Source organism: Lutjanus erythropterus, chromosome 9 (genome assembly GCF_056507025.1).
Source record: "Lutjanus erythropterus isolate fLutEry1 chromosome 9, fLutEry1.hap2, whole genome shotgun sequence".
Taxonomy (NCBI): domain Eukaryota; kingdom Metazoa; phylum Chordata; class Actinopteri; order Lutjaniformes; family Lutjanidae; genus Lutjanus; species Lutjanus erythropterus.
Window position 1 is genome coordinate 26372335 of NC_139325.1, and position 257121 is coordinate 26629455.

Here is a 257121-nt window from a genome sequence, read left to right on the forward strand (position 1 = left end):
TGTGTACGACACCCTCTGTCCTTACACCCTCGATTCAGGTTACATCTCTAACCCCCATGGAAGAAACCCGCCGACTGTAGCCAATCAGGTGGTGTCTGTGAATCCGTCTGTGTGCTTTCATTAATATTGAGACTGATCTGATGCCATACTAACTTAGTGAATGCGCACATTTATGTGAAAGGGATCACTTTGTGTAAGAATGTTTCTCCTGGAACATGTGGTTCTCCACGGGTGTGTTTGTCAGTTCTTTGAGTGTGTGTGTGTGTGACTCTGTGTGTGCGTGTGTGTGTGTGTGTGTTACTGAGGACACTAATCCCTCTGGCTTTGTCCAGGTCACGTATCCTGTCAGGTAGCCTTGGAGATTCAAAGAAAGAGCCAATGGAACGTCTTTGTGTCAGCAGAGGAGTATAATTAGTGTCTGACTTCCTGAGCTAGAGATTGACATTTAAGTGTCATTCTCACTCTTCTGTCCTGGTGTGTGTGTGTGTGTGTGTGTGTGTGTCTGTGTGTGTGTGTGTGTGTGTGTGTGTGTGTGTGTGTGTGTGTGTGTGTGTGTGTGTGTGTGTCACTGCACAAATCTATGCGTTTAACATTTGTGCCAGTATTCTGTATTGTATGCATGCATGTACAAACTCACTGTACACAAGCCTCAGGATGTGATCCCCCCCATCTATCTCATTTCTGCTGACCATAATGTTACTTGACACATTTTGACAGAAACTATGACATGATATCATATCATGATGGCCGGCAGACCCTTACACAGACAGCCTGCCTGCACTCAATGCTAAACGGATGAGAGATAAGCATTATGCAGTGCATGTTGTTGTAATGTATGGTGATGCTTGCTATTGAGCAGATGTGTATTGCATTGTATGGCAGTGTTTTCTATTGTGTGTGTTAATGCGCTGTGCCTTCTGGAGAGACCGTTTTGTATTGTGTTGTATCTCATTGTGTCTTTCCTGAGGCTAATTTACACGAGTGCGGCTGATGTGTCCCGCGGACCTGTGGACTGTCTGTAAATGTTAACGTTAGAGACACTCAATATTCCTTTATGTACATGTGCATGCTTTCCTTTATAATGTGTGTGTTATAGTTTGTGTGTTCGTGTGTGCCTCCCTCAGCATTAATGCCATGGAGGCAATGTGTGAAAGCTGTCAGAGAACATCAGGTTCCTAAAATAGACACTCCCCATGGGAAAGAAAAGGGAAGAGGGAGAGAGAGAGAGTGTGTGTGTGTGGAGTGGGTATTCACATTTACGAGACAAAAAGCTCAGATTCTAGGACAATGACAGTGATTAATTATAGATTAGAGATTAGGGTAAATAGACAAGCATATACGTGCACACAAACACACATTTACTCCCCCAGCATGCACATGCACACGGATATACTCACACATGAACAAACACAAAGCCTTGCTGAGTTTCTGAAAAGTCTTTTGTTGTCACGGTACACTAGAGTGGTGATTTTCAAATTGTCAAATAAATAATTGGGTAAGAGTTCATGAATATCTGTGAATCGATCATCCACTTTCTTTATGAATAGTTCCTAATTAACCCTGAACCTGCTGATGAACAATAAAAACCTAGTAATTACCTTTTGATTACTTACTGTATTGTGTTCCTTAAAGCAAAATTATACATAATACTGAGTAGTTATTAAGGCCCTGTCCTCAACTACATGGAGATTTTTAAAGACAGCCTATTCTGTCTGTTGGGGGCTTTAGTCCACATACAAACAACATTTTAGGTCACTAGAAATGGAGCTTTTTGAAATCTCCTGGTACAGAGTATGTATTACGATACTGTGGAGTATTTGAGTACAAGTACAATAATGGAAAAAAAAGTGTGAAAAAAAAAACAGCATTGTCAGAGGATACTATGAACAGACGTCTTCCTCTGCCTCATAATTACAATCTGCTTCTTGTGTAATACAGGTTTTTACACAAAATCATCTCAAAATGAAGGCTGTGGACTGATGTGCATCTACTGTGGGGGTCCTTAACATGAAAAGGTTTAGGGAGCCCTGCACTAAAGGATGGCCAAATGCCAGACATACTGTACAGCAGCTTCTTCTAATACTAATAGTCCTCTATAAGAGGTCACAGTCTTACTGTTTGCACAAGTTTAAATTAAACAACTCACATTGAAATAAAAACAGTAATGTGCAGAGAAAAAACCCAAGAGGACATAAGTGATAAAATAATGTACAACAGTATTCATGAAACAAATTATATATCAGAGATTACAGCGTTTACTAGACATCAGGACACTGAGGAGTCTGTAGAACAAGGATTTCATTCAACCAAATCACAGTAAGATGGCAAAAATACCAAGTCAATATGTATCTTATTGAAAACTGACCTCTACAAGTGAAACTGTAAATTAGTTTGAAAATTAGCCATGAAAGGATTTCCCCGATTTGTTACCTCTATTTGGTCAACATTATGATAAATGTAAGAAGTTTCCGTTTCTGAAATACAGGATCTGATGCAGTGCAAGGATTTTAAAAGTTTGCAATCCAAACAAAATATTATACACTGCATGATGTTCTGTTTGCAGTTTTGTTTTTGCATTTCTCAATACCAAGTTCACCTTTTCAAAACTGTTCAGTCAGCAGAAGTCAATGTGGACTAAGGTGTGAATCACTTCCCACTGCTTTGACACAAAATGTATTCAGTGACTGCATATTTTAAAATGGATGGGCTCCTTTTTCACTTAAGACTCTGTCTGTTTCCATACTATTGTAAAAAAAAAAAAATAAAAAAAAAAAAATAGACTGTTTTTTAATAGCAGAAAATTACAGTAAATTAGTCTGCAATTTGCTGCATTCTGCCAACACAAAAGATAGAGAGGACAAACCACAACTAATTCCCATTTTAGCAGAGCACCTATCTGCGTGATTATGCTTTTCAATGTCAGGCTATAGGCCTATATAAAAGGGCAAATCTTTGGAATGAGTTTTTCTCAGTGAACAGCCCAGCCAGACACAGAGAGACTCCATAGAGGATCCTAAACTCTGCAGAGGAAGTATTTTTATCGTGGATGTGAAAGGTTTATGACCATAATTCACATGATCAGATGTCCTTCCTGGATGCAATGAATGCTGGCTGTCTGAATATATCTGCAGACGATTGCCAGAGATGTATCAGGCATGCAAAAGATTCTTACTCAGGTGTGTTGCAGGAGTAGCCTGGAATTGTTTCAGTTCATTTTTGATTTCCAACGGGTGCAGACCACAATGCATCTGGGCACAATTGGACAGACCTACAACCAATCAGAGCAATGAAATGTGTGACCCAGCACTGAACAACACATGTAAGTTGGGGCAGTGCTTGGTCCAGTTTCAAACAAACGTTCTCAAATTACAGCTAAACAGCACACAGAAATGTGTTTCTGATAAGATTTCAGGTGAGAAATATGCAACTTAAAATGTAAAAATGTTTCCTTTAGATATATAATCCTTCACAGTGAACATAACTTACAGTCCCATCTCAATGCAAAATGCTTGCACACTGGGATCTGATTATTACACAAACAAAACAAAAAAAAATCTGAAATAACGTGAAACTTACAGACCTTGGGATTAATTGTGATTGTGTTCCACTGTCACTGTGAGATAATGCCTTGCAGTTTTGTTTTTATCTCAAACTTCATCTGGACACTAAATTTAGGAAAATGTGACTGATAAAAAATTCATGTTGACTTGATGTTCACTGTGATGGATTGGACACCTCAAGCAAGCTCCGTGTGTCCCCTTACTGATTTTCACATTATACAAAAATGAAAAAAAGAAAAAAGCCGTCTTAAAATGGTACAAAGAATACATCCAAATATCTAAAACACAATGGCATGGTTTGCAAATCGGTTAGCTGTAATGTTAACTACACAGGATTTGTGATGAAAAAACAGCATTACAGTTCTTAAAAGTGATCGGCATCAACAGACCTTACTGAGGCAGGTCTTCTTTTACAAGGGACACAGTGAATAAGCTGCAGTGGCTCATGGGTCAAGGAAAATACCAGGCAATAGAGAGTGATTCATGATATGGTGACACGTTTCATAATGCTTTCCTTCAATGCATCCTTGCAACAGAGTTTCGGTTGTTTATAGATTATATTCCAAAGGTGCACTGAACATTCTTCACATGTCTCTCTGGTGTTTTTTTTTTTCTCTCCATGCTATTTTCCTTTATTCTAATACCCAGCTAATACCTTACCTGTACCTAAAAAAGGGTTGTCATAGTTTCAGGTCATGCTGTCCTCTTTCTACCAGAGATGGGAAGTTACAAAGTAAAAATAATTTGTTGCTGTACGTCAGAAGAGTTTTCAGGTATCTGTACTTTACTTGAGTATTTTTTTTTCTAACAATTTTTTACTAATGCATTTTACCACCAGTATCTGTACTTTCTATTCTTTACATTTTCAAAAAAGGTGCGTTATCACACATGACAGATGAAACAAGACGAGAAAAACGACATCAAATACGAAACAATATAAAAACAACCGAAAAGACGTGACGAGACAAAAAAGATGTAATGAAACAACAATGACGTAACAAGACCAAAGTTATGTAAAAGACATAACAAGCCAAAATCAACATGAAAGATGTAACAGGACAAATTAGATGTGATAAGATTAAAACCACATAATAAATATAACAGGCCAAAAATGCAACAGGGATGTAAAAAGACAAAAATAAAGTGAAAGACAAAACAAGATGAAAGAGATATGAAATATACAACAAGTCGAAAAAGACAGAAAAAAAAAACCCAACCGAGGATAAATGAGGTTCAGTTAATTTTGCACAGAAACAGCGTAAGTAAAGAAGTTGACTCAGTATTTCTGCTTTTACTAGTCTTTTTTTTTTTATACAACTATCTGTACGTTGAGTGAAGAAGGTGTGTACTTTTGCCAACTCTGCTTTCTACAATGGATCGCAGTGTCATACAGTATAAGCATATAGTATGCAAAAGAGTGATTGTGCGCGTATAGGGTGAGATGGAGGAGAGACAAGAGTTTAAAAGAGTCTTTTAAGATGAAACAGAGAGATGAGTCCTTTGTAGCAATATTAGACACAAGAAGGAGAGATAGTGTGTTTAGTGTGTGAGAGAGTGAGAAGGAGAGGAGAGAGGGAGAGGGGACTCAATCATCCAATCATCACACACTTCTGCCAGGCAGTTGATGAGGGAATGTAAGCCTCTGCTATCTCTGCTATTCCATACCAACTCTGTGCTTTCCATACAGGAGTGGTGGATAATTAAAAGATAGACTGATAGCACGGGAGAGCAAGAGGGCCACTGCGACCTCATCTCTGTTCTCCCCCACTCTGACATAATTAAAATAGAGACTTCATGAAATCATTCACTGGATTCGTCCGGCTGCAGTTTTTTTTTTTTTTTTCCCCTCTTTTCAACCGTACTCACTCCATCAACAAAAATCATTTTCAGACATAATGATTCTGCTTAACAACACAGAAAATAGGACCTGTTAAAGACACAGGATATTTTATGGGCACAATCATGGGAGCCATTTAATTGCCTCAGGCTGAGAACAGAGAGCTTCTCTGTGTTATCATGGTCTCAGTATAACCAAAGCAAACTCTTCAGGGGAGTAGTTACACTAGTTATTTATTGTACTGCTGTAATTATGGCTGCTATAATTTGTATTTGTTACTTTCAAGCCGATAATGTGCATGTTTGTATGTTACTTTAGAAAAGTGTGATTCTGTTGGGTTATAGCTGATCACAGACTGACATTAAATTATGTAAATAATCAGTTTCAGGTATGAAATGACTGGGTTGTTATGGGGTTAGTGAGGGTTCACTCTCAATATAGCTGTCTCGCTGCTGTGCTGTCATTGTGCTGAAAGGTCTATTGAGTTTCAGGTGATATTTTTCTGTAAGATATTCCATTAGAGTCTCTGTCTCTTTTCTGTTTGTGCCTCTGCAATTTTAAGAGCTTAATGACACACTGCATTGTCAAAGCAGTGTAAATACTACCACAATAAAAAATAGAAAATGTCACTCATCGTTTAAACATACAATATGTTATTCTACAGTATGCCAGAAATCTTTCAAGTGGGCTGATCAAGTGAAAAATTCTGCAGTGCTTCTATAGGAGCCAAATTAATGTTTTGAGATTGCAAATTGTTTATTTATTACAAGGGGGATCACTGGTGTGTGAAGAAATACAAGTCAGCCACCAAGTGCAAGATCCTACAAACTCACTGCTGATCAAGAGGATCCTGTGGGTGCAGTAACACTGACTGTTGGCTGTTCTGCAATGCTTATGTTAAGTATTTCCTGAAAAGTGACCTGTTAAAGTCAGAGCAAATAATGTCTGACTTTGACACCAGAGGCTGGCCTTTGCATCCTGTCAACTATCATTGTTGGTTTCTTTATCCATGATCGCCACCTTTACGTTAACCAAGTAAGAAACTCCCTATGCTGATGAAGATGGTAACGGTGAAAGCTTCTTAACAGCTGCTGAGTGGACACTGATGGGAGATTTGTGTGGGTTTCCAGATGAAAAGTCCTTGAAGTGCTCAGAAAAATGTTTCTAGACAACTATGCAAATGCCATCTGCTGATGAAGAACGTGTGATATGATCGAAAGTTCCACAACAGCCATTAAATCAAGTAACCAGTCATTTATGAACATTGCACACCACAGGGTTGTACAACAAAACAAGAATTGTGGTCCTTACATGCTTTACACAAAATACAACATCCTTATCTCCTTGGGTGTCCGCAGCGGTGCATCCAATTGATCTGACTGCACGTTTGAATGACGCCGCCTGTATTATTGATCCTTTGAAGGTCTGCTAAACCCCACGCTTACTTTCACAATGCTTAAAAGTGTATTTCGGTCAGACCAGTTTAAAAGAAAAAAGTAAGAAAGTTTGAAGGAGCTACCGGCTACTGTATCTACATGCACAGCCGTTGCCATAGAAAAAAGGACCTTGAGGTGATACTGTTTCATCAGCTTAGCCAAATAGCTTCAGTTGCTTAAACTGAACAAAACTTGGCAGATCAAAAAATGTTCATATGACTCATGTTTATAATTATGGATCAGTTTGGACATTTTGTTGTTTAGTTAAGGACTTGTTTAAATTCACAGCAGAGGTTGGACTCAAGTCCCAAGTTCCAAACTTCAAATTTCAAGTCCTATACAAATCACAATGTGCAATTGTAAGGTTATTTTAACAACACCGCCTCAACCTACCATTCTTTGTGCAACTTCAAATGTTGAACAGTGTTGGAAGTTGTTGCATCTCTTGCTTTTGTTGACCACTGTGTAATTTTTGTATGTGAACAAAATTATCTACCACCTGGAGCTCAGTAACGTTATGTTTCTCCGGCAGCTTGTTCGGATGCTGTCACATTGGTTCAAACACAGTGAATCTGGGTAATTAAGTGTCGACTTGCTTAGAATCAACAGCACCGTTAGTTATTTCAGGAAATGAAGGGAATTTAATTTACCACACTTTAAATAACATACTTTTTTAATCTTGGGGCTTAAGGGAAGATACGAAGTATTTTCAAAGGCTCGAGTCCAAGTGAAGTCACAATATTTATACTTCACAATTATTTAAAGTTCAAGTCAGGTTGCAGGTCTTTTTTTATTTTGTCACACTGAGTCTAAAGTCATTAAATTTGTATCTTAAGCCTGACTCATGTCCAAGTCATGCGACTCGAGCCCACACCTCTGAGTCACAGTATCTCATAATCATTTTGGAGGAGAATACTTGCCCTGTTAAAACATCTTATTTATTCATGTGTTGGAGGAAATAAGTGCAGCTGCACCAGCTCCACCATGAGAACAGATTCAGTTCTCTGTTGCCTTTTCTCAAACTCCTTCTTTCTTCTTCTAAGCCCATTGACCACCCCTGGTCCCCTCATCCGCCTCTCCTCAGACCCAGCGATAGACAGATCAATTTTGTCTGAAACTCAACTCTCCCCATTGTTTTTGAGTACCTTCCTAGCTCCTCTTCCCCATTCTGTCATCCTGCTACCATTCCCAGCGTACCCCATTGTAATCCCTCTCTGTCTCTCCGACTCTCATTCGTTCACTCTGCTTATTTTTCACTCTCTTTCTTTCTCTCTCTTTTCAGTGTTCAGCCTCTGCTAGCCTTAGGGGGTGTGTGTGAGTATGTGTGTGTGTGTGTGTGTGTGTGTGTGTGTGTGTGTGTGTGTGTGTGTGTGAGAAAGAGAGAGAGCCCTACCAGAGATTTTCTAAATCCCAGGTAAGAGCAGAGCTTTTCTGCGGGAGAATTTCATTTCAACACCTCTCATCTTGCACAGAGCGCAGGAGGATAGGAGTCTCCCAGTTATGAATCCAATAACCATTGTGTGCGTGCGTGTGTGGGTTTGTGTGTGTGTGTATGTGTGTGGGCTAGACTGTGGCCTGTTTATAGGATTGGAGGTTACTCCCATAAACTCAAACTGAAGGTCAAAGAGAAAAAGAAAGAAGAGAGAAAGACAGAGACCGGTGAGGAGAGAAAACGTGGGGGATGTGTGTGTGTGTTGCTTGCATGGACAAGTGTGTGTGCTGGTGGATGACTGGGGTCAGAGAGTGAGTGTGTGTTGGGGTGCAAAGTCAAGGTGGCATCATGACACACAAGCATGTACTCACTGTCTATATGTTAATAGGCTTGTATTGGCACATATTGCAAGCATGCTCTTACACACACATTTGTGTACACACACATATGTACCCTGCAGCTGAGTGGGAAAGAGTGTATTGAGTTAGAGAGCCGAGGTCAGCTCTAAATCATTACAGGTCACCATGGCAGGCCTGGCTACCAGATTAGATTAAAGTCTGGCTGATAGACCCAGCCAAGCACATTAAAACACACACACAAGCACAAACACACACACACTTGTGCATGGAATAAACACAAACGTGGATACCACAGCACATTAATCACAGAGGGCCTGGGTGTAATGTGCTGTGATGTAGCTTTGGTTTCTTGTACAGAAAACCAGGCAGCTCTGTGACCCTTGAACAGTAAACAGCCATACAACAGATAAAAGCAGTCCCAGTGGAGAAGTCTGTTGGGAAACCAGCCTATTAGGAAGTTGAAGAGACTGATTAGATTAAAGCAGCCGGAGACGGGTCACTGTGCCGGTCCTCTTGCTCCAGAAGCTCTCGCCACCACCAGCACGACACACACCAGCGCCGAGCCATGGATGCTCGCCTGTGCTTAATTCTCTGGGAAATACGACTCTTTTGTTGAGATTAAAAGGTGTTTGTGTGTGTGTTTGTGTGTGCACAGTTGGATGGAAGAGAGGACAAAACGAATAGAGGAGCAGCTGCTGTTTATCTGCATGGCATCTCTGCTTTCAAGCACCGGCGCAAGAACAACACTATAAAGCTCCCCTGGTGGGCTATATGTTACAGCAGGCGAAGACGGGGCTCTATATCGCGCTCTCCGCGTAAAAAGAACAACAGAGTGAAAGATGGAAGATCTCCCCTTCCCCCGTCACCCCTCGTCTCCCCCCCTCTCTATCTTTTTCTGCTCCGGCAGCACGTCTATCTCTTTCTGTTAGGTGATGTATGTCTGACCTTCAGTGGTGAATTTGCCATTCGCTGCCAAGTGGATCTTTAACTGCTTCCATGATTCACATGACCTCACTTCCTCTGACCCTGCTAGGCGCTGCTCAGCGTGGCTGTCCGCCAAGAGTGGAGGGGCACCGAGCCAGGCCAGATAAGGGCTTCTCCAAATCAGCTTGGACCACTATGATAGCTCTCCTCCCTTCTATCTTGTCTCCTCTCTTCTTCACTCCTCTCCTCCACGACTCTGTATCCACGCTCCTTCTTTGTCGTTTTAAAATGCATACATTGGGTTACTTGTACACCTTATGCCCACACTATTTTGGCATTTTGCAACATTTAAAACATAGATGTTTAGAAACGCTGCTGGTCCCTTGTCAATTTTAATACTCCAGGGTTGCGTTTCAGTCAGGACAGGCAGAAACTGAGGCTTTTGGAAACAATGACACCGACACTCAAGTGCACTTCCTGAGTCAGTCACAAAGTGTCATCTCCTGATTTGTCACACCGCAACCTTTATAGACGCTCTGAGGCTGGCGGTTGTTTGGTCGCTTCAGTTTTTATACTCTTTTATTTACTTTTAAACTTACTAGTTTTAAAAGATCACATCTGTGGATGTCTTCGTCATAACTGATCTTCATTGGCCTTTTCATCTGTGCCATGATTACCCTATATTGAACTTTGCTGTCAGCTGGGTCAACAGCCATGGCTGCCACTGACCATTATCTAACATTACCATTGCTGGTGTTTTACTAAGAAAATAGACATCCATCCATTCTGTTGCAAAGTTGACCGACTGGCCAAAACTGATCTACAATTCGGCGTTACTCTTGGACTCACAGGGTCTGATTCCAGCAGCTTTGAGCCACTGACAGCCGCCGTGTAGACAAAACGACAGCAACTTACAAAGTTAGCGTGCTCGTTGTGTTACCTGTGTCATGAGGGAGGGACTTTGAATATTTGAATATGTTAGCTGCCAGCTTTGGTTAGCTCACTGTTAGAGTGTTCAGCCACTGTCTTTGGGCACAAACCCACATTGAAAATGCAGTGACAGAGAAGAAATTGCCATTGACAGCGTTGTAATAAAAATAGTATTATATAGGAGGATTATGTACAGAGCAGTCACATTTCTCTACCTCATCATTTTTGTCCTGATGTATAACTGCTCCTGCTTACACCAGCACACCCGTGCCTACTGTCATGTGATATGCTTTTTTCAGGCACGTTAGTGTGGTCTGAGATTATTCCTGAAACAGTGATAAAACGTCTACCTGGACGAAGATCACATAATAGTGTAGATGTAGCCTGTGAGTGGGAAACTTGGAGCAGTGGATGCTTTTGTGTGCGTGTTAAATCCTATAGCCTGTGATGATTGTCCTTTTTGTTCATGAGAGACACCATATGTCATTGTTTTGCACAAAGTTTAAGATTAATTCCCTTATTTAGAACACTTAGCACTTTATTGGCATCTTTCTGGGAGAATTTCACTGAACAGATGTTCATATTTTTTTCAACAACAAAGGTTGACTGCTGGATTTCCTCTTTGGCCAAGCAAAGTTGACAAAATATTTAAGTAGGAAAGAAAAAAAATGGATAGAAGAAGGAGCAGGTGTGATTGTTTATTAGTTTTTAAGAGACTAGCATAATCTCGATAATGGGATAAATGATTTTGCAGACAATCTGAGGTAGGAAAAGTTCCCTTATTTTAAAATTCGAATGTTGACAGGTTCACTATTGTAACTGTAGAATAATTTCTCCCCGATTAAATGATGTTTCAAAGCACAAACCCTCTCCTCTCCTCTCCTCTCCTCTCCTCTCCTCTCCTCTCCTCTCCTCTCCTCTCCTCTCCTCTGATTTTTGATGTATGGGAGGTGGAGCCTCTGCTCTCTCTAACACCATAGCCTATTTAATCTTAACTGTCACTGCTTTGAAGTACAATAACTGTAGATGAGAGGACTCTTGAGTGTGCTCCCGTGTTTGACTAAAATTGGCTGAGCACAGTGTGTTTCCCATTGTACTCTGGGACCAACCAGAGACCCCATCAACAGACCTTATCTATTATTTACACAGCAGCACTGATATTCCAATAAATAAGCTAACTGCCATTCCAAACAACTTTCTACTGTCACAAACAAGAGAAACATATTCGTATGCTTTCTGGCACTCAGACACAGCGGTGTCTTTTGATCCAGTGAATAGCTTAAAAAAGGGCTTCACAATGCCAAACAAGTATGGGGTTGATGAGGGCGGTAAAAGTTCACGGCACACATGCAGTCTCTTACAAAAAACGAACAGAAGGAAAGAAATGCACGAAACAGGCCAGGAAACTGATGGACGCTTGTCCAAAGCACACGCTTGAGAATGATGTCATTCTTTCTGGACAGGCTGTTGCGTATTCCTGTGTTGGTGCTAACTCTGAGGGCCATTACTTTCATCTGCAGCACAATATATGCTGATTAGCTTCCAGGGAGCAAGCCAAGGCAGGGGAGAGGGCTGTAGAGAGGAGAGGGGGCAAAAGAGGGGGAGGATTTTGAGATATGTGAAATGAATGGCTGTCGAAGTGGATCACAACTACATCTTGAATCTCTTCCCCGCCTGAATGTGGCAGAGGAGTTTGAGCAAATGCATGCAAATACAAACACACAAACTACAAGAGAAATGTTGATAGGTACACACTTGTAAATACACACTGTCTGCATATGTAGGAGTGCGAGTCTCATTAATAGTGTTAGCGCAGCATCGCACCTTAATGATCCCTATCTTTCTCTGTGCATCTGCGTCTGACACCATTTCACTTTAACTGCAGGGCCAGCAGGGTTCACACCAGGACAGAACACAACTCACACACACACTGCTCGTATATCAAAGACATATCAGACCACTTTACCAGAGGGTGACTAATTGACCACTGCCCAGGAGATCAAGTCCACATCCAAAAGCAGGTTGTCAGCTCCCTGACAGGCTCGAGTCTGGATCTTGTCCCATAATTTAGCCTCCTCTCCCTCTTTGGTTTACACTGTAAAACAATGTATTTCAGTCACAGTTGAATTAATGTAACGTGAGTCTCATTCGCCTTCCTGCTTTAATTATGTCGGTGTACCTTTGTGGAATATAACAACTTGAAACAACACCCTGTTCCTTCAATCTGCTTTTCTTATTTCAGTAAAAGCATGACTGGTAGGTTTCTCTTAGTATTGTGCATCTGAAGTCATGACATCCACATTTTTTCAAGATTTTTTGGTGCCATTTTCTCTTAGTGACTTCAAAAGCATGTAAGTCTAATGTGAGACAAATTTATATTTTGTAATCAGATAATGTATTGTGGTTAATCTTTAGTGCACTTAAATTGGTTAGACTGTGTTGTTTACATTTCCTAAATTCACTGAGCTATTGTTAAGCCAGGCCAATGTTATATTCATTATATCTGATAAACTCTAGTGGCACACTTAATTTAGTAGTAGTAGTTTGAAAAAAATTTTGCTTAAACCAGACTATTAGATTGTAAAGGAACAGTATTTTGGTTTTGGATAAAACAAGTGAGCTGAATAATTGGAAGGTTGACTTAAATTTAAGTAAGCATTAGTGCAAACTGTTTATTTGAAAGCAAGCAGATTATTAAGGGAGAAATCTGTAACATATTTACTGTAATAAATAATAAAATGACCATAATGTGTCATCAGATATCAAGGAAACATGTTAGATTAAAATACAGAATACGGCTGAAATAAATTTTTTAATGCCTGATTCAGGTTAATGCTGAATGTTCATTGAATTAGTAAGAATCGTACGAAATCATTAATAATCTTGTAGAAGACGTAGATGTTTATAACTGTTAAATTAAGCAACATGTTAATGGAGTCTAGCAGGCAGTGAGACAGGCAGCCACTTAACTCAAAGTCCAGGGTGTGTATTTTCAGAGTGGGGGGGGGGGGGGGGGGGGTTGTTTTCTTGTTTTCAGGATAATGGGCTTATCTTTACACTGACAGACAAGTGACAGTGATAAACAGCTGATCAACTAACAGAGACTCGTCGTAGTTATTGTCAATTTATGATGCAAATTCTGCAATCCTGCAGAGCTCCTGCAGCCTGCAGAACTTTCCCTGAGTCTGCGGATGAGCCAGCAGGGAAAACAACTTGTTTCAACCTAAGAAAATATATAAAATGGGATTTCAATCTATTTAATATACAGTCTATATTTGTAATGCTGCATTCATTTTTGCATAAGCAATTGTGACATATTGCTCCCGTAAGCACATCTAACTTAAAGAAATTGTTTTCATCTAACTTGTTAACTTGATTTGAAACAATTTAATTAATTTGTTCTACCATCTGAAGAGGGGTTTTTTTTAATGTTGGTTTAATAATTTTCTTTTTTCAGTGTGAACACAGTCATTGTCAGAGCTGACGTGGCTCCGCTCCTATTCTCCTGGGCTCTGTCTCCATGAACCCCTCTGACCAGATCTGACCAGCTTCGTATTTCCTATTCACTCTCCCAACACAGTGAGCCTGCACCCACACTGCTCAACCATGAAACCATAACTAAATATAAATCATCCTTTCTCTTACTCTGTCATTCTGATAGCCCCTCCACACACATTCTCTCATTTGTTCTCTTTATTTCCCCCTTCATCCCTCTCTTTCTCTCTCTCTCTCTGTCTCTCATATTCTCTCCTTCTTGCTCTCCACCTTACACAAACACAACTCTAATAAATTGTGGCACTGGTAATTACATAGAACCCACCGGTAAATTTCACTTCCATTTACATTTAGATTACAGAATATTTCATTCCTATCAATCTGCAGTGCAAGACCAATGTGTGGCTTCACCCATATGCAGACACAACTGTTCGTGGCATTTTTATATTCTCACTGGTGCGTGTACGGACGCACACGCACACATGGGAACAAGCCCAGGGTGAGCGCACATATGCTCATATACACATACACAAACTGTGCAAGCACATGGGAGAGCACACATGTAGGTAAACATTCATGCTCACACACACACACACACACACACACACACACAGAGCAATAAATCTCAATGTTCGCCAGCATATATGGACAAATGCTCATATTACAGTGGTAAATCCTTATTTCACAGCCTGCACATTTATATATGCAAACATATGTGTGCATTTTACCTGAAAAATGGGGGGAAATAATAGCGAGAGGGATACTGCGGTGTTTCCATAAGGAGAATGTTACTCTTAACCAAGAGTTGCAAAACTTTTTTCATGTTAAGGACCCCCACATTAGATACACATTAGACCAAGGACCCCAATTTAAGAGGATTTTGTCTTAAGAAATCCCCTCTGAGTGTTTTTTGCATTTTTAAGGTTTGAAGATAATTAAGTCTTCATAGTCAATCAGTGATCAAAGAAGGATCATTATAAATTCAAAATAGGCAGCCCAATTTCCTCCCTTGCTGATCCAGCTTTCAAAAAATGTGATAGAAGTTAAAATATTGAGGGCCCCCTACAACCCACTCAAGGACCCCTGTTGATCACTGGATCCCAGTTTGAAAACCACTGATCTAGATTTATTTTCATAATTTACAATTAACAAATTAACACTTACAGGAAAGTAGAGCGTACACACCTAATCAAATTACAATAATATTCACATAGTTAAGAAAAAACGGTTCAAGCTCAGTAAACTGTCACAAACCTAAACAGTGCAAGAAATTTATTATACAGATAACAGTGTGCAATATATTGCAAAATTTGTAGATATAAATTCACAGTAGAAACATGATGGTGGTTGCACTTTGCAAAGCTACGTGGGTTTTGTCACAAAGCAGGGGCTCGCTCTCTAGGGCTGGGCAATATATCAATATTATATCGCTATCTTGCTAAGAGACAAGATATCATCTTAGATTTTTCTTAGATAATCCAGGTATGTGGTCAGAAATATTGAGATATTTGATTTTGTCCATATCATCCAGCCCTGATAGTGTATTGTTTTAGAGAAAAAGCATGGATGAATATATATTCTGTCTATTGTGGAATAGCCTAATAATATTGCAATATAATTTAGTCATAATTTAGTTATATCGCCCAGCCCTAATTCACAGTATATACCTGAGACAACTATCACATCTCTCATATTACCATCAAGCCAAAAGCAGTTCACTAAACTATCACAAAACTCACCAAAACTCACTAAAATGCATGAATTCTACAGATAACAAATATATTGCAAAATTTGTACATGTGAATTGACAGTTGTCAGAAGATGGTGGCTGCACTCTGCAAAGGTATGTAGGTTTTGTTACAGAGCAGGAGCTCATTCACACTCATTCAACACTCAACAAAACGTTTCTCTAACTTAATCAAAATGTCACAATAACTATCTCATAACATATATCTAATTATCAAATGAAGACCACTCTGTGGATTACAGGTTAAAGCTATTATATGTAACAGCATATGCATTAAAATGTTTAAAAACTCTGACATACATAAAATGTTTTGCTAAATTTTTAGCTAAGTTTGTACTTACATTATCCCAAATGCTTCCTACAATGAGAAAACACAGAGAAATCTGTAATTTATTCAAGTAATGGCGCATTTCCTGCTAGATGTTGCTAGCTAGCAGCTAGTTGCGATAACTTCTGGGAAAATACAGGATACATCAGACAGACTTTGTCACAGAGTGTGTAAGGAGATCATGGAACATGAACATGATTCAAACTTTATATTACCTCCATGAACATGGCTGTCATTTCTGATAGATTTTCATCAGCTACAGTGGTTGTTTAAAAGTGAAGAAAATAACTCCCATAATCCTGTGCAACTTCACAGCTTCATCAAGCTACCTCTTTTGTTACGATTTTAATGTGAGAATCCTAGTGGCAGAACTTACATTAGTTTTAACATTATGACAGGCCATACATTTTCTATATACAGTACATTAATAAGATTCAACAAGCTGTTCTTAAAAATATACTAGATATTAAGAGCTATTAGATTTTAATTATTTGAGGTTAATTGGGTACACATCACAACAGAAAAAAAGTCAAATCACATTATCTGCCTCCAGTATAACAATAAGTCTGTGCGGTCACCCATAGATACAATTTTCCTCTACCTGTATAACTGTGGTCTTTACTTGTAGATCTGGTTCACATATTGTTTTTAAATGGGAAAGTAGCAGATACATGATTTATCCTCTGATATGTGTCTGATACTGTCTAATGAAGAACATATTACTTATAGTTTTTGTCTTATATGATACAAAATACAGCTTGTTGTGTCTTATTAGTGCACTGTAAAATAGTGTGACCTTTTTAACTTGTAACAGACCATGAATGTATTATTTAATTTCCACTTGCCACATACAAACATGGATCCACACAAAGCATATGGCATCGTAACGTCAAAAGATAGTTCAGGTAAGTAGGTGCTCATAAAATGAAGAGTCACGATTTACCTTGAACTGTGCAATATATATCTGATGAAAGAAATCACCCACCCTCTGTGTGGAACTGTGGTCTTGTTTGCATGAGCTGTAAAGAAATCTCATTGTAAGAATATTTATCTGCCTCCACACTTTCTCCACATTCTCCGCATTGTATTTTCACAGCGATGCCACGGCGAGTCTTTGGAGGAAACATTCTCCTGTCCCACACACAGACACACACGCGCACACATACATTTATTTTCACAAACGTACCCACTTCTGGATCATAATACATTCAGATGCAATCTCATCCACCCCGCATAAAAGACAGCAATATGAGCCCAAAACCTAACTGTAATATTTCAGCGGTTTATAAGGAGAGAGGGAAAAAGAGCCAGAGGCAGCAACTGGGGAAAACAGATACCACCAAGATTCTTCTCCTTCTCTCTTTTTCCTTGTGTCTATCTCACCGTCTGTCTCTCGCTCTGGCTCTCCCACCCACCCACTCCCCTCCTCTCAGTATTACTGCATCATTTCCAACGGTAATGAGTGCACCAGGAGCAGCGAGATAGCAAGGGAGAGGGGAGGTACTTCAGGGAATTAGAGTGTTTAAAATATACACAACGGCTTTCCTCTTGTGGTTGATCAGTGCAAATAGTCCCACCCCACCATCTCCCTCTGCACATACACCCAGTACAACCTGATTACTATACTGATTCACCTGCATACTGTGTGCTTTCTGATCCCTGACATTAGAAGAGAATCATTTTAAAAAAATACAAAGGAGCCTCTTTTTTTTTTCAGTCACTATCGAGGAGCCTTAAGTGTTTTAAGTGTGCCGTTGTTTTTTGCATTCCCTGATTGTTCAGGATACACTCATTACTGCTGCTGCTTCGCTCTCAGTGGCGCTCCAGGACACAGAAAATACATTACCTAGCAGTGCTTAAGTGTATGAGACATTAACTAAAGCTTTTGCCAGAAGATAGTATGGAGGTAATTTCCTGTGTAAAATTGGTTTCCTTTTTCTCGTGTGAGAGTAGTGTATTCCCAATTGGTAAAGTGGCTGAGAAAAAGCATAAAGACAGTGTTTCCATCAATGACACAAGACATGTGTGAGCGTATGTAGTTGTTCATACTATGCATGTATGTGCAGGTGTGCTGATGTTTTGTCCACCCAGACAGCTTTATTGTCATTAGGGAGTTGTGCTGATATGATCTGCTGAGGTCTGGGCCGGTGGCTGCAGGAGGAAATTGGAGCGACCGGGTGATGTTTGAGTTTAGACTGCAGAGCAGCGGGGAAGCAACAAACTGATAATGCCGGCCTTTGGGACAGATCAGCATCAGTAGGCTACAGAGTAAACAGTCTCGCACCTACATACACACACGTACAAACACACACCGTTGACCCTCAAGGTTACAGTGAACTGGCAAAAGATCCTGGAGAGCTTAGCAGAAAGCAAATCACTGGAGAGAGCGGAGTCCGAAAACTGCTGTACTCATGTATGAGTATGCAGACCTACAGAGACTCGTGCAAAAAAGACATGATCAGCACAACAACAGGGCCGTAGCCAGCATTTTAGAAATACTGAAATCATCAGTCCAGGTACTTCCTCCCACAGGAAAGCCACCAAGTCTTAGAAAAGTTTTGATTATTTTGCTTTTTAATATTTTTTCAGTGAACTTTTCGGTCTTATCATCTACAAATCTTATTTCCCAACATAGTTTGAAAGTTTTGAAAACCACATGCAGCCATCTTCTCATGAGATAAGGAAAACAGTCCTGTTTTCAGTTTTGTGACTATGCCTCTTTCATATAATTCAATGGGTCGTCAAATAGCCTGGAGATGGACATGCATGGCGCTCACTGGACAGCGACCCTGCAAAGTGTCCGAAATAAAATTTGGTGGGTTAATTTATTTATCTTTTTATTTATGACAAGAAATAAGTCAAAATTGGGTACATTTAATTACAAAATACCAGCCAGCATATGAAATGTCTGTCCCAAGAATCCTAAAACCATCTGGGTTCACAGAAAAATACAAAGGACTGTGTCTTCAGCAGTAGCTACAGTCCTGCACACAGACATGAAAACATATTAAAGGCTCAGTGTGTAAGATTTACGGGGGTTTATTGGCAGAAAGTAGCAGAAAAGAAATATAATATCCATAAGTATGTTTTCATTAGTGTATATTCACCTGAAAAGGGAATGATTATGTTTTTGTTATCTTAGAATGAGCTGTTTATATCTACAGAGAGCACGAGTCAACCATGATGAACCACTATGTATCTATAAAAGATGTTAATGATTAATCATTAATCATTGACCAATTAATTGTCATTAAGAATTAAAATGATTAAAATTGTATTAATGTTTAATGGTTTGTGCACCAACTGTCTGGAGCGCACAAGTTTGGAGGCAAACAAGAGCAGCTGTTTTGAACGAGAGCCTTTTTTTTTTCCATTATTCTGTTCATTTAAATTGTTTGTGCTTCATGAATTCATGAATGTGCTGCTAGAATTAACTAAATAAAACTTAAATACATCTCAGTTTTCATACCTATGTTTTGTTTCTTAGTAATTTATTAGTGATTAATTGATTATTGACTCTTCATATGACTATTCAACCATTGGTTAAAATGGTCAAAATGTGCAACCTTGTAGCCCAAAACAGACAAACCACATCCATTTCCACATTTTGTGGCCACCATAGTTTGGAGGTGCTAGAGGCTCTAGTTAACACAAAATATTATACAGGTTAAAAGTATTTCCCCTTTTGATCCATGCCACTTGCAAAGAGATAAAAAAAAAAACCCTGATGACTTAATGATAAAGTTTTGAGGTTATTAAGACGTGAAGTGCAAGAAGCTTGTAACTTAATATCTAAGAAATCTTCCTAATTTTTTGTACATTTAGCACTTAAACAGGAGTGCTACATCTGCCTCACAAAGAATCAAGGAGACTTCTTTTTACACTTTGCTTTGGTTGGATTTTTGAATAAAAGTTGCTCTGTAAAGAAATCCAAGGTTAGATCTCTATCTTATAATAAGTGTTTTGCTGTTCTTTCAGTACCTGGAAGTAGACCTACTAAAAAGCAGGGTTGGGTTGTTTAGTTCACCTCAGAACAACCTGAATAAATTGTATACTTAAAGATTACGCAAGAACAGACACAGAAGCAAAACTCTGCATGTTATGCACACTTTCACGGTCTCTGGACACACTCCGACACATGGTTTCTCTCTCTATTTATATGTATGTTTCTCCCTGTCTCACAACATCACACACACTGCACACTGCACCGACCATTACAACAGAGGGGAAATCCATCACAGGGGAACGCCTGTCCACGGTCCCTTGAGAATCCAGAGAGGGTCACCATACCACTTTAAACAAAGATGTTAATACAGGCGTGTGTGTCTGCTCACAAACCCATGCATGTGTGTTGTGTATTGTAGTGAAGGAGGACATAAATCCATTAATAGGCCCATATATGAGGAGTATGGTATAGACAGACGGATCCATGCTTCATTCTTTGTGTTTACTGTAAGTGGGAGCTGCAGAATCCCCGAGGAGCAAACCTCTCATGTACGAGGGCACGCAGATAAAAACAGCACCATCACACGCTCTCTCAGTCATAACAGATCAAAACCAAAATGCAATGTTGCTTTGAATAACATAGCTCGGAGGCTGGTTCGTGTAGTGATGTGGGCATCTACAAAGGCCCGTGGTTGGAGAGGGCTGAGAGGTGGCGGGTACCTGGCCTCGAGGACTGGACAGAAACTTGGTAAAGTGCAGGAAAATGCTGTAGAGTGAGAGAACAAGTAGGCTGCAGAGGAGCAACAGTTTGATAAAGAGTAGGAGGCTGTCGAGAATAATACGCTTGTGAGAGCTGCAGAAGTACAAGGATCAGCCGTGTTTGTATTAGAAGTATGTGGAAGTTCAATTGCCTCAGAAGCAGTGATAGAAACCAAAAAGTTTTTTTTTCTGCAAGGTGTCCTTTGGGTGTTTCTTGAATAAAAGATGTGATAAAAGAAAAGTTTTGTTAGAATTCCCTTTTTTCTGTGTATCAAAACAACCCCAGTACCTTGGTTTTTATGTTATTTTGATTTAGACACCTGAGAAGGATATTTAAAGACCTGAAAGCTGAAGTGATAACTGCACTAAATCTTAAGACTGCTGACATGGACATTTTTGTTGAGACATATCTCATCTACAGTGACGGGTGTCCTACGTTAAATAAGAGAGTTGTGCTAACCTGAAGTATATATTTCCTTGTTGTTGCTGACTGTAGGGGAGACTGGGGAGTGTTGCAACCCTGAGTTAATTGTAACACTCTTAGTTTGACCAATCAGGAAAGCGCTATGGTGATGTCATCAATATCTTACACTCCCATTTCCTTTTTGAGCTCACAGGAGATTTGACAGGTGAGCAACACTGTGGATTTTTATGACCAAAACATTGATTTTCAGGTAAGAAAGTACCATTTTTTATCAAAATGATATTTTGTCTAGCAGTCATTGTATTGTTGTTTTGCATTCATGCTACATTCAAAAAACAGTTAGCCATGAACTGTAATGGCTGCTCGTGGTGGGCAACAGTTCATTAAAATTCTGAGAATATCTACATTGTGTGCATGGAACATTTTGCAAATTCACATAAACATAAAACCACACAGGCAGGTGTGCACCCCAGCAGCAGCAATCTACAACTTTAACAGTGATTCAACCCTCATGTGACAAATGTATATTCAGGAATACAGTCCACACACACACACAAGAGTTTTTTGTCACTTTAAATTCCACACTATATTCAAAGCTGTTTGTTTTTTACTTTTCAATAAAGTTCTTTCATAAACTGGACAGTATGGATCAGTGGTTTTCAGACATTTTTTGCCCAGACCACACCGAAGGGCAAAATCTCAGTTCTCATTTGTTCATATCAATGCAAACAGCCTCTTCAGCCTAACTAAACAATGGAGGCAACAGGTACTAGTAAATCAGAGGCAGAGTTCCCAGAGTTTGGGTGGGAAAAAAAAAAGGCACCATAATGCAGGTCCTTTAATGTGTCACACTCTTGTAATTCCCGCCATCCAACCACTCCTGGTTCACTCAGAAGGTTTTTAAAGGGATCTTTTTTAGGGTGTAAATTTGTCTCTATATTGAAAAATGAGTGCATACAAAGTTATGATATAGTAGGGGAGACTAGACCGACCGAATCTTGATATTATACTCTGTGAGCTAATTACCCACACTACTTAGAGATTTAAAGATATCTTTAAAGATATTTTAAAGAAAGAATATTTACATCTTTCACAATATTTTTTTTGAAAGGAAGGAGTTGCAACTGACCCCAACCCTGGGAACGGTTGCAACATATTAAAAATACATTTCACTAATCAACTTTTGCTTTTTGTCTTAATAAGCATAGTGTTATGAAACTATGTATTGTTGTACAATAAAATTATCACATTTATTTATTTAGTAATATTTATCAAATAACAGTTATTGAGTTTTGTCTATGCTTAGAAAATAGCTGGATGTTATTCATTATCTCTAGATTAGATAGAAATATTTACATACACATGTCAAACACGTCACTTAGAAGTCAGTAAAAACATTATTAAAACTAAATAAGTTTTAATTGATTCACACAAATGTCAGGACCAAAATGACAAAAATACAGCTCATAAAATATTACTTTCTTTTTTTTTTCAGTAAATGCAGCACCTTATGTTGAATGTCTCTTCCTGCTGGGAGAATTTGTAATGGGGCATTATGAGTATAATCACTCTCCTGATTGGAGGAATAAGACTTATTACAACTGTCCCCTGTTGTAAGCGTCCCCAGTATACCCTACCTTTAAAAAAAATCATAACTATTTGTATTGTTGTATATTGCAAAAATAATGTATGATTGTCACACTGATCCGCGTGCACACGCCTGAAGCGGGTACACAAGCTCTCGCCCAAGCAGTGCGACACGAGATATATGAGATCTCGTGATACCTTCACATCTGTGTTTACATGCTACCTGGAAGTGACTCAGACATCAGAGAGAGATCTGCTCAGAAATAGCGACTTGTCACACGCACAGTTGACTTAAATGTCTGAGGACTTTAACAGTGAAAAGGAAGATAATTTCTTTGCTGCAGCTGCGCCGTTTGGGCAAGACCTTGTGTACCCACTTTAGGCGCATGCATATGGATCCTGTCTGAGAGGCTACAGTTGACATTTAGACTAAAAACATGGTGTAAATGGCGTCTTGTTGGGTTTTATTTTAATGTTGTGGCTTACGGACACTTGGATTAAACTACATGAGCAGTATGGAGACATTTTGTGTTTTTTTGTGTTCTTTTTTTTACATTTTAAAACTGGTCACCATTCACTTCAATTGTACTGGATTTGGCTGCAACGCTGTTTTCCGCTGAAGCTCTGGGAGTGTTTTGTGAAATGGAGATCTTCACCCATCCTCACATCAGCACAAGGGTGAGTAGATATTGAGTGAAATGTCATTTTGGGGTGAACTATCGCTTTAAGTCACATAATCTGTGACTGTGTAGTAGACATCCAGGTGACATGGTTACCATGCATCATGTTTGAGACATCTAGCATGAACAGTCACTGAGTTACTGATACTCCAAGTGTTACTACCATCCCCGTTCTCCCCTTATGAGAGAGCAAAGTGACTTGTCCCCTCTGTGTCCTTCTACCTCGTGTTTACCTCTAAAACCCAGAGCTGTCTGTAGCGTTCAGTGTTGACGTTGAGCACAAAAGGCACCCTAATCCCGGGCTGAATATGCATGACGCGCCGCGCAGAGCTGTGGCTGCTCGCAGTTGAATAGTTTCAGCACGGCGGTGGTGAACAGCGCCGTACGCCGCTGACACACACTGAGCCTCAGCTGCTGCAGCCAGTTCCACCCGGCGCAGTTTGACAGGCCGAGCCCGGAGAAAGACTCTTTTATCTGTAATCAAATCATTACCCCCGAGGATGCAACTGAGCGAGGTTTTCCTTTCCCTCTGACGATACCGAGGCTTGTGGGGGGAAAAAGCATGGCGCTTTTACTTTGATGCCCTCAAAGGGGAAAAAAAAGAAGGAGAGAAGAGGGGGGGACAAGGGGTGAGGTTGAACCAGAAGACTGACACAAACATACTGTTGGTGCCTCATTTCAAGCAGGGGCGGATCTAGAGAAATATTCACGGGGTGGTAAGGAGACTATAAAGGCATAATCTGTAACATTTTCCCTAAAAAGTAATGTATAGTCCCTTGTAATCATCACTTTTAGAAGAGCTTGGCAATAGCTGTATCTGCAGAAACTCTGTCCTCTGCCTGTATTTTCTTATTATTTTGCAGAGCTTGGGAAGCTTCACCAACCAAAAACATTGTTATTTAACGTCCTGGGAATGAAACTCAGCAACAAACTGGTGCGTTTATGAACATCTTAGACAAATCCAACCAATTCCACCTTTAGTGAGTGGTATATTTCTTCAGAGCAATCTTCAGAATTTTTTTCAAGTACACATTTTTTTTTTATTTAACACAAGCCAATCATGTCTAAATGTGGCCAGAACAGATCATTAAATTATATGTGATAACAAATGAGCCTAGAATGTAATGCGTGAAAAAATTACATGTGATAGAGTGTTATCTTTTGCTGTATTCATTTGCATTCTGACTTCAGAGCTTCAGCCTTATAAATTTCCAACCAGTTTGTTTTGACATAGAACTGGGCAGGACCAGATGATTTGGAAGTTAAATGCATAATCTGCAACGTTTTCCTTAAGAAAACATTTCTAAACTCAAAACATAATCCCTCTGGACCCACTAGAAGCGTGTGGTGGTTGTATCAAAGACCGTGCTCTCTCCCTGTATTTCCAGATTTTCTCATTATTTTGTTGTGCTCGGGGCTATAGCGACTAAGCCTAAAACTTAAAGCCACTGAGGCGCTGCATTAATGGGCTAATAATTTAGTTGAGTCACTTGCCATGCACCGCCTCGTTGTTTCTTGTGCAATAACAACATCCCACTTCTTTTTCATTGATTTTTATGGATAATTTATTGCTCAACATACTAGTCTTCAATGTGTTATATGCAAGACTCAAAAATCAGTGTCCATCAAAGATCCATAAATCCAAACTTCACAAATACAACAACAAACACCTGACAAAAGGTTCCTACCTAAGTAGACATGTGACCCAAAACACAAAGGTGACACCTAGCAGACAACTTAGTGCCCTACATGCATACATACACCTCTTGAAATGGCACTTACAGGGCTTTTAACCAAAACATCAGTATTTGACATCCTGTAAATGAGACTCAAAAATCAAACATCTATCTGATGCATTTACGAACAGCCCAGCCAAATACTATTGATTATGCCTTTAAATTAAATGAGTGTCTCCTTGTGCATTCATTTGCATTCTGTCTTCAGAGTTTCTGTTTTGTAAATTTCCAACTGGCCACAACTTTTCATATATATATGTTGAACTAGAGCTGTCCAAATCTGGTGTGGCAGCTGTGATGACAAGTCATCTTTTAAGGGTGGCAGCACCCCCACAGCAACCCCACCCCTCTAGATCCGTCCCTGATTTCTGGTAGCCACAACAAAAAGAGGAGATATGAGAAGAGGAAACTGACAGAGAAGAAGTGGAAGAGATAGATGAGGAGGATGAGGAGGAAGAGGAGAAGGGTAGGCACTTCAGTCCTGAGTTACTGAACCACAGCGTGGACAGAAATGATCCCCCCATCCCAGACCCACGCACGGCCACAGGGTGCATATTATAGGCAGGAATCCGGTCCGGTGCAGCCCCCGAGGAAGACACACACACACACACACACACACACACACACACACACGCACACACACACACACATACACACACAGAGGAGGGAGAGAGAGTGTGTGTGCGTGTGCTTCTTCCTTGAGAAAGAATCTGAACCACTTCAGCCTGTCTGTCTGCGCTGGAGCCCGATAATAACTACAGGAGGACTAGCTGCTCTGGATGAATTCGTGCCGCGCAGAATCCCATTCACAAGACTGGCGATTTTAAACCCGGTCGGTGCCAATCAATAGAGAGCAAAGAGGGAGAGAAAGAGGAGAGGGGTCAGATATTTTCCCTTCTCTTTCTCTCCTCTTCGGCGTGTGCGTGAAGCGGAGGAGGCGCACCTGCGAGAGTGTCTGCTCCCCTTTTCTTTCCTTAGAGGAACCCTGCGCGGCTGAGGCTGCATACACTTTACAGAGTGGACCAGCGGACTGTAAAAAAAGAAGACAGAAAAGGAGGGAGAGAAAGGGAGAGGAGGGGTGAGCCAGGAGAGAAAGAGAGGAGGAGTGTGTGTGAAACAGAGACTGGATGGATTCCTCTCTTCCTCTGGCACTCCACAGGCGCTCATTCATTTATTTAAGCCCGACCGACGACAGCATGCCAAGCGCAGACTCCAGCGGCAGAGCTCGGTCAGTATAACATCCCCTGTCTCTCTAATGTCTGTCTCTGTCTGTCTCTTTCACATTCTTATCTGGTCTCCCTCCTTTTTTAAAATGCAGGCACAGACTTCCCAACAGAGGACAGGAGTGACACGTCCTCCGCCGCGCTCTCACCTGCGCAACATCCCGACTTTGGCGCCCTCCGGGACACCGCCGAAACGCCACAGAGGAAGAACCCCCGCCGTAGTGTAGAGTTATATGGGCCCCAAGCCCCGTGAGGCCCCTGGGATGGCGTGCAGTGCGTGTTACTACCTGGTTATCAGCTCCACACACCTGAGCAATGGACACTTTCGGCGCGTCAAGGGAGTCTTCAGAGGACCGTTGTGTCCAACCGCAAGCAATGATTCACCGGTAGGAGAACACGCAGGTCTTGATAGATTTCCCTTAGGTGTGTGTGTGTGTGGGAGAGTGTGTGTTGTTTTGTGGTTGTCGTTTTTTTTAATACATAGTTTTAGTAACTGAGCTTGTAAAAGAGTCTATTTCAGTCACTTTTCTTCACTTTTCTTAGGGCTATATAGTTCTTTATAAAGCTTTAGAAATTAGTGTTGTCATAGTAATTTCCTCACAAGTGTAGCAAGACAAAAAAAAAACTGTGTAAATAAACAGTGTGGGCAGGATATAAGATAACAGCAGCAGCCTCGCAGACCCAGTGGCTCTGCCATCTACTGAGGAGGTGGATGACAGAGGTGGATATTTATTTATTTATTTATTTGGCAAGGGATTAGGGCTGCAACTAACGGTTATTTTTATTGTTGACTAATTAATTTATACACAGTCCAGTGATATTTAGTTGCCAGTCACAGAGGAGCAGCAAAAGCAGAAAATATTCACATTTAAGAAGCTTGAATCAAAGAATTTTGACACCCCTAGTGCAGAAGAAAGTGAATTTGTGTGTGTGTGTGTGTGTGTGTGTGTGTGTGTGTGTGTGTGTGTGTGTGTGTGTTTTGTGATTGAGCTTGTAAAGGAGTCTATTTTGGCCACTTTTTTCTTCACTTTTTCTAAGGGCTGGTTCATTACAAAGATTTGGACATTAATGTTATCATAGTAAATGCCTCACGAGTATAGGAAGACGAAAAAGAAGAGTGTAAATAAACAGTGTGGGCAGGATATAAGACAGTAACAGCCAAACAGACACAGTGGCTCTGTCATTTACTGAAGAGGTGGATGACAGAGGTGGATATTTATTTATTTATTACGAAGCATCAGGGCTGCAACTAAAGATTATTTTCAGTGTCAAATCATCTGTCGATTAGTTTTTTTCAGTCGATTAGTTGTATAGTTTGTAAAATCTCAGGAAGTGGTCAAAATGTCAGCGTTTTCCTAAACTCTAGATGATAAATTGCTTGTTTTATCCACAACCTATAGATGTTCAGTTTACTGTCACAGATGAGTGAGGAAAATAAAGAAAATAATCACATTCTGAAATCAGAGAATTTTGACTTGTTTTCTTAAAGAAATAATATGTAGTAGTTTTCTTAAAACATGTATAGATTCATATGAACATAATCTCTTCCACTTATGACTCACCAGAAGTGTGTGGTGGTTTCTGTACCTGCAGAGACCTGCCCTCTGCCTGTATTTCCTTATTTTCTCATTATTTTGCTGTGCCCAGGACACTTTACTAACCTAAAATGTTGAAAAGTGACACTCAACAATCACCTATCATTCTGGTGCATTTACAAACAGCTCAGACAAATCCTACTGATTATACCTTTGAAAAATTACTCAAACTGATTATTCAGTTATCTAAATAGTTGGGTATTTCCTTAATAGTTGACAACTAATCGATTTGTTGATTAATCATTGCAGCTTTACAAGGAATGGTCTTTTCCTTTCATGAGCCAGAAAAGAAAGATTTTTTCAGTATAGGACCGCAGATGTGAATATTTTAAACAGAGGAGAAATTATCCAAGCATGAAGCCATTGTCCCTCCATGCCTCCTTCTCTCTCTTTCTCATGGCTATGGGAATTAAACGAATCAAATTCCATTAGTGCTTTCAGGAGGAGATGACTTGCCCGGACGAAAATAGCACTAATTACCTGGGGAGTATTTGTTAGGTGAGTGTGTGTCTGCGTGTGCCCTGCCCGGCTTAGTGGGGTAACTCCCTGACCTTTCCGTGGTGCCCGTGGTTCCTTTGAGCCACCAAATCTGGCATTTAGTTGCAAACTGGCTCTCAGTTTGTATGTACTTGCTGGCAGTGTGTATTTTCGTGTGTGTGTGTGTGTGTGTGTGTGTGTGCGAGTGTGTGTGTGCACTTGCAGAGACAAGAAAGAGTGTGTGTGACAGAGAGAGAAACAAGACAGAGAGAAAAGCAAAGAAAATGACAATAAAAGCAAATATATACATGATGTTTTGGACTGTGTGAATTTGTGTGTGTGTGTGTGTGTGTGTGTGTGTGTGTGTGTGTGTGTGTGTGTGTGTGTGTGTGTGTGTGTTGTAGATTCAGGAGCTGCTCTGAGGGTCTCTGGTAATCACACATTATTCATGAGCTCTTAATGTGAGACGAGACAAACTGGCGGAGCTGATGACAAGTTTGATGAGAAAGGAGGAAAGGAGCAGCTGGTATGGGTGTGTGAGTGTGTCTGTGTGTGTGAGCGAGTGTGTGTGTGTGTTCGTACTCAAGTCATTACCAGTCTGTCATGTTCGGCCCGCGCTCACTATGTGATGGGAATGAGCGAGCAGTGTTGAGCAGCCACAGTCAGACTAGCAGAGATGCTGCAAAGAGTCATATTAGCAAATTTAGTTGCAAACTTCAGCACACACACTCCAACATAATGCACACACACACACACACACACACACACACACACACACACACACACACACACACACACACACACACACACACATACACACACAGATATTATTTCCAGATGGACTAAAATACCACCAGTAATGAGATAATTACTGTGTACACTCTACAGTATATATATGGAGTATGCATATCTCAGTTTCTACAAATTAGGGCTCCCCTTTTAAGTTTGCTGATTTGAATCATCTGTCTCAGAGCTCATTGATCTCCTTGTAGAAACATCAAATGCTCATTTTTTTTAATTCCCCCTGCAACAAGTTTAGTCTTGTCTCCGAGACAAGTCTAATTTCTCAGAAAGTCTAATTTGGCTGCACTTGACTGACTATATGAAGCATATCTACATTTTTAGACTGATGAATGCCTTTGCCCATTTTTCAGGCAGGCAAGTTTCTGTTCATTTTCGCATGTTATGGAAATTAATTTGAAGAGACTTGACACTTGTTTGAAATGTCAAAGAAAAAAGGCAAAGCCTGCACATGTACTCCACACCAGAAATGTTGAATAATGACAACATTTTGATTCCACTTGGATTTTTGTCAGGTCAGGATGTTTGAACAATGGAAACTACAACCATATTTATACATCATGTACTGACAAGCTCAGTGATGCTCTATGATTTCCTTTGACACTGTTTCTGATAATACTGCACCTGCATGGTGTGTGTATAATTGCTCTCCCACTACTTGTAATCGAGTAGAATGGACCACGTCTTTTTGTCAAAAGTTGGTATCAAATTTAGAGTTTATATGATTTATCAGTTATTTAACTAATCAATCGATTAATAGTTGTTTGCCTAAAATTGGCAGACAGGTGAAAAATGCTATCCTCAGATGTTTTGTTTTGTCCACAACCCAGAGATATTCAGTTTACTGCCATAGAGGAGTGAAGAAAACACAAAATATTACCGTTTAAGAAGCTACAATCAGGAATTTTTACTTTAAAAAATTATTCATACCAATTAAGTGATTATCAAATAGTTGGTGCATAATTAAATAATCGATTAATAATCAATTCATTGTTGCAGCTCTACATTTCATAAATAATAAAGTGATTAATAATAAGCAGGCCATCTGTGTTTTTATAGAGGGGACCTGGGGGGGTGGTCACAGGCCAATGCTGGAATCTGATTGGCCACCCCAAGTGCCACCCCATTATCCTCAAGTATGATTGGCTATCGGTCCAGTGAGAAGCGGGATCTAGTTTGAACCAGGTGTTTGACAAGTATTTGTAAATGTGCAGTGTTTGTTTTGCATGTAGTCTACCTTAAATCCTAATTAGTTTACTTTATGGATCATCTTACCACACAGGTTTGTATAATGAGATGTTAGTTATAGTTCTCTTAATGCTACTCACAAAAACAAAAAACATAACACATAACTTAGAAATAATATTATTTTCACAGTAGGATGCTGAGGATAAGAGATTAAATAGAGGTACAATTTATTTTTGAGAACTTGAAGTATGGAAGCTTTATATTTAAATTGATGAAATGTCACTCTGTTGTGTTCTAACTGGTGAGACTATTTATCTTTTAAATAAAACATACTTTAACGTTAGTGATAAAAGTAGATATGAAAAATGGCAATTAATGCTAATCCGACCCGTGTATGTGTGTGTGCACGCACATACATCATGCGACCCCGGTGTGCCACTTGTGCTACCCCAGTCAAAAAAGTCTGAAAACACCCCTGAAGCAGGCAAAGCGATAATGACTGTTAGTTGCAAGTTTGCAAATGCTTGGTGATTCTGAAAGCTCATTCATGCTAAACATTAGATACGTATACAGATACCGACGGAGCCTTCCACTGATAGTCATGGGGTCAGTGTAGCTGTGTAGCCAATAGTTCAAGTGAGACACGACCATAGGACATGACAAAGACTTTCAGACATCGTAATGTATTTAATTAATGCACAGACCACTGCCATGTACAACACTGACTCTGCTTCTGCCTCTTTCTTAAGAGGTACAGTATCACAAGAAAAGTTTGACTGTTTTTCTTCTTTGGGGTGATTTTTGCCTCTGAGCAGCATGTCCCTCTAATGTTGTCAAGATGTATCACTTACATCCATGTCAATGCACACATGGAAGGACACATGGAAGTATGTGGGCAGTGACAGTTGTATTGTTTGAAGCAGAGTTATCCTTTTTCATGCATAAAGGGGACATAAATGAGCTTTTAGGCTTGTTTAGTTGTTCTTTGATTAGATATTTAAATCAGGAAACTTTCACCTTTATGCTACATTTAATTGTAGGCAAAGTTCGTCATTTAACAAACAGTGAGCAATTTGGCATATTTTGCATATATTCCCCAAACTAAGGGATCTAAAAGAGTGTTGTTTTAGTATCAAAACTCATTGGCAAACAGCTCAGCTTGTTCTTGGCTTATTCAGTATGTAGTAAGGCTGTTTTGAGCAGAGTCTGTTTGAAAATCCTCTCTTGGTGGTGCACTCAAGTGCTTGTGAAAGAATGTAATACTGCATTTCCTAATGTAAATCAATGTTATCTTAACTCTACTTTTGCAGGCCACCATCCCAACAGGGCTTTTTGCAGAGCAGAAAAAAGATCACTGGTAGGGAAAGCACAGGAGTTACATTATCAATGGCTTTGTTCTATTCAAGTGTCCCAGTAACTGATGAGACTGACACTGGGCCAGCATGAACAACACCAGACAGAGTCCTGGGTACCAGCACCGACCCCTTACCTGCAATTATCTCTAAGTCAGATCCCACCTGGAACCGCTGATATAAATCCTGTGACCTGACCCGTGATTAAACACACAATCACAGTCACTCGCTTGTCACATGTCACTCACTTGTGTTCTCAACTGGCGCAGCACCTGTGCTCCTGCAGCTGTCGATGTGTTTCCTCAGTGATGACGGGCCACTGACGCCGTTATTCTCACAGTCTCTCTGGGCACCAAATTCCTCCCAAACGTCCGACCTGCCCTTCATCAATGCATTGTCCATGATATGGTTGGGGTCAAAGGTTGTGTCATAGTCTGTCAAAATAAAATCTTGACGGCTGATTAGACTTGATATAATTAGTGGATGTGAATGTAAAAATACTGCACAATTATTTTCTTTTCTGATTTCAGGAAAAAAGAAAAATCTTATCCGCTGCCCGCCTGCAATTAGTTAAATTTTACATGTGAATTTATCTAAATTTTTAGTTTTTTACAGGTTACACAACACTGAAACTAAAGCAACTAAATGGACTTCAGCTATCATTCATTTTGGAATCTATACTAGGGTTGTAAGAAAATTATTATCGTGATATTATGTTCTGTGATACTGTATTGATTCTCACAAACACTGTATTGTGATATTATGGTACATGCTAATATTTTTGGCAGTGGTTCATTTTATGTTGTGCTTAAAGGCTGCTAGATAGCAGTGTTATTATTTATTGTCACTGTTCTGATCACATACAAAGTAAACTTTTTAAACTCAGATTTTATGAATGTGGTGCTGTTTGTTACACTATGACAGATTTTTAGATTTAAAAATAGCAATATATCAACTTGCTTACAGTATGAAAATATACAGTATATGGGAGGTTTATTTTAAGAATACATTCCAATACAGTTTCTAATTACCTTTTAAAAATGTAGTCAGTAATCCAAGTATCACAATAAAACAAAAAAAACGACTATTGATTAATTAATCCTGTCACAATCTTGTCACTTGAAAAATAGGTCCAAATATGTGGAGCACACAGACATACATCCTTTTCAAGATTATTTTCACTTTTGATTAATCTGTTGATAATTTTCTCAGTTAATCAATGAGTTATTTGATCCATAAAATGTCAGAAAATGCTGAAAAAAAAACAAGATAACGTCTTCAAACATCTTTCTTTGTCTGTCAGAGAGGAGCTGAAAAACCAGAAAACATTCACATTTAAGAGATTGAAATGAAAGAATTTTGACTTTTTTTCTTTATTTAAAAAATGGCTCAAATGATTAACTGAACTCTTGTTAGTTTGTGCACTGATTGATTTAAATTTATTTTAAAAAATGACTACATTTCCACCCAGTGAAGAATTTTTTTCATTAGAGGCCATGATAATGAATTTATAACTGGGCGCACTGTGGATGGTAGAATATCATTCTTTATTTTACAATAATAATCCTCATTTTTACTAAATGTTACTGTAATCTGCTTACTTTTTTTTGTCTGTAAGTGTTATGGAAGACAGTAACCTTTTTTGTATCCAGATTACGTAATCCTGTTACATGTAATTACTCCCAAAGCCTGTATATCTTGAATCGTGTTATGTATTGTATTGCTAGACAATATTCAGCCCTACTTGATACAGAAAACTGTGATCATTTTAATCCCTATAATCATGTTCTAAAATTTTTAATACGGTTTCATCTCTGATTTGAAGTAGTTGAATTGTCGTATTGAATGGTCAAATCAGATCCAACATTGAAAATTTCTGAGTCTGTACAGACATAACTTAAATAATGCTTATAATATCATCAAAAAGTAGAAAAGCCATCAAAGGAAACCATTCAGTCAAACACTGTGAGCAGCAGTGCCTCAACGGGAAAATGTAGATTCAAGCTCTCACCCTGCTGAAGTGACCCTGACCAAAACAATGACTCTTCATCAGCTTCAGGGTCTCACAAGCCCCACCATAGCTGGTGAGGCTGATAGAAGTTCACGTTATGTTGAATACATGTTATTATCTCAAGGCTTAGAGTAATAGACATCATTCACAGTCGGAAGGACATCATTTACTGTACATGCACAGCTTTATCCTAACTAATGTAGATAAAGGTGCCTGTGGAAAGTTTTCAGTGTTGGAAAATGCTGGCTAAGTAGGTATGGAAGGTCAAAAAAAAAAAAAAAAAAAAGATGCGCTTCAGATTTATCTATATTAGTTTAGACATGGACCAATTTATGGGCCTGTCAGCATGATAAACAGGCAGCGCTTGTGGTCAAGTAGTTCAAAAGTGACCTCTTGTGTTAGGCGAAACAAAGTCCTTCAGCCAAGAGCGTGCGAGTTTAACACACATGCCTTCAAGACATGCTGAGCAGCATCTTTTGCTCCTGTCCGTTCCATTGTGGGCGATGCCGTGCCAGCCAGCACAACAGCTAGCTGCTCTTTGATTTAGCTTAGATCAGTGGAGTACAAAGGATATTACAACTGGGATTTGTCAGGGGTAACTTCTGGAGTCTCCACTTTGATAAGGCGCTGCAGCATTAAGAAAACACTGGGCGCCTATGAGGGGTAAAGAAGAGCCGTCTTGACGCGCAGCCCCCTCCTCTTCCTCCACAGCAAATCCTCTCGTGTTTGTTAAGAGTTCTCTGCTTTGTTGTTTAGTTAACTTCCCCGTGGAGTGCTGTGGTATGTCTAGATTAGAATTTTGCTCATTACTACTTTATCATCACTAATTAGTCATTGTGATAGGTCTCTCGGACGTGTCTAAATTTTGGTTCCCGTATGTATATTAGTGCTTAATCACCACTGGTGAGTCATTCTTCAAACTCTCATTAACACTTCAAAGCTTTTTTGTTCTTGGTGTCAAAACAGAGGGAGGACAGGAGGAAGGGATGTAGCAACGGAAAGGTGTGAGCAAAGAGGACAGATACAACCTTAATGCATACCTCAATTTAGACCACCTTTTGTCATGGACTAATATTTTTTGCCATAGTTAAATAAGAGGATAACTAAATAAAAAGGAATTTATTATATCTTTATTTCTATCTTTGCAACTCAGCTAGCATGCTCTTGCTGCTTGTTTTGTAAACTACAGAAAAGTCAATGTTTGGGAGAAATACAAGACCAGACATATTGATATAATTCATAAGTTTAAATGAGCTTGTTACTTGTGCTTTTGTCTTACCTGAAATTAGTGGACAACTGCAGAGGACAGCAGACAAATGCGGCCTGTTCCCCAATCTATTATGTAACGTCACCCAACCTTAAGGTGGTGCAAGACAATAAAGGCAATGTGAGCTTCCTTATCATCATAGTATAATATAAACTGTTCATCATGTAATTATTTCTTAACTGCTGTAACAACACCTGGTTAACACCGTCTGAGTTCTCTTTCTACCAAATCCTACAGTCTAAAACTTTTTTTTTTTTTTTTTTTTAAGTGTAGCTTACACGAATGAACAGTAGCCATTGCTGCCCCCTGGTGGTCCGTAGTATTAATAACCCCTGGGTGATAATGAGTACAATGATAGATCAAATTTGGCAATTATCACTGAAATAATATAGATATACTTAAATAATATAAAGCTATTTTTTTTCCTTTGTCAGTCAGTGTTGCAATAACAGACTAAAACAAGCGTCCACAAATTGACAGGGACAACATTTCCATGAAGAATTATGAATAAGAGGAGTTATATATTTTTTTTATATGAGCTGCTGCACTTATTAAAAAATCCATTAGACCACATGCACTGGTGGCTAATGAAACAAGTGGTTGGTAAACAAGTTTCTGCTCTTGTTTTTTAGCTGCGTCATTGTACTCAGAGTAATGTAACAGCATGGCAGGCTGTCAAGTTTACAAACCAAGTCTTTAAATCACCACAAACCACAAAACTAACTGTGATGGAAGCAGAGAGGAGTGATAAAACAGAGTGCAGGTGATGTGCTGTCATCCACCTCACCTGAGCCCACCAGCGGAGCATGCAGAGCAGGTGATGGTTGCTTGTTTGCTTGTTCTTGTTTTTGCCACTGACAGACTGAAATTGTTATTCTAAGTGTCTGACAACGTTAAGGAAAGGATTGCTAAAGTGTGAGACCATTTTTAAAACAGTAAGATGCGTCTTGTTTAACCAGAAACAGCTGATTTATTGTTCCTGACTTCTTTTGCACAACTGTAACTTTCATCATCATCATCATTGTCAACTTCATTCAAATTCGACAGAAACAAAATAAAAATCAGCCAAAACATCTTGGTTCATCATCCCACTGTTCCAACAATCATCCTCTCTGGTTTGGTCAAAATAAACGTACAGCGGCTGCCTGGTGAGAGACGGATGAATGAACTATATGAGGATGCATACTTGTGTACAGAGAATAAAGAGACAGCCCTTCTAGTGACTAATTACTTTTATAAGCAGTAATTGGCAACTTCAGTAACTTTTCAGAAAAATAAGTATTAATTGTAAAAATTACTAAATCTCAGTACACTGAGTAAAGCCTTCTTAATATTAGACATATGATGGGAGAAAGGAGCAGAAATGTAGTATACTTAATCTTAATGTTAATGATAAGTGTTTCAGCCATGAGTACACAGTATAATGAATTAGCAAATTAATGATGCTTTACACTTTAACAAAACCTGTTTTAGTTGTTGATTTTAGTTGACTAAATATGTAGAATTACTGTAGAATTGACTATAACTAAAACAATTCAGATTACTAAAATATGACTAATACTAAACAGCATTTTAGTGAAAATGTCAAAATAATGCTGATTCAGACCAAACACATCCGAACTGAGACACATTTCCCATTCATTTTGCTGTCTCGTGTCCAAACACCGTCCAATCCTGTTCCTATAGTCTCCCTCCCACCTCCTTGTAGAAACCTTCCCCCTGTGGAATAATGTAGTCCTGTGTGTGCATACTGTGCTGCTCATCTGCTGAAGACCACTTTGATGTATATTTCACTGCCATTGCAGAAAAACAGATTAATCGTCGACTGTACAGCACAGTGTCAAAGTGAGTGCAAATGTGTGTGTGCGTGTGTGTGTGTGTGACTCTGCGTTTGCACCCTCGTGTTTTCATTGATTCCGCAGGGAGCTGAACAGTGTTTATGTAAATGAGGTGGCATTTAAACATATGCCCCGAACAATTATCTTGAAACAAGTATTTAGCTGCACAAAAACATGCCCGTGTTCTGAGTGAGTCGAGTACTTAGCTACAAATATTAAGCCATCATGAGGGGACAGAGGTGAGATGCGCCAACTGGTTTGCCATTTGGCGCGCCAGTTTGCTCACGGCTGTAAACACGATACCCAGGAATCTTTGTGCACTTTTAATGATGATCATAATACTAAATGATACAGGCTCAGTATCAAAGAACTCCCAGGGGACGATCAGGATGGTAATAGCATCTTGACATTTATGAAGTTCGAAAAATGTCAGAAAGAAAGAGATTAGTTAAATGTGAGTTTAAGATAAAAGCGGCTATAGAGTTGTTGAGCCTTGTGCCGTCGGAAAAGCTCTCCCAGAATCAAGGCCTTAATGCTGCAGTCACTCACATTCATAAAGTGTAATGACACACACACACACATAAGCACACCAACTGAGCCATCAGGCCCTGGTGGAGCAGTTTGAGAGTGAGCAGGTGAGTGCTGCTGAATACTAAAGTCCTGTATGACTGGACCATTCCTGCTGACCGCTGCAAAGTGCTCCCACTGATCACCGCTAATGTCCTCCATCACAGTTTACACTCAACACTCCGGAGAGAGCGTGCACGCGAGTGTGTGTTGGGGAGAAAGGTGGATAATTGGGACAGATGGGTGAGATAGGATGAAGAGAAAGAGGAGGGAGAGAGGGAGAGCAAGACAGTTGGCATCGATTTTAACACTCTCTCAAGCCTTTATTGACATTTCATTTAGCTAATGAATTCATTAGGGCTTCATAGCATAATAACCTCTACTTGATAACCAGGATGGTTCCCCCTGGAGGGAAATACGGTGCCTTTTACTCCGCTGCCACGGTATTTTCAGACTTTTTCCAAACTCATTCTCAGCGGTCTTTGATTTTTTTTTTCCCTCCTCTACCTCTGTTTCTTTTTCTTTTACCTAGCAAGTTCCCTGCCTGTTTGTTTGTGCTGCATTGTGTAACTTGTAAATGAACCCGTTGTTTGAGGTGACATTACCTGCCAGTCTCTCGACAACAGCGCAGCACGCCCTCAGGAACGATGGGAGAGAAAGAGGGAGGCGTTAAGATATACAAAGCGTATTCATCTCCACCTATGTAAAGGTGTCTTTGTGCCTCTGCTCAAGTGTGCTTGGCTGGTTCTGTGATGCATGTTCACCTCTGAGATGGAGATGATCTTTATTCAATTTACTGACAACTGACTCATTCTTGATTTGTGTCTCTGACCTGCTACTGACTGGAAACATAAATACACACAAACATGTAACCCTGTCTCAAATGCATGATTTGAATGAACCTTTAAACTTAAACAGAAACTATTTTCAATCACATAAAGGATGTTTCACCTAGAGGACTTATGTTTGCACACATTTACAACCCTCCACTTGGACAGGAATTTCAGTCAGACTTAAAATGCTGGTTTATGAATTGGAAGGATTTATTTTCCTGTTTGGGTCTGATGCCTGAGCGGTAAAATCTGCTCCTGTGGCATAGTTGTATGGATGTCTGTGGGGCTGAGCTGACCTGCGTGAGCTCCGTGTGGGTGTGTGAGCACGTTTGGAGGTTATCGTGTGGGTTGAGAGTGTTTGGTAATAGTTTGTCTGTTATTACAAGAATAGCAGGGGTTGCCTCTGTTGATTTAACATTTTGAATTGTGCAAAACATCTTTAGTAGAACAGGTATTACACAACATAAGCAGAAACAACTGTTCTAGGCTCAGATATACATCATATATAACATATCAAAAGTCTAAATAAATCAAAGCGGGGGGGGCGGGGGGGGGGGGGGGGCGGGAGTATTGGCAAATACTGAAATTAGTGATGCAACAATTTCCCATGCTGCTCATATTAAAAAACTGGTTTATGCATATCTTCTAGCCTGCTGTCTACACAAAGGGTTCAGTGCTGCTCACAATTGACCAGAGACTGTATTTTACATGAGACATGGAGCAGTCAGTGAATGTGCAAAAGGAAATCCTTAACTCTTGGATGCGTAAGTGGGTCAAAATTACCTAGTGGATTTGTTTTAATGCAATATATTCAATAAAAACAACTTTTACTGAAAACTAAAATGTCAAAATTTATGTGCATCATTAATGCAAACGTATATGTTAATTAGTGCCTATTTGGCAGTCACAAATATTTTGAAAGTAATACAAAAGTTCTACTTTAAGTGGTATTTAAATAATTTTATTTTAAAATTTATGTTAATCAATGCCAGCATATTTGAATTAGTGCCTGTTTATGTTGCCTTGGATACAAGCATACTAATGTAGTGATGTTCATTTAAATTTTTAATTTTAGGAAGCAAAAAAGTGGTACCGGGTATGGTTAAGAAACACCTTTAAACCACCACTTGGATTGCTGCCCGGTTGCATAAAACCACTAAGGGAAAGTTTTTCCCTTAAATCTTTATCTAAGTCGTAGGGGGAAAAAAAATGAGCCGCATAAAATAACCTGAAGGATTTCCTGACGATATAAGACACTGCAAGATAGTGGGTCCTCAGTGACCATTTCAGAAAATATAAAGGGACACATAATAGTTCCTTAAAAATGAGATAATTTGTGGATCGTAAAACAATGGCTGAATTTAGGGTGACTAAAGAGGAGGAGGTGATAGCAATGCAGACTTTTATGAAGAAAAGCCACAGATACTATGAGACATGAGAAACCAGTTAGATTAGATGTTAGCACTTGCAACTCTGTAGTTAGCTAGCCAAACATTAAGGTAACACTGTCGTAAGTTATATTGTTTAATTGAAACTCATCAGTTTTTCTTGACTCCTGTCGATATTTGCCTTTTCTTGCTGTCAGTCGCATTTATTCATCACTTGATCTAAGTTTCGTTTGGTCTTGCTACATCGTCTGTTTGTTTGAATTTGTTCTTTCCATATTCTTTGAGGAGAACAACATTCTCATCTCCTTTTTCTTCTCCTATTGTCTTTATTGTGTCCACTTTGAAGAAGCTAGCTAACGCAGGCTAACTACGTCCGTCAGTCAAGCTAGCTAACAGCTGACAATAATGCTGACTAGCAACATTAATCAATGATGTCAGAGAGGCGTAACCATGGTAACTGAAGAGCACGTGTGCTGTATTAGTATAGTAACTGCAATGAAAGCCTTAGTGTAAACACTTATTTAAGGAGAAACTTAAGAGGCTTTTTGAAACGTTCCTAATAAAGGAACCGCTTAGTGTAGGGAAATATTTTACTGCAGGGACAAACTTAAGCTCAAAACTTGAGGAGGTTTATGCAACCAGGCACTTTAATAGTCCAATTAAAGTGCACATTCTTGTTTTAGATGTATGTTTCGAGTGACAGACAATCATACATGTGTACATGCAAGCACGCACACACACATACACACACACACACACACACGCACAGGCACAACAGATGGCCAACCTCTCATTTTGTATATTACCTTGGGACAGATGTTTGTCTGTGTGGTCATTAGTGATCGCAGCATCAGATAATTACCTGGAGACACACCAGCACATAAACACACACACTCACATACAATTAGAGAGTGTTTGATAATTACAGGATGTTTGATGAACCATCTGGAACACCAGCTCAGGTAGAAACTGAAAGACACGATCCAAACAAAATCATCCGCACAAAACCCTCAAATCATAGTTATCAAAAGACTATCATTGCCTGAGTCATGAAAAAAGAATGAGCATGCATAGCAAGACGACAGGTGAGAGATGAAGAGATGAAAGCTTTTTGTTTCACAGTCATTAGGATGTCATGTCTCATTCAAGGTTTGATCTTATCCTCTTTTATTCTCCTGGACTCTGTAACCTCTGTCTCTGCCGTTTTCCTTTTTTTTTAAATGATCATTTGCTACTGCCTTCTGTCTCTTCCTCCATCCATTTCTCTAGCCAATAGTGTTTGCTCCCATCCTCCTCTTCCTGACACCTCTCTTATCTCCTCTCCTATTGCTTTTCCGACTCATCTCTGCAGCCCATTCATTTTTTAGCAGGTCAAGGGTTCAGCTGTTTAGGCCTTTGAATCTTTGTGTGTGAGGGTTTGTGTCTGTGTGCATATGTGTGTGTACAGTATGCCTATATGGGAGTTTGTGAGCGTAGGCGAAGGGAGAAATATTACAGTTTCAATATTGCTGAAAAATCCTTCAAGGAATGAAAGAAAAGAGAGCTTTTTTTTCGGTGGTCAGTAATTCTTTTCTCCAATAACCTCCATTGTCCTCTCTAACTCTGCTTCTTGTTCTTCTGCTCACCTGGATTCATGCTTTCACGCGGGAGCAGATGTGGGGATAAAATTATAGCTCCATTAACTTGGCGTACATACAGCATGTGCCTGCATGCACATGTGGGCGTGCATGTTACACAGATTTGCACCTGTGTGCTTGAATGCCTGTGTGTGCCTCCACCGCTGACACTCAGGCCTGGGTTAAGAGCAGCTCAGACAAATTAATTATCTCTTCTCTGGAGGAGAGATGACTCACTGAAAGCGAGGCTGTGAACCAGCACCTCCTGGTTGAGCGGAGGCCGAGGAATCACTCCTGGCCTAGCAGAGACCGAGGGGCTTCCATCTGAATAAAGCGACTTGGATTTCATCCTTGGCTTGATCTTCAGATCATATTTTTTTTCCCACTTTTCATGTGCATAAGGCCAATTTATAAAAATAACTGCGACTGAAAGAAGTCGAGCAGGCACGTTGCATTTATAGATCAAAGTGGCAGAGGAATTTTAATGCATATGAACAAGTTTCACTTCCCTGAAATCATTGACATAAGATCAAGGCTTTCATGTTTTGCATTGCTGTGCCTTGCACAGAATAGGCTGTTCTGGTGCATACTGCACAGCTTGGTACACCAATACACTCATACAGACACTTAAAATCATGGGCCTGAATTAGGAGAACTGAAGGACTGAAATAATTATTTCAAACTTATTTTATAATGCATATATACACTGCTAGTTTGTATGCTCAAAATTTCATTTGGATGTCTGCTGTCCAGAAAGATGGGCATGTATTTTTGATTGTCACAAAGACACTTCTGACTTCAGCAGATTTACTTTAAGAATCTCTTTCAACATGTTTATGTTTTACAAACAGAGCAAGAAGGACAAAAAATGAATAAGTGATTGACAGAGGATTAAACACACACACAAAAAGACAGGAGGGTTCAAGTTGCTTTAGAATTTAATATGAGAAGCTTCACTGATTCAGTGTGTCAAAGAAAAAATCAGAATAATGACACTGACTGTTGGTCTAAGTCAGTGATATTTTAACATGGAAATACATTCTTTATATAAACTTGTATGGTTGAGAGGAGTTTCAGCAGGACCACAGGAAGGCTTCAGGAACACTGAAGGAACGCAAGACGAATGCAACATTGTTATTTGACAATAACAAGCAACAATGAGTCCTAAGCTATAAGCTGATCAGCTGTTTATAACTGTTAATCATATGCCACTGTAAAGTTTAGCCTGAAAATAAAAGCCCACTGCTCTGAAAATACACACTGGAGTTTGTGTTCAGTGGCTGCCTGCCTTAATGTCTGCAAGACTCCATTAACATATTGTTCAATTCAACTGTTTTAAACATCTACTCCTTTTAAAAGATTATTAATGATTTCTTACAACACATAAACAGACACTTACTGATTCAGTAAACATTCTGCATTAATTTGAACTCTGATTAACAAGTAATGTTGCAAATAATAACAAAAGGTACGGACCAGAATAAATTTCCAAAGGAGGACACTGTAGCGTTGTTGTCAGAGAAGCAAATATTTCAATTTATATGTACATGACAACATGCTTCCTTAATGTCAGATTACATACAATGATTGTTTTATGATTTAGCACAGTAAATATACATACATATTTCTCCTTTAAAGCTGAGATTCAGCATAAACCTAGCCTGATATCAGACTGACTTGTCAACTCATTGCACTTAATTTCCATATTCATACATTATTTATTCATATTCCATATTCAGAGAATCAGCCAACTCAGAGGACAGGTCCGGTTCCATGCTAGTGTAAACCAGGAAGGGATGTAACATTTTCTCAAATTTATAGTATAAACCTGAGTTTCTCTAGTTTCAAGTACTAGATGACAACTGTTAACCATAAATATATCTGTGAGGCTGTGGGTTTTTGCAGTTTAGGAGAATTAGCCTGCGTCAATACTGATGTGAAATTATTTGATTGCATGCATTCTTCTTTTATCAATGAGGCTTTGTTGAACCTTGAAGTGAGGCTTTCATGTTTCTGCTGTCTCAGCCGCAGCCTCGTATTCCTGACCTTTCACCTTTACCCCCGACCTCTGACTGATCACCCTGAGGAAAAATAAACGATGAAAGGGTCAATGTTAGGGTCAAGGATTCAGAGAGATGAAAAGGTATTATTGAACTATTACTTTATTAAATCTCTGTGTACTCGAGATTATACTGCTTGTATGTGTGCACATATCATGCAGTAAAATTCCCTGGGGCAGGACGGGAAACAAAAAAAAAATTGAGCAATAGGAATTGGTGATACTAAACTTTTTAAATTCAATACAGTACAGATACTTTTTGCCACAATTCTACCAATACCAATACTGATAATTTTTTAAACAGTGTAAAAAATAATGTATTTTATAGAAATATTATGATAAAATCTTCTCGTTTTTATTCATCCTCCTTATTACTTTTAATGTTTGTTGTTTTTAAATGTTTGAAGAGGTTACTCGTGTTGCTGCTGTGTGGCACTTTCTTGTCATTAATATTGCATTGTGCTGTATTTTCATCTACAGGTGAAAAAAGCACCAAACCATGTTGTGTTTCCTCTCTGCTGCTGTTGAACAAGTTTGATGTTGAAGTGTGTGACTGCGGCTGTGCGCCGCTCACTCAGTTCTCATGTCCCATAGGTTTCCACAGTGATCTGACACGGCCCAGTGAGCACCAACCAGGATTTCAACATTTATTTTTAGTTGAAAACTGGTTGGTATTCGGTCGGAACACCTGAGACCTCTTCTCACCCTTTTTTCAATCAGCTAAAATGCAGCTTCATCAAAATCTTATAAAACTCTAATTTGTTGAATCATTTTGATGATTTGTTCAGTTGTAGGTTGAAAGAGAAAAGGGTGGTAGGTGAGATCTGGTCTACATGAAGACTAATTTCAACACATTAATGTTTTATATAAAAGCTTTGTTTCAGAGGTACAGTATATGCACTGGGACTTACTGTAAACAGCAACAAAGATGCCTACGGGACAAGAGTATGTGGTGGATGAGTCAGTTAAATACAGGACTGCCATCCAGACAAGAGTGTTTTTTAAATGAGAAATTTGTGTGTGAGGGTCCAAAGTGAAATGTCGAGTCACTGTGTGTGGATGACCAGGGGTGAAATATAGGGTGAAACAAAGTTAAATTAATATGATTTATGTAGGGGAAATAAACACCCAAAACCTTTATTCCACTAAAATTCAACTTAATTTATTTTTTATCAGTTGCTTGTGGCGTGAACTATTTTCAGCTTCTGAAGGGGGGCATGCCAGAAAAAGTTTGGGACCCATTGTTAAAAAAAAATGTCACTATTGCAAATTCCAGTGAAATGTGGTCTAAATGAGAACTTTCAACTGACATCTTCAAATCATCAGTGAAAAAACTTTCATTTTTGAACCTATTCAGAACGTCCTTCAGTGGAAAAATGCTCACTGGAGGAGGAGGGGGACGGGGGGGCAGCTAAATAGAAAAGTTAGGCCACAAAAATTATACCAAAGTACTGAAAACATTTAGAAATGATGCAGCCACCCACATTTCCTATTTATATAATGTTATTATTGATAGTTGTTGAAGGTAATCAATACCATATGAATAACATGTGAGAACTGATGGATCGATCCTAGTAGAATCAATCCATTCATCCCTAAAGAGCACAAGTGGGGTAAATAGGCCTATAGTATTATACTAACATTGTGTGTGCTCTCATGTGTGTTCATTCTGGTGTGCTCTCATGTTTATGTATCACAGCAGATAGGACCTACTAGGACATTCTGATAGTGCAGGGTCGGTCATGCATCAGTAACAATGCATCAAATTATATCAGACTTACCTCCACCAGCAGCACAAGCCATGATGCAGACACTAATAATTCATGCTGTTTGCTTCAACCTGCCTCCACATCAGCCGTGATAGAGAGAACAACCCACTGCAATTATCATGAGCAGCAGCATTCCTGTGTTTAGCAGATTGGAGATGCCAGGCGCTCAGCTTAGCGCTGTGCAGAAATGTCCTGGCTGTATGCTGCCAGGATGGCAGGATCACAGTGGTCTGCAAGCAGCCTCCAGCTACCAGCCACAAGGCCTTGGCTACCTCATTTATATGGGCATGGTGCCGGTTTCCTCTGTCTGTTTGTGTATGTATGTTTGGCGGGATTGTGTTTGCACGTTTCTGCATGCGTCTGCTATGGGGCCTTCTTACCCTTGCTGTGAGGTATATTCTTACCCTGTGGTACGGGATTAGTCACAACACTGAATGGGAAGACATGGAACCAGTAGCAGGAGTGGACGAAAAATAAAAGGAGAATAGAGAGGAGAGGAGAGAAGAGGAGAGGATGGGAAACCCCCATAAAGATGAGAAGAAATGTGTGGGTGGATTGTGTGAGTGCATGTGTGCCTGTGTGCCATGGGTATTCATCAATTTCCCAAAGATTCTCCACTTTTCCTTGCCATAAAACCCAGAGGCAAGAAGTAAACACAAACTCTGTAAGATCTGCTGCTTCTCCTCTGCTCCCCTTTTTGTTTCATTCTCTGTCATTCCTCCTCTTTCACTCTTGTCTCTCCACATGTAAAGATCGCTATGCATTTGTGGTATGTGGGTTTGACATAAAGGTCTAGTTTGGATTATTTTAAGAGTGGTTGTTTGAGGTATTTATCACTGTACTACCTACAGTAGATGCCAGTTGATCAGCCCCCAGTTAGGAGATGCAGAGACGATACAAAGGAGGGAGTCCACACACAGTTAGTTAGTTTATTGAAAATAAACCCTAAGACATTGGATGCTAGTGTAGTAATGTCATGCATGTATGAATGGATGGATGGATGAATGTGTGTGAATGGTGAAATGAGAATGCAAACCCAAACTTAAAAACCCTGCGGAGGCCATGAGGTGTAGTTTCAGCTGCCCAGCCAGAGACAGCAGCCTCTGTTATACCTTCTGGCCCCTCCCAGCTCTCAGGCGCAGCCAGTTCCTCTGACAACCCATCCATGCTCTCCCCGAACAGGAGCAGAGGAAACCAGAGGGGTGGGCCGTCACAGACACAAAATTTATTTTAGCCACTCACAGCTACTACAAGGAGTTTTTAACTGGTTGTGAAATGGTCTCAATTTATTACTGATGCCTCTCTATGACCTACATAAGTTGAAGAGACCATCCACAAGAAGACTGGCTATTTCTATGCAGTTCTTAATGACTGCCACTGGGTCAGCTCCTCTGTGAAATCAGATGAAACAAGCTTGTGTTGTGTGTAAAGTGGCTAAAATGTGTTTTGTTGCTGACCCGTCCACAGTAGTACATTGCTCAGCTTCCTACACTGGTACTCCTGCTGCTTCTCCAAACTGCCAACCATCTACTGTGGCTAATGCACTGACTACCAATAAGTGCTTCATTCAACGCCACTTCCAATTATCCGAACTATCCCTTTAAAGGGAGAGTTCACCCACAAGTGAAAATTCAGTCATTATCTACTCACCCTCATGCCAATTAGAGGTTGAGTTTAGATTTGTAGTCCACAAAACACTGCTGGAGTTTCACAGGAAAACAGTGTTGCAGAATCTCCCAAGCAATGGAGATGAATGGTAACCATTTTCAAAACAAAAAAACAAGAAAATAAAAACCTAAAAATAAAATCCACCATACAGCTCATCTGGTGTAATCCAAGCTTGGAGCCATGTTCATGTGCACATGCACACTGTCTGAACTGGGCGTGTGTGTTTTGACAGTGTGCAAACGGCATATCAGGATTTAGGAGACTTGGATTATACCAGGCAAGCAGTATGGAGGCATTTTATGTTTTTTTTTTTTGTTTTTTTTTACATTTGAAAACTGGTCACCATTCACTTACATTGTTTGGGAGATTCTGCAACACTATTTTCCTGTGAAACTCCAGCAGTATTGTGCGGACTGACAAAAAAAAATCCCAGCCTTCAATCGGCACGAGGATGAGTAGATAATGACTGAATTTCCATTTTTGGGTGAAGCTGTTTTCGTGTGTGATTGTATGGATTACATTTATGAAACATGTCTGTCAGCTGGAAAGGGAAATCAATATAATGTGGGTCCGGAGAATGTGGAACGCATTGTCTTTCATCTGAGCATGCAGAGGTTGCAGCAGCCGAGTGCTTGTCATAAGCAGTAGAAGCCTCGTTCTAAATTCTGTGCTTGCAGCTCAAGTTAACTTTCAGGTATGACAGAGATGTGTGTTTCTGGAAAAGCTTTGAAAACAAAAAAAAAAGCATGAACCATGCACATCACAAAGCAAGCCACAATCGATGAACTTTGCGTGCGTGGCTGTGCATGGGTGTGTGTTTGTGTTTATGTGCGAGCGTGTGAAAAATGGCAGCGTGTGATTTATGTAAATGAGTGTCATCGGCCGAGAAGGAGGCAGAATTCCCAGGCCTGATGAGTGGCTTAATGATTCATCAGCCTGGCTCAGGCAGGCATCAATAATGGATGACAGAGTGGGTCATGCAGGATTGCTCGCCCCTTGATTAAAGTGCTCCACAGCTAAACGCCTCACTTCCTCCCTCTTCTCACTCTACCTTCTGCGAGGATAAATACAGAAATATGCCATACACGCACATCCCCGCACACGCACACACACACACGGTCACATACAGTACACCTTTTCCTCAATCTCTTTCTCTACAGCTTTATGTCATCTCACCTCTCACATGCTTAATAAGCCCTCATCCCTTCATCATCTCCTCACTCTGTTTCTTTGGTCTTAATCCAATCATTGCGAGTGAAAGAGAGGAGAGAAAGGGGCAGAGAGAAACAGCAGGATAGGGGGAAAGGAAGAAGATGGAAAGCGTGGGAGAAAAGAAGAGAAAGCCACAAATGAATGCTTTATAATTTGTCTGTACAGAAATGAAACCTTTCTCTCTGGAGATAAGACGGGAACATAAATGTTCTTTCTCTCCCCTACACACACGCAGAGCAGAGGGAGTCGTTTTCTCTGTGTCTGTCTCTCTTTAAGCTGTATGTGGGTGTTGGTGTGACAGGACAAATCTCTGTCTATTAGGAGACATAAACCTCTAAACCCTGAGCTACACGGCCATACATACTAATGCAGCCATACAGAAGAAGGCTGGATAGAAGAAGAAGTTGGGAACGATAGCAAGAAAGAAGGAGATGTGGCGAGCAGCAGAGAGATGGAAGGAGGCAGAGCAGGCAGGATGTTGAAAGCAGAGAGAGCCATTACGGGATTTAAATTCCCGGCCAGCACCGGGTCTTAACTGCTACACAATCTTTGAGTACAGCAAAACCAGCTTTAACAAAGTTGGACTGATGTGCGCCACAGAGGAAGTTCAGTGAGTTTCTGTGTGTAGTGTATCTCCTGTATGACTGTGATGATGTTGAAGTGAGCACTTGCTTCTCATCTGTGCAATCATTACACATCTATACATTCACACTCTATGTGCAAGAGAAAAGATCATTCGCTCTTATTGGACATGCTCACGCTGTCTGCCCGACAGCACGTTGGCCGTTCATACTAATGCAGCCATATAGAAGAAGGCTGGATTGAAGAAAAAGTTGTGAACGTTAGCAACAAGGACACAGAGAGAAAGGAGGAGATGTGGCAAGCAGCAGAGAGATGGAAGGAGGCAGAGCAGGCAGGATGTTGAAAGCAGAGAGAGCCCTTGCGGGATTTAAATTCCCGGCCAGCACCGGGTCTTAACTGCTACACAATCTTTGAGTACAGCAAAACCAGCTTTAACAAAGTTGGACTGATCTGCACCACAGACTGAGTTTATGTATCTCCTGCATGATGTGTGTGATGATGTTGAAGCGAGCACTTTCTTTTCAGCCTTCTCGCCTGTAGTATCATTAGGCATCCATGCACTCACACTCTAACGTGCCAGAGAAAAGATCACTCACTCTCATTGGACACACTCATGCTATCCCCCTGATAGCACAAATGAACCACACAGAGCGAACATGTGCGCGCACACACAAGCGCTCACCCGCACTTCAAAGCTTCAAAAGAAACTGCAATCATAAATGCCTGAAAGAGAGCAATCATTCCTCAATTCACCGGCAACAGCAACCCATCGTTCTCCAGCTCCCACCCGTCCTTGCTCCCCCTCCCTCCATCTGTCTGTCTGTCTGTCACACCCCTCGCCCCTCATCTCTAAGTATCTGAGGCGACGAGACTTAGACGAGCGTTAAGAGAGTAGCGTGTAATCTTCGATTGTATTAATCCTGTTCTTTTAAATCTGTCACTTCCCAAACTGATTACCTTCATCTTCTTAACTTGTCTTTCGCTCTAATCTGTATCATCACACTCTTGACAGATTACAGCCCCGGTTTGATCACTTTAACAGATAGAGACGCAATCCGCTTTGAAGCAGTCAATCAGCCGCCTTGTCCAGATAGACAAGTCCAGTACATTATACATTTTGGTGTGCGTGTGGGTGTGTGTGTGTGTGTGTGTGTACCAACTTAACGACACAGTATATCCATTTATCCATGCAAGGTTTCCAATTGTGTCTGTAATTCAAATGTCAAGAGTGTATGGTCCATATAATTCCATTTTTCAGCCAGCTGGAAGAGGAGAGCATTTAATACTGAAGATGACATTTAGCAGGCGAGAGGAGAAGCCTGATAGGCCTGATAGGCCTGATAGGCGCACAGATGGAAGGACACATAACTGACAAGTGCTTTTAATGCATCAGAGAGGAAAACAGATATGAAAGAGGAACTGAGAGAAAGTCCCAAAATAATATAAAAGGCTACAATAGAAAATACACCTGAATTAAATGAGAGGCGGTGATGGGAGAGGAGAGGGTGAAAGGATAAAAGACGATCAGATCTCAACAATCTAATCCAAGGCTCCTTTTCTGTCATTTTTTTACACCTGAGAGCAGCTTTAGAGAGAGCAGTAAAGGTCCACTGTGTAAGAGGGATTTATTGTCAGAACATGGCAGAAATGGAGCATAATGTTCATAAGTATGTTTTCATTAGTCTATAATCACCTGAAAATAATAATCATTGTGTTTTTGTTAGCTTAGAATGAGCTGTTTATATAGAAGGGCACAAGTCATTTTACATGTTGCACTGCCATGTTTCTTACGGTTGGGGGAATTAAATCAATTCTTAGATGCACTGTGATTCTCTCTTGTAAGATTATGAATCTTGATTTTTGTTCAAGTGGGAATCTCCAGCACCCCCCTTGTTCACGCTATGAATAAGAGGAGCCCTTAATTTTGTCAAACTTGAAAGAATCTGGTGCATAATGAAGGGCTCTCTGAGAAAATTAGGTAATGTGGAACCTTTTCTTCAAGTATGTACAAGAGCAGGATTTCCCAGAGATGTCTGAATGAGTGATCAGGTTTTTTACCGACATAACTGTGACATGACACACAGCAGACCAACCACCTATTTTGTTGTGTGTCAGTACCTTATTATTTTCATTATTAATATATTTTTATTTTATATTATTCTAATTTATTTAATGTCGCCAGTCTTTGTCTTGAGTTATGCTTTAGATTTGTAGTGTCTGTCCTCTAGTATCTGTCTGTTTGGTTTTGTATTATCTCTATTTTGCTTTTTATTTGCATTTTTTCTTTGTTGTACTGTATGGACCAGATGTCAAATATTGTTTGTATGTTCAATTTGGAAAATATCAATCAACAGATTGTGGGGGACAAAAAAAGAGAAAGAATTATTATGAGTTCATGCAGAAAAGTCAATAATCAGAAATTTAAAACCCAATTCTCTACATTAAGATCACCTTTAACAATTTTGTAAAACCGGGCTGTGAGTTCATAGAACTCAATCAATTGGATGGTGAAATGTTTTTATTGTGTTTATGTTCTAAACTAGGCTACTTCTTGAGTTTTTGTCAGGATGGCTGAGCGTGAGCAACTGCAGAAGCAACTGTACAGAAGCATTTTGGCTTCTATGAAGCTGAAGGGAAAAGTAGTCTGACTCACAACATGTAGATTGCAGGTTTAACCCTGCCATTAGACACCTTTTTCAGGCAACATACGCCAGACGACATACGCCACATCCGCTATCTGCACTTTCCAATTTCTCCATCACTACAGAAAACAACAACCTCCAAGTTGGCAGCATATACAGAGAAAATGGCAAAGTAGCTCACTAACAGTAAGAACATAAACAAGCTAGCAGCTGTTACCTTTTCTTTTGCAGTGATTTAGCCATTTTAATGCCAGGACTTAAAACAAGCTCCCCTGATACTATTTTCAGGGACACCCAAGACAATTGTGATTGTTTTAGCAAAATACAAACAAGACAGATATTTTGTCCCACCTATATCAGAATGATAATGTGTGGAGCTCGACCTTTCTCCAGCGCTGAGTGCTGTGGACACCGGTCCATCTATGTAAGACTATGTTTGTGTTACTTTAGTAGCTTTCAAAGTTTTGTGGCCAAGGCACACCAAGGAACCAGCCAAAATCTCAAGACATGCCTTTATTCATATCCCAGAGTGCAGGTGAGGGGAAAAAAATAAGGCATCAATCAATCAGTCATGTCCTCTTATGTGTCACACTCAATTCCCACCATCCGGAAACTGAGTGAAAACTGAAGTTCACTTTTAAGGTAAGTTTTTGAAGGAATTTTTCAGGGTATAGAAATGGGTATGTAGGAAGTACTGATATAGTAAATTAAAAATTAATCCATAACTTTTTGTGTAGTTGTTTATTACAATAATAAATGTATGGTTATCCTAAAATCCCACGGCACACCTGGACTTGCCTCACAGCATACCAGTGTGCCTGGAGAAAACAAGCACTGGTTCCATAGAAGAACTTGTGTGTTTTTTGAGAGTTTCGTGGCCACTGTAAGTTCTCATACACGCTCGGAACAGGAGGGTGCGACGAAGTGCTTGCAATCTCCAAGCTCACTGCTAGATGCCCCTGTATCTTACACACTGGGCCTTCAAAGAGGAAAACAGGAAGTACAAGTAAAACAGACTGCATAAAAAGTATTACACATGGACATATGTGTAGCAGTTGCAGAGACAAAGAGACAAAAAGGAAACTTTACCTCTCCATCCTTTATACACACCATCCTTTGTCCTCCTGTAATTGGTTTATGATGTTCTCCTTAATACAGTGAAAAAAATGGAAGAAAAAAGGACTGCACTGAGGAAAAAGGAAGGAAACCTTTGGCTTTTAGAGAAACAAATGCAAGTCCCCGAAGTGCACAGTGAGTGAGTGGTAGGATCATAAAAATACATTAACAGACACAGAGGAGACCACAGTTTGTAGAGCACTTGGGTATTTTAGGAATTTGCATGCATGCTTTCATGCATTCGTGCTTCTGCCTTGATCCCACCCAACACAAATTTTATCCACAAAACGTCTGGAAAGAAACTGTGGGTCATGTTTGTTCAAGTGGAGAAAATGTCTTAAGATGTCCTCTGCTCTTTTTTTTGTCTGTAAGCTATGCTCTGCCCCGGTGAATCAGTTTAACTTGTCCTGCACGAGCCAGAGGCTGAGCTCACATTGTATGCAGGATGACACGAACTCTGAGAGATTGAGAGAAGAGGGGGGGGAAGATGTTGAGAGGTGGGTAGATTTTAAATGTGGTGCCGTATAAGATTGATCAATGATACAGCGCATGAATAACTATGTGAAAACAAGGGAGCCCTGTTGAATAGGAAGGAGAGATAGAGAGAGATGGAGGGAATGAAGGCAGGGAGGGGTGGACACATCAGCCGGGGGGCTATTTGGCCTTGCTTTGTGATGGACAGGGAATTAAATTTTGATCGCTCGTTGAGTGATCGTTTGAGTGGGCCTTGTGACTAATCATAGATTTATGACTCCAGCAGGAAAGCGGCGTGATTTGTTCATGCTACAGACTTCCTGCTGTTGCCCCAGACAAAAGCAGTACAGTTATTTTAAGGCCTTTAAACACACTTCTTTCATTGTTTTTCACCTTTTTTTATATTTCGATTTGATATGTTACACATTATATATGGAGTCAGGATGCTACCCTGTAGATTTCTCTTTTTTTTACAGAAAGGTTTAGCTCTTAAAGTCTATCAGCAGCAGAGATGCCTACGGATGTGTTTAGAGCAGATTTATTTTTAACAGTACATCTGTAACACTATTTACTAACTGTAAACAGAGCGTGAAAGCTGAACTTACTGTGCAGTATTTATCAGTGGCATATTTTCTGTTTTTTCTTTATGTACTTCAGTGTATTACATTTAAAATGAAACAATGACTACAAGGTTAAACTGTTGGCTTTGAGCTTCAAGTGTTTACATTCATATAGCACGAACAGTGTAAAACATGCAGATTTCCATTTGATAAATGCTAATTTTTTCAACAGTGCAGTTCCTATGCATTTCACCTGATTCTGATATAGGCATTTTTAAATTAAAGGGGCACTGCATTGCTTTTACTCCTGAAGCCTTGAACCTGAAGTTTATTTCTAACATGTGTATTACCCACCATCATATAACGTCTCCTGTGGCTCTAAACAGCACTTTTTAAAATAAGAATCCAGGGATTTAAAGTAAGGACATCTCAGCATCTGCTTTACCAAATATAACCATTCCTTTTCCAAGTATTGCAAGCCCACAATTTTATGGACGTAAAATACTACATAATTGGAATATCTCTTTAAAGAGAGAGTTTGGATTATTTGAAGTGGGCTTGTATGAAATACTTACTGATAGTCATAGTTTCTGTACAATAGATGGAGGTCAGCAGGCTCATAGCACCAAGACTGAGCAATGTACTGCTGTGGACAGGCTCAGTAACAAGATGTGTTTTAGCTGTTTAAAAAAAGAAGAAAGAAATTAGTATAAGCGGTCACTATATTTAGTTTCTATTTAATATCTTCACTGCTTTATCTTGCCATCTGACAGCCTTTTCAATTATTTACTTAATCTAAACTAACTTTTAAAACACAGAAGTCACATAATAACACAAACAAGCTAACTGATAAGAGTCAGTAGTGTTGTCAAAAATATTGATACATTGATTAATAACAATACTAATATTATAATACTAATATATACTAATAAAATGCTTTCAATACTCTTATTTCACAGTATGTACTGTACTGATTCGTGGTGCACTTTAGGTGCACTCGCTCTCTTTTCTCTTTGACAGTGATTTGACACACATGGCTGCAGTGCCTACACAGTCCCACCTCCTCTCCCTGAGCCACAGTGCTCTCTTCTTCTCATCACTTGTCTCCTTTGCTATACCCAGTTTCATGTTATAGCCTCGTTATATCTACCGTTATCAATTTCTTCCCAGTTGTACTGGAAATGGTATCAAATATCAGTATCTTTTAAGGTATTGTATCAAAATTAGAAATTTCAGAACAGTGACAAAGCTAAGAGAGTGTGATAGACCAGAAACTCCCGTGTTCTGCGAGAAAAAATCACTGTCCGGTCCTTAAGGAGTCTGGTTGCTTTGGAGAGAGCGATATTTTGCTTACATAATGGCACTTTGCCATCAGAAACAGCTGTCTGACAGCAACGTAAAGCAGTGAAAATATTCTAAATATAGTGTAAACTTAAACTGATATTGTTTTTTAAGTGCCTAAAATGTTTTGCTGCTGACCTCGTTCACAGCACGTCATTGGGGGCATTTTGACTGCTATCTACTGTAGGTCTCATCTCATCTCATGCAACCCCGCTTCGAATAATTCAAACTATCTCTATGAGGCTGTAAGTTGGCACTCCAAGTTGCATTCATGCATATGAATTTGCAAACAAAACATCCTTTGCAATGGACGCAGACTCTCAGTTTACGGATCAAATCTAGGGAGGAGCCCTCCACATTTCAACAAGGCAACAAAGGGCACAGGGCAAATTAGCAAATATAATCTGCTCATCATTTATTTATTCGGTTTGTTTCTTGCATGCTGCTCAACTTAAAAGGTCAGAGGGAGATGGAACATTTGGTTATATTTTGAGCAAGACACAAAGAAAAAGAAGAGAATTAGTTGGGTGATTCATGGTGTAGAGGCTGGTGCCTAAGATAGCATACTGATTACACAGAAACACGGTGAGTCATGGCACACCTGACTCTGGGACACTGGGATACACTTTGTACTTTTTTGTGTATTCTTGTATTCTGAATTATTTCAGCCTGTCTGTGTCTCTTTCACAGAGTCAGTCGTTGGCAGTGCGTGAGATGACGTAGCTCGCTGGTACTAACACATCTGTCCTTTTGGCTGTAAGAAAACCCTAATGACTGTATCTATGGTCAACACATCTGTGGTTTTGGCTACAGTCACTCCATGTACTTGTTTTGGCCATACTTCTAACCGGCTTTAATGATCTGGACCAAACAAAGATACACAAACATCATCAGATGGTTTCGTACATAGACAGAAACACAGGCCGGGACGCACATGCAGATGCATACACACACATCAAATGGATAAATGGGTGGGTACTGGCCATGGAGGCATATTAAAGGCAGTCAAGGGAGATGCATTAGGGCTGCAAATATCAGCTCATTAACACTCGGCTATCCTGTTTGGCAGCCTGTGCTTGTGTGTGTGTATATGTGCGTGCGTGCATGTGCACAAGCGTGTCTGCCGCTGAGATCTACAGGTCATTACAGTAACAAGCAACTTAGCCCTCAGGTCAGCTGTCATTAGCAACAGAAGAATGGCCAGAAATCACACCACACCGCCAGACTCGCACACTGCCAGACTCTCTGCACTTTGTGCCCGTGTGGCCGATGGAGGGAATCATAGGAACACTTTAGAGGGAAGAAAACAGAGCTGCAGATACATGTAAATAGACTGACTGAAAGGGGGGACGGAGCGGGAGGCAAACGGCTTTTCTGAATTATTTTTTTTCCCTACAAATGGAATTGTTTCTATTCATTACAGTGGCCAAGTTAGGGTGATAATTATAGCTGAAGATAATTAAAGACTTAATTGGGCTTGATAAACAGTTATGAATGGTTTATTGAATTGTTCACACAAGGCACGGTAGCAATTAGAAGTTCTCTGAATTCATGAACATCTCCTATTCACAGTTTGTCCCTGTGTCATACACTCTCTTCTCTTCTCTTCTCTTCTCTTCTCTTCTCTTCTCTTCTCTTCTCTTCTCTTCTCTTCTCTTCTCTTCTCTCTCTTCTCTTCTTCTGTGGCCACCTACCTGAGCACAGTGCCTGGTGTTAAACACAGACACATTTTACAGGCAGTGCTCACAGCCTGGCCATAGAAACAGGAAGATATAAGAAAACATTGCTTCCAAAAGCGGAGCGACTGTGCCAATAGTGTGGAGGAACTGCTGCAGACACAGGACACCACTTCCTCACACAGTGCTCAAAATTTAAACCTGCCCGAAGACAGTTCTTCTCAAAATTCAGCAATAAACATCCACATTTTGTTAACTCAAAAGATGAAAAACAAAAACAGTACTGGGTGAAACTAAAGAGAGCTGTTTTCTCACACAGCTGTTGTGTTTGTCTGTCACAATATGAGGGAAAACCGACCCGCTGATCTACATCAGGCCTCATGTTTTTCTTTTTTTTTCATTTATTTTCTTTCTATCACCGTTTACATATCTTGCACAGGCACACCAATGAATAAGCAATTTGCTCATGTGATCCCACTTTCTTTTCACATTAAGGGGCGGGTGGGGTGGAGGTTATTGCTTTATTTTCAGGTTCATTCATGTTCAAGCACTTTGGTTTAGCTGGTTCAGGTTCCTTGTGATGTTGAACTTTTGTGCACTGTTCAACATCTGTATATACAGTAAATGTTTAGATTTCTTTATTTTTGAAATTGTACAGTGTTTTGGCAATTCTGTGGCCATGCCACTCGAGCTAAATGAATGAGAATTTGATAGCACAATTTCAAGAATGAATCGAGAATGAAATTTTCAAATATGCAGGTAGCCTTGATATTTTCTTTAGAGATCTTGACTTTCCAAATGTGAAAGGAAACACCATGAAATCCCTGATCACACGCTCTTTATTTGTTCAAAATTGCACCTTAAAGGGCCAAAAACAATGACACATATTGTCCAGAAACTCTCAAAGGCACTGCATTTGGCATAAAAAAATGCTCAAATGACAAACCCAAGTCCATCAGGCACAGATGAGCATACTGACCTGCTCAATTTAACATTAAGGCCAAACCGCACTAAAAGCTTCAACAGAAAAGTCATTTGAAGCTTCTGTGGCACACCGCTGGCTTCAGACTTAAAGCGCATTGCTCTGTCTGATATCACGGACTACATACCCACAAGGTGTATCATTTTACATACTTTCATAAATAAATAAATAAATAAACAGAATTATGTTTATTTTCAGACAGAATATACAGCAAATATAAGCCTCCTCACTGGTTGTTAGATGCACAACCATGGTAACCTGTGCCAGCAATTAATTAACTTTTAAAACTATATTATGCCTGGCAAAGTGAAACGTGACTTTGTCTGTTATTTTGTTCCTGTTGTTGTCACCACTGCTTTGCACTGCGGCATATATGTTTACCAGCGTAGTGTCCAATGCTTGCATACTGTAATATTTCTCCAGAAACTGTATGCACCTTTTGTACTATTGATTTCACACTAAGGTTTTGGATGCACTAAAAATGTGTTTTACCTTTCTAAATAGCATGTTAGTGTGGAAATTACTATGAACTTTACTGTAAGTTCATAGTATGAATCTGGTAAGCTGAGCTGTGAGTTTGGCCCAACTGGAGCTCATTGGATCAACAAATGAGTATTTTATCCTGTGCTGATAATGTGCAAAGATTTCAGTGCAAAAGTTATATAACATATTCAGAGTATTGTACCGTAAAAGTGGAAGAGTCTTGAAAATCATGAAAACTTATCATACAGGAGCAAAGAGAAACAGCATTCATTAGCTGAAACTAGCAGTGACATACAGCACTAAACAGAGGTCATATACAGACATAATTGGCATGTAACCCTGTATGGCCTTGTGCTTGCATCAGCTCTGCAATTACTGTAACAATGGTTTCCTCAAAGTAAGCCATATTCATGAAGTTTTTCAGCCCCCTGCAGTAAAAGTTCTCCGCAGTAGAAGTTAATATATTTGAACAGAGAGAATCTGTTAACACCAGTTATGTTGCTACTGGCCTCTCTTTCTCTCACTCGTCGTGGATTTATTATGCATGCTGAATGTTATTTCGGCCTATTTTTTGCTAGTTAGCATTTGTTTTGAATTTCATACTGAACCAAGATTGCAATTAAAACTTGTGTTGCAATCCTGTTAGCAATTATCACATCTGATCAGCTTCATCTCAGAATGTCCAGGCCGGCATATTTAATAAGTCTGAGGAGGCACAAATAATTCACACTCTCCTACAAAAGGTATTCAAGTACTCACTGCTCGCCCATCTAGTCACATTCACATATCCACACATGGTGATAAAAGCACAACGGCTGCTTTCTCCACACCTACTTCACAATAAATACAAAAACATTTGCAGCACTTGTTTATTAAATCTCATATTTTATGTATAGGGGTTATCTCATCATTATAAAACTGCCATTTTCTGCCACAGTTACATCTCATTTGTTGAACACAATAGTTTTAATGATCTCTTCCTGCATTATGTCCATCCAAACATCCTGTTTTAACCAGAAATACATCAAATTAAGGAAGCAGAATGCTCTCAAAATGCTGTGTCAGAGTGACTGTACTGTAATGACTGTTAGCATCAAATGTCCTCCCTCACACTCTGTCTAGGCTCAGTCCAGCCATCCATGAAAATGCTGTTCAATATTTAATTACAACCAGCGAGAAAGTGACCAGTGAGACGAGTGAAACAATTTACATCAAGTACACTACAGTATATGGCGGAACATACTTTTAATGTAATTGGCTTAATCATAACAAATTATGTAAAAATTAAACAGCACTGAAAATATTGAAGTCACTATACATTAAGTTTACATATTGAAAAGAAGTTGATTATTTTCCATTACCGTCATCACTCTGAGCATTAAAGGGATAGCTGAGATTATTTAATGTGGGGTTATATGTGGTACTTATTGAAAGTGTCAGTGTATTAACTACTGTAGATGATGGTCCTCAGCCTCCCAGTTTGGAGAAGATCAGAGTGGCACAAGCACAAAAGCTACGCAGTGTACTGCTGGGGACGGGGTCGGCAGCCTGAGAAATTTTAGCCACTTAGAAAAGGTCCACTTAAAAAAATCAGTTCAAGTGTGCGTTATATTTAGAACATTTTCACAGCTTTACCTTGCCATCAGACAACCTTTTCCACTCTGAAACCGCTATTATATAAGCCAAATATCACTGCCTCCAAATCTGACCTCACAGAATACAGGTCTACTTCTGCCTCGATCTGGTAGTTTGCTTGTGTACTTGTGTGACTTTGGTGTTTTAAAGGGATGAATCACATAATAACAGAAACAGACTAACAGATCAAGGCAGTGTCAGTCCCGCAACTCTTGTGTTCTGCAAGGTAAAATTACTGACTTCCTCCATGGAGTTTGGTTGGTTTGGAGATACCAATATTTGGCTATTTGGCTTATACAACACCGGTTTCCTTTTGGAAAAGGCAGTCTGTCTGCAACGTAAAGCAGTGAAAATATTTTAAAGATAGTTCATATTTAAAATTATACTGATTTTTTTAAGTTGCTAAAATCCCTTTTGTTGCTGACCATGTTCACAGCAGTTTATAGTTAAGCTTCTGTGCTGGTGCCCCTTCCTTCCTCTCCAAACTGCAGGTGTCCTACTGTAGGAAATATACATACTATCAATGTGTACTTCACACAACCGCAAATGATTCTAACTATCCCTTTAGATGTAGCTTTATTCACACCATATTTGCGTTTCTTTTTATTTCATAACCTCTAAAACCAACAAACTCCCAAACTAAAATTTATTCTGTTAACAATACTGACCCTGCTTGCTTGTTTTGTAGATTGTGTTGTTTTGTTTCTTGCTGTGATAGAAGTTTGAAGGAGTGAAGTACAGCTGCATTACTATGAAAATAGTTGGGCAGTAATCGTAGCGAATAAGCAGTGAATAAGATACTTTAAAATACTACCTTGGCCTCTAAAGTAAATTCAGACTCTCTCAGTAAGCAGTTAGCTTACTGTCAAGATGTAAGTGTTCAGCTATGACAGCAAGACAGTTTTAAATGATGAGTCTCTGTTTTCTGTGCAGATCATCGGTCTTGCAGGTCAAGATCATCAAACAAAGAATTCTAAAATGTTTTTGACTACGCTCATTCTCCAAAAAAATCTTCAAAGGCCTCTGTACAGTATGCTTACAACCAGTAAGAACACATTTTTTTAAATTTTACCTTGTTGAAAAGTCCAAAAAAACAAAAAAACAAGAGGGTAGTTTGAGTAAGCATGATGGCAGTGACAGGGTAATTGCATCAGAAGGGTACTGCCGCAGTTTCAATCTGCAGAACTCCCAGAAGTTCCTCAAGGGACTTTTTCATTCTGAGGATTTTTTTCATGAATATATTGTATATCATTAGTTTTCAGTGCACACATTCTCCATCGCTGACAGACCACATGTGTAAAACACTTTAAGCGTGACCTGTTCATTTCCACAGAAATCTCAGGACATTTTGAATTACATGCGTGTGTCTGAAACTACAGTTATGGTTCATAAAGGCTCTTATTTGTGGCATATGATTCCGGCTATGAAGAGGGATAACGTGGCGCTTCTGCCACAAATTGAGGATAAACGAAAAGGAAAAAACCATGGAAGCACATTCACAACCTTGCGCAAACACTCACGCACATAATCATGCAAACAATCAGTGTCCATTCAGTTCTGCAGATATCAATTTTGCTTTCTCTGTAAACACATTTATGCTGGTGAGGTAAATTGAGGTCTAGATTAATTTAGCAGTGGTATATCAGGTTGACAGACTGCGCGACTATGCATGCATAATGTGTGTGTTTGTACAGGATGTGTGTATGGATTCTGTGTTGGTGCATAAGGGCAGGAATCATATGAGGTGTATACATTTAAGGCAAATGAAAGCTCTCATGTTTGATTCAAGTATTCAGCAGGAAAATGGGGAATTACATGTCAGGGTTTACACACACACACACACACACACTGTAAAAAAACAACTATTTGTTCAAACTTGCTGTCTTACAATCTCACGTTGACTGAATTTGACAAAACAAATTGAGGTAATTTTGCAATGACTGATGAAAATGAAAATATATAATGTGTAGCTCTTGCTGTTGCTCGTTATTGTTAAATTATGATGTGGCACTTGTCTTGTGCTCCTGCAGTGTTCCTGCAGCCTGAATGAGCGTCCTCAAGTCTGGGGAGGAGAGGGCGAGAGAAACAACTCACTTCAACCATAGCTCATATATAAATAGGATTTCAATCAATTTAATATATTTTATATCTATGGCTTTAATTCACTATTTGGACTGTAATACTCATTTTGGAGGTCACAGTTGTTACATATTGCTCCTTTCATTTCTTGAGTTGATTGAACTCTTTACAGTACATTCATTTCAAATTAAAAGACTTGATGTTAGAAGAGCTCATGTAAAATTAAAAGTAACACACAGCTGGAGAACCTTGACACTGAAGGAGCAAAACCTCAGTGCAGATCTGCACAACTATAGGCACATTCTCAGCTTCACAATTTTTACAAAATACTACACGCAGTGTTTTGCAAAACACTAAACACACTATTCTGCATTAGACACAGGAATCTAACTTGATGTCACTTTTTTGCTCTTTCAAATCAAAGCCTTGTAATGCTTTGTATGCAAATGATAAAACTCGGCTGTCAGGTGTAACAACACTCAGGTGCTTACGGGTTTTTTTTTTTTACAATTGCTTCAGCACGATTTTGAAAACAGGGCTCATTTTGTCAAAACACTACACACAATTCACCCAGCCACATACACAAGTAGTAGAACACCTCAGATCTGTTGCAAAACTAAACACTTCATTTAAAACTGCGCAATAATTAGTAAAAACACAACTTTGTTACGATACGACACACATGCTTCATACAAACTGGGTTTGTTTGATGTATAGATGTATTGGCTGATGAATGTGAATGAATGTGGAGAGAAATAATTATTTTCATCAGTGTGCAGCACCGTTTTTTTTGCATGCGATCCATACATTCATGTACTTTGCCCTAACAGTATCTCTAAAACACCCAGACAATTGGATTTTTAAAAAGTAGAAATGTTAAATGTGTTTTAGATTGAGCACAACAGTGTTTAGCTTTTTCAAACAAAACAATCTTGAATGAAGCATGCATCTGCCTAATGGTGACAAAATTGTGTTTTTACTCATTACTGCACAGTTTTGAATAAAGTGTTTCATTTTGCAAAAGATCTGAGGTCTTCTACTACCTGTGTGTGTTGTTGGGTGAATTGTGCGTAGTGTTTGAAATGAGCCCCGTTTTTCAAAATCTGGCTTAAGCAATCATAAAGAAAAACTGTAAACATGGCAACAATGTTTGTGGAGAGCAAAAAGAGAGTATGAATTACACTCAGGCTATGGGCTAAACTGTACTGATTTTAGAGAAAAGCTGTTTTTTCACCTTTACTCGTGTCAAAATGTCCAAACAGCAACAGTCTGTCAGTGTCATCCCAAAGTTTACAACATGGTCAACCAATGTTGCTCAAATCACATCTGATAAAGTTGGTCCTCATCTTCTTTGTTCACATCCTCCATTTGTGTTGAAGACAGGTACACTCACCTGTTGCCTTTTTTTTTTTACAGTTCTCATGTCTGATTGGTGAGTTTACAGTTAAGCACCTAATAACCACGTTTGATCATGTTTGAACTGTGTGGTATGTTGAAAGGCAGAGCTTTGAAAGGTCAAAGATGTGTAGCTTTCTGTGTCTAATGTAAAAAAGTGTGTTTGGTGATTTGCAAAAAGCGTGAGGCTAAGAATGTGCTTATAGTTGTGCAAATCTTTAAGGTTTTTGCTGTTTGAGTGATTTCACTTCCTGCATGTTTTTACAGTGTACAATCATGTTTCCTGCTCTCATTCATTACATGTTTTCTCATGTACATATAAACCCTCTTTCCATATATATTTCTTCAAAAATAATTACAGTGATAGAACTCAGAGAGGTGAGAAAAAAGAGTTAGATGGTACAACAGCAAGCACACACAAAAATATACACGTGTACACACATATAGTGAGTATATGAAGGCATGCACTTTCACAGTTCCTATGTAATCTTGCATAAGCCCAAAGGTTGACAAATAAGCAGCATTTATTATCTCAATCTCATCACCCCGGCAGCACTCAAAGGAAGGCCGCTCTGTGTGATTGGATCATTTCCTGGTCGTGACTTAAGCCTGCAAGGCAGATCAATACCATGGCACACACACACACACACACACACACACCGAGCACCACAGGATCAATGTATATTAGTTACCTCTCTGTTGATTTCAGTATAGGAGAATCGTGTCAGCCTGGTCATTCCTTCAGCCTCCCGACCTCTTCACCCGTTCAGACTACCAGCCAAATGAACAGGCCAGAGGAAGGATGTTTTCTTTCCTGTATGTGTGTGTGTGTGTGTGTGTGTGTGTGTGTGTGTGTGTGTGTGTGTGTGTGTGTGTGTGTGTGTGTGTGTGTGTGTGTGTGTGTGTGTGTGCAGTTAGAAATTACCTGGATATAACACTTACGTGTGTGACAACTGATGGCAAGTACAACTGGGATTGTTAGACTCTGTGGTAATAATAAGGCTGAGTTTTTTTCTGCGTGTCCATGTGTATGTGTGTGTCTGCATGTGTGTGTGAGAGGGCAGGCAGGGGTCATTCCTCCTCTTGCCTGCATTCCTATGCTCCTTCTCTTCTCCTCTCACCTCTGTTCCTGTGTGCAGGCATATTACTGAAGCAAATTGGGGCCAATAGACTCTGTCACTGCATGACCCAGGGCTCACCAAACAGAAAAGGAGCATGCCAGACAGAGAGAAAAAAAGCAAATAAAGGGGATAAAAGGGGGAGATAAAGGAAAGGAGGAACAGACTGAGTTAGAAGACGAGTAAAAAAGAGAAGCTGGGATAGCGTGAGTGGCTGCAAAGAGAGGGAGAAAGAGGCAGGAGATGGACAGAGTGAGGGAAAGAACCAGAGAAGGAGAGAAGGAGAGAAAGAAGTGACAACCTCAAATTAAATTCCCATCATGTCAGTGTAGAACAGAATTCAATAGTGTTTATTGGCAGCCCCCAGCCTGAGGGAAATTACATTCTGAAGCAGAGCATGGCATGAATGCACACACACCCCTGAACACACACACGCGCACACAAACACACAAAAGCAAGCACACACATCTATTGTACACACAACATTGTGGATGTCCTCGGACCCAAAAAAAAAAAAAAAAAAAAAAAGCCTCTGGCTGATGTGAGCATGCAGACAAGCGATTTATCCCCTGAGGTCTATGTGCCATTTGTGCAGTGCATGTGCTGGTGTATCTGTCTGTTCACATGCTATTTACGCACTTACTATTAGGACCCGACTGATGCTGGATTTTTGGGGCCAAAGTCGACACGAACAAGCGAGTTAAAAAAAATTCTGATATCAATATACTCCTCAACAGGGTCAGACAGTGTCCACAGTGAAACATCATAATGGACAAGGATATTGTCGCTGTGTCTTAAAGGGTCTTTGCCACGGCACCAACTCAGTTTGCAACTCAGTTGTGTTCAAAAAGAAAATAATAAACATGACTTGCAGCTGTGGAACAATAAACAGCAGCAACAGCCTCTTTATATTTTCTCTCTCACATGTCCAAAATGTAATTTAGGCTCTGAATGGACACACTGCCTCAAGTACATCAAAAACATCAATACATCTGTAAAATATTCTGCCTCCTTGTATATAACAATAAGTGTTAAGTGTTTGATAAGCATATTTGCTATATCACTAAAATATTTGCAGATATATGGATAGAGTTTTTGTACACCTTAATATTGTTATCGTCATCAGCCTGAAAAATCCACTATCATTCAGGCTCCAATAGTTACTTATAATCATTAAAAAATACTGGTGAAAGTTTACGATTTCAGCACCCTGACATCATTTTGAATGATAAAGTTATCATATCTTTGTCACAAGCATTAACCTCATATGAGGGATCACTGCAAAAAAAATGTGTATTTATGTATATATTCTATATTATATGTATTATATTCTACAGAAAGAATATCAGCCATATCATCATGATATCAGAACTCATAGGAATCAGCATCTGCCCCAAAAATCCAGTATCAGTATATACGTATATATATTATATTTTAAACTTGTTTACATAAAATTCTGCCTATAAAGCTAAAAAATAAATAAATAAATAAATAAATAAAAACTATCATCATTATGTTTTGTGTGTGTGTCTGGAACTTTCTCTTCTTCACATGCATGATTCTGCCAGTAAACAAAAGTCTAAGTTGAGCATTTTAGCTGCTGAGTTTTTCTGTCTATTGCCACTTTCTCTGCAGTCAAACTCAGACTTTTTTGCCATTACAGTACATACGCAGGTTTTTATTATAGTGGCTGTTTTAAATGTGTCCCCAGGCTCAAGTTGCCATGAGCACAGGGTTTCAGTGCCTTTGTCCAACCTCCAGCAGCCGCAGCAGCAAAGGCAGCGCACTTTAATGGGAAGCCGTTTAACAGTTTTATGCAGAGCACATGTAGAGGCTATTACTGCTGATGTCTCTGGGATGCAGATTTGCTCTAAATGGCTAACAATCTGCCATTCTTTCAACCCCCCTCCCCTGTCTCTTCTTGCTCTCTATCTCTGCCCCCCTAACCCTTTATGTCTCTGTCTGTTTATGCCTGTATCGCTCTCATTTCTCTCCCCCCCCAATCCCTCCAACGTTTTCACTCACCCGTTCTCCCCCTTCCTCTTTCTCCAGGAGCGTGCAGAGAGGGCTTTGGGCTGCTCAGTGGAGGATCTGAAGGCTCTTTTCTACTGTGAGCTGTGTCACAAGCAGTACCTCAGACACCAAGAGTTTGACAACCACATCAATTCCTACGACCATGCACACAAACAGGTACATGGGATGCACCTGTGCTACAGCTGCACACACACACATATGCACACTCACACACACATACTACGTAATGGCACAAAAACAGACATTTTTTTTGTGATCACTTGTCATTATGTGTGCTGATGGAAAGCTGTTTTACATTTCCATGTCAGTCTGCCCATTGGGTACAGTCTCCCAGCAGGTAACAGTAGGAGTGTGACAACCGCATCATCTCTTACAAGCACACACACAGTGGTGGAACACCTCAGTTTGAGGCAGATACACACACAAACAGTACAGTATATACATACACACGCCCACATATAGCACTGCATTTACATTTACATTTTAAAGGGGGTGATATGTTATATAAGATAAGATAAGAAACTTTACTGATCCCACGCAGGGAAAATTTAAGTCACAGCTTGATAGTAGTACAAAAATTATATGAAAATGGGCCTCTACTTTAAACAGTATACACATGAAATAGAAATACATGTACTGCATATACAATATATGAGTGATTCTCAACCTTTCTGAGTTGTGACCCCTCAGGAAAATTGGATTGGTGTTTGTTGCTATTTTATATTACATAATGCAAATGTTAGTATTTCTTAAGTGCTCATGTTTGTTCAGAACATGGTGGTTTATGTTGGTAATTGTCATTTTTGTGCTGGTTTCTAGTTGCATACTTTAAAGTCCCTTATGCTGAATGTCTTTAAGGGGCTGAGAGCTGTTTCTTGGATCTCCTTCCATGCCGCTTGCCACAATATGTTATTTTATTGGCAGATGCTATTTGGTCCTGGGGTGGAATAGCCACTGTGGCTGTTTACACCCAGGTGGATATGATCTAGCATGGCAGAGGCAAGCTTCCAGGTGTCCCTTAGTTAACAATGCTACTTGCACCCAGTGTGTAAATAAACAATGTGGCTAAACAGACAAACTTGAACTTTGATGGAATTGTGACTGAATACTAAAAGTGGTAATTTAATTACTTTTTAAAAAATGACAAGACAAAACATCTACTCTCCCAGGACATTCAACCCCTGTAGCCTCTTGTTCACACGACTATATTATATTGTTCTTCACAACAATATGGCGACCCCCAGAAATTATCTCATGCCCCTCTTGGGGATCCTGACCCCCAGGCTGAGAACCACTGCACTATATAGACATAGTAAATAAGGAAGTATTAACCCTTTGGGTTTTTTTCTGACATTGGATTGGGTCCCACAGATCCAGCTGCTATATATGAGCAATGATAACCGCAAAGTCAAACGTTTTTTATTTTCTTTCTTTTGACCTGATCCCCAGTGTGTAGAAAAGTTGACAACCCACTCCTTTGTGAATTGGGCATAGAAATTTAATGAAGGTGACAAAATATAGAAACTGCCAAAAAGCAGTGTTTCTACGCCAAGTAAGGACTGTTTGATTTGATTTGACTGTATTACTGTGTCAGAAAAGGAGACCAGAAACCAGAGTAGCAACAGAAAATACAAGTAATACAAATAAGACAATGAAATACAAGTTCATGACCAGAGCACCACAGCATTTCTGGATTTTTGAGCAGAGAGTTCAATTAATATACGTATTCATTCTCATCACAATAAGGATAATACAAAAGAAAATGTGATTCACTCTCAACTTCTGCTAATCTACACAACCTGTTGTCCTCCTGGATATTTTTAAATCTGCCAGCTTCAAGGGCCAGAGGAAGGACTCTCTCTCTCAGCTGTGTAACTAATTACATTTGACAACTCAATAAGTTTGCAGTAACAAAAGATTCAATGCCATAATTATTCTTGATGTGAGTATGTTTGTAATTTTAATTAAATATATTTTAACCATTTTGTTTCAAATCTAGCAGGTAACTTTCTTCTTTTTGTGCTCATGCTGTGTGATAAATTATCACTATACATATTAGGAAGGAAATATTTCTTGTTGCAGATGAAGTGATGTCACTCTGGGATCAGTTAGACTTCCCTAAGATTAGAGCTTTTATGAAGAAACAGCTATAAAACTACAATAACTGATAACAAAATAGGCTTATTTGGGATTTGGAAGGGATAGCGCAGCAGAGTAAAAATACACAGGGTCTCTGAAACCCCAAACAGGCGTAAAAGGTCAACTTTAGTGGACTATTAAAAGCAAAACAATTCTCATAAAATTAGGAAAGGTATCAAGGTAGTGAAATTTGTTTTTTGAGCTGTTAAAGAGATCCCAGGGGCTCCAGTATGCCAAACAGAACATTGTTTGAATATGCATATTGCATCCAAAATAAACTGACCCAGTAGTTGAACCAGCTGAATAAGTAGGTTACAATTAACAAACACAAAAATACAACTGACTTGAGGAAAAGAATCAGGTGGATAAAGTGTTTTATTCTTAGCCCTGCAAAAAAATAAAAAAAATAAACTCATAACGTGCAAAGTTTTTATCTCTACGTATCCAGTCTATGAAAAAGGAAGATTCTTTTTACTTAAGTTCAAAATTTAGAGCAGTTAATTTGTATGTATCTGGTACATAAGGATGCTGCTACAAAATTCACTTTATTCTTCAATTTGTACTTCCTTCAAAAGAAAAATAAATATTCTGTACCAAATAAAACATGGGGCTATTAGTCACAGCTCAAGTATGATTCCATTATCCCGGTTTGGACAAGTCGAGGCCAATGGACCATTAGGAAAAAGCCCGGCAGCAGGTTTTCTCCTGCTTTCACATGTGTTTTTTGTTTTGTTTTTTTTAAATGCACAACCTCCACTCTGGACTAACAAGCTGAAGGTTCTGCTGATAGCACATTCTCCTACAGCTATCTGTTGTCATGCCAAGACATACACTCACATTCAAAAACATACAGACACGCACTTACCCGGGTACACATTCGTTCTCAAACACAAGCAATCTCTGAAGCAAGCCAAGGCGCTTCCCACTTCTGAACGCCCACACTGTGCAACATGAAATAAACATTAAATGAGACTGTTCCTCCACTGTCATTGTTCTTTGAAAATGAATTGAGGCAACTGCAGGCCAATGTTAATGCTTTGTTTTAGCCAGCGGCGGGCACATGAAATGAGCTGCATGAGGCACTGAGCTGACAGTAGCCACTGGCACTGTAGGAACACACACACACGCACACACACGCATGCCGTCCTGCATGCACACACTGCCTACCGAGCAGACAACAGATGAAATTCTAGCTGAAGACAGCTTCCCTGCAGGAGTATTGGCTTTAGAGAATGGAGGCTGATTGCGTTTGCTCTGTCTCCTTTTCTTGACATCGATTCAGGGATAAACATGTCTGAATACAGCGCTTTATCAGCATTTACTGCTGATTACAGAAATTGCTCATTACAACAGAATTACACCCCCTTTAAATAAAAGAGCAATCAGCCCATTAGCATGGCCCCTAACATGCTACCTAAGAATACATCATCCCTTATTCTAAGGCCCTGGTGGATATGAATCAACTCTGACTCATCCATAGTTGCCTCAGCCTGAGCACTCCTTAACACATCTAAAGGAATATTGATCGAGGCTTTGACAGACGTATTGAGCTTCACAGCACATAGCGAGACTGGCATGTTGGAGAGCGGGAGTAATATCACTTCCTGCTGTTGGGGACATGACTTCATCTTTGAAGACAAAAGTATGCGCTTTAAAGTGGGAAAGCGGAAATATCTCTACCCTGTGTGCTCAGTGAAAATGGTTCTGTGTGCAATATTTTGTTTGGCTCTAAATATAGCTACAGGTTTGCCTGCAGTGGGACCTGTTTTTAAGAGAGAACAATAACCCGGCAGAGTGCAAACACAAGAGGAAGCAGGAAGAATTCATCTTCATATATTTAATCTATTATAGACTCTCTCGCAGTCATTGCTGTGGACAGCTGCACACTCTTAGAAGTGAGGGTTCTAAATGGGTTCTTCCTGAAGGGCTGAAGTTTCACCCAGAGCCATCTGCTCCTGAAGAACCCTTAAAGAAAGGGTTTATCAAGGGTTCTTTGTAAGTCTAGGTTTTCCATTAAGAACCTCTTCATCCAAAGAACCCTTTTTGGAAGACAGAGTTATTCTTTACTCTTTATTTGGGTACCCCTTAGCTTCCACAAACTGCTTACTAGTCTTCCTTATATCAATATCTCAATAACAGCCCATAATTAAGACAAAAAGATAAGTAAAATGACTGTACACATGAAGCAAACAAAAACAATATTGTCACAATCACAGTGCACCAAATAAATAAATAAAATTAGCAAAGAAGTTTCAGAACTGCCTTAACAGAATTTAAGTTCTTCACGGATTTATGAAAGCATGAGTGTCAAAAGATGTTCTCTTAATTTAGACAACAGTAACTGCAACATTGATTGTTAAAGTGATGGATGACCACTTGGGTTGGGCTGATGAACGTTGCCCCTGATGGCTGACAGTCATCGACCACTGAGCCCTCTACCATCATAACATCGTTCTGTTTTTGACATGTGAGAGGGAGAATAAAAAGAAGCTGTTGTTTCTTTTCATTGCACTACAACTCAATTTTGTGTCTATGATTTTGTTTTTAAACACAACTAAGTTACATAAATTTGGCACAAAGACCATTTGAAACCCAGCAACAATATCATTGGTCATTGCGATGTTTCGCCGTGGATATTTACCAATTTGGTAGACATGTCCAGACCCTAAAGACCACAATATACAATCTATTCAACAATTTGCCTCGTCTGTAGAGTATAATATAGTTCTTCAAAGAACCTTCGGAAGACAAGGGGGTTATAGGTGAAAACCTTATACAATAAATTGATATTAGATCCCCTTGGGTGGGTTCTACTTTAACTCCTTAGAAATAAAAGGTTTCTCAGTAGAACAGAGTCCTCTAAAAAAGTGGAACTGTTATCCAAGGTTCTACCAGGAAACATAAAGAGTTTATGGGAACAAGCTGAAGAGCCCTTTGTGATTCTAGTTAGAACTTTTATTTCTCAGAGTGCAGTATGCAACTGTGATCTTTTCTTCCTGCTCTCTCCTGGCTCTGTCCGCAGTAGTTCATTATGTATGCATATCTGCTTGAACATGATTAATATTTCCCATAGAATGAGTTTGGCATCAAAGCCCCTGAAAGCTCCTTACCGCACACTAACAAACACACATGCACACACAAACATCTGTCGACAAACACCTATGCTGCATGCACTGACATGTATGTTTAAGGGAATCAAACACTCGAGCGCTGCTCCTCTGGCACATACTTAAGGCTGTCTTCAGTCAGCTGACAGTGGGATGTTAAGCATCGAGCGATAATGTAAAAAGACACCCGATTGTGTAAGACTCAGCAGAGATTAACCTGACGACTGTCAGCTCCAGCATAAGATCTGGGTGTGAAAGAGAGTGAGTGTATAAATAAATCAGATGTCTGAAGGGCTAATCTGATGTGTGCGTGTGTGTGTGATACATACTGTATGGGTGGATAATAGCGTAACATAATCTAAAAGTGCGAGTGGTGTAATCCTGTTGCAATTTATACTACAGGAGAGGTTCACAAATATATAAGATAAACAGCAAATCCTGAGTTTATAAGCCATGGCTGGATTGCACATCACATTGAGGTAGCTAAAATATACTGGGAGTAAGACGGGAGGTCGGAGGGATAGAGGTGTACGATACTGCAGCTGTTCCCAAACTCTTTTAGTCCCCCCTTAGCCTTCAGACACACAGGCACAGACAGAAAACATACCAACATGCACACACACACACACACACACAGACACACACACCTGCCAAGCATGGATAAAGGAGGGATTAAAGTGTGTCAGAAAAGGAAACCGGAGTGAGGCATGAATCATTGTTTCCCTGAGAGAAATGGCGCACCTATGGCTATAGACACATAGTTTCACACATCAACACACATGCACACTTATCCACACAAAAACACACAAAAAAAACAGGGCTAATTGTTATTTTATCCGCGCAGTGATTCAGGTGAAGACCTACCAGTTTGCTTAAAATGAAATTATTCTCACTATGGTGCATTTTGTCAATTAATACAGGCATTATACAACATGATCCCACACAAAGTGCAACAGAAACTCTTTCAACTGTCTGACAAATATGTCATTTATAACATATTAAAAGTCTTAAAAGCATACAGATCCAAGTCAGGGAAAGTATTAAAAAATACTGAAAGCAGCAACAATTTTCCACAGCTGGCTATGTTAAAAAAAAAAAAAAAAAAAAAAAAAAGACTTATAAATGTCTTCTTGTCTGATGTCCACACAAAGGGTTCAGTGCTGTCCACAATCAAATGTAAATTGAGTGTTAAATGAGACATGGAGTGGACACAGTCCAGTGAGTGTGCAGAAGGAAATTCTTGACCCTTAAATGCAGTGGGACAAAATAACCTTATAGGTGTATTTTCATGTGATATCATTGTGAAAAGTTTTTCTCATTTCATACTCCAGGCATTTGTGCCAAATTGGCAGTCATGGACTTTTGAAAGTATTACAAAAGTGCTATTTTAAGTGCTATTTAAAATATTTAGTTTTAAATTTATGTTAAGCATTGGCAACATGTATATGGATCAGTGTATGTTGCCTTGTATACAAGATCATATTATTATTTATTCAGATGATATTGAGGAAAAAAATTGTTAAGTTTGTTTATGTTGCAGTTTGTGTGAGTTTGACCAACTTCTGTGTAAAATACCAGGAATAAATCTCTGTTTCTTGCTTCCAACTGAAATCTGTAACCATTAACAATGTTTCACAAGATTATTTTTCCAGTTATAAGTGGCCGCGCTTTTGTGTGTAGTGACGTGTAATTTTGGCATCAGTTAAATCGATGCCTTTGGTAAACTCCAGCTGAAAAGCACATGTCATTGGATCAGAAGTTCTCCTAAACTGAGCCGTGATGGCTGACAAAGACTTGAACATTTTAGAAATTTCAGTGGCAAGAGCATCACCATCATTAAATCACTCATGTCACTCATTTCAACTGTGTCTGTAATCTGCTATTCACCAGTTGAGGTTGTGTTTGCTCTCAAGCTGTGTGTTGGAGTAAAAGACGCTTTCTTCCGGGCTGAATGGAGTTAATTGGACATGAGCTTTGGAGGAGAACATCTGCAAATGCCGCAGACTGATGTGTATAGTTTGAAAGACAGCTGCCTGCAGAGAGCTTCCTAAAAACTAATCTCTCTCTCTCTCTTCTCTCCCCTCTTTGTCCCCCACTTGTGCCTTCCTTGCTACTCCCTGCCCTCCACATACTTTTTCTGTCCCTCCCTCCACCCCCACTTTAATTTTCATTTCCTGCAGAGGCTGAAGGAACTCAAGCACAGGGAGTTTGCTCGCAACGTGGCCTCAAAATCATGGAAGGACCAGCGCAAACAGGAGAAGGCTCTCAGGCGCCTGCACCAGCTTGCACAGCTGCAACAAGATACTCAGCGGTGAGTGGAAGGAGTGTCTCTTTGTGTGTGTCTGTGGCTGTGTGTGTGAGTATGTGATGAGACCAGGAGCAGGAGTCCAGAGGGGTTAGAGTGCATCACATCCAGTCAACGTTTCTCAGATGTGATGGATGCATCCACAGATGTGAGAGCGCTCAGTTGTCCTAGATAGGCCACAGGTGAGGTAAATATAACATACAGACACATTCTTGCTGACACTTTGAGAGGAGATGATGTGTAGAAGGAGGAGGTGGAGTTTTAGAGAAGAATGAATAGTAGCAAAAACAAACTTTTTACAAAGAAGTAAAGTGAAGGAAGTAGAAAGATTAAAGATGAAACTTGCTTCTGGGTTCACACACCTAAAGCAATCAAAACAACCGATAAAAAAACAATACATCACGTAATAATCAACTTGATTGCACCTATTCCCTGTGCAATTAAATGTGTTTTCCTTCCTATAATCAGGCAATGATATGTGAACAGAATTACTATGACTACCAATATCATGACTCTGATCTTTCTTTCTCTCTTTCTTTCTTTCTTTCTTTCTTTCTTTCTTTCTTTCTTTCTTTCTTTCTTTCTTTCTTTCTTCACTGGAGCATACTCATTGTATTAATAAAATAACTTATGTCTGCAATGCTGTCTGTAGCATTACAATACATCTACATCATATTCCTGTATTATTATATAACTGTATATATAGCACATGCCCTCTATCTGTGTATTTATTTAACATACATTTAATTATTATTTCATATAGCCTAGCTTTAGTCATTGGTTTACCCATCATTATCATTTTGGCTGTAGTTTATAACCAATTAATGATAAATTAACTTAAAAAGTGAATCAGTTATTTACATTTCTGATTGGTTTTCTGTTGAATGGCTTATAGACAAGTTGACTGATCATTTAACTACTAGCACATTGTATCAGTGTATATCTCAGATTTTAGATAATTGTCTATGTTTCTTTGTATTTTTTATTTTTATTCTTTATTCTATTTATTTATTTGGTCAATTTGTTTGATTTGGCTGTTGCAGTTAATTTAGAATTTGCTACTCAGGCATATTTAAATTATGGTACTGGCTTTGTTTTTAAATTTGAATAGCAATTAGACAATAAATTTTATAGATTTTAATTAAATGTAATAAGCTCAAAATAAGCCAAGTTGAAAAGGGACAGCTCACCAAAAAATTAAATATACATATTTATCTTATGGCCTGTAGTGCAATTTATCCATCCAGATTGTTCTGGTGTGAGTTTATGCTGAGATGTAGTGAGTCTGGAGGTTCTTTCCATGGTAACAAAGAAAGTAGTTCCTACATGAAACTGCTTACAACACGGTCTATGGAGTAACTTGAGTGACTGGGTCATGATTTCTGGAAAGAGGCATTGCTTTTGATTTTTTCCATATGGTTTCTTTTGTTTGTTTGTTTGTTTGTTTGTTTGTTTTTTGGTGCCTTGAGCACCACAAGCTAGTCAGCTAGTTTCATTATATTCAAGAAAAGGCACATGTCTCTACAGTTGGTATCTCAAAAAGTCTGCAATTTACACCAAAAGAATGGATGAATAGCACTATGGGTAGGAAGAACAATACAATTTTGGATTTTTGGGTGAACTGTCCCTGTAAGGGAATCAACTTAAATCAACTAAAACCAAGAATATTTGTGTTACTTTCTGTTGCAGGGCTCCAGGAAGGACGTATGGACTAAGAAGTGCAGTCAGGGCTGTGAGCCAGCAGCAAGACAGAGACATGGACCAAAGAGACCACAGCCCAGAGGACAAACCTGAATCCTTCGACCACACCCAGAGACCCCATCCTACGCAACCCAGGACAGCTCCAGAAGATCCATACCAATCTCCTTCCCAAACACTGCTGGCCACTGCTCTAGCAGAGTCCCCGCTAATCACACATCCAGCGTCCGATAGAGGCCCTCCTGCAGCGAACCCCCAGTCCTGCCTGGGTCTGTATCCCCAGCTTCCTCTCCCTGGGAGGGGGAGAGTGGGAGGCAGGCTTGGGGTGTCCTTTTGCTTCTCACGCAGGGGGCCCAGGCTGGAGCCGTCTGCCTCTGTCTTCTCGGACCTGGAGGAGGAGGAGAGGGAAAAGAGGGAGCAAATGAAAGAGAGGATAAAGGGAATAATGGAGGATATTGACAGGGAAATTGGCGAAGTCGAGGAGAAGAAGCACAGTGAGAGTGAGAAGCTTAAGTCCAGCTCTGACAGCGCTGGACCAAGTGACATGGTGCCAATCCCCAGAGAGGCTGCCAGAGGAGAGGAGGAGATTGAAAAGAGAGACACAGTGAAGAAACACTCTCCTCTTTCCACAGCAGCACCTGATAATCAGAGACACGATTCAGTATTGTCACCATCACAGACCCAGGTGACCCTGTGGGGCACGGCAGCGCTACCAGGGGCAAACATGGACACTGAACACACAGATAGTGACACAGACAGAAAGCAGGAAACAGAGAGGAGTCAGTATATGTGTGTGGTGGGGAAAGATGGCTCTACCTGCCTGAGATGGCCTGTCAGTTTGCTTAAGTTCACCAAGTGTCAACCGCACATCTGCTACAGCTGCAACCCCAAACGACCAGAGGAACTCACAGAGGATCTACATCAGTCACAACAAAATCAGTTGTGTGCTTTCCCAGATGAATCAAATCCACGTGTGCCAGCTATTCTTATACCAGACGCTCATTCCTGTTTACAAAGACAGACAAGACAGGAGCTGAGAGCACACAGACAGGAAAAGGCTGCAGAGAATTTCAAGGCAGAGCAACATATCAACGTGGAGACAGAAGAACACCTGTTCCTAAAGAACAAAACCCTTTCATCATTGGAAACAAGAGCAGAAAGGGAAAGATGTACGGAGGATTGTGTGAGGGCAGCCTCCTATCCATTTGACCCCGCTCATAGTGACAGCTCTGACACAAACTCCCAGAATCCTCTGGGAGGCAGATTAGGGGGTACGAGAGGGATCAGGGAGAGAGCCATCACAGCCCTGAGCTGTAAATCAGAGTCTGTCAACCAGCCTGGCACACAGAGGATGTGCATCAGCCCATCCAGGTGTGAGTGTGGGAGTGAGACAATGTGCGAGTGTGCCAGCGTACCACCAGCGTATGTGGGTGTCTCAGAAGTGTCACGCAAAAAGAGGAAAGCCGGCACAAAGAAACACAAGCTGGGGAAGAGGAAGAGGGGCGAGAAGGAAAAGGCTTCAAACAAGCGCCAATCAGCAAGGTGTAAAGTGAGGAGTGTTGTCTCTACAGTTTCCACCGGCAGAGAGAGGAGAGGAAACGAAGCTGGAGGGAGCTGGGGGAAGAAACGGAGGCAAGGGGAGACGAGGAAGAGGAGGTGGAGGGTGCAGAGAGCAGGGAGCAGCTGTCTCCTGGGGAGATGTGAGGCTGAGCCAGTATCTGTCTCTGTCAGGAAGAGGAGGCCTCACAGGAGCCACAGCACTGAATCCCAGTCTCAGGCAGAGCACTGCGGTGTCTACTCCCAGCTCAGCAGACACACGGCAGACAGAGACACCAAGGGGGAGGGAAAGCGAGACGAAGACGTGGTGACTTTTCCCTGGCGGTCTCACTTCTCCTTGCACTCCTTCTCACCAGGATGTAACTCGAAGCTGTTTTGGGAAAGGGGTCACCATAGCAACCCCAGGAGTTTCATTGACTGCTGTTACCCTGACAACAGCTGTGGTTGCAGCCCGGCGAGAAAGAGAAAACACCTCCACAGGGACAGGAAATTCATTCATAGTAAGAGGAAGAGTTTGAGGCATCGCGAAGTCTGGGAGGAGACGGAGCGGGGCAGGAAAATGGGAGGGCGTTCAGGTTGCAGAGACAGGGGATTGATGTCAGATACAGAACAGTGGGAGTGGATGAGAGGGGGCGAGGACAGCAGGATGCGAGCTGGGTGGAGATCTAGAAACAGAGCAGTGGAGTGGGATCGGTTGTCGAGGTTTAGCCCCAGTCCAAGCAGCTGGGGCAGGAGAAGCAGACATCTCAGCACAGAAGATGTAGACTGGGACAGGTGGACATGGGGCAGCAGTGACAGCTGGGAGGACAGGGGGATGCACAGATCAACGTCAAGCTCCAGGACAGACAGCAGAGACAGCCCGGGCTGTGTGTGGAAATGCGCAGGCACCAGACACTCAAGCTCGAGACACTTGTCTAGTCCAGAGTGGTGGACGAGCAGGCAAACGTACAGCCCCCAGAGTGTGATCAACACCCGGGCCAGCCGGTGCCACAGCCCGCGCTCCTGCAGCCCCTGCAGCACCACCAGCTGGGAGTGGAGCAGGAGCAGCACCTGCTCAGGAGTCACGGTGGATGGATTAAGGACATCCTCAGGAGCTCTAGGACATTCATCTGAAGAGGCAAAGAAACAGAGCAGTCCAACGTCCACTCCATCCAGCATTACCTCCAGCTCGTTGTCTCATTCTTCGCTTCACAGATCCTCTTTTGCCCCCACAGTCACAGGACTGAATACGCATTGTGAAACAAGTACCTCTCAGCTAAAGGAGCCCAATTCACAGTCCGACCTCGGCCAAGTTACAACACCTGGACAATCCCCCAGTAAATCTGTCCCACAGAAACCAGCCAGAACACTGCTTCTCCCTCTCATCGGCAAACTACCTGCGATCCAGAGAAAGGCTCGGAGGAAAAAAGGGCTGCTGGAAAAGAGTCAGGAGAAGGACGTAGAGGACGGAGAGGAAGCTAAGGGCAGCAGGGGGGATCCTGGAGTGGTCGTCAACAGTCAGAAATGTCCTCTGGACATGGCTGAGTCAAATCCCAACAGCACGCCAAATCCCTGCCCGTCACAGATTAGGACTGATGACAAACAGACAGGTGGGGAGACAGCGCCGCCAATCAGCTTTACCGCTGAGGAGATGGACAAATATCGCCTCCTGCAAGAGCAGGCAAGAGAGCACATGCAGAAAGTCCTGGAACAGACGCGAGAAGAGAGTGCAGACAAACATGCAGAGACAAACTACACACACACAGCTCAGATAGACAACTCAGAGGAACACTATACAACTGCACCCTTGCACAACCCTTCACAGCCTCAAACCCCTCAACTTCACACAGACACGATGCAAACACAAGCACAGCACACCCTCCAGGTCAGTCTCCCACTCCCACATGTCACCCCGCAGGAGAACTTTACTCCACCCATGCCTCTGGGAGTTCCCAGCCTCCCCCCTCTCCCTCCATCTCCCCCCCTCTCCAGCCTCCATCATATCATTTTACAACACACAGCCCTCTCCTCGTCTTCTTCCTCTTCCACCTCATCCCCCTCTCCTGCCATCCACCCGCTCCCTCACCCGCTGCCCCCTCTTCACCCAACCCTCCCTCATCACCTTCACCTCTCCCCCTTCTCCATTTCCTCCCTGTTCCCCTCCATCCTGCTGTCTCATCATCCCATCCCTCTCCTCCCGCAGTCCCCTGCTTTTCACGCGACCCCACTCGCTCCGCTCTCCCCGGTGGCCCTGCAACCCCTGAACCCGCAGCCTTTCATGGACAGAGCGTGGCCAGTAAGGTTCCAACAGAAGGCGTTGTGATTTCCACAGAGTAGCTGCCATGTTTATTAATCTTCCTTGGCAACACGGACTAGTGAGGGAATTTTTGGTTTGGATCACAGCCTGTTATTTGAAATAGGGATGTGTCAGTGCTTTTACTAGCATCAACTCCAACTCTTACTCACATATGCCCTCAGACGCACACACGCACGCGAGCATACACACACACATGGCCCCAGTATTGACTGTTTTCAAATGAAAATTTGTTTCTCCATCTAGCCTCTGCTGTGTTGAAGCAGACAGTGAGAGAAAACAGACTTTGATCCTTTGCTTTTTCCATCGTTCCTCATTCAGGCCCAGAATAAAGGGAAAGGTGCACCTGCTATTCAAAGACAAGCTGGGCTCATGTCATCCTCTCTCTTTCCTTCTGAACCACAGACAGGCCAGCTGCCTTTTGAAGTATCCTTCATGCCAGGGACAGAGGGGCAAGAGATAGTGATAATACTCTCCCCTTATCTCCATTTCATACAGGTTATCTGAGTTAGAGTGTGACTTTCAACAAACATAAATAATGTTCCAGGAACCGGGGGGCACAGCACAGCCATTTTAACCTTGGTGTATACTGTATTTGTGTCTTTGTGTGTGCAAGATAGAGGTAATTCTGGACTGACACACACACATACACAGTAGGAAGGACAACAACTAATTTCCATATCTGACACATATAAAGACCTGTTTTGTCTCTATAGTGTAAATATACTGACAGTGAGTGATAATATTAGAATCATGGGAAACAATAAAATAAAAGACAAATTTAACCTTGACCAGTAGCTTATTCCACACTCAGCGACTTCAGTGAGTCAACAACTTTTCATATTCATATGTGACATAATCAATTTTTCCTACACAGCATTTAAAAAAATCACTTGTTGAGACAGCGCTGAATGGATTGAGTCTGTTACATTAAAACTGGGGTGAAAATAAATGGGCTTTAATGCTTTTTCTTATTCTGTCTGATTCATGTTGATCGTGCAACATGTTGCAACACATTCCACATGAAAAATTGATACTGTGTGGTTTACCACAGCTCAAAGTGATGCCCAGAATTCCTAAGAGTCTTTTAAATGATCACGGAGAAGTGGCTCCAAACCTTTCTTGCTTGTGACCCCTTTATTCGAAGCAATGTCTGCTTGTGACCCAATGCCACAGAGTGCATGTCTATGAGCTGAGAGCATGTCAACTGCAAAGGACAGTTGTGTAAGAAGTACTCAGATCCTTTACTTAAAGGAGAAATATTTAATATGTTTACTGTTCTAAATCTTAAAATTACCACAATTTGTCATCAGAGATTAAGGAATACAGGATACATTGAAACACCAGCTTCTCTTACAACAACGCTTCAGTCAGTTTTCTTGTTTGAAATTTCAATTCCAGGCTAGAACATCTGTTTTATTTGCCTGTTTCACATAAATTAGGTCAAATTAATGCCGAATGTCAGCAGAAGGAGTAACTGTCTGTTTATAAGTGGTAACAAATCATCAATAACCATAAGGGTCAAACTGAGCAATATGTTAATGGCGTCAGGCAGGCAGTAAGGCAACCAGGCACTGAACTCCAACTGCAGAGTGTCTTATTTTCAGACCAGTGGGATTTTTGTTTTCAGGATAATAGGTTTAACTTTGCAACTGGTCAACTTACAATCTGGGACTTGTAGTCACTTGTTATTATCAAGCCTGAGTTTTGGGTCTGGGGAGGAGGGGTGCTGGGAGAAACAACCTCAACTTATTTAACTTATTCTATGCACTGTCTATGTTTCCAATTTGCTATTTGGACTGCAGAACTCATTGTGAACACTAGGGTTGTACGTATTTCCCCTGTGAGTAAAAGTACGATTACAGCAATTTAAAAATACTCAAAATATAGTAAAGTATTAAAGTAAAAGTACTGTTTAGCTCCTCTGACTGATATTTTAGATGATTAATGCTGAAGCATCAATGTGCAAGCACTAAGCAGCATGTTACTGTTTTAGCTTGTGGAGGTGGAACTAATTCAAACTACTTTATATACAATTTTATATACAGGGACGCCAACCTGTGGTTTGATGAGATGATTAATGGGAGAAGAAAGAAGAAAAAAAAACGTATGATTGACAAGCCTTTGGGACTTTTTCCAGTCTTAATTTTTGGTGAGCTATTGGATCATTTGAACATTTATTGAAATTCAACCAACTGAGAAGATTAGATGGACAAATCAATATTTGGTAGAGCTGTTAACAACTCGTCTGAAACGTGACCTCCACTACACACTGCTTTTTTTTAAGACATCAGAAGCCAAAAAGTTTAGAAACCACTGGTTTAGTCTTTAACAAAGTGTATGTATTTAAAAAGTTTCTTATATCATCCATTGTGTCAAATCTTCATAGTAAAAGTAACCAGTAACTAAAGCTGTCAAATTAATGTACTGAAGTGGAAGTATTAAGAAGCATAAAAGGGAAATACTCAAATAAAGTACAAGTACACTAGATACCCAAGGAGGTAAAGCTATATAATACTTCACAAAAAAGCAAAGGCTGCAGAAAGGTAAAAACAAAAACAAAAACAAAAACAAACAAATAACAACAAAAAACTAACTAAAAAACCACATAATATTGTGTAGCAGATATTTTAATTGTCTTACACTGGTAATCAACTCACAACCACCTAAATTCATCTTGAAATGAATTACCCCTTTAGAAGGTGCCAATCCTCAGGCTGAAAAATCACTGTCCTTAAAGGGTGTGAAGAAAAGTAATGGTGACATTTAATACATTTATCCACCAAGTGTAGCAATTTATTAAATAATAAAAAGAAGGATCAGTTTGGAAGTATTATTATTGTGTCAGTCACAGAGTTAGATCCTGGCCTTTAAAAAAAATACCATACTTTGTTTTAATAGTGTGCTATTAGTCCTTTTTATTGCTAGACAGATAAATCATTTTGTCCAAAGAAGCACATTTCTTTGACAACATTTCATTATAACGTCCAGTCTGACCTTTAGTTCACTGTACTGGGGATGCCCAAAGCTCAAAGCCAAAAAATATCCTCTCAGTTTGAAGATTTACTCTGCAGCAGCACACAGTTTTGATGTTGTGCTTGAATATTAGATCATGTCATGTGAGGTAAAACAAAAACCTTTTTGCATCATTAATGAGACATCGATGAGCTTCTTTCTTGCATGTCTTGCCAAAGGTTATGGTGGTTGGTAACTGTTGCTATGCATCCATGCCTGGTGATTGGTGAATGTGCGGATGTATTAGAGCTGCTTGCCAAACAGTTGATCACTGCAGCGGCCGGCACTCAGGGAGCAGAACACAGAAGAGAACAGAGCGGCATCCAGATGGTCTATGGACTTGGACTACCCAGAGTGCTTTGAGAGATTGGATTGATTTGGCCTCCGTGATATCAGTGAACACAGCCCCGAACGCAGGGGGGCTACAGCAAGGGGTGACATAAATACAGACACAAAAACAAGATACAAAATGTACACTGCCAGTCCTGAGGTGTTGGCTAGAAATATAAGTCAACCCCTGCAGAGATTCAGTAATTAGAGCACAATTCCTCCTTCTCCTCCTTCTGACCCCTGAGCTTCTGTGTGCATGTGTGTGTGTGTGTGTGTGTGTGTGTAAGTGTGTGAGTTTGTGAGAAACAGACAGAGAATCCCTATCTCTCTCCACAGGACGGGAGATCAAACAGACTGTGTGAAATATAGAGCAGCAATAATTAGCAGCTGTTACAGCATCAAACCTCTCTATCTCTACCTCTCCCTCGCTCTGACACACACACACACACACACACACACACACACGCTCTATTGCTCTGTTCTTATCCCAGAGTTTAATTTAGAGATACTCAAATGTGCTGCGACTCCTTGCTCCTCCAATACTGATAATCGGGAGGATGATACAAAATCAACCCACTCCAGTTTTTCCTCCTTTTTCTCTCCAGTTCACAAGCATTAAAATCACAGCCTGAAGGGGAAATGCAGAACAGTCACATACACAAACGAAAAGCAATTACAGAACTTTGGAAACACAGAAATATGTTTAATTAATGCTATTTTAAAAGCAAATTTAACCATGAATATGGAGAGTTCAGGACCTTCATTTCACACTCAAAAAGTACCTCACCATTAGAATCTTCTTTAATCATGAAGTAAATTTCCACAGACAATTATTAGATTCATATAGATGTATCTTATCATTTAAATTAAAGTGATAAAATGGTTTCAGTCAGAAACCAGTGTGATTTTCCTCAAACCACAGCGTATTGACTTAACGTAACGTAACCTGATTCCACTATCAGTCACAAAGTTGACAAAATTGTTCCCCCATAGGGGACTCACTTGGATGGTAGTACATGGCGAGAGAGAAACTTTTTGTTCTTTGTTTAACTCTGTCATGAAATACACGTATGATCATGTCATAGTTAAGTTTACTTTTGTATGATATCTCTTGTCTCGCACAATTTAAGTCAAAAAACACTAACGTCGCTGTCCCACTCATTCACTTCATGAACAAAAAGTGTAAATATCATAAACCTTTGTTCACCACAGAGCTTATTTTCTGCAATTATGCAAAATCCAGTGGAAAAAATCCCAGTGACTTTTTGCGGAGGGAACCAGAGCAATGCTAACTTCTGCACTGGACAACAAAAGTACATCATCCCTGCAGTCGTCTATCCAACCTGGGCATTTTCACAGAAAATCAAAAATACATCTAAATGTAAATGTCCAATATTTTAATTGGCCTAAAATGACTAATTTATGGTTGTACAATGAATGTCCATTAACAGTTTTTGAGTGTATTATATATTATAACACAAAATTAGAAGTCAGAGACACACATAGAGTTCCACACCAGGGTCATGTGGAAATTAGTAATCACAATATGACTGTACTTTCTGTCAGTGACTGATTAAATCATTACCTAAGCCCTGAGATTCTCCCCCTGGTGTGGCTGCATTTGCTGTTGTGTGTGCATGCGTGTATGCCAGTGTGTGTATTTGTGTGCACACGCAGCAGTGTGAGTTGATTTATGATCGAGAGGAAGCGGTTTCCTCAGTCAATCGCTCCTGTGAATTAATGAGGTATAAAAACTAAAGCTGGCACTCAGTCAAATACACCAGCAGTCACACAGAGAGCTCACTGCCGGGGCACGATCACCTCTATTGGCACCACATTTGATTGTTAGATTGTGGGTATAGATTGAATTGAGCAAAAAAATAAAAAATAAAAGGGGTCCCTCACGGCTACTGAAGCGATCCATCGACCCAAATTGTAATGCTGTATAAATGAGACACTTCCCATCTTCTGCTCTCTCCCTTTCTTTCCCTTTTTTTCGCGGTCTCGCCTCCTACCCCTCTCTTTGATTCAACCAGGTCAGTGGGGCTGCGTTCAGCTCCCCCGGCTGTTCTCTGACTGTGCAGAAGAAAAGGCACCGTTACACTTCGTCCTTTCTATTCCCCTCATTCACAGTCTAGATCTTTTGCATGTGTGAATTCTGTTGTACAGCACAGACTTTCACCGCACAATGTGCTTTGCAGAATTATAACACAGAGGAAGCCCTTCCCACAGCTTTTCTCCCCACAGTGACATTCATTAAAAGTTTTCTTGAGTCGTGTCAGACTGTGACATACAGTACCAGGTTGTTCCACTTCACTTTACATCTTTTCACTGAATCTCTCAGCCGCTTAGGAATAGTCGTTATACTAACAGCAAGGATAATATTTTAACTATTCTACAGAGCCACCACATGTCATTCAAAAGTTATTACGAGTCAAAATTAATTTAAAGGGATAGTTCAGATTATTTGAAGTGGGGTTGTGTGAGGTACTTGTGGACAGCCGGCCATCTCCAGTTTGGAGAATGAGCAGGAATAACAGTGACATCAGGTTGGGAGGCAAAAATTACTTTAATCAAAAGGATAATGTTGTACTGCTGCATTTCAGGTTGTAAGACATATAAATGTATGAAACTGTTATCAGTACCAGCAAACGCTTCCCAGTTGATCAGCAACTGAAATCACAATAAATAATGAAAATCTGGAAAGAGATCTGGCCATATTTCAAGGTAAAACAATATATTTAATGACACATTAGCTACTGTGAGATAAAAGCTTACATTAGCATTCAAACACTTCCTTGCTAACATTACGGTTTAAAAGTGTTAGGCTACATGATTGGAAAGGTCTTGATTAATTCTTCAGTTAATATTTCAGAATTAATGTACAACTTTCCTATGCAACACTATCAAACGGTACTGTTAGCTAGGAGGTGGTTGAGTGCTGCTAATGTTAGCTGTTGTCTAAAAGTAGCTAATGTTTTATCAAATAGGCCTATGCCATTTTACCTTGAAATATGGTCTTATGTACCTCTGAATTTTCAGTATTCATCACCATTTCACTTGGTAATCATTTGAGAAGCAGTGAAATAATAATGATTTGTCAGATTTCCTACATATATATGGCTTACAACTTATAACGCAGCATTACGACATTTGAACTTCCCACTCCGAGTGTAGTGTCAGAGGAAAATGCCTGCAGTGTGAGTATGGTGAATGTGCCGCTGTGGACTATTTAGAATATCTTCATTGCTTTACTCTGCCTTTTCCAAACCGACCAAACTCCATTGGCAAAAACAGTAATTTTACCTCACCGACAACAGGACTTGCTGGTTTATCGCTGCCTCGATCGGTTAGTTTGTTTGGGATATTATGTAACTTCGGTGAATCTGCACTGACCTTTTAAAACATTAAAGTCACACGACAATTCAAACAAACTAACAGATCTAAACAGAGCTTACCAACAACTCCTGTGTCCTGCAAGGTAAAATTACTGTTCTTTCTGAAGTAGTCCGGTTGCTTTGTCGAAAACAACACAACCTCAGTTTCCTGTCGCAAAGGGCTGTCTGATGGCAAGGTAAAGTAGTGAATATATTCTAAATGTAGTACACGTAAACTCATATTGATTTTGGGTGACTTTTTTAAGGAGACTAAACTACATTTTGGTAAACTTCTGTTCTGGTACTCGTCTCTGCTTCTCCAAAGTTGGGGCATGCCAGCCTCTATCCATTGTGCTTAATACAGTGACTATCCATTAGTACCTCAAACAACCCCACTTCAAATAAGCCAAACTGAACCTTTAAAAAGGGCTGAGGTGCTCAAGATTAGAATCCATTAAAAACTAGTTTCCACCAGTTGAATCGTCAGGTGTCTTCTTAGTCACATCATTTGATCGTATAGCATTGTGCATGTTTGATGGTTTTAGTTTGATGTGTCACTTTGTAAACTTGTGAGCATCTCAACTTTGTGAGCTTTTTAACTGCCATAGAGGTACAGTTCAAAGAGTAATCTGTCACCATTTATGTGTCAAGAGACACTGTTGTTGCTGCAGGAGCAATATGTGGAGAGTTAAGTGGCTTCAGGCTGTTTAGAGCTTTTACATCAAAAAGATATATCGCTGTGTATAAATCTGAACCAGAAAAGTGTTTTTATCCTTTGAAACATCAGTTTATTTTTTGTTTTTTATTCTATCCATTTACTGTATGCTTGCCTCTCTTGTTGTGGAGGGACTATTTTGTGTGGGACTTGTATTATGTAGAAATAGCTGTGATTTCTGTTCTACGATGGATTTAAGGCTTAGAGGAGGTAGTGGGCTCGGTGATACTCTTAAACTTGGCACAGTCGCCCAAGGACATGACACTGTCAGCACATTGCTTACACTCCTCTGCACACACATACGAACACACGCACGCACGCACGCACGCACGCGCGCGCGCACACACACACACACACACACACACACACACACACACACACACACACACACACACACACACACACACACACACACAGAGGTGTAATAGGGTATAATTTAGGAGGCTGTAATAGTGAGATGTGATGCTCTGTTGTAAGACAGCATGGCTAATTCCCCGGTTATGTTATCTCTGAGAGACAGATGTTCCCACCAAAGATTACTATGCGTGCACACAAAACAAAAACAACACACATCAACTGTGTGTATGCAGAGATGCATGCACACATTCAATCCTGCAGACAATAGGAGCAGCAGGATGGTCAAAAATAGCCTTATTGACCAAAAACACAGATCAATGATGAGAGGACTTTTCTGAGAGTTACTTATGAGGAGTAATGAGTTTCTGCAGAATACAATAAAGAGAAAAACAGCAGCTCCCAAAGAAACTTTCCCTCCACAAATATTACATTTAAAACAATCAAATGCATCATATAATGGATGTTGACATCTTGACATATTGATTGGAGGGAAAAACACACATTTTTTTTTTCCAATAAGACCACTCTGAGACAAACCACACCACCTTTTAATGATCAAATTAGGCCCCACAAAAGAGCAAGTATTAACCCTTTGTGTCAATCCATCAGCTGCAGTGCCTTTCCCAGGTCACACACACTTCATCCATTACACAGGAAATCCATCCTCTACAGGAAATGGCTTCAGTGTGGACGATAAAGGTCAGTTGATTCATGGCGTCTCACAGTGGCTGTCAGGAAAACCCTCAGGTCAGATAACCATCACTCTCATTATGTCGTTAATTCACAGTTTGAATGCGCGGCCATGGCGCAAAGAAAGTGATGCAGATGAGTGACATGTAATTCCTGCCTGTCAGGGGAGTCGATTCTGTCCTTGGTTCTTGCTTTGTCTGGCTTGTCATTTACAGTAGTATCATTGAACATCCATAAAACCTCTCCTGCACCCACGCACACACACAGAGAGTGTCCATGATTCAAAAACATCCCAAAAGTGGCTTTGAGAGCTTGAAAGAATTGCTCGTACACCTTGAAGCAAATTTGAGTGCTTGAGCGTGACTTCAAGAGGACAATTTGCACAAATGAACATGTGAATGTGTATATAAACAGCCGAACTGCCTCTCAAACGCCTTTTCTCCTCTGAGCCCTGATCTCCCTCCTCCTGTTTCCGTTTAACTGGTTTCAGCTTTAAGTCTCCAGATTCTGATAATTTCCCCCCTAATCCCTTCAGAGGAGCACCCCGCTTAACTCTCTAATTAAGTCAACGATACACACATGCACCAACACAGGATAAACAGCACATGCACACACAGCTTGTAGCACTCAGCTATCTGATGCACGGACAATTGGCGGTTGCTGTGTTGGAGTGTGTGTGCGAAAGTGTTTGTGTGTCTGTATTTCAATGATTAAGTCCCAGTCAGGATGTTGTTATGACGACACATGCATTTTTAAGCTGTTAATCCAGGATTATTCTCCCCTCCGCTCATCTCATTACCGTCGATTATTAAAAAACATACAGGCACACACGCATGCACACACACACACACACAAATACTAATTATGGGTTGGTTTCCCTGGAGACTGAATACATGCCGCTAAGGTCTCCAAAGATAGCCTGACATACAGGTAAAAACAAATACAAATGAGTGCCTGTAAGACATTAACTATGCATACAATGTAATGATTTTTTAAATGTTTACATTTGTTATTCTATGGATATTTGAAATAAGAGTGTGGATTAAAAAAAAAATCTTAAGATTCATTGCAAGTCTCTATTAAGGATTTTGAACTGATGCAGAAAAGTCAATAAGTGGAATTCAAAACCAGTTCTTGACATTCTGATGACCTGAAACAATCGTGTTAAATGGGCTGCATGTTCTGTTCGGCTGAACAAACTGAATGATGAAACGTAACCGACGTAAATATGTGCGTCATGTTTGCGTTCTAAAATACATTATGAGTTCTGGTGAGGATGGCTGAGTGTGAGCAACTACAGCTAGATACAAATGACAGGAGGTAAAATGAATCAGGTATAGAAATCAAAAATTTTGACGCATTGATAATTGTTTTTTAATGACACTGTAGCCCTCTGAATCAGAATTGAATTGAATTGTGAGATACCAAGCGGTCTCAACCCCTAACCTGACACTCGAAAAACATGAATGATCAAAACTTGCAGATCTGTGGCGGGGCAGACACATGTTTTATATGTCCGATTATTCCTGTGCTTTGGTCTCTCAGAGAGCCATTTTGGTCTTTCAGAGAGCGATTTTCAGCATAGAGTGGGAAAGAATGAGAGTAAACAGTGAGTGTCCTTTCCCGGTGATTGAATGTGTGTCCTTGTGTAGAAACTGCACTCCCCTCTCTCAGCGACTGAAAATATTCCTGCGGTGCTGAGGCTGATGTACAGGTGAGAGAATATCCAAGGATTTTGAGATCACCTGAGGCTTTGTGTCCACTATGGCCCACTCACACTAGGTCAGCTCAGAATAACCAGAAAGGGCTGACCGCCGATGTCCAGTCACCCCTGGAGTCATTAATCACACAGCACTGCAGATGAGCCACATGGACACGTGGCAGCACACACAAACACACGCACAAAAGTAGAGCACACACACTAGAGCCCATTTTAATTATAAAGCCAAATGCTAGATGACAGCATCGCTCCAGGTAGTCAGTCCTTGAGGCCTGTACTCCTGGTGCATTATCATACACTAAACATCACAGACATGAATATTTCTGAGCTCAGGCCACAAATAACAACACATCATATCATATTAAACTATCAATATCTGCATATACACATACACAAACACACACTCACACACACACACACACAGACCGTATCATATCTGTACCTTTTCTCTTGAGCTTTATTTTCTGCTCTTTAAACACAAACACACACAATCAGACCCTGGTATCTGAACCCCTGTATTCCCAAACAGGCCTCTCAGCTTGCAGCCGGGTCGCTATCAGCAGCTGGATCTCTGATAACGTTCCCATTTACCGGTTATGAAATTCTTCAAAGGGGCCGCGCAGCAGTGAATGCCCGTGGTGTGTTGTGTTTGTTAACAGGCATAGCGCATGGAGAAATTCTCTGTGGTGGTTGTGTGTTCCGGCATGCATGTCACATACAGTACAACAATCGCCGCCCCCTGCTAAAAAGGTATCTGAGGAAAATGTCAGTTTATGGAAAAAAATTAGGCTTGAGAAAAGTCACAATTGTCCAGTATATTTTGCAGGTGCATAAAAAGACAGATGTTGAAACTGTTTTGTTAGAGGCTGTTATGTTTGAGACAAAAATCAAGTTCGAATTGAGTTCGAGTCCTCCAGCTAGCTGGGGGGGCTGTGGAGTTTGTGGCAGGGGCAAAGCTTCCTCGTGTCTGTGTGGGTTCTCTCTGGGTGCGTGAGTGGTTGCAATGAGCTGGTGACTTGTCCAGGGTGCACCCCGCTTAATTTTTTTGATTTGACTGAACAGTTTGAGTAATTTCTTTTAATGGAAAAAAAAACAATATCAAAATTCGTTCATTCCAGCTTCTTAAATGTGAATATTTTCTGTTTTCTTTAGTCCTTTTTAGATTATGGAAAAAAACTAAACAAATCTTGGGCTTTGGGAAACAGTGATCAACACTTTTCACCATATTCTGACATTTTATAGACCAAATATCCTATTGATTATTCAAAAAATGATCAACAAATCAATCAACAGTGAAAACAATTGTTAGTTGTAGCCCTAAAGGCACAAGGTGGGAAATGATCCAATATCTTTGTGTTGTAGGGAGGTTAAATGTACACAGTGTGATAGCACTGATCTATCTGGGAAGTCAACTAGGAGGTGGTTTCTGCATGTCTCATAAACTGTACAGACATGTCAACCACTGGGGAAAAGAGAAGAGAATTTGGATAAGTTTCACAATTGATGTAAAGGAAAACAAGACCCTTTGCAAACAGTGTAGAGCATCAATTACTGGTAAAAACACAAGGATACTGAGGCAACATCTGCAGACACATCGTCCTAAAATTCATGCAAAGGAAAACATACAAATATTTTTGTTTTTCAAGCTAACATTTTATCAGGTTAACATGAGCTGATGAGTTTTTGCTAAACTTGAAATACAATACAAGCTAAAAGAAATCACCGCTTTCCCGTACTGATTAGAGAAGTGAATGATTTTGCTAATCTTAGATCAAATGTGTAAATCTCAAGGCCCACCACTGGCAAACAATATCATTTGTGCAACAGAATGCAATGCTGCGTTACAGAAGTACGATGTCTGTAAACTACATGTCCCAAAATGCAATCCACTCATTTAAGGTGTCCAGCTGCTAGATGTCTATGTAGACAGCATCTCAATGTCAGAGTTATTTCCAGTGGTGGCACTTAAACTGAGTGGTGGTAGTTTCATTAGTAACATTAATAGTGGTCGCCTAGCAAAAGGTGATAATTTAATTTTTAAGCAAATTTAGATTTTGGATTTGAAACCTCTGTTGTAGGTTACACAAACTGAAACAACCATTATCGCTATTTTGATTGTGTTACTACACTACTACTATACTAATATATTTATACTGTCTTACATTAACAACCAGCCCTTCGAGAGCAATTAAAACACTTATGTAGCCTGGGATGAAACTGAGTTATAGATGAAATATAATGGCGGTATACTTAATGTTAGACATATGACGGGAGAATGGAGCAGAGATGTGGCATATTTAATGTTATGGAATATGTCCAATATACAGTTACAATGTAGGGTTTTGTTTTTTCCAATTTTCAGTTTGACATCTCTGGTCTGAACTGGTGGTTTGTCATGCTGTGAGTGTGTCACATTTTGAGTGTTTTTTATGCTGGTTACAAAAACAGATTGATCAAATGCTGTAATCTTTTTTTGTCCACAGAAAATAGCTGCATATCCAGCAGAAAGGTGAAGAGGCAGAGTTTGTGCGTCTGAGATGTCGAATCTCAGACGCACAAACTCTTGTCTCTTCACCTTTCTGCACTCAATTGTACATAAATGTAAAAGTGAAATGCATGGGTCCATTATTGTGCCATGCCCTTACACTAACCCATACCATTACACTGCATAACCCTGTCTGTGAGTTTAAAAGGCTGCAATGTGAAAACTAGTAAAAAAAAAAAAAAAAAAAAGAAGAAGAAGAAGAAGGCAGAGTTGCCCGTTTCTACCCTCTGAAAGGCTTTGTGCCAGACACTTTGAACAGCCTAGCAGAGAGAGGAACGCATGCTGCATAAGTTAATGTCAAATTCTCTCTATTGTGTCTTGTCTTGTTGAATCCAATGAGTTAACAAAAAAGGGGAAAAAATCCAAAGCTGGAGAGAATAAACCGAATACCATAAAAATTCAAGAATTGCACATAAACTTGAAATATCACAACTGTTACATGTAATGTTAGCATTAACTGTTTGTTGGCACACACTGTGTTCTAAGAATGATTACACCGTGATGAGAAATTTAATTTTACTGCAGTTACAGAGGGAAGCACTGCTGCTGCTGCTGCTGTGGTTATACTGAAAAGGACCTGAAGTAATTATTGTGCATTTATGTGTATGAATGCATGTGTTGTGTATGTTTGCTTGTAGAAACCAGAGCGTGGGTGTTTACAGGAAGGTAAAAGCATTCAAAGATGTTTTGCTTTCGCTGCTGGAGAGAGGTAAAGCTCTAAAACTAATTTCTTTCATCAACGTCTGTCAAGGAGATTAAGGGAAGCATTACTCAAGTATGCACTTATTCCACCAAAAGCATTAAACAACTGACTGAAAAGAGATTGAGTAGACTGCAGCTTTTAATGCCACTCTTTTTGTGCATCTTCAGTTCAAATTTCATCTTTGATAAACAGCTGTGAAAGGATAACCAGTAAAAAAAAGGCACTTTAGAGGGAGCGCAGCAGAACATTTAAACTAGAGGGAAGCATGATGGGGGAAAGTGAAATCACAGAGCACAAGAAAAAAAGGGGCCGTGGTCAGTGTTCCATGGGTGCCTCCGCTTCGTCCTCCTCCTCATCACTACAGGGTTCATAATCGTCATCCAAGACTGGGTCCTCCTCCTCTGCCTCCACTTCTCCTCCCAGCTCGCCCAGCAGCTGCTCCACGTGCTCCAACATCGGCTGGTCATCACATCGCAGCTTACCGTACAGCTGGGGAAAGAGGGAGAGGAGAAAAAAAAAAAAGACAAAAAAGGATGATGCAAGTGTGTAATGGGTGAGTAAGTAGACTGGAAAAATGGAAATTTTAAATAGAAAGTAGGTTATACAGCAGGACTGTTGAGTGCAAAATTATACCGCGGAGGCAATACAAGAAATGAGATATGGTGAGTGAAAAGCTCTCGACTGAGGCTCGTCCGTTGTGTCACTGAAGATAACAGTGCATCACTATGGCATCAGTAAGCAGCAGCTTGGAGTTGAGGCCGGGAAGTGAGGAGCCCTGAGGTTTTAAGTCTCTAAGTGCTGGTTAGGCCGCCTGAAATATCCAACAGCAGCTGCATTCTGTCAGTGCGGCAGTCACGGCTCGCAAAACGCTGGTAAACAGTTTTTGTCTTTCATTTGGCAAATCAGCACATTTGATACACCGTTCAGCCGCATAGGAGACAAAAAGACAATTTATCTTCCTCTTGCTGTTGCAACATGCATGCACACACACGCACACACGAAGAGATGTATCCTGAAGCACATATGGTTATGCGGCGTAAATGTGCACGTAGACACACATAATCAAAGTTGTTATCTCAGTGAAATATGCCGTGAAAGAGCAAGATAAAAAAGTCCTGTTCTCAAAGCAGGCAGCAGATTTATCTCTGTAAAATACTCTGCTTGTGTGTAATTACTGAACTCAAAGTGGAGCTGGGTGATAAAACTACTGGTGCTACCACTAAGGACAGCAAGCAGAACGCTGCGTTTCTGCGTGTGCATACATGGGAGTTAAGGGGAACTGATACAGCAATTTGTATTAATGCTTTTCTTTCCAGAAACACAACTAGAGAGAACTAGAATTAACGCCTTGCAGTTATATGCCTCTGCCAACAAGACAAGTCCCAGTTTACATTTATGTCTGTATAATATATGTAGTGAAGACTTTGAGGTAATTGCATAAAAGGTATTGCATTTTTTTTTTTTTATCAATATACAGACATGTATGACTCCAGTGACTAATTTCCATGCTGTCTTCAGTCTGTTTTTGCAAAAGAGTACAGAGGACTGATAGTGGTTCAAGTGTTTTTACAGAACATTATGCCACAGTGAAGTTGACCTTTGACCTTCTGTATATAAAATATGACCTAATCATTTTATCCTTTTATCCCAGTGAACTTAAACTTTGACCTTTGACCATCAAAATCGAATCAGTTAATCCTTGAGTCCAAGTGGACATGTTTGTCATGTTTGAAGAAATTCCCTCCAAGCATTCCTGAGATACAAGAACGTTACAGAAACATTCACAAGAATGAGATGGAGGTGAGGTCAGAGTTAGGGATGTTCCTGGCAACTAATTTCCCTGTTGATTTTAATTTAGACTAGTCTAACGAGTCTAACAGTAAGAAAGCACTCAGAAAGCAGTTAAAACTGAGCACAGTTTATTAATTGATAAGGTTGAATACTGGGCGTATTAAGAGCCATTTGAAGCTGTCAATCAATCAAGAATTGCCAAATAATATTTTAAATGCAGCTGAAATGTGTGCCACGTTGCGCCCTGCAATATGAAAATGTATATTAACCTAAAAAACATGATGTTTTATTTTCAACCACACTGGTTTTACAAGCTATCACCTGTCCGAATTTGCTGATAACAATATCCGGGGTTGTGTGAGCCATCAGGGCATAAGCGCTGGGTGAGACGGGCCGCTGTCTAGCAGGTGGCTGCATAACACCTTAGATGCGACAGTTGCCTGGCATTATACATGAATAAAATATTTATAACTAGTTTAACTGACTAGTATTTCTGGTGCCGATAGTGAGGGTGACTTGGTACCCATGTCCAAATGGACATGAGTACACACTAAATATTATTTTTAAAGCAAATGTCAAACATTTGATGGTTCCAATTTCTTTAATGTGAGGATTTGCTGTTTCTCTTTGCCATTTATGAGAGTAAATGAAGAGAGGTGAATGAGTCTTTGGGTTTTGTACTGTTGGTTGGACAAAAGAATCTTTTTTCCATTCAGTTTCCCTCTTCTGAAAAAGCCGGGGTTCAAACTTTTTAGCATACTGATAACAGACAGAAGCAATCAATCAGTTCATTCAGAATTTTGTGGGGGTTTTTTTGGAATTGTTGCAACCTAAAATGCCTGATTTCACACCAGCTTTTCTACAATATTGTGATGACTGTGGTGATGTTCTTTTTTGCAACTGCCAGAACAAGTGAAAATGGCAAAAAAAAAAGTGGCAATTCTTTTGTATAATTCACCACAAATCAAAAGCAACTTGTTCCAGGGAGAATAAAACCCCTGTTCTGAGTGTTCTGAGTAATCTTACCAAAAAGGCTTAGGATTACAAAAAATTTAACAAATAATACTTTTTATTTCTATATGAAGAAGTGCACCCGGGGGGTATCCCACTAAGAAACAAAAATCTTTATAGAGCTCAAACTCAGCACCTGTAACAGAATAAAAACGCAAAAAATAATGATCAAATATTGAGCTGGTTCATTGAGATGTGCATGTATGACGTTTGCACAGGAGATTGCTAAGATTGGTGGAACTCGCAGGAAGCTACAAAGATAGGTCAAACTTTTCACAGGGATCGGCTGATTTTGCATTAATTGTTGTAACATCTTGGAGGGACAGAAGAATGGAGTAATTCCCCCACTAATAAAATGCTAATCTTTTAATAAATATTCTAAACACCAATAAACTTAGAATGTTAGGTTGATTAAACATTGATTAAATAAAAATCACAATAATAACTTTTTCGATATTTATAAATGAAATGCTCATTAAAAGGACAGGCAACCAATCGGCTGCCAGTTGGACAGGCCTAGTTTATGTGATGTAATATAATTCTATTTCGTCTATCAAACACATGTGCACACACATGCACACAGTCACTTGAGCTTGCGTACAATAAGCAGCTGAGTGCCATCATTCTCACTAAAAGTGTAACGAGGCCAGGAGAGTCAAGAAGAGTGTGTGTGACTGCTTTGCCCCAGGACCAGTCTCTAAGCAACAGCGGGTCCTGACAGGAGACACGCAGTCCCATGGGAACTCATTTGGAGTATAAGAATGTGCAGCGTGTGTGTGTGTGTGTGTGTGTATATATATTTAAGTGGATGCTGTCTCTGCAGGTTGGAGCTCCAGGGAGGTGGAGCGTGACACCAGGTCCAGGCACAGGGTCTGATACCAGGGGAGAGCTGACCCTCTCAGCCTCCATCGAGCACCACACACACACACATAGAGGGGGGAAAAAAACCCCACTGATTTTCATTCTGCCAATGTCACTGTGAAATGCCTGGAGATGTTTATCCACAATAAACACAGCGAATAAAAGTTGGATTTGCTTTACAATATGCTCTACTCTATACATGGAATAATTACACATTATAGCCTTAGGTGTGAGGTGGAAGGCGTCTTTCATGAACTGCATAAGAGAAATACTGTAATAAATACAATGAACATGTGCAAAAAAAGTGTCCTACAACGCTGAATTCTATTTGGAAACTGTTTTCATATGTGGTGATATTTCCTACGAATCAATAGCATACTGTGTCTGCAGGATTGGATGTGATTATTCATTGTGATGCTTTCAGCTAGCTAAACAAACAGGAGCTATTCTTTACACATTCTGCACCAAACGCTGCTGAGATCAGCACCGCCGTCGCAAAAAACACAGGCATTTCTCATTTGCAACAGCCTATGTTTTCTCTTCTCACTTTCACGGCCCAGAGAGCTGCCTAGAGAGGGAGGGAGTGTGTGTGTGTGTGCGAGTGCATGTAATCGTATAACTTTTTCATGGTCCACTTTGCTCTACTTTCAAGCCCCGTGTCACAGCCCACAGCACACTTGACCACCGCCATCACAACTCACAAAATACACACATACACACACACACACACACACACACACAACATATCATACACTTACACACACGGGGGTGCATGGGCACATCTGTTCTCACTGTCAGCTCGTTATTCTTTTTAGCCATGCCAGCGCCATGGCTGTGGGGATGGTCTGTCCACCACTTTGGCCCACACTGCAATATCTCAACAATTACTGGATGAATTGTCATGAAATTTTGTACAGAATATGAATACTATTGACTAGAGCTGTACCAAATAGGTCAAGGCTTCAAAGCTTTGTAAACAATGTTGACATTTGAATTCTAAATCAACATTCAAATATGCACAGCTTTTTTTTTTATTTGCTTGTCTATTCATTCTTTAAGCCAGTACCGTAAATGTCATTTCTGTTGAAAAAACTGACAAGTTATATTTATTAAAGAAAAAAAAAAAGACAAACTCATTTAATCTGATGAATCAAATTCAAATTGAAAGCAAGTCAAAACAGATTTTTTAGGGTGGTGACGACATGAAATATGACATTCAGAGTCTCATACAACAAATTCATTAGAAGCTTAAAAAAAACTGCATTCAGAATGGACCTGCTGTTGACTTTTATGATCTTCTGACTTTCCTCTAGTGCTACCATGATTTGTTTCAGAGTGAAATTGGATATTGATCCTCTGACTTTTCCTGCAGCACTATCATCAGGTCAAACTAACTAACTTACATGCAAAACTAATGACTAATGACTTTCCATTAGCTTCAGCTGCATTTTGAATTTAGTGCCTTTTAACAAATGTTAGCATGCTCACCCTTGAAACTCAGTTGGTGAACATGGTAAATATTATACCTGCTAAACGACAGTGTGTTAGCATTGTCTGTTAGTGTTGTCATTGTGAGCAGGTTAGGATGCAAACATTAACATCTCAAAGTCCTGCTGTGCCTGAGTGCAGCCTCACAGAGCTGCTAGTGTGGCTATACACTCAAACAGATTGAAACTGTCTGACATGTGCATTTTGAGGTACCCCCGTTGTTTTAACTGGCCAAACATGCACCAAAAGCGTTATGAGAATTGTCAGACTTCAACTTCTTGTGTCAAATGAGGAGTGTTTGGAGAGAGCTAATTGTAATTTTAAAAAGGCAAATGCAAGAAGTGGGTGTTGACAGGGCTGCAGCACCACCTAAAACTAAGTATTATACAAATAACCAATTGATTAAAAAGAAAAAAGTTTGATGCAGACTCACTGCAGAGAAAGGGAGGGACTAATTGGACAGACATCATTTAAAAGCTTTTTAGATCGTGAATCCTATTACTACTGAACAGTTCTGTGGTTTATCAGTGAAGTGATTCAGGCTGAGGAAGCAGCCATGCATTTGATGCAAAAAAAATATTTATTTATTTACCAGGAACAATGCAATTAAAGCGTCACACATGAAAAACATTAGCTATTTTGCAATATATCATAAACCCACAGCAATAATAGTTCTGATAATCTTAATACAGATCAAAAATTTCAAAAACTGATCAGTAAATGGGCTGCATCAAAAACTGACTGCAGCTCTTTCCCAAGTGCAGAAGACGCTTTCACCTCATTGAGATGAGTCTGCAGGAATATCTAATATTTAGTAAAAAAAAAATGAGTCTACAACTGGCAGTCGATCCATGATAGTTTGGACTCAAAGTGAACAGGGGCAAGAGCGATCCATTAAAATCCCCGTTTCTCCCCCGCTTACTGCTCTCCCAAGTGGCCTCTGTGCAACGCATGCTGTTAAGTCACACCGAGGGCTGAGGGTAAGTGAAACTACTAATGAAAGCAGGACTGTTACAGTGACAGACCTGCGTTATACGTGCTCGTCTCCTCTATGAAACATCTGTCGCTGTGAAGCATCATTATAAACCACAGCCTCTTTCACACATAGGTCCCAATAAATTTCTCATTCATACATGCCCACTTCCAGGGAAAATGCTGAAACATTTCTGGAAAAGGCTGCATGTGTGAATGAGGCTTCAGATGAACTGCTTAAGTGTTGTCTCTCCCGCTTCATCTCCTTGGTGTATGTTGGTGTTCAAATTTGCAGTCTGCTTTAGTTTAAACATTCTCAAACTTTTGTAAATGATCATTAAAGTTATCTTGCCCATTCAAATGAATACAAAAACATGAATACCGCACACCAAGTATTGCTCTCGGTGTGTTTGGGCCTTTAGTCTTGTTTAAACTCACATGTAATGTAAAAATGATAAAGCATTTTCATTTAAAGTCGATGCTGTTTCTCATACTGGACACTGATGGTCTCTGCCAGTGAGTGGATTCTCAACGCAGCAGCAATTTTAAATTATACCTGTATTTCTCTACTGCTTGTTGCATATTGTTAAACTAAATTCCATTTGCCTCAGTACATTCACCTGGGACCTGGCAAACTTTTAAAAAGGGAAACCGATTTGAAACTTCTGAGCTCCAAGTTTCCAGACAAGTCGTGACATAATGTGGCATAAATCAACATGGCAGCATTCACAGTGCAGAAGTCGGCAAGTTTGACTTCATGATAATGACAGTAACGACCCAGACTCCTTGGTAACAGAAATGAAAAGGCCCATGGAATATAATACAAAACAGAATTATGTTCACTTCAGGTGCACAATGGAGCATAAGTGCTTCTGGAGCTGAATGAGGTCTCACCCTGTTTACTGTCATTATACTGCAGCCTGCAGTACAGACGGAGCAGTGAAAAAGGAAGGCAGAAAGCAAAACTTTATCAATCTACTATGTAAATAAATAGAAATAAACAAATAAGCTCTGAAGCGCATATTTAATCTATTTTTCCCTTTACATTAATTACTACCATCTACAGTATGGGCCAGCAGAGATTATGTGTAAGAGCTTATCTTTTGTCCAGTATGCTGCAGACAAAACTGTAATAACAAGCATTAATGTACCCTTCATACCAGAATTAATTCTTTTTTTCCCCCATATTTCTTGGTAGGAACGTTTTTTTTTTTTACCACTCATACGACAGAATAAAGACAGGCTGATTATGTGGTGAAGGCATAATCACTCCATCATTCTTCACCTCCTGTTCCACATCTATACTTAACTTTCCTTTTCATTTCACCTCTTTCATTTCATTTCTTAATGCCTTCATTCTCCTGCCTTGTCTCCTGACCATTTTCCTCTCATACACTCCATCTTTGGCTTTCTTTCACTCACACTCATACACTCTCACCAAACGACCTTCCTGTCAAGGAGATAGATACCTCTTCATACTTTCACAACTTATACTCACACTTGCATGTGCACACACACACACACACACACACACACACACACACACACACACACACACACACACACACACACACACACACACACACACACGTCTGCCACTTTTGCTGAATAGTCCCAAAATCTTTCCTTCCTCTCAGCTTCCCTCAGTATCTTCGATCCTGCTCTCCCCATCCCTTGTTTAGGCTGAACAGAGCGCTCTTACTATAGATGTCTTTCTTTGTATGAGAGCTGGGCTGCACAGTATGGTTACAAAAACAGTCATATTGTGATTGTTCGAACAGATGTTGCAATAGAATTTGATCAAAGTGGAAAACTCCTACATATCTGTCTGGGTAAAATTGATCACTATAAGCGGATCTTTTCTTTTTTGTTATTTTCCATGACAATTTAAAAAGACATAACATAACATAAAATCATAAAACTAACAGCTTTACTACTCAAGGGATACATTGGGACAGTTCACCCAAAAATGATAATTCAGTCATTATCTACTCACCCTCATGCTGACTGAAAGTCAGGTTTAGTTTGTTAGCCCACAAAACACTGCTGGAGTTTCACAGGAAGACGGCGTTGCAGACTGTCCAACAATTTAACTGACTGGTGATCAGTTTTCAAACAGAAAAAACAGAAAAAAAAAAATAAAATAAAATGCCTCCATACTGCTCGTCTGGTGTCATCCAAGTCTCCTAAAGCACCAGCACCGTTCACTTGCACGCACACACAGTCACACACACCCACACCCTGACGTGGCTCCAAGCTAAGGATCTACAGTAAATGTTTAGGTTAAAAACACAGTGGAAATGATGTCTCTCAAGTCAACTTGGCATGTTGGTACTTCAGGAGATTAAGATTACACCAGATGACCAGAATGAAGGCATGTTAAAACTGGTCACCCACATCGTTTGGGAGATTTTGAAATGCTGTTTTCGTGTGAAACTCCAAAAGTATTTTGTGGACTAACAAAATAAACCAACCTTCAATCTGCATGATGGTGAGTAGATATTGACTGAGTTTTCCTTTTTGGGTGAACTATCCCTTTAATGGATTTCATTGCGTGTTTCAAATACTGTACAAATCAAATGATTGTGTGTATAATTCAAACAGACTATAATACAGTACAGTAATTATATAAAATATAAATAACTGTGGTTTTGATGCTGCCATTTACTGGTTTGTTTTTGCAGTTCAGAGTTTTGAATGCAGCCATTAACTTCGAGGAGACTCATTTCAGTGTGCACGCAGCACCAGCCTCAGGTACCCAGCCAGAGGCAGACGGGTTACTGCAGTAATCAATCTTGCCATCAGTATCATAAGAGTAAAGTTAGAAGAAAAAAAACAGAATCACTGAAGTTTAAAAATTTTTCCACATGTTATGAAAAGACCCAAAATGAACACTGTGGGTGGACTACTTCATTAGTGTAAGTGAATTATTTAAACTGAATTTGCAGAGGAATGATTCCGTCCCTGATCCACATAAGCAGTTGATCACTGCGGTGGGAATGATCATTTCTGCATCACAATTTTCATTTTCCATTAAACTATTAAAGTCCGTGTAAAGCAATAATAATTATGTGTTGTGATTCTGTCACACCACAGAAACATGTGTTATTAATCACCCAGCCAAATTTGAATGCCTATTAAAATACTAAGTACACAAAATTAGGCCTCAAACTTGTGGAAAAATGAGCAGTCTTCTCTGCTCTGAGACACTGGGGACATGTCCACTCCACTGTGTCAAGTGTAAAATACAGCTATGGTCTGGTATGTCTATAGCAGCTTCATTGGAATTGTAAAGACAGCATGGTTGAGCCAGCAGAGCCAGAGGATGGTGACCTATCAAACTCAGTCTGCAACCAGATGATTTTTTTTCTTCAGTGTCTGGTTGTTCAAACTGAACTGAGCAGTAACTGCCAGCTGATTTAGACTGACAGAGTCATTGAAGGTACGTTTGTGACTGACCGTTGGAGGGTGGGGGGCAGTGTCATATGTGAGATTGTTGTGCAGGGGTCATGTCTGGTTCAAGTGCATCATTGAGACATATTTTAGCTTCACCAAACAGCTTAGGAACAGCTAAATGGTCTAACTCCACAATTCAGAACCACATAGTTCTCAAGTCTTTTCACGTTTTAAGCAGCTTTTTTCTAATAGTTTTTATACACCAAAATTGGCAGGTTTTTTAAACACAAGTTAACCTGCAAAAATAGGCAGTTGACCCTTTTCACATTGCTAGTAGACCCAACTGCCTTTCTGTTTTTCTTTCTCATGTGCACGACACCTAGCTCACGTGTGTAGGAGAGCAGAAAGAAGAGGGTTTTTTGTCTGTGTTCATCTCTCAATCCCTTTATAGCTTCCAAGCAAATCTCTGGGGTTTGAGGGGTAATTTCTTTCTTATGTCGTTGTTTGTTCTTCCAGATGTGTTCTTGTCTCATGTTCGCTTTTAGATGCAGAATGAAGTTAATGCTGATGAAAACCCAACATTTCCTGATTTTGCTGGTTCATAATAAAAGCTTTTAGTTAAGAAAATAATGGGAAACATTTATTGTGAAGACTGTATAGGAGGTAAAATGCTACATCGTTCAGCCTTTTGACTAAATACAAGCGCCTCATCACTAAATACACACCTTCAAGCAGGTGCAAACTCAGCTGTGCCAAGCTGGCACACTGAGTGAAAACGAGTCAAGCAGCACATGCGTATGGTAAAGGGGCAAATGAGGCAACAGGCCTCCTCAAAAAAAGGGGTGAAAATAGCGCGTCAACTCGAGCGTGATGTTTCCATCACTGCTCATCCAAGCTGGAGACGATAAATATACATGTCTACTACAGAGCCATTTGACCCAGGAGTGAATGCCAAATGTACCCTTTCCTACTGAAGAAAAAAACAGATGTTAGCAGGTGTTAGTGGCATTTTTGTCCAGTTTAAAGGGGGTTTAACATGAATAATGTTTTTAGAAGAAAATCTCAGAATTTCCTTTATGCAGACAATCATGATGATTTGACATTTGTTGGGGTTTGTACCAAACAAACATGTTTACTTAAATCTGAACAACAAGGTTAGTAGGCCAGTGCATCTCTGCAGCATGACAGAACTGCATTATAATGCGGTTTTGTCACATATAATTCCTTTGTCAAAATTTTGTTTCTGTGATTTGGATATTGCAATTTCAATAATAGCTTGATTAATTGTGCAGCCCAACAAGAGAGCAATAATTGATTAATCAGTTTTTTCTTCACTTCTCTGTCTCGCTCTGTCATACAAACATACACAGTCTTCTTCCCTGGCAAGGGTGTGACACTGGCTGAGATTAGACCTCTTCAGTGCAAGCAGGGCATGTTGCTGGAAGTCTCAAGAGGGCTGACCACAAACTCACACTCACACTCACACTCACACACACACACGCACACACACAACTTAACACTTCAGTCCTCCAGTCACATTCTTGGTAGGGAAAGGCATTAAAATTACATGACAAGCACACCTTCGTTCAACCCTTCCCACAATTCGTGCTCATGGGATACCCTTTCAGCCACATCAAATAGTAAAGCTTTTGACCTCCGTTTGCCCTAGCTGCCTCTGTGCACGCTGACACACACACACACATACAACACGCACACACACATACATAACATTGTCCTCTGTGCATACACTGCAGATCCTTCCTCAATCGCACCCTATCTGGCTGAGACTCAAATTCCATTTCACGTCCGGTTTACTATTGATTTTACCCTCGCCACTATTCACCAGCTACACCCCCTGCACCCACACACACACACACACACACACACACCCCACATCCAATCTGTTCCCTTCCGCGCCTCCGTTTTCATTCTCCCACTCCTGCTCCTCTCCTACACTTCTTTCTTGTCCTCTCAACCCATCCATTCTTCCCTATCACTCCTCTTTAGAGCATCTCAGCTGAATGCAGTGTGTGTGTGTGTGTGTGTGTGTGCGGGAGTGTGTGAGCATGCACATTTATCGATCACGGAAGAGAATAATGAAGACATTTCTTAACAAATAATTTGATATGCAAGTTGGCACACACAACCATAATTAAATATGTGCATCCACATAAGGTGCGCCTACGCATACCCGCATGCTTTCTCTCACTGTCTCACACCACACACACACACACACACACACACACACTTAGCAAAGTCATAAAGTATGCAGAGAAGTGGACTGGCGCCAAAACAAGCCGTTGGGCTTTGAGGCCTCATTTCCATGTTGGAGCCCATTTTAACTAGCAGACTGACTCATCGTTAATAATTAACACTCACAGTGATGCTCAGAAACAAAGCTCTGATATAAACAAGGGAGAATCTCCACTACACAATGTAGATTTGTGTGTGTAATGCACACACATATGAGTAAAAGCGCAGAGGAATGAAGTGCACCGTGAGGGGGGCAGTTTTCTCTTCACATTCCACCTCACCTTTTCAAGGTCTTCATTTACGTTTCACATTATTCTGCGCCTGTTGCTTCACTCACTCTACAAAGAAACAGCTATGCTGTTTACTTGTCACGCTCTGACGCCTCAACCAATTCTTCTACCAGTCTTTCACCTTTTTATTCCTTTGCATTCTTCTTCTTCACTCTTTACAAAAACAGTCAAGTCCTTAATTCTCCATGTTTCTCAATTCCATTTTTTTCAATTTGTTTTTTTTTTTATTAACTCACCACAAAGCTGGCATTCAAAGCTATATGTGCCCTCTGCCTTTATTTTCCTCCCCATAGTTTATTCCATTCTCCCTCCCCGCATCTCAAAGCCCGCCTCGCTCCTGTCTCAGTTGTGGATGTCCCCTGTGGATGCTGGTTAGACAGGCCTGTCACTACACTGCTGGCCAGAGAGACAGACATCAATATATCGCCACTCTCCTGCCCCTACTCATCATAGAGGGACACGACGGGGCGGCAGAGCAGCAGGGAGGGTGGGTAGTTGGTTGGGGAGGTGAAAAGGAGAGGAAAGTAAAGAAGAAAAAAATCGAAGGTGGGGCCTGCCATCCCTCAGTCTGTGCTGTCTGATTTACAAGCCTATTGGATTTTAGACTAACATGAATCACGGCTGCATAGAAGCATTGCTGCCTGACAGGATGACAGAATGAATGAGACACATCACTCCAAGTGTGTGTGTGTGTGTGTGTGTGGCAATGGGAGAGACAGGGGTATATTTAAACCACTAAGATCGTATAAAAAGACATTTCTGCGGCAACAATGGCACTTAGTTAGGATCTTCTCATGTTCTCAGTACTGCATGTTCTCCTTCTCTGACAATCCTGTCGACTGTGACAGCATACTGGATGTAACTATCTGTACTAATCTGTGCACAGTCAGGGTAGAAGCATTGATATTCTTTACTGTAAGGATCTGAGTGGGCGGGTCAAAGTAGCAGTTAGAGTAAGTTTCTAGTTACTTAGAGAAACACTGCAACCTTCCATCTTCTCTTTCCCTCTCTGTCAGGTTAAATCCTGGATCTGTGGACCTTTTCTGCACAGTGCAGCTAAACACTAGGCTAAAAAAAAGAAAGCACAAATCTACACATATCAGCTACTTTTTTGTTAGAATTCACTGTTAGAAAACTAGTGTGTAGACTTTAGTGGAATCTAGTCGGAACCTTGTCTCACTCTCTGTATGCAGATCCAGTGTTTGGTTTAGCGGCAATGATTATTAAATTCATCACAAACTAATGTATTTTGACAACTGATTAATTGGTTTTAGTTTTTTTTAAATAAAGAAAACAATTCTCTGATTCCAGCTTCTTAAATATCAATATTTTCTCTTTTCTTTACTTTTTTCATGAAAAAAAAATGAGTAGGTTTTTGTTGTGGACAAAAAAAGAGACATTTAATGATGTCATTCTGAGCTTTGAGAAACACTGATCAACATTTTTTACTATTTTCTGACATTTTTTAGGCCAAACAACTAATCAATTAATCAAGTAAATAATCGGCAGATTAATTGATAATGAAAAGAACTGTTAGTTTCAGCACTTGTGTTTAGAAGCTACTGTAAAAACATGGCAGTGCAACGTAGCAGACTCCATGGAAGTAGACCTGTGCTGTAAAGGTCTCGTTCTATGGTAACAAAAACACACCAATCCTTATTTTCAGGTGATTATACACTAATGAAAACATCCTTATAGGCTGAATATTACATTCCATTTCTGCATATTGTGCCAGTAGAACCTGTAAATCTCAGACACTGAACCTTCATGACGTGAAGGATGCCCTGCTTGTGTGTGTGTATGTGTGAGGGACAGAAAGACGGAGACAGAGTTCATGTCTTTAATGAAGGGTTACTTGTTTTGCTACTTATAAACAATACAGAGAACCATTTGAGCCGGACAATTGTGCTACTATATTGCCTAAAGTTTGTTTAGGGTTTGATTGAAGCATATTTTCGTGAGCTGGGCAGTGTCGATTAGCTTGGATACAGGTCGGGCGGGTGTTGGTCTTAAGGGCTACATTTACACTGCAGCCAAAAGGGGCCCAACTCAATTTCTTTTGCTCATGTGTGACTCAGATCTGCTTTTTCGTGACAGTGTAAAGAGCACCCGTCACATTGAATCAGATCTTTTCAATTCTGATTCGGACAACTTTCATATGTGGTCATAATTCAGATACAGGTGTGATTTTTGCAATGTGACCTCAGTGTGAACAGTCATATTGGAACTCCACTTGCCTGAAGTGTCTTGACACAAGACAGTTGTGTCAATTTAAAAGTGGCCCATGACATCCTGAAATTTTGAATGAAATCTGTTGGCTCACACTCCACATCCACGCACACCTCCACACAGAAGTAGCAGCAATCTCCTCACAAAAGCCATCATTAAAATTTGTCTCTCTTTCTCCTCTTCCTTGTTATTATCAGCTCATGAATTCACCGGATTCCACTGAACATCAGTGTAGAAATGAAACTGTACATAGACTTCAGTGGCTTCTGTGTTTACTTCTGTATGACAGCGTGCTACGTGTGAAGTTATTGTTATTTTGTGCATGCATTCACTAATGTTGGACACATTTAAAAAACAGTGTGCAACCAAGCAAACAAACAAATAGAGAAGCAGATTTGAGCAATGAATCAGGATTGAGTACAAAAGACCCAGACTCGCGCATCACTAGTGCACAGTGTTGGAAGTTTCCGATCCTTTACCAAAGTAAAAGCACTAATATCACGCTATAAAAACACTCCATAATGAGTGAAAGTACTCCATTAAAGTTAAAAAAAAAAAGAATAAGTAAAAGTATGCACGTTTCATCAAGAAAGTGAACTTTTGGTTTTAGGTTTCTAATTATTTTATTACTTTGATTTTTTTTTAAATCTGGATTGGATATTGTGTCCAACCAACAGCCCAAACCTCAAAATTAGTTTCCCGTATTTCAAGATAAATCGTACCATTTGTGAAGATGAAACTATAAAATGTTTGGCATTTTTGCATGAAAAATGGTTTAAACGGTTACTAAGTAGGAGTAAAAAGTACAATATTTCCGTCTGAAAAGTAGTCAGGTAGAAGTGTAAAGTGTCCTGAAAAAAATTTGTCCCTCTTTGTACTTGACTATAGGCGATTAGATACTTTACACCACTGGCTATGAATTATTAAAGAATTAGTCAAACATATTCATATATTAGATGAACCACATCTTTGCTGTATCTGCATCATCAAAAAGCAGCGCCCTTTGGTTTATGATGGACAGATTTTATGACGTTATCTTGACCCAATTTACCTTCTTAGCATTAGTCAGGTATGTTCTGGCCGCCTCCTTCAGTGCCTTCCACTCCTCCGTCTCCTCCCCCGTCACTTCTCTTCCCTCTCTCGCTTGCTGCTCCTTTGCCTTTTCCAGCTGGAGGTAGCACACCCAGCCGGAGAGATACCACACCTGGGAGGCACAGAGAAGGAGGGTTGGGGGTGTGTGAGGTGCAGAGATTCAGACAGAGAGAAAATGTTCTTTGTTGCAGTAAGTGAGCTGTGACAAGGGAAACAGATTTGTAACCCTCACAGAGCATGTCTGCATGAAATCCCACATCTTTCTTTGACAAACGGGTTTCACACATATAACACTGAATCACACACACATACAATCCATCACTCACATAATAAGTGTCAGCCTGATCCAAATCTGACATACAGTATGCTGTCCTCATTTGCAAATTCTGTATGAATGTAAATGCACATGTGCACATACTGTAGCTTCACAATGAATCAAACCTGCGACTAATGACTTGACCATCTGTCACTAACAAGATGTTTTTTCATCTTTCTATACCAAAAGATGTAATTACTTTACCGAAAAATATACTAAAACTTAATATAATGAAAAATGAATTCCCTTAGGCAAATATCTTCCTCACATTTCAAATAATATCACACTCACAGTTTGTGTTGTGGACAATATTGGCCTTGCTTTTAAATTAGAGGAGGGTTTTTTTATATTCTCTTTGTCTAACTGTTATTTTTTTATGAGACACATTTTCACTTTTAAAATATTTTTCATGAGTGTCTTTATGCCTCGATAGAAACTGTGGAGGAACATAAGTACCAGTCCTGTCTCAGAAAGCAGGATTAGTACTAACAAGCTAACTTGGCCTCGATTCTGGGTTTCTGGTTCCACATTGGTGGCTCATTTTTCAGCAGTGTACACATCATGGTAACTTCAGCTCCACACCATACCTCCTCCAGAGCAGCTTATGCTCAGGGTATTAATGAAATGCAAAAATATAACACAGCCGCCTCCTCAGGAATCAACTCTCTGGAATCATTATTACCATTGCCATGTTTTGATAACCCTGGATACAATAATATCATTTACTAAACTTTTTTTTTTTATATATATAAAAACACAATTAAAGTGAAAGGTTTGTACTACTGAATCAACAGGCAGTAAGAAGTGTTCATGTTCAGTGAGTGGCAGAACCACTTGATCATGAGATGTGAATGTCAGCAATGTTTACAGGCAAATTACCCACTTTGGCAACGAAGAACAACATCTATAAATAAAGGGTAGTTTAGATGAGCAGTATTGCAATAAAAGTCACTGTTGCATGCTGATGCATAAACATGATTCGTCCATTATACTGCTGATATTTACTGGAACATACGAGAGACAATATCAATATGAAGTGCTCGCACAGGTTTAAGGTGACAACACAACACTGTATTAATGAACTCAATTTACTCAGCTTTATCTATATAGCACCTTAAACCCGTAACATCCTCAGTAATATACTGAAATTGTCAGATGCCATGCTCATACAGCCCCATTCTGTCTGTATGCAATATTCATTTACTGAATGAAGCTATTGATTGACTTTCTTCAGGCGCTGTGTTGGTTCACTTGCTACGAATTCACAAGAAGACTAAACAGTATCATCATAACATAAACACACAGCTTCAGGTCCATCAATGTAGCAAATGACTGGCTATTATTTCAGACTCCTGCCTCTACATATCAACAGCAGGATTGTATTGGGCCAACAGAGAATAAGATCAATCACTGAGAGAACACACCTTGTGTTGCTCCAGTAGGTTTGCTGTCTTTTAATATAATGCAAAAGTGTATTTGCTAAAACTAAGGCTGGGTGTTATGACTTAACAACTGAAATGATATCTTGATATTTTTAGGCTACTCCTCGATATACATATATCCTCATATATTTTCTTAAACACTGTGGGGTTTAAGAGAGATTTTCAAATAGATAATATATGATATTATAGAATATGATGAATTCCTGTAGCATAAAACATAGGTACAACTGATGCACATTAGATCAAGTATCCCCAGTTTGAGAGGACATGTCTGAAGGACTCCCCTCTGAGTTATCTTAATATTTTTTTTTTATTTTTAAGGTTTGACAATAATAAAGTCCTCATAGTCAATCAGTGATCAAACTGGGATTACAATCAATCAAAATGACCAAGTTAAAATATTCTATTCCTCCCTTTGCTGGGGACCCCCTACAACTCACTTCAAGGACCCCTGTTGGTCCCCGGACCCCAGTTTGAAAACCACTGGGTTTAAGTATCCAATAGTATATAGTAGTTAAAATGAGCTCACACTTAATCACCTAAAACAGTGAAATGCAACATTAATGCAGCAGTAATATGAATCCAAAAACAACATATGATATATGATTCATTCACAGATATTTGGTGATAATTTGACCTCCGTTTCATTTTTACAATCCTCAGCAAGATTCTCACACCAGATGTGTGAGCATTATTCACTCCAACAGAGCACGATGTAGAATTACATGTTAAAGGCCTCTTAACTGGCTCACTGACCCTAACTTGGCGCCTGATGAAAATATGTTAAAAAGAAAAAGCCTAGAACATTATTTTTGAAATAATCCCACTGCTCTAAAGTTCAGATAGTGAGAGGAGGCATATTTTTAACAACAAGTTAGTAGTCTGAAACACACCAAAATCAGCTTGTTCACATTCTTTCCATAATCACACATTTCTCTCCTACATAATCACATACAATGTGCTCTGCTTGCTCTCCCACCCCTAAAACACAATCGTGTTCAACTCCCAGTGAACTTGGAGGTGTGTGCGCGCCTCTCATCAAGGCCAAAGATCACCTCCCTGAATGTTCTTCAAGCACCGAGATACAAATATTAGCTTTATTCATTATTCATTGAGGGCAGAGGCAGTAGGGACCTGCACCTCTGCCAAATCAACCATTTAGCTAACAAACACATCAAGGCATGCCACACTGAATTCAGAATTGCCGCTCAGCATGCTGAGTGGGAGTCTACCCCCTGCAGCCATACTTATCAGGACAACAGCAGCACTGGATAAATGTAGTAATGTTGCAGAACCAGCAGTATGACATTTTTATCACTGAAACATTTTCTGAGAATGCAGAATCTCAGAAAAAAAGTGTCCCTGTGTATATGTGTGACTATACACTAGAGGAAGAGTGAAATTGGGTCACTTAAATTCTTAACTTCTCCGTAAAATGAGAACCACTGCTTGTCTTCAAAAAAACAGCTCGAACAAGGCTGGAAAATTCTTTACAGATGGTCCACTGTGAAATTTTTGTGTATGTGGTAAAGACGGACTTGTGCATCTGTACTAAAACAAGAGAAAGTTAGCTAATTAAGAACTTCAGAAAATCCACTCTACCCTTCCACAACCCCAGACAGAAGCACACATAATAAAATAAACGCTGCGTCTGTCAATCAAATCACTGGGACTATTGTCATTTCAAAGTGAAGGCACATCTTAGTTCCCATATGGTGCTGCTGAAGGAAGAACAAAAGCATCATGAATGAACGGAATACTTTTGAAACCAGATTTGCAAGGAACTGGCTCAGTTGTTTGTGCAGACTTAACATTTTATAAGTAAGGTTCCAACTTTGAGATACGCAGGAGCAGGGAGACGTGAGGAGGCGAGCGCTAACAACTTATCTACTGCACTTAAGAGAGGAAATAAGACAAAGTGGGGTAGGGGGGTGTATTGTGTCTGTCATACACTTTTGACATCGCTAATATGACTCTAGCAACACAAGAGTGATATGATCTGACAAAACACTTCCTGACCATTAGAACTGGTGACTGTATGTATGTGCGATTGGCTGTGGGCCCGCTCAAATCGAGCGTCACAGCTGTGCATCTCTGGAGCGAGTTTAAAAGTTCAGCCCCCTGATGACTGCTCTCAATCTGTCAGCTGAGGGGTGTGTGTGTGGGAGGCTGAGCCTGAGGGGGAGTGGGGGAGAAAGAGGGAGAGACAGTGCTGTGCTCTTCTATCTGACACTCAGTGGCACACCTTCACTTCCTCCGCCGCTAACAGTGGAGATTTGGAGCACAGTGACAGCACATAGTTCCTACTAAAGCACAGAAAATACTGCCATTTACGCCGCTCTCTAATAAGCAATAAGTTCTCAGTCACTCTCTGTGTGTGAGCGTGCAAGTGTTGAGAGCAAGTAATGCAAAAGTGTGGGTGTGTAGGCACTTCTTTGTGCACACGCATAAAGAGTGGCTCAGCAGAAGCAGCTAAGTGCTCAGGTTGAGACTTTCTCCTTCCCGCTGGGGTGATGAAAGATTTGCCTACAAGTTGGTCTGATCCAACAGTGGTTACTGGATCACAATAATAAGACTGCCTGCAAGGGGACACATGAAAACATATCACTTAATCCTGTACTTTGACAAGAAAAGCGCACGTACACACACCTCCGCCAGGACACAGAGGGGCCAATTCTAAAAGAATGGATTGCGGCCGCTGATAGCACCACGGATTGCACATCACTACCGATACCACTATCTACCCCATCTCCAGTCCAATTCACAAAAGATATTACAGCGCAAACACACCCATAAAGTTGTGCAGCTGAGTGCAATTTGCCCTTGTTTTGTTTTTGTTCTCTTTGCTAATATTTATCTGCAATTTTCTGTGGTAGTCCCAGTAATATTTTTTTCTTAAAGGAATAGTTCAACACTTTTCATGTGGCTGTCCAGTCAATGTTGATAGTAAATGTAGTCAGTTAAAGAAATAAATTCCTCACTGTGTGCTACACTGAACGAGAAAGCTGGGTTCTCCTGCTGCAAAGTCTGTTCTTCTTCCTGCATCCGGTGACATCACTTCCATGCGTGCGTGATCACTAGACCCACAGCTTGTCCACAGCTAATCTTAATTACTATTGGACCAATCAGTCTCATTTTCTTGCACACATTCATGGCTGTACATTTCATGTCTTTTGTTCCTTTTTGTTTTTATGGCTGAAAGCATTATGTTTTCAGGTCATCTCATTCTTGTGAAAGCAATATCTCAAGATCGCCCAGAGAGAAGTTCTTCAAACTTGGCACAAATGACTCCTTGGACTCAATGATAAACTGACTAGTTTTTCATAGTAAAAGGTCAAGGTCACTATGACCTCGCTAAACACGTTTTTGCCCGTAACTCAAGATTTCACACGCTAACAATAGCAAAATTACAAACACACAAATGTCTAACAGTATAAAATGATGAGGTGATGACATTTTATATCAAAAAGGTCAAAGGTCAACTTGGCGTACTACTTGGTGTGGGCACAAAAACCTCTCATGCAATGCATCCTGGTACATGTAGGCACTACTGGCGCAGCTCCACGAACAAGAGAACTCCACTTTATTGGTCAATATGCCATCAACTGATAAATTTATCCTGACTACATTCACCATCAACACTGATTGGACATCCGCATGAAAAAATACTGAAAAGTGTACTGAGGAAGCGTTTCACATGATACCATTCCAGTCGAAAATGTTCTAAATACAGTTGCAAGAACAATAATTTTTACTCATACCTTATAATGTTTGATTTTATAGGGAACTCATTCTAATTATAACTAATCTAATTATCCATCAACTCCCCCTGCTTTTTCAGTCGTTTCTAACAGCGGGATGTCTCTCTTTTTTCTATGACTCACTCTGTACAACCGGTACAGTGAGTAACCACTGTCTCTGTTTGTCACAGCAGTAGGCTTTATGCTGTTTTCCTGTTTCATATCAGGCATTGTACTGTCTGTGGCATCTGTGCATACATGATGTACAAATAGTAACTGCTTACATGATCACTGTCCTTCAGTTATCACCAACTCTCTGAAGAGAAAATTTTGACTCTAACCTCATGTGGTGGTTTGCACTGGTGTTTGTGAGTTGCACTTTTTTAGAATAAGGCTCATTTGCACAGAAAGGGGGCAATTTAGGGTAGGGCAGTTAGGGGTACATTTCACCCTTTGCAAGTCCTTTCAGGGTTTCTTTTTGTCTTTTTGTCTGTGAAGGTTTAGTGGTCGCAGAAGCTGCACAAGCCTTTTCCAAATTTGCCCAGAGTTTGCTGAAGAATCATCAATTAGTCTGAACAGATTAGCCTGATAATCAGACCACTTCCACTTCATTCATACAGCCTGACATTGTGTTCATGTTAACTGATTTCTTGTTGGGTGATTCTTTTGCTCTGGCAAAGCAGTGAGGGCAAACTGATAAAGCTGTGGTGGCAGCTGCTATGAGCTGTTAATTTAAGGTTTTTCAAGATGATTGTATATTAAGATTTATTATTTGTTTGTTTTTTTTGAAGGGGCATTTTTCACTTTTATTGAACACAGTGAGTGTGAAGAGGCAGACAGGGAAATGGGAAAGTGAAGGGACATAAGATGCAACAAAGATCACCAGCTGGAATCGAACCGGTGACAGTGTGGTTATATGGCATGCACTGTAACCATTTAGCCACCAAGATGCTCCAGAGTTGTATAAATGTTGACTTACAGCTGCATCGATCTCATCCACACACCATGTTACTGTTGCTATTTTTCATGGATTGTAAACTCCTGAATTTCTGTCATATTTTCAGAGGCACAAAAATTCTCCGCATTGTAACAACCAGATATGAAAAAATACAAAATAAAAACATGATTGAAAGCTGACTACCACAATTTCACAAGATAAAACCAGCTGGGTCATCACTTCACATTACTTACCTGGACAACTTCATCATCCTCCTCCAGAAGACCCTCCAAAACATCAACCGCCATCTAATGAAGAGACAAAGAGGGAAAAGGGGGTTAACAGATTGAAATGAGACTTGAAATTATCTTTCTAAAGAAAAACATCAGAGCAGAAAATAACTTTTAAGGTTTAACAAATTCATCAGTACAAACACACACATACACTCCTCTCTGATGAAGCTTTGCCCATAGACAAATGGGCTGTTGTTGCACAAAGTGTTGTTCATCTCCCAGGCAGCTCGATCAATCAGAGTGATCAGAGGCCCTGATAAGCGGCTATGAGGCCAGCGTCCCATACACAACACTGTCGATACCAACAAGACAACAGACATGGCCGTCGATAGACACACTCACCAGTGCTTATCGCACGGTCAATAGTCACTTTGGCTGCTCTGTTCGATGGCACTTTTAATCCATTTACCCACATTAACAGTCAATATATTCCTAGTGTCCGCAGCACCACTACGCCGGTCGCATGATGAACCTAAATATCAGCCTTAACCAAACCTTAAGATGTCCTGTAGTCCAATAAAAATAGTACCCGGGACATAAACATACGGTATCTAGGGTACTCCTGGGACAGCAGAGAAACTTATCACTAGAAATAAAATTATTACACTTATGAGTCATGGAAAAAAATCATTTTAAATGTTACTTGTCCAAATTTGGACAACTAACAATGACACAGGGACAAGTTCTACACTATGTGACATGCACACTTATACACTGTTATGGTGTTTAGTAAAAATAAAAAAATACAAACATAAAATTTAGCGTTTCCAATGAAATGTGTTCAAAGCGTATGTAAATTTCCAGCACCCTGTACCAATCAGACACAGGTTTGCATTTTTGCAGTGATGCATTTATTCATCAAACGGTTAGAAATAAACAAGGAGCAGTAACAAAACCAATGACAAAAAGAATCATAGAAAATGATTGTGGCCAAAATTTTACATTTTTTATTCAGATACAAGCACATACAACAACAACTAGCAGAGCTTCCATGACCAAAGTGAGTTTATGAAGTGATGCGTGTTTCTGAAATAAAGTCATTTAACTATTTATTAAGTTGATTTAGGGCTGCTGGATATGGAAAAACAAAACCATATTGTGTTTCTTTTGACAGATATTGCAATTACAATATGATTCACAATTAGTTGTAATGATCGTTTTTCTCATCAAAATTTTCATTTTCACTGAAAAAAACAAGATGATGTGACATTTGGTGAGGTCTATACCAAATAAACATGGTATCGCCTCATAACAATGCTGTTTTTTCAAACATTTTTTCCTTTATCAAAAAAGTGCAGCTACTGTGATTTGGATATTGCACTTGGTCATACAGGAATTTCGACAACATTTCAATTAATAGTGCAGCTGTATGTTGAATGGAAAACAAATCTTCAGTTTGGGACAATGACGGTTAAGTCTGGGAACGCTAAAAGTAAAATTTGTGACAAAAGGAAAAAAAACCCCAAAGCAGGTCTGGGGAGGAGTTTAATGTCTGAGGTCTCAAAGCAGTTAAACGTGAGGTGACCTTTGCCACAGTGCATCACCTTCTGGGTCAGTTTCTGTGGGAAGTTTCTATTACAGAAAACAGACCTTGACCAAAGTAGGCTGTGTGTTTGTTTTGCTCTGCTTCTCTCCTGCGGATTCTGATGTTGTGGTGTGTGCATGTGTATGTGCGTGTGTGTGTGTGTGTGTGTGTGCGTGCGTGTGCGTGTGTGCGAGAGAGAGGCCCCAGGTGATGATATATTGATTTTTGTCAACTTCAGGTTGGAGGCGACTGTTAGCCAATCACCCATGGTGAAGGGCAAGAATAAAAGACATGCATGCACCCGTGCGCGCACGCACACACACGCACCGCTGCACAGTCACACACTCCAAACAAAGCTACACACAACAGTGAGCACAACAAGCAGCACTTGTTTCTTGTTAAGGCAGTCTTATTAGCTGCAGAGCTTCCTAAATTTCCCCCCTCCTGCTCTTTGGAGCTCTCTTCTCTTTTCATTAAGCCTACGTGCTTCCGGTGGCGATAAAGAGGTCAGCTGCCTGAGTCGACTGAGGGAGACTCAGGTTAATTGAGAGAATCTCGTTAAGAGTGTGCAGATGTGCATGCCAGGGAGTCCGTTGATTGATTGCTAGACCAATTATCAGCTGAAAACCCATTGTCCTTAATTAATTAATGACTGATTAAAAATACACAAACAAAAACACCTAATCCCAGCTGATGATGAATGGATTCATGCCCAGCGTCAGAATTATCTACTTGACTTTCATTGTATCACACCAATGTGACAGACACGCACACACAAAAACACACACACACACAGTAATTCGAGCCAAGCACTAGATAGAAGAGATAGGAGTAAAGATCTGTCTGGGTATTAAACAACCGATAGAACAGGCAGTTTTGGAGCAACAAAAATAGAACAAGAGATATCTGGGAGCCAAGATAAGTGCGCAGCAAACCATTATATCGTCTCCAACTGTACTCCTTCCTAACTACACTGGTCAACCCAGGGGCAAGTGATTAAAGATTCAGAGATTCCTAAGCCGCTTCACGCTCTAAACAACAACAAGATTAATATTCGCGTGAAGATAAGGGGAAGAGAGAGGGTACTACGAAGGAGAAAGTGAGAAAATTAGAGGGAAGGGTGCAAAAAAAAGTATCTTAATAAACAATGCAAAACTAGTGCATGAACAATGACGGTGCGCTGCAAAGACACACACCAGATACACACGCCAAAGACACTACGAACATGCTGTCCTCTTTATTTCAAGACCTGTTAAAGAAAAAAAGCAGCACTCTGGGGAGGAACTCATTTATAATGGCCATTGTGTGTGCGTGTACAGTTTGTGTGTGTGTGTGTGTGTGTGTGTGTGTGTATGTGTTTGTGTGTGTGTGTAATCTTCAGGCAATTTTGTTTAACAGAATCATTTTACCGGAGCGCACAGCAGAGACAGGAGAAAGACAAATCACTTTACAAGCGAGGGCAAGCCGTATCTCTAACACACAGAAACCCATACAAACACACACACGCACAAACCAGGACGTCTACACTTAAGTAAATAAATCCCGGGGATGTCAGTGCTAACTGTACTTGCAAGCAACATTGGAAAGTACGAGCCTCTCTGTCATGAGCTAAATTTAAGAACAGAAATGTTCGATGAATAACATGAAAGCAAACAAGAGTGACAATGACAAGTAACTAACCATCATCTGCTGTGACAACTACGCCGAACAGACACCTTAATGGCTGTCAGGGGACGCCGTCTGTCTGTCCGTCTGTCTGTCTGTCTGCTGTGTGGCAAGTGAATTAGTGGTGGTGAAGGGTGATGATGATGGTAATCTGTGTGTCTGTGTGTTTGTACATGACAGTGAGAAAACAGTTCTCTGAGAGCAGCATTGTTAAAGCACACTTGTTTTTAGTAGAACATGAAGTAACATGTCAATGAGTAATGAAACTATAATTTCATTATCAAATACATAACTTTATTATTATTTTCTTCTCATTGCTTAGTATAGAGCAGTACTGCAATAAATTCCCCAAACTGATTGTTTAGTCCAACCAAAAGTTCCCAGCTGAAAAATATTAACTATACAATTATATAAAGCAAAACAAAGCAAATCCTCACAATGGAGAACCAGAATGTGTTTTTGCTTGATAAATAACTTAAGTTGCAATATATATCCATGTTATTCAAGACTCATAATGTGTAGTGAAGATTTTCAAGGACTTTAATGAAAGGTATTAAGTTTATTTTTGGCAAAATAATAGAGTACTGATCCTCAAGTGTTTTTACACAATATCACTGCACAGAGTGAAGCTGACCTTCGACCTTTTGGATATAAAATGTCATCACCTCATCACTTTATCCTATTGGACATTTGGGTGAAATTTGGTCATACTTAGCGTATGAACTCTTGTTGTGGCCAAAAACGTGTTTCGTGAGGTCACACTGACCTTGACCTTTGGCCTCTAATTAGTTCATTCTTGTATCCAAGTGGACGTTCAGGCCAAATGTGAGGAAATTCCTTTGCGGTGTTGTTGGAATATCCCATTCACTAGATTGTGACAAACATGAGGTGACTTTGACCTTTGACCTTTGATCTAATAAATTCATACTTGAGTCCAAATGGATATTTCTGCCAAGTCCTAAGAGTCTTGTGTTCACAAGAATGGAATGGATGGATGGGGGAACAACATAACACAAAACATGGCAAAACATAATGCCTCTGACCATGGCTGTCTCTGGCGGGGAGGTATAAAAAAAAAAAAAAAAAGTCCAAAACAGGGTTCAACATTTGCTTGCACAAAGTAAATTTTTACTTGCCCCTGTACAAATTGTTTTATTTAATAATTCACTTAAAAGTTGACAGCTAATTGTTTAATCAACTAATTACTGCAGCTCTAATCACAATATTGAATAATATTATCACACATCACAGATTTCCCTCATATCATGCAGGCCTGCTCCAAAGTCAAACCAACCAAATATTCAATTTACACTGATATTAAACAGAGAAAAGCAACAAATTCTAATATATAAGAGGCTAGAACAAACAACAAGTTTAGCACTTATTAGTGATGACTAAAAACAATTAATTAGTTATGAAAACCGTTGTTGTTTCAGTACTACAGAAAATGACTTCAATACTTGAATGAAAGATCAAGCTGCTTAAAACAATGATACCTACGCAGTTGTCTCACTTATGGTGCTTTCAAGCACCCCTCCTGTGCTTCTACCCAATTTCCTTTAGAGCTACGGAAATCACAAATACATTTGGCATGCCTTCAAGTGTTTCTCCTCAAAAACAATCAAGAGGGGAGAAAAAAAAGACCTTGAAAAGTTTTTCCTTTCAAACTAAGTGTCACAAATCTGCATCTTGCTGAAAAAGACAACTGAGGGGAAGAGCAGCAGCCGAGAAACTGATGTTTTCCGAGAATTAATTATCCCACAGCTTTATTTTCCAATGTCAATTTATTTACAAAGAGCATGAGACAATTACATAGTGCATCACTTTATTCATCAGCTGATGACATGTTTTCCACGCTCTTGACCCTAACTCAAGTATCACAAAATAGCCACTTTCCCAGCCATGCTCACTTTCATGCCGAGCTTTTTGTGTGCAGCTTAAAAATGGAATAGAAAGCTCTTTTCAAAAGATTTTCTCAAAAACTGTTTCGAGAGTCTTGGCACACTTTCCTTCTTTGGCTTTATCATCATCACTGTTGCAGAGGCTGTCCAATGGTGTTGAATGGGTGACCACTACTATGAATGTTGTAAGATAAGCCATGTGAAACCTTCATGGAAAACATGGCAGAGGCGCTATTTCAGATAGCAAAGGTCATATGTTTAATGTGTGATGTTCTTGTTTAGACTAGTAAGGTGATCACAAATGATGGGATGCTGTCTACCTACGATGAACAGCCTTCAGGGGAAAAAAAAAAACCTAATTGCCTAATTTTTTGTGATTTAATCTATCACCAGCAAACACAGCAGTGCTTTTTCCCAGTAACTGGTGAGATAATATCATACACCCAGGTAATTTGGCTAAAGTAATCACAGTATGACATTTTTATTTTGGCAAATGCCTAATTTACCCCAATTGCAACTCAAACCACATAATAGATTGAATGTACAATGCCAAGCTGCATTCATCAGACAGAGAGCTTCATCTCCTGCAGAGACAGACAAGTGCTGTTTGGCAAATGACACTGTAGTTCTACAACTTACTATTTAGAACTATTATTATATTTTACCAGAAATAGCTGAATACTCTGTGCAGCTAAAGAAAACACAAAAAATTGCTTTAGTATGTTTCTTTGGCAAATATATTAATCAAACTTTCAAAGCTCAGTTTGGTCCAAACAAAAATATTCAATAGGGAGTAAACACAGACAAACAGTCGCACTCTGGCACCCTACTAAGAAGGTAGCCTGATAACTGATAACTCTACAGACTGGAAGCACACAACTCTACACAGAGTTTAGAGTCGTGAATAGATTTAGTCCACAGGGAGAGACAGTGAGCACAGAAATGGGTGTGTGTGTGTGTGTGTGTGTGTGTGTGTGTGTGTGTGTGTGTGTGTGTGTGTGTGTGTGTGTGTGTGTGTGACAGTGGAGTAAGGGAAGGAAAGAGAAGAGAGGATGTTCATATCAAATCCGGCGAAGTCCCAGTCTGGGCGAGACGGACAGAAATTAGCTTGCTTCTACTCCACTTCTACCCTTAAGCTCAATTTCCATCAGAAACTTTTATATAGATGGCTAAAAGTAAATATGACTGAACTCATACTTGGATGTATATATGCATTGGAGATGTCACAACACCAGAATTTTAATTTAATTTTGATACAATACTACTATAAAAAATGACAGTAACTCCTCCTATGCCAAGCCAAGAAAGGGAAAACGGGCCTAGGCACACAAAACAGGACCATTTTTTATCTTTTTTTTTTAAAAACAGACTGCATAGAGTGCTGGTACAGACAAAGTCACTGAACACTGTCTGTTCTTGCTGTGCTGCAAGTGAAGATTAGATGGTATGAAAATTACACAATTATAGTGAATAAAGTCATCATAGCCATCAGTATTATCCCGGTTTTGTTAGAATGTGCTGAAAAGTGAACTGAAACTGGCAGTGGCATTATGTCTTTAACGTCAGTTAAAGTTTTTAACTGACGTAAAATAAGCCCTCATTACATGATGCTCCTGTGGCTGGGAGACTGTTGCTAACCGGTTGATGCTGGACAGTTTTCACTGCGACTTTTTCAAAGCACAGTAATCAAACATGGTTTTAATGATTGTTAAAAATTGGAAGCAATAATACTAATCATGGGGATTTTAGTGTGATTTATCATTGCAATATAACATTTATTTGTAAATTTTCAGTACTAGATCTTCATCAGGCAGAATTTGTTTTTGTCTGTCTCATCAAATAAATGTAGTAATTGTTCTTTTCATCGTGATCTATCATGAAACTGGTTTCATCTATAGCTGCAAGCCAAATTTCAGGCAGGATAGTAAAGACTGAACTAGACCTAATTGATTATTTATCACTTATTAAGTGAATCACCAGCTATTTTGAGGACATCACCTTAGACTTTGGAAAACAGGAATCACCATTTTCTGACATTTTATGGACCAAACAACTAATAGCAAATTTCAGAAAATAATCAACAGTAATAATGTCATGACAATAATGAAAATATTCATTGGTTGCAGCCTTAGACTAAACTTAACAGAGGTCTTGAATGAGCAATTTGCTCTTTTTTTTTTATTGCTTTGGTACTTTCAGTTCTATAAAGGCACCTACACATGATCAGTAATAAAACTGCTCTGCACTGGCTGTGTCACTGTTTTTTCCTATGGGGAGAGCAGTATGTGATGACATAGCTAGACGCGACACATGCAAGCAGAGAAGGGAGAGAAGAAAGAGTTTCAAAGTTCCCCAAACTCTAATACACGACATTAAAATACCACAAGCTCACCAGTAAATGTAATGTAGGGTGAAATGTCAGCAGTCATATGGGGCTTCAAGGTTTGTGAATATGTATATAATTTACGTTCTTAACTAAATGCAATGCTTAAGTTAGCTTAGCTGTTTGTATGCCAGACAGACGTGACATACAGAGCTACCTACTTCTTGTAAAGCCAAGAGCAAATTTCTTCTCATGTGAAGACAGCTTAATTAAGGAATATTGTATTGCTTTAAATATATGTTATGAAAAAGTACTGACACCTCGAAACATTTGACAACCTCAATATGCATACGTATGCACAGGGCAAATATTCATGTTGTTATGCACTCAGACTGTGTGCAGTTTCTGTTTCTGGCTTGATGACACCAACAGGAGGATGAAGACAAACGACATGTCAGAAACTGTGGACCGAGACGTTGTCATTTTACTGATACACCTGACAGCCCATCACCCCCCTTCCCACACACACACACGCGCGCGCACAAACACACACATACACAAAGATATAACTGCAGCTGAGCAGTTTGGAAGGGAGGGAAAAAAGGACACTGTTCTCATTTCCTGTCAGTGATAACCATAAACCACTCAACAAGAGTGACTACAAATTAATCACTGGATCACAACAGAAAATAGCTGGACCGCTGTTGCTGTGGCAGTAATCACAGAAAACGACTTCAAGCGTAAATGACTGTTAGGAGTTTTAGCGCTGAACTGAAGGCGGCAAGCCACTAAAATCAAGGCCATTAATACTGGAAATTGATGAGTGATTTAGACGTGCTGTGGATCACAGATATGGCAGCAATTCATCAGACTAGAGCTTCTTTCCCCCTTTACCCCTGTCCCTCTCTGTAAATACCACTCTTCAATTATTGACACTGAACTCTGGAGGGAATAAAGACCAGCCATGGCCTTCCCACCTTCAGTGCTATTCACTAGAAAGGAAAACACACAAATGCATGCACACACACATACAAATGCCAGGCGGCCCTCCCACCGGGAAACACACATGCACACACGCTGCATGAAATAGAATGTTTTACCTCGTATTCCTCGGCCTCGATGAGCAGTTTGGCTGTGGTGATGCGAGACTCGTACGGAGGGACCTCGTTCTGGGGAAAAAAGGACAAGACCGCCACCTCTACTGTGAGTGTTTACACAAGCATCCTTCTTCCTTTTGTCTGATAATAACACGATCCAATTTCAAGGTACAAAACATTCTGAGACTACGTGGCTGTTAATCACAGCGAGAGTGTCGGCAGGCTGAGTTCAGATCAACCTGCTCCCGGAGATAAGAGTCATAACAGTAGTGCCACTGGGATTTTCGTCTCAAATCATCACCCCGACCCCTCTTATATCACATCTGCTCCGTATTTTAATGCAAACTCTTTTATTTGGTGTCATTTAGAAGCTGTCCTAACTTTGACATTACAGCCATTTCTTTCTCTTTGTCAAATTCCCTGTAGTAATTGGCTTACTTATCCTTTATACACTTTCCTGGTGTTGCCTTGCACTTTCATATCCGCTCTCTCCTCACACACAGGCACAAACGCACACACAGAAACACACACACACAGGTTTGTGAAGTATTTGTTCCATCTTTTATTTTTTATTATCCCTCGTTTCATTATCTCTTACTTTTTATCTCTACTGGTGTCCTTATGTTTGTGCTCACTGCAAAGCACACTGTGACAATCCCGTTAGTTGAAAGTGCTTTATAAATAAACTGGGGATCTTATGAGGGCTGGTTGCTGTCAGAGAAATACCAAGCACAGCGCAGACTCACCTGCATGTCTTCCTCTGTGCTGGAAGAAGCTGCACTCTGTTTCTGGGCTGGTAGCCACAGTCCGACACTCTTCAACAGGTATTCTCTGCCTTCCTGAAGACAGCAGAATACACAGATATGTAAATTCATATGTACATGTGAACTGTGTAACTAAACAGACAAATATACTCACAGATGAAGGCAAAAGGGACAGAATTTAGTGAGTTTAAATCATGAATTTAATTTATACAGGCTGAACCTTGAATGCTCTATAATATATCAACAACCTCAAGATTGATTTGAGGTAAATTTTAGTTATTTATTTTTTCATAATTACTGCCAGAGTATTCCAAAATAGGCAGTTGCTGGATATGAGATGCTGCTCAGTGTAGCAGTGTGACTGGAGCCAGCCTGACCCCTACAGCTAACAGCTGGTATTACAAATCTACTAAAGCTCTAGAGAGTCTCTTGTTTTCCCTCAGTTAGGGGATGTTAGAAGGTATTTTTAAGGTATTTTTGCATTTATTGGCTCAGGTTTCAAGCACTCCACTGCTGACATCTTGCCAATACAAAGGTGGTGAGTTAAATTTTATTTTTGGTGCTCACAGCACTGAAAGATGATATGGAAAAACTCAGAAGAGAAAATTGCCTTTCTACAAAAGATGTACTGGTGTACTGGGTATTCCACAGATGTCACTGTGAACATTTTTCATTATATTTTTACTCTTCTATATACAACTATTCCCAGAAAACACAGAAAGGAGGACATAGGGAAACTTTAGTACTTTTCATGTGAATGCCCAGTCAGTGTTGATGGTAAATGTGGTCAATTAAAGCAATTAATTCCTCAGTGCGTGTTATATTGACAAAGAAAACTGAGTTTTTCCGCTCACAGAGGCATGCAGCAGTGCCTACATGTACCAGGATGCATTGCAAGCAAGCCTGTGACTCCAATGCCCATGTTACCTTGTTATCACCACCCTAGCCTATTGGTATTACTTTGTTTGGCTAAAACACAGCATTAGCTAACATGAATGCTCACTTTGCATGACATGTGTCCACCTAGAGGAGGAGACTAGAAATCCAAGCAGCCTGTATACAACCAGTGATGTCACTGGATGGAGGAAGAAATGATTTTGCAGCAGACAAACTTCTTTTTCTCAGTCAATATAGCACACACACACACACACACACACACACACAAGGATTTATTGCTTCAGTTGACTACATTTACCATCAACAGGACATTCATATGAAAAGAAGTTTCCCTTTAAAATAAAAAAGAATCAAGCTGAAATCTAACTCAACTGTGTCAGTACGTACAAGTACATTTTTACCACTTTTAAAGTTCTTACAAAAACAAAATGGTACAGATTTTATGCATGATCCACCTAAGGTTTGCACAAAAAAACTGCCTTGAATTTTGACAAGTTGAAAAAGCAGCAATATTTTCAATATCGCATTAATCTGCAAGATGAAAAATGAGTAAAAGTACAGAAAACACATTTTCACAAGACATTTTTCCAAACTCACTGTCAGATGCTTCATGCAGCAAAGTTCTTTTGGCTTCTTTTCCAAATTGAGTCCAATAGGCTGCTGATCTCTCTGTCTTTATCTGATGACTATATGACCTCAATGATCTGCCCAGTAATTAACATTCCTATCGGCATGACCCGTCTGTGTGTGCGCGTGCTAATGTATGTGTCCATCTGCTGATTAATGGCATACAATTCAATTTGCTCAGAATAATTAACTCAGCAGATTCCTGCTTTAATGTGGTGATAACTCATCCTCAGTCTGTGTGTGTGTGTGTGTGTATGTGTGTGTGTGTGTGTGGACTGACCTGGTTTCTCTCTGTGCTGAACAGGTAGCTGGCCATGAGCTGCAGAGCCTCAGGGTTGTCATAGTGATACTGTAACGCTCTCTCAATGAACTCCCTGCACTTGTCTGCAGCTCCCTCTTCCATACTGCATGCACGCACACAAAGAAAAAGACAAAATCTCAACTCATTACCAAAGCAGTATCACGAAACAGGACTATAAATGTCAAGAGTTTAATTCTGCGTGCTCCAGTACCAGAGGTCTGAAAGGTAAATCTCTGCAATGGAGCAGTAGGCTACACAAACATCCTTTGCTGTCGGGAGCTGAGGGTCCTCCTCTGGTGGAGCAGCAGCTCCGGCCTGAGCCTGCTGAAGGAGCAGTGGACAGTTTATGAATCAAAGGAGGATCATGAGGAACATGGCATGTTTTTTTACTGACAATTAGCTTATCCAATGAAGGAAAACACTGCAAAACTTATTCCCCAAGAAACTCCATCTGAACGGGTCTTTTTTAAAGCTATTATTTGTGTTGATTTGATATAACATAATGGAAATAGATGGCACTAAGCTTGTGGAGGAGTCCTTTTTGTTAGCTGTTTCATGTAGGAAGTGTTTTTTTTTTTTTGTTTGTTTTTTTTTACTGAACTACACCCACCAACCGTATCACTACACACAAAAGCATGCAACTACTCTTGGACAAAAGGCTTGTGCTAGTGACAGTGTGGGACACAAACATAGATGGTATTCTTGGCTCTGCTAAAACATTAGCACCACAGAGCTAGTGATACAGTGATATGACTGGTGGGAGTAGTTTGGTATAAAGAAAATAGTTCTTCCATGAAACTGCTCAATACAAGGTCTGTGGATGATCTCAAGTTACCCAAGTCATGATTTTTAAAAAGAGACATTGCTGTTGATTTTTTCAAATTATTTACTGATACTGAGAGATGGTCTCCATGGCCGACATCTTCAAAACTCTGCAACTCGCACCAAAACTATCTAGATGGACAAATAGAACTCCAAGTAAGAGGGAAACCATGTATTTTTGATTTTGGGGTGAACTGTCCCTTTAAAGCTGAGCCATTTTTACAGTATATCCTATTATATATTTTCAACTTTGTCTTACGTTTTTTCTGTCTACTTATTTTTAGTTTAATATTAAGACATTTTTATGTGCTCTGTAGGAAAACAAAAACCAAAATCAAAAGGAAAGGACTAAAATTTTGTGTATGTGTAACAGACCAATGCAAATACCAGTGTAGGGACGATCAGAATTATAAAATCATAGATAGACTTCAAACATATATGAGAAGTATGGATCTCCTGAACGTTTTGTGCTATTGCAACAACATGTGGTGGTCAGTGTAGATAAGATAGATGAGTGACCATGACAAATTTGCTGCCGTTTGAAGTCGATCAGATGAGCAGTTCTCAACATCACTGCAAGCAGCACTTCCAGGAGCTAATCAGCCTGGACACACATTTTGAACTGGCACTGCCCTAATTAAATTTAACTAGCCAGCAAAACCCCCTGTCCTATGTCATACTTAATGAAAAGAAACTCATACGGATGTTCTGTAGAAGGAGACAAACACCATCAGTCAAACAATGGTTGACGGCAGTGGCAAATACTTGAGGGAAAATCGGGTACATCCTCAAGGACAGGCTTAAAAAATGTATGTGGCAATGGATGGCTGAGTTAGACTGTGCAGATTAGAAGATTTAAACAGCACTCATATGGGGGGAGGGAAAGGAAGGCTTATAGGTTTCCTTCCCCTACTTTTTTCTAAAGGAGTTGTTGTATTATATTACATTGTTACACGTAACTGACATGATGATCCTTCAGAATAAAAACATTTGAAACAAGAAGCTCTGAGAATTGCCACACAACTTCTGCTTTACATTCCCAGCATAAAATACAGATTGTTAACTAAGAGCTTCCTAATAACCTGTCATATATATGTGATTAGTAACATTTGTATGAATTTCAGGAATTAGCCATAAATGACCTAAGGCTGTCAGTACATCATAGTAACTACGCACTGAGTTGGTCAACAACCGTGTGATTTATTTAGTGTTGTTCAGTTGAACAGACACTGGACTGTAGATTTTTGTTATGCTGAGGTGAGAAGTATGTATGCAGCAGAAAGACAGATAGACAGAAAGACAGATAGATAGATAGATAGATAGATAGATAGATAGATAGATAGATAGCCTCACAGCACCCTCTTGTGAAGATATATAACATTACACTAGCATTAGCTAGCTTAAGGTGCAATGATATTTCTCATTGGTTGATGTATAGCGTGCATGAATAGGTAAACCATGAACTGAATATTGAGTCTGTGGGAGTGTACTCACTGTGGTCTGTGCTTGTTTCTCCAATGCAGACAGCAGGACTTGTATTCCTCTGGTGTAGTAGTCCACAGCCTCCTGGCCTGTGTGGATTTGTCCCAAGTACATGTACTTACTGTGGCCTACATCTGGACTCAGCTCCACTGCACGCAGAAACACTTAAGGGAAATTGGTCAAGGAGACTACAACCATCACTGCAGTACAACAGCATGGAAAATAACAGTGTTTCAGTTAAATTACTTGAATTTCTAACTTGCACAAAATAAAACAATGAGCTGCATAAAGGATATTCCCTTAGCTTTCTGTATATCTCCTAGTTCTGAGGAGATGTGTCCCAGCATGTCTAGTGCTTGCAGGTTGTCAGACTCCACATCCAAAGCTCGTTGGCAGAAAAGGCCAGCCATCTCAAAGTCAAAAGTATCCATGTATTCCTCTGTCTGTACAGAAGATCACATGACATAACAAACATGTAGTTGATCAAAATTCAAAATTCAAAATTAAATGACCGATCTGGATCATCATGTCTCTATTTTGGGTATACTGTCAGTCACCTTTTCTAGTAGTTGTTGCACAGAATACTTCTCAGCTGTCTTCTTCTTGGCTTTTTCATGCATTCTTACTCTCATCCTTTCCTGGGGTGTCAATCCAACTATTCCTGGTTCTTTTGTGATCAGACAAGTGGAGACTCAACGTTAGTTTTATCTGATAAGGTCAAGACTTGAAATCAAAGCATTACAGATTAATAGCTACTGTATGACAGGCTGACGTTACATAGTGTAAATAACTAACAAAATGTTGACCCATTGAAGAAAATTACCCCTGTTTGGGCGGTTTTCTTTCCTCTTCGGCTTGTTTTTCTTCTTGCCCTTGGCCTGTCCCCCCATAGTGCTGAAAAATACGTCTTATACCAACAAATTCTGTCTTCAAAACAGACTTTTTCCAAAGTGTGAACCTAACACACGCGTGGAAAGCAGTGAGCTTAAAGAATGCAGTGCGCATGCTCAAGCACTGACTGGGTGGCTGATACGGAGAGTGGTAGTGGACATAATAGTAACGGCTCTGAAATGACATATTTTTAGACATAAGCACTGAAGAAGTAACACTTCAACGGTGCGACATTGTTTGCCATTACGTTACACATAAGAATATACATAAAACTGAAGTAACGTTAAGCCTCCGCCATATATATTTTTTTCCTATGCATTGTGCTGACACCTTATCTATGGCGGGCTGTAAATGAATTAAACGGTTATGTTTTGGGGTGGGTACTTTCAACGATTGACATGCCTGTAGACCAATGAGGTAACGCGTTAAAGCTGTACCCCTCGACGCATTTAGAACTTTCTGGATTCCAACCAATGGGCAGGCACGTCAAACGTACGCCAGTTTTTTTTCCGACAATTCTCTTGTAAATAAACGAATGACAGAGACGCTGGTGATAGTGAAATTGCTACCAAAATATTTAATCAATACGGATTCCAATTATTCAGCTGTCTATTAAGGTAATTAAGCTTTAATGTTATCTAACAAATGATACACAGTATGTATTCATACGGCAACTGTGGACATCGCTGCAGTGTGAGAAGTAATTGAATGACAAAGCAATGAAAGATTAGCTGCTAGTAGTAAAGCTAATGCTAACTACTGACATTATCAAGCCAACTCAGCTTTTTAAACCTACCATTCCAGCAGTTATTTCACAATAATGTTACAAGGTTACTTTGTGCTACAAGAATAGCTAACCTGCTGTCACCACTTTTATTGCTAGCTAATCATTCGTTGTAACTATTTGACGTTAACGGTTAGCTTTCTCGCTGGTTGATAATACGAGGGAGTAATATTACATAGCAATACACTGATGTATAAACTAGCTACATCGCGCCGTTGTTGCCTGAAATAAGTATTTACGTCAGATTGTCTGTGCTTAAAGAGACTACTCTTATTGTCCCATTACTTTGCAGACTGTTGTGGCTACGTTAATGTCCTTCCTACCCGCCAGTTTGCTGCCAGCCAGTAGAGTCAGACTTTATCGTGCCACACAGGTAGCTTGTGGCCAATGCCACATGCTCGACCTGCCGAGAGAAGTGGACTATCAACCTCGAAAGGAGCTGGCAAGTTGGCCACAACAGAGCTGTTCTGTCACATCGTGGCAGCTGGACTGAAGGAGCAGTGCCTGTGGGTTCACCAGCAGTAAAAGTTGTCATGTCGGAGTTAAATAAAGAGGTGGTGGATTTGGTTTGGGGGAGACCCTCGAGTGGAGGAGTGTCTGCCTCCATCTTTCGTAGATGGACTCAAGGTAATAATGGTTTTCCTCAATATAATGATAGGAATGAAAGTGTTTTTGTAGAAGAAGAAAGAATATTTCACCTAAGTCATTGTTCACCCATGTGCAATGAGAACGAGGCTTTAACTCTAACCAAAGAGCACAGCAGGTCATTTCCATTGTTCAGTCCTCCTCTCTAACTGAAGATTAGATAAGCAGTAAAATACCCTGCTGTTGTGCATGTGGTTGGTATGAATATGGCACCTCATCATTCCTGCTCCAGAGTTTAGCCTGAATTCACTGTGTTGAAATGGTATGAAAATTCCCTATTGCTATAACAACGACCAAAATGATCACAGCTGTCAGTATTATTGTGGTACTGTTAAAATGTAGTCAAAACATTCAAAAGGTACTGACACGTGGAAATCATTTCACCAATGCTTAAAACCTCTGAATGATTTGAAATGCCATCATGTCCTTTGCAATGTCATATTTCTCATTGAGTTAAAGTAAATAAGTAATAGTAGTAAGGTGTAGTGATCCAACCCAGCTTTGATTATGGCAAAGTTTGAAAGGATAATACTCTACTCAATTTCAATTTTACTGTGGTTTATCATGAAACTGGCAATTGTTTCATTCCTACTTAGTGGCCTTCAGTATGATCATAAATGTGCTTGTGTTTTTACAATGTGTGCAGTGTGAAAGTGTCAAAAGAAACTCCTCATTTGTCATTACTGTGAAAATGTTACAATTACCCTATTGACACAAGATTTTATTTTGACTTCATAACAGGATTTGTTTTTAGTGAGAATGAGCAAACAGCACTGGAGCAGTTCGAAGGAGGGCCATGTGCTGTCATTGCACCTGTCCAGGTAAGGTCTAATTAAACCTCCTTGCTGTATTATCAGTGCTCAGCCTCAATGTCCAGCATAATCCCAGGGACCCCCTACATGCTCAGTGGATGTAAGTGTTAAAAACTGTATTGAGCAGAATTGGACAAGTCAGCATAGTTTCAATGATATGTGGACCTTTTACATGTTCACTTGGGGATTCACAGTGAGGCAGCTTTTACACCTGATGCATTTGAGATATGCATCAAGGTTTGTGAGTCTGATAGATATACGCATTATTGGCAGAGCTTAACAGACAAAACAGATTGATCATATACCAAAAGGTCTGTGAGTGCCAAATTTTTTCTAGTAAGTTACATCAAAACGTAACAAATATACTTTACTAATTGCATTGTGCCTAAAACATAGATGAAATGCTTTGACATAATCTGTCAGATAAAGTATTAAATATAAATACAGGCTATATTTTCATTATCAAAATAATAAACAATAATGGAAATTTCATATTATTGGCAGATTATTAATATTGTGCATCCCTAATTGTTGGCAATGCTTAACTACTTGCTAAGTGATTGGTCTTATATTTGTAGAATATTGCACCATGGAGTATTTTCTTGCAGATTTGAAGACTGAGTTTGTGTTTTTTTGCAGGCATTCCTCTTAAAGAACATTCTCTTCAGCAGAGAAAGTCCCAACTGGAGACAGATGTCAGGTAGATTGTCCACAGATAAGTCCAAACCATTGTTTTATATTTGTAGGGCTTGTTAAATCATGCATGGTTTATGCTTGTGTCTATTAGAGGAAGAACAGAAAACAGCACTGTGTTCCACTCTGAGTGAAATCTTGGAGTCTGCGTGCTCAAGCCCCTCCACAGGGTTCTGTTTGGTGACCTGGGCCAAGGGACAGAGCCCGCATACTAGCACACATACCAACACACAAACACAGACACAGTCGCAAACACAGGACATGCCAGAACCGGAGAGCAGCCAACCACCACAGGAACAGCAACCCAGTGAGTCCTGCGTCTGTTACATTCCCACATGAGATGCACATTCAGAATGATGGTGCACAAAAATATGAATGCTCACTTATTCACCCAAGCCTAGTCATTACTGTTAATCATAAAAGTAGTAACTTTTGAAGACTAACTGTTTGACAGTGTGGAGTTTTTCTGTTATGCTCTGATTCCATGGTGTGTTTGTGTGTGTGTGGGTGTGTGTGTGTGTGTGTGTGTGTGTGTGTGTGTGTGTGTGTGTGTGTGTGTGTGTGTGTGTGTGTGTGTGTGTGTGTGTGCGTGTTTTGTGTCTAGCTGCTTTGGCTGCCGAGGAACTTGGCTTTGAGCGATTTCACAGTGTTCTCCAGTAAGTGACACTTAATATTCTCACTGCCGCTAATACTTTGTGTCTCATGACTGGCTCTTGTCCATTACAAATAATTAAATCTAACATTAAAGGGCAGTTGTGGTATTTTTAAAGCCTGGGCCCCATTCTTACATATTTGGGGGTCTAAATGACCAGTAGGTACATAAGGTTTTGCAGTTGATTCAGTGGATCACCTCAGCTGGCAGCTACAAATTGGTTCACAGTGGCTGTAATGTAATCCTTGAGAACAATAGGGAATGGGATCCGTGGAACATTCTGGGACAACGCCACCATTTTTGGAGGATAGTGTTCATAGCTGTCATTATCTGTCACTGTCACCAATGATTTGTCATCTGTCAAATCATCATCATCATCAGAAATGCATAAAGTATGTGCTTAAGACAAATGCTCACATGAAGAGAAGCTCCTGACAGAGACTAAGAGGCAATATATTACAATATTGAAATTAGTTAATGAGACAGAGATTAGTTAAGGAGACAGTCTTGCATAGCCAAATCTAATGCTGTCTCCTCATTGCTGGAGAGAGATGGTCTCTGGTTTACCTTTTTTGTTAGTTGTTTTTTTTTTTCTTAATCTGCTGATGGGGGAAGCACATCTCTTTGCCACTTGCATATTTTTTTACATGCATTTTACTGGTGGTTGGTGCTATTTTTGTGCCCTGGCTGTCAGTAAGGATGTTCAGCATAACATCACAAGGAGCTTTGACACTTTGAAATATGATTTGAGCAGTCAAGCTGTGATGCCTCTGGAGAAATCTGATTGTATGGTTGTATTGTATTGTATGTTGTATCAGGTTTCAAACAATCCAAAAAATGGATTTGGTTTAAACAACAAGGTGTTAGACCCCTAAATATCTTTAAAAAAATAAAAAATAGGTCCCAGATATAAAAAATACCATAATAAACTATGAATAATACTGAGTTTCTGGAGAAATTAAGACCTCACAAATCCTAGCTTTACAATAGCCAGTATGCAGTACTGGGATAGAGAACTACATATTTTTCCGAAGATAGCATTAACAGAGGCAAGAGGAAGGCAGATATTTGATTCATCTAGTCTGCAAGAATTGGCTTTCACATTGAATTAGCCATTTCACTCTGCTCACAAGTTGACGACTCAGCACTTTCTTTGATTGCCTAATAAAAAAAAACTACCTCTCACTACCTTTCTTACACACACACTGTCTATCACACATGCACAAACTAAATGAATGCACGGCTGCGTTTGCCAGAGGAATATTGAAATTTCATCACAGAGTATACTGGCAGCTCAGACTGCAGTCAGCAAAAAGCAGTGCTGACTCACAGCAAGGAAGTGCATGCTAAACTAAGACAGACAACTCCACTAGCGAGCTTTGTAAGGTGGAGCAAAAGACGGTTGTGGCTCCAAATAGACAAGATCAGATATAACTTTGTCCTCTGATGCATTTTATTGATTTCTGCTGTGTTTTGAATGTTATATTTAACATCCTGACATGACAAATTCAATTAATACATAAGTCTCATTGATCCTAAAACCACCAAATCTTGGGTCTTTTGATTGTTTCATAAATCAACCTGATGTTTTTTTGCCTTCCTGCAGTAAGCGGACTGTAATGTCAGTGTCTGGTCTCAAAGAAGAGGTGCTGTCTCTTTACCACACCTGGAGGGGGTGCTGTGGAGTCTTGCTTTTCCTCTACTCTGTCATCCTCACCAAGGTAAAAGAATGTTGGTGATGTTGTTTCTGCTATATTGACTCCACTTATTTTAACAAAGTAATAGTTAAATAAGACTTTCTTCAAACCTGAAACAAAATATCTTTTCTTTTTATGAATTAATTTGTAATTGTTGTGTTTGTCATTTAAATTAATTTTTCCTGTGTTAAAGCAAACTTTGTCTGCCTTTGTCCTCTGTGCAGGGTATAGAGAACATAAGAAATGAGATCCAGGACACAATGGAGCCTCTCATAGACCCTGTTCATGGTCATGGCAGGTATAAATCACTTCTCTTCATCCTACTCACATGGGTTAGGCTGAAGCAGGAAGTTGTAGGTCCTTTTTTTGTGTGATAAAGGGTACAGCATATCTTACGTTTTCCTGATGTCTCCTTTCTTATCTGTCTTTCCAGTCAGAGCCTGGTGAACCTCCTTGTAACTGGCCACGCTGTCTCTAACGTCTGGGATGGAGACAGGGAGTGTTCTGGCATGAGTAAGACTGCCATGAAATTACTGCATACACCAAAAAACACGCCACATTCTCACAACAGACACATGCACACATACCGCACTCAGAGAACTCAGTTTTGCGGCCCCAGATTCAAACCATATCCAGCAGAGGGCAATAATTCTTATATCCCACAGCATTGCACCAAAGGCACAAATTAACGCCAGTTTGACATAATTTCAGGAATTCTCATTTTGATGCTCTGTTTTTCTCTCTGTCTTGTAGAGCTGCATGGTATTCATAAACAGGCATCAGTCGGCTTCCTCACGCTTATGGAATCACTACGCTACTGCAAGGTACCGACATGCTGGTTCCCACAACAAGCAGAATGATTGTTCCAGCAAATATACAGAGGATTTGTGGATATTTATTTTTGATGAAGACACACTATGAGTTGAGATACACACCCACTGTATGCAAAACTGGTTCTCCAACTGAGAGGCATAGAGCACTTTGGGGGGGTGTGAGTGACCAGGGGAAAAACATGGAGAGAAACAAAGTTGAATTAATTTGATTTATGGAGAGAAAATGAACAAACAAGAGTTTGCTGATGGTATCATGCTAATCTTTATTTCACTTAAGGAAGCAACTAATAAAAAAGGATCCAAGTTGAACTTAATTATTGTCTATGATTGATAAAAAGTGTGGGTTATGGGGCATTAACTTTTTTTGGCTTCTGAAGGGGAGCATGTGAGAACCACTTATATACATTAAGATGAGAGAGCTCTAGGAATACAAATAAACACACAAATGGTCACTGTTGCTTCTGACACTGAGATGTGGAACACATCTGATATGTATCCACAGTGAGAGCCCCCATGTGAAAATATGTGTTTGGAAGAAACAGTCCCAACAGACTAATTGTAAACTCCCCACCCCGTCTCTCACTACACTTTACTTTCTGGCATGCATGTACTAAAACACACATTTACTAAAAATAGATTACAAAAGAGATTTATAAACATACGACGTGATATATTTTAGTCATCTTGAAAAACAGGAATCTTGGTTATTTATTTATCTTTGCCAACATAAGCAAGCCCAAAAAAGCTGGAGTGGAGACATGAACGCTGCAAAATGGCAAAGTAAGCAGCTATAATAAGGTAATAGCAAGTAGATTGTTGCCAAAGTAACTAGAGGGCTGTTCAGAGTGATTTAAGAGACCAACTTGTGTAGAATGAGAAGAGGTCCGCTCATATGTACACTGTTTATTGTTTTAAGTCTGTGTAAAACAATAGTAAATATGTGTCTTGAGTTTGTCACACCATAGAGAATTGTGTATTTAACCACCTAACCAAATTTGAATACTAGAAAAAAAATCACCAAGTATATAAAATTAAGATACTGAATAAAAAGTAGTTTTAAAAAAGCGATTTTGTCTGTTCTGAAAAGCTGGGACCATGTCCACTGTCTCAAGTGTCAAATACCACTACGACCTGAAAAATGAATGCTCCGTCTAGCAGCGTTATTGGACTTGCACAGACAGACATTTTTGAGCCACCAGAGCCAGAAGATAGTGACCTACCCAAGAAGCAACCATGTTTTTCTCAGTCCGCAACAGAATGTTTTGTTTTTTTCTTCAGTGGGGAGCATAAACATTTTACAGCTTCTGAAGGGGGATATGACAAAAAAAAGTTAGTGATGGGGTGGGAGCTAGGTAGTTGGTGGCTGGCTGTGGTGGCGTTAGTATTAAAAAGCACAGATCCAGGAGTTGAATATTAACATCGATGATGTGCATTTCATTATATAATGCTGAGAATCCAGAGAAGTAATATGCTGGTTCTATACTGTGACATGTAATCTCTGTTCAAATATTAATGTACTTCAGGAAAAAGGCATATGTTAAACATTAAACAGTTAGTGATTCATAATGAAAATGACTGAAAATAGACACTCATTTTTTACGCATTCCTTTTCTGTGTGTGTGCTGTGTGTGTGTTTCAGGTCGGGGCATTCCTCAAGTCTCCAAAGTTCCCTATTTGGATCCTTGGCAGCGAAACTCACCTCTCTGTGTTTTTTACAAAGGCAAGTTCAATACACTCATCCATAAGCGACCAAACACATATTTCACTCCCACAGACACACAGAGTGTAACATAAGCCAGTCTCCTCAGCAGGTTAGAAAAACCAAAATATGGAATGTGCTTAAAAGATTTAATATAGTGCAGGTCAGATATCAATGTGGGGAAAAAAGAGCAGGGGAAGGGGAGGGGAAGGAAAAATGAGAGCTGGAGATAGTCATATATGGCCAGTGCTTTTTCTTGGCTTTTCACCTATTCAGCATTAAGGGGAAAACTTCCAAAGAGGAACTTAACAAGTGCAGACACAGTTATCTTCATGCTGTCTTTTCTACGCTCTCACACACAAAAATACATATGATTTTAGTTCCTCAACCATCTGTGATCATCTAAACAGTGTGTGGTTCATAATATATGACCATGATGTAAACTGCTGAATTTAGACTCCAGTGAGAGCCTCCATTTACAGTGTACTTCTGTCTGCTTTAACTGTCAGGTTAATCTCAACAATATGGATCACACATTTTTCTGTCTTGGCACTCGCTCATAAGAACATGTTTTCTGTTGTACAAAGTTGTCCCTGGAAATAAGAAGTCCCACTAAATCACAAACAGCTCCTTTAGCATATTCATGTTTGAGTTTCCACTGCATCTCAAGAATGTTAAGAACAGAAAAATTAGACTAGGATGTAACAGCAACATCTTGGTTTGAGAAACATTTAGCTTGCAACAAGACAACACACTGTCAGGTGACTGAAGTTTAGATAGAAAAGGACATGTTTAGAGAAAAAAAAATGAGAGACATCTGTCTCAAAAAGACATAGGATCTCATCTGCTTAATGTTTTACTGGGTCATTTCTCTGCTACTTAATCACAGCAAGGAACCAAATTTTCAAATTCATAACCAAATTTTTCTTTCATGGAAGGTGCAGGTAAAAACGTAGGTACTTGAACTGGTGTAGGGCTGGTTATATGTCGGTGGATATGACCTAAGTGTGTTCAGCTCTCAGTACTGAATGTCTGTGGTTTGAAGTTCAGTTTCTCTGCTGTGTAGTTGTTTGCACCATCAGGTATCTACTTTATGTTACTGTTTTAATGTTTGCCTTCAGTCAGAAAGGAGTTGTGTTAAGTTACTGCTGATGAAAACCCAACATTTCCTTACTTTGCCCCTTCATAGTAAAAGGTTTTAAATATCAAAATACTGCATGTATCAATTAAACAAGACACCTTTAAGCATGTAGTCCGTTTATAATGAAAATGCAAATCCCTGCTGTGTATTAGGCTGATGTGTCGAGTCAAATCAACCCAAGCTAGCACATGTGCGTGGAAAGGAACTCAAGACACCTGTCTCAAAAAGGAAAAGGATCTCATCTCCTTAATGTTTTTCTGGGTCATTTTTCTGCTTTAGTACTTAACAACAGTTTGTAAACGTAGGTTTGCTCGCTTGCCCAATGTCTGGTTTGTTAGTTGCTGGGAATTTGGCTGTTTTCATGCCAGTATCACCAAATAGAAATCCCATCCCCACTTATATTATAGTAACAACCAGGGCTGAAGTGTTGTGAGTGACTGCTCTTTACAAGTTGGTGCATTCTCAAGGGTCGTGTCACAAATCTCTGACACACTGTGCTGCAGAATAAACTCTTGAGCCATCAGGGTACTACATCAGAGTAGATAGCTTTTGAGTGAAAAGAATTATGGCCCAGGAGCCAATACTGGAACCAGGTTCATGTGGTCAAAATGCACATAAAAGACCTCCTAAAATGGTTCCTGGGTTCCTGGAAAAAGGGCCAAGACACCCTGCTCCTACAACAGCAACTCAGATATGCTCTGTGCAACCATGTATGCACATACTAACACACTCTGTAGAGGATACACACACTAATTGGGGTCAACCCTGCTCTTGTAACTTAGAGAGAAACTTTGGCTCTTGGTTAGAAGTATGAATCATCATATCGCTTCGCTAGTGTGGATGTGTGTTCATGTGTGGGTACACACTCACCCAGTTTGCACTCAAACAAGCATGTTTATGATCTCTATCAGTGAACATGTAACATAATACATTGCTGTAGCCTGTGTACTAAAGCTGGCAGTTTTGGTTGTAGCAAATCGATTCTCCCTGCTCTTGTGAAAATGGCACCAGAGACACAGAGGAATCCCAGGCAATCATCTCCATCATAACGCCACACCCTTAATATACCATTGATTAAAAGCTCAGTTACATGCATTAAGCTCAGGCCTGCTAGGCGAGTGGATCATGTGTTGGCTCAGTGATGAACCAAAGTCGTCATGCATGCGCTGATGACTTACCAATTGCTACAACTCCCCCGGCACTGGTGACATGTTCACATATACACACACACAGTCTGACTCTGACACACACATTCCAGAGCACAGGGAACCTAATCCTGATTAGCATTAGTGTTGTGTGTGTGTATGTGTGTGTGGCTTCAGGTGGATGGCTTCCTGTAGGGAATGTGATTCCAGAGTTCCCATCTGGATCCATTTGTCCCGCTAGAGACTTGGAACACACTTGAACCTACACACACATGCATGCATATGTACTGACGTACACGGCTGACGCCACACTATGCCGGCTCTGCAGCTTTGAGCCTAAGCTGAAGGGGTAAGACATGGGGCAGGGGCTCTCTGCTGGTACACCTCACTGAGTGTGACCCTGTCCTCCTTGAATAGGAGCCTATGTTTAGAGCTAATTTGAAGCACACTGTGATTTCCCAGGCTTCGTGAAACAAAAATACACACTACCTGGTTATGTAGCTTTTAGCTCCGATATAGAGCCATCCCCACAAAAGCAGAAAACCTGATCCCTGCCTCTGATGTGTCAGCGGCTCCTTCTGTCTGCCATTGGGGACGGGTGTGTATTCCCCCGAGTCGCTGTCAGTGTGTGACTGTGGCTTTCAGACCATCAGCTTAATAGCATTAGTGTTTTTATTTAATCTGCCTACACAAAGGCCATTCCACCATCTCTGATCCCAACCCACAACACCCCCCACACTCCTCTGTTGTATTAATGTGTGTGTGCATGTGAGAAAGAGGCTGAGTGTGTATAATGGCATGTAATGGGATCTGTTTTTGGACAAGAGTTTCTGAGACGCCAGAGGAAGGAGAGAAAGGAAGAGAGACAGACAGAGAGCGAAGGAGAAGAGGGATGGGATGATTGATGAGATGTATCATCCAATATGTTTGAAAAAGGATTCTTTCTTCCTTCCTTTTCCCCCTTCTGTTCTTTGAAGTAACTATCCACTCCAGCGTACAGTAGGTCTGTAGCTCAAGAAAAGGATTCCCCAGTGCACCTTGGCCAACCTCTTCACATTATTGGTCCCTCATGGGAAGGAAAAGGGAAGAAGGGAAGTGGAAGGGAAGGATGCACTTTAAAGAGTAGTGCAGTGGTCACTCAGGAAAGGGAGAAGGGGGGGGGGGGTCCTCCTGTGACATTTCTCATCACTCTTTACTCTCCTCACTGAGTGATGAGGTTCACAGGCTGTGTCTCTACTTCTCTAGGGAGTTACATGTGAGTTTTGTGTGTGTGTGTGTGTGTGTACAGTAGTTGTGTTCAGGGTCAGTGATTTACTAGGAGGTAGAGCAGCCGCTGTGGCGCTCTGTGTCCCTCAAGACTCCTGCTTCTGTCTACACACGCACACAGAAACTGTCCTTCAAGGACTGGTAAGGAGCAAGAATTTAAAGCACAAATGTGCAGACAGTTAATGTAGGTCAGTTGCCTTCAATGAGACTTTATTGACATAGCTACTGTAAATTTATGGCAGGGCTGAGCTGTATTGCTGAAAAGCATCATTATAATATTAGAACTATTTGTGTGATAAAATATTCTAAACTCAGGGTTAATTTGCTACCATTTTGCAGAGCTTTCGACTGCACCCCACAGCCCTCTTCAGTCAGTGGAGTTTTCTGTCAAAGAGCCTTGAGTTTGGAATATTATATTACAGAAAATGTGTGTCCTCTCAAGGTCAATAATGAGCCAACAAAACTTTAATACTGATATATCAAGATCTGGCAAAATCAAATATGAACTCTTCATATTTACAAAACAAAACAAAAAAAATCCAGAACATTTTTTCAGTTTTTAATCACAGCTTTGTCAGGATCAATCAGTAATTCGGACAGCAGACAGTTTGAAAACGATAACATGATATGATCATATTACCTGACACCGGTGAGTAGAGCTGCACAATTAATCAACATATTAGTCTTTTGAAATCACAGTATGGCCAAATGCAACATCCAAATTGCAGAAGCTGCAGTTTTTTGATAACGGAAAAATATTTGACAAAACAGCATTATAGTCAAGTACAATAGTACTGCAGAGATGTCCTGGTCTATAAATCGTGTTCTCCAGTAAGACATTGGTTCCTGATCAGTCAGTATCAAAATATTGATGAGCACTTGGACAAACAGTGCGGTAACAGTATTTATGTAAAATTAGTTTACATTTCTTGCATGCTACAAAGTTAACAACAGGTTTGATCGAGGCTTAAGGGTGACGGATCTTTAAATTGGACCAGCTCTTCCTATTTTAGAGACAAGCTGCTCCTCCAAGTTTTGCTCAGCTGTGAACGAAGCAGTACCGTATTTGTACAGTTTAGCCTAATTGTCAGTGAAAAAAATGCTACAACTCAAGACTCAAAACGCCCCAAGTTAGTGACAACTTAAGCACAGGCTCACTTCAGGTGAAGTGACTGAAGCCAGCTATTCTCATTTTAGTGAGAAGCTGCTCCTCCTCTACTAAAGAGATGATCACAGCCCTCAACACCAGTTACCTTTTACTCCAGTTCTTTTCACATCTTTGCATGTTATGTCTTTATTTTTTGCATCAAATTATGTAAAGTAGTGTTGATAAGAATGCTGATAAAATCCTAATGACACCATCACTGGTGATATCTGTCAAAATAATTGTAATAGGATTATTATATCATATTTTGCAGCCCTACCAAACTGAGCTAATAAACAATAATATTGAATTATGCTCACTCACCTCAGTGTACTGTAAGGTGGCTGGAGGAACACAAAGAATGAATATTTTAAAACAAGAAGAAGACAAGAATATAAAGGAGCTTTTGTGCTTTCTGTTTGAGAGGATTACTTTCTGTTCTTAGTATGATCAGAGGGTGCGGGCCACACACAAACACAAAATAACAAAGCGGTGTACATTAACGGTCATTAATAATATGTGTCAGGTCAGACCATGGGCCATTGTGCTCGGAAGAAAAGCTGTCTGTGTCAGTGTGTGTGTGCTGTATTATTCTTCTTTTTCCCCTGTGTATCGTTTGCTGTTATAGGACCCATCGTTATGCTATGTAATATCCTCCAGTGTCTCCCCTCTTTCCTGGTAAGACACAGTCTTTCTCAGCCAAGACAGCTCCATAAATCATCACTTTGTCCTGTCTGTCTCACCTGAAACACACACACACACACACACACACACACACACACACACACACACACACACACACACAAACACAAACATACTGTCGATTTACTGCACGCACTCCTTATGTAGCAAGAGAGATTGGTTTCCCATTGTTTTTTGTACCAGTAATCACATGGGACACAGGCTAGTTAAGGTGAACAAAACAAACATACACTCTGCATAACAAGCCCTCACACACAGACTCCCTCTTCAGTTTTGTCCTCAGCCTGTCATGTAGTGAGGCTGTCGCTGCCTGTTAGGAACAAGGCAGGAGACACTGTCCGAGACCTCTGCTTTGTTGTCTCGAAACCGATCCTTCAGACGCACTCTATGGCCACTCAGAGCCTCTCAGCACACACAATAAGCCCTTTGGGTGGACCAGAGGGAAAGAAAGAGTAACTCTAGTAAAGTACTATGCCTACCTGTCTTTCCTGAAGTACCTACCTACATGAGGAGATAAAGGATGAAAAGGGGAGGGAAGAATGGAAGAAAAAGTCAAGGGTGGGTGGGCAGGAAATACTCCAAAACCGGAGTACCTACTTAGCACAGGAAAAGGCAGGTAAAAAGAGTTTAAACTGGACGAGAGAGGAAAAACGCCTACAGGGGATGCAACCCAAGAGAGCCAACAAGTCTACAAAACCCAATTCCAAAAAAAGTTGGTGTGCTGTATAAAACATCATACAATGATTTGAAAATCCTCAACCTATATTCACTTGAATGCGGTACAAAGACAAGATATTAAATGTTCAAACTGATTTAAGTTCTTTGTTTTTAGAAAATGTGTACTCATTCAGAATTTTTTGAATTTAGTGCCTGCAACATGCTCAAAAAAATGGGATGGGGGCAGTCTGGATGTGTTAACCAAAAAGACGCACACAAAAGACTTCTGCTTATACTAAAGCCTTTTGGTCACTTGAAATTATTGGCTCTTAAACAAGACCTGCCTGATAGCAATAAATCTATTCTGGTTTTGCTCAGAACAAATGTTCTGCATTGCTTTGTGTATTAAAGTCCTTGGGGTGGTGCGTGCGTACATCCATGTGTGTTGTTCTTGCTTTGTTCCTATGTAGGGTAGCTTGTTGCTCTGTTAAGTTTGGACTGCAGGGATTGGAATGTGCTCCTTGATTTCATACAGCACACTTGCAGAGGACCAGGCATCAGTGCAAAAGTGAGTGTGTGTTATTGTGCTGTATCTCTGGATGAGCATGAATATTTGCGCAGATTTAGAGAAAAGAATACCAGCTTGTTTTCCGGTGTAAGCAAACATATTTTGGCAGGGGACAGGCCTAATTATTGGACAGATTCTCTCTCTTGCAAAGAAACACACACACGCAGTAACACAGTGGGATTGAGAAGAAAGAAATGCTGCGGTACAAAAACACACACTTACACACACCTTCCCTGTGGAGTGTGTTAGCTCCATGACATGTTTTCCAACTCAGCAGCATCTTCCTCAGGCCTCTAATAAAACACAGATCAAAGACAGCCAGGCAGACCTGTCATGACACACACACAATCACGTAATTTCTGCTTCCATTATGTGTGCCTGTGTGTATGTGCATCGTCTTATGTTCAAGTGAGTCACTGTCTTTTCTGCTCTTTTCTATGTGTTCATTAGCCTCACATTATAGACCAGCAATAATAGTATGTTCTGTTTTGTTTTGTGTGTTGATGACCACTTACAAGCATTTGTCTTGTGGTAAAGTGTTGACATCCTGTAACTGGTCATACCAGGTGATTTACACAGACTGTGTCCATCCTGCTCTGGAAGATAATAAACTATGTTAACTGAGCTGTGGTTCATGAGACACACTGAACTTGGTGCAGTAGAATTTTATATGACAGACAAAGATCGATTAAGCTTCTCGTCGCACTGGGAAGCGATGTGTATTTTCTTCAGTGTAATATAAGTTCAAGTTACAGTTCTTTAAAACAGTTCATGTCAAGAAAGACGCATAAATCGCTGCTAATCCTACGTTTGGTCACTTTGTTTTTAGACTACATTTGACCACTAAGAAACTCAGCTAGGTGTAAGCCTGTAGGGGGGGGGGGCCTCCATGCTGGTGACAGAGGCATGATGTTTTTGGGTTATTCCATTCATGAGGAAGAGATATCTGAAGAACGCTTTGACGTTTTTGTAATCTAAACAAATGACCACTTGGACTCAAATGCTGGAGAGTAACTACTTACATGTAACTAGTTACCTTTAATGAAATTACAAAATAAATTTAATTGTAATCAGTTACAGTTGCTAACCAAAAATATGTAATTAAATTACAGTTAGTGTTCATCCAAGTATCTTTTTAGGTTGCCTGGTGCAGATCTGCACACGACTGAGTGTAGTCCGTCTTCTAGTTTAGCACTTTATTCCTCCTGGGACAGCAGAATGACCCTTGTCCACCCCTGTAAGTGAAACACAGACATATCTAGGCAATGACAAATTTTCCATCAGATTTATGGAGCCTATAATGTCAACACATCAAGACGCTGCTATACTTTGTGTGACAGAACAGTGTGTGAGCGCGTGTTCGTCGGTATGTGCCTGTTTTTCTTTGCATCTGAAGAGTCGGCAGCTGGGAGTCATCTCTACTCGATGTGTCCCCCTGAACCCCTCTCTAACTCTTCCTCCTCTCGCCCCCTCCCTTTCTCCACGAGTAAGCCCTGAATACAGTAATAAGTGGACCATGAAACCCTAGCAGCCTGCGTGGATCTGAGGCTCAAGCTTTAATAAAGGCCAGCTAAAGGAGATGAGCAGGGTTCATTTGCTCTCCAAAAACATTGTGTGTTTGTCCAGCGCTTCGTTGTCATAAATACACTCCCTCCCTCTCTCATGTGGAAGAACAGTGAGAACCCTCTGACTCTCGCCTACACACTTTGCGCGTGCGCGTGTGACAGTTAAGGCTGAAAAGCCATCTTTTTGGAAAGTATCTCATTTCATCCTCTCTTGCAAAACTATCCCATCTCTCTTCTCTAAGCTTTTTTCTTCTTAAACGTCTCTAAAAGGCTATTCATCCAAAGTATTTACGGAACTACAACACCCTTCTTGCACTCTTCATCATCATTTGCTAGATGTCGCTTAACAGAAAGTGATGATTATCCAGCTGTTCAACTTTCTGTATGCTCAGCACAAGCTCTGACAGTAACTTTAAAAATATCAGATAATGCTTAAAAATATATGATAAGAGAGAAGGTGAGATCTGTCTCAGGTCTATGGGTTTAGGTCATTAAAGGACCAGTGCACAGGATTTAGTGGCATCTGGCATACGAGTGAGGCTGTAGATTGCAACCAAACAAATACCACTCACCTCATCCTCCCCTTTCAAGCATGCAAGCAGAGTCGGTGTGGGGTGTGTTTGTTTTAGGCTACTGTAGAAACATGGCAGTGCAGTGTTGCAGGCTTCATGGCAGAGGACCTACACCCTCTGTAGATATAAAGGGCTCATTCTAAGGTGACAACAACAAAACAGTTATTCTTTTCAGGTTTTTATACACAATGGAATCATACTTAAGAATATTATATTCCATTTCTGCCATATTCTGCCCTTAAATCTCACTCCTGGCCCTCTATGGGGGTTCAGTACGTTTAAAACAAATTTGGTGGTTCAGCCCAAATGCATTGTCCAACCACATCTGCAAGGAAATTGAAAGGTGGGGCGATAAGCCTGCCACCATATCCTCTTTCTGGCTGTGTCAAACTGCTTCCCTGATCTCTCCAAGTATGTTTGTGTATTTCTTTATTGTTTCAGTGCAGTTAATCTCACAAATAAAGTTGCAGACTTTCGGACAGTTTCTCCTCTGTGGCTTTCATGTTGTTGCACATTTGAAAAGGGATTGGCGCAGTCATGTGAAAAATAAAAAAGGAAAGCATGGAAGATAAGTTCAGTCCTTGCACACCTGGAAGAGGTGAAGCTTGTCAGATTCATTTCAGAAAGTTATCCCTAAATTCCCATGTTGGATGAATGTAAGCAGAGTGGAGTTGATGTGCTGTTAGATGATCTGATAAGCACTTTGTTTGAAGCATGCTGACGCCATTTAGCGAAGAGAGAATGAGGAAATGTTCATTAAATCGGTGTCTACATTATAGGCCACTCACAAAGGGCATCACCCTCTATTGTACATGAATATACTTTACACACTGCCTCATTTCTGATCTCCCTGCCAGCACTGCTCTTTCTAAACCTCACCAACAAACAAACACTGTAGAGCTTGTCATAAATCACGGGCTGTATATGTAAGACTTGATTTCCTGATTGTGTGTTTGGAGTGAAAACAAGCCGTCTAACCTTATCAGCAGATCAGTTAATAACCCAATAGTTCCTGGTGATTGCATTGGCCCCTTAGATTTCACAGTCTCACACACACACATGTACAATGTACATTCGCAGTGCATCACACACTGCTGCAGTGGGTGGTACTGCATGTTGTCTGCATTTCTTCACTGTAGTGTGTTGCACATTAGTGTTGCTAAACCTTGTCAAGGTCAATCAAAGTCTGTTAGGTGTTAGTAGATCTAGGTGGCTGGTGTTTAACTCTTCTCTGTTCTAATGTTTCAACACTCATGAAGCCACATTCTCTCATAATGTGATCTCATTCTTCTTCTGTCTGCTCTGTCCCTCTGCTCACTGTCTTACTGCAAATACCTCTCTCTCCTCACTTTAAAGGTGCAATTTTTGAGATATGGTCAGAATCTTATTTTAAAATGTCAGAAAATGAATGGACATTATCAAAAGAATGTGAAGACGTAACACATCTGACTTCATGTAAAAAACATCTGTGTATTATATTCTGTTGCAGATATTTTCTCAAGTTAGCATACCATCCCCATTGTTTTTTTTTTTAGTCTAACAAATAAGCAAAAGAAACTCAAAACATGTCCAAAAAAAGGAAATATGCTTACACCTATTTTTATTATTAAATAATGAACAGAAAAATACAACTGTACACCTTCTGAATACAAGTTTCCTAATAAGATAAGTTTAATTGCCTGGTCAACTCATCAAAATGCACATAAATCACTCACCTAAATCACCAACTCTGGATCGGTCAAAATAAATGGGTAATTCACCGAGTTAGATGTGAAAATATTTTGACTCTACACACCATTTTCTCTGCTGCTGATGCCTGATCTCCCTCTTACTCCACTACCACTTCTCACCTCTCCTGTGCCCGCCTGCCATGTCTTTGTTGTCCCTGGTCAGAGCCACTTTCAATTACCCTGGTAATGTAATGCCTGTTGTCAAACTGGTCTCCATCCCTCTTGGAGGCTTTGTCTTGTTTGGCCAAGTTCACCAGGAGGCTGCTGAGCCCGGTTCCATTCTTGCTGTCTAAACACTAACACTTCCCTGGTGTTCCAAGCTTATGATCCAGGCAAACTCAAGTCAGATAATGGGGCCTCTAGCTGCATGGCAAAGCTATCTGTTGATATACTGCCCCCATTGTTTGGAGTGACCTTCGACAGGTGGCCATATCTTGCACATTACACATTTAATCTCTATGTAGAGGGCACTTTAAGGTTAAACTTATCAGTGTTGTCTTTCACAATCTCACCTTATTTTCTTCTTTTTCCTCTTTCTTTCTCATCTTTCTGGTTCTCCTTCCTGGCTGTCGCTCTATAGGAGATGTCGCTGGTAGGTCCAGAGTCTCCATCTGAACAGGCAAGGAGGGTCTTCCAGTCTTTTGATCCTGAAGGTAATGAAAAACAAGTGTGTGCATCATATATGTTCCCTATGTTATCATTATGCTGCCAGTGATTCATACTCCTGCCCCCTCACCCTCCATACACTTGTTATTATAGACTTTATTTGCTCATTAGTAGACCAGATACATGAAAATACTGGCACACAGATGTACTTTAATTAATCCAAACATGCAGTCTTACATGGCTACACACACAGAGACCAAACAATATCCTGGCCCTGCTGTTTTTCTCTTCCCTTCTTCCTATTGGAGGAGATGCATGTATAACCTCTACTGGCCTCCTCGTCTCTCTTGTCTCCATTATTTTCTTCTGCAGGCAGAACGAGGGACTGTTTCCCTCCTCTCAACCCCACTGTTGTTATTTAGGTTGGTGAGATCAGCTCCCCTTACAGCTGAGTCAACCATCCTGCTCCTTCCCGCTCCTCCTCGCTCTCCTAAACCTCCTCTCTTGTCACTTCCAGGTGACTGGGGTAAAAGGCAAAGGGAAGGACACAGAGAATAACACAATGACAAGAGAAAGATTAAGAGAAGACAGACTGCCAGACAGTGTTCATTTTGACAAGAATATTTAATTTAATTTTAGTCTTAGTCACTTACTGAAATTTTTAGTTTGTTAAAGTCATATTTTAGTCATTGATTTTTGTTTGCTTTTTGTTTCAGTCGAGATTTAATCAGTGGACCTCTGTTTTAATTTTAGTTTAATTTAAGTCAGTATTTTAGTGATAATTTTCTCAGACTGGTTCATGATACTGTAATGGATTTTGTTTACGGATGTTTCTCTTGGCTGTAAAAGAGAAGTAAGCATAGCTTGAATGAATGTGTTACTGATACATTAGTCTTTCTTTTGCTTTAAATATAAGAGAAGTGTCCACAGGTCATCTCACCTCTTTTCTTTAATTTTCTTTTCTCACATGACAGGCTGCTGATGAAGATGAGACACTCACTTTTAAAGATATCTGGATTTATTATTAGTGCTTTGAGATGGCTAATTACTGTGAGCCCACGCAGAGTCAATTATTTTGTCTTGTCTTTACTCGTCAGGACATAATGAACAGATTTCGTCATAATTTTTGTTGTAAATAGTTTTTTCATTGACGCTGAAATAAAAGTCAAAATTTTCTTTGTCAAAATTAGTACTGATGTCAGATGAACAAAAAGGAAATCTGCAGCATTCATTTATGTAGCCGGGTCTTTATTATGCAGGATGTTTTTGTGAGTGTTCATGAGCACTTAGAGAACAGAAAGAAAATAGAAATTAAACATTTAGCCTTAACATCTGCTCTGGAATGTTTTTTTCTGCTGTGGGGACAAGAGAGAGGAGGGAGGGATGCAGAGATGTGGAGGTCCTCTGAAGACGTGAGCATGTTAACATCACACACTTAGAGCTATCCATGTCGCAAGAGTGTTCAGCTGAGGACGTGACTAAATCACACGAGTTGAAAACACATGCTTTCATATTTATTTGTGTTTCTTGTGAAATGAAGGGTGCTGTTCTCTGTCGGCATAAACAACGTTATTCACTATCTGGCTTTTAGGAACAACATGCTGATTTGTAGAGATTTGTGTGTGTGGTGTGATGCAGTCTCGCTCGTTCCAACAACTTCAGCAGCAAATACTTCTGTCTGTCTTCTTATGTTTTTTTCCTTGTTCTTCATCTGTCTTTTCCTGTTGCACAAAATACCACTTTGCACATTCTGAAACCCACGGCTGGTATCATCTGCCAGGACATTCTGCAAACCATATGCTCTTTTTTCACACACAGACACATGCAGGGGAAACAGTAGGTGCGTCCAGAGACATATATGCACACATATGCTCATATGCAAGGAGCATGTACTGTACATGACACACACCACAGTGTATACACATATGCTGTAGCCAGCAGCACAGTTGAGTGCTGCGTAAAAAAGGACATAAATCTGTCTGTGTCATATGTAGAGTCAGCACAGCTCCCTGTGTTGTGGAAAAAGGGCGCCAGACGCATTCACACGCACTACAGTGACTCACACTCAGCAGCCTACGCTCTCAGCTTGTTCTTTAATATTTGTTTGTCAGTGTCCCTGTGTAGTGTGGGCGTGTGTGTGCCCTGGCTGTCAAACTGTCAGTTGTCACAGTGACAGAATAACATCTGGCATTGAAAAGGCTAGATTGAGACGCTTGAGAGTGGACAGTCAGTAAATCCTGTTCACAACACACTCAGGATTTGTGGATGTATCTGAACAACAGGCCACACAGGCTCGCATGCCGATGTTTAAATGAGACAAAACTGTGAGTGCCCGGACACGTACAGATAACTCTTTTGGGCAGAAACACATGTTAGTGCTTAAAGCTTCTACTCTCAGGTAAAGCAATCATCATCATGGCCGTGGAATGTAGGTCAGAGAGAAAGGACAAGGTGTGTGTGTTAGTTGTGTCAGATGAGTTCATTCCCCAGAGTCTGTGATGTAAATACTGCTTGTGCCATATGTGTGTAGGTGAAGGCTTCCCCTGTATTTTATGTTTTGTCTAGGGTCAGCCAGTGCATCAGTCTCTCTTTATGTCTCCCTCTTTCTCTCCAGATAATGGCTTCATCCCGGAGTCTCTGCTGGAGGACGTGATGAAAGCCCTTGACCTTGTCTCAGAGCCTGAGTAGTAAGTACTTGCATGTTCAAGGCTTTATGTTTGTGTGTCTAATTCAGCTTGTGTGTGTGTGTGTGTGTGTGTGTGTGTGTGTGTGTGTGTGTGTGTGTGTGTGTGTGTGTGTGTGTGTGTGTGTGTGTGTGTGTGTGGGGCACCTGTAGAGCTTCTAAAGTTCTAACTCTTAAGTCACGGCCAGGCCAGGTCAGCAGCCCCGTGCTCATGTTTCACTACCAGGCTACTAAGACCAGAGAGGGCCTGCTATAAAAGCTCAGGAAGAAAGAACGAATGAAAGAAAGAAAGTCAGAAACAGAGGTTTAGAGGGAGATCATTAACGGCAGGAAGAAAGACTGAGAGAGGGAGGAAACGCTTTAAAGTGCCGCTTCAAACAGAAGCACGTTCTCATCTGAGCCCCAACACTGTAGCTGTAGGCCTGGCCAAAGAACTGGACCACTAATCTGCTCTGCAGACCCCCAGATGGGCAATACATCACAACACAACACAGCAAACTGGGGGGAGACTCCCAATGCAAACAGGCGAGTCTTATTCTTTACCACACAGCGAGAGACTTATTGCAGGGATTCCACCGTGTGAAAAAAGAAGCATGTTAAGTGCTCGGGGGGGGGGGGGGGGGGGGGGGGGGGGGTGATTCATAGGAGTATCTAGAGGCATTAAATTGAAAACTTTCATCACTCACACAAGATGGGTGTAGACTGTTTTTAAGTGGCCTGTGACTTTTTATTTCCACATATCTTATGACCGATGACCATCAGCTGCTATGATTTGTGGTAAACCAACTTTGTGGACACTGACTGTTCTCAGCAAAGGTCAGGATACAGTTCCAAGGATTTATAGCCTCTTGATTATTTTGTTGTGTTTCAGATACTTATTCATACTGAGAATCTTAAAAACGAATCCTTGTTTTGTTTTGTTTTTTCTGTAATTCAACTTAGGATAAAGTATAAATCCATTAATAAAGATTTTCCTGTATTTCAAACTGTTTTAGATCATTTTAGTTAACTAAGAAATAATATTTTTCTTAATTTGAAAATTAAACAACCACATCTGATGCATGATAGCATCAAAAACATGAATTAATTCAAAATTATTATTTATTAGACTCATAAGTAAGTCTGCAAATGATTCACTCAGTAGAGACTGAGGACAATATCCTAATTTTTGTTGTTAAAACTAGGCGAAAACAATTAGAAAGTTGAAAAAAAAAAAAAAGGTCTCCATTACTGAACCAGTCCAAAGACTAAGGCGGCCTGTCATGTCATGAAGCAGAACTCATCTGCCTACTAAAGAGGAGATGGTGGGAGGGCATTGTTTCCAGTAAGGTATAAAAATGTAAGGGGTGTGAGTTTGCTAGTGCCCATACTCGCTGCCAATCAAGCAACTATCTGTCTATTTAAAAATCCCCAGATGAGTGGTAGGCAGCAAAATCTCTGACTTTCTGGTAGCTGATTAATTTCAGCATGACAAGAATACTAAGATGTGTCCTTATTCCTGAATAAATCATTTGGGTATCATTTCAAAGTTGGTCTCCTCTTTTCTGTCTATGGGGCAAATCCAGGATAGTAATAATAATAATCTAGTGTCACTCAATGACATTTTCAAGTGATTACCAGATGGAAATGTGCCATTCAGACAATTCAAGCCAATGAAACATTAAAAAACAAAAAAGAAAAAGAAAGATATTCACAGATTGTCCGTCCCTCCCCCTTATTTGTTTACATATATACACACACATGTACGTGTGTGTGTGTGTGTGTGTGTGTGTGTGTGTGTGTGTGTGCGCGCGCGCATAGTTGTCAGTGAGGACAGTGCGCACAATTACAAATAATAAATATACAACACCAGTCCAGTCCAAACATCAGTTGATTGCATTATTACTGAAACAGGAGGATAGATTGGATACAACCAATAACTGTGGCATGCTGAACGTGGGCGTTTGCATGCACCCTCGCCTCATGTCCAGTCCATTTTTAAACGATGAATTCATTTGCGGTCATGCAGTGGATACTATGGAAACATGCCACAGACAACTAATTCCCCTAATTCCCATCAACATACAACCACTTGATGGTGAAAATGATATTGTATTGATCCTTGAGGAGCTGTTCTCTTTTTCTCCTTTCCTCCAAAGGGAGCAGAAGCCTGCCTATACAGCAGCACATTTGATAGATCTATAACTTTTTAGGGATTCAGAGTGTTGCTCAATGACACTTCGGCAGGGTCACCTACTGCTCTGTATGCTGTCCTGCTGCACACACCGCTTGTAAAAATCGATAGATGGAGAAACAGTCATTGCCTTCCCTCTGTGTCTTGGTATAAACCTCGCTTCTCTCTTCACTGCCTTAAAAGGGCAATCTGACCACATTTTTTTATCACGGTGGAATAATGATAACACTGATCTAACACGTAGGAATGTCTGGAAAGGAGGTATATTTAGTTGCACCACGGTATTCATGAAAACATGCACGCACTCACCAAAACACACATCATAAGTTAGTCTGAGTGAGTGATGAGGTGATCATAAATTTGACTGTTTTCATACAGAAAACATCACAGACTGTTGTTTTTTGGCTCCTTCCAGCCCCTCTAGTTTTTTGACATGCATGTTCTTGCTGTCTGTTTTCTCTCTCTGTATTTCTCAATCTGTTTTCCTCTGCTTACTTTTTATTTACTTCCTTTCCTTCCCATCTTTCTCTCTGTCTTTTCAGTGTCAGTCTGGTGAAGAGTAAACTGGATCCAGAAAGTTTGGGCATAATCCTTCTGGGCCCGTTCCTGTTGGAGTTCTTCCCTGATCAGGTGTGTGTGTGTGTGTGTGTGTGTGTGTGTGTGTGTGTGTGTGTGTGTGTGTGTGTGTGTGTGTGTGTGTGTGTGTGTGTGTGTGTGTGTGTGTGTGTGTGTGTATGCAGCAGTGGACTTCCTCTTTGAAGATACACACACAGTACAACAAATACCTTCCACCAGCTCCATCCATCTCAGTTAAAGGGATAGTTTGAGTTGTTTTAAGTGGGGTTGTATAAGGTCCTAATCAATTGTGCGTTAGCTACAGTAGATGCTAGTCGGCACGCTCCCAGTTTGGAGAAGCAGAGGGGAGCACTAGCACTAAAGTTAAGCATTGCACTGCTGTGGGCGGTGTTGGCACCAAAACCAAAACCAACCAAAATCCATAGGCGAAAAAAGTTATTTTACCATGCAGAATGCTGGAATGCTGATCTACTGCTGTCTTGACCTATGATGTTAATTTGTGTCACTCTGTTACTGTGGGGTTTTAAAAGGATAGTTTAGAAGATAGGAAGAATATAGTAGTCAGTCAGTGGTTTCCCATTAGAAAAGGCCATCTGACAGAAAACTGGTGTGTCAATCGCCACCTACTGTAGGTAATACAAAGACTATTGATACGTACCTCATACAGCCCCACATCAAATAATCCGAACTATCTCTTTAAAACACATGGACAAAACAGTTGTGTACACACAGATTCTGTCTGGGTGACACTAATGTCTCATTTCCCAAGCCTATGCGGAGTGCTGTTTTAGCAAATCAAAGGGTTTCATGCCAGAAGCATTCCTGTGGTGGTCTCATGTGAAATGTATGCGTGTGTGTTCACCATCATATGATGTTCCTTGTTGCCGAGAAGCTTAGAAAGAGTGGTAAAGACGCCTTTTTATGAGGCAGAGCAAGCAAGGAAGACAAGAGACGGAGAGATAGAGGGGAGCTGTGTTAAAGTGATCAGGGCTTTAGGGACTCGCCAGAGGAATGGCCCCCGAGCCGCAAAGAAATTATACTACCATTAGCCAACTGGACACACACACTCAGACACACGTGGGATTGGGGTGAGGGTTAGGGTTTCATATATAGGCATATAAACACGAGAAGCTGGACACGCTCTCAGACAACACACCCTATTAGCATTCTGCACCTTTAAGCCAAAGTCACGGGAAGTGTTTTGGCTCAATGTCATTGTTCGGACATTTTTTGTAGTGTTGGCTGCTTTCTTGTAATTGGAGTTTGGCTTTGCTTCAGTGCACAAATACACACACACATTTAAAATTTAACACATGGGATTTAGCATTAAGCTCTGGTTGCAGGCAGAGATGTGTCGGTTTGACTTTTCGACTCAAAAATGTTCTGCCTCTGTGGGTCTTTAGCTCCATCTCTGTGAGAACAGTTTGCCCAGAGACACTCCAACAACATTGCATGTTTTTCACTCTGCTGCTCCCTGCCTGTGTTTCAGGACTCAGGAATCCCAGACTCGTTTCCCGTCTACCACTACAATGGACTTAAACAGTCTAACCACAACGAGAGGGTAAGACACTTTTCTTACTCAGGTTTTTCACAGCAGCTGATGGCAGTGGCTCCTTTTCATATTCCCGCCGTCTCTGTGCCTATTACTTCTCTTCTTTTCCTGCAATCATTCACACACACACACACACACACACACACAGTTGGAGGCGGCCGGCCACTCCAGAATAAACAGTAGCTATTGCGAGCCTAATAGCATGTCCATCCATCCAAAAACCCCTGGCTTAGCCTCCAATTTCTCCAAGTCATTTCAACACGGAGGCCACTGTCAGCAGCCTCGCTGTGATAAATGGTCAAACACAGGCCTATTAAGCAGGCTTAGCATGATGGATGATTGTCAGTGGATGTAGTTGGTGGCTGTGCAAAGACCTGTTACTCAGGAATATCACTTTCTTCATCTGTCAACTTTGTCTAGTCTGTAGAGCAGCATTTTTCCATACTACTACCTGAAAGTGCAGGACAGGCACCACATGTGTGCCCGCACAAAAGCACACGCCTACACACACATATGCACATGGCAGCAAGGCGCCTATAAGGTTATGATGGCATTTCCATTCCCATACCTCCAGATGGGAATAACAGACCTGCTGACAGCAGTCCCCTGCAGTTGGTATGTGTGTGTGTGTGTGTGTGTGTGTGTGTGCGTGCGTGTGTGCGTGCGTCCTTGCATCCACCTCTTGCATCTCACCCCTGACCCCTTCAGAGGAAGCATCTAAAAAGAGACTGATAGAGTTGAAGCCTGTCAAAGTTGGTATAGTGTTTAAAATTGCGTGTTCAGGAAACAGGACAGGGAAGTGTCATTTTATAAGCCAAAGATTGCTCTTCCCAAAGCAACCAGACTTTTTAAGGAAAAAAAGTAATTTTATGGAGTTGGTGGTCCACTACTGCCTTGATCTCTTAGTTTGTTTGTGTCATTGTGTGACTTCTGTAAACCTTGACCCACCCTTTAAAGCACAGAGGTTACACAATAAGACTAACTAACTGATCGAGGCAGGGCTTGACCAGCAACTCCTGTGTTTTATCAGGTAAAATAACAGATTTTCCTTAAACAGTTTGGTGGCTTTGGAGAGCGTGAAATTTAGTTCATACAAAAGCAGTTTCCTGTAGGGAAAAGACTGACAAGTTAAAGCAGTGAAAATACCGTAAATATAGCATACACTTCAAGTGATACTGAATATTTGGATGGACATTTTTGAATTGGCTAAAACACCTTTTGTTGCTGACACCCCTATCCACAGCAGTACATTGCTTTGCTTCTGTGCTCTTGCTTCTCTGTGCTTCTCCAAGCCGGGGGTGTGCTGATTGCCATCTACTGGGGTTAATACACTAACTATTGATAAGTATCTCATACAGCTCCTCTTCAGATAATCCAGACGGTGTTTGTGTCTGTTCTCAGGTGGAGTATGTAGAAGGAACGGCCTTGGTGCTGGGTTTTGAGGACCCCATGGTTCGGACAGACGACACTCCAGTCAAGCGCTGCCTACAGACCAAGTGGCCGTACATCGAGCTGTTGTGGACTACCGACCGCTCCCCGTCACTGAACTAGCACAGACACAGTCTGTGTGTGTGTATGTGGATGGAACACTACTTCTCCACACACACACATACACACACCCCTCTCCGGCTTCCCCTCCGCACGCTGACCCTGAAAGGTTAGCAGATTGCAACGACTGAAACACGACAACGACGAATGATTTAAAAAAAACACACACAAATGCACACAAGAGACTGAGACAAACACGTTTCTGGACTAAACAAACATGCCTGAGATCCATCCCATCATTCACTCTCACACATTCCACAAACATGCAAACTCACCTTTTACAGTTCATGCTATTGTCTGTTCACCATGGCTTGTAATTGACATGCAGGATGTTGATGTGATTATTTAAAAAAAAAAAACTGAATGACTGTTTATTTTTACAGCTCTGCTCTGTGCTGACACCTCTGCTACAGTTTAGCAGTAGACAGCTAGACACTGTTTAGAGAGCAAAACTGGTTTGGTTCAGCGACTCAAGTGTGTCACCAAGTCACATTCTGAACCACATGTACAGCCAGTCGACTGTGAAACACTACTGTTAATCCAGCTATAGGACTGTTTGAGGGAAAACCTACCAAAGCCTTCCACATATGAGAACACAACACACAAACACACACATTCTCACACACACACACATGACAGCGTTTACAGTGTAAAGGGACCAACCCAGACACAGAGAGCTGGAGATCTGAACAGGAGGTTTCTTCAGTGTTTTCAACAAGATGAAACTGGTTTAGGTGCTTTGTGTGCATGTGTGTGCATCATGCACCACACTAGCATGGTTGGCCAAGTGCTTGTGTATTTATTATCACACTCAAAGATTCTGGAATAAACACTTTTTTGTTCAAATGCCATGTGGTTTGGTAGCTTTAAAATCATATACTTCTCGTTTTGTGTGTGTTTTTCTCGTAAATTTCATCTCCTCACCCTGACATCGGACAACCTCAGGTTTCAGGATGTGCAAGGTCTGTCTGGATCCCTTCAACACTAAATCACACACTAACTAAGGTTTCATGTCCCCAGAGACTCTAAATCAGTAATTCACTAAATCTCCAGGACACTGATGATGACTTATGTAGCCCTCTGGTCACAGAAAACATTCCTCCTAAGACAGAAAATGCCATGTTTTTGTTTGCTCATCATTACAGTTTTGCAAAAGAAGACAAATGAAGCATTGGCTTTTTATAAGGCGTCCGAAAACAAGCATCAAGACAAGTGCAGGAAATCCTCGAGAAAAACATAAAACCACATAACCACAATTTATAAAAATACAACTCTGACTTTGCTTGATAAAATGTAAATATAGGCTTGTTTCATCTGATTTCAAGGAGAATCCGACACAGTGGCAGCCAACTACACTGAAATAGCTGATCCCCTCAGGCATTAAACTGAGATGGTTTCATAACCAGTTAAAAACTCCTAGTAGTTATAATGCTTGGATTTTGGATAAAATGCTTAAAACCGCTTGAAATCATAACAGCATTACTTTCAAAATAAATTGCTTTCTGACTGAACAGTTAGCTTTTTAGATAAATAAATAAAATATGTCCAAGAGCCTAATTGCTTTAGCCTTTCACATAAAATGAAAGTGACTCTGTTCAATCCTTGCTTGCCACATTGGCAACAGTTTTCAGCATGCCGGGAGGTTGCCATTATAGTGAGCGTTGATTTAAAGTTATTTTTATTGTGATCGTGATTATTTTATATTGCCTAAACCATATTATATATGATGCTAACACTACTTAAAGACAGGTGACACATTTTGAAACACAAAACTTTGTTGTGTTTTTCCTTTAATTTTTAACCATACTGTATAATGTTAACACATCATAATCTTGGTTGGTCTCCACCATTACTTGACTGGCGGGAGGAAAATTTATATATTTATAGATTGTTAGATTAGAATTTAATTTGTGACTCTAGATTTTAGATTTGAAAATTAAAATATTTGAACTATGATGTAAAACATACCCCAAAAAATCGTATCAAGATAATTTAAATTAATGACTAAAAACTCACAGAACCCCTGGCAACCTGCTGCAGACCACTGGTGGTCCCTGTACCCCTCTTTGAGAACTACTGGTTTATAATAATTTTGAGTATATGTGTATATTAAAATGAAATTATACCACATCTGTCAAGTGCTGGAAAAACTGAAAATGCTTGAAAAGTGCTTGAACTTGACTTTGGAAATGGTATTGGACCCCTGCAAGTGGCAAGTGTTGGAGGAATAGCACTTAATTCCATTTAAGTTCTTATTATTGGCTCAGGACAAGAGTTCTTAACTCAGTGTTTATGCATTTGTGTTTATGTATGTACAGATATCCTTGTTCCAGTATGCATGTGCGCACAGGAGTGTTGTAATATTGGCAGGGTGTGTGTCTAATGGATTTGTCTAATGGGGAAAGGATGTGGGCCTAATCTGACACAACAATCTGCTTAACTCTCTTTATGAGTTTGTAAAGAGAGAAGGGGAACGTTAGCACAGTTTGTAGTATATGAAGCACCACTACTGTGCGTGTAGAATAATCAATCCAGAATGACCTGCACTAAAATCTGTGATCAGAACACCTTGGCACACTGACAGGACTTAACCTGAGCAGCATGTGAGCTAATGTGTGTATTCCTGGAAATGGGATATCTGTGAGAATTTTATTGGATGTAAGATGGTGGAGAAAATGATTACAGATGAAAGCACACACACACTGAAACTTCATTAAGACGCTAGTTACCTGGCGTCATAACACAGCTGCACTAAAGCCAAATGGAGCAAGAGAAGAGGAATATGTCCGCCTGCTGCATTCTCACTCCATCACCAACTCTTTCTTTATTGTCAGTGAGAAGAAAAAAAGCAAACACATCTGTCTCCTATGTGCTCATGTTTTGTGGACTTTTTTCCCCCTCTTTTCATCTTACATTTACATAGAAACAGCTGAGCAAGAACAGACTCTCTCCCTTACTCTTCTCTCTCTCTCTCACACACACACACACACACACACACTCCTCTGTTGCACAAAAAGCATCAGGGAGGAGATGTGTCAAAGTGAACCAAGCTTTCAATAATTAAATGAAATAATAAAGGAAAGAGACGGGATTACTGAAAGGGATAGATGAAATGATAGATAGATAAAAGGAAATGCATTGAAGGTGGAGAGCAGGGGCTACATTACAGAGACTTCCTAATTTGCAGATCCTATCCTGTTTGGTAACCATGGTAAAGGCCAACTTTGTTGTGATCATAAAAGCAATACAGACTACAATTATACAATTAAATTTTATTCTCTGCATTTAACCCATCCTATTAGGAGCACTGGGCAACTACTACACAGCACCAGGGGATCAACTCCAGTTGTGAGTCAGCATCTTGGTCAGGGGTACTGACTGGAGAATTGTCTTAGTATTCATGTTTTTGATGGCGGGCGAATCACCATGCCACCATGCCACCCAATTAGTAATTAGGATCATGATATGATTTAGGAAAGACCATCACACATTTGCCAACAGTAGCTAATGGTAGGGCATATTTTTTCCTAGGATGACAAAGTCCGACTGTGATTGACTAGTGCTCCAAAAATTACTTTTTTTCCCAAGATGATGAAGGTATGCCCTACTTTGCCTCTAATTGGCTTACCCTGACATATTTAGGGGCTATCTATACAAAGGACTATAGAGCATCTAAGTCACACCCCTTCAGGTGGACCAACGTGGGACCTTAATTCATAAAAAGTATGAACTTAAATCAATGGTGAGAGACAAATTATTTTTTGATGCTGTTTGAATTGTGCCATGAATCACACATATTATGTTTGTAATTTTAAAAGATATTTTTCTTGTCAAGACAGTGACAGTTTGTCGTAAAACTGTTCAAGTATCAGACTGTGAGATGCATAATTAAGAAGACTACACACCCAGAAGTCATGTAAGTGTTGTCATGATTTTCTTCCTCCAAGAGCTAATGTTAGCTGCTGAAGCTACAATTCCTGTGTGTTTTTGTACCAGGATGTAGTCATACTCTGTCTTTCTCTTCACATCTGAAGCACAAGCAGTCGCTGGATAAAATGTGGTGTGTTCAAATGGTGTTGTGTTTACAGTGTTCAGTGTTCATCGTGAACTTTTAGCTCTGAGTTTATAATGTTCTGTTCACAACTTCCTTGTCGCAATTTCAAGTTCACAAGCTCCACTTGAATACAACACATAATAATAATAATAATAATAATAATAATAATAATAATAATAATAATTAGAAGTATAATAAGAAGAATAGTAATAATTTCCATAGTAAGCACAACTTCATTTTAATGCATCATATAACAAAAAAATATTCTAAAATAATTTTAATCCAAGTGGATGGTGGAGTCCGGTTTGTAGTTTCATAGGTGTGGTGTGAACAATTTAAGATGTGATAAGATTTTTTATTTTTATAGTTATAGTTACAGTCCTCGGCACCCATAACCTACACAATATGGAGCTGGCCCAAACGACCCAAATAATAGAAGGCAAACGATAATATAGCCAATCACAGTCAGGACAGGGTAGGTCATGACTTTGCCATCCTGGGAAAAATAAATGCTAACGATAGCATTAGCTAACAGTAACTTTTAACGGTGAATGCTTCAATGTATATTTCAATGATAAAAAACTACAGGTAAAAAGTCGTTTAGCTTGGTATTATGAGAAATGTTGGTTGCTAGGTAACAGACAAAAAAGTTAATAAGCATGTTGGTTTAAATATTTAGGATTTCTAACCTAAGATAGGAAATATAGGAAAAGAAAAAGTTAAATGGGATTTATAAAGTTAGTTAGGAAAATCCCTCTTCTTATGTTAAATTAAGACTTAAGATGGGAGGTTTCTGTTATATACCCCCAGGGCAGGTAGAGGGTGTGGAGGCGGGAAATTTCTCCATCTGGCAGGTCAAGGTTTGGGTGCTCCTCTTACACTCCTTACCTCACCTTCTCACCTGGTTCTTATCAACTCCCCTGACAGAAAACATACTCCAATGCCACATTGACTGTGGTGCTGTTCCACTGCAGTTTCACTACACTGTGAGGCGTTTCATTCATCACTAATGTGCCCATAAAGCTTAGTTTAATTAAAACAAACTCTGCGAGCTGATAAACAGCTGATTGAGAGTTTACCAAATTCATCTCTCTTCATCTCTACCTCACACATGCAGAGAGAATTAGTTTTTGATGAGAAAAAAATGTTCACAAGTGTGCTGAGCTAAATTTGCCCCAGAAAAGGCTGATCTGGCCTGTCACCTCTTTAAAACAGTTTTTCATTACAGGATATTATTTTCAGCAAGAGCGAAGTATGTTACCTCGGAGGTTTAGGGGGAAATCGCTTGGTGTTGAGTGAAACTGTGCGCGGGGCCAAACAGCCTAAACTCGCACAGCTCAAGAGATTTCTGCTGTAAACCGCCAGAATAATTACTGACATAATTACAAGAGATTACTTTCCACGGAAGGAAGCACGGCCCTGTCTTAACGGCACGGTTGAACAGACCGTCCAATAAAGAGTTTTAAAGCGTTTTAATTTACTGATATTTGCGTGCGTAAATGTGCCAAGTCTCTGCCTGCGCCTTTGCCTGCTTATGTTTCTGGACTTACATGAGAAGGTGGTTCTAAATCTCACTTTAATATTATTTATTGTTTCAGGGTTCAAGCTCCCAATTCGCCACAGAAAATTAGTCTGTGCCATAAAAGGAGCGGTGACGCGCCAGCCCCGCAGCGCGCTCAGATGTGGTCTGTGCCTTGTGAAGTGTGTGTGACTGTGTGTGTGTGTATGTGTGTAGGGGGTAAAGTTTTGTGCAGAGGGCGGGGGCGCGGCTGTGTAGTCTTGTAGCTCAGACTCTGGACAGACCTGGTGGTTTCAGGGTGTCAGAAGGCAGTTTTTTGGGGGGGGAGCGCAGCGCAGCAGAGCGCAGTGATCCAGTGACAGCAGCCAGTTGGCGGACTTAACCCGGGACAAACCCCTACCTCACCTGCACGGAGGAAACGCACACTCTGTCTCTCTGTCCCAACTCCCTCTCATTTTGGAGGGAATAGTGTTGCGCAGCTGGCTGTTCTTTAGGGATGGAGCGTGTGTGGGACTGTGTTTCCTCTGCTGGGATGTTTATTCTTGGGCTGCTGTCGGTGCTCGGGTCGGCGCCAAATGGAGTTTGGAGTTTTAACCTTTACGCAGAGCATCCTACGGTATACAAGGGGCCCGCTGGAAGTTATTTCGGTTATTCTGTGGACTTCTATCAAGCTACCAGCGACAGCAACACGTGAGTGACTGAACTTGTCTCACCAGGGTCCTGTAGGAGTTATGATCTGACAGGAGCAGTGTTTAACCTGCCAAGAGAACTTAAGTGAAGTAGATTCAGTGGGTGAAGAAAAAATCTATTTAAATCAAAAGAAATGAGGCTTCATCATCTCTATAGCTGCAGATACTTCATGTCTTACTGTAATGGGACAGAATCAGCAAAATATGAAACAGAAAAGGAACTGAGATGTATGAATGAGCCAGATTCTGCATTGGAACTGCAATGATAAATCAATCACTTGTAAACTATTAAATTAATCGCCAACTATTTATTATACTATTATACTATTATTTATTTTACTATTTAATTGTTTTAAGTCATTTTTCCAAGATTTCAGCTTCTCAAGTGTGATTTTTTTCTTTCTTTACTCATCTATAACAGTAAATTAAGTGATTAACATTTTTCACCATTTCCCAACATTTTATACACCGAACAACTAACCAGAAACATATTAATCAAAAATGGCTGCATACTTTTGCATAACACATTGCACACTGTTCTCCTTGTCTTGCATGTACTTTGGTTTCTCTTCTTCCCCTCCAGAATCAGCGTGTTGGTGGGGGCTCCCAAGGCGAACACCTCCCAGCCCGGCGTTGTGGAGGCAGGGGCCGTCTACTACTGCCCCTGGCCTGGACTCCCTGACAGCTGCAGGCAGATACCTTTTGACAACTCCAGTGAGTAAACCTGAAAGCTTTTTCAGTTTTTTCATGTCATGGATCAAAATAAATTCATGGCAGACCTCCTGGGGGCCCCACTGGGTATAAATATGTTCCATAGGCTCTTTGTGTTGCAGGACATGGAAAGGAATAACTTCACTGTTATATTTGAACAGACTGCGAGACATATGCTCAACACTGTCATTGTTTTATTGGAAGTATTTTAGTGAATAACAGAAATGAAATTTAACAAGCGTTCATTTTGTTGAGGTCCAAGTGGGTCTTTTTAAAGCCATAGGTGGTCCCAGATGTGACTCTGGAGTTTCATAACCTGTGCGTCTGGTGTGTGTGTGTGTGTATGAGTTGGCACATGTGTTGTTGCATGAAAAAGAGAGATAAGACATGTGGGTCTCATCAGCTTCATCTGACAAAAAAAAAGGTGGCTGCTGGCGGGTTTGCTGGTGCGAGCCTACATCATGTTGATTATGGTTTTCAATATATTATCATCAAGGATAACTGTCCAATCAGGGTCTATTTGTCTCTGATGCACACTTTTTCCATCTGAGTGTGTGTGTGTGTGTGTATAAGAGGTAGAGAGAGAGAACAAGTGGGAAAGAGCAAGACAGAGGTGGGGGGGTAAACTGTATGCACATGGGAATTTAGTTCCCCTTCGGAAGAAAGGGGGATTGGGTGAGGTCTGCTTTTTATTAGATCTTGAAAATTTATCCCTGTCTCCTTTCCTCTGCCCTTGTCTCTCTATCCTTCTCTATCCCCCTCTCTCTCTGTTTCTGTCTCTTTTGCAATGGTTGCTATCATCTTTGTGAGGACCAGAAAAAGAGAGATGGAGAAGAACCTGACCTCTTATCATAAAGTTAATTTTGGAGGGAGTGTTTCTGCTCTTTCAGGGTTTATACTGCAGCAAGTATTCTTCTAGGGGAACTAACTTATCAGGCAGAAAGTTGTAGAGCAGAGTAGTTTTAGAGCAACCAGTCAAGTTTCAGTTTATATCCATGTGTGTCCAGGTATAAAATATATAGTGATGACTCTAAGGCATAAGTGTATTTTTTTGACGAAATGAAACTTATCACTAAACATGCTGTCTTCACTTAGAGACAATTTTTACAGAGGAGTACAGAGGACTGATAGAGAGCTGAACTATATTATGTCACAATGAAGTTGATCTTTGACCTTCTGGATATAAAATCACATCACCTCATCATTTTATCCTATTAGATATTTGTGTGAATTTTTGTCCTAACCAACATTTAAATTACTTAGTTACGGCCAGAAGTCATAGTGACCTTGATCTTTGATCTTTAACAACCACTTCCTATTCATTGAGTCCAACTGGTCATTTGTGCCAAATTTGAAGCAATCCTGTCAAGATATGCCTGAGATATCACGCTCACAAGAATGGAAGGGACATGAGGTCACAGTGACCTTGACCTTTGACCACCAGAATCTAATCGCTTCATCCTTGAGTCCAGCTGGACATTTGTACCGTCAAGTCTTTCTTGAGATATTGTGTTCACAAGAATGGGACAAACAGACAGACACCCTGAAAGCATAATGCCTCGCTGGCATGCAGGCACAAAAATCGTATTGCCATTATTGTGACAGATATTGCAATTGCGATACAATTCACGATTGATGGGAACGATCATTTTTGCATCACAATTATTATTTTCACTTAAAAGAGCTACTTAAATCATGATTACATGATATTTGTTAAGTTCTGTACAAACAAATATGTTTTCTTACATCTTGAGAATAAGATTTATAGGTTAGGACATCTCTGCAGCACGGACATAATTTGGATATTGTACATTGCTATTTATAAGTTATACTTGATAATAGTTTCAAGTAATGGTGCAACCCTACAGCAGAGTTTACTGTATTAAAAGCTCAACACAAAAGGATAAAGTCTTAGTTGTGGATGTAGCTGTAGTCGCTGTTGACACTGGCATGAGGACATCAGTAGAGGACTGTCATGTTGTACTGTACACCGCTCCTCATGTGGAAGCATGAAACAAACAGCTGATAGCCGATCAGCTGATTCAAGCACAACTTAATTTGTTCTGTCTGAACTAAGGCGAGGCTCCATGCAGATGAGGGTAAACCTCCAAAGTGAGGACGATTTTCTTTGCGCTCCTTAAAGTTAATTATTGGTTACTTTTCACGGGGGGGCTAGTTTTAGTGTTAAGTGTTTCAGGGGAAATTTCAGGTTTCGGGGATATAAGAATAAACATAGAGGAACAGCCGTGTGTGTGCATACCTATTCACTAGAATGAGTGGGTATGCACAAGGTGATTGATGACAGTGGCCACGGTGGATATTTCTAGAGTTACAGCAGACCCTTTATTACAGGTATAAACCAAACAAAGAGACACTAGTGCACACTGTACTAAGTATCAGCAAGAGTGGTGAACATCTGTGTATTGTAGCCTACTGGTTAATATCCACACGTCAGCTTCACATGTGCCTGAGTATGTGTGTGTACCTGTGAGTGTGTGTGTGAGTGGCTTCAGTGACATTATGCAGATGTATCAAGGGGGTTGAGACAAGGGTTAATATGGTGATGGGCACACATAAGTGATTGGATGTCCATGATTAGAGTAAGGAAATCTGGGGGCCTATTACAGAAACTGACTAACTTGCAGATCTTAACTGTTTGGTAACTATACTAAATAGGGTTAGGACCTAATTTAGGAAAATGCCATTACAGGTGAACAGTCCTGAAATCGATGTTCCTAAGATAGGAAATCTATTACACAAGTGTCCTCACTTCCCAAATCTTAGTCATAACTTTAGGATCACCATTAAACTGTCCTAACCTCCACTTTTCCATCTGTAATAGTAACACTAGCTACCCTACTAACTAGCCAGCAGTAGCTAATGGTAGTGTTCCCTGACAGTTGTGTGCTAATAGCTGCTAACAGTAGACATAGCTAACGATATCAAATGGTGGTGTTTATAGCGAACAGTATTGTTTGCTAGTATTGTTTGTTTCTGTAATACGGCCCCTTGCGTTTGGGTTCTAATTGCCATTTAATCTGACAGAAAATCGTACATGCATGAATTATACAATTATTAGATAAATAAAGCAATCTCACTCTTTTCTCTGTAATGTCCTTCTTCACACCGCTGCCAGTCCTCTGCTGTGTCCTAAGGGCAGTAGCCAAACAGTAGGGTGTGTCTATTAGAGTATTCTTCATTCACTGCCTTCAACCACAATTTCCAAACCTGCCCTGGAAAAAAGAACGTCTCTCCAGTCATGAGCCTGTTTCTTTAACCTTTAGGTCTATGATGTTCCTGCTGATGAGCTGGCTTTTTTTATTCTATATGGTGGTGATTTCTCATTAGATGTTAGAATTAATTAATATAAACAATGCAAAGCAGTTATATAAAGCATGCAAACATGCAATTTGGAAGTAGGGTCTACACTATAGGCAATCCTGTAAACGATAACGGTGACAAGGAATTACCTCAGAAATGGATTTAAAATCAAATAAACCCTGTAACAAACTCCCTCAGAGAAGATGAAAACATTGCCTTTAACTTTAATAGGCATAAAAAGCCTCTGTACACCTGCCTTTATGTATTTATTGTCTGTCTGTATGTGCCTATTGAAGTGTGTGTGCATGTGTTAAGAAGGTGTTTTATGGGGAGGGGTCTGCACAGCTCTAAAGAGACCCAGCTGGTTTTTAGTAACACTGGAAAATATCCACAACAGAGCAAAGACACACATGCACACATACGCTCACACAGAATCTGACATTTTATTGTGAGTCGGCTGGGAAATGCTCATAATGTGTATGTGCAAGCTTGTGTGTGTGTGTTTGAGTGTCTGAAGTGTTGTTACATTTATAGGAAATACTTTGAAAAAGAGCCCCAGCATCCTGACAAATGTCTGTTTCTGGGGGGCAAATGGTGTTTTGATGTTTATTATGGGCCTGTTTAAGACATTGCTGTTTGTTCTTGCTTATCAAGGACAAATGCTTTCCATTCACAGGCAGAGCTGGATCCACATTACCACAGCAACATCAGCCTTTACTGGCACCATTATGAAATGTCTCTTTCATTCTGTTTTTATGTCTTTTCCACTTCCCCTCTTTCTCTGTGTCCTCTCCAGATAACAGAATGATAAAGGTAAATGGCACCAGAGAGCCTCTGGAGTTTAAGTCGCACCAGTGGTTTGGAGCATCAGTCAGGACACACAAAGGAAAAGTGGTGGTGAGTGGACGTGATGACAGTTAATGTCAGACATATATCACCTTTATCATCATACATGCTTGAAAATTAATTTGCCCCTTTTTCTTTTTAGTTGCCATATAAGTCAGTATTTTGGGTCTGAATCAGGTTGTGTTATTTGTTGTGCAGGCCTGTGCTCCTCTCTACCACTGGCGGACAGTGAAACTGAGCGGGGAGAAGGATCCCGTGGGAACCTGCTATGTGGCCGTCCAGAACTTCAGCGCCTACGCAGAGTACTCACCCTGCAGGACCAGTGAGTCACTCTCCAGCCCCGTCTCCAACTGTCTCCATCTCCTCCTTTACTGCCGCCCAACCCTCGCTTCCTCTGTTTTCTTTATCTGTCTCTGCTGTCACAATGAACACAAATTAATGGAAAGTATTGAGAGTGTTTTTCTTTATTTTAATATACCATGTCTTCCATTTATGCAATATGTCATAATATTGCAATAAGTCTATGAAAGGTCAACCTTCAAAAAGCAATACATAAGCCTCAATTTTAAAAGGGTCACTTCACCCAAATCACAAAACATTTTTCAATTACCTCTGATACTATCTAACCATAGGCTTTACTTATCTGGGTTTTGATATATCTGTTTCCATCCCACTACAATTGACCCTCCCATTGAACCCCACCCCTTTTTGCTCTGTGCTCCAATAGCAGCCAAGTAAGCACGGTCAACTTTCTCCTCTCCTGTTTGCTGTACTTAGATATGCTATGTGTTAGGCTTCTCTAATGTTAGCAAAAAGCTAGCCAACGAGCTATCTAATCAATACAAATCATTAAGTAGCTAGTTAGCTAGTGTTCTGCTAAAATTAGTTATCAGATGTAACTAGCTTGCTAATGATTGATTTAGGTCTCAAATTAGCTAGTTAGCCAGGTTTTGCTCTGTATCAATCACTAGCTAGTAAGTTAGTGAGTGTTCTGTTCTGTAGCAGATTGCTAACTAGCTAGCTAGGTAACAATTTATGTAGATTAGCTGGCTAATTTGCCAGTGTTTTGCTAACATTAGCTAACTTAGAATTTGTGACTATATGTCACTTTTATAGGTCCCCTGGGAACATCTTTCAACCATCTTCAAAATCTGGTTTTCAAAATAGACTTTAACACATAGCATATGTAAGTAAAGGAAACAGGAAAGGAGAACATTGACTAAGGTGCCAAAAGGGGCAGGACAAAGGAGGGATCAACTGAGGTGAATGTAATTTTGCCTGTGGCACTGCCATAGTATGTCTTAAGAATTCATTGCGCCTGTTGCTCAGGATTATCCACAAACTTCACTGTGAACAATTTGCATCAAAGGTTTATCTACTGAGGAAAGAGTCCCAGTGAAACCTTCTGATAGCGTGTTTATGAGTCATTTTTCAATGTTTTTCCACTAGCAAAATTCCATTTACTTCCATCGTATTTACGTGATGACAGAAATCTCAGGGGTGGATATCTCAAAACCAGGCCAAGTAAAACCCAAACTATCTGCAGGTGTGAAAATGTGTATTTTTGTAATTTGGTTGAACTGCTTCCAGAGCAGCAAGCAGACAGATTTTTTAGTGTTGGCTTTTCCCAATGGATTACCTTCTTGCCTGATGTTTTAAAAGTTGCCACAGCAACCTGATAATCTGTCTCCCTCACAGTATCAGTTTCTCTCTCTGGTCCTCTTCTTTCTGTCATCGGTTCTGTAAATGGGATTCATGGGATTTTCCTGCCCCCTGGCCCCTTCTCCTTAATCTCCAGTTTTTTTCCTTTCTCTTACTTTCTTCACGTGACCCCTCTCATTCCTGTACCGTGATAAGAGGCAACAGCAAAGTATGATAAGGAGAAATGGAGGCTATCAGGTGACACATCGTAAACAGCAGATCAAATATAGCCTTTATCATCCACTCCATCACTGACTCTGCAAAGAAATCCCCTCCATTCACACTCACATACACACAAATTCAATCTCTGTGTTGTTGTTTATGTCAGTTCTGACCAATCAAGACTAGAATAATCACACTGTAAACTCAATTATTCTCAAGGGGAGAATAATGCTGCAGAGGAAATATTTCTTCATCGCGTGTCTAAGACAGATTTTTTTCTCTCTCCAACAGCTTTTTTGCTTCATCTTAACAATCTACGGCCACTCAGACCTCTACTATAACTCACACTTTGTTTACATGTGCACGTGTGTAGTTACGCATCATTAAGCTTCACCTCAGGGTGCCTCTAAAATGGAGAGCCATTTCTTGTGTGCGCATAAGTTTTGCGTGTTCATGCACAGTTTGATGCAGTAATTTAAAGAGAGACATACCTCAGTGGCTCTACATTTTAATGTTAACTGTAATGGTCTTCATTTTCTTAATTTTTGCAGCTGTGAAATTGTTTCATCTGATAGAAGTAATTCTCTCTGCAATGTTAGTTGAGTGCTTTGTTCCAGATAATGTATTTTCATAACAATTAAGTCACTGGTCCTACTGTTTGAATGACAGATATTACTGTGTTTGTCGTTTTCAGATGATCCAGACCCAGAGGGACAGGGTTTCTGCCAGGCTGGCTTCAGTGTGGATTTCACCAAGGTAAAGATTGCAAAAACAATCATACACAATCACCATGGATAGCCCTTGCGCAAATCTCATTCCCTCTCAAAATGCAAGCCAGTGGTCAGGACCATCTAAACCGAGACCAAGTCATGACCAAGACCAGAGAGTTGCGTGACCGAGACAAGACCAAGTGCTGTCACATCTTTATGTCTCTCAGTCGAGTGAGGGACTAATATGTACCATTAGCTAACATTTATGCAATGTTAGGGGTATCACAATTCTCCAAATCCACAATTCAATTTGACTTTTGATTTTAAGGTCACAATTCAATTCAATTTTCAATTTAAACATTTGTATGTTATTGTTAGACTATTGAGTCTTGATTTGTAAAGACCATAGACTGTATACATACAAATGGACAACATCAGAGCTCCCTAAAAGTGAAGCCAAAGCATCTTGATTGCCCCCTGGTGGCTGGCTGCAGCACAGGTCATAAACCATGTCTCCTCAATGTTAGATGGGCCAAACTGGGGTGGAGAGAAAAAATATTGATTTTGATCAAGATTCAAATTAGAATTGAAATCATGACACCCCTTGAAGCTACCAGCTTGAAGATAGCTTTGCGTGGCCTTCTAGTCATTTTTTGTCACAAGCAAAAACATGAGTGAGCTAGCTAGCTATGTTCGCCTCACACTTACCTTTCTTTATGCTTTCCTTCTAAGTGCCAGTAAAAGTTTGACGTGGTCCCAGCTGTCTCAACAAGCACTGCACTGCAAAATTTACAAATTGCTGTGTGTTTTCTCTTGGACAATGTTTTGCAAAAGAGCTCTTTGTGGTTTAGGAAGCCAAATTTTATTACAGAAGATTCAGCTGACATCTTCTCCCAGACAGACATAGCTTTTCCTGTCTCTTTCATTCACTTTCTTGGAGTGCGTGTGAGGGGGAACGGGGAGGAGTTACAGCCGGTAACTTCAACAAGAATGCCAAATTAAAAATGAGTCCAGTTATTGGTTACATTTGAAGTACTTTTACATCCAGCCACAGTAATGATGTTAACAAATCCAACAATGCGCACACAATTTAGTGATATCCCTACAGTTGTGGTCTAGACCAGTCATGAAATAAAATCCAGAGACAAGGCCAAGTAAAAATGTGGTCAATCCCGGGACGAGACCAAGGTCTTCAAAAAGGCCGATCACAAGTACTACAACACTAGTGCAAACACAGAGGTCTATTCAAACACAAGACTCCCCTCAGAGATTTACGGACATGAGGAAGATGAGAGCATGTTTGTCCCTAGAGGAGCCTCCACTCCTGATGTGACCCACCACCTCTCAACACAATAGACCAAACACACGCACGCGTACACATTCTTTCACTGTATAGTCAATATGAGCTTTGACCTCGTCTCATAGTCCAACTCTACCCTCCTGTACAGGAAGCTGTCATTCTCCACAGGATGTCAACATGCATGACAGCAGGAATCATATGTGCGCACACGCACATGGCTAAACACATTATATACCCCTCTAGTCTCATGCAAGCACACACTCACGCTTACAAATTTCTGTCACATGACTAACCCTAGCTAATTGTGTTTGTTCCAGGAAGGAATGCTGGTGGTAGGAGGACCTGGAAGCTTTTACTGGCAAGGTAACGACAACAACAGTGTGTTAAACCTGTATCTGGTCTCTCTTTTACGATGATTTCATAGATGGGAGGGTGTTCAAATGAGAAAGGAGAATGGAGATGAGTTTAACAGTCACAACAGCCCACATACACACACACACGGACAGGGACACAGTCTTGCCAAATCTGCAATTTCATTACAGAAGTCTTACGTAGGAGAAGGTGGAAAGAAATGAGTCTCTTTCTCTTTCTTTGCGCTTTCCTGAACTTTCCCCCTCCCTTGCTCCTTTACTTCATGCCACTCTCTGTCTGTCAGAGAACAGGAAGTGGGTGTTTGGGCTCTATAATGAGCTGATCGGGGGGTAATGGCGTGTGGAGGAACTGCCCCTCTGCCCCGTAATAGAGCGCAGAAGGGCTTGGAAAATCTTTGAGGAGAGAGGAAGAGGCTCAAGGGTTGAGAAGGACAGAGGAAAGGTGGGGAGAATTTAAAGAGCGAGAGCAGGGAGGACAGCGGGAGTGATGGAGGATTGTTAAGGAGATGACAGAAACATGTTGCAGCGGAGAGGGGGAGAGAAAGATGAGAGGAGAGGGAAAGCATCAGACACAGAGAAAAAAGAAGAAAGATGGATCTTCTGCTTGATAAAAGCACTGCTGAGGTCAGCTAGCTTTCTGGATACGCAGGGCTAGTCGAAGCAGAGGGATGAAGTGTCTTAATAGATGTAGACACAGCTAGAGTGTGTCAGAGTTCAGCTGTTGGTGTGTAGCGATACTCCCCCAGCTCCAGGTGTGTGAGAGTCTGCAGCTGTTTGTAAGAAGCAAGGAGACGGTCACCGATCAGCTGCACAAACTCATTTCTCTTTCTTTTCTTTGTAACCACTCGTCTGTCACTCCACAGCACTTCATTTGTTTAGAAAAAGAAAGATCAGAGGTGGCAAAAGTACACAAATTCTTCACTCAAGCAGAAATACAGATAGTTGTGTAAAAAAAGCTTTGGAAAAGTAGAAGTATTGATTATATTCCTTTCCTCAAGTAAAAGTGAAAACATACAGGCTCTAAAATGAAGATTTCTACCAGCTGTGGAACCTCACTGTATCTCAAGTCTCACTGTCTTGTCTGTTTTGTCTTTTTCATCTTGTTATGTCTACTCTGCCTTATAAGCACTGATGGATACATCAAGCAATCATCTTCACTAAGTGTTATTGTCACATCTATTTAAGTTGAAATCAGTCTTGATGTCTGGAAGGTGCAGTGATGCAAAATAAAAAATGATTGTTGATTCCCCTCAAATGCATTAAAGCTAAAGTAACAAGCCTGTTTTGAAAAGATGTAGAAAGTATAGATATTTATGCTAAAGGGATAGTTTGGATTATTTGCTGAGGGTTGTATTAGGTACTTATCGATAGTCAGTGTTTGACCTACAGTAGAAAGCGGTCGGCACACGCCCAGTTTTGGGAAGCAGAGAGGGACAGCAGCGTCAAAGCTAAGAAATGAACTGCTGTGGACAGGGTCAGCAACAAAAGATATTTTAGCCACACTCCACCCCAAAAAACAATATCAGTTTTCAGTCTGCACTCTATTTAGAGTATTTTCACCACTTCTCTGTGTCATCAGACCGCCTTTTGTGATGGGAAACTGCTGTTAAAGAAGCCAAACATCAATTTCTCCAAACCAACCAAAATCCATTGGTGAAATCAGTAATTTAACCTCATAGAACATGGGAGTTGTTGGTGAACTGCTGCCATAAGTTAAGTTGTTTGTGTTATCCTACTAAAACACCAAAGTCACACAATACCGCAAACAAACAAACAGAACGAACCAGTTGTAGACCACCAGCTCCTATGTTCAGCAAGGTAAAATTACTGATTTCACCAGTGGAGTTTGGTTGGTTTGGAGAGAGCCATATCTGGCTTTTATAATTGTGGTTTCCCATCAGAAAAGGCTGTCTGACGGAAAAGTAAAGAGGTGAAATTATACTAAATATAGCGTACACTGATACTGATTTTTTTAGGTCAACATTTTTTCAAGAGGTTAAAATACCTTTTGTTGCTGACCCTGTCCACGGCTGGTGCTTCTCTCTGCTTCTCCAAACTGGGCTTGTGCCAACTGGCGTCTACTGTAGGTAATACACTGATAATCAACAGGTTTCTCTTACAATCCCACATCAAATAATCTGACAGATCTCTTTAAAATGTAGGGTTTAAATGTAAAAACGTTTTAGAAAAGGAAATACAGATACATCGAAAACGTAGCCACCTCCGAGAGAGATAGTGTGTGTTTTTAGAAAGAGGTCATTTAAAAAAAAAGGAAAGTGGCTCAGTGATGGATATTTCAAAGCTGCCACACAAATTTGTTCGATTTGCTGGTTATTTTCTGGCATTGCTGCTGTTATTACATATGGTTAAATAATCAATGCTCCAGTGTATAAGACCACAGCACTAAACAGACATTACAGACAGCCTAATGGACTGCTCCCTTTCTGTGCCATCAGCGTGGCAAGGCTGGCTGCCTCCAGTTAAAACACTTCCTCCGAATGTTTATAAAAGCACTCCGCCTGGATTTTATGGCCTCTAATATACAACGATTATCTTCAGCCTTCAGCCTGAGTCATCATCATGAAAAAAAACTCTTTTATATACAGTCTTGTTATCTCTGGACGTTTCAAATTAGCAGCAGTGACTTATCCATCTGTGATAACAGTTTGTAACACGGTGTCTCATTAATCAGATAGAGGTTTCATAATGAGTTGATATAGTGATATGTTATTCTGGGAGATAAACTCAACGCGGGGTGAGAGAGAAGAAGAGAAGTTGGAGGGAGGGTTAAGAGGGCACATTTCCCTCCCTGTCAGTACATACACACACACATTAAGGAGGATTTATGGAAGGTTGAGCAGCGACCGTAGATAAAATCATTTGTTTGTTTGACCTCTTGTTCAACAGCAGAGGAAGGGTGTTGTTTGTGTGCGCTCACCTATAACTCAGGATCCCCGCTGCAGAGAGGAGAACATGCATTTTCTAAAGGAACAGTGGAGTGTTTTTCCAGCTATTCCTCTGCCAATGACGTGTTTTAGAGCTCCTCAGGGACGACTGTGGTGTGTCGTTTGCTCTGTGCATCTTTCACACAGAAGGTCCAGCTCCAGCAGGTTTCTGTTCTCGTAGAAATAAAGATGCTAATCAGGAGCCATAAAGGGTACTTCGGGTTGTCCGAAATGGAGAACTCTTTTTGGTTCCTGGTACAAGCTTTCATAAAGGTTCTACTTGGAACCATTTCAAAAAGTTTTACCTAGAACCATCTGTAAAACCCCCTATGAGAGATTCCACAGAGAAAGGTTTAGCAAGAACCTTTTAATATTCCAAAGGTTTTATCAAGAACCAGCCCTTGGGATTCTACTGAGGACTTTTAATATTCCAAGCTTTTTATCTAGAATACACTGAGGGGGTTTTACTGGTAACTTTGTTATAATTCAAGGGTCTTGTCTAGAAGCCACCCAAGAATCATTTTACATTATGTTAAAGAGTTTTTCAGGGATTTCAACAATCCTTGAAGAACCATTTCTTAAAAAAATCGGTGCTCCCTTCATGGGGTCCGAGCTGAAACTGCTCTACATGAACAGATGTGACTCTCTCACCCCTGTGTGTTTGTTTTTCTCTATCTATTTATCCATGTGCGTGTGTGTGTGTGTGTGTGTGTGTGTGTGTGTGTGTGTCCAGGTCAGGTAATGACAGCGGGAATAGCTGAGATACTGAACGGCTACTCTTTGAAGGCAGTGCTGAGACGGGTTCCAGGAGAGAAACACACCAGAGCTGCGGAGGACACACATGACGACAGTTACCTTGGTAACATTTACAAAACAAACACACATGCACGATGACAACCATGTTGATCTACATAATAATAATACATTACATTACATACATCACATGCAGTTTACACAGAACACTGCAGAGTTAATTTCACCCACATGTCATCATGTGCAACCGATTTCCTTCTCTAGGTTACTCTGTGGCAGTGGGAGAGTTTACAGGAGACTCTGAACAAGGTGAGAAAGCCAACAATTCATTACAACTAACCACACACAGCACCAGGAATCCCGCACTAACAACATCAGCAGGCACCCTGCAACAAAGTCCCAACGCTGTCTTCAGCTGGATGCCAGGAGCACTGTGACGGTTATTGTAGGGTGAGCGATAAGGAGCGGACAGCTGTGTGACAGTGCCTTGGTCTGAACTCCAGGGCAGTAATGAGAACCGTCTCTATATGTCTGGGTCGCGACCCTGAGGGGACAGGGCTTCAGAAACCGCTGATAAAGGGATTTCCTCTCCTCCATTTTGACTGATTAGAATGATTAGTGGCAGACTCTGCAGACTTCTTCAGATCTAGAGTGGGTCCGGAGTCTCTTCTGGACTTGAAATATTAGGTGGGAAGAGAGACAGGCACGTCACACAGCATCATTTTATTAAAGACATGCAGGTGGGGGAAAGTGCCTTGAGTTCATCTATGTTGATTCTTATGATTACTAGTTAGTTATGATTACTAGAAATTTACAAATCATTTTGCCTCTCTTTTATACTCTGTTGTGTCTTGCCAGCAGTGCAGTATTCTGATTCACATCTCTTTGTGACCTTCAGATGCTGCTGATTCTGATATAATTAATTGTAATTGCCTGTTAAAAAATCAAGTTTGTGAAATGAATTTAGGTGCATCATGACTCTCTCCTGAGAGATTATGAATTGGTGCAGAAAAGTAGATAATCGTAAAGTTAAAACCCAGTTCTCAACATTATGATCACCTTACCTGGTCATACCTGTAAATGTTAAATTAGATGTTAAGTCCTTGGGTGATGGAAACATTTTCACAGCTGATGGCAGAACTTGCACTGTACAGTGATGTTGTTGTCCCCTTTTTTGAATTTAAAGACAAAATAATGGCAAAAAATGCACTCTGTAAAAGCATTATTTCACAAGAGAGACCAGAGTGGTGTTGTGTTCACTGTTCACTGCTGTAATGTGTGTGCACTGCGTGGTTATGGAGATGCATTTTAAATTTGTAATTCTAATTTTCACTAAATGTATCTGTATCTGATTAAATTTTTTTCTGAGCTCTAACTGAATACAGATAACTTTTTTGTATCCTAATTATGTACTCTGTTATTCCCTTGTTCTCACGCTATCAGTTTGTCAGTAAATGAAACACACAAACAATTTCAATATAAAAGTGCAGCTTTTTATTAAAGAAAATGTGTCCAACCAAAGTCATGCTACATCAACCATTTAAAACCATTCTAAACCATTTTTTATTGCTTTCTCCTCATCACAAGCATGAGACCCTGCTCCCCCAATGCCATTTCAGTTCCCCATTCATAATTTCCTGTCTATCAGAGCCTCTTTGCTAATCACCATTTAGTGGGATCTTTGCGTTTACATACCCCCATACCAACCCCGCAAAGGCCCTGAACCCCCTTCGGCACAACACATGTCAGAGAGTCTTAAACTGAGCCTTAAGAGGTTACACATGCCTGTTGATGTGTTGTGTTGTGGTACGAAGCTTGTTGTGGTCTTGTTCCCAAACCCTCTTCAGACTGGGGAACTGGTCGTAACTGGGAGCTCTGAGTGAAGATGGAGCTGGGAAGTCCTGGTTTATGGGCTCGTGGTTGAGTCTTTTGGGTAGAGCTGGAGGGCAGGAAGGGGGGACTCTGTCTTCTCTCTCTGGGTGGGTCCCTCAGATCGTCCCTATAAGTCCACGGCACCACACTCATCAATCAATGCACAAGTCGAGCCTGAGTACTCAATCACTCAGTGTGTTCTCGGCGACACTTGGCCCTTCTGACAGGGTGGGCTAGGTAGGGGATTTTAGGGAGACAAACCTCTGCTGAGTCCTAGTCTGTATGTCTTTCTCACACATTGACACAAACTAATTTAGGCCTTTCTTTGTTTCCCAGAGCTGATAGCTGGAGTCCCAAGAGGAGCACAAAACTTTGGATATGTAAGTATGACGACAAAATCTACACTAAATAAATGTTGGTGCTAGATTTTCAGAAAAAAGGCTTTTGTTTAGGTCATTCAGCTACAATAGCATTGTTACGCAAGCGACAAATTCAGGAAAGCTGTTATCTGTATCAAAGCATGATGAATACAGATGTCTTGTCACAGGTCACACGGTTACTGAATGTTTGATGAGTATGAAAATGATGTGAATCATATGTTATGTCCTTCACAGTCACCAGATAGAAGCACAGTTAAACACCTGTGGGAGATTTTGGACTGCAGCGCTTTCATCCACCATTATCAAAACAGCAAATTAGAGATTAGCTATATTTGTAGGGCTTTAGTCAAGACAATCTTGGTTGATTGAAGTTCTTAAAGTAATTGATTGGTCGATGGGGAAAAGAAATCTGCACATTATCTCTAGATTAACTATGCGCTCTACCTGCCATCGCAGATATCAGCTAGGATCACACAGCAGAACTAGCCACCTTATAATAACAAAGCTAATGCTAGCTGTGCTTGTCAAAAAGCAACATGAAAATACAGTTACCATCACCTGACCTGCTACTCACCTCATTTACTTAGCTTACATAAAACATGGCAAAGCTTGCAGCTTATGAGTTCAAAATCGGGTCACAGGCAGTCAGAGTTGATTGAGCCTGAACTGTTACCGTCCCTTACTGAGAAAGCAGTCTGCTGAGGTGAACTGCACAAACGTCCACTCAGGTCCACTGTCCTCTGGAGCTGGGCGCCGATGTAGTGTTTTGTCCTGGTCCTTTGACATGGTGTCTATTAGTTTGGAGTAGAATCAGTGCTCAGTAGATAATGTTTGATTCTCACTAAAAAAGTAAAATTCTGCATTTATCTCTCCCATCCCCAGAAAATAATGGATAAGTGCTTCTCTCTTATAAAAGTTTGACCTAATATTTTGGATGGATGGTTTTCATTCCTCTATTATATCTCCAGAGACTTGTAGAATCCATGCCAAGGATCTCTGAACCTGTTCTGGTGTCTTAAAAACTTAATGCTGGTATTTTGTTTACTTTGTTGCTCATTTGCATGCTGTATATAAACCTGAGTTTTCTAGTCAAGATGAATTTGTGGCAGTATATTTTCTGGATCAGAGACTTTTTATGTGCAGATATATAAATCACCTATACATCATATATCATATAGGATTACAGCTTTCACTGTAGACATGGATATATGTATCTACATAGCAACAGCAGGTACTGTATGTATGTGTCTATGTGTGCATTGTGGTTTGTCTTGTAGTGTTCTCTTATGGGAACATGTCCCCAGGGCTGGCTGTGTCAATCCTCCCTAATGACACACGGCTTCCGCTGCATGTGGAGGGTGGTGACCCCACCTAACCCCACTAACCCTTCTTCACACACAGCCGACCCCTAACCCTAACCTGCAGTGCAGCCGCAAGACTCATCACACTGTGCACACACATTTACACACACACACACACACTGTAGTGGTTTATGTCTGGACAGTGTAGCTGGTGCGAGAATGCTCCTTCCTGTATAGACAGTGCGCTGTGAGTGTCAGAGAGGAGGGGGCTTGTAGCTCGCAGTAGGAGGAGTGTTGTGAGGGGTGCAGGTAGGCCATGTTAGACGCCTTGGACCGAAGTGGCCGTCGGCTCTGATCAGGTTTCATCTGTGTCCAATCTGACAACTCAGAGTGCTCAGATTCAATATTTGTGTTTACACATCCTCATCTGTCTGTGTTCGTAAGTCTATCCCCATTTAGTGTGTCTTTGAGACATCTGTGATTGGGTCAACGTGTATCCTCCTGCGTGTGTGTGTGCGCGTGTGCAAGTGTGTGTGCGCGTAGCCCCCGGCCGTCTCCATGTGGTTGTTATTTTAGGTCTTATGAAGGAATTCTCAGCCTCCCCCCTCCGTCGCTCCCCACGACCGGGGTTAGGATGGGGGGAAGGAGAGAAAGATGAGGGGGGAAATGGTAAAGGCACACAGAGGATGATGGTTGGGGGAGGGCAGGGAAAAGAAAAGGGTTTCAGTAGAATAAAAGCTTTTTTATGCGGTTTTTGACTTTTTTCCTGCATTCTTTATGTGTCTGTTTGTCAGACTACTTGGCCATGTTTGCTCCTGAACTGCTAAGAGGACAAAGTCTGGTGTTTTATTTGTCATGTTATATTGTATCTGACAGTTTCTGTGCTTTTTTTAGGTGGCGATGATCAACTCCACCAATCTGACCTTCATCCAGAACTTTACAGGGGAACAGGTAGGAGCATCAGCACACCCCAGTCACACCGTTTCATATTGTAGGGTTCCATATAAACTACAGATGTCATGATACCAGTGGTGAATATCGATACCAGTGAAATGCCATGATTCTCAATTCCCAATTCAATACCACACTAAAAAACAAAAACAAAACAACAAATCCCGTGTACATGTTTTGATGACAGATGACACAGACTGAACAGGAAGGAGTTGGGAAAGTAGCTGACTACTAGGAGCTATGGATGAGAGCATGAGAGCACTTTGCTCCTGCATCATCCCCCCACCAATTGAAAACAAAAACACTCTAATTTGACTGGCAATCGATACAAATTCTGAGGTCTTTGCCAGTTTAAACACATAAAAAAAGAAAACCATATTGCTTTTTAGCTATTAGGAGCCCAAGTCGTAGGGCCAGTCAGTTGAGCAGTTATACATAGAAAAAGATTAAAGCTACCACAAGGAATTTTTAACTGTTTATGAAACAGTCTCAATTTAATACTGATGTCTCTATATGATGAGAAAATACATGTGAAGATTGGATATTTTCTATATAGCTATTGTGTCTGTGTCTGCCACCGGGTCAGATTTTCTGTGAAATCCAATGAAACATGCCTGTGTTTACACTTTTCCCGACAAAGTTACAGTGAGTAGCATGTTAGACATGGGAGGAGATTTTGTCTTTGGATAATTTTATTTTTTACATTATATTTTTGTGGTTATGGTAGAGGAAACACTTTTGTCCACAGGGGCCTCCAAAATCAATACAATCTCAATGTTTGTTGTAGTAGCTTTAAAGTAATAGGGATCTCCCCAGTTTGTCTCTATCAAGGTGGACAAACCTGACATATACAACCTTACTGAATCCTCAGGTTGAATCTTCACTTTTTATATCGTTAAGACACCTAATTTTAGTGCTTTTGCAGACTGTCGAACCAAACTCCATTCTAAATGCAGGTGCTTTATGATAGGGCTGTATTTTGCAGACACAATCAGCACACATGTCATTTACTCAGTAACCTCATTATGTAACCTGTGATGAAGTGTTTGCCATAGTCAGATACACATACTGAATGGCCACTTATACAGTGTTTTCACCCAAACAGAGGCGTGGTGTATGGCTGCTCTCAAGCATTGTTACATTACATTAGCTTGAACACGGTAGCCTTTAGCGTTCACTCATCTCGAACTGTTTGAATTAATCTGGAAATTTTTCTTTAAGGTGTTTCACTAAGTTGGAAACGTTTCCCCTGTTCTTCCTTTAGAAAGGTTATATGTCATAGTTTGCATACTAGTTTTTGCAAATTTATATTAATCCCTGATAATTTGCTAAAAAACATCCGTACACAACTCTTACTGTTTTTCTTTTCAACGACTCGTGGTGGAGCTGCTGTTGCAGCTGCACTTGTTGCCATCTTCAACATGTTGTTGTTGTTTCATGCTGGTCAAGCCCACAAGAAGGGTCCAGCGCTTTGAAGCCAATTTGACATAGTTGCCAAGCCATGTAATGACAACATCATGTCATGCACTGCAACCCAAAAAGACCTTTCCCCCATAGACCTTAATTATTAAAGGAGCGACTGATTTTGAGCATCACAAACCCCACAGAATGACCATCAGGATTTGGTCCATTTGGTCGGATAACATTTGGAAAGTCTAGATGAGTTGCATGGTCACATTAGCCAATCATCTGAGGCAAGTTGCTACTGCGCTTGCTCTGTGGGCCATGAAAGGCAGAAGCATATGTGGAAGCTCATACACAGAAGTTGGCGTTCTTCTTCCTTTGGCATTTAACAGCAGACAATAACATTTGTAGGGGTATATGCTGCTGTACAGAAGAATTGCATCTCCGGTACCTACAGTACTATAGAAAAATAAATACCACCACATTTTCTGAATTTTGGCATCAACTTGGTACCAAAGCATCTGCTCCTGTGACATTCTTAATACAAAGTCCTGCACGGTTGCATGGTTTAATATGGATTTTCTTCCATTTTTAATGAAATCAATTTGAATGGTAATGGATGAAAATTAAATTAGGTGAAAAATGATATAACCAGATTGATTTTGTTTGGTCTGTTTGGTCTATTCCTCAGATGGCCTCCTATTTTGGCTACTCAGTGGCTGTCACTGACCTGAATGGAGATGGGTATGTAGAAAATTTCCCTGTCACTTTAAATACACTCACTCCATCTTTTTCTTTCTCTGAGCATTGGACCTGCAAATTATGTTCCCTGCAGGACTGACGATGTGCTGGTTGGAGCTCCCCTCTACATGGAGAGAGAGATGGAGAGCAAACCCAGGGAGGTGGGAAGGGTGTACCTGTACCTGCAGATGGCCCCGCTCATTTTCTCCCAAGCCGTCGCCCTCACCGGCACATACACCTTTGGACGCTTTGGCACATCTATAGCACCTCTGGGAGACATCAACCAGGACGGATACAATGGTATGCTGAGAGGATGAATAACTGAGAAAGGAAAGATGAGATAAAAAGGAAACTGAGCTAGATTAATCTGAGAAACTAAAATATGCAAGACGAGTGAGACAATAAATAGAAAAGGAGAAAGATATGAAAATGAGAAAACTGTGTGTGCCAGTGCATGAACCCATTTTCCTTGTACTTGTCTGCCTGTCTTTTCAGGTAAACCCAATGACAGGCAAGTCTTTTTCTGTTTCCTGAGTCTCTTGGACTGTTTTGTCTCTTACTGAGGAAATCCTATCAGATGCTACTGCTTGAGAAAACTTAAAGCTCTTCAGCCAATCAGGAAGTGCTGTGATGAAAGGTTGTCTCTGTGAACTTGTTTCCTCCTGTGATGATAAGGGTTAAGGCCATGTGTGTGTAAGTGTGTGTTGGAGTTATTTTTAACTCACCAGATGTGCACCGAGATAAAATCATCTGGGAGTTTCTGTCCTGCAGCCCAGAGTTCATTCCTCTTCGATGTGTTTGTTTTATCCTCACATTGATTGGACAAGGACACACACACACACACACACACACACACACACACATGCACACAAACTAACTGTGCAGCCTGTAGCCCAAAAGCTCCATGAATCTTGGGCCTGGTGCCTTAAAAATGCATGAAGTGATGCACATATGGAGCTCATATGACATCAGTCCCACAGATTTGTGTTTTATTTATTCATGGACAGTGTGTGTTAATGTGTATCCCACCCCTTTAAACCCTTTAACCATCAGATCAATAACCATTGGATCAATACTGAAGCTTTCTTTTGGGTGGCAACATAAATCACATCAGGCTGTCTGTCAGGATGTGACAGTCTCTGGGGGGTGTTGATGTGGCCTGAGAGATGGAGCCTCTCTTATTTGGCATTATGTTGAGTCACCATGGAAACATTGTGATCAGGGTTTTCAGCAGCTTATTTTTGCTAATGTCAAACGTCTGTGTTCAGACATACCTGTGCCCCCTTGTGATTATGCATGCATAATGACTGACAGATCCCTTTTTCTGTCTGCACAGACCTCATCGCTCCCTTTGCTAAATTCTTCATAAAACCATTTCCTCTCATCTTTATGGCTTTGCTGAGTGTCAGCAGTTGAAACCTTACAATTTAGCAAATTTATTTTGCCATGTGGCTCTTATTGTTTTTAATTTTGATCAGCCAACACTGGCTCTCTGTCACCATCGCTCACAGAGTGTCAGCCTTTTTCTGTCTGTGAGAAACAGTCTCCTATAGTTTTGGTCTCAGTGATCACAGTGGGTGTTCTGTGGATGTCTGCATTGTGTGGGATGCTGTTGAGCAATGCCCAAGAGTGACTTCCACGTTATTTGAACATTTAAAGTATGTTTTTTTGTTTTTTTTATACATCTTTTCAGTTATGTACACATACCCACGCATAGACGTACAGACTCGCAGACATGCATGCACACACACAAGCACATGTATACACTTGCATACACACATGGTTGCATTTATCCTCTCAACCCCACAATCTGCTTCATGTGGAACTACTTGTTTAGGCTGAGTGAGAGGGGGTCCAGAGACAAACAGGATGTCTAGAGGTGTTTGGACAGTTACAGTGCTGAGGGGATACTTTTATGCAGGACATTGCAATGTGCGGATGTTAAGAGGTTAAAAAGTAGACAACAAAAAAGGTATGGTGTGGTTGGCTATGATAACAAATGTATAACTTTTCATGTCAGGACAGGTGCTTGCAGCATGTTAATTGTTGTCATGCATGTCTGTGTGTGTGGGTGCTCTGATTTTCCACAACATGCCTGTATGTCTGAAGGAATTCTTAAAGGCCCTGAACGTCTACTTCCTCAGTCATCTTCTGATTATGAAGTGGGCGAAGTTAGAAAAGTTTGGGTTATTTGAACTGAGAAATTTCTGTACTTGTTTTTGTTTGTGATTTTCAAACTGGTTTGACATAATTAGGGCTCAGCTGGAAAAAAAAAATGTATACTTCCGTGCACCAATCAGGGAATCATTTGATGTGATGAGAATCTGATGAGATCTGATGAAAACTCTGCCAATGTTTGCTTGTTTTGCCAAACTGTCAGTCAAATTCGATTAGACCACCCACACAGTCCTAACTAAGCAAATGAGTTTCTTTTTGATATTTTGGGAAATTCACTTATTGGTATTCACTTCCTGCCAAGAATTAGATGAGAGCATTGACACAACTATGATATCTGTCTTGAAAGCATCCAGCTAGAGTCATTAGACAGTTAGCTTAGCTTAAAGACTATTAATTAACTTGTTATATCTAATTTGTTCAATCTGAAGGCTACAGAAAACAGTGTACAGATGTGAGCATGTTAGCATGCTGATGTTAGCATTTAGTGTAAAGCCTAAGTACAGCCTCACAGAACTGTTAGCTTGGCTGTAGACACTTTGTCTTGTTACATTTCTGTTTGTGTGTAGATCAAACAATTAAGATTTGTTAATTAGTGGGGTTTGTGTGTGTTGGTAAGCAGATTTTCCTTTGGACAAAATTAGGCTAGCTGTTTCTCCTTGTTTCCAGTATCAAAGCTAATTAGCTGCTGGCTACAGTTTAATTTTTAATGGACAAACATTAGAGCAGGATTGATCTTAACATCTAATGCCGCAGTCCACTCAAAGTTGGAGGTTGAAATTTCCAAGTTGAAATTCCCAACTTTTGAACTCAAAGCATTCCAGGGGCTCAACGCCAAAAGTAAACAAGAAAAAAAAGCAGGACAAATTTCTTTGGCAAGTGAACACACACCAAATGTACAAAATAAATGAAAGAGAGGAGGAAACCGTAAACCAACTCCTTAATAACATTGTGCCGACATTTTTTTTTAGATCAATAAGATTAGAACAAGTTTTACTGTGTGATAGTGTATATTATTTTAATTAAATACAGGCAAATATAATTTAGTTGCCTTTTAATTAATGGTTTACCATTTACAATGTGCACATTCATTGGCACTGCTGTTGTTGTGTGAGACAATGGCTACTTCATAAAGTCAGGGAAGATGGATTTTAAGAACTCCATCATGTTGTACTTTTTCTAGTCGGAGGTCAGAAATTTTCGAGTTCCAAGTCTTCTAGAATACAGCATACTGTAGATCTTGATCTGAAAGCAAGTTAGCATATTTTCTAAAATGTCAAACTATTCCTTTATGACCCAAACAGACAGACCTGCTCTCTACCCATTTATCGCTTATAATAAGGTGATATTTAACCAAATGTTTCCGATCACTTCTCAGTAACGAAGATTTAGAGCAATGACCTAAACAGTGCTCAGAAAAAGAAAGATGGAGGAGAGGCAAGATTAAAAGTTGAGTAAGATGAATGGAAATTAAAGAAAGACGAGAATGACCATCTTGTCATGGTCCCAGAGTGCAGGTAAATGAAGGTCAAGCTCTTTTCCTTCTCTCTTTCCTTCTACCTGTATGTTTTCCTCTGCTTCTGTCTCACAGGGGTCTTAACCCTGCTGATGTCTAAACCATGCGTGTGTGTGTGTGTCATCTCTTAGACGTGGCGGTGGGCTGCCCATTCGGAGGCGAGGAGCGTGGAGGAAGAGTATTGATCTTTAACGGTAACAAAGATGTATCCACGCAAGGCCTGACGCTGAGCCAAGAGCTGAGAGCAGCCTGGACCCCCAGTGGCAGCCTGCCTGGATACGGATTCACTCTGCGAGGAGGCCAAGATGTGGACAGCAATCAGTATCCTGGTAAATACTCGCGCTCAACAAGTCAATCCCTCTCTGCTCAGCTCCCTATGTTATAATCAAAATTCTTTCTCCAACTTGCATTCCTCCGCTTCTCCACTTTCCTTCCAACTCCTCTCATTACAGCCTCCCTCCTCTTCAATCTTGACCTCCACATTTCATGGTTCCCCCCATGCACTCCTCCGCTACCATCCCCATGTTCTCCTGTGTAGCTTTCCTCCTCTTCTCTGGTAAAGTCATCAGTCAGAGGAAGGGGGTATGGGGATAAGTGCCAGTGAACTGCTGCCGCATCCATTCTTTGGGGATTTACATTACTCAAGAAGGAGAGAAAACATGAGATTGAGAGAAAGAAGCTAGTCTAATAATACGTTATCCTCATGTTCAGGCTGCCAGACATTCAAGCCTCTGCCCAAATCCCTAAAACTGAGAGCAGGCAACACAGTATTCAATCAAACTACACTCTTAGAAATAACCAGAACCATATAGGGTTCTTCAGCTTGTCCCCATAGGAGAACACATTTTGATTCCTGGTAAAAACCTTTTATAAATGTTTGCTTTTCAAGAGTTCTATCTAGAATCCAACATTAAGGGGTTTATTATACTGAGAGCCATTTGTGAAAGGTTTCGCCTAGAACCCTCGTGAGAGGTTCTACTGAGAACTCCTCTATGGTTCCACCTAGAACCTTCTCTGGGGCTTCTATCCATAACCCTGTCACCTTCTAACAGTGATAACAAGAAGCAAGAAGAACCCTTGACCAAAGAGTTATTCGAGGTCTTCAACAATCCTTGAAGAACTCTTTCTTCCTAAAAGGGTTCTTTGGATAAAAAGGGATCTTAATGGAGCCCGAAGTCTTACAAAAAAACCCTTGATGAACCTTTTATTCAAAAAAGAGTACTTCGGAAGCAAACGGCTTTGTGTAGAACCTCAGCTCTTCAGAAAGAACCCGTTTGGAACCCTTATTTCTCAGAGTGTGTGTGCGAGCAGCTCTCTACTTTATGTGCCACCTTTTTACTTTAGCAGCCACCTCCACCTTATGACTTTACAGCCTTCACTTCAATAATATGAGACCTGAAAAGGAGAGGGATTTTTTATACGAGTGTGAAGCTGTTTATATACATGAGTTTTTAGTTCAGAAAGAAAATCCATTTGAAGCAAAGCAGGTCTGTAAAACCACTGTTTTACTACCTCATTTTCTCCCTAATTTAGAGCCAACCTCCACTCTCCGCATTACCCTGGCTTTGTGCTTCCACCGATTAGGCTGAAAAGGAGAATTTGTTTAGTTTTACCTTTTCTTTTCTTTTCTTTGCCCCCACTCCCTTTCCCCCTTTTTCCTTTTCATTCGGCTATAATAACAGATTTCTTCATTCCACAAACAGGATATCAAGGGAAATACACACACACGAGTACACACCAGTTCACATGTGTGGCTTGTGATCAGTTTCACTGGCGGCTACAAAGTGTGTGTTGAGCGTGTGCCAGGCTCTGGGTCAAAGCTAGACCCTGCACAGACCCACTGCAAATCAGAGACCCCCGGATTGAAAACACTGTACAGTAAATACACACACAGGGGTTACAGGTTGAAACTCGGGCTGGGTGGAGGATGTGGAGTAGAAACTCACGGGTGGCAGAGCTTTCAGCCAACACACACACACACACCATATAAACATGCGCACACTCACAAACGGTGCAGCGCTTGTGTCGTCTGTCATTAGAGAGCTGGCTGGCGGAAGTGAAACACACACACACACACTCATGGAGTGTCGTTAGCACAGTAGTAAAGTCACACTGTTCAAAGGAGCCAGAGATGTTTGATCGGCATTATGAGAGGACTGCACAGGCGTCTGGGAGGCCTGCTCGAGCTGCCATATGCTCCCATCGACGTTAAATGTCATTAGTCTTCCACAGGAGCACAGAGAGAAGGAAGGAAGGATGGTGATTAAGCTCCACTTTTAGCTTTAATGGCTCTTTTTTCCTCAAACATTATGTCATATATTTGTCTTTCCTCCATAGTTTACAGCAGCAAACTAAATGAAAGAGATAACAGATGAAGAGGTAGAATATGCTGGATTAACACATGGTGTTTACACTCTTAAGCACAAATAACAAGCCCACACTTCTGTACAATTTCAGGTTTTGCATGAATACAGCCAAAGCGATCCTCAGTCTGTGTGTAAAACTCTTTCTGTTGCTCTCACAGACAGAGAGCTGAGGAGTCCCGACCTCAAACCCTGCACACTACCATAGTTGACAATAGTTAGGACTTCAGGCACTGTGGTTAATCCATGGGTTGGACTCTGCTTCCCCTGGAGAGTTTCCTCTGTCCTGTCAAGTTTATAACTGCAGTTTTTAGTTTTTCTGATTAAATATTAACTATATTTGCTGCAGTGACATTACTGGACGCATAGAAATATTTAAAATTACTGAAAGTAGGCTCTTTAATCATTAAAGTAAATCTTTAAGAAAACACTCAGACTTTGGTACAACACACAATAAAAAAATCACCTGGAAAGCTCTTATTGCTCTGCAAAATTTAAAAAGTAATACAGCCTACAGGGACAAGTAGAGATGTAGGTCTCTGTATTAGAGAAAGTATAAGTGCACAGTTCCTGCATAGTATGCCTTTAACTGAACATCAGGCATCTTTGATTGTGAGAATGACGCTGAAGCAGCAGTTAGTTGATGTTTCACTGGTTCAGTGGAGGCCAAGAGACAGTGTGGCTCAGGTTAAAGGCTGGAGTTAAGGTTAGGGTCAGCTGTGTATCGGTAGGGGGTCAGATTGCCCCCGGGGTGCATTTCAGGTTCAGCTGAAATGTCAGAGGTCAAAAACTGACAGTGTTTTACCTGTCAATCACACCGACTTGCTGGGAGAGTCACAGACACAAAGACATGTGGGGGTCTGTGATTTGGTGGTGAGGGGTCATTAGGTTGGTAATTTGGTTGGTAAGTAGGTGTAAAATTTATTACTGGACTCCATGTCTGCTCGTAGATTTAGTGGTCATCTTTATTTTCAGGCCACGCTGGATGTTTTTTCAGCTTAAAGTCAGTAAAAATAGACAAAATTTGTACCTTTTCTTTGTCTAAGAGCAACGTTTTTGCAAGCTTCTTGGTGGCCAGTATACATTTTGGGTAGCTCATGTGGATAATTATGCAAAATGTGTCATATTCTAGACACTTCTGTTTCCTTTCATTTCCATTTGCCATTTTTGTTGCTGATCCTTCTGTAAGAATTCGCCAGCATATCAGTAGGTAGCCGGTGATGAGAACTATTCACCATTTTCGGAAAGTGTTGAACTAAAAGGCGCAAAGGAATCGGGATATTTGTGGAACTGTAACTGCGTTCGCGAAGGAATAACTTTTTATGGCCAGGGGTTGTGGTGCCATGGTTAATGTCGAACCCTGCATCAGTATTATAGTTTTATACGCCAAATGTAGACTACTTTTAAACTAAACTTGCCAAATTAAATCCTGAAAAAATCCTCCCAGTCTGGAACAGCCAATTCCCCCTGTCTGCAGTGTGAAAAATGTACTTCTCAGTACAAAAAGGTAGTGTTAGTGCAGTATTGACATTATGTATTTATGTATTATAGCTGGCAAGTAACTGAATACCTTTAAAATCCCACACTTGCATCCAAGAATTAAGAAATCCTCCATTTCTCTCTCAAAACCGCCTCCTTTTCCACTGAGTGCCATTGACCTTTGGCATTTCATCATGGAGGCCAGTCCCCTACAGCCAAACAGGCAGTCAGGGCAGGCAGCCAGTGACAGCTTGACAGTCTGTCTAAACTCTGGATGTAGGCTGTGTTTTCACAGCCCGGGACAGACACCATCAGCTGAAGCAGCTCAGTTACAGAGAGTATACCTGCACTTAGATGTGCCATCAATGAGAGGAGTGTACGCACTGGTGTGTCAGGTCGTTTCTGAGCGGGTAGGGTTCAGTGTGTCTCTATCCACACACACACACTCACATACACACACACACACTAACCTCAAATCAACAGTGGCAGGCAAGCTTTCCTGTGTGTAAGGAAATGGGATTGACATGAAAAGGAAAGTGGGCCGTTATTTGATTTAGCCCTTGGTGCAGCCATGCGCGCACTCACACTCTCACACACACTTAACCCCAAAGGTGCCCGCCGCTTAAATCAGTCTCATGTCATGTTGTGGTTTCGAGAGCAAACAAAAAGAGTGAGGACGAGGAGGACAGACAAACACACACCTATGGCAGGAGTGGAGTTGGATTTCGGGATGGACAGAGGAATTTGGACTGGGACCGTCTCCCCTCCATCTGCTGAAAACACACCTTGCTTCTGATGGCTTTCACAGATTGCGGTTTAAAGGCCAAGTGCGCTATCCTCTGCCCTCCTTTTCTTTCTATCACTCCCCAGTTCCTCCTCCTGCGTTCTTTCTCTCCCCTTTTCCGTACCTCTCCAACTGCCCCACAAAACCCACATCATGAGGTCCTTTCTCATAGCAGGCCTTTTCAATACACACACTCACACATAGCCACACTCGCATAGCGACATAGCTCACCCCAGGGGAAGAGGGACAGGGCCTAAATGTTTAATGTTGTGGTTTCAGGGGGACTTAGTGACTGCAGCCAAAGGCAGAAACAGATGTGCCTTTCTCAGATTCAATTAGTCCCTTTCTTCTTAAATACGCAGGAGAAGGAGGACGCAGCAAATGACAAGCAAAGTCAGAGGACACTTCCACCAGCTTAGTCCAATATTGCCTGCAGCAGGTTATCAGCACTGTACTGATAGTTGCTTCTAGTGCTAAAACAATTAGTTTTTGTTAATTGTAAAACAGAAAATTAATAAACAAGATTTTTATAATCGGTCAAAATGTCAAACATTCACAGGGTCCTACTTCTCAATCTTAAATGTGAATATTTGGTTCAGGTTTGTGCATTGCTAGATGCATATATCTGGCTGTAGTGGACACCGTGACATCACCCATCGGTTTGTGGACAGTTATGAAGCAAGTTTTCCACTACAGGGGTCGTCATCTTGGTTTTTTGCAACCAGAGCATGCACAGTACCGTACCGGCATATAGCTGTTGGTGACGTGCTGTGATCAGGTGCTTAGTTTTGGCTCATCTGAAGTAATGGTTGCCTTCCTTGTCGTAATCTTTCTGCAACAAAACAGTGCACACAAATATGTTTCTGAAAATATCATAAGCAAGAAACAGGCAATGTAGTAACAGAATATTGATCCATATTTTATCAGCACAGCCTAGTTTTTACAGATTGGTTCCGCCGAAAACTGAAAACACAATGGCGGCCGCCTGGTCCACTGGCACTCCAGAACCCTGAACCCATTTTTGCCTAAGCCATGAACTTTACCTAACTGTAACATGTGTTTTTTGTCCATAAACCTTGATATGACTTGACCACCTGGTCTTGAACTTTCTTGTATTACTATGCAACATTACTACATTATGTTTATGAAAGATTTAAGTGATTTAAGTGAGAAATAGTCAAAGTAGTAATAGAATTTCATTTCAGTTTGATCTGAGTTTTATTAACTCTGTGTGTTGCACTAGACGGACTAACTGACAATGGACTGTCAGTCACACAGTAGCCCTACCTTAAAGCATACCCTGCATTATCATCTGTTTTACCCTTAATCTGACCATAATTTACCAAATTAACTTTGTGCTTGAAACGATCAAGCCACTGAGATCATAAACTCATTGGGAAACTGTTTACTGAGGTCATAAATAAAGTGAGAAGTGGGGTCATTTTCATATGCAATCGGACTTCTTTCTGCAACCAGTGGAGTTTCCCCCTGCTGGTCATTAGAAAGAATCCATGTTAAACCATTTCCGCGTGACATGTATGTCATTGTAAAGTGAGTAAATTCTAGTTTCTGGGGTCTGGAATATTGGCATTCTTTACCATTCTATAATTTTATAGGCCAAAAGATAATCAATCAATCATAAAAGTAATAACTTATTAATTGATCATGAAAATGCTCATTAGCTGCAGCCCCAGTTTCCTCTCACTGAGCAGCGTGAAGTTATTCTGTCTTTTTCTCAAGATCACACAACTTAGTTTTGCTGCATCTGGCAGTGGTTGCTTGTATCCATTAAGTGCCTCTCTTGAGTTTCACATTGTTTTAATCAGCAGTTGTGTGTGTGTCTGCGTCTATATGTGTGTGTGCGGCTTTCATTGGTATGTGTCCCCTAACCGCAGCCATTCAAGACGGGCTCTATTTTAAACTCTGCGAGCCAATTAAAAGTGTGTGTTCATCACAAAACCCATGAAAACAAATAAAAAATCTAATATAGATGAGATCTGCTGCTGCTTACAATTAGGAAACGTTCCTACGCAGGCTGTTGGGAAATGTTGTTTAGCGAGATGTGATTGGAGCGATGTGAACTTTCTAATGGCACTGGAATGCAGCGTGGGGTCCCTGTCTTGCAGCAAACACACATATACACACACACACGTATGAACACACACATACACGCATGTTGAATTCACAAACATTAATGCTTGTTGTGTTTATGAATTTAGTCTGAACCGGAAAAGGATAAGAAAGAAAAAGCATGGTGATATCAGAAAGTCAATGTAATGTCACAGTGTATGTAAGTGTGTGTGTGTGTGTGTGTGTGTGTGTATATTAAACGTGAGAAGTCTGTGTTTGATGAAGATTGCTGGAGACCTTGAAATCAGTCCCATCTGTGGCATTCTTTGAAGCTCTCTCTTTCCCGTCTCTCTCCCTCTCCCTCTCCCTCTCTCTCTCTCTCTGCAGACCTGATCGTGGGGGCGTTCGGCTCAGGCGAGGTGGCGGTGTACAGGTAAGCATGCACAAGGCGTCTTGTCTCCTTTCAAAAACAATTAGAATTACCTCACACTGCTGACATATTTATTTAATAGCGACTTTGAGCAGCAACAAAACATTTCCACATACACAAAAAGATAGAAGTTGCCACAATTTTCCAGTGACCCAATCAGAGGACTGCTCAGACTGATGATCACCTGAAACTGCTCAGTGCATCATCAGCTAGACAATCGCATTCAAAATGACACAATAAATCTTAACTATCATGTGACTTCAAGTCCCCCAAAAATGAAAACAGAGAAAAAAAATAAGAGGGGGTTTCTAGATATTCATGTTACAGACTCCCGTCTACAAAAGTTTCAGGCTTTGTTCCTGAACTTCTGTAACACTTTCGAGTTTTTCTTATGTGAACTTGTGTCACACGTGTGTTTGTGTGTTTGTGTGCAGGTCCCGAGCTGTAGTGTCTGTGGACGCCGAAATGATCTTGACTCCCAGAATCCTGAACCCCGATGACAGACAGTGTCAGCTGCCTCAAACAGATTTCATGGTTACCTGGTAAGAAGAGCTAGATGCTTTCTTATGTCTCTTATGTGTTTGGCACGTTTCATGTGAATGTCCTGTCAGTGTTGATGGTAAATGTAGTCGATAGAAGAACTAAATTCCTCAGTGTGTGCTATATTGACGAAGAAAGGTTTCCTGCTCGCTGAGCCATGCAGCTGTTCTTACATGTACTATGGATGCAACACATACAAGCTTCTGATGCCTACGCTTATTTTGCCATGTTGTCGCCACCCTATAGCGTGTAGCTACATTGTTGGCCAAAACATTAAGTTGAGTGACAGAAAATACTTATGTAGAATTCCCCCTGGCTGCCTAGAGGGTGAGACTTGAAATCCAAGTTAGAACAGATTTGGGCAGTTGCTAGAGCTGATTGTTGTTGGTGAATTCAAGTCAATTTGAATCCAAACTAAACCTCTAAAACACAGAAGTCACACAGTAATGCAAATAAATGAAGGCAGAGGTAAAATTGCAGGTTTTGGAGTCTGGTGACTTTAAAGAAAGTGATATTTGGCTTATGTAACAGCGGTTTCCTGTCAGAAAATCCTTGTCTGACAGCAAAGTGGTGGAAATATTCTAAATATAGCATACACACGAACTGATATTTTTTTTTAAGTGGGCCTTTTTTTAGTTGGCTAAAATATGTTTTCCTGCAGACCCTGTCCACAGCAGTTCATTTCTAAGATTCCTACATAGTACAGTACTCTTGCTGCATCTTTAAACTTGGGGTGTGTTGACTGCATCTACTGTAGGTAACACACTGACTGTGGACAAGTACCTCATACAACTCCACTTTAAAAAATCTGAACTATCCCTTTAATGGTTCAGGAAAACACTTTTTCTGTTGCTTTAGATTTGAGTTTTTGGAGCCTGTTCATGCATCTTAATAATGTGGCGTGTGACCGTTGCCTTAGCTTGTTGATACTAATTGTTTTGGACTGTTATTGGTGTAACAATGCTGCCCTCTTCACCAGATCTCTACTGAAAATGAGATTTTAATCTAAACAACATTTTGCAAAGTTTAATGAGAGGGGGGAAATATGCTAACAAATAAAAACTTATGCAAAAATACTGACAATGCACAACTGACAATTAAACACACAAATCGTTTTCCCAGAGAATTTATACAAGATTTTTTTTGTTGTTAAAATATGTTCGTCTAGCTCTTCACCACAGTCCACAATTCGTTGTAATATTTACCAGCTGTGTGTCTCTCCTCCACATCCCTTGGGCATTGCATTGTGGGACAGTAGCACCCATCAACACTACATCCAACCTCCAGCCAAAATTAAAGGTGAAATCAGTGACCACAATTAATTTAGTAGCTTTTTCAGTGTTAACACTCCAGACACTTTTAGAATTCATTTGTAGTTTGGAATATGGAAACAGGCCTGTGTGTGCAGGTGAATCAAAGCTAAAGGAATAAGAGCCTAAAACAAACATGAGCATAATGAGGCCCATTGCTGCACTAAACCCCTGAGCTGTAACAGATATCTCACTGCTTATACTGTATCATAAAATGGTACGCAGTATAAACTATACACACTGACAAATCACACACATACACACACACACACTGACAGATGTGACAAATATTTCACCCCTGTGCTCCAGACGTCTGCCATCGGCCAAGGTCTGTTTGTCTGTGTGTCTATTGCAATAAGTTAGAGGCACACTGAAAAAGCACACTCATATAACCTGGAAAGTCAGATTTATGGGACTCTGCAATTAATTTGATACTGCATAAGTCTATTTTGATTATGTTATTGTTCTTGTGGGTAGCAGGCTGGCTTTTGAACAGTTGTGGGGTGAGTTTAGTTAAGGGGAAATAAGGGGGGGGGGGGTCTAAAGGCTCCTGCTGTTTCACCACAGTCTATTGTTGGTCTTAACTTATTGGTGCTGGAACTGCTGCAGGACTCTCTCTGGATGGGATAAGTGTGCTCGGCTAGTTGCCACCTTGGTGTCTGTGTGTGTGTGTAGTGGTGTGTGAGTGTTGGCAGCGAGTGAAAAGGGAACGGGGTTTCGGTCAGATTGACAGCGAGCACTAAACTGTGGAATTCTGTCAAAACAAAACTCAGCTTATTTAAATAAACCGCCATAAAGTTTTGGTCGGAGGTATGGAATCAGAGAGGACACGGGACACGCACACACATGCAGGGAGTCAAACAGCAGCTCGTAGAATTGAAGGATGTCTGCGGCTTTTGTGTTGTAGAGGGGTGAAGTTTTTTGGACATTTTAGTTGTTTCCCTGCGGTGAGAGCTGGAGAGATGCATGATGGGAGGTAGCCCCAGTTTGTGCCTCTCATATGTTAACATTACGTTTGAGTTACAGGGTCAAGCATTGGAAAAACAGCAATTTGTTGCTCTTTGAAAAACCCAGAGGGTCATTCAACAACACTGACCACCGTTCTAACGATATTTCCGCAAAGAACCTGATAAAAAAAATATTCTGTCTGCTGCACGTTTTTCATTTTAGATGTCCAGTGTGTAAGATTTACAGGGATTTATTGGCAGGATAAGGCAGAAATGGAATATTTTTATTAGTGTATAAACACATGAAAATAAGAATTGCTGTGTTTTTGATACCTTAGAGTGAGCTCTTTATATTTAGGAAGGGCAAAGGTCCTCTTAGACGGAGGCTACCATGTTGTTCCACCATGTTTCTGCATTAACACAGAACAGACAAGTTTGGAGTTGATGGTAGCCAGACATATGTATATTTCATTCCAATATTTTATATTCTCATACAAACTGACATTTTAATGTTTGCTTGTGGGAAGTACAGTCTGAAGCCATTATGGGAAAAAATGTTCTGGCTATATTGTTTTGTTTCTTTAAACTAATCGCAATCATCTTGGGTGGTGCCAATCCCAAGATCTCAACGGTTCCCCTGCAAAATAGTGGCGTGGGAAACTTGTTTTGGTGGAATATTTGCATGTGGGGAGGCGAGCCCTGCCTAAAAAATGGCTAAATCCTTGCCTAAATAAAGGCAACAGCTTGTGTACATTCATGCTATTAGTGACCAGGTTAGGGTAAAGGTAAGTTGCCATTTTACTTGCCATTTTCAGCGTGTAGGTTGCTAGCTCAGAGGTTGCTGTTGTTTCTTCTAGCAGCGGGTACAGTAACATACAGATAGGGGAATAGTTTATTGGAATGGCAGGCTTATTCCAACAGCTGACTTCCTGTGAGTCACAATAAAGAGATGGTAATATGTCAGTGCTGTGTTTCTGTTGCACCCAAGTGGCAAAAAAGTCAATTATTGCTGGGTTTTCCAAAGATTGCCGGGAAATTCGTTTTCGGAAAGTCAGATGCTCGGCTCTGTGACTTGAACATAATGTTGATGCATGAGCAGCACAGACTGGGGCTGGATGGGAGGAGGAAGGAGTGGTGGAAAAGGAGGGACAGCTACTTAATGACCAGTCTTAAATGAAACATTCTTACTCATTAGGTGGACCCGGGGTGGGGGTGACAGTGTGTAGGGTGGTGGAGAACAGATGCATTTTGGGGAAAATTACATACAGTAATGACTAACCAAGGGCTAGAGCTGTTGTCAGTAAAATGGGGATCATTTCCGCACGATACACACTTAGGTTTGACACACAGTGCTTATTAGAGTCACACTTGAACGCACCCACCCAAAAACACGAAACACACACATGCTTACACGTAACACATAGAGTATTAAAAGTACATGAAACCACCTAGAGAGGTCAGAATGACTTCAGGGAGCCATATTTAAAACAGAAACCTACATTTTATTTCACATAAACTCACATCTGCATCACACACATTCAGAGCGGAGGGAAACTAGCTCATCATCATTGTGTCATGTAATGGGGAACCTAATTATTAACAAACACACGAGCATCCACAACATCTGCGTTTTGGATGTTAGGGTTTGTGAGCTGAAACCAAACAAACAATAATCACATGAGGTCATTTACCTCATGCCTTGTACTGCAGAGTCCTCGGTGCAGAATCAGGAGCGTTACGTCTGTAAGCTCCTGCAGATTAGTGGATATTAACCGCACGGAGCTCCCTGTGTGGGAGTCACTTTCCTGTTCCTGATTAAACAGGTGATAACACACTTACATTCGTGCACATATAAACAGAGGAAATGCTAAAATGTTTCCCAGTCTCCCATGTCTATGTGTTTAATTGAGGGGCTCACAGGGCCCTCAGTGGTATTTCCCACTGACCCCTGGAGTACAGTCAAGAATAAGTGCCTCGCTTATGGGCCATTTATATAGCTATATAGTTTGTATTTATGATTCTGGCATGTCTACAAATAATGAAGGAAAACTGTGGTTGTAATGGAGCTTGGAGCTTGGAGCTTAGTGTGCGGTCATGATTTCTTCTAAATAAGTTACTGTTATGACCAGCACCTAATTTTTAGTGTGCATTCACCACAAAACTCATGCTGATAATTCTTATAAATGACCAGCTTGCATTGGCTTACAAGACAACACAAATTCATATAAACCATATCCAGAATGCACTGCCTACAGTTTTAAAGATCACTTCCAGACATTTATTAAGACATACTGTATATGCAAATAGTTTGCTTGGAACAGTATTGTGTATCTGATATGATTTCTATGCAAAAAAAGCCAGTACTTATGAATATGGGATTTTTATTCATTTCTAAAAATGTTCCTATTGCACATGTCACTTTAAAGACCATTCATAGTATCTGTATCTGTACTAGCGCTGAACAGTTCATCCAAATTTGATCAAAATTTCATTTTGGCACACTGCAGTCTTCAAATTGCAGGAAGTGCAATATTGTTGAGCTGCAGAGATGTCCTAGTCTACATATCATATTCTACAGAATTAAGAAAACAACGAACAAACAACAAAACTCACACCATAATCATTTAAACATGTTTTTCAATTAATGAATTTAAAAATGATAATTCCCTCTAATATTACAAATGATATCACAGTTGCAATCTCAAAGTCAATTTTCAAAGTCCTGCTGCTCCAGGGTGCAGTGGCATCTTGTATATCACACTGGTATAAGTTACAAATTGGACCAGGATTGACCTCCAAACTAGTTGTGATGATGCTTCATCAAATCATGTTTGAAGGCCCACCCCTTATAATTAGATTTTCAGTGATAACAGAGAAAGTTTCCACTTTCAGCAGATAAATGTGAAAAACATCCTTCTAGTGTCAAACACTGTACATACATCGTTCTGCACAGTGAAGCTCGAACATCCAACTGTAGGAACAAGAAGAAAAGCTGTTTTTAGTAGAGGGAGACTTTAAAAAGTGCGACAAAAAGTTAATAATACCAAAGTTGCTACACTCACATTTAGATCATCTGTACTTCAGAAGATTTCAAGGGTTTACCAACCCATTTGGTGAGGATCTGATTTGCAAGATGTAGTTAGTTAAAGCAGCCACCCCAAAATTTGATGGTTTACTAATCTTGTATGTGTAATATCCTGTGTGGGCAAATATTTTAGGCACTTGTGCATTTTGTTCAACTCATCAGTGTGGCTGTGGGTGAACGGACGTCTAGTTCATCTTAATAATGTGTTGATCATAAATAATATGCTAATAGTTATTTCGATCTTCTAACTGTCTTGTCTTTTCTTTTTATCCCTCTAATATTCTCCTCCTCCTCCAGCCTGAATGTGGAGGTGTGTGCAGCAGTGAGTGGAGTGGGGATCCCCAGCTCTGTAGGTAAGCAGCTGTGCACAATGTGCTGGAATAAGAGAGGGGGGCAAATGGGGAAAGCACAGAGGGTGGGACAGCAGTCAGAGTCAGCTCTGTAGTACATCTCATTAGAGTTTCCTGCTGTGAGACCGCTGCTCTGCCAAACTGATCAAAATGGAGAACTAACTCAGGAGGGAGGGGCGGAAACAAGAATTGGGTTGACAGACACAGACAGTGGAGGTGTAAAGTACATTGTTTCCACTGTCTAATGAGACTCTGCAGAGTAAAACGCCTACGCCTCCTTACTTCGTTACTAATGGAAAGTTATACACATAAAGGGATTGGACCATGTGGTTCCAACAGTTAAGGAGTGTCTGATTGGCTGGATTGTCTTACTGAACTCTCATCAGCTGTGTTACCACTGCAGGAAACTTAACCAGGGACCAGGGTCTAAATGAAGTTCTGGGGGCAATATTTAGCCCCTTAAAAAGTACCTTCTCGGCAGGTAGTACTTGTACAAAAAAAAAGTACAGGAATGTTGGGGGTGGGGCTTGCAGTGCTGAACTTTTCTGATTGGTTGAGCACTTTCAGCATTTTATTTTACTCATCATTTTTAAAAATCTGAAGCCCCAAACCGGTTTCTTTTATGGTCATTGTCCTTCAACACTGCAAGGCAGTAAATCACAATCAAAAGTAGCACAACTTTAATGTCCTCTGTGCTTACTGTTGCAGTGTGGCACAAATAATAATGCCTGTCTGTGACTTTATATGGCGTCATCATTGTTGTATAGTCACACGCACATATGATGTATTATAACAGCCGTTGCTTTTTCGTGCCTCAGCAAACTAATTTGCCTAATCGCAGTGGAGTCAACAACATGCTGGACGAACCTTTTAGTTCCTGGGACCAAATGTTTTGGGTACTAAGGCTGGGATCACAACTATTGCCATGCTTTCCTCTCACTTCTTCATCCCATTACCTTCTGTCCAGACCTGAGAGCTGAGCTGCAACTGGATTGGTTGAAAGGCATCAGAGGCGCAGTTAAGAGGGTTTTGTTCCTGGACACCCAGCTTCCTCAGCGCACAGTGCACCTAACACTCGGTCACAACCGGCCACGTGCATGCCAGAGCTACACCATCTATCTGAAAGTGAGCAAATTACACACATATAAAAACTCAAATTTAGGAGATCTGCATAACGTGTGTATCTTAAGGAGGAGAAGCCATCCAGCTGTTCAGTTTACTATTTAAGCTTTCTGTCTACTGTCTCAGGAGGACGATGAGTTCAGGGACAAATTGACCCCAATCTCCCTGGCTCTGAACTACAGCTTGGCTCCACCCTCCCATCGCCAAAACCTCCCACCTGTTCTCAACCATTACAGCAGCACCTTACTTCAAGAGCATGTGAGTATATATACTGTATATATAGCATATGCATAGTGTTTTACCTTTGTTGCATGTATGTCCATCCTGGAAGAGGAATCCCTCTACTGTTGCTCCCGCTGAGGTTTCTCTCATTTTTACACTGTCCAAGGGTTTATTTTGGGGAGTTTTTCCATACTGAATCAAGGATCTGAGGATAGATGGACCATTTTAAGGCCACTTGAGGAAAATTTGTGATTTGTGGCCTATTATGGGCTATATAAATAAAACTGACTTGACTTGACTAGACTCAGCCATATTTCAGTCACTTGTTCTTTGATGAATATGCATGCCTTAAACACAAAAAAGGCTTTACAACAAATAAAAAACAATCTGCCTATCCTGTTAAAGGTCCAGTGTGTAAGATTTAGGGTGATGCCATGTTCCACCATCATATTTCTACAGTAGCTCAGAATGGACAAACCAAACATTGGCTCTAGATGCAGCCTTTTACATTTTCCACAATTTCAAGGGCAAAATAAGTTCTCCTACATGCTGGCAATTCAAAATGTTTGCAATCTGCAAGCTCGCTGCTACATTCTACACACTGGTCCTTTAATATCAAGCTCAACTTTGGCTTGGCTTTCTTCTCTCCAAGCAAAACTTTACTGGTCAACCAGTTATAATCCAGAATGTAACCGTAAGAAAATCAGGAGTCACATGCAGCAGTGTAATTTAGTCAGGTGCTGGTCAGTCAAACATAGACAATGTGAAAGAATAAAAAGGAAGAAAAGACTGGCTGCACACCAAAAACTCAAATCTAGACTCAGCTCTCCACTTGCAGAAAGTGTTCAAATACATAGCCAGAAGTTTTAAGTTTCTGAGCTATTACTTCATTTTTTATTCCAGTACTGAACTGTTCTCTTGCACGCAAGTGCACCATAGGTCATTTAACCTCACTGAAGAAGCCTCGCTTCGATTGAGTATTTGCTTTATTTTTTCATTACTCACCATCAGCTTGTCAAGCTGAACTGTGTTTTTATTGCTTGTCCTAATTGCAACACATAACACCCACAGATGCAAACCATTAAAGTAACCATAGAGAGAGAGAAATAGAGCATTTTTATTACCAAATTACATTTTAAAATGACCAAACCTAACCTCAGCCCCAAGCTCAGTGCAACAAAAGGGCCCAAACCAAACTCAAAACTTACTCTACTGCCCAAAACCTGGAGAGCAGACTTCTAGTGTGCATGTTATGTGTCTATATGTATACAGCACCTGCATCCTGGCATGTCTTTGTTAGGTTTGTTTCTATTTTTGGTTTCATGATGATAGCCAGTGTACCTTCAAACTCTCCTCATGACAACCCCCCCCCCCCCCCCCCCCCCTCTCTCTGTGCCCCTCTTCCTCTCAGGCCTACATCCTCCTGGACTGCGGTGACGACAATATTTGTATCCCCGACCTCCAGCTCTCTGCCGGCATGTAAGACTGACACAGCCACGCACTCTGACCTCAACCTGTAAACACTCAACACTTCACATGTCACAAACACAGACACACATGCACACACAGCTAAACCAGAACAAGTATGTCTGTTATTCCTCACACAATGAGCAGAGTTTAAACTGAAGTTGCTCACATTATAGATCCATTTACCATATGTGTGTCTGTGGGCGTGTGTATGTGAATAAGCCTACTCTCTATGGTGTTTCCAGCTGTATGATATCTCCATGGCAGTGTTATACAAACATCCTGTCACCCTCTACTGACTGACACACATGCATTAACACACGCGCACACAGGTTGTTGGGGTTATTGTAAGGGTCGGGGGTATTGCATTCCATGCAGCAGAGCGTGTTGCACATGAAACAATCCTGAAAACTGTCCTAAACAGGTCTGAATTTTAATAGGGATGGCTTGATACCACTTCCTCATGTTTAATACTGATACCAATACAGCAACCTCTTAAACAGCTAAGCTATTAATAATACATTTGAATGGATGCACTTTGCTTAACCAAGTCATCTAAAAAAACATCACGGTCAAACTGAGAAATAAATATTCTACTATCCCTAATATACATTGCCCACAAAATGACTCAGTTGTGGGCGTTGTATATATTAGTGCGGCTGATACGTCTACACATACTCATACAACTGGAGTTACTGTTTATTTAAACTTTTTCACACACACAGAACTTTTAGCAGAATATTTTATTGGTCAGCACCACTGAAACATTCAAAATAAAATTTAGGGGCCTTTCACACCTACCTTGTTTGGTCTGGTTAAAACAGACCGTGGTCCTTTATTCTTGGTTAGTATGGTTTGTTTGGACTGGTGTGAAAGCTGCCAGTTGAACCCTGGTGTGGATCAAGCAATTGGACCGAGACTGTTTGAAAAGGCGGGGCTCAGTCCGGTTCCAAACAGACTCTGATGTGGTTCATTTGTGGTGTGAAAGCAAATGAAGAAACCATGGGGTTTTATAATAGAAGATATATGATTTTAGCACGAATTCAAAAGCTAAACGACTAATAAAAACAATGAGTTATCTGTCATCAGTAAAGCTTTCTCCTCCTTCCTTCCTCTTGGTGAGTTTCTAAAAAGGCAATGTGAACATGAAGCACACTAGAAATAAAATTTAACCATGTGTGGGGTTTTTTCCCTCGGTCTGGACCAAGCAAACCAAACTACAGACATGAAACACCCTTTAAGTACGAATTTTATCCCCAAAATACTGGCTACAACTTACTAATCTGAAACATTACCAACCACCTGTTTCACACTCCTGCATTAGTTAACCACCAGCACATGTTGTCACAAAGATCCTTCTGATATCGCTGTGCATTTTGGTAAGCCTCTATCTGTTTAATCCTGTTATTGTAATGCACACTGACTGACAAAAAAGAACAAAAAAAAAAACTGTTTGAATTTCAATAGAGTGAGGGGGCTCTGATTAATGATTCGAATCTTTGACTTTTCAGGGGGCAGCCCTAATGGACTGTATCAGATTGTCCTTTGTTCTGATATCTGATCCAGTGATTTTGACCATTATTGGACCAGTACTGATCAGATTTTACCAAAAAAAACGCACAGCAGTAGTAGAAGTTTCTTGTATGTATCTGCAGCAAAGTGCTTTATTTCCCGTGTCCTCTACATGGCTAATTTCTTTTCTCACACACAGGGACCGGTCAGAGCTGGTGATTGGAGACGACAATCTGGTCACGTTGACCATCACCGCGGCGAACCGAGGAGAGGGAGCCTATGAGACAGAGCTCCACACACTGATACCACCAGAGGCTGACTATATAGGAGTGAGGCGCAGGGTGGAGGTAAATAAACACATGCTTCTTACACAAAGGGTTAGGAATCGAGCACCAGTTCCAAATTTTACAGTCTCTCCGAATTGTATGCCTCTGAGCCCGTCAGTACCTTTTACTGATGCTGGCATGTTTTTTCCGCATAGAAAATGTATCAGGAATCAATAAGAAAGAATCAGACTGATAGGCAGAATCAATGAGGTTACTGTATCAATAGAATCTCACCCAGTCTCATCCCTACTCACACACACTGCACACACATTTGTCTGAAATCGCTTTCTTTGATGTAAGGGCCAGCAGGATGGATACTGAAAATAGACATGTAAGATTTTGGCAGTTGTCTCATCATGATTGAAGTCATGTGCCAAGTGATCACACGAAACAAGGAAGTGAGCTATTTGAGGCTACAGTTACAGTACGACATCACATCCTGTTGTGTCTTTGTGGTGTGTGTGTGTGTGTTTGTTTGGAGTGATTAAAGCGAGGCTATCAGCAGGGCATGCTTTACTGGCAACAGTCCAAAAGCCCCTATTATGATTTACAAGCTGCATTAGTGACCACGGAAATGGATAGGGTCAACTGCTGCATGTGTATGTGTGTGTGCGTGCGTGTGCGTGTGTGTTTGTGTGTGTGCACTAATGAGTGTGTAATGGGGCTGTTTGATTGATGAGGTTGTTACTGTCAGAGCATTCATCACTCCTCTTCTCCTGCCTCGCCCCCTACCCTCCTTCCTCACTCCCTCGCTCCCTCCCCTCTTTGATGGTGGTATACTTGCCTCCGTTGTTCTTTTCTCTCCCCCTCTTGACTCTCAGTGCTCCCTATTTATCACTTTCATCCACGTTTGCCTCGTCATCTCACTCACTGTACTTGTATTTTTTCTCGTTTTCTTTCTCTTCTCCTGTCTAGTCCCTGTCTGAGCTAAACTGCGAGTACAAGATGGTCAATGAGTCCAGAATGGTGGTGTGTGATCTTGGGAACCCAATGGTGGCTGGGACAGAGGTGAGTTTTTACACATAAAATCACAAACACACTTTTCACTAAAACATCTCTACACTAAGGTTGGGTTTCACCAAGAAGGATTACTCTTTAAACCTGATTAAATCATGGTTTAATTTTGAAATATGTTGCACCAAACATTAAACTAACTCAAAATTAAGAAAGATAAAATGAAAACCTCTTTAAATGTCAGATTAGTTATTACCTAGATTAAATTTAATTATGTTAAAATATGATCCAGTATTAACTTTAAACTTGCACTAGAGTTTAACTTTAAAAATGGCTGCCTTTTTGAGATTGATTAGGAAAAAAAAAATCTCTGCTGAGCCATAGTCTCACCAACTGTTAAGCTAGCAAGCAAACATTGTTCACCTCACTGAAGAACCTGTCCATCACAGGAACTGTCAGTTTTAGGGAGAAAAGGGAGAAGAAAATTTAGTATGACAAATAAAAATTAAAGTAGTGATACTGTAGTAAAATGTTCCCTGTCAGTGTTTTACTATTATGATGTTTTTGGATTAATATAATTGCTTCAGAGTGTGTGACATACACCTTCTGAGGCATTATGCATTTTAATGCTGTAGATGTTTAATGTTGAGCTCATTCTAATTACTTTATATGCTGTTGCATAGTTAAATCAACAGCAATGAATCATCCTTAATACTTGGTTTACAGTACACCAATATGAAATATATTGTCAAGTTAAATGACTTTAATCATATAAACAACCAGCCTAACTGCAACTGTCTTCCTGACTGGTAACTGCTGCTAAATGTCTTACTAACTGTTGTTTACTCACTTGTGTTAACATAACTGGCCACATAATGGATAAAAGTACACAGTTTAGCCAATCTGACTTTAACCGGCCATGGTAATGTTTTTCTTTTTTTTTTTAGCAAGCTTGCAAAACCTTTTTTTTTACTTTTTAGTGAGCTTGCAAACGATATAACTTTTTTTTTTTCTTTAAACTTTTTAGCTAGCTAGCAATGTAACATTTTGTTCAGGAATACAGAGCATCCAAAAGTTCTCCCCCTCTTTTACATGCCCTAGGTCACAAAAGCACTCAAATGTATTTTTAATTATTTAGTTATTTTAATTTGGGTAAGCAAGTATCTCCATAGTGATTGAACTCAATTTAATTTTGGTTTAAATTACCAAACTTCGATTTACTAAATACAGTTTAGTTTTTAATTGTGCAACAGAGCTCTGCTCTATTTTAAATCTGGATTTACTCGGTTACTTTTGTTAAACTCTCATTAGAACTAATCTTAGATTATATTAATTGTTATCGGTGCAGACCAGTCTAAGAAGCTACGACTGTTATTCTTCAGGTTTAATTCACACTGATTGATGGTTTCCAGTGATTACTGATCATCACCTTGACCCTCATTCCACACTTTGACTCCCCTGACTGTGCTTCACACTCAGTGTCTGTGTGTGTGCATAAGTGTGAGCGCGGGGTGTATAATAATCCATTTAGCTCTTGGATGGCTGACACATGCAGGAAGCCAAGGCTTTGTAGAGTAAAGAGTGGTCCCTTCCTACATGAAATTCTACCACACCGGTGCACGGTTGTGCACCACAAAGCGTGTCACATGTGCTTCAGTGTGTGTGATGAAGTGTGTGTATTACTGCGAATGTGGGGTTTTTCTAAAGGTGTCAAGGCCGGCACAGAGGTGTGCTTGAGCTCTGGAGGTGACACGCAGCGTACCGATAAATCAATTATGTGGTCATGTTTCACTGTTGGGGGAGGAGAGCTAAACAAGGCATGTGAAACGGACAAGGCATTTGTATGTGCCTGTTTGTGTGTGTGTGTATGTGTGTGTGTGTGCATGCTCTCCAGCCATCCAGATGTTTCCCATATTTAACTCTCCCCTCGCCCCATTGGACGTTCAGGAATCCATGAGCTTATGCAGAACATACCTCTGCATACCCCATACAGACTCTGGTGATATTGTGCAACTAAATAGTTCTCATCACTGGAGTTCATTCCTTGTGCCACATGACACAGCTGTAGTGCCTCACTGTGCAGGGTGATCAGTACAGGCGGTACATGCCTGAAGGAAAGCTGCTGTTGGCTTCAGTACATGTGCCTGTCATCCTGCTATTTTTGTCTTAATTTTAGTCCACTGAGCTTCGATGGCATTTAGCAGAATTCAGCAGGTTTTGCCAAAGCTTTAGTTGTAATCACTAATGAGTGATAACATGAAGGTAGGGCTGGGCAATCAACTTTCCATGATGACAGAATCCAAGGTCCAAAGTTAACTTCTTCTTATTTTATCTGCCTGGTAAATAGCTAGTAACTGTTAAAATTTTAATCAATAGATTGCCATTGTTTTTTTGGCTAGTCAGTAGTATTACCTACAGTAGATGCTGGTCAACCTACTCCCATTTTTAAAGAAGCAGACAGGAGTACGGGTACAGAAGCTAAGGATTTGTAATACTGGTGTCAGGGTCAGCAGCATACCATATTTTAGACACAATTCATATCAGCTTCAGTGTATGCTATTTTTTATTTTGGATATTTTCACCACTTTACCTCACTGTCAAACAGCCTTTTCCGCTGGGAAACTGCCATTATAGAAGCTGAGTGTCGCTTGTTCTCACTCAGCCAGACTTTGTCAGTGAAATCAGTTGTTTTACCGTGCAGAGCACGTGAGTTTCTGGTTTGCCACGCCTTGATCTGTTGGGTTGTTGGTGTTAATGTGTGACTTCAGTGTTTTAAAGAATTAATTTGGTTTCACCAGTATCGCAATAACACAAATTAACTAAGACATTGAGCAGTAGTGGAGTCTGGTTGCAAATGGTAAAGCAGAGAACATATTCTAAGTATGGCATACACTTAAACTGATATTGTTTCTATTTAGGTGAGCCTTATTTAAGTGTCTAATATGTGGTTATCTGCTGACCCTGTCCACACAGTACATTGCTTGACTTCCATGCGAGTACTCCTCTCTGCCTCTGTCCCCAAACTGGGGGTGTGTTGATCAGCATCTATTTTAGATAAAAGTACCTCATATAACCCTACTTACAAAAATCCCAATGATCCCTTTACATCCTGTATGTGGCTGCTAAACGTTTGTGCATTCATCCGTTTTAAACACAGCCTTTGCAGTTATTTGTTCCAATGGATACCAATACTGACAACTTTGCATGGCTGACAACAAGTATTATAATTCTTTCACAAACTTCTCAAACCACAGCTGCAGAATAAACCACTTCTCTCAGTATATTGTTCCAAAGAATCACTGTTTTTCCAAAATGTGGCTAAATACGCTTCTTGTGGCAAAGCTCTGTAGCTTCAAGGACGGCAGTAGTGCCATATTGTGGCAAAATGGTAATTATTTGGAATATACAGAGCGTACAGATGGACGGCGGAGAATCAGACGACATTCTGTGGATGTTTTGATGATTTTTCTCCCCTGTGAAAATGTACAATCCATTGTAGCCAACATAAATTCAAGATGACCACAGCTGCTGGTCTCTCTAAAGGACCAAACAACAACATTTTTAACAGCCACCCTTCAAGTTGGGCTGTGGGGCTTCATAGACAAATTTTAAGAGACACAGTTGACCTCTTCAGACATTTATTGTGCCGTCTTCCTCCTTCTCCTCTTCTTCCTCTGTCTGTGACGGGGAGTATCAGAGCCGATAGTGACGTCCTCGCTCTGAACGACTCATAGTCATATGGTGTCTGTCTCTTTAGATCTTTCCTGCCTGCTTCTTCTCCTCCAGTCTCTCTCTAATGTGTCCCATAAAGATGGCCTGTCTTTGTAGTCCCACACCCTCACCTCCCCCCTGCAGTCTTGCCTCGTGAAGTCTGCATGTTGTCATCTTCCTCCCAGGACCATGTGTTTGACCGTACACACACACACACTGTTGTCGTACAGTGGATGATGAACTAAATCCTTCACGTGTTTCCAGTTAGCCTGGAGGACAGGGGATTTAAACTGGGAAAAGACAAGAACCTTAACTGGAGCTTTTAAGTGTGTGTAGTCTGGATTTTGTCTGATTTTAGATTTCTACACACACACAGACAAATCTTCTGTCTATGTAACAACAAGACGATGTAGTTAACAGGGATTTTACTGTCTAGAACTGGACACTTTACACATGATGTGGCTTTTGATGTACAGATGTATCTTATTTCTGTCCTCTGTCCTCTCTCATCTCTCTGTAACTGTCCTCCTCTCCTCTGTAACATGTTTTTTTTTTTTTTACATGTTCTGTCTCTTTTTTGCGTTTTTCTCCACACTCCTGCCCAGCTGTCTGTTGGTTTGAGGTTTTCCGTCCAAAGGCTGGATGATGCCGGACCGAAGATCAGCTTTGAGCTACAGATCCACAGGTGACACACCCACCAACTCTCACGCATGCACCCCCCCCAACGTCACACACACTCACAAAGAGCTGTTTGTCTTTCTTCTGAGCCATGTAAATAAGTTCTGTGTCTGTCCTGATCACGACGCTGTCTGTGGTTTGATGAAACTAACCACAGAGAAGAGAAGAAGACAGATGGCCCAGAGGAACCCCGGAGACGAGACAAACTCCACACAACATGTTCACTGTTTGCTTCATTGTGCTCCTTTCAATACATCGCATCACAGTTAAATGCTGGCCGTGCCCGCTGCCAGAGAAATTCTTCTTGGAGGCAGTTGAACATGAAAATACTTTTTTTTTTTTTGAGCGTTTGCATTCACTCATGTTTTATCACAACCTTGTGGGAATTTTTTTTTTTTTTTGTTCACAAGCAAGAATGGGGTGACGTTCACCACTTTGTGAAAAACTTTGTGGGGATATTGTCCAGCAGTTTATGAACAACACAAAACTGCAGGGAATTTAGGGATTTCACTATTAACAATCCATAATATCAGTGAAATTTCAGAGGTTCTTCAATGCACTAAAAACTGGATTAAAAACCCACATGATTACTTCAACAATACTACATGGGTGTGGGAACACTTTGGAAAACTGTTGTCGGTAAACACAGTTTTCATTAATGCTGAAAAGTACATACAGGTTTTGGAGCAACAGATGCCGCCATCCAGATGGCGTCTTTTTCAGGGATGCCCCTGCTTTTTTTCAGTAAGACAATGCCATGATACACATTCTGCATATGTTACAACAGTGTGGCTTTGTAGTAAAAGAGTTCAGGTACGACACTGACCTACCTGCAGTCCAGACCTGTCTCCCGTTGAAAATGTGCGGTCCATTATGAAGCGCAAAATACAACAACAGAGACCCCAAACTGCCGAGCACCTGAGGTCGTATATCAAGCAAGAATGAGAATTTCACTTTCAAATGTTCAACAATTAGTGTCCTCAGTTCTGAACATGTTCCTGTCCCAGCCTTTTTGGAACGTGTTGCAGGCATCAAATTCAGTATGAGTGTATATTTGTTGTGGAAACAGAATTTAGATTTTATGTGAATCTCTCCACAGCTCCAACAAAGACAACTCTGACAGCAACCCGGTCAGTTTGAATCTGTCCATCGTTGCCCTGGCTCAGCTCGATTTACGAGGGTGAGTCTTTGCATGTTTGAGTGTGTGGTGTCCTCTTTGAGAATCTGTGACAGAATTCTTCTTGCCGTGTCTGCTTCTCAAAGATGTAATTGATCTGGTTTCAGCCTAGATTTTTTGGTGTTTGCAGAGTATTACGGCCACTTTAGAGATGTTTAAATTTGTGGAGCCTGTTTATATACAGATGGAAAACAGCATGAAAACACAGTTTGAGAAATAAATTTGAACTAATCATGAGCACATGGGAGGCTTGTGAGCCTTTGACGTGTTCATGGATGCCCACTGATACACACACAAACACACATATGCACACTTCAAAGCCTGGATTCCTGTATGTCGTTGTTTGGGTGTGGTCAGCTGTACATACAAACACAGGAGGACCTGGGATGAGAGAGACATACGTTTGTACTGTGATACTGTCCTGACTCTGAGCTGTGTCCATCTGCATTTTAATTGTTTCATTTGAAGTAGCTCAAACCTGATGAGACTGTGCCCACAGTATAAACAATTTTGCCCATCAAATGGTGTCATCAAATTCAGCAGAATCAGCTTTTCAGCAATTACATTTCCAAACCAGGAAAATCCCCAAAGTGGCAATCAGAGCTTCATCCTGCAGTTTCTTCTGCTATAGAATTCTCCATATAGAGTTCATATGAATGTTTTAACAGCTCCAAATGGTTTTTGTGCTGAATTCCTCTTTAAAAATGCACTTAAACTTAGTGGCCACTTTTTATTAGATACATCTGTACTATCTGGTACTGTCACAGAGGTTAGAGCTAAAAAAAAAAAAAAAGTTTACAATGAAAAGTTTCATATCAGTCAGTATCTATAATAATAAATTCTTTTTTAAACCCCCTTTAAAACTCTGAACATTTTTGTTTTAAATTTAACCACTTTATTTATCAAGGCACTCAACACTGTTATTTTACAGTTGTTTAACAGTTAACAGTTGGTCAACAGTGACCAATAGGCAGCATTCATACAAGGTCAGTGAGTAGATGGACTTCCAAACCTATCAATGTGTACATGCATCAGTGTCACCGAGCTGTTTCTCCTCTCTTCAGGGTGTCTCATCCCTCTCAGGTGGTGCTGCCATTCCCACGCTGGGAACCCAAAGAGAAGCCTGTCAAAGAGGACGAAGTGGGGCCACAAGTAACACACATCTATGAGGTAAACGCACACCCTAGATTAAAACACAGCCAGATAGCTGAAGATCATGTGAAGAGGAAGGTAGAGGTGTACTTAGAGTACGAAAAAATCTATCATAGATCTATTGTAAAATGTTTGATTTCAGTTATTATTGATAGGATCAATGGATTTGCAGCTTGTCTGCAGGTTTACACCTGGTGGGGATCATGCGATCGTTTCCATGTATACGTGTGTGTGTGTGTGTGTGTATGCACACTGTCACACCAGGTTGGCATCAAGACTCTGCTCTTTGGTTATGTTAAAATTCTTAAGTCTGAAGTCACTACTGACTTTCTGTTTGTTCAAACAAACAGATCATGATCTCTCAATAACCTTAACCGAGTTCTGCCATTGTCTAAACATAACCATAACAAAACTGAATAATGCTGTTGTCACTTTAAATTTGTCACTTGCTTTAAATTTAACCACTTTATTTATCAAAGCATACAGGCTTTAAAAAACCTGACATACTGACAAGCTGACTATCACCTAACCATCTCCACTCATGCTCTTAATCCACGCTGTTTCTGTTGTACCACATTTTGATGGTAACTCAACAGCACACCTGTTAAATGTCACTCGTAGCACACTCCATTATCAAGGGATATGATAGGCTGATTATGAGCCATATGCTTTCATCGTCTTCTGTATTTAAGTGAAACTATAGAACATTGTACAGAACAATTTTCTAATTTCTATTGATGAAGTTTCTATTGCCGATCAATATCACTATTGCCCAGGCCTAGCTCAGAGATGACAAGACAAAGAGGTAGAAGTTTTGTTTTGTTTCTGTTGCTTGACTATTAAGATGAAAAGAGCAGAAAAATAGATGTGGGAAGTTGTAAATTAGGCTACTGCAACAGGGGGGCTCTGCAAGGTGGAGTAAACAGTAACATGCCCACACACACACACACACACACACACACACACAGTAAAAACAGTAGCTCTATAAAGAACTGGGCTCTGGCTGATCAAAGCTCTCCAGCTCAGGAGTAATTACTGCTGTGAAGGCGGGAAAAAGAGAGCAAGGAGGGGGGACCAGAGAAGGGAATAGGGAGCAAGGCAAGGAGGAGGAGAGGAGGAATTGTTCTTCGGACTGGACACAGAGTAATGACTAATAATGATCGAGAGGAAAACAAGGTCAAACAGAGGTAGAGACAAGTAGATAGAACGAGGGAGGATGGCAGACAGACTGGCGACAGTTCACAATACGTGCATGTGTGCATCCATGGGCTGCACATGTGATTTCTTTTTGTTTTAAAGGGACGGACGCTTCATTGAACCGGAGTGTAGCAGCAGTGCGTCTGGCCTGTCCTGCAGCTGATAATGATTTTCATTTGCGGTACTTTTCCCAGTTGGCAGCTGCTTCTAGTTAGAGAGGACAGAGTTTTTTGCTCTTGCAGAATTCCTGCCCTGCAGCATCGGGATCATGTCCTGTTTGGATGACTTGCTTCAGTGTTAATGACTGTGTGTGTGTGCAAGAGAGAGAGAATACAGGTCAGGGTAAAAAAAGAGGATTTATTGAATTGATGGTTCATTTAAGCTCATAATTCATTTATCCTCATCTTGATGCAGAAAGATGAGCCAGGTGAGGTTTTACTTGTCTTGTATTTCACTCCCCACTGACTGAAGGCTGTATTAGTATTATCTCCACTAAAACACAGGTGGCCTGTGTCATCATCCCACAGTTATGATAACCTAATTATAGCCTCAGTCACTTGAGACCTACTAATAAGACAGAAGAAAGTACAACACTGACAACTTTCTGGGGTTTTTTTTTTCTCTCTATTCCCGCTCTCCGTCTGCAGCTCCATAACTCTGGTCCCAGCAGTATTCAGGAGGCTGAGCTCCAGGTCGGCTGGCCCTCCCGTTTCCGGGAGGAGAACCTGCTGTATGCCATGGAGATTCAAACTGACGGACCAATTAGCTGCCGGACAAACACCAGCCTCAACCCGCTCGGCCTTCAGGTAACAATATATGAACACATACTCACTTAAACATGCAGACACATGTTCAAAAGCTCATTTCAAGACTCAGATATTTAATTATGGTCATGTTGCCTGTTGTGGAATATGTTTCATAGCGTTCCTAACCACCAATTTACTTTTCTTGCATACAATCAAAGCACCCGGACCTGCTTCAATTTCAGACTTTTATTTATTATATTGCTGGCGGCTTATTCATCCATCCATCTCTCCATCATTTATACCCGCTTATTTAAAACATAATGGTGCCCATTGTTCTGGCTGTGCTCCATGTTCTTTGCCAGCTGGCTCCAACCTAGGGGGATGGAGTATTACACTTATTAACAGAAATTAGATCTGGAATAGTTTACAATATCTATGATATCATCTATAGAGTAATTCAAAAACAAAACATGCAGTTATTTGAAAAAGCACATAATTATGTGAAATGTTAAAAGCTGCAATCATATATAAAAACAAAATGAGTCACACACATGGCTAGTGTGTGTTTAAAGGTCAGATTTTTTTTTCTTTTACCATTTTTTTTACTGATTTGTTCATTTCCACTTTACAAATGTGTACCAGTGTTTCTGTCACTGCCAGTCTGTCTGTGTGTAGACTAGACTGACTGACACAACAGACACTTACAGTGAGGAGTGTTAGTTCAAGAGACTACATGCCGTCTTCTGCAGATTCTTTACACTGAATAGGTTCACCAGCAATAGTATTGATCAATCAATCAATTAATAAGTAAGTTAGTGGTTGCAAAATGTATTGTTCTAGAGTTGTTACAGCTTTTCTGACTAATATAACTGTAAACTGAATTCTGTTGGGTTCCTTATTGTTGCTCAGACAGAAGACTTTGGGCTTGTGACAGACATTATGTTTCAACATTTTATAGCTAAATTATCAATCAATATATTTGACACCTATAATGCATTACAAACATACATATTGTGCTACAATGTTTATAACATAACACATATCATAACATCATATCATCCTAAAAAAATAGAAAACATTTTATTAAGACTTGTAAGGTCAAGTATCAGGTCAGTATTGCTGGGCACTAACCATCTTTGTTTGTTTGTTTGTTTGAATGAAAATAAAAGATTAATAGGATGAGTACATTCACGAAATTAATGTTAATTGATTACATCAAGGTAATTTTTAAAAGTGTACTCTATTTGACTTAAACATTAATTACTTTTCCCTCAGTGAGAGAGGCAGGTTTAGGGTTATAGGGTTATTTTGTTAGGGAATTTCATTACTTCAGTTAATGCACCCAATGACCACTAACTTACTGTATCGTCATTATAATGCGTTATATATTGATTATAATGTATTACAACTATGAAAATTATAACGCACCATGATCCTTGCAAAAGAGATGTCAGTGAGTGGCAGTGAGTGATTGTGATTATACAGTTCTATAAGCACATTATAAGTATGTTTATAATGCATTATAGACATGGGAATCATAGCAAGTGTTAACCAAAAATATATTGACTGAAAATAATCAATTGCTTTAGCCCAGCTCACTGACCAGTAGGAACCACTACTGCAGAAACAAGAACATGTCCCCCACCAGCTTCTCACCCGCCAACACTTCCATTAGTATTTTTAATAACCTGGCCAAACTGATTGTTGCCTCTGTGCCACCCAGGTGCCCTGCAGAGTCACAATTACTTTTAGCGAAGCAGTTATTTTACAATAATAGATGTACACACCTCAAACCACTGGCCAAAATTGGTCTGTTTCTGCAGCTCCGACACTTCAGACTCAATGGCTGAACTGACAGAGCTGCAGGAGGAAAAGGAGGCAATTGCTGCTTCAGTGCTGCACTTCCAAAGTCAATTGACAGGAAAAAAATACAATATTTTTTTTTATTGTCCATCAAGCTGCTCTCACAGCCCTGTGTCTGGAGCCGCACTCCCAGAGGAGAAACAATTAAAATATCAATTATCTATCTTTTGTCTGTGAGCTGTAACCAGAGGACATTCAGGTTATCTGTCTTTTGTTGCTGTCAGCTTGACTGAATGAGCTGTAATCAGGAAATAAAATCTCTTCAAATCCCTCTTTCACCAAAACACTTTTGGATCAGATCGTTAAATGACACACTTGTTTCCATAGGTGGTAATTTTGTGTTATTTTATGACATCTCTGTAAAATCTCACTTTATAAGCGTTCTTCAGGTCCACCGGCTCTTTCTTATTGGCTGCCTTGGTTGCATCAGAGCACATGTGTGATGCAGACCTCACTAAAGCACCACCAAAACACTAAATTAATAAGTGATAATCAGTATGTTCTGCCGAATGAGACCCAAAAACATGCTGCAGAAGGAATGTTTTAAGACAAAACAGCTGTTGTTCCTGTTGTTTTCTGCTTCATCATAACCCATTTACTAAAAATGTGTGCTTTGTTTTTGAAGGTCAAATTCTTGATTTGTTTCGGGTTCATCATTTCCAGTTAAGTCAAACTGTTGCCAACTCTTTCTCTTGTCTGTCTCAGATTGTCTCCGTCCAGGACACACCTGAGTTATTGGGTTTCTTGAGAAACACCAGCAGTCCTCATCAGCGCCACAAACGAGCCGTCGCTGCCAGTCACAGTTACAGTGGTAAAACCTTGGTGAGCCTCACATACATAGTATACACACATTGTCTCTAAACACAAATTAAACCAAATGTTCATTAGTGATTCACAGGTCTGTAATGTCTCTGTGCTGTCTTTGTTGTTTTCTTCTCCACGTAACTTGTTTCTGTAAAGAACTGCACCAACATCTCCTGTCTGAAGATCATGTGTGTGGTCGGCCGCCTGGATCGTAGGCAGAGCGCAGTGGTCAAGATCCGCTCCAGACTCTGGGCTCATACTTTCCTGCAGGTCAGTGTCTTGACTTGTCCTCTTAAAACTTTTTGTTAATTATTCATTTGCTTTACTTCCTTCTCGAGTTTATCACTCTTTTTTTTTTTTTTTGGCTCATTCATTGTTTGTCTTGGCTTTTTAATTGTGCAATTGAACTAAACTAAAGAAAGGTTTAAGTTCATTACTGAAAAAAAATCACAATGAGGTCCATTTAGTTTGCCTGGGAGCCGAACAAATTGTTTTCATTTCCCTTCCATTCAGACAGTTTCCACCAGCCTTGATTCCGGTCAGGCGAATCACAACCATTTACTTTATATGGGGCAGATTCTTAACAGTGATTGACAGAGGAGCGCAACAAGTCCAGATTTGAAAAATCACTTGTCAAAAATATGTTGTGTTGTGATATGTGTTTTTTGTCCATATCGGCCAGCTCTATCCACAAACTAATTGTGTTAACTTACAAACCAACATTATTGTTACGTGCCACAGTGTCTGTGTGGTGCTGTGCTCTCCTGTGCCCAGGTTCTGCCCTCCCCCCTTGCAGATTGCAGTGATTGGCATCAGGTGCAGCTGCTCTGCAATCAGGACCTGGTGTTTAAAAGCCTGGAGAGTGCAGTCAGTCAGGGCCAGTGGGTCATTTGGCAGACTACAGTCTGCTAGTCTGTAGGCTAATCCTGCAGCAGCAGGATTAGTTGTTGTTTAATTTAGTCAGTTAAGTTAACCCTTTTGTTAGTTTAATTTGTTAACTTAATTTGACACATTTGTTAATAAATAAACTTTGGTTTACATTTTTGTCTCAGTTCTCCTTCCTTCCTTTTTCTCCCGGGAATATTTATTTAATGTTGCACCCCTCATCCCCTAGCCCAACTTGGGGTCGTAACAATTATAATTAAAAGATGTCATTATTTGTCTTCCAGCGGCGTAACGACCCGTACATCCTCAACTCCACTGTGTCCTTCATGGTCACAGCCATGCCTTACCGCATCCAACCCTCCGCCCTGCCTCACCACACCACCTCGGTAAGATGCAGACCATAACAGAAGTGTGTGTTAGTGTCAAGTTATAGAGGAGAAAAATTTTAGACCTTGTGTTACCTCACTGTTCCCATCTGCAGATGGGGACCCTGGTGTTATGGGGGACTCCTGATGTGTCCTTTGCTGTTCCTCTGTGGGTCATCATTCTGGCCATACTGCTGGGGCTGCTGGTGCTGGCTATGCTAACATTAGCCATGTGGAAGGTACACACACACACAAATGCATATACACACATCATCCACCAGTTTAATTATCCACCCTGACACTAATGGGTTAATGTGACTCCCTCAGTGTGGTTTCTTTGACCGGGCGCGGCCACCAACTGACGATGACGTCTCCGACCAGGAGCAGCTGACATCTGATCAAACAGGCGACGCCTAAGACAGTTCGCAGCAGCTCCTGATTGGGGGACTGTGGTTTGGGAGGGATGTGCACCTTCTGAGTAACTTAAACCAGATCTTGAGATCTGTATTTGTTGGACCCGACATTCCCTGGCAGGAGGTCTTCTACTTCTGGAAGGACAGACTGAAGACTGCAGCGCCACACAGACTGGGACCAAAAGAATGAGGTTCAAACCAGACAGAGTGGGACCAAAACACACTTAACAGGCTCAATCACACACACATGTCCATTGTTTATCCATTGTGATGAAGAACTGAAGACAGAACAGACTCTGTTGTGAAGACAATGCTTTAAATGTTTCTGTAACTGAACATTTCTGTGTGTCTGTGTGAATGAGGCACAAAGAGACTTGAGATCTGCGCACAAGTGCTATCATGAGTGTGTGTGTGTGTGAGAGAGAGAGAGAGTGTGTGTAGGTGCTGTGCATATGTATGTGTGTGTGTTTATTAGGTGCCTCTCATGTCATCCTTTTCATCAGTTATGGACTTCTTTCCCCACCTGACTTAATTTATCCTGGTTTTCTTCAGACTGGGTTGTACACAGATTTATCTCACACACACACACACACAACAGATGCAGCCACATGCGCAAAACACAAAGGCACAAAGTTGACGTGTATATTTATGAATGTATGTGCAATATTTGGGCGTTGCGTGATACTGAAGCTTGTTTACACTGGCATTATTTTATTAGAGCTTAATGTTTCCATTGTTTATGTATATAAATGATTGATTGGGATATTAGATATTAGCAATGCTGAACAACAAAAGCAATTGTTTGGTCTGATTTACAGTTAAGCCCCACCCGGTAAGTTTTGAAAATAGAGCAATGAAGTGAGTCAACAACTAACTAACTTATTATTGTCCTGATAGAGTGACTTTATGATTTTATCTTTGAAGAAACAAACCATATCTGCACAGCTAAAGCCATGCCCTGCTACATCAAGGGTCGCGTGTGTCTGTTATTTTGGATGTTTTTTCTGGCGTGGCCGTTGATAAGACTTCAAAAACTAGCTGCAAAGATAAACGGTCCATATCAAGAACACTTTGTAGACAGTCTGAGACTGTGTACATTACTGCAAGTCCATATGGCATTTAACACTGTGTTTAATGTTGTCATTTGTTTATCTGATATTAGTGTATCATGCACAGGCAGGCAGAACACAGCGGTCAGGACATCAGCAGCACCGAGCTTAAATTTAACTTCTAAGGTGTCATGTTTGAGTCATATTTGGTTTTTGTATCAAGCGTGAAGTTTTATCACAATAAAGTGTTGTTTCTTTTCGGTTTATAACCTGACTGTGTGACTTTACATTGTCCTGTTCAAGTTTAGAGAGTGAAATGATTGATGCACTTGTTCTAAAAGAGCACATAAGCTTACTTGTTATTATTATTATTACTAGTTACTACTTATTAATACTAATTGCACATGCCTCTGTTGCGCTGTGCAAGTGACATTAGATGTCAAAGACTTCACATAATAAACTATTTAGCAAATCGTTAAGAAATAATTTATACTTCATGTTTTAATTTGTTCCATTTTAACATGCTTTAAAAATGTTTCAACCAAAGTATGAGATAAGACCTGTACTGTTGTTGTAGTACCCTTCTCTTTTCAAAAATAATTTCTATTTGGTCCTGTTTATTTACATCTTGGTATTCCAGACTGGTGTCTCCACCACAGAGGAAGAGCTCTTGCTCCCCCAGGTGGTACAAAATAGAAATAAGCCTTCATGACTGTTTTCTGGAGGAGTGCGACAGTAAGAAGAGGAGATGTGTGAGGCAGGACACTGACCTCTTGTGGTGATAACCTGAACAAAAACAGTGGTGACCGATTTATTTTTGACAAGTAAAAAGTTAACTGAGAGCATAGAGATACACTTATGAATGTTGCTGAGCAATGAGTTCCAGGAGGCACTTTGTCTTTTTTGTTTCAGATTGATACAATGAACTGCTGGATGCAATTTCAAGGCAGATACAGTTTTATATGTAGTTATATTAATGTGACTATTGCAATCATATGACTTATAAAGGTCCCATGTCTTTAAAAAAAAGTGAAACAAACAAAACAAAAACAGAAAGACGGTCAAATACGACACCCAAAATATTTTACAAATGCACCCATATGTACTTTAATGTAGTGAGTCTTTAATCAACAGGAAGAAATCATCCCAGACTTTGTAAAATTTTGTTTTATTCATGTCATAAATTTGACCCATTCAGTGAATTCTGAATTCTGTCTTGCTGCAATTATGAAACCATAAAACTATTTCTGTAAAGCCAGCAGCGAGGGCTTTTTCAGCAACAGTTTGTTATGAAACATTGCTAGAGTTGATTTCTCTAATTTTTATTCATATGTACAGCTGTAAGTGAGTAGCACCTCATGCCCTTCATAAGAAAACACAAATCTGTATGTTCCTGCTACTAGACAGTCTGGTCAACTGAGAATCAAGCTAGAGGTAACATATAGTCTGTAAGTCTGTAATGCATGATGACGGATTGATCTGGTAGAATATGCACACTGTTAGGCTCCAAATAAATATTTGAATTCACTTTCAGGACTTTCTCTTCCATGGCAACATTTCGATCTACAAGAGCTTCCAAGATCGAAATATTGGCTTGAAAGAGAATGTGCTGAAAGCAAATTAAATTATTAAACAGAATGCAGATATTAAAGAGTGTGTGTTTTCTGTTTTAAACTCTGCAATGATATTTCTGTCATGCACCTGAATATTTTTGTCTGGATGTGTGCACGCTTGGTCCCTCTGAGACTGAATTGGCACAGCAACAAAATCTTTAGTATTGAGCTTTCACACTTGTTTTCCTGGTTGCGTTCTCAGTTCAGAGACATAAACTTTCGTTGGAAAAGCTCCTGTCATCGCTCCAGATTTGCTCTCTCTGTAGTGGCCTTAGACCAATCGGAAATTCTGTGTGGACACTGGTGATTTTGAATCTTCCACTTCCCATTTCTCCCATAGAGCTCCTCAAGGATCAATCCTTGTCCCTTTGTTTTTCTAAATGTATGTGACCATCAGGCCAAATCTTTCATAAGTACAACATCAGTTTCCATTTGTATGCAGATGAGTCCGATATCCAATTCTTGTCTGATTCCAATAATACAACAGAACTGGTCAAAATACAGTCTGAAGCCTTTACCATCGGTCCAACCCCTCCATGAGCACATCTCCTCTCACATCTCCTCTCATTTGGGTGTCATCATTGATAACAAGTTTAACTTTGACAAGGTGAAGTCAGGCATTCAGCTGTTGTTGAACCATGTTTTCCGCAACTTTGAAACTTTATCTCCTCAGAGCTGCTTTCTCTTGAATCAGTTATTCTACTTTACTTTTTTTTACTGCACTTTTTATTATTATATTATTATATTTATTTATTATGTATTTTCTTTTCTTCTTTAAATATTTGTATAGCACCTGTTTTTGCAAAGTTATGTATAGATAACATTGTTCTTATTATTATCATATCAACATTAACTAGTTTGAAGAAACACATATTACAAAATTAAGAGTGGAGGACACATACATATAGTGTTCCCATCAGCTTTCTAAACCTTTAGTTCTCAACATGGGGGTCAGGACCCCCAAGGGTCATTTCCACTATAAAAGCCAATGATTAAAACTACAAACCAGCACAAAAATATGAATTCCAATACTCCAATAACAGCACAGTCTGTTTCCAACAGAGATCCCAGCAAACCTCATAAATACCACCCTGACTTTCCACAATAAAGACAATTATTCTGGGCGGGTCACGACTCAAAAAGGTTTAGCCTACATTTAATGTGCACAAACTTTCCATTAGATTTGCATTAGACAGCAAGAGAGAGAGAGAGATGTCAGGTCAGATGAGACCAGAAAAGTAAAAGTCAGCACTGGCAATGTAAGTCCAGTACAGTATAGCTAATATGTGCTTCTATTTCACACTAAAACAGGAATGCACATTTTGATAAGTAGTAATGATGTAATATCTGTATAGAATATCACATCCCAACAGGCAGTTCAAATGTAGATCCTATTTGTGTATTAATAATGAGCAACATGGAGCTTTCTTAGGGCATGAATCTATAAATAGTCTGATATTTCCATAATTACATGAATCCAAACATCATTTTTCATTTATGAGTTATTAAACTGCAAATTGTATTATTCTTCATTAGTAATGCAGCCAGAGACCTGGATCATTTTGAAACACAAAGCAGGTGATTTACATGTAATCTATTCTGCCCTTCAGCTGAAGGCCTGTGTGCAGGTTCTCATCATAATCTGAGGCACAATGAGCAGCCGTGCTGAACACATTCAGGCATGACCTTTAATGTGACCAAAAAAAAACAAAAAAACAAAACACAGTGCAAGTAAAGCAGTTCAACAATATGTAAAAAATTATGCTGCTCATAGAAAATGTTTGTCTGATTCTCACTGAAGACTGAACTCTTTATCAAAAGCATTCATTTTTATTCATTATCTTGATAATAGTCATGCTCATCCTAATTTTGCTCTTTTTCTCATTTTGTCAGTTTTATCAAAGGAGACATCTTTTGCAGAAAACCTGTGATCAGGAAATAAAAGGAAATAAGGACAGACTGTTTCTCCAAAAAGAAAGCAGGAAACATTCAAAAAGATATTCTGTAAAAGAAATGGCAATGATTTTTAGAGTATCTAAAACATATAGCTGGTAAAATGCAGTCACTTTCTCCAGAGTCCATACTTCAGTCTTGTCATGGCTGGTATTCTGAAAGTTTCTTGTGAGAAATATAAAAACAGGAGAGTGGAGATGAGGTGAAGATATTATCTGACATGTCTCAAGTGAAAACATTTATCGCAGTCACACAGCTACGCCAAAACACATTTTGTCTTTGTCATTCTCACAGAAAGGGACACAAGGCGCTTTTCTTTAGACTCTTTATTTCTTTGAATATATTTGATCAAATGTAAAATCAAACATTTGAAGTAAAGATTTAACAGTTTCTGACTAGCAAACCTCAACACCATCAAAATAAGGGAACATTATTGATACATACTACATACTGTACGTAGGACATACTGTATCTTAAGCTGAGATTTATCCAACAAACAGACCCGAATTACAAAATCATTTTTTAAAAGTCTTTTACTCCTGTAATTTCCTGTTGTTTTTTTTTCAGCTGGTGCAAAAGAAAATATATCTTAGGTGAAGCAATATCCTGTATTTCTGTCAAATAAATGATGATGGATTTTGGAAATTAAACTTCACTTCAAAGGTCTGTACAAACATGGGGATCAGTGTTCATCCTTCCCACTAGCAAAAAGGTCATACCAACATTATAATGGAAGACTTTGGCTATTTACAAATCGCTGAGATGTTGTACTGTTTGTGTACAATTTCTCTCAGACATGCTGTACATTACTTCTGTGTATTAGTTAGACTAAAACACCCCCCCAACCCCATATGACAAAGTGCAATTCCATAGATCACCACAAGGCGGCGCTTAAACACCATATTCAACATTATTTAGAAAGGCTCTGAAAATTACACATTTTACGGGGCCAAACTTAAGCATATTTGTGAGCAGAAGGAGTAAATTATTGTTACTGAACCTTTGAATTTAAAGCCACTACACACCTGTGCTCCACCTTTGCAGGTGGCTGCACTTATTTCACCTGATTAGACCTCCTCTCAGGACTGGGATTGTGCACACAGACTGCAATTGATTGACAACTTCATTGTACCTGTTGGGGCAGCAGAGCTCCTCCCAGCTTCAACCTGAGCTGAGGTCTAAGAATAACTGTGTGGGTGTGCAGGGTCTTTACAGGAATATTTCAACATTTTAGAAAATGCGTTTATTTGCTTTCTTGCTGATAAATAGATCAGAAGATTAATACGGCTCTTACATGTATATATGGTAAATATCTAGTTGGAGCCAGGAGCCATTTAGCCTAATTTAGCATAAAAACTGGAAACAACAGGCCTGGCTCTGACCAAAGGCAATAAAGCCCACCTATCAGAGCCTCTAAAGCTCAATAACTGACCCTTCATAAGCCCCGCCCATTTTCATTCTGTGCTCCAAAGTGAGCACCGCTAGCTGTTTCCACCTACTTCCAGTTTTTGTGCTAATCTAGGTTAGCCAGCTGCTGGCGGTAGCTTCAATTTTTAACATATAGACCATTGAGATATATAGAGATGGATAACATGGCAGTTCACCAAAAGTGAAGTCAAGCCATCATGATCGCCCCCTGGTGGCTGGCTGCAGTATAGGTCATAAACCCCACCCCTTCCATTTTACTAAATAGCAAACGGGCCATATTGTATATGTTTCTGTCATTTTAGGTAGTTCTTGTCACACTTGTGTATGTTCAAGTGTCCATTTCTCTGATCGTTGCCTTCATTGGTTTGGATCATTTAAGTTGTGTAGGTTTAGGCATGAGGAGTGTGACTGGGTAGGGTTAGGGTAAGAATATCAGGGCAAGCCAATTAAAGGCAGAGTAGGGCAGGTCATGCTTTTGCCATCCTGGGGGAAAAAAAATATTGCATACAGTAAATAATGAGGCTATAGCCAGATGCTGCTTAGTTTAGCTTAGCACAAAGCCTGTAAGCTACATGATAACTTGTTTGATTCATCCATACAAAAATTGAAATGTACTGACAATGTGGTTTTACAGGGTGGAATGTGTCAGACTATTTCCTGGAGTCTTCGCTGGTTGCCTGACAAACTCACAATGACAACAAGACATCAGGCAGGTATATTTGTATTTAACCCCTCCATAAAATAACAATATAATGTTTTTACTTCTGTTACATGTTAATTAGTGAGCTTTAAAGGTGTTGGTAGATGGAACATCCACATGGACAGAGCCGGCGTTGTCACTTAACTCTCAGCAAGAAAGACAATAAGTGTATTTCCCAAAATGTCAAATTATTCCTTTAAGAATCAATGCTCCATTTCATATATGTTATATATATAACATATATATACATGTTATTTCAGGTCTGTATTAAAAATAATAATTTCTTAAAGAAAAAAAATACATAGGCCACGCTCACAGAGAGAAAATGGCAACGAAGACAAACTGCTGAAACAGTACCTATACGTTATAACAGTGAAAAATATAAGACCACATCATTTTGGAGAAGAACAGTCACTGGGCAGTGTTTAGCCTGAGCAGTCAAACACAAACAGAACAGTCTGGGTTTACAATAAACACAGGAGCTATAAAAGGTTCATGGCTATCAATGACAAATTGCGGATTATATTCACACATACTGTATGTTACAGTGTGCAAGTCAACTTAAACTCTGAAGAGGCCAAATTACGTAGATGTTCAAAAAGAACTGTAGCACATTCATGAACATGAGATCAATACCTGAACTGACAAAAACAATAGCAGGACCACGCGATATTTGTGAATTAATGGAATGATTGAAGAAGGAGGCGCTGTGGCACATACAGTACATAGGCTACATAAGGGTTAGAATATCTATACACACACTGTACACTCTCTAAGATACATTTTACTGTACATGATCCAAGCTAGCTGGCTAGTTAACTCTACAACTCTCTCTTTCATTCTCTGTATAGTAGCTCTATCTGTCATCAAAAATAAAGTTGAGATAGTTTGCCCGATGAGTGTTTACATTCCCTGCTCCGGTATATAATGTTTTCTCTCAATCATAAACCTGTAGGACATGATGCAATGAAAAACAGTCAGCTGATTATTCTCATTATATCTAACAACTGAGGAACAGGGACACGACCACCACCACACTGCCGCTGGATTCTTCATCAAAGTGCTGCTGCTCAGAACGCACACATACACATGTGACTGTGAACATGCACAAACTGTCTCAGGCCTACACACACACATACACACCACACGCGCTTTTTGTTTACACACACACACACACACAGATACACACTGTTCCTGAGTATGAACTGTAGGATATTTGTTTTGGCTCTACTCTAAGAAATAAATGACATGTAGAGAATGAAAGCTGTTTTAATGAAAACAGCAATACTCTGATACAACAGGTATGGACTTAAAGACATACCATCACTGAGAAAAATAAGTTTTAATGGTGCAACCCTAAAAAATGTGTTTCTGTGAACTACGTATATATATCTAAGGCCATTTTTAATGTTCCATGGAATGGAATGGTACCATTTTTCAATTGATGAGTACAGAGTACAACATTTTTTAAAGTTGTTTATCTTACGCTGTGTTTGCATTTAAAGTTGCTTTAATCAATATTTAATTGGTCATAAGGTTATGTGCAATGATTACCCAACTCTGCAGTTCCCTGCGGCTCTACAGAGCTGTTTAGTGTCCTTCAGCTCATTGTTTTGGTTTTATGGTGTGTAATGTTCTCTCACCACTTGTGATTCTAGGTGCAGTAGGGGGGACTGCCAATTGACCTTTCTAAGTCCCGCCCCTTTTTGCCCTGTGCTCCAATAACAGCTGAGCAAGCATGGTACCCGGCGCAACATTGGTCAACTTTCTTTCCTGTTTCCTGTACTGATGTGTCAGGCTCATCTATGTTGATAAAAGAAGAAAACTACATTTCGAAGATGGTTAAAAGATGTAAAAGCAACATATACAATATATAGTCAAAGCTTACATTGACTAACATTAGAAAAATGATAACTAACTGGCTAGCTAATGATTTATGTAGATTAGCTATCTAGTTAGCTAGCATTTGCTAACTTTAGCCATCAGCTAATGTTCTTTTCGACACAGACAAGCCGAGCACCTGGCATATCTAAGACAGGAAACAGAAAAGTTTTCTGAGGCTCTGAGGACTTTGGAGGGGTCAAGTGTTCAATGGCCCATTACTCCAAAATCCCAATAGCCCAAAAAATGTTCCATTAACCCAAAAGCCCATTTGTCCTGAAAATAAATTTCCATTGCTCTGAAAGCCCATTGCTCCAAAACTACACAGTCTCCCTGCAGTTGTCAGTTCTGTGACTGCTGGCTCTGTCCATGGTGCTGAATCAGCGGCAGGTTTCCCCTTCATAGGCTATTTCTGGCCTTACACCAAAAGATGTTCCAAGATATTTTATTGTAACACACAAATTTCAGAGTAAAATAATGTGAGGTTTACCTCAGTTGGTGTGGGTTAAAGTTATCATCAGAGTTAAGATTACGATTAGATAGAGTGTGTGTTTTCGGAGCAAAGGTCCTTCACGGCAATGATGGCTGTTAGAGAAATGCATTTTCAATTGGACATTTTTTGGAGTTTTCAGTAAAAAAGCTCTAAGGAACCCATTATAAACTACCTGCCTAGCACCAAATGGCAGACAAAAAGTTTTGCAACAACCAATGAACACTATGGAGAATTTAGCAACTCAAGGCCCAGATTTTTCCCTCAGAAGTTGGTAGGGACCAAATCTAAGCTAAAAATAGGATGAACTGGACTTAAATTGATCAGACCAACTGAACCACAGCTTCTAATTAATGTCAATGTTGCTCTGTGTCTGCTGGATGTGTAATTATGCAGCTGTTTGCTAATAAGTTTGCCACAACACATCCACACAATAATAATGTGTTTACATTTTGCTGTACCTCCCCCAAGTGACCAAAAAAAAAAAAAAACAATTAATGCAGTTTGGCTAGTTATCCAACTATGGTTTGTATTGCATTCAGAGAAATAAAACATAATTTGCAGGTATTAGATCAATAAAGTGATTCTTTCTGATGTGTACAGATTGGAAATACTGCACATAGTAGTGGGAAATAAAGGCAGACATTAACTTGTGACATATATTGTTCTTGAAAGGAATTAAACTACAAATAATAAACTATAAAGGTGCATTTGCTAAAGGAACTTCATCAGAGGAATGCGCCCATGTGCTGTCACCCACATAAAGCAATGGTATCAGATTCTCAGCAAACACAAACTTGTTAGTGGTGTAGCAAACAGCATGTGGAGGAAAAACTAAGTGATTTACATTCAGGCCTTTTCAGTCTTGATATTTGCAGGTTGTATTGATAACTGAGCTCACAGCTACAGCCACACAAACACACCTTAATCCTGTGCTCCATCTGACAGCCACACAGAAAAACACACACGCAGGCACATACCAGCAGAGACAAGAGCCCACACATCTGTAATGCTATGAAAAAAAGTAATAAAATAAAACTCAAAAGCTCATCAGAAACACAAGGCAGCAGAAATCGCAGCCATAACGATTGAGCATCGAAACACCAAAGGTCTCTCTTTGACTCCAACCACTCATGAACCACAAATCAAACAGGATAAGAGTCAAAACATGGTTACCCACTTTGTACACGCTGACATCGGGGTCTGTGCTTGTTCATGTGATACGAGGAATGGCTGACTGGTCTGCATCCAACAGGTTTAAGCCACGTGACAAAGGAGATCCAGCTTATGATATGTGACACACTCAAGTGTCTGACTGCCATTCATACTTAACATTCACGCTGCATTCATTTTTGCTTTCAGCATTGATTGCACTGATCTCGTGTGTGATATCACATATGAAGGTGCTCTACTGTACTTCATCGTAGATATCAGACTTGTGTGAAAGAAAAGAAAACATGTAAATACGGTGTAAACTCAGCCTATATTACAGTAGTCTGGATAGAGAGAAAAGAGAGAACGGGAAAAACACAAAGCAAACCACAGGTAATCCAAAAATTCCTTAAAGTCCTCTCAACAGTCTACTCTTTTGTTCAAGCACCTTTCACTCCCAGCACTGGAGTGGCCCTCTATGCTGATTTTAACCTCCTGAGGGATGAAGGAGGGTTTGGGCAGAGTCAGAGGAGGCTCCTCCTCCGCTCTCTCAGTCTGGTCTCGCTCTGGAGCCGACCAGCGTCTCTTGCGGACTGTGGGTCTCTCCGGATCACCACATTGTGTTTTGGTAAGAGCAGCCATGTCTGTTTTCGTTGATTCCTGTCTTACTTCTCCTGCCAGCATCTGTCCGGCTCCATAGATCCCATCCCCTTGTCCAGCAACTAGTCCCAATCCAGGCGGTAGCTCCAGTCCGGGTCCTGGTCCAGTAACCTGCTCCCTCTCCAGCCTGTCTGCACTGGAGGCCTTCATGAGGAGGCCACTGTTACTGTGTGCAGCGTTTGGACTCATAGTGTTTCTGACAGTGGCATCCACACTGTGACAGGAGTCAGAGAGGTGACCAGCGTTCAGCTTGGTCCCCAAAGGCTGGCTGTCTGTTACTGAGCCGTTCCTCAGGCCGCGCAGGGTCAGCGACACGCAGACATCGCCCACACACAGCTTAGCACAGGACAGCTCGAACAGCTGGGTGGTCCGGTCTGGGCAGCAGGACGACCAGCCCTGACCAAATACAAAGAAGGGGTACTCCACCAGCACCTCTACACACACCTGGAGAGGAGCACACGCACAACAGACACAATTAGCTTGCAGAGAGTTTAAAAAAGTACCAACTGTAAGCAGCATTATGTAACTCTCTTTTAAATCAATCAAAAGCATGGTCATGTTAGACCTTAAAACAAACAAACTCTGATGCATTTCTGCAATGAGCCTTTGTCAGGGAGTCAAACCATGTCAGAATTTGTTTGTTTTAAGGTCTAACATTACCAGCAGTGACAATAACAGTATTCTAATTGTTTGAAAAAGAGAGTGCCTTGGAATATTTTGCGATTTTTGTATACGTGTGTCCCCATTAAAAGAACACCCCAAACAAACTAATTTGAAGTCAAGGAAGCACTCCTACCCAAACATTTTCTGAGGATTATATAACTGTTCTGCCTTAAAAAAAACCTCAACTTTCTGTAGTTTACTGATGGACAGTTAACTGTTGCTAAATTCAGCTGTTTTTTCATCCACTTAGCAGTTAGCAGTTAGCCACACTGCCCGGACTGGGTGCTCAGAGCAACAGAAGAGTGTTCACGAACTCAAGAGCCTTGGACTGCAGGGAGAAGCAGGTTTCTTGGCTTTTAGTTGTTGGCGAGAGCTTTGTGAAATAAAAGGCTGAGAGACACACGCCGCTTAGCTCGTCTTCTTGCTGTTGGACTGGTAGTAATATTAGCTGGCTTGCTTTGTCTTGTGTTGTTGCACTTGCTTGATGTTTGGCTGTGTTAGCAAAGTTATCGACTCACTAGTTTTGGATTGAAGACAAAGTATTCATAACAAATGCATGGGTACAGTTGTCCATATTTACAACAGCAGTGTATATATTTTTGTAGAACAACAAGCTTTTTTATGGAACACATTTTTTAGGTTTAATAATAATATTAATGACAGCTGGATTCTAATCACCTGCTTCAGTTTCAGGATCCCGGTTTTGTGCTCAGTGTCACACTGTCATCATTTTATTATTTACTATTTAAGGCCAGATCAATATATCAGAACAGCTAACAGGCCCCATAGGTATACCTTTCTGTCATATACCACAGGTTCTTTGTTCTCTCATTACAATTGTTCAGGTTCTTCCTAATGACTTTATGTCATTGTTTTCTGATTTAATTTGTGCTCTATAAAAACATCAATGTATTGATGTCCTTGGGGTCAAAAGCATCAAATTCCATTTTTGCAGTTTTAAAGGATGGAACTATTTATTGATAGAGTTCATGTTTTCCCTGGGTCATGTCTGTCTGTCTGTTGAAGCAGACAGACATTTCCTCATGTGCCTTGTCTATTTTTGTTTTACACAATATGCAAATTAATTGTAACTTTCCAAAAATAATAATACATTTTTCTTCAGATAACAAATTTTGAGAAGAAACATTCTGCTGTGATGGTTGTTTCTTACAGTGGATACCCATCAGTAGTCTTTGTATGTTAAATATACTGGTGGAATGAGCCTTAATAACCCTTTTCAACAGAACCTTTTAAAAATGTTTGTTTATGTTGTGTATTCATGTACAAGAAACTTTGATGTCAGCCTTAATAATCCAGCATCAGATGAGCTCTGGAGCCCTTTGCCCTTCATAGACATGCAGTCTGTGATATCGCTTGGCTTCATTTATCTGTAAATATAATGGATTTTGGTCTTTCAAAAGCAAAGTTCTGTATACTTAAATGTTATTTTATCATCTGGTACTTGAGAGGGAGTGCCACTGGTACTGCTGGAGAACAATGGTAGGTTGGAAAATGGTGACATGAAGGAAGAAGAGTGTCCTTAGTTCTCAGAGACAGATTTCATATCTTACTTAGCAGCTGAGGGATTAACTGATGACAATAGTGAGCACAAGGGGAACTTAACCATGCTTATCAGTGGTGGATCCCTGTAGCTTTCTCATCAATTTCATTACCATTAGACAGAACATAGAATTCTGGTGACTATTTATACTCAACAAAAATATAAACATTACACTTTTGTTTTTACTCCACACTTCAACTCATGAAAAATGGGAGCACAAACAAAGATGTTCATTTATATTTTTGTTGAGTGTACTTACATGTGCATTGCTATCACTGTAGATTTTTGGTCAGTAGGGGGCGCCAAAGATGTGAGGTTTCAGATTCTATTCATGGTGGCTTACCTGGGCTTTGAGCTCTCCCACAGAAAACTGTATGACCACAGCGTTAGGACTCTGTCCACTGTCAATACGCTCAACAGTGCTGGAGTCAATCTTCAGCTCGCTGCTAATCTCAGCGCTCTGGATGAAGTCCTCTGTCTTGAGGTCCTCCACACGCTTCAGCTCCCCGTCGGCCAGCTGGATGATGGAGCCTCGCATGAAGAATGGAGGAAGCGCCACAGGGGATGAGGAAGAGGAGATGGAGGGGGAGGCTTGGATGGAAACAGGGGCAGGAGGAGCAGGGACGGGAGCGGGAGTCGGGGAGGGAGCTGCCACCACTGTGGGAGCCGGGTTCGAGGGCAGGACTGGCAGCGCTGGTGCCTGCGCAACGGCAGGGGGTGGTTGATTTCCATCTGCTCCGAGTGCCTCACACTTGGATAGGGCTGTTGCCAGATAGGCGTGTGGCATGGCGGTGGATATTTGAGGGGTGGTGGTGGCAGTCAGGGCACTCACGGTACGACTGACCTCAATTTCTGTGCCGTTATTGGTGCCACTGACCGGGATGAGAAGGGACTGGCCGCTTGGGATGACCAGGTGCTGAGGCAGTGTTGCATGGTAGCTGAGAGCGTGCTGGTTTGCACTGGTGATGTAGCCGATGATGGGTGGCTGCGTGGAGGAGTAGAGACTGGCTGGCAGCTCTTCAGAGGGTAAAGTGGTCTGGATGACGGCATGAGGAGCAACAGATTTGACCACTTCTGAGGAAGAAAGAGAGGTGAAAGAGGAAGATCTGGACACCGGTTTCCCCAAACAGATGCCTCCTTTCTCCGTCTGGACTAAGGAGATCTTATTCGAGCCAGCTTCATGTTCGGCGCCATGGTTGGGCTGCGCCACCAGCACCAAGGAGGTCTGGAGCCCTGTGGGGTTTTGGCCATAGTCTGCAGGCAAGAGAATGTGTCTGGCCTCGTAGCTCTGGACCTGCTGATGATTTGCTGGCTGACTGGGGGTTTTAGTCTGTTTCACAACCTCCAATTCCCCGTTCAGCACACCCTTCGCATGCCCCTCTGGTTTCTTTCCCGCTGAACCATCTGCATACTGAACCACCAGCTGGGAGGGAGCGAGGGTGAGCGTCTGAGGGAGGACTGCTGTGTGAGGGTGGAGCTGCAGTGAAGTGGCGGGGTTTCCGCTGACAGCCAGTGGCGTTCTGCTGTCCAGGTGAATGTATTGGCTGGTGACTTGGGGAGAGCTCGGAAGTGATACGGGAGTCAGTTCTGTGGGAGAGAGGCCAATTTGAAACTGCTGCTCCCCTTTGGTGTTGGTGGGAGAGATGAGGGCGGTGGTGTAACCATCCAGGTGAGGACGCTGTCCTATGGCAGAGTTGTTGGGTGCAGAGCTAGCATTAGTGGAGATGATGTGAGAAGAGATGTAGCCGGCGTAGGGACCAGAGCTGATGAACTGGACGTTGGGTCCCAGCTGAGCGAACTGGATGGTCCCAGCCTGCTGAGGAAGGGCGGTGGGGTAAACTGCAGGCAGAGAGGCCAGCGGCACCGCAGACAGAGGAGTGGCCGAGGAGGGGATAGAGGTGGAGGGAGGAGAGGAGGATGTAGAGGAGATGGGACACCTCGGGCTCTCTGCGTCCCTAGATTTGCAGCGTTCGCTGGCTACACTCGCAAGCCATGCTAGGTTCTCTGTGTGTGGACTGTCGGTAACCACTGCAGCTGGAGGTGTTGCTGCGGCCACAGCCACCGGCCTCTGCTCCAGAGCCAGGATCTCACGCTTCTTAGGAGGCAGGCATCCATTACTCCGCTCCTGGTTGGATTTCATTTTGTGAAGGTGATGTTAATGTTCCTGGGTAGTACTTCGAAGTTCCTCTGGGTCTGTCTTTCTGTCTCTCCGCCACTTGATGGTTATGTGCAGGGGCCGCGTGGCTCTGGCTCTCTTTGTGCTCACTGGTAGACAGCTCCACGTCTCAGACCAGAGAAGATGGAGTCACTCCAGCTCACAAAATGAGCTCCACAGACTTCATGAGGAATCATCTCTGACCGATCCACCTCCTCCACGATGTCAGCAGGAATCTGAGGGCAGAGAAAAGCTAAAGTTTATATAACATTCAAAGTGTAAATAATATGATATACAGATTTCAAACACAAAATGTAAGTTCTGCAGTCAGAGGTCTCTCTCACATTCAAACGATGATGAAAATGTAGTCTGATGAAATCGTAACATAGTATGGGATCACGGGACTCATTTTCTACACCTTCAAACAACCACTGAAAAATTCTACCTGACACGGCCCATGCAGAAATCATGCTCATTTGTCTATTATTTTCTCGATTAATCGATGGGTTCCTAGTCTATAAAATGTCAAAAATGGTGAAAAATGTTGATCAGTGTTTCCAAAAGCATAAGACAACGTCTTCGAATGTTTTGATTTGCTCAGAACCCAAAGGAGTAAAGAGACCAGAAAATATTCACACTTAGGAAGCTGGAATCAGAGAATTTTAAAAAAACTCAGCTTTAAAAATTACTTGTTGAATCAATCATCAAAATGGTTGGCGATTAATTTAATAATCCATTCATAATTGATTCATTCATAAATCATTGCAGCTCTAAAGGTATTTAAATTTTATTCACATTGTTTAGTCAGGTTTACCAACTTCCTTTTTCACTTGTCTGTGTTTTCCCTGAACTATTGCAACTAGTGGAAAGTAGGAAATGCACCATTACCTTGAATAATGTACAGATTTCTCTGGGTTTTAAATTTATGAAAAAACATTTGGGATAATTTAAGTACACAACTCAACAAAACAAATAACATAAGTCTAGGGTTTTTAGACATTTTCATGCAGAAATGTTGACAGCCTTTGAATTTGGGCTATATAAATAAACTTGACATTACCTGACTCGATATTTAATTTAATCTCATTAGTCAAATTTCACTGCAGGACCAGCTCAGTAAGTACAGCCTGTGTTTTTTAACCATATTCACAAAATATTCCTGCAGGGTGGCAAATGCAAAACACCAAAACACTTCACTCTTAAAAATGACCCTGCTCTCATTTCTGTGAAAGTGTTGTTCTTTGTTTCGCCACAAGGTGGTACCTGGTACTACAGCATCTGACTCGTGTTCATCTGATGCACTTGAGCACAACATGTAGGCCATTCCCTTTGCATGTTTCACCAAGATCAACCTCTGAAGATGCCTCTCGAGGATCTACATGCACGATCCTTTCATAACTCAGCCAGCCTCTCCATGAGTAATGATGTACCACACACAGGACAGTGCAGTACAGTGTTGTCTGTCATCATTTACATGGCATGGGAAAGACTCTTTCATGTTTTCCACACCAGGCAGGAGTTTCCTGAACTGCGCAGTTTGTGTGTCTGGGTGTGTGTGCGTGCTCGTGTGTATAGGGTAACTATGTGTATGTGCGTTGCTGTTGGCTGTTATCTTGCTCCAGGCTCTAGGGTAAGAGTGCAGAGCAGAGTGAAAGGATAACAGCACAGAGTAACAGCCTCAGAGGAGCGGATGCTTTTGTCTTTGTTTTAACACTCCTCAGCCTTGTGTTGAGTCAGTCAGTGGGGCTACTGTAAATATAACATCCACCTCCAGACAGGAACTCTGGGTCAGTGGGCACGGCAGAAAAAAACAAAGTGAAAACAATATGGCTTGAAATTTGATTACGGAACACTCGGCAAGAAGCGTAAACGGGCCTTTGTTACGATCACTGAAGTGCTTCAAAATATTTTAACAATGGCTTTCCGCTGTTCAAGTGGTGTTTCAAAGTTCAAGGGAATACAAAGTGGACAACAAACAATGTGTGAGTTGGCCTGCTTAGAGTTTGGTGTAGTGCAGTGGTTCCCAAACAGCGAGCCCTGAGGCAAGTCCAGGTTTGGGATTTTGTGACAGTCATGCATTATTTTTGCAACACAACTGCTATACAAAAAGTTATGAATGAATTTTCAATGTACTATATATTACCTAGTACGCACTCAGTTTCCATTTAGAGCTGTGACGATAACAATAATATTATCACAGTACCGCAACCCTACTGAGGGCTCATAACCATCACCACCACAGATTTGATTTTAAAGGGTCAATCTCATGTTGCGATCTATTAATATATTAATGTATCAGCGCTGTCACACACAGCTGGTTGACAAGTCACGAACACTGCTTCTGATTGGTCAACAGATTCCACCCAAGCCATCATTGGCTTGCCAGTGGGCAGCTATCAACATGCTAACGACAACAAATAAATAAATAAATAAATGATAAATAACTTCAAGATATTCTGTGTTGGATTTATTATTTTGGGATTTTTTTTTCACCACATCTCATAAAAAGACGCTGCACTTCAAAGCTGGATTGCAAAGCTTCTGAAAGGGAAATGATCGCACCAGAGCCGACATTGTAAAAGTACAACGCTTCGACCCAGTCACTTTTCCAGCGGTTGGGAAATAACAGACAAGACTTGGTCATGAGAAGCTACGGCTTTTATCAACTAACACCTGGTCACCTTTACTGTTTATTTACTGCCAGACTGACGACTTTATGCTCTCCTACGGGCATCACTGTCACTCTCAGTCTGCTGCTTGCTGTCACCGGCTTACACACTGGACACACATTACACACTGCCCTATTCTTTAAAGGAGCTATGCTATTCTTATAACAGCATGCTTCAATGAAGTCCAGTGAAACATAATTATTAAGGTGCTTGCGGTAAACCACCATCCTGTGGGAATATGTTGCTTTGTTGTTGGTTAGAATAAACCCATACTGTCACAGTCCTGTTTCCAATATAGAAACAAATTCTATCCCCTAAAAAAGATTCCTTTAAAAACTTTCAGTCAAACTGAACACACTCCACACTCCAGGAACTCTGCCCCTGATTTATTTATTTTTTTTATTTGTGTTGCCTCCACTGGTTGGGTTGGTTTTAGAGGCTATTAGCATACATATGAGAATACAGGTGTGCCTTCAGATTTTGACTTGCCTTCTAGTGTAGGAATGGGAATTGAGAACCGATTCCAAATTGTCTGATCCATTGGAAGCATATGCTTTCAAGCTCATCAGTTCCTTTAATCGATGCCAGCATGTTTTTTGACAGTTACACATTGAAAACTTCCAACAAGGAGTCATAGCAGCAAGCCTTTTTTCTTCTCTGTTTCTAAACTATGTTCAGTCTCAGAGATGAAAAAAAAATGTTGCATTGATGCTGAAAACCTGTGTAGGCCTACTTTTTGCCCAGACAAAAAAATGATCAGGAATCTATAAGAGAACTGTGCAAGAATCAGTCCAACAAGCAGAATCTATAATGATGTTGTTATCATTAAAATTTTATCCAATTCCCATCTCTACTTTGGTGTGCCTTGAGCCACTTCACCACCAGTATACTGAGAATTAGACTAACATGCCAGAAATGTGAAGGCTACTGGAATGATGAATAAAAGGTAAGTTGGTGAAAGGTACATAACTATGTCAACAAGCCACAGCAGCAGCTAGCCATTACTGATGTGTGGCTGCAGGGCTACTCCAACATACACTCTCATACACTGTAGATTCATATGTATGCATGCTCGCACAAACAATATGCAGTGCAACCATTAATTCAACAACTCTGACATGCAGCCTTTTGCTTCGCATGAGCTCATTTTTTTTCACAGTTTCTTTTTCAGATTGACTGATCCTTCCTGCAGGCTTATCTGTGGGTCAACGCACAGCAACTCTGAGTTGTTCATTAGCCAGAGGCACCACAGAGATGGAGTGTATGACACACACTCACACATCCATCCATTCATTTCTTTCCCCCCTACATTCCAGTCAGAGGAGTGGGGCTATTTGACAGTGCTAAATAGTATTTTCACATCACAGAGGAGCAGGCAGCCACTACAGACATGTTACATAAAGACAGAAGGCGACCTTGGTCAGCTCCTATTTAGATGCATCTACCTCTAATGCTGGCTCTGACAAGGTCATTGCATCCAAGAGCAGCGCAAATCTCTCTGTGCAGTTCATCTAAGCATACAGCCTGGTAGATCCACCACCAGACGTAACAAAGGAAGAAACAGAAACGGAGAGAGGAGAGTGTGAGGGGGAGGAGAGGGAGATGTAAAACGACAGAACTGTGTAGAAGGAGGGAAAGGGAGTAAGAGGGGGGGACATGTAGGAGAAGAAAGAAGATTAGGAATGGGAAAGAGGGAGAAGACGGAGTGCTGCCTCTCCTGACCCACATTGAGCAGCGCCTGCAGCATCAGAGCGCCATAGCCCCCGCCTCACTGAGAGATCCCCGATCGGCAACACACAGCCGCCGCTACAGCCTGAGCTACACTGTGCAGCAGCATCGCTCAGTGGCAACAACCCCACCTCAGTGTCAACACTGTAATGACATCATATCTAAAACACTGGAAGACAAAACCACAAAAACACGCCATTACTGTCAAGAAATACAACAAGATGCTCTTAAAGAAGGTGTTTTTCCTTTCCTCACATGACCTGCATCTCCACACATGGTCATACACACACACACGCACACACACACACACACACACAGCTCGCTACATTTTCCAGCCTATTATTAGAATACTGACACCAACAAACATACGGCTGATGTGATACTACGGAGAACAAAGGCGAGCTTTCAGAGCCAGACAGCCCTGAGTCAGTCCCCTCGTCCTGGACTGTCACCTCTGAGACATGTATGGAGGGATGACAACAGAGAGAGGGGGGGGACAGGCCGCTCTCTGTTCCGCTCATCATCACACTGATGCTTTTCAGCTCAGACAGAGTGATAGAGCCAGCCTTCCTCGCATGTGATCCTTTTTCATACTCCCACGTAAAAACCAAGAGAAATAGGTTTGTGTAGCGGAGTGTGTCTGCCGTCATGGGATGTTTTCATTCAGCCTCCTCCTCTCTCTTGTTGTCTCCAGGTGAGCGGCCCCCCAACAGAGTTACATCGCCAGCTTCTCCACTCCTTCCTTCCTTCTCCCTGAGCCTCCCAGACCTACTATTTACTCCTTGCATTGATCCACAGCTTCATAGCAATAACATTTCTCTGCAGCAGGATGATGCAGGGAGGCAACAAAATTATTTAGTGACCTGAGATGCAGCTTCAGTGCATGCAAAAAAAAAGCCCATGCAATGACCCCAGTGGTGACAAACCTGTTGTCAATAGGGCTATACATCATGTTTCACCTGCTAGACCAGTCATGGATACACAGTGCAAACCCTTTACAGCAAATGGCTATATATAGAAAACAAAAACATCATTATCAATCTGAGCTGTGGCATGAAACAGAGGGGGAGGTACTGTGGGAGACAATATGTACGTGCATGTATATGTGATTGGCTGCACATAAACAGGACCTCCCCTCAACATGCTTACAAACACAGCTGCCTTAACCACACACAGATCAATACAGTGTGCAGCTTTTTCCCTAATGCCCAAAAGAGCCATTTTACTGCCCCCTTCCCTGCACAACAGAGGCGCCTGTGCCTTTAAGAGGCGGACCTACCGTGTGGCAGACTAGAGCAGACAGTAAGAACAGGCAGTGGGTTCAGGCTGTTTGTCTTCACAATGACTCCAGAGTTCTGCATCACTGCTCGACACACACCGATCACACACTATATACGAGCAGCAGAGATGTGTGTGTACGCAGGCGTCCCCCTCCAGCACCTCCAGAACCAAACAGGGTCAGTGCTGTTGACTCTGGACAAACGCTGTGACTGTAGCCTCTAGGGGCTTTAGAATGACAAGTGTAGTAGCAGGGCAGAAAATACTACTGTGCCACAAATCAAGAAGAAAAGAGACAACCCCCACCACCATCACCACCCTCCTCCTCCTCCCCTCCGCTGGTTAGAGTACTAAGAATAGCTCACCAGTCTCTCCACAGCCACTGCTTGCAGAGCATGTCCAAGGATTCTTCCTGTGTGTGTGTGTGTGTGTGTGTGTATCTGTGTGTCTGTGTGTGTTGGAGACGTGTTTCCTAGGTCTCCTCTTCCTGAATCTCTCCTTTGTGCCGCTCTCCTCCTCCTCCTCCTCCTGGTAGCCTGTGCTGTAGCTGCTCCAGCTCTGCCCTTCCCCTCTTTGGACTCTCCGGGTTTGGAGGCTACACTGCCCCTGCAACGGGGCTGACGGTGAAGGAAGTTCCCCTCCGCTGAAGCTCACACACAAAGTCCTGCGTTCAAGGCTGCTCCAACGTGTGTTATGCAAGGCCACCACCAGACCGCCAGCTCCCTCTCTGCCTGGCTGCTTCTCTCTCCCTCTCTCTGTGTGTTTCTGCCTCTCTACCTCCCTCCTCTTTTCTCTTTCTCTCTCAGTACTCCACTGACACAGCTCCTCCCCCCGGCCAGCCTCATCAGCCGCATCAGGTATTCATTCAAAAAAACACACTCTACTTGGCTTAGCGCCCAGACTACGCTCACACAGAGAGAGGGAAGGAGGGGGAGGGAGCAACAGACGGAGGGTGAGGGAGGGAGAGAGATTCAGAGAGAGGCTTTGCTCAGACAGACATACTGCATGAATGTGAATAACTGTGGGATATTCACATTGGCACATACATGCAGAGACACTAGCACATATGCACAAACGCAAGCCGACAGAGGATTAAATTGTTCAGTGTGTTAGCAGCGCGTCAAAGCTGTTTTAATGCACTGTTCATTTTCATATGCATTTCCCCTGTAGAGACAAATCTCCTCCTAATCTGCCCTGCTAGCTGCCCTGCAATTAGACTCTCTATTCAGCTGCGAAGTGACTCACAGTAACCTGCCACCCCCCTTAAAGGTCTCCCCAGGCCTCCCCGATCTCTTCCCCAGAGATATTTCCCTTAGTGCAGGCAGGCAGTGCTGATAAACACCCTGCTGCCCAGCCACTTGGCACTGGGGCCCTCCTCACCCGAGGGCCTCCTCCTCTCCTTATCCTGTACAGCACGCAGCAGTGAGAGCCAGGCTGCAGACAGGCACTTCACCACCAGGCCAGCCAGATATCTGCTCCTCTGCAGGCAGGACAAGCAGGGTGTCCCCTCCACCTAGACTGCAAAACACAGAGAATGCAACAAATCACACAATGCTGCCACTACAACAAGCCAAGGGAATAGTATTACACCTACAAAGCCTCCTCAACTTTCTCATGGCTGCATCCTACAACAGTTGATCAAGTTTTTTGAGCGGCAGGGGCAGAAATATTAAGAAGGGCACTGGCTGTATACAGTGGGGCACAAATTCACTGAAAATCACAATGAATTTATAGTGAAACAGTTCCAATCCCTGCTTTACATTAAAGTTTTTTTTTATTATTTTGACTTAAGTCACAACATCTATTACAACTCTGTAATATAAACACACAGGGAACTATTTATTATTTAACATTTTAGTATGTAGGGCAGCCTGTGGCACTGCATCTGAGAGGGGGCACCTTATCACGTATCTGGCCACTGAGTCATCACCCTAGAGGCAACTTGATCATGTTTTATCTACCATAGGGGCACCAAAGAGGGCACTTTTGCATCATTTTACCAAACATTGGGGCGCCAGGGGTCCATGGGTCCAGCAGTGTCCTGCAGTAGGAGGGGTAATGTGCATAACTAAAGGGAATTTAATGTAGTGGCAACCAAATTGCATATAGATATTTGTCATTTATTTATTTAAATTATAAACAAACCACCTCCTTAAAGGTCCAGTGTGTAAGATTATGACAGAAATGGAATATAATTGGTCTGAAAAGTGAAGCCAATGCGGAAGTGCTGTAAACCTGCATTCTTTCTCATGGCCAGCAGGGGGCAACCCCATTGGCTGTAGAAATAAGTCAGATTGTAGTATGTGGTATGACCTCAGTAAACAGTTTGCTGATGAGTTCATGGTCTAAATCATAAGTTTTACATCTTCTTCAATATAGTATAATGTTCACAGTGTAAATTATGGTCTGATGCACTGTAAAATTGATGATAATGCAGGGTATGTTTCAGGGCGGGGTTCTCGTGTGACTGACAGGTCATTCTGTGACTCTCTGTAGTTCAACACACATGGCTCACGAAACTCAGACATTGCTTATCAAATATGGATCAAGATTCTGTTACTGCTTTAGACATTTATTGCCTAAAATGTTTTCAGAAACATATTCTATTGTACTGTTTAGTTGTCATACAAGAAAGATTGTGACCAGGCAGATTGTTCCTGCTGAACAAATAAGCCAAACCAAACCAATGTCGCCCACCAGCTTCACACTCTTGTCAACACGGCACATGCTCTGGTTGCGAGAACAGTGAAATAAGAACAATATGGTAACCCCTGTATTGCCAAACTCAAGGCTTCCACAAACCAATGGGCGATGGTTCACGCTTACCGTATAACCACCTGAAAAGAAATGGCTTTCCGTTACCTTAGAATGAGCCATTTGTATCTACAGAGGGCGTGGATCATCTTCCCCTGGATCCGCCATGTTTTGCTGCCATGTTTAAACAGTAGCCCAACGTGGAAAGACTAAACACTGGCTCTAGAAACGGCCTTTTGTGATTCACTTTACAGCCATCATAGGCTCTCCCACATGCCTTCCAACCATGTGAGGTGAGGTGTTTGTAATCTGAAAGCTCACTGCCAGATTCAGCAAAAATCCTACACACTGGTCCTTTAAAGTATTATTTGGAGAAAGTCGGTCTTTATCCCTGAACCCACCTGGGGTTGCCTGGGCCCAACGACTGTGACTGTCACACACACACACAGATATTGAACCACTGATGTGATAAGATGTGTTTCCTCAGCTGTTAAATCTGGGGGAAACAGTGCTGTATGTCTTCCTTGCCAGGGGGCTACAGCCTCATCTTCCTACTGTGACTCAAAATCCTTCAAAGAAGCTGCCAGGCTAACGTGAACCTCTGGATCTACACGATCCCCATAGCAACAGAATGGAAAGAAACATGACAGGACCCCATCGTGAAGCATTACAGGCATCTACAGGAGATTGTGGTTTCCCTGCCTTGAGATGGCTCACTATACGTTGAAGGTCAGATTTAATGTCAAGCCAAGCGAGCTGAAATAAGCTTTCCTGTGAGAATCCACAAATCCACCTCGAGTTCCACTGTAGATCGAGAGTGAGACTGCATGAAGACACAACTGTTCAACAGAGTTATCACAATAGCAGAATTTTTTCTAGTATAAAAAAATAATACTTGATACCTTTTTTGATGCCACTGCAAAAAGTCACTGAACACTGTCTGGTTTTGCTGAAAGAGAAATTTCAAGCAGGTCAATAAAGACTGAACTGTACTGGGGTCTTGAATGAGCACTTAGATCTTTTTTTAAATACTATAATTAATGGATATTGTGTGGTTTTTGACAACCTTATTGTCAAATCTATTGCTGTCTGTAGCTTGATCCAAAACTTTCCCTGCATTTCTGTGCAGGAATATTTGGCAACACTTTAGATTACAACATATAATTCTTCACGGTTTTAAACAGTGTACCAGTACAGTACAGAAATATACAGTATATACATGTTAAGTACAAGGGAAAGGTAAGGTAAGAAGGTAACTGCCCGGGAATGTTACACTGTAGGTATTTTTTAATTAAGACATTCCTATGCTAATCTTACAAGATACAGTATGACCATCAGTAAGAAAAAATCTGGTGTTTCAGAGGGAATTTAAAGATAACTTATACTGTAAATAGTTTTAACTCATAACCATCCTTGAGAATCACACATGAAGTCATAAAGTATCATGAATGGCCAGGTCGTTCTTGAAAAAGAGGTTTTTAATCTCAGTGAGGCTTTTACGTGGTTAAATAAAGGATTCTTTTATTATTGTTATATCATATTTTCAGGGCTTAATGGTAGCAGTTGCCAGGTTGCCACTGGAAATTGTCATTGTCAGAAATTGGCAGCCAAATCATGGCCTTTGGTTGCCATCACTGGCAACCACTTAACATATAAAAAATAATTATTATTTTTTTAAAATATTTGTCAAATTTGTTATATTTAAATGTTGCTGTTACAGTCAGACCTGGAACCAGACAATGCTACGTGTTGTATCTGTTTTAGAGACAATGGCGAAACAACCAAAGTTGACTGTGGGGTAAAAACTCGACCCATCGACATCACAAACAAATGTGTTCTAATTGGAACTGACAGAGAACCGGAGGAAACTGAGGGAAACACAAAAAGGAAATCCGTAAAGTCCTAAATAAAGTCTAAAAATATCCAAGCATTTTTTTAGCTGAATGGAAAATTGTGCTGCACAGCTCAAGTTCACTAGTTCATAGGGACACAATCTACAGAAGCACAAGTTACTGTAAAATAACTTTTACACATTCTTTTACGTCACATTATTAAGCTGATGTACAATTGCATAATATATTAATTACTCAAAATTGAAATTGACCAGAAATAGCAACCATATTTTCAGTTTGGACAGAAAAGCTTGCACTAACATTTGGGCTATATTGTGCAATGACTCTCAATACAGTTTTTCAAAGACTGTAGTGTTAGTGTCCTTCACTGTCAGCGGTGAAACAGTGCCAGGACACAACATCGATCATCTTCTACACCTGCCTTGGCTGTTAGATGAACATTCCTGGTTTCAGTTCTGCTGGGTTCTGAGTATCATCACACGATAACATCAGTGGAAAGTACCCCGTCTGACTGTGTCAACCCACATAAACCTGCACCACCTCGAGCTGCAGAAGTGCCCTGTAAGTATAATGTTGTACTCCAAAAGTAGACCAATTGTACAACACAGGAACATGTCGGCTTTAGATCTCTGGTATGTTCCTGATAGTACTCTGTTCCCTGACACTGTGTGAAAGCACAAATGTCCCTCGTATTTATTTAGGAGCAATATAGTTTGCTTATCCTCATTGTGTTATCATCTGGACCCCTCCAGTGTTGTTAAGTTCACTACCAGTGAAGGGAAAATACTCAGATGTTAAAACAGAGTAAAAGTAGAGATATTATGGTCTAAAATTATACCATTACCAGTAAAATTCCTGAATTAAAAAAATAACTTAATTGAAAGTACATAAGTATTATCAGCAAAATGTACTTAAAGTATAAAAAGTAAAAGTACTCATGTAGAATGGCTCCTTTCAAAGAGTTACACCCAGAGTTAAGTAGTAACAGATTACATGTAGTCATGATTACATAATCAGATTACAAAAAAGAAGTAACCCAGCCCGGATTACATTTATAAAATGTGGAATAAGATTATAGTTAGAGTGTAATAGATTACTTTGCCTTTAAACATACATCAGCTTTAAAATTAAGAACCTTTTTTTCATGACCAGTGCTCTACTAACTCTGCTCTGCTAACAACCTCTGTACAAACATGCATTTTATTTACATTGAACATGTTTTGAGATATTTAAAAAGGGGAAAAATAATATTTGTGAAACTCAGATTTTTTTTTGGCTGCTTCCTTTTAGTATAAGGTGCAATATTTTAAATGTCTGATTTTGAAGTAATCCAAAAGTATCTAGATTAGATGACCTTTTTGGGATAATCCAATGGATTATATTACTGATTGCAAAGAACTTGAGTGAAAAGTACAATATTTCCCTCTGAAGTGTAGTGGAGTAAAAGAAGAAAATTGCATGGAAGGGAAATACTCATACCTCATAAATGTACTTAAGTGCATTACTGGAATAAATGTATTTAGTTATTCTCTACCACTATTCACAATTTCCCAGATTGTTACCTCCTTATTCCCTAAATTCACATCTTGTTCCTTTATATGTATCAGTATGTACTGTACTGAACAATGTCAGCACAAAAATACACCATAAATTGTTCTTGGACATAAATCAGGAACATTTACTCTCGAGAGTTACAGTTCTTCAGATACTACTGAATTCTACTGGATGCTGATTATTGTGGTTCAACCTGACAGAGGGGTTTTGTTGGCCTAGTTACATTTGCTCTTTTCACTCCGAGCACACACAACTACAGGCTACACTTCAAGTGTTACATTCCTTAGTGTGGTGCACACATAATGAGAGGGAGTGCTCCAAACCATAACACGCTCTATGACATCTTACACAAGCATGAACTACTGAAAGCTGATGATCCTCTGAGTGAGAGTAGTAGGGTAATGTTAGTAACACAATAATAGTCGTGGTTATACTGCAGCACTTGTAGTAGCAGTAGCACTCTCCCTCGCAATCTTAACAAATCAGCATTGCATGATGGTTACATTCCTCCATTTTTAAAGACACACACACAGTCTCTCAGTGCTCTCTCTTATTCACACACTCTCTCACAGTGGCCTTCAGCAGAAAACACAATGGAAACTCAAGTGGGCTCCAGCTGCCGCAGGTTACAACACTGGATGACCTTTTACAGTGAAGCAAAACGCAAGTTTCAATTCAAGTTCCGGGGTAACTTTTTCAACCACAGCTTCCTCACAAATCTGAAGAGATGAATCATATTACCTTGGAACTGTTCAGTGTCCGGTACACAATTATCCGAGCATCATTACCCACATTCTGCTCTGCTTTGCATCCTCACCACACACCGACTGAGGCTGACTGAGTCTCCTCTCATGCAGCAGACATGTCCGGACATGTAACACTGATCCTCACACACACAGGATGGGGAAGCATGTGTGATGAAAACAGTCATATGTGAAGAGCAACAGCTTGCTGTTTCACATGGTCTGCTATTGCGTGCATTAATGAACCCATTCATAATTTTTCTAAACATTTCCAGGAACACATGTTGAAAGCAGTTAGCAAAAATGTTATAGTTTGGGTCAGACTTTATAACTGGTGGTGATGGTTTTACACTTTAACTGTTGCAAGCAGAAATACTGAGATTCTCTTAAGTAGAAGTAACAATACCACACAAAATATAGGGATGATAGCAATTAATCAATTATTGATTAATTGATTATTAAGAATTCAATCATGTAAAATGAAATCAGTCTCCTATCAAATTATCATCTGAAATATAATAGATAATTTTTATGAGCAGCCTGCATGTTATCTGATATTCAAGTGTATGTTTAATACATAGGCCTCCACATTTTCTTATGTTTCACAGGCTATCAAAATTACAATTAATCGACTGATTGAGTGTTAATGTTACCTATGATCAATTAAAGAAAGTATTTACAATTTACAACCCAAGCAGAAATTCTCAAGTTAAAGTCCTGCATTCTTACTACTTACTTGAGTAGAAGTACAGTATTATCATTAAAATATACTTAAAAGTATCAAAAGTAAAAATTGTATTCATTATAATACAACTGGACACATCCATGTGCTATTTTCTACTTTACCGTTTCTATCTTTGTTATTATCTCACACACCAAATGATTAATTTATTAATCAAAAAAATCTGCAGATTAATTGATAATGAAAATAATACTTACCATTAATGGTCCAAGCTGATCCAAGTGGCTGCTGAAACTGAAGGCAATGCAGCTAATATATGCTAGTTGTTCTTTTTGCATGCTAACATACCACTTATCAGCCAACAGTTAGCTAAGTATAATGTTAGCTTGCTAGCCATGTAACATACCGGTATTAAACTATTGTGAAACACTGCAGATAAAGTTATGCAGAGGCTTTCTTTCCAGTTGTTTTCTTTTTCTCAGTGTCTTATTTTTTCCTCTTTGCAAGCACCAGCGACATTACAACACAAAACACAAACTATCTTCTAACTATCTTATCTATCTATCTTAGTCCAGAGTGGACTAAACCAACTGCACCGTTTAAAGGGGGAAGGAAGGACTTACAATGCTAGTCATGTAAAATTTAAGAATTTATAAAAGACAAACTTTTAATTTCAGGTTTTTTGAGGGCCCTCCCTATTTGAGGGCCCTACCATTCCCCTTCCTATTACCCACCCACGAAATAACCTAACATAGCCATTTTTTTTTATACTTAACTACTAATTAATGTGAAAGAACACCAGAGAAATGTAGACGTGTTAAAATATTTGCACCATGTCAACACAGAATAGCCATAATACGTTTTGGCCTCCTATCCATTTTATTTCATTTTATTGGAAATACTCCTCACATTTCCTTACTTTTGTTTTTTGTTTTTTTTTTCAACTTCATTTGTTGCCAGTTGTTTCTGAAAAATCTGTCCATGTTAACAATCTCAGACTGACCACCTTTAAACCAGAGGCATGTAGAATGATCCAGTTTCCATCATTATGACATGTGGGTGACACGTGATTGACTGTCAGGAGGGAGATTTAGATTTATATATATTTATTGAGAGTTATAGATTGTTAGATTTGAACATATTCTATGAACTGTTGTAGATAGTTAAATAAATAAATGATAAATAAATACTATTCCATGAATTCCATGATAATTTTTATTTCATGATAATTTAAATAAATGAATCTCAAAAGTTTCGGTTTTTACTTTCCACTGGCAGGGTGGCAGAGATGCCTGTTTGAGAACCAACTGCATTAGACCACCCCGGAGAAGAATAACAACAAAGCTTGAAGATTTTTTAAGTCAGTGTTAGAGCAAAGTTCAGGTTGTGGGAGCAGCCAATGGGAAATACTATGCATTAGTAATAAAGAGGACGGAAAGTGGAGTGTGGGTGGTTGGATTAAAAGGGCATCTGGTATCAGAGCGGGAGGTAAATAACCCTGGCTGGGTCCTGTCTGAGAGCAGACCTGTCTCTGCTGTGGGCGCGCTCCAGTTTGGAGGAAACAACATGCACACTGCACGCTATGTGGGGAGAATGTGAAAGCGCTTGCTGCCATGGCAACAAGGCAGCTCCACAGTCTCCAGTCCCCATTAAGAAAGATGGGTGGCAACGTGGCTGTAGCTCAATGGTGGTGTAGCATGACACGCTGAAAGAGCCTATTGAAAGCCAGTGAATTCAGCAGTTAATGAAAAGAGCAAAGGGACAGCAAATCCACCCGGCAGGTGATACTGACCTCACCTCTCTATTTGGGTGCGTGCACTTGTGAGAGGTGTGTGAATATTACATCTACTCAGTTTCACTATTTTGATCAGTAGACTTTGGGCTTGAAATCTGTGAGAGATCATTATCAAATTCCATCTTTAATTACAACAGAGCGACTGTTGAGTAGTGACGAGAGTTCAACGTGACCTTGAGCAGAGTCCTTGGATTAAATGTCCAGAGATGAAATGAATCAGGAGTAAGTATAGGGTTTAAGCTCCAAGACCATAAAATTATCATTTAATTTTTGAATAAGTTAATGAAGACGCTGTCTTATTTATTTTAAATAAAAAAAATGTTTGGATTATTTGAAGTGAGGTTGTATGAGGTCCTTATTGATAGTCAGCACATGTAGTGATAGAAGCGAAGTAATATGTTCTGTAATGCAGAACATATTTTAGCCACTTAAAAAGGTCCAGCTAATAAAAAGAAATAGTTAATGTGCACACTACATTTAGACTATTTTCACTGCTTTACTTTTCCATCAGACAAACTTTTCTGCCTGTACACCGCTGTTATTTAAGCCAAATCTCAATCTCTCCAAACCAGCTAAACTAAAAAGGTGAAATCAGTAATCTTACCTCGCAGAACACTGGAGTTGCTGGTCGACAACTGCCTTGATTTATTGGTTTGTTTGCTTTATTGCGTGACTGTAGTGAATCCGACCTATCCTTTTAAAATGCAGAAGTCACACATTAACGGCAACAAACTAACAGATCGAGGCAGTGGTAGAACAGCAACTCCTGTGTTCTCAAAGGTGAAATGACTGATTTCAAGCGCAGTGTTTAGTTGGATTGCAGACAGTGATATTTGGCTTATTACATAACGCCAGTTTCCTGTCAGAAAAGGCTGTCTTATTGCTAAGTAAAGCAGTGAAAATATTCCAAATATAGTGTTCACTTGGAGTGGTATTGATTTTTTTTTTGTCTAAAATAGATTTTGTTGTTGACTCTGTCCACAGTAGTAGGTACATTGCTTAGTTTCTGTGCTGTTGCCCCTCCCTGCCTCTCAAAACTGGAGGCGTGCCAACCACCATTTACTGCAGGTAATTCACTGACTATTGATAAATACCTCATACAACCCCACTTCAGATAATTCAAACTATCCCTTTAAGGTTGATGTCAACGTCCTTCAGTCCAAGAAATGGTCGTGCAAAAGCCTGTGAAAATGGACTGTGATATAATCTATTCCTTTCAACTTGTGCGTGTCATTTCACATCAGAAAGACCAAGTTTGGAAATCTTTTGTTTATTCAGGGTCTGAATGTTTTCACCATACAAAACAAGTGCAATGTGATTCATAGTTGAGGCACTGGCTGCTCGGTGAGAGGAAGTACAGCGACTATTTGATCAACCTTTTACGTCAAAAATGAAACTATTATCACTTTCATCGCACAAACAATTGTTTTTCATCGACCACGACAAGACATTTTCTGTCCTCAGAGTGCTACATTTTGTATTTATGTTACTAAGGATAATATTGCTCTCTCGTGACTGCAGACAGTTCATTCACACGTCACTTTTTTCTGTTAAATGGTTGTGGTTTTACTGAAGGACACCATTAAATTGAAGTCTTTAACTCTGTTACATGTAGATACTGTGCATGTGGTGAGAGCCAAATTCAGCAGAACAAAACAGATTTCATCCTGAGTCCAAGTGCCAAGACTCTTTTCATTCAGCTGAAAATAGCAAGCCACTGCTTACGCACATCTCCAGAACATAGTTTAGGCAACTAAAGGACTGGGTGGGGGTGATTTGTGGAGGAGGAATACAGCCAGCCACTGAGGCAACTCAGTTTGTTCAAATAAACACATGAACCAAATAAACCAGAAAGACGCCAAATCATGTAAAAGAAAAAAAAAACTGAGCAAAGCCAGAAAGCAAAGTTTCCGTTGATTTTTAATTATAGTTTCCAAAGATGTCCACCAGAGATTTGTTGGGTGTTTCAACACACAACACAGGAAAAAAATGAGCCAAGAAAATTATCTTCATAATATTAGATTTGATAACATATATGTCATTAAGTTACAAGCAATCAACATGATGTTTCTTCTGTAAGTTTCCCATTTGGATTTTCTAGCCAGGAACCATCATTTGAATGACCTCAGTGACCTCAGTGAAAGCCTGCCCACTCCTCCCACTGTGGTGTGGGTGACATACCAGATTCACACAACAGAGGGCAGTATACAGACTTCTTGCATGCTTTGTATTGATTTTTATAGTGCAAAGATCTGTTTAAATAACTGTTTATCTCAACATTACGCTAATACTTGTCTGCGGCTACTCCCTGATGAAAACATGTTCCTTTTTTCACATTTTATTCTTTATTTCCAAGATATTCTTCCATGCACATTGTCTCTGTGTTTTAAGAAACTGTAAAATAATGATATTCAGAAATCAATACATGGTGAATGAGAAGAGTTTTTCCAGCTTGGATTCCAACAAACAAACAAACATCTCTTCTTTATATACGGTACCACACCATGCTTTAACTCTTCCAACCACTCCCAAGATGATTAAATGTAAAATAATTACAAATTTTGTAAAAAGCAGAGGTAACATTTCATCCAATATGACATTTAAAGTTGTTTGTAAAGTCAATATTTCATTTCCTCAGTATAGTATTTCATATATATTTCTATGTATAAAAAAGAGGCACTGGCAGACAACCAAAGAATCATATCAGAGAGGCCGACAACACTACCTGCCTACGCTGAGTCATGACTGAATTTAAGGCTCTCAGTCAACTGTGTAAAAAATGTTAGACTTCATATTAAACCCAGGAAAGATTGAGATGCACTCATAAAAAGGACATGTCAGGAATACAAATTATGTCCTTTTTTAACTTATTAAATACATTTAAATGTGTAATTTAAAGGTAAATGGTTATAGCTTAATAATATTAAACACATAAATAATGTCAGAAGCTGTTAGTGCTACTCGTCAAGTTAGCTCTTCTGCTCCTTTTTTGTCCAGTATGATTATATTTAGCTACTGCTAATATTATGTATGTGGTATAACACAATTATTTGACTCCTGGTTGAAAATAAAGAAAAAAGGTCAAATTAAAACACATAATTTCAATGATCAGTTATATTTTAAAATCACCATGTCAACACAATACATCATCAGGTGCAGATAAATGCGTTGCAGATGCAGTGAAACAAAATGAATCAGACCCTGAGCCAGTGAAAATGTGTGGTGAGGAAATATAACCACATTAAACACACGTTACATTTGAATTCATAATGGCAAACAGTGATGCTGAGCCAAAAGTACGGTGTGATAAATGTGGTGAAATCCTGTCACAGCCACATTGTCTGCTCCTTTTTATGTCAAGTTTTTTTTTTTTTTTTCATTTATTTGTGAAGGTTGTCCTCAGATTTTTTTTTCACTCAGGAGTTAAGTTACCTACAGTTGAAAACCCCTGGTATAACTCAGTTACTGAGATGTTATTGCATCAAAAGTGATTTTTTCAATCACTAAACAGGAAAAAGATGGTTCAGCCAGTACCTCCCAAACTTAGACCTGTTTTAATTGGGTCGACATGCCATATTTCCTCAAGCAGTGACAGGCAGCAGCTTTCAGTAAAGTCAGCCCTTCAATGGCATTAAACACATGGAACAAGTACTTTAAAACACAGTAAAATACAGCTGGAATCAGGAATATAAACAGCTATCTCACTAATGGTTAAAACTAAACCAGCACAAAAAAATGACAATTATGCTACAAACCTACACCACCATGCTCTGAACAGAATTCATGATGTATTTTTGTAAGTTTGGGTCCTAGAGAAGTGCACCATTTCTTGGTTATTTTTGGTTATTGCAAATTTTTCATGCTTATGTTCCCCCCATATTTAGTAATTTCCATGCCATTATGGTGTTTATATAGTATGACAAATGTGGAAGAGTAAAATTTGGGGTTTAACTCTTTGACAAGTGACAACATTTGAGCACTGATGATTAAAATGTCTTTTGACATCACTATATCAGGCAAAGTGTGAATTTAATATACCTCTTTCATTCTGTGCTTTGTCTCTTTGTTTTTTCCCTGACATCTTTAATATACATTGGATGTATTTTGTTGATTATTTTGTAAATAATGCAGCTGTTGCCAGGCAAATATATTCAGCACCTCCTTTGTCCAAATCAGTCGTGAAGAGGAAACAGGCACAGTCTCTCTAGACGTGAGGGAGACTGCAGTGACTAAGTCTGAAGTGGACAAGTAGCTTTCAAATGATAACAGGCAGGAGGCAAACATTTTTTTTAGGCGATTTCCACCTTTCAGCTTCTCTTCCAACATGTATGTGCAGCAAATGTACATCAGACACTGTGTTACCCTAAGGCAACATTTTCTAAGAGAAAGAGATCTCTGCAGTAACCAATGCAGCCTTCATGGTTGTCTTGACAACTCAAGCTTCTCACAGCCTTAAGCAGAAATCTACTGTTTTCAAAAACACAAATACACAGAAACATAATGTTATGTCATAGAGACTAGTATGAAGGCTGTTCTGATCTCTGTCAACACACACACACACACACACACACACACACACACACACACACACACACACACACACGGTCTCTCTTTATCCTTCTACATCAATGAGTTTGTACTCGCCTCATATTCACATCTATTTTTATACCAAAATGAACTCCGGCACAGGCTGCTTACTACTCTGGAAAATGAGTTTATTCATATCATACTCACTCTTGTTTGTTCACTTCGCTGGAAATGACTTCATTCATAATTTATTGCCATTATAAATGGCAGTACATCCAAATGACACAGCGATGTGAAGCCCACATCCAATAAAAATTGGCTTAGGGACTGTATGAAAATTACTGTGGTGAGGAGTGAAGCTGAACGTAACTTCATGAACTTAATGATTCACATTTTAAAAAAGCAAAGTCCTGCCAAGTTTCATTAAAATGTGATCCCTTACTTGACTTACATGAAAACTGCAACACTTCCTCCCTGATATCTCAATATAATATAACAATAATTTAAAAAAAAAATATGCACCAGATTTCACATTAGACATTATGGCAAGTATAGAATAGTGTGTCCCAGACACTTTAGCTATTAACTGGACTGCAGTGGCCCTGAGAGGAAAACACATGCAAATACTAAACACAGTCAAATACAGAATTGCTACAAGTAGCACAGTGGACAATGGAAACTGATTCCAAGGGACACTAAAAAGGGATGAACACATCTGGACATGGCAGAGACCATAGACATATATACATCAATACCACACTGGGATTGTACGTCAATGCTGTCTGCATATTGGACAGGGTAGACTGACCTGTGGACAAATATAAATAAACAGGGGAGCTGTTTTTCCTGAGTAAAAAGCACTATATATTTCTCAACCGATCTCAGTGAATAATGTTATATTCAAGAGATTATGATCTACACTGAGTTAGAAGAAGACATTTTTTTCATAACTTTCTCCGTGCAGATCATGGATTTTAAATGGATCATAGATCCTGTAGTGACAATCCGAAACAGTCAATACGGCATCTACATATAATATATCTATGGCTGGGACATGCTTGTTGTCCCACCTTTTCCAACACCACTTACAGACAACCACTTACTCACAAACTATGGCAACAACAACCATGTCCCAGCCATGTGCATCACCATTGTTGTCATCTGAGCTACTTGTTTTGTGTATTTGCAGCGTGTTTCTCTACTTATTTTTAATTTTTCTAAATGTTTTCTTACAGTTAAAGTAGAATTAATAGCAGGGGCGTTTCCAGACTCAGAGTGGCCCAAGTGGGGTAATAACATGACATGCAGCCTGTGCATGTGTTTACTCACACACACAGATTAATGTGCCATTTCTCATATCTACTTTTATCACAAACATTTAAGTATCTTACAAATGTTTCAGGTTGGTAAACCATCCTGAGCAGAGCAAAATAATAAACAAGTAAGAAAATAAGGGAGGAGTGCAGGGTCTCTGCAGACGCAGGCGCCACTACACTCCTCTGGTGGGTCGTGGGTGATGATTGAGAGGTGATTATTATCTATGCATTGCCTTCCCCTGCTCTTCCAAAAAACTCACACTAGGCTATACCTTCAGCAAAAAGAAAATTTACATAACACTCCACTCACTACACCCTACAATAATTTTCATACAGTTCCTTATAGATAAAAATGCGCCTCCTGTAAGGCAATATTTAAGACTTTGCTCAGATCACTAAATATTGTTCATGCATGTAAATGGTATTATTACTATGATTTATATGTGAGTCTGTGTTGCTCTCATCCTCCTGACATCTCTCGTGTTAGAGCAGGCATTTGTATCGCTACCCAGTCAACAGGTCTCCTCTTCATCAGCAGCCCTCTCCACTCTGGCAGAACCCAGCCAGCCTGTAATTACTGACTCCACTTGAGAGGAATACCAACAGGCACAGACACACAACAACAACACTGAGCAGCATCTCTCTCCACAGCACGTTTCCACGACTTCAAAACACCTGGAGCCTGCTGCTGTGTGTGCGAACAGCAGCAGCCAGCTGCCATTTTGGAACCTCTGATGAACAAATAACGACTTTAAGGACACAAATTGTGTCATTCACAGAGAATATTTTAGTACATTTGAGCGCAGACTGTTTACCTTGTCTCTGTGGCCTGTACGTGGCTCTGTGCAGACACAGACACATGGCTGTCAGAGAAAGCTGTGAGCCCTCCATGCTGCCTGTAGATGACTCTCTTGTTATAAGAGCCAGAGAGGGTGGCAGGAGCTCAGGCTGGACACCTCACCAGCTCTACACCGTATGGCAGGCCATGTGGCAGCAAGGAACCAGATCTGTCAAGCATGGCCTCAAAAAAAACAGACAAAAAAAAAGAGAAGAAATGATGCGAATTAAACACACTAATGATAACTGATAGATTAGCTGAAGATAAGATAAGACATGATAGGATAAGATAAAACTATATGAATGCCAAAGGTAATTCTTGTGCCTGAGATTGCCCCAAAACAACAGTAACATAGCATAAGAAGTAACATAATAACAATAGAGTATTAAATATAAAGTGATATCTAAAATATAAAGTGTGGATTAAATGCAAAAGACAGCACCTAATAAAATAACAATAGAAGTAAGATAAGTTAAGTAAAAACAAATTAAATTAAAATACACTAAAAAGAAAGAGTAGTAACAAAAAGTAGTGTAATGAAATAATAAATAGATAAATAGAATTAGTATAATTTTGCAATTGTAATCATTATACAATATATAATAATGAAGAGTAATATTGCACATGATAATGAACCTGGTGGGGGATGGATTGTTTGTAAAAAAAAGTACCACACTTGGAATCGTATTTATGGACATTAAATTATTGGTCTTTTAATAAGCGATTGCTATTTTTGTTAATTCACTACAAGGGCAGTGATGTTTATTGCACCATTAAGTGGTTCCACACAAATGTCTGTCATAAATTATAGTAATAAGTGTTCCCTTGAGCTTTTCTCAAATCCTCCTCCTGCACATTCTCTGTGGATACGAGCCAGAACATGTTGATACAAAAATAGATTACAAACATGCCTCATCTCCAAATAGAGCCACACTCACTCATCAGTATATACAGTGCAGCAGTGGTGGTGGGCTGTGTCTGCCCACACTTTTCTCGTCCTCAGTACAGCCCTTCACGACTAAGAGTTATTTTATTCCTTTGCCTACAGTAATGGCATGGTGCATGGCAGCAGCATGCAGGGGGGGTCGTACCATCTGTGGCTGTCAGCTGAAGCTGCCACTTAGTGGGCCTAACACAATCACCACGTCAACACTGGCCAACAATTGGAGCTTCAGCAGTCCCCTCCAAGTATGTGACATGCCAGAAACCTCAAAGAATGGCAGAAATGTCTTGAAGTTGATTCAGACGGGCCCTCAGTTTAGTAGGGAATGATTCATTTTCTGGGCAGACTTTCTGCAACGATAAATGACGATCAGACGCAGACAAATTTTTGTTAGAAATGTTGGGTGCAGGTAACAGTGCGACAGGTTTATTCTCCATGATGGATCAGCCAAAGTGACGTCCGTATGACCAAAAAATGACACTAGGTGGAGCCAAACTCCAGTAACTAAGAATGTGATCACTGTGTTAGGCAATCTACCATACTCACAATTTTATCTTGCAATGACAAATAATAAGCAAATAAAAAATTGAAAAGTACTGCAACGATTGTTTTAAAAGGTTCATTTATTATTAAACACAATCTTTTCTTACAGAATTTTGAGTGAAATATATTCAAAGTACCCATCAGAAATTACTGCAATATTTGCTCATATTGCAACTGCAATTGCAAGTCACAGTTTTATTGAGAGTAGTAATTTGTGCATTTCAGTTTAACTGAAGAAATATGAAAATGATGTTAGTTTTAATTGTATGTTGCAACACATTTATCATCATCAGAAAAGTTGTGGCTCCTGCAATCTGTATATTGCACTTGGCCATATTGTGATTCTAATAACATTTTGATTAACTGCTCAGCCTTAAGTGTCACAGTTGCTAAATGTAATATAATGCACTGCAAATATATAACAATACTCAGTGTTATAAAATAAACCACATTAGTAGAGCAATTTGGAAAAAAGGCTTTAACTTACTGTCTCAAAATGTCCTGGGTAATGGGGCAGACTAAAAGTAAAACATAAAAGTGGGCAAAAAAGAGGAAAAACTATAAACAATAGTCAGAATAGTTACATGGTTGGGGGTGCCAGCTTAAACACGAACATTGCTGGAGACTTTTCAAAAATATATTTACTTATTTGGTGTTTA

At 40.4% G+C, this 257121-nt stretch overlaps 5 protein-coding genes across 5 annotated transcripts; 3 read left to right on the top strand and 2 right to left on the bottom strand.

Annotated features, from left to right (window-relative positions):
• Positions 1-25930: 25930 nt before the first annotated feature.
• znf804b (zinc finger protein 804B) lies at positions 25931-80396 on the top strand. The gene is made up of 5 exons (XM_084726922.1): positions 25931-26407; positions 26498-26788; positions 66179-66316; positions 73587-73717; positions 75401-80396. The coding sequence occupies exons 2-5, from the start codon at positions 26636-26638 to the stop codon at positions 79266-79268; spliced, it is 4290 nt and encodes a 1429-aa protein (XP_084583048.1). The 5' UTR covers positions 25931-26407; positions 26498-26635; the 3' UTR covers positions 79269-80396.
• Positions 80397-92831: 12435 nt separating this feature from the next.
• LOC146321665 (uncharacterized) lies at positions 92832-129236 on the bottom strand. Its single transcript, XM_084726923.1, has 11 exons — positions 129050-129236; positions 128784-128893; positions 128523-128669; positions 128239-128391; positions 126134-126246; positions 125902-126025; positions 124080-124172; positions 123337-123405; positions 114784-114837; positions 108054-108206; positions 92832-93200 (listed from the first exon to the last, which is right to left on the bottom strand). The coding sequence occupies exons 1-11, from the start codon at positions 129114-129116 to the stop codon at positions 93027-93029; spliced, it is 1257 nt and encodes a 418-aa protein (XP_084583049.1). The 5' UTR covers positions 129117-129236; the 3' UTR covers positions 92832-93026.
• Positions 129237-130223: 987 nt separating this feature from the next.
• Positions 130224-156623, top strand: mindy3 (MINDY lysine 48 deubiquitinase 3). Its single transcript, XM_084726924.1, has 15 exons — positions 130224-130528; positions 131288-131367; positions 131998-132058; positions 132146-132358; positions 132656-132707; positions 134310-134424; positions 134625-134698; positions 134834-134913; positions 135154-135224; positions 136873-136953; positions 148003-148075; positions 150643-150715; positions 153427-153514; positions 154950-155021; positions 156414-156623. The coding sequence occupies exons 1-15, from the start codon at positions 130435-130437 to the stop codon at positions 156561-156563; spliced, it is 1377 nt and encodes a 458-aa protein (XP_084583050.1). The 5' UTR covers positions 130224-130434; the 3' UTR covers positions 156564-156623.
• Positions 156624-162394: 5771 nt separating this feature from the next.
• itga8 (integrin, alpha 8) lies at positions 162395-219252 on the top strand. Its single transcript, XM_084726925.1, has 30 exons — positions 162395-162823; positions 163406-163536; positions 167651-167751; positions 167899-168022; positions 170258-170319; positions 171891-171936; positions 175623-175748; positions 175907-175951; positions 177851-177894; positions 180090-180146; positions 182242-182294; positions 182386-182591; positions 186114-186311; positions 193066-193111; positions 193543-193650; positions 199288-199343; positions 200308-200465; positions 200589-200720; positions 202096-202163; positions 203863-204010; positions 204905-204997; positions 209260-209339; positions 210432-210512; positions 211574-211679; positions 213506-213664; positions 216173-216289; positions 216428-216541; positions 217441-217542; positions 217638-217760; positions 217849-219252. Exons 1-30 carry the CDS (start codon positions 162630-162632, stop codon positions 217936-217938), a joined length of 3168 nt encoding a protein of 1055 aa, XP_084583051.1. The 5' UTR covers positions 162395-162629; the 3' UTR covers positions 217939-219252.
• An 8305-nt stretch (positions 219253-227557) lies between these two features.
• Positions 227558-239803, bottom strand: LOC146321668 (ataxin-1-like). The gene is made up of 3 exons (XM_084726927.1): positions 239280-239803; positions 231428-233475; positions 227558-229304 (listed from the first exon to the last, which is right to left on the bottom strand). Exons 2-3 carry the CDS (start codon positions 233222-233224, stop codon positions 228621-228623), a joined length of 2481 nt encoding a protein of 826 aa, XP_084583053.1. The 5' UTR covers positions 233225-233475; positions 239280-239803; the 3' UTR covers positions 227558-228620.
• Positions 239804-257121: the final 17318 nt, after the last annotated feature.

Coding starts and splice junctions, on each gene's coding strand:
- LOC146321665 (XM_084726923.1), bottom strand. CDS start 129,116: ATGGGGGGACAGGCCAAGGGCAAGAAGAAAAACAAGCCGAAGAGGAAA. Junction 126,026..126,133: donor ATTTACCTTTCAGACCTCTG/GTACTGGAGCAC, acceptor GCGTGCATGCAG/TATGGAAGAGGGAGCTGCAG. Junction 124,173..125,901: donor TCAGCACAGAGAGAAACCAG/GTCAGTCCACAC, acceptor TGCTGTCTTCAG/GAAGGCAGAGAATACCTGTT.
- itga8 (XM_084726925.1), top strand. CDS start 162,630: ATGGAGCGTGTGTGGGACTGTGTTTCCTCTGCTGGGATGTTTATTCTT. Junction 204,998..209,259: donor CAATGGTGGCTGGGACAGAG/GTGAGTTTTTAC, acceptor ACTCCTGCCCAG/CTGTCTGTTGGTTTGAGGTT. Junction 211,680..213,505: donor AAGTAACACACATCTATGAG/GTAAACGCACAC, acceptor CTCCGTCTGCAG/CTCCATAACTCTGGTCCCAG.
- mindy3 (XM_084726924.1), top strand. CDS start 130,435: ATGTCGGAGTTAAATAAAGAGGTGGTGGATTTGGTTTGGGGGAGACCC. Junction 132,359..132,655: donor ACCACAGGAACAGCAACCCA/GTGAGTCCTGCG, acceptor TTTTGTGTCTAG/CTGCTTTGGCTGCCGAGGAA. Junction 134,699..134,833: donor CCTGTTCATGGTCATGGCAG/GTATAAATCACT, acceptor CTGTCTTTCCAG/TCAGAGCCTGGTGAACCTCC.
- znf804b (XM_084726922.1), top strand. CDS start 26,636: ATGGGCCCCAAGCCCCGTGAGGCCCCTGGGATGGCGTGCAGTGCGTGT. Junction 26,789..66,178: donor CCGCAAGCAATGATTCACCG/GTAGGAGAACAC, acceptor CTCTTTCTCCAG/GAGCGTGCAGAGAGGGCTTT. Junction 73,718..75,400: donor CTGCAACAAGATACTCAGCG/GTGAGTGGAAGG, acceptor TTTCTGTTGCAG/GGCTCCAGGAAGGACGTATG.
- LOC146321668 (XM_084726927.1), bottom strand. CDS start 233,224: ATGAAATCCAACCAGGAGCGGAGTAATGGATGCCTGCCTCCTAAGAAG. Junction 229,305..231,427: donor TGGGAGAGCTCAAAGCCCAG/GTAAGCCACCAT, acceptor GCTCCTCTCCAG/GTGTGTGTAGAGGTGCTGGT.